Raw genomic sequence first — 288,358 nt, 5'->3', positions numbered from 1 at the left:
ATTATATACTTTAACAATTAACAAAGAAATATCATGCTGACATAAGGTGATCAATTGTCCTCTTTAGGGAGGATAGTCCTTTTGTAAGTTCCATCCTCCCTCGAAAAGTGTCCTCCTACATGTCCTCCTTTTTGATATTGGAAGACTAATCTGTAGATGTCCATATTTAATCGATGCAGAGTTGATCCATTCCATGTGATGTGATGTATTTGTATTTGACATGACAATTCATCAAGGATCAGTACAGTGCGACACAATTATCAGCATGTGCTCTGCACGGGAGACTTTGAGAGCGTGCGCGATATACTGAGTGTGCAGATGGCTTTGTGTACTTCTTACTGAAACATGACATGGCACTTATGACATTATACACTCATGATTATTTCTTTCTCAGTGAATATTCAATCATAGACAGGTAAGCACAATTCACATTTTATTAATTCATTATCTATTTAATAATTTCCAAATACGTATAATTTTATTTACAAGTATTTTCCTGAAATTTGAGTTATAAGGTAGAAATCTAACCTCAACCCATTTATATTAATAATGCATTTTGATTAAATAGTTGTATAAAACAGGTGGTTTTTAATTAGAAAATGATAAATACACCTGAACATCACTTCTAATTAGTGGTTTTGTATGATATTTAGTTTTGTTAATTTAGCTTCCAGAAAATTCGCCTACCATGAATGTAACGTTTTTAGTTCCTAATGTGCTTGCATAGTTTGTGTAGCTTTATATTTTATTTTTAATTTTAAATTTCATTTAAGGTATGGAAAAATCAAAACATAAAATGCCATTTCAACTATAAATTGAAAAAGGAATTCCCATTCTTCATATCAAAGAAAAATACCATTGTCTTCTGCAATATTTGCTGCAGAGAATTTTGTATTGCAGTTGGGGCAGAGCAGCAATAACGAAACACTTGACCACCAACAAACATAAGCAATCATTAGATGCATCAGCTTCCAGTTGTAAAGTAACAAGTTTTTTAAAACTTCAAATTATTCTGAAGATAAAAAACAATTGGCTGCAATGGAGGGAACATTTGCATTTCATACCGTAATTCACAATAAAAGTTTTCGTAGTATGCATTGTACAACTAAATTATTAAAAAAGTTCCACAATGCGAAACTAAAAGGACTCTTCAACCAAGGAATGCTGAAGAAGCCACACAGAGACTGGTAGGAAAAGCGGAAACGCGGAAACGTGGAGAGGGCTGCCCAGCTCCTCGGAATGAACGGCAGCAGGGAGAGACTCGCGTGGCGGGAAGTGAGTTTAGCAGAGGGGAAAGGGTCCTGAGCCCCAGGAACAAAGCCCCAGCCTGCAGCACCAGAGCCCAGAAGAGGCATAAGGACACTATTTAGCTGGAAACAAGTCAGGATACTGTTTTTGAGAGAGTCTGATTTCTCAGACCCAGGATCCTTCTTAAAGGGACCGCGCAGAACATCTCTCTCAAAAACAATCACCTGGGGCTCCTGGGGATGGGGGGAGAGAGGAGAGGACCACAGTAACAGGAAGAGAGTGCAATCTAGGAGGCATAGGGTGAAACATTTTGGGAGATAGCCACCCTAACCCCTGGGACGAGTCACTCCCCAAAGCTGAAGTGAATATTTCCCCCAGAAACAGCAATACCAGCAAAGGGAAGTAGGAGAGCAGCCAAACAAGCTCCCCCGCAGCATTCAGAGCAGAGTTGCATAGAAGGAGGGAGCTTTCGGATCTACAGTAGTGAGTCTTAGGGTCCAAGCTGCAACACCCCCACCCACGCGGCTGAGGGCGCATCGGAGAGCGGGCAGCAGCGGGAGACAAAAGTGCGGTTCTGCTGGCAGGGGCGGAAGCCGGCTGGCCACCACTGGGCTCAGTTGTGAGCTCAATCTTGCCTGGCTGGGGAGAAGGGGGCATGCAAAAGCGGTCAAGCTCAGCTGCCGGCAGCCTGTAGTTCATCCTCTGGGAGAAGGGTGGGAACCCCGAAAAGGGTAGAAACCAGCCCCGGAGCAAGGGCAGAGGAGCACAGCCCTGCCCCGCCCGTGCAACCAGGCTTGCGGTCTGACTTGGTAGCCAGCTCCTCCCACGGGGGTGGAGCCAAAAGCCCAGAAGAGGCGGAGTTCCGCTACGGAGCTGAGCTTGGGCACGCAGCCCTGCCTGGTGGTAGAGCCAAGGCTAGCAGCTGTTCCTTGAGTGGGATCATCCTGCAAAGGCAGGGCGAAAGCTCGGAAACAGGCAGAGACCTGCAGCTGAGCAAAGGTGCTCGCCAGTGCCCTCAGGACCGAGCATAATGTCACACACGGGGGCGGGGCAAAGGCCAAGGCCACCAACCCTTGTGCACCCGAGCACATGATCACAGCCACTCCCATGAAGAGAAAATGCGGAGGCAGAGAAATACAACACAAATAAACCAAGAGAAATCCCCAGAAAAGGACCTAAGTGAATCAGATTTAACCAAATTACCAGATGCAGAGTTTAAAATAATGATTGTTAGGATGCTCAAAGATATTAGAACAACCATAGATGGCCATTACGAAAACCTAAATAAAGAGATAACAAATATAAAAGAGGACATTGAAATAATAAAAAAGAATCAGACAGAAATGACAAATACAATATCTGAAATAAAGAATACAATGGAAGGAAGTAAAAGCAGGATGGATGAAGCAGAGAATCGAATCAGTGAGTTAGAGGACACAATAAATAAAGGCACAGAAGCAGAGCAGAAAAAAGAGAAGAGACTCAAAAAGTCTGAGGAAACTCTAAGAGAGCTCTGTGACAACATGAAGAGAAATAACATCCGCATCATAGGGGTTCCTGAAGAAGAAGAGAAAGAACAAGGGATAGAGACTTTGTTCAAACATATTATAGCAGAAAACTTCCCCCAATTAAGGCAGGAAAACATTTCACATATTCAGGAAGCACAGAGAACTCCATTAAGGAGAAACCCAAATAAACCAACACCAAGACACATCATAATTAAATTACCAAAGCTAAATGATAAAGAGAAAATATTAAAAACTGCTAGAGAAAAAAAGACTATCACCTACAAAGGAGCCCACATAAGGATGACTTCTGACTTCTCAACAGAAACACTTGAGGCCAGAAGGGAATGGCAAGAAATATTCAAAGTAATGCAGAACAAGAGCCTACAACCAAGACTACTTTATCCAGCAAGGCTATCATTTAAAATTGAAGGAAAAATAAAAAGCTTTAAAGACCAAAAAAAAAACAACTCAAGGATTTCACTGCAACCAAACCAAGGCTGCAAGAAATGCTAAGGGACCTGTTGTAAACAGATCAAAGAAAAAAAAAATATGGCAAAAGAGAAAAACAGTTTTAAAGAAAAAAATAGCAATAAACAATTACATATCCAGTAATAACCTTAAATGTTAATGGATTAAATGATCCAATCAAGAGACATAAGGTAGCTGCGTGGATAAGAAAACAGGACCCATACATATGCTGTCTACAAGAGACACACCTTAAATCAAAAGATGCACACAGGCTGAAGATAAAAGGATGGAAAAAAATATTTTACGCAAATGGAAATGAAAAAAAATCAGGGGTAGCAATACGTATATCAGACAAAATGGACTTTAAAACAAAGACCATAGTTAGAGATAAAGAAGGTCACTACATAATGATAAAGGGAGCAATCCAAAAGGAAGATATAACCATTATAAATATCTACGCACCTAATATAGGAGCACCTAAATATATAAAGCAGACTTTGATGGACTTAAAGGGCGAGATCAACAGCAATACTATAATAGTAGGGGATTTCAATACCCCATTAACATCATTAGATAGATCCTTAAGAAAGAAAATTAACAAAGAAACAGCAGACTTAAAGGACATATTAGATCAACTCGATTTAATAGATATCTTCAGAACCTTTCACCTTAAAACAGCAGAATATACAATCTTTTGAAGCGCTCATGGTACATTCTCTAGAATAGACCACATGTTACGGCACAAAAGTGGTCTCAACAAATTTAAGAAGATTGAAATCATATCGAGCACTTTCTCTGATCACAATGGCATGAAACTAGAAATCAACCACAATAGAAAAATTGAAAAACATTCAAACACTTGGAAACTAAATAACATGTTATTAAACAATGAATGGGTTAACATTGAGATCAAAGAAGAAATTAAAAAATTCCTAGAAACAAACGATAATGAGCATACATCAACTCAAAATTTATGGGACACAGCAAAAGCAGTCCTGAGAGGGAAGTTTATAGCATTACAGGCATATGTCAAGAAGGTAGAAAAAGCTCAAATAAACAACTTAACCCTGCATCTAAAAGAACTAGAAAAAGAACAGCAAGTAAAGCCCAGAGCTAGTAGAAGGAAGGAAATAATAAAGATCAGAGCAGAAACAAATGACATAGAGGCTAAAGAAACAATACAGAGGATCAATGAAACCAGGAGCTGGTTCTTTGAAAAGGTAAACAAGATTGATGAACCTTTAACCAGACTCACCAAGAAAAAAAGAAAGAGGACTCAAATTAATAAAATTAGAAACGAGAGTGGAGAAATAACAACTGACACAACAGAAATACAAAATATTGTAAGAAAATACTATGAAGAACTATATGCCAAAAAACTAGACAACCTAGATGAAATGGACAAATTCCTTGAATCATATAATCTTCAAAAAATCAATCTGTAAGAATCAGAAAACCTAAACAGACCAATTACAACAAATGAGATTGAAACAGCTATCAAAAAACTCCCCAAAAAAGAAAAGTCCTGGGCCTGATGGCTTCACAAGTGAATTCTACCAAATATTCAAAGAACTAACTCCTATCCTTCTCAAGCTATTTCAAAAAATTCAAGAGGAAGGAAGACTTCCAAACTCCTTTTATGAGGCGAGCATAATTCTGATTCCAAAACCAGGCAAAGACAACACAAAAAAAGAAAATTATAGGCCAATATCCCTGATGAACTTAGATGCAAAAAACCTCAACAAAATATTAGCAAACCGGATCCAGCAATATATGGAAAATATCATACACCATGATCAAGTAGGATTTATTCTTGGGAGGCAAGGCTGGTACAATATTCGCAAATCAATCAATGTGATTCATCACATAAACAAAAGAAAGGAGAAAAACCACATGATAATTTCAATAGATGCAGAAAAAGCATTTGATAAAGTCCAGCACCCATTCATGATCAAAACTCTCAGCAAAGTGGGAATACAGGGAACATACCTAAACATGATAAAGGCCATCTATGACAAACCCACAGCCAATATCATACTCAATAGGCAAAAAATAAAAGCAATCCCCTTAAGATCAGGAACAAGGCAGGGGTGTCCCCTTTCACCACTCTTATTCAACATAGTTCTGGAAGTCCTAGCCACAGCAATCAGACAAGAAAAAGAAATAAAAGGCATCCCAATTGGAAAAGAAGAAGTAAAACTATCATTATTTGTAGATGATACGATATTATATGTAGAAAACCCTAAAGTCTCAGTCAAAAAACTACTAGACCTGATAAATGAATTTGGCAAGGTGGCAGGATATAAAATCAATACTCAGAAATCAGAGGCATTTTTATACACTAATAATGAACTGTCAGAAAGAGAAATCAGGGAATCAATCCCCTTTACCATTGCAACCAAAAAAATAAAGTACCTAGGAATAAATCTAACCAAGGAGATTAAAGACTTGTACTCGGAAAATTATAAAACATTGATAAAAGAAATCAGGGAAGATACGAATAAGTGGAGGCATATACTGTGTTCATGGTTAGGAAGAATAAACATCATTAAAATGTTTATATTACCCAAAGCAATTTATAAATTCAATGCAATACCAATTAAAATACCAATGACTTACTTCAAAGACATAGAACACATATTCCAAAAATTTATATGGAACCAAAAAAGAACACGAATAGCCTCAGCAATCCTGAAAAGGAAGAAAAAAGCGGGAGGTATCACACTTCCGGATATCAAGTTATATTATAAGGCCATTGTACTCAAAACAGCATGGTACTGGCATAAGAACAGGCACATAGATAGATCAATGGAACAGAACAGAGAACTCAGAAATAAACCCACAGCTCTATGGACAACTGATATTTGACAAAGGAGGTAAGAGCATACAATGGAGTAAAGACAGCCTCTTCAACAAATGGTGTTGGGAAAATTGGACAGCTACCTGCAAAAAAATGAAACTAGACCACCAACTTACACCACTCACAAAAATAAACTCAAAATGGATAAAAGACTTGAATGTAAGCCATGAAACCATAAGCATCTTAGAAGAAAACATAGGCAGTAAGCTCTCTGACATCTCTCGCAGCAATATATTTGCTGATTTGTCTCCACAGGCAAGTGAAATAAAAGACAGGATAAACAAATGGGACTTTATCAAACTAAAAAGCTTCTGCACAGCGAAGACAATAACAACAGAATAAAAAGACAAACTACACAATGGGAGAATATATTTGACATAGCGTCTGATAAGGGGTTAATAACCAAAATTTATAAAAAAACTTGTAAAAGTTAATACCAGGAAGACAAACAATCCAATCCAAAAATGGGCAAAAGAAATGAATAGACACTTCTCCAAAGAGGACACACAGATGGCCAACAGGCATATGAAAAAATGTTCAACATCACTAATGATTAGAGAAATGCAAATTAAAACCACAATGAGATATCACCTCACACCAGTCAGAATGGCGCTCATCAATAAAACAACACAGAATAAGTGCTGGCGAGGATGTGGAGAAAAAGGAACCCTCCTGCACTGCTGGTGGGAATGCAGACTGGTTCAGCCACTGTGGAAAACAGTATGGAGATTCCTCAAGAAATTAAAAATCGAACTGCCTTTTGACCCAGCTATACCACTGTTAGGAATATACCCCAAGAACACCATAGCACTGTTTGAAAAGAAGAAATGCACCCCCATGTTTATGGCAGCATTGTTTACAATAGCAAAGATTTGGAAACAGCCCAAGTGTCCATCAGAGGACGAGTGGATTAAAAAGCTTTGGTATATATATACTATGGAGTACTACTCAGCCATAAGAAATGATGACATAGGATCTTTTACAACAACATGGATGGGCCTTGATAACATTATACTGAGTGAAAGAAGTAAATCAGAAAAAACTAAGAAGTATATGTTTCCATACATAGGTGGGACATAAAGATGAGACTCAGAGACATGAACAACAGTGTTGGGGTTTAGGGTGGGGGGAGGAGAGGAAGGGGGTTGGGGGAGGGGAGGGGCACAAAGATCATGGCTTTTCAGCATTTTCCATATTCCCCCCTTAATCTATAGACAGACAGCAAATATCTACGTATGGTGTTCCCACTATAAAGACTGCTGTTAGGGACAAATGCTGATAAACTATTTCAGCAGTTCCTCCTTCTTCAAAGACTTATATGTCAACATAGAGCTCCATGTTTCATAGGACATACTCAAGCTCACTCCATGCTCCCTGGAGCTTTAGCACAAGGGAATGCCCCCCCCCTTTTTTTTTAGTATTTTTTCTTTTATTTATTTATTTTTTGTATTTTTCAGAGGATGGGGATTGGGAGGCAGTCAGACAGACTCCTGCGTGCGCCTTACTGGGATCCGCCTGGCATGCCTACCAGGGGGGAATGCTCTGCCCATCTGGGGTGTTGCTCTGTTACAACCAGAGCCATTCTAGCGACTGGGGCGGAGGCCATGGGGCCATCCTTAGTGCCCAGGGTGGCTTTGCTCTGGTGGAGCCTTGGCTGCGGGCGGGAGGAGAGAGACGAAGAGGAAGGAGAGGGGGAGGGGTGGAGAGGTAGAAGGGCGCTTTTCCTGTGTGCTCTGGCCAGGAATTGAACCCGGGAATCCTGCACACCAGGCCAATGACTCCGACGGGTCTACCATATCATGCTTTTTACTTAAAAAAAAAAAATTTACATTTCATTTGAATGCTGATGAACAGGAGACACCAAATCTTTTTCGCCTGCAAACTACTACCTTCTTTATTAGATCTAGCTAATAACACTGTTCTGTCTTTTTCCCAAATAGCTCCAGATATATGGAAAAGATTTATATAGGCGAATGGGGATCCTTCAACCCCTCAGCGAGATCTTCTGAGAATGGCTTTTAAGATACCTAGAGGCAGAAAAAGCCCAATAGAGATCAGGGGAACTACCAGCTTTTAGGATACACCCTTAAAGGCTCCAACACCCCAAAGGGGTCTCATAGGATGCCATCTGGGTCCTGCTTCAATAGTGGAAAGGAAGGTCATTGAGCTAAAGCCTGCCAGGCTTACACGCCTCTGCTGTGAGGAAACAGGGACACTGGAAGGTGGGCTTCCCTGAATCCTCTAAGGGAGGATTCAGTCTCTTACAGCCCTGCTCCAGCCACCTATGACCTAACCTTGCCCAGAAAGCTGGGGTTTGCCACTGAAGGCTGAAGGTGCCCAGGGCCATCAGCCCCATCTACCACACTGTGGACGACCCTAGGGTATTTCTTCCAAGAAGCAGGTAAACTGATCTCATTCGCACAAGGGCCACTTAACTATGTTTTGCCTGAATAGTCAGGTTTTTTATTTTCCCTCAAAGATCTCTGTTGTGGGTGTTGATAGTCCTATTTCCTGCTGCTTTGATTAATATATAGTGTTTCCTTTATCCCTCCTACCTCAATGCCCAACTCATATTTCAGGCTGGGACCTACTCCTAATTTAGAGCTCTCTTTCTTCCTTTTGCCAACTTGTATTATGAATTTACCTTTGCCACCCAGCTTAGTGTATCCCAAGGTTCTCTTTACCAGGCCACAGTCACAGAGCTCCAGGGAAAAGCAACCTTGTCTCAACTCTCCAGGCAGAGGAGAACAGAAGCTCCATATCCACACATGCTGCAAATGGCTTTTTCCAGTCTACCTGAATCATTACCAGCTAGAAGCAGTGGTCATTGGGACTTAGACATGAGCTGCAAAGTATAGAATTGTGACAACAATTCCAGTGCCATGCGGACTTTTCCTGTGGGGAACTTTCCTGGACTCTTGCTCCCTGTGACAAGATGGGGCTGATGGCCCTGGGCACCTTCAGCCTTCAGTGGCAAACCCCAGCTTTCTGGGCAAGGTTAGGTCATAAGTGGCTGGAGCAGGGCTGTAAGAGACTGAATCCTCCCTTAGAGGATTCAGGGAAGCCCACCTTCCAGTGTCCCTGTTTCCTCACAGCAGACGCATGTAAGCCTGGCAGGCTTTAGCTCAACTCCTAACAGACTGAACTGTGGTTGGGTTGCATTTTTCAGGGATTTGGCATGGTGATGGGGCCAACTTGGACTTGGTGAACATGTTAAGGACACTACTCTTTTAGGGATTCTTGCTGTATTGGCCAAGAGTTTGCTTAAAGGCTTTAATCACTGTAAAAAAAAAAATTGAAGACTGGATAAAGAAGATGTGGCACATATACACCATGGTATACTATTCAGCTAGGAGAAATGATGACATTGGATCACTACAGCGGAATGGTGGAGTCTTGGTAGCATTGTGCGGGGTGAAATAAGCGAATCAGAGAAAAACAGGAACTGCAGGATTCCATACATTGATGGGACATAAAAGCAAGACTAAGAGGCATGGACAGAAGTGTGGTGGTTACAGAAGGTGGGGGGAGGGAAGGAGGAAGAGGGGGAGGGGGAGGGGTACAGAGATAACTGGATGGAGGGTGTTGGAGGATGATCTCTCTTCGGGTGATGGGTATGCAACAGAACTAAATGACAAGATAACCTGGAAATGTTTTCTTTGAATGCATGTACCCTGATTTATTGATGTCACCCCATTAAAATAAAAATTTATTTATAAAAAAAAAAAAAAGTTCCACAATGCAAAATTTTCATGTGCCAGGATAAAATGTGAGGCTATTTTGAAAATTACTGTGACAGAATACTTACAGAGAACTTGGAAAGTGTAGCATTTGTAACAATTTTGATGCATCAAATCATAATGAAATTAAATTGTATCCAATAATAGTAAGATATTTTAATGTTACCAAGGGCATTCAAGTAAAAAATTTAAATTTAGAATCCACTGAGTACGAAACTTCTGAAATTTTGTCAAACCATCTATATAGAGTAATCAATGAAAACAATTTGAAATCCAAAATTGTTTCACTAACAGCTGATAACACAAACACAAATTTTGGTGGGTGAAGATGCAAAGTGGTGAATAATGTGTATATAAAATTACAAGAGTTACTCCAAAAGAAAATACTAGGAATAGGTTGTAATGCACATATTTTGTCAAATGCAATCAACATAGAGTCATATGCCATGCCAATTGATGTAGAAGTAATAATAACTACAATTTATTTGCAGTTTAGTCATTTTATCATTTGTGTTGCTACTTTAAAACAATATTTTAGAGAAGCAAATGTTGAATACAAAAGACTTCTAGGATATTCAAAAGTTAGATGGCTTGCTCTAACACCTGCTATAGAGCATGTTCTACAATTATTTGAGCCTCTCCATTCATATTTTTTAAGTTTAGACAAATGTTCTAAATTTTGGAATCATTTTTCAATAATAAAATGTCTGAGATATTAATGTATTTTGTACATAATCAAGCATCTATTTTTCACAAAACAATTCAAAAGATTGAAGGTGAACACATTTCAGCTATGGAAGTTAGTCTTATTTTGAATGACTTTATTTTTCAATATAAATCTCATTTATAGGAAAAACTTCTTTAATTATAAAAAACATTGTCAGACTTAGAGGAATCAAATCTGGCATAACAGAAAAGTTTTATCAAAGAAGTGCAGAATTTTTACCAGATATGTTTTCAATACATCGAAGAATGGTCTGAAACAAACATCACGGGAAATAACAGTTTTCAATGGTGTTTTTTTACTTCATTGCAAGTATATTGGACAGATATTGAATCTTGTCTTGAGTTTATATCTAAAGAAATGCCAGACATCAAAATAGACAATTGTCTCTTTGAAGAAATTAGAAGACTGAATGTATATTTAAATTCTGAAAAATTAATACAATGGGAAGATGAACATGTCAAAATTGATAAAAGATGGGTGGAAATATTTAGCCATTTCAAAAATGAACATATTCCATGTGAAAATTTATTTATTCTTGTTCAATTTACATTGTGCTGCCCTGGAAGTAATGCAGCATTTGAGTTTTTTTCCATTGCTAATGATTTATGGACAAGTGAGAAATCGAGATTGAATGTTGATACTCTAGCTGCAGCACTTGACATAAAATTCAATATGAAGGATATTTCTTGTTCAGTTATTGACAATATATTGTTACAAGATGATGCATTGACAAAAAATATCCATTCAATGGAAAAGTACTCATTTAGATAATATTATCTAATAATTTTATCTTACAATTATAATTTTCTTACAATTATTATTAAAAATTAATAGGCATGTAAGCATAATTACAATATAAATATTACAAATGTTTTTATTATGCATTTATCATATTATAGTGTATTATTGTTGCAATGAATAAAATGTTTCTTTTATTTATGATATTGTTTTCTTCAATTTTTATCCTCCTTTTCATAGAAAAAAGTTGGTCTCCTTATGCTGACAAAATGTATGTTTGGTTTTAATTTGATAGTGTATGTCCTTTGGTGAAGAAACTGATGAAAGATATCCATTTTCATGAGATCTTGGTGGTCTGCTATGAGCAAGAGACAACAGGAAGCTCTGATATGGGACACTCTAAACTAGGATAGTGGCATTTAGGCTATGCTCCCTGCTATCCTACTGGCAGGCACAGAATAGAAAAAGATAAAATTTAAATAAAAGGGACCAGTTTCAAAGTAAGTAGTCAAATATTACCTGAATAAGTAATCAATTAGAAAATAGAGGCAGATTGAAGAATTTTTCAGAACAAGTAAAGAAAAAGAAATCTAGAAACTATAAAATAATGCATATCTAGATCTATTATAAATCTTGGTGACCTCTTCTATAACAGTAGCAGTTTATAACAGGCAACTCTGGGTAAGAATTTAAAAATTGGTGTTAAATCCAAGTGGATAAAAATAAAGGTGTAATCAAGAATAGTTTCAAAATGACTTTGTTTCAAAGCTTTTTAATGATTAAAAAAAAAGGCATCAAAGAGGAATAAATCCCTAAGGGGAAAAAAATGCACAAGTAAGAATTAAAATTCCAAATGCTCGAAAAAAAGAATCAATCAGAAATTAATGATGCAATTTTCCCCCCAAATGTGGCAGTAAATAAAATTTAAATCATTTTGAGGAATCAACTCTCTTGGATGGAGAAATTACTTTTTTCTCTTAATACACAAGTTCTGCAGAAATATAAGTTCTTGGTTTAAACTTGAATCCTCTGTCTTGCCTCTGGTCTGTCTTCCTTATGTCCTTTAATTTGTTCTGTTAAGAAGAAAGGATTGAGCAAAAAAAGACAGAGAAAGAGAGAAACGAATATGGACAACGGCATGGTGAATGCTGAGGCAAGGGAGGGGAGGCAGAGGAGAGTATAGGGGAGATAAATGGTGATGGATGGAGACTTGATTTTGGGAGGTGAATACACAATACAGTGTACAGAAGATGTGTTGTATAATTGGGCACTGTAAGGCTGATGGCCATCACCATGGCCATACATGTTCTCGTTGGATTCAGGCAGACGGTAAAGAACCGAATTCCCAGACCCTCACAAGAAAAACAGCACTCCCAAGCCAAACAAGTCAGGGCCAAATCAGCACTCCCCAAGCCCCTCAGCTCTCTCTCTCTGACTCTCCAGCAAAACAAACTGGGGACAAAAACCCCTGCCCGGGCAAACAGGCAAACAATAGCAAACAATGGCCCCTCCCAAGCAGGAAGGCAAAGTACAATTTATGATCTGCTGCCCTGAGGGCAAGTACCTGCTGACTTCCATAAACTACACACATGGCACTGTTTGCCCCCAAGGGGGCAAACTTAAAAAACATCTGTTTACCCAACAAGCACCTGAAACCTGTATAATTTTTAATCAGTGTCACCTCAATAAATTTCATAAAGTTAAATACTGCTAACAAAATTTTAGAAGGAGAAGGAGAAGAAGAAGAAGAAGAAGAAGAAGAAGAAGAAAAGAAGAAGAAGAAGAAGAAGAAGAAGAAGAAGAAGAAGAAGAAGAAGAAGAAGAAGAAGAAGAAGAAGAAGAAGAAGAAGAAGAAGAAGAAGAAGAAGAAATCTTTTAGCCCAGACTGGAGGGTGGAGACATCAAAAACTGTAGGGAACATAGAAAAAATTGAAGATTAGTAAATAGTAACTCAGATGATTAGAATAAGAAATGCAGAAATTTGGTAAAAGCAATGGTTACCAATATTTCTCACATAGCCAGGCCCAATAAATATTTGATATAAGGATGAAAAAAATAAATGCAATTATGAACATTGGAAAAAATTGTCCCAAGACAAAACAGATAATAAAAATAGTTACTATTTTCCACATATCAAACACTGTTCTAAATATTTTTGTATGTTATTTAAATTCTAAAACACCTTTAGAAACTAAATATTATTCTTAATTTACTGAGGAAACCCAGGCTCAGACTTGTTAAGTGTCAAGTCCAAGATCTCTCCAACAGTAGCATTTGGAGCTAAGAAAGGAACTCAAATCTGTCTAACTGTAGAGCTTGAGCTCTCAGATCTTACGGAGATACCTCTTGTCCCTGAACAGAATGAGCAAGGTCAGGATGTCCTTTCTGTTACTTTTAGGATGAACTATATAGTTTCTACTATCACGTAATATAAAAGTTTTTTTTTCCAACACTGTTGTTTGGGGGATAACTTTATCTGGATGTTCCAAAGGACATAGTCAATGATTAAAGCACCTAAAACTGAATTTATTGTCTTTCCTGCAAACTTCTTCTTCCTTCTTATATATTTTTTCTCTTCATTATAGTTAATGGTACCATGATCTACCCCAAAAAACTGTGAATAATTAATGCTTTCACAGTCTCCACAGCCAACTTAGCCACTAAGTCCTGGGCTTTTCTCTCTACAATACCTGTGGGATCTGAACTCTCTCTAGTCCACTGATAATGCCTTGGCCAGGTTCTCATTTTTCTTCTTGTACTACTTCAAGAAGCTTTTGATTTGTTTCATTGTCTCCCTTCATGGTCCTTTTCAACTCAACTTCAGCAATGCAGCTGGAGTCATTGTCCTGATTAAAACTGCCGTCCTAGGGGGTAAGGAAATCTCTTTTGCTCCCATGACTTTACTCACCATCTATATCAGCGGTTCTCAACCTGTGGGTCGCGACCCCGGCAGGGGTCGAATGACCAAAACACAGGATTTCCGATGGCTTTAGGCGACTTGGTCGTTCGACCCCCGCCGGGGTCGCGACCCACAGGTTGAGAACCGCTGGACTATATGCTGATGAATCACAAATTTGTATCTCTAGCCTGGATTTCTTTTCAGAGCTTCCACACCAATATTTCCAACTCAGTGAGCAACCCGTGGTCCACCCATTGCCTCTGATTCTCTAGCCACTGAGGCAGCCATGATAATACCCTTCTAACTAGTTGCTCTGTACTCATAGCTTCCCACTTTTAATCCATTCTCCACACATACTAATTTTATTAAGTGTAATATACACTTTTTTTTTTTTACATTTTATTTTGGCTGATATCAGGATATGTCTCATAATTCTGTATCCTTAGGTTAACAGTAGCATTTGTTTTTTGATGTCATATATAAAATGATAGTGAATTTTATATTCACTGGCAACATAAAATTGATGAAATATGATAATAAAAAATAAATTTTCTGGACATGGTATTATCTTATATAGAACCTTCAAGAGTTTCCCATTGTGCTTAGGATAAAATTCAACGTTCTTAAGCCTATGAAGCTTTGTGTGTCTGGCTGTTGTTTCCTTCTGGAGAAACATTTGGTTCTAACCTCCTCTTAGTTACCTATCCTTCAGTCAAATTCATTCAGCAAGTATTCATTGGGTGACTATGTGCTAGGTACTGTGATAATATGCCAATGAACCAGCAAAATAAACATGGCCACTGCCCTCATAATGCTGACTGAATTTAAAGCCTCCTGGCTTATCTTGAATTTGCCATGTTATTTCTTGCCTCAGGCCCCTTATATATACTAGTCCCTCTCTCAGAAAAGGCCCTTTTTACCGTCCCCTTCCCCAATCCTCTGCCCTTCTACTTAGCCAAGTCCTACCTCCTGCTCATCCGTTAGGGTTTACTTTGCACAGTACACCCATGCAGCCATCCTGTTCAATACTCTCCTGGCTCCTGCTCTCTTTTGCTGGCGTTCACAGCCACTTTGGGGCTCTGTCTTCCCCTCTGGACTGTCCAGCCCATGAAGACAGGGGCTGTGTCTGTCCAATTCAGGCCTTTCTCTCTAGGCCTTATTTATGTGCCTGGGTTGTGTTAAGGCCTTTTACAATATTTGTTGAGTAAGTAAATAATGGAATTGGAAACATGAATTTAATTTTGAACCACCTTGACTCTGAATTTTTTTTAACACTTGAATATGTTATTAAAACAAAACAAAACTACAACCAAAATAGGACATCAATATAGGTGAGAAGAAAATACATTATCAATTTCAAGCTGAGATTCGTACACAAATTGATATGGTATAATAAGTGGTATAATCCTTTAACATCATTTCATTACAAATCTATATGCTGATCAACATTTTTACGAGAATTTTTGTGACTTTTTTTTAAGAATGAATTTTATTATTTATTTATTTATTTGAGAGAGAGAGAGACAGACAAAAAGAAAGAGATGAGAAACATCATCTCAATTTGCAGCACTTTGGTTGTTCATTGATTGCTTTTTCTTATGTACCTTGACTGGGGGGCTCCAGCAGATGCCATGACCCCTTGCTCAAGCCAGCGACCTTGGACTTTAAGCCAGTGATGTTTGGGCTCAAGCTGGTGACCATAGGATCATGTCTATGACCCCATGCTTAAGCCAGCAACCCTGTGCTCAAGCTGGTGAGCCCATGCTGTAGCTGGAAACCCCAGAGTTTCAAACCTGGGTCCTTAGCATCCCAGGTTGACACTCTTATCCACTGTGCCACCACCTGATCAGGCAGGAATTTTGTGTCTTGACAGATTAGATCATGCACTTCCTCTGCTGGTTTTAATTGCTCCTTCTCTTTGGTCTGCCTTTGTTCAGAAGATGGGCTGCCCTTGTCTGTCATGGATTAGCTTGGTGTATTATACTTATGAACTAGTTGTAGATCCAGTTCCAAATGGTGAACTAGCTTAGCTCTCTAGACATATTCTGCTGTTTGGCAAGCATTGGTCCAGTTATATTACCAAGAAAGCAACTCAAACAGAAGCTCACTAGTGTCATTTTATTTTTAAAAATAGAATCCTTTACTAGATTGAAAAGCAATCTTTAACTGCTTGTCTGTTCTTTGTTCTAGATCTATTTTCTTCAATATATATATTCTAGTTCATTACACAATTGTATGCTTCTTGTAATTGACTCTACATTTATTAACATAATCTTCCTCTGTTTTACCAAAGAAAATTTGAGAAGTCCCCCAAAATATTACATTTAAAATGTTCCATAGGACTGACCTTTGGTGATGTAGAGGGTAAAGCACTGACCTGGAATGCTGAGGTCACTGATTCGAACCCCAGGCTTACCTGGTCAAGGCATGTATGGCAGTTGATGTTTCCTGCTCCTTCCCACCTCCTTTCTCTCTCCTCTCTAAAATGAATAAATTAAAAAAATGTTTTATAATAAGTAGAGAAAGAACCACAATTTTAGTTTTTCTAGTTATTAAATTTTAGCTCTCCCTTTTTGTGTATGTGTGTGACATCTCCCCAAATCTTTGGATGAAAGGACTAATAAATATGAAGTATTATTACCACAAGATATAGCAATAAACTACCTCAATATAGGTGTAATCAACAGAAATTTTTTTTATTTTTAAATTAATTTTAATGGGGTGACATTGATAAATCAGGGTACATATGTTCACAGAAAACATCTCTAGGTTATTTTGACATTTGATTATGCTGCATTCCCATCACTCAAAGTCCAATTGTCTTCCATCACCTTCTAACTGGTTTTCTTTGTGCCTCTCCCCTCCCCTAACCCTCTCCCTCTCCTCCCCCCTCCCATAACCCCCACACTCTTGTCCATGTCTCTGAGTCTCATTTTTATGTCCCACCTATGTATGGAATCATATAGTTCTTAGTTTTTTCTGATTTACTTATTTCACTCAGTATAATGTTATCAAGGTCCATCCATGTTGTTGTAAACAGGATCCGATGTCATCATTTCTTATGGCTGAGTAGTATTCCATAGTATATATGTACCAAAGCTTTTTAATCCACTCATCCACTGATGGACACTTGGGCTGTTTCCAGATCTTCGCTATTGTGAACAATGCTGCCATAAACATGGGGGTGCATTTCTTCTTTTCAAACAGTGCTATGGTGTTCTTAGGGTATATTCCTAAAAGTGGTATAGCTAGGTCAAAAGGCAGTCTGATTTTTAATTTCTTGAGGAATCCCCATACTGTTTTCCACAGTGGCTGGACCAGTCTGCATTCCCACCAGCAGTACAGGAGGGTTCCCTTTTCTCCACATCCTTGCCAGCACTTATTCTGTGTTGTTTTGTTGATGAGCGCCATTCTGACTGGTGTGAGGTGATATCTCATTGTGGTTTTAATTTGCATTTCTCTAATGATTAGTAATGTTGAGAATTTTTTTTTATTTTTATTTTTTGAGCATTTTTTTATCTGCCTATTGGCCATCTGTATGTCCTTTTTGGAGAAATGTCTATTCATTTCTTTCGCCCATTTTTTGATTAGATTGTTTGTCTTCCTGGTATTGAGTTTTACAAGTTATTTATAAATTTTGGTTATTAACCCCTTATCAGATGTATTGTCAAATATAATCTCCCATTGTGCAGTTTGCCTTTTTATTCTGTTCTTTTTGTCTTTAGCTGTGCAGAAGCTTTTTAGTTTGATATAGTCCCATTTGTTTATCCTGTCTTTTATTTCACTTGCCTGTGGAGACAAATCAGCAAATATATTGCTGCGAGAGATGTCAGAGAGCTTACTGCCTATGTTTTCTTCTAAGATGCTTATGGTTTCATGGCTAACATTTAAGTTTTTTATCCATTTTGAGTTTATTTTTGTGAATGGTGTAAGTTGGTGGTCTTGTTTCATTTTTTTGCAGGTAGCTGTCCAATTTTCCCAACACCATTTGTTGAAGAGGCTGTCTTTACTCCATTGTATGCTCTTACCTCCTTTGTCAAATATCAGTTGTCCATAGAACTGAGGGTTTATTTCTGGGTTCTCAGATCTGTTCCATTGATCTAGATACCTGTTCTTATGCCAGTACCTGGCTGTTTTGAGTACAATGGCCTTGTAGTATAACTTGATATCCGGAACTGTGATACCTCCCACTTTATTCTTCCTTTTCAAGATTGCTGAGGCTATTCATGTTCTCTTTTGGTTCTGTATAAATTTTTGGAATATGTCTTCTATATCTTTGCAGTAAGTCATTGATATTTTAATCAGTATTGCATTGAATTTATAAATTGCTTTGGGTAATATAAACATTTTAATGATGTTTATTCTTCCTAACTATGAGCATGGTATATACTTCAACTTGTTTGTATCTTCCCTGATTTCTTTTATCATTGTTTTATAATTTTCTAACTACAAGTCTTTAATCTCCCTGGTTAAACTTATTCTTACGTACTTTATTTTTTTGGTTGCAATGGTAAAGGGGATTGATTCCTTAATTCCTCTTTCTGACAGTTCATTGTTAGTGTATAAAAATGCCTCTGATTTCTGAATATTAATTTTATATCCTGCCACTTTGCTGAATTCATTTATCAGGTCCAGTAGTTTTTTGACTGAGACTTTAGGGTTTTCTACGTATAATATCATATCATCTACAAATAATGATAGTTTTACTTCTTCTTTTCCAATTGGGATGCCTTTTATTTCTTTTTCTTGTCTGATTGCTGTGGCTAGGATTTCCAGAACTATGTTGAATAAGAGTGGTGAAAGGGGCACCCCTGCCTTGTTCCTGACCTTAAGGGGATTGCTTTTATTTTTTGCCCATTGAGTATGATATTGGCTGTGGGTTTGTCATAGATGGCTTTTATCATGTTGAGGTATGTTCCCTGTATTCCCACTTTGCTGAGAGTTTTGATCATGAATGGGTGCTGGATTTTATCAAATGGTTTTTCTGCATCTATTGAAATTATCATGTGGTTTTTCTCCTTCCTTTTGTTTATGTGATGAACCACATTGATTGATTTGCAAATATTGTACCAGCCTTGCCTCCCAAGAATAAATCCCACTTGACCATGGTGTAAGATTTTTTCATATATTGCTGGATCCGGTTTGCTAATATTTTGTTGAGGATTTTAGCATCTAAATTCATCAGAGATATTGGCCTATAATTTTCTTTCTTTGTGTTGTCTTTGCCTGGTTTTGGAATCAGAATTATGCTCACCTCATAAAAGGAGATTGGAAGTATTCTTTCCTCTTGAATTTTTTGAAATAGTTTGAGAAGAATAGGATTTAGTTCTTCTTTGAATATTTGGTAGAATTCAGTTGTGAAGCCATCAGGGCCCGGACTTTTCTTTGTTGGGAGTTTTTTTGATAACTGTTTTGATCTCATTTTCTGTTATTGGTCTGTTCGGGTTTTCTGATTCTTCCAGATTAATTTTTGGAAGATTATATGATTCAAGGAATTTGTCCATTTCATCTAGGTTGTCTAGTTTTTTGGCGTACAGTTCTTCATAGTATTTTCTTACAATATTTTGTATTTCTGTTGTGTCAGTTGTTATTTCTTCATTCTCATTTCTAATTTTATTTATTTGAGTCCTCTCTTTTTTTTCTTGGTGAGTCTGGTTAAAGGTTCATCAATCTTGTTTACCTTTTCAAAGAACCAGCTCCTGGTTTCATTGATCCTCTGTATTGTTTCTTTAGCCTCTATGTCATTTATTTCTGCTCTGATCTTTATTATTTCCTTCCTTCTACTAGCTCTGGGCTTTACTTGCTGTTTTTTTTCTAGTTTTTTTAGATGCAGTGTCAAGTTGTTTATTTGAAATTTTTCTACCTTCTTGAGGTATGCCTTTTATGCTATGAACTTTCCTCTCAGGACTGCTTTTGCTGTGTCCCATAAATTTATTTTTATTTTTATTTTTATTTTTTTCATTTTCTGAAGCTGGAAACGGTGAGAGACAGTCAGACAGACTCCCGCATGCGCCCGACTGGGATCCACCCAGCACACCCACCAGGGGCGATGCTCTGCCCACCAGGGGACTATGCTCTGCCCCTCTGGGGCGTCACTGTGCCACGACCAGAGCTACTCTAGCACCTGGGGCAGAGGCCAAGGAGCCATCCCCAGCGCCCAGGCCATCTTTGCTCCAATGGAGCCTTGGCTGCGGGAGGGGAAGAGAGAGACAGAGAGGAAGAAGGGGGGGTGGAGAAGCAAATGGGCGCTTCTCCTATGTGCCCTGGCCGGGAATTGAACCCGGGTCCCCCGCACGCCAGGCCGACGCTCTACCGCTGAGCCAACCGGCCAGGGCCAATGTCCCATAAATTTTGAGTTGATGTATACGTTATCATTCATTTCTAGGATTTTTAAAATTTCTTCTTTGATCTCATTGTTAACCCATTTGTTATTTAATAACATGCTATTTAGTTTCCAAGTGTTTGAGTATTTTTCAGTTTTTCTGTTGTGGTTGATTTCCAGTTTTATGCCATTGTGATCAGAGAAAGTGCTTGATATGATTTCAATCTTCTTAAATTTGTTGAGACTGCTTTTGTGCCCTAACATGTGGTCTATCCTAGAGAATGTACCATGAGCACTTGAAAAAAATGTATATTTTGCTGCTTTAGGGTGAAAGGTTCTGAAGATATCTATTAAATCAAATTGATCTAGTATGTCCTTTAAGTCTGCTGTTTCTTTGTTAATTTTCTTTCTTGAGGATCTATCTAGTGATGTTAGTGGGGTATTGAAATACCCTACTATTATAGTATTGCTGTTGATCTCACCCTTTAAATCCATCAAAGTCTGCTTTATATATTTAGGTGCTCCTATATTAGGTGCATAGATATTTATAATGGTTATATCTTCCTTTTGGATTGCTCCCTTTATCATTATGTAGTGACCTTCTTTATTTCTTACTATAGTCTTTGTTTTAAAGCCCATTTTGTATGATATAAGTATTGCTACCCCAGCTTTTTTTTCATTTCCATTTGAGTGAAATATTTTTTTCTATTCTTTTATCCTCAGTCTATGTGCATCTTTTGTTTTAAGGTGTGTCTCTTATAGACAGCATATGTATGGATTCTGTTTTCTTATCCATGCAGCCACCCTATGTCTTTTGAATGGATCATTTAATCCATTTACATTTAAGGTTATTATTGATATGTAGTTATTATTCTTTAAAACTGTATTCCTCTTTTGCTATAGTCTTTTTCTCCTTTGATCTGTTTACAACAGGCTCCTTAGTGTTTCTTGCAGCCTTGGTTTGAATTCCTTGAGTTTTTTTTTTTTTTTTTTTTTTTTTGCCTGGAAAGCTTTTGATTTCTCCTTCAATTTTAAATGATAACCTTGCTGGATAAAGTAGTCTTGGTTGTAGGCTCTTGTTCTGCATTACTTTGAATATTTCTTGCCATTCCCTTCTGGCCTCAAGTGTTTCTGTTGAGAAGTCGGAAGTCATTTTTGTGGGGGTTCCTTTGTAGGACCCTTTACCTCACCCCCGTGCGTGGCTGTTATGCTTGGCCCTGAGGGCAGGGATGAGCACCTTTGCTCAGCTACAGGTCTCCGCTTGATTCTGGGCTTTTGCCCCGCCCTTGCAGGAGGAGCCAGCTCATGGTAGGGCTGCAAGCCTTGCCTCCACAGGCCGGGTGGGTCTGTGTGCCCATGCTCAGTAGTGGGACTCCACCTCTTCTGGGCTTTTGGCTCTGCTCCCGCAGGAGGAGCCAGCTCCCAAGTCAGATCACAAGTTTGGTTCTGTGGGCGGGGCAAGGCTGTTCTCCTGCCCTTCCCCCCGCAGGCTGGATTGCAGGCGGTCCGCAGCTGGGATTGACCACTTTTGCATGCCCCCTCCTCTCCAGCCAGGCAAGACTGAGCTCACACCTGGGCCTCAGTGGTGGCCAGCTGGCTTCCACCTTTGCTGACAGAATCGCACTTCTGTGTCCTGCGGCCGCCCGCCCTTGGGTGAACCCTCAACCATGTGGGCGGGGGCGCCGCAGCTCAGACCCTAAGACTCACTACTGTAGTCCTGAAAGCTCCTTCCTTCTAAGCGACTCTGCTCTGAGTGCCATGGGAGAGCTTGTTTGGCTGTTGTCCTGCTTCCCTTTGCTGGTATTGTTGTTTCCAGGGAAAATATTCGCTTCAGATTTGGGGAGTGTTTCATCCCAGAGATTAGGGTGGCTGTCTCTCAAAATGTTTCTCCCTGTGCCTCCTAGATTACACTCTCTTCCTGCTACTCGGAGTAGTCCTCTAGTCTCTTCCTGTCCCCCGGAGCCCCAGGTGAGTGGTTGTGAGAGAGGTGTTCTGCGTGGTCCCTTTAGGAAGAATTTTGGGTCTGAGAAATCAGTCTCTTTCTCACAAACAGTATCCTGACTTGTTTCCAGCTAAATACTGTCCATATGCCTCTTCTAGGCTCTGGGGCTGCAGGCTGGGGCTTTGTTCCTGGGGCTCAGGACCCTCCCCTCTCTGCTAAACTCCCTTCTCGCCACGCGAGTCTCTCCTGGCTGCCATTCACTCCGGGGAGCTGGGCAGCCCTCTCCGCATTTCTGCTTTTCCTACCAGTCTCACTGTGGCTTCTTCAGTGTTCCTTGGTTGAAGAGTCCTCTTAGTTTAGTCCAAAGTTGGTTTTTCCAGATCAGAAATATTCTTTATCATTATTGTTATTAAGTGAGAAGTGGGAGGCAGAGAGACAGACTCCTACATATGCCCCAACCACTCTCCACCCAGCAAGCCCCCTATGGGATGATGCTCTGCCCATCTGGGGCTGTTGCTCCATTGCTCTGAAACCAGGCTATTTTAGCACCCAGGCTAGCCCATGATGCCATCCTCAGCACCCAGGGTCAACTAGCTCATTTGAGCCATGGCTGCAGAAGGAGAAGAGAGAGACAAAAAGAGAGAGAAAGAGAGAGAGAAGGGGAGAGGGTAGGGTGGAGAAGTAGGTGGGTGCTTCTCCTGTGTGCCTTAAGAATCGAACCCAGGACTTCCACATACTCTGCCAACCATCTACTGCTGAGCCAAATGACCAGGACCAAAATATTCTTATAACCACATTCATATTCAAAGATCTTGTGATACAAGCCAATCCCTGTGGGGGTATTATTTTCAAACATAACAGGTTGACTTTAGTATAATTATACACTGCTGGATATTGAAATAGCAAAAAAAGAAAAAGTGCTTATAGTAGTATTCACAGCACACTATTATAAATATTCACATTTATCTACTCTCTAGAGAATTATTTCTAGTTACACATTACAGACTTTAGCAAAGTTTTTGTGATTTATTTAATATCAATATTAGGTTTTGACATTAATGTCTTAGCAAACATAGGGAGGTGGGGCCTTAGGACTCATTTACACTCAGTAAAATGGACTCAAGGTAAACCTCTTTTCCATTGTTCTGTAGTTAGTTTTTAAATAGACATTTTATATATGTATATGTATGCAAATATTCAAAATCCTTTCTAGTTAATCTTACAATTTGCACTCCTACTTAACTTTTTCCACTTTTTATGATTTTTTTCTAAGATAAATTTTCTTCTTTTTGCTCTCAGTTTACCACCCGTTTCTGCATTTTCCGTAATGAGAATTTGTCAAAATTTCAGATTTCCCAGGTTTGTTTTTCACTATTCTCCATGTTACCTTCCTCCCATTTAATCTGTGGATTGTAATAAACTTTTACCTTTCTCCCATTCAAATGTCAGATTTGTAATCTTTGATTATTTTCACTTAACATGAGCTTTTTGGTGTGTTTGGTGCTCTGTGAAGTGTAGTTTCATGAATAGTTAGATCTCAAATGCTATGTCATTCTTGGAACCTTACCTAGTTTCTGTCTAAGGTTGATCAGATTGGTAATTTTACATCTGTTATTTCTATTCTTAAGGTAAGTACAATCTATTGGCTGCTTTTGGATTTCTCACCTATCCAGACTTTTTTCATAAAATTAGATGCATACAATTATAAGGTGTATCATTTCAAATTTAATATTTTTAACAGTTTTTCTCTGCACTGATTTACCTATGGGAAAGTGGGATTGGAGGAGAGAGTCAGAGAGCTGAAACATGAGACTCAGACACACACACATTTTTATGGGGAGCATTTTAAGGTGATATGTAAGAACAGTCACTATTTAAGAGAAATACTAGTAAAACAAAAAACTGTGTAGTAAGGGAGGAGAAACCAGAAGAATGCAGAGGAGAGGGAGGCCTGCAATGTATGGGATCTTACACTCCAGCTTGTGACCTCAGTGTTCTTGACTGAGGGAACAAGGGCAGACAGGAAAGTTTGAAAAAATAACAAACTACTGCTGTGGACCTTACTTGTTGTCAGTTCCTTGAAATGAACTTGCAGCTCCAACAAGAAGAATGAGTAATAAGATTATCAAGGACAGACCCTCTGGCCTCTTCTCCCCTTCCGCTCCTTAAGACATGAAAGTCACATAGGCCTGCAAACAAAGAAGTCATAGAAATCACGCATTTGTCAAATGCAAGCTAAAGCTGTACAGGTATATAAGATGTGAGAAATCTAACTTCTGGGAACTTGTTTTGTTGACTCTGTTAGAGTCACGTAGCTCCGCCGGCTAAATAAATCCTACTTCCTTCATCAATGTGTCTGGGCATTTTTGTCCTTCTTTGATTCCTGCAATATAGTAGTCTAGGAATTAGTAGTCTAGGGAACTACTCCCTTCCTTATCAATGAAAATCAGTCAACTAACCAATCATGCAATAACAGACTAGGCTGTTTCAATCAACAAAGTTTGGATTTAAGTGGGTAAATGTCAATAAAGGTGAACCAAGACTTTTTATGGTGGTTATAAGAAGCTCAAAGAGTTCGTGGAGTTTACTAGCTAGCTTTAGCCATCAACTCTGTCATCTCTCCTTAGGCCTCTTGCACTTTCTTTGGATTGACACAAACCAAGGATTCAGATGCTAGGATGTGATACCTCCCCAATGCCCTCGATCCTGAACCATACAGAGACTGAGTCATAGCAAAAATAGTTTCCAATAAATATTTATGGATAAAAATGGTAATTTGCAAAAAAAATTAGCTATTCTAGTTTGTTTGTTTATTTTTAATAAATTACACATAGGGAATCCTTATTCGGGGCATCTTTACTGGCTTTTAAAAACTTCAGTAGATGCCATCTTAAGGTATGCAGCTAAAATCATTATTCTTCAACAGAAATAAAATTTGGAAAATTCCATTATCACCCAAAAACTACAAATAAGTGAAAATAGACATCAAATAAAATGTAATGCAAATTCTCTGGAGATGTAGTGTGATTATTCTGTTTTATCTCCCATGAAATCTACTTTTCACACTCTTTATGGCCTCTTTGGGGTGTTGGTGTTCATGAATAAAAATATTACTTTAAAAAAACAAAACAAATTTCTTTGCTCTAATTAGGCAAAATGAAAGCCTTCTGTTACAATTTATGTTATTAAAATCTTGACATTTTTAAATGGCATTAAAAAAGCTCTATTTTTAACAAAGGCCTATATTAGCACACTGCTTTGAAGAAATTTCCAAGTTCTAGTGAAACTTGAATTTTTATAATTATTTGATACCAAAATTATAGTGTAGTAAAATAATTTTGGTAGTTTCTGGTTCATTTTAAATATTAATCACACTCTGGAATTATATGCACCCAGAATAATGTGACTAGTAATTAAAATTTAAAAAGATAATAATTATTAGAAGCTTTGTTCATGAAAGAAATCATTTCTGGTCAACAGAACCTTTAGGCTAAAATAGTTAAGTAGAATTTGACTACATCTAAACTACTTGAAAGGATTCTTTAGCCTGGACCTTTATGAACACTACCAAACTGTTGAGAACAATTAAACTGTAAAACTATTTAAGAACAACAAATTGTATAGGATATAAAATTTATTCTGATGTTCGTGTTCAGTTGTTTCTCATAAGGAACAGGTGATAAATCTAGACAATGTGGTTAAAGGCACTGTCTCTGCTGTAAGCCCAGATTCTTTTTTCTCTATCCATAGTTATGTGTGTGTGTGTGTGTGTGTGTGTATGTGTAATATATATAATATATAACATCCTAAAAGATATAGCTTTTTTATTTACAGTCATTACTAAAAATTTTAAAATATGCAGTTACAAATGCTCCAAATTCACTCTAGAATCAGTTTTTTTAAAAAAAATTTGCTTTTCCAAAATATTTTCTATATAGTTTTCTAAAAGGAATGGTTATTTTATACTGCAATTCTCTGTCTTGTTCTATTTAAAGCATTGCATTCTAAGCTTGTGTTTATTCTGCAAATATTTGTTGAGCACCTGTGAGTTTTTGTGCATGCACATGTGAGAGAGAAACAAAGAGAGAGACAGAGATAGAGAGGGACAGATAGGGACAGACAGACAGGAGGGGAGAGAATTAAGAAGCATCAACTCATAGTTGCGGCACTTTAGTTGTTCATTAATTGCTTTCTCATATGTGCCTTGACTGGGAAGTTGCAGCAGAGCCAGTGACCCCTTGCTCAAGCCAGCAACCTTGGTCTTCAAGCCAGTGACTTTTGGACTCAAACCAGCGACCATGGGGTGATGTCCATGGTCCCACACTCAAGCCAGTGACCTCCACTCAAGCTGGTAATCTATGCTCAAGATGGTGACCTGTGGTTTCAAACCTGGGTCCTCAGCATCCTATCCACTGCACCACCACCTGGTCAGGCTGAGCACCTATGATTAATAGGCATTATGCTAGATACTATGGATGCAGTAGTGAATTTGATACTGTCCCAACCTTGGGGGAACTTGCATGTTAGAGGAGAATACAAACAAACAGAAGAGTAATTGTCACATAGCAGAGAGCTGAAATTGGGGTAAACTAAGAATGCTATGGGAACATATTAGAAGGGTATCTACTCTAGTTTTCATTGGTCAAAAGGTTTTCTGGAAGAAGAGGTAGTGAAATTGAACTGTGCAGAGTTCCATTTCAGCTAAATCAGGTAGAGAGGAAGAGTGGACTCTTCCAGGAGTGGACTCTTCCAGGAAGATAAAATAGTACATGCACTTTCTTTTCTTTTCTTTTTTTTTGTATTTTTCTGAAGTGAGAAGCAGGGAGGCAGAGAGACAGACTTCTGCATGCGCAGAAGATCCACCTGACATGCCCACCAGGGCTCTGCCCATCTGGGACATTGCTCTGTTGCAACAGAGCCATTCTAGCACCAAGGGGGAGGCCATGGAGCCATCTTCAGTGCCCAGGCCAACTTTGCTCCAATGGAGCCTTGGCTGCGAGAGGGGAAGAGAGAGACAGAGTGAAAGTAGAGGGGGAGGGGTGAAGAAGCAGATGGGTGCTTCTCCTGTGTGCCCTGCCCGGGAATCAAATCTGGGACTTCCACACGCCGGGCTGACGCCTTTCTTTTCATAAATAGATTTTGTATTTGTGAACGGGAATGTTGTTTTAAACTACTCCTAGCAGAGAAAAGTTCCTACTTGCTTTGAATGCAAACCTACATGCATGAGCTTACTTCTACTTACCTAACAGGTCTAGTTATTAATAAACTGCATAAAATAAAAGAACATTTGGAAGGAATAGAGCTGTTAACAGTTTGATGTGTTTGGCTGCAAGTAACAAGGAAATCCATTCTAAATTGGTTAAGCAATTATGAAATTTGTTTTATAACTGGTAAGTCAGGAGTAAAGCAGGCTTCTTTTCATACTATTGCTGGTGTGAAGTCATTGAGGACTAGGTTCTTTCTGCCTTCGTGCTCTTGCATATACAGCGTCAGCTTCCTTCTCTTCCTGTTTCTCCTTTCTGGTTACCATCAGGGCCATCAGGGCTGTATAATTTCTTGTTCACATACAACAGGAAGATGTGAGATCCTCTATTTCAAGTATGGGATTAAATTGTTCCCTTCAATCTGATGGGACATGTCCTATCCTGGCCCAAAAGCAAGATTTTATTTTTTTACAGTTGCAACAATTAAACAATATTCTGTTTACTCAGGGGAGAGTTGCACTTAGAGCAAGGAGTCAGAAATCTCCCCCAGGTCATGCAGAGGTCGTATGGATACCAAAGGAAGGAGGAGGGGAGAATGGACACGGGAAAGACAAACAACAGTGCAGCCAGTAAAGTTGTTTGCTGCTTCTTCATGTTTGTTTAATTGAAATTCACTCTACTGACCAGAGAAAAAGTACTTCCTTATCATTGGGGAAAAAGGGCATGGTTCTAATGGATTCTTATTCTTTGAACTATGTGTGGATTGCTAATTAGGGGGAGATGAAGTAAATATTGAGTTGTGGAGACCGCTGTTTTATCTTTCCTTTCCTTTGCTTCCTGAATTGTACTTTGAATTTCTACATTGGTTTTTGTGGTCCACATCTACCATAGAGTAGAAAGAAATTGCAGACATTTATTTTGCTGTGAAAGTATTTTTAGATGTTTTGTGGGCTATGCATCAATTACTATGTAATATAGAGTTAGGAAGGAATGTGCACAATATATTTAGCAAGCTTTGATAATATTTTAAGAGCATTTGATTTTGACACATGCTGTATAATTTATATAGATGCAGGTTACATCATTATAAGGTTACAAATTGAGAAATCTAAAAAAAAAGAAAAGCCATAACAAAAATACCTTCTTGAAACACAGATCAAGGAATGTTTCCTCAAAGAATAAATATGCAATCATTGCCCAGGTTTATCTTTTTCCTCTTTATTTTCTCTTTTGTATTTCCTACGCAAGTATAGTTTTGTGGCTTTCCATCAAGACACACGGATGACTGAAGCAGAGGAGGTTTATATCACCTAAATGATTGACCTTTATTTTTTATTCAGGACTACTCTTTCCCTCCGGCTACCTAGGTTTATAGTGATGTGCTTGCCACAGGCTGGACAAAGATAAACAAATTCTCCTATAGGAGTGGCAGGGCACAACTATTGATACATAAGCAAACAGAAAAAGCTTCTTCTTACCAGTTTATTCAGGATAACTTTTGATGGACAGAAAGAAGAATAAAATTAAAAGTTTAAATACTAGAAAAATAGCCATGTAATATTTGCACAGCAACATAGTTTTTCAGTTTTGTATTACATTATCTCACATGATGGAGTAATTTTATGATGAGGGAAGGATGGTGACATTACAGCCTTTTTAGAGATTAGGAAATCAACATATATGAAGATTAAAGGAATTGTGCACAATATCAAGTGTTTCCTTTTCATGTATGTGTACATGTTTGTGTACTTTCTAGTAAAATGTTTAACCCCCCTGTTTAAAAAAAATGAACAAAACAAATACAAAGGAAAACAAGAAGAAAAGAGCTGAAAAAAATATACCATCATGTTAAATACATATAATCATCAATTTCTGAATAATATGCATTTGTTGGATTATGAGATCTTCTGAGGTATACGTGGGAATTTGAAGAAATCGAATAACTTAAAATACTCTTAAAAATACCCTTTAAATAGTATTTTTGTTCTTGCTTTTCATTTTCCTATCAGGCATGGTTCTCATATATACAGTTCAGTGTCTTTCAAGTGCATTTCTTATGCCTATGCTTTTATCTTTCTATTTCTGCTTCCCCCAGACCTCAACTCGTCCCTCTCATGAGGGTGTTTAGGCTTCATACTACACTGCTCACAAAAATTAGGGGATATTGTATCACTTCATAGTCATTTTGAAATATCCCCTAATTTTGTGAGCAGTATATTTGGGAAGCCTTCACTCAAGGCCTGGAGGCAATTAATGTGCCCTCCCACATTATTTAGAGGGCATTTATTTAGGAAAATATAATAAGGGAAGGGTTGTTGCTGAGCATTTAAAATCATACATGTCACATGGTGGTTACCCATTCCTGGAAATGCCCCCAGATACAATCTTAAAAATTGATGATTGACACATAGTTGGCCCTCAATAAACAGCTATAGATTAGCATTGAGTTTGCTGCTGCTGGAGTGACTATTGCATTATTTTGTGCTTTTTATATACAAAGTAGATTTTTGAGTAAGGTATGCTTTTTGAAAGCAGCTGATAACATGTAAAATAGTGTGTAGCTAGGGCAGAAAAAATAAAAAAAGCAAATAGGTTACATCAGTATTTCTGCTTATTTGATGTATATCAATAAATATGGATGAAACACCTGAAGGAATACTCCCGTGCCTAGTTAGAAAATTTGCCAAGTATGCAGACAATGGATATACTGCATGATTATGTTTGTTGAAGATAAAAGAGAGACACATAAATAGGGCTAGTGAGAATGAAGATTCAGTGACAGTATCACATAATACTTATATCTCTCATCTTGGGTAGTTGAAAGCATTTTAAAAGTGTCCTTCATGACACCCTTCTGGTGATTGTAGATGGTAAAGAAATATCAACTTCATTTAAATCAAAAAGGATGCTGAAACAGGAGTTGAAAAGTTAAGTGACTGCTTCGTGTCTTGGTCTCAGAAACAGAGGCTGTGTCTATCTGTGGCAAGTGTATTGTTTCATTTGCCCTCAAGCAATCTTTTTCTAGCTTGGTATAAATTATCTACCTGGCAAAAAGCAGACTGAAGCTAGGAGCAAAAATATACTTCTGTGGGTGTAATTGTATTCGTGGCCAAACAGAATTTGGACTTCTCCCATGAGCAGGAATGCCTGGTGGTAGTACTAACTTTAAAACACTGAGTTGTCAACAAATAGAAGGAGCATAGTTGAACAGGATTAGAGAAGAAATGGAGAGATGGGATAAATATGCATGCACATTCATAGATTTAACCTGAAACTTCCTAGAGGAAGATGAATTTGTGAGGGGGATCCTTTTCTTGGTGCTGGCCTCATTTCTTTCTCTTCCCTCCCCCAGCTACTGTTTGTGTCCCCTTTTTGTTCCTTGGTTTCCTAAGCAGTACCAGAAATATAGCCAATATGTCCAGGGCAGGTTTTTCCTTGGTAAGAAGTAGCAGTACTGATGATACTCCTTCCTCATGCTAAGGACCTTGAACATTTCTTTGAAGCAACTTTCTGGCTCATACTTTTGTTTTTTATAAATAAATTTTTATTTTAATGGGGTGATATCAATAAATCAGGGTATATATATTCAAAGAAAACATGTCCAGGTTATCTTGTCATTCAATCCCGCTGCATACCCATCACCCAAAGTCAGGTTGTCCTCCATCACCTTCTATCTAGTTTTCTTTGTGCCCCTCCCGCTCCCCCTCTTCCTCCTTCCCTCCCCTTGCCCCTGTAACCACCACACTCTTGTCCATGTCTCTTAGTCTCGTTTTTATGTCCCACCAATGTATGGAATCATGCAGTTCTTGTATTTTTCTGATTTACTTATTTCACTCCGTATAATGTTATCATGATCCTACCATTTTGTTGTAAGTGATCCGATGTCATCATTTCTTATGGATGAATAGTATATCATGGTGTATATGTGCCACATATTCTTTATCTAGTCTTCTATTTTTTTTTTTACAGTGATTAAAGCCTTTAAGCAAACTCTTGGCCAATACCACAAGAATCCATAAAAGAGTAGTGTCCTTAACATGTTCACCAAGTCCAAGTTGGCCCCAATACCATGCCAAATCCCTGAAAAATGCAACCCAACCCCAGTTCAGTCTGTTAGAAGCTGTCACAAGGAGCAGGAGTCCAAGAAAAGTCCACATGGCACAGGAATTGTTGTCACAATTGTATACTTTGCAGCTCACGTCCAAGTGCCAATGACCACTGCTTCTAGCTGGTAATGATTTAGGTAGACTGGAAATGCCATCTGAGCATGTGTGGAGATGGAGCCTCTGTTCTCCTCTGCCTGGAGAGATGAGACCAGGTTGCTTTTCCCTGGAGCTCTGTGACTGTGGCTTGGTAAAGAGAACCTTAGGATACACTAAGCTGGGTGGCAAAGGTAGATTCATAATAGAAGTTGGCAAAAGGGGGGAGAGAGAGCTCTAAATTAGGAGTAGGTCCCAGCCTGAAATATGAGTTGGGCATTGAGGTAGGAGGAATAAAGGAAACACTATATGTTAAACAAAGCAGCAGAAAATAGGACTATCAACACCCACAACAGAGATTTTTGAGGAAAGAATAAAAAACCTGACTATTCAGGCAAGACATAGTTAAGTGGCCCTTGTGCAAATGAGACCAGTTTACCTGCTTCTTGGAAGAAATACCATAGGCTCATCCACAGTGTCATAGATGGGGCCGACGGACCTGGGTACCTTCAGCCTTTGGTGGCAAACCCCAGCATTCTGGGCAAAGTTAGGTCATAGGTGGCTGGAGCAGAGCTGGAAGAGACTGAATCCTCCCTTAGAGGAGCGAAGGGGAAGCCTACCTCCCAGTGTCCCTGTTGCCTCACAGCAGAGGCATGTAAGTCTGGCAGGCTTTAGCTCAATGACCTTCCTTTCCACTATTGAAGCAGGACCCAGATGGCATCCTATGATACCCCTTTGGGGTGTTAGAGCCTTTAAGGGCGTATCCTAAAAGCTGGTAGTTCCCCTGATCTCTATAGGGCTTTTCTGCCTCTTGGTATCTTAAAAGCCATGCTCAGAAGATCTCGCTGAGGGGTTTGAGGATCCCCATCCACCTATATAAATCTTTTCCATATATCTGAAGCTATTTGGAAAAAGACAAAACAGTGTTATTAGCTGGATCAAATAAAGAAGGTAGTAGTTTGCAGGAGAAAAAGATTTGTCATCTCCTGTTCATTAGCATTCAAAAGAAATTAAAAATTTTTTTAAGTAAAAAGCATAAAATGTAGACCCGTAGGAGTTCCAGGATATGACTACCCCTTTTAAAATTTTTTAAATTGACTTTAAAATATTTGCTGGGTACACTTTAATAATACCTTGACTTTAAAGATTGTAAGAATGACAAAATACAGTAAATGCTTTTGCTCCATATGTAGGAGCATTTTCAGTTTAACCAGTTTAGGAAATCCAATAATAGAACAATGCATACAGACAATGAGCTATAACATGCTTAGCAGCCTTTCCTGTTCTGACAGAAGTTACTATAAATCCAGAATATGTATCCACTGTAATGTGGACATAGGACTGTTTTCTGGCTCATACTTGAATTTCACCTTTTACTTCCTTTACATCTTGCTTACACCAGCTGCAAGCACGCTTGTCCTCTTCCTTGCTCAAATAAACCAGGCATGTTCCTGACGCAATCTTTGTATTTTCTGTTTCCTCTACCTAAAATGTTCTTTTTTCTCAGATAATGTCTTCATGATATGCCTTCTCTGACTGCTCCATCTTGATTTAGAGTGACCAACTATCTGGTTTTGTTTGAGACTGAGGATTCCTAGGACATAGGACTTTTATTTGCACCAATAGTTTTTATTTATTTATTTTTCACTTAAAAAATTAGAAATAAAATTTAATGGGGTGACATTGATCAATAAGAGTACATAGATTTCAGATGAACATCTCCATAGCATTTGAGCTGTTGATTGCATTGTGTGCCCATCACCCAAAGTCTAATCATTTTCCATCATCATATATTTGTTCCTCTTTACTCCCCTCTGTCCACCCCCATCCCAGTAACCACTTTAGTTTTATCTATGCCCTTGAGTCTCAGTTTTATATCCCACTTATGTGTGAAATCATATAGTTCTTAGCTTTTTCTGATTTACTTATTTTACTTAGTATAATGTTCTCAAGTTTCAATCATGTTGTCATAATTGGTAATATAAAAATGTGCATATATGCAATGGAATGCTAGTCAGCTTTAAGACAGGATGTGGGACTAGTTATTTATTTATTTATTTATTTATTTATTTATGTTTTTAATTTATTGTGTAGACATGGTTTCAAGTGTCTCACCCTCTACTCTCTGCATGTGCCCCCCATGCCCTATGCAAAGTCTTCCTTCATTACCATTTCACCCCTTTTGCCCCCCATTTCTCTTTTCCCTCTGGGAATTGCTACTCTATACATGAGACTTTAAGTTTTAAAACCCAGTCAGTCTCAGGTAACTAGGATGCCTTGGTTACACTATTTAAATTGCTTCCCTCCTTTACTGTTTGTTCTTAGCATTTGTCACCATTTACTATACTGTACATTTACCTTTTTTCTGTTTTCTTTTTATTTACTGCTGGACCTCCATTGTTGAGGTTGTTTCAGAGTATATCCCCAGTAACTGTTTTTGAATAGATAAATAAGAGAGAAATTTAGAAAGTCATAATCATGTACAAAGAAACTAATAAAACCTGTAATGAATTATTGAGTTTATAAAGCTTTGGTCAAAAGTAATTGTTTCTCAAAATAAATTCATTATTTCCTAATGAGTGAGAAATTTGGGAGGATAGTATAAACAATGCTTTTGTTCATAATTTAAAATCAAAGTTGCCCTAGCTGGTGCCATAGCAGATAGGGCATCTTCCCTGGGCACTGAGGCCCCCTGGTTTGAGCCCAGGTCAGGGAATGTATGAGAAGCAATCAGGAAGTGCACAACCAAGTGGAACAACAAGTTGATTCTTCTCTCTCTTTTTCTCCCCCTTTCTCTTTCTTTCCTTTCCTTTCTCAAAAATAAAATAAAATAAAGTCAGTTATTTAATTTATTTAAATTTTTTTAAATAAAAATAGAGTATTAATACAATGTAGTATTACACTTTAGATATCATGTTGGGAGATCATTTGTGTAGGTTTAGGTTAACTGATTTTCATTTGCTGGAATGAACTTGTAATGGGAGTTACTTTTAACACACATAGGTCTCTTATTTGCCCTCATGAAAGCTTAGGCATATGTTTGATTAGCAGGCATAATACTTCTTTCCTCCTTCCTCTCTCTCTCTTACGTCCTTTCTATAAAATAAAATAAAATAAAATGTCATCAAATTGTTGCCCTTCGGCCCTGGCTGGTTGGCTTAGCGGTAAAGTGTCAGCCTGGTGTGTGGAAGTCCTGGGTTTGATTCCCAGTCAGGGCACAAGGGAGAAGTGACCATTTGCTTCTCCACCTCTCACCCTTCCTCTTCTTTTTCTCTCTTCTCCTCCTGCAGCGATGGCTTGAATGAGCAAGTTGTCCCCAGGCACTGAAGATAGCTCCATGGCCTTGACTCAGGCACTAAAATAATTCGGGTTGCTGAGCAGCAGATCAGTGGTCTCAGAAGGGCAGAGCATCAACCCCATTCAGGGTTGCCAGATGGATCACAATCAGGGTGCATGCAGCGTCTGTCTCTCTACCTCCCTGCCTCTCATTTGATAAGAAAAAATAATTGTTGCCCTTCACATGTCTAAATTTCAGATAAAAATATATAAAACAAGTAAGAATTTCAAGTTACACTTTTTTTTCCCTTAACCAGGAAGCAGTGTTAAAAGGATAAGTAGTAAGCAAAAAATATATGTAAATATAATACCAAGAATAAAAATAATATAAAATGATAAGGGTGACATAATGGTATTTAAATACAATATGCCTGACAAAGTAAGAATTGAACACATAAAAAAAATAGAAGGAGAAGGACAGATGATAGGAAGTATAATAGCTCATTAGTGCTTCATAAGTAATATCTAGAAGTAAAGCAATGTTATTTTTTAAAAAATATCATTTTAAGGTGAGAAATAATGTAGTAGAATTGTAAGCATACATGAGTTCAAAAGCAAGCACTCAAAAAAATAATGATTGATTAAAATAGGATGATGGAGGAGAAGAAGAGTGAGGGAGAGAAGAGTTTAGGAAAAATAGAAAAATTGGTCACAGTGATATCTCTTAAAGTTTCACCATGGCCATATGTTTTCTATGCTACTTAAGCCATTCCAGTCTAATAAAGAAAACATTATTTAGGAATATGCCCAAATTCATATAGGCAGTATTACATTGATACCAAAGCTACTGAAGTTGTACAAGATAAAATTATAGATTAATATCACTTCTAAGTATTGACAAAAATAAAATATAATCAAACAAAAACTTCATAAACCAAGTAGGTTTTATCCCAGAAAGATAAAAATGGTTTTATGGTAACATTAAGAGACTTAAAGAAAAAAAATATATAATTATGTATATAGTTGCTGAAAGGCATTCGACAAAATTGTGTTCCTTTAGGATTTATTAAAAATAATAAAATCATGATTCATATATTAACTATAAATAACTACATACAATGTAGAAATGTATATATGTATAGATATATACAGTTATACACACATGTGTATATATTTGTGTATACCATCATTCTCAAATCAACATTTTATATAATGAAGCATTGGAGGTATTCTCAGTAGTGAGGAATAAGTCAATGACACTTTTTTCAGCACTACTTTTAAAAATTGTACTCACAGTGTTAGCTAGCACAATTAAATAAGAGAAAAAAATAATAAAAATAAGAAAGGAAAAGGCAATCTATGAATGAACAGCTGGAAAATTCCAAGAGATTTTATTAAAAAACAATTACAAACAAAGCTCATGTAACAGGATATTAAATTAAAACATACAAATAAATAGATTTACTAGATTAAAAAGAATTAGAAGATATAATTGAAGACTACTTTATTTACAATAGTGGCAAAGAAGATAAAATACAGTATCTAGATAAAACTTAACAAGAAATATGCAACTCTTATGTTATTCTATATATTTAAAGCAAACCCAAGTTGTTTCTCAAGTTTATAGAGAAATATAGACAAGACAGAAATGTCCAAAAATCCTTGCAGGTCTTGTCTATTTCAGGAACAAACTTGGCATTCTTATTGGACTTGTATTAAATTCATAACCTAATTTTGAGAGTGTACAATTTTTAGAAACTGAGAAGAAAAAAACCAGTAACCCAACAAAAAAAAATGACCAAAAGCATGAACAAACAACACAGAAAAAAAAGGCACCATACCCCTAGACCTATGAGAAGATGCTCAACCTCACTGATGACAAATGAAAAGAAGGTTAGTTACAATGACACCAAGATCCATTAATCATCTATCAGATTATCAGCTCCAAAGTTTGGCAATATGCTCTGTTGGTAAGCTTGTGGTAATAGGCATTTTCTCATCCAGAATTAAAGCAACAGTTGGCAGTATGCTGCATGATAATACAGATGAAGAAAAACTTTTTAAAGAAAAGAGTCTCCACATGTCAAACTCAGCCTTTTCCATAATTTCAGATCACAGTTGAGATCCGTGAGCCACAGCTTCCCAAACATTGACACTTTATATATGTATAACCCAGGAGCTCATCCTGGTATTTTCCCACACTGGAAAAAGAAAAATGAAAAAGTGATACATAATTTTCACATCTTTGAGGACATAAAGTTGCTTACAGTTTTGAAACGGCAGTTTTTCCAGCTTCCAGGATCCAGACCTTAGAACCAGTGTGGCTCTAGGTGCCACTGCACTGAACCTTATCCTAGCTATCTCTGGACCAAGAGAATGTCATGCTTAGATGCTGTCAGGGGGAGTTACACCAAGAAGAAAGACCCTCCCTCTGTTATATAACAACATCTTAACTAACTTTGCCCACGGTGCAAAACAAGAAGAGGAATCAAAAAAAATTTCTTAACGAAAGAGAGAGAGAGAGAGATAGGAAGAGAGATGAGAAACATCCGTTCTTTGTTACAGCTCCTTAGTTGTTCATTGATTGCTTTCTCATATGTGCCTTGACCTGAGAGGCTACAGCAGAGCAAGTGACCCTTGCTCAAGCCAGTGACCTTGGGCTCAAGTCAGTGACCTTGGACTTCAAGCTAGCAACCTTTGGGCTCAGGCCAGTGACCTTAGGGTCATGTCTATGATCCCATGCTCAAGCTGGCAATCTTATTTTCAAGCTGGTGAGCCCGTGCTCAAGCTGGTGATCTTGGTTTCAAACCTGGGTCCTCTGTATCCCAGGCTGATGATCCATCCACTACGCCACTGCCTAGTCTAGCTCAAAAATTTTAACACTCACAATCTTTAATAAGAGGGAAGAGGAGCCAAGATATATTGACATTAAACTTTGAAGTTGGCAGAACAGTGCAAGTTAAAGAACAATCAAATGACTTTTTTTAAAAATTTATTTTTATTTTTATTTATTCATTTTAGAGAGGAGAGAGAGAGAGGAGAGAGAGACAGGGGGGAGGAGCTGGAAACATCAACTCCCATATGTGCCTTGACCAGGTAAGCCCAAGGTTTCGAACCGGCGACCTCAGCATTTCCAGGTCGACGCTTTATCCACTGTGCCACCACAGGTCAGGCTCAAATGACTTTCTTAATGTGAAGGGAAAAGAAAATAATGCACATTTTACCTTTTGTGACAACATGGATGGACCTGGAGACTATTATGCTAAGTGAAATAAGCCAGGCAGAGAAAGAAAAATATCATATGACCTCACTCATTTGAGAAATCTAATGAACAATGTGAACCGAGGAATGGAATAGAGGCAGAGTCAGGATCAAAAGGACCAGAGGGAAAGTGGTCAGAGGGAAAGGGGATGAGAGGATGGGATCAGGGAAGGGAAAGAGATTAGTGAAATTATATTTACGTAACAGCATTATAGAGAGCAGGACAGCAAATCCTGGAGGGAAGGGGGAATACATTGGAAGCGGGGATAAGGGGGATGTCAAGGGGAACACGGAGGTGGGGGAAGATATATTCGGTGGGACACCTGAATCTATGTAAACACAATAAATTAAAATAATAAAAATTTTTAAATAATAGAAAAAACTACTCAAAAATTGAGAATGCTCTTTAAAGAGAGAGACAGAGAGAGGGGAGGGGCGGAAGGGTGGAGAAGCAGATGGGCACTTCTCCTGTGTGCCCTGGCCAGGAATCAAACCCAGGACTTCCACATGCCAGGCTGATGCTCTACCACTGAGCCAACCAGCCAGGGTTAGAATCATCTATTTTTTAATTTTTTATTTATTTTTTGTACCTTTCTGAAGTGAGAAGCAGGGAGGCAAAGAGACAGATTCCCACATGTGCCTGACTGGGATCCAGCCAGCATGCCCACCAGGGGGCGATACTCTGCCTATCTGGGCCCTTGCTCTCCTGCAACTGGAGCCATTCCAGCACCCTAGGAGAGGCCATCGTGCCATTCTCAGCACTGGGGCCACCCTGCTTCAGTGGAGCCCTGGCTGCAGGAGGGAAAGAGAGAGAGAGAGAGAACAAGAAAAGGGGGAAGGGTGGAGAAGCAGATGAATGCTTCTCCCGTGTGTCTTGGCTGGAAATTGAACCTAGTACTTCAACATGACAGACAGGTCGACACTCCACCACTGAGCCAGCTGGCCAGGGCTAGAATCATCTTTTATGAAAAGAATATTTTTTAAATAATTGAAGAAATAATTTATAAAATTCTTACAATTCTATTTAAGCCTTCAAAAATGTTGCATGTATATAGGCCACTATCTCTGAACTGACTTGCTATGTTTCTGTGTTAGTTCACAGACTGGTTTGTCTTTCCTTATTGAAAATTAAAAATTCTTTTGGAAATATTAGTCAGATTGATCCCAGACCTTGTGTGAAAGATTTGGGTGGTATTGTTTCAAGTCATCAGTGTACCTCATGCCCACTGCCTCTAAAAACCTTCTAGCTATTAAGAGTCTTTTACTTCTACTTTTAGATAGTGACAAACAGGCACAATGTTAAGAGGAGTGATTACACTTTTACTTTTGCATTTGGATTTTTTATTTTTTATATTTTCAATCATGATATAGCATGCTCAAATTCTTTTTATTTTATTTATTTATTTATTTATTTATTTATTTATTTTTTACAGAGATAGAGTGAGAGTCAGAGAGAGGGATAGATAGGGACAGACAGACAGAAACAGAGAGATGAGAAGCATCAATCATTAGTTTTTCATTGTGGCACTTTTGTTGGGGCACTTTATGCTTTCTCATATGTGCCTTGACCATGGGCCTTCAGCAGACCGAGTGACCCCTTGCTTGAACCAGCGATCTTGGGTCTAAGCTGGTGAGCTTTGCTCAAACCAGATGAGCCTGTGCTCAAGCTGGCGACCTCGGGGTCTTGAACCTGAGTCCTCCACATCCCAGTCCGACACTCTATCTACTGTGCCACCACCTGCTCAGGCCATACTCAAATTCTTAAACAAGGTCTTTCATCAATTTTTTAAGTTGCAACTATTGATAGCAAACTGGGTATAAATTTTAATGATGTTAGGCAAATGAAATAATGCCATCTATGATATATTGTGGTTTGAATTTTCAAAATGACCACTGATGTAAAACCAACTCAAAAAATCAAGTGTAGAAATAAAACATCTTATAATGAGAATCTGCAGAGACATGTTTTCCCCTTGTTTTCACCATAGTTTTCTACAAATATGGTACCTCACAAACACTGAAGTGAAATGATGCTCAGATAATTAACTCAAGTTCACATTTCTGTGGGTTATTTGGAGAGGCTCCAGTCTCCTAAGTCTATTTTCTGTGATTTAAAAAAGTGAGTTCATTTTTAAATAAAAGATTTTTATGTGGATCATGTTGTGGAATTATCACTATAGGAAAACATTATGCCTATATTATTAATATACTGATTTACATTTATAATTAAAAATACCCATAAATTAAATAGCAAATATAATGATGTTGGCTGGTTTATCATTTATGTTCATTACATTTTTAGTATAATATTTGCTTATTTCTTGTTTAATCAACATTAAAAACCAGTGGTCATTTTCTTTCTTTTTTTTAATAAGGAAAGAAATAAAATGAATGCAACGATAGTACTTATTTTTTTTTGTTCTGTTCTACGTTATTACTGAAGAAGGACCCATATTGCCTTAACAGAGAACTTAGTATAGCTTTTATTTTATGGGTGCTTATTTTCAAAATAATTGAGAAATAACAGAAAATTAAAAATACAACAAAAAGTCTTAGGAATTAGGTTAAAATTTTTAACAGTAGCCTTTAGGCATTAATTCTTTGACTGAATTGTATCCTCAACAATCTGTTTTCACCGGGTCTATCGGCAGAGCTGCCCTTTATCCCACACTTTTCTATAGTGACAGGGCCTTTAGGTAAGTTCATCTCTATATATTCCACGAATATAACTGTTATTGATAAAAATGGAATGGAGCATATAAACTAGTATTTATTGCTGAAGATCTTATAATGTTTGTCATTCACCTAGACTTCTGTTTAGTCTCTGTGGACACAATTGAGGTTTTAGTATTAATCCAACTATATGTATTTTTCTTCCTCTAAACTGTAGTCATTCCCTTGTGAATTCAGTTCTACCCCTGAGGTTACATCTTTCATTTTACATTAGCAACTCACCATTTCAAATATTTATGTATTCAGGTTATCAGCTGTCTAGGGAAAAAGAGTGTATTGTACACTTACATCCTATTTACCTGAGCAATTTTTAACTTATTTTTTCATTTTTTGAGGCATTCAGGGAAGGCAACATGGCCTTCCTCTTGCAATACTAGAAAGGAAGATTATACTTTAAAAATCATCGGTTGGCTCAGTGGTAGAGCGTCGGCCTGGAGTGCGGAAGTCCTGGGTTCGATTCCCAGCCAGGGCACGTAGGAGAAGTGCCCATCTGCTTCTCCACTCCTACCCCTCTCCTTCCTCTCTGTCTCTCTCTTCCCCTCCCGCAGCCAAGGATCCATTGGAGCAAAGTTTGCCCAGGCGCTGGGGATGGCTCCATGGCCTCCGCCTCAGGCGCTAGACTGGCTCTGGTTGCGAAAGAGCGATGCCCCGGAGGGGCAGAGCATTGCCCCCTGGTGGGTGTGCCGGGTGGATCCCAGTCGGGTGCATGCGGAGTCTGTCTGACTGCCTCCCCGTTTCCAGCTTCAGAAAAAAAAAATCATCCTAAGGAAAAAAATTTGGCCTAATGAATTGATTTTAAGTTTTAATAAAAGTTTAAAAGGAACTTAATTAAAATATTTTTAATACTCATATGATTCAAATGAGAAACTATGGTAAACTACAGGAAGAAATGTAGTCTTCCAATACTTATGTTGCAGGTGCTCAGTTCACACTACGCCCAGTTGGCTACAGTGAAATGTTTTCTTATTAAATTTTTTTTGTGTATATACTTGCTACAAATATAGATTTTTTAAAATGATAAAACTGGCGCCTGACCAGATAGAGCGTTGGACCGAGATGTGGAGGACCCAGGTTTGAGACCCCTGAGATCGTCAGCTTGAGCACGGGCTCATCTGGTTTGAGCACAGCTCACCAGCTTGAGCACAAGGTTGCTGGCTCCAGCAAGGGGTCACTTGGTCTGCTGAAGGCCCCTGGTCAAGGCACATATGAGAAAGCAATCAATGAACAACTAAGGAGCCGCAGCAAAGAATTGATGCTTCTCATCTCTCTCCGTTCCTGTCTGTCCCTATCTGTCCCTCTCTCTGTCTCTGTCACAAATACACACACACACTCATATATATATATATATATATATATATATATATATATATATATATATATATATATATATAAAAAAACTGGCTTTGTATTATACATATTACTTTCTATTTTTTTAACTTAGCAATGTTTTACTCAGATCTTTTTATAACTATGTAGAGAACTCTTTCATTCTTTTTTACAGCTACATGTTATTCCACTGTATTCTTGTGCTATAAATGACACAATTGGCCCCCTATTAGTGGATATTGATATTATTTTCAATCTTTCACAATTACAGTATACAATGACTCACTTTATTTTTACACCTGTTTCACACTTGAGCAATGATATCCGCAGGATAAATTCTGGATAGGATTTAAATTTTTTTTCTTTTCTTTTTATTTATTCATTTTCTTTTTGACAGAAATTGAGAGAGACAGAGAAAGGGACAGTAGGGACAGACAGGAAGGGAGAAAGAGGAGAAGCATCAATTCTTTGTTGCAGCACCTTAGTTGTACATTCATTGCTCTCCCATATGTGCCTTGACCAGGGGGCTACAGAAGACCAAATAACCCCTTGCTCAAGCCAGTGACCTTGAGTTCAAGCTGGCAAGCCTTGCTCAAACCAGATGATTCTGCACTCAGGCTGTCAACCTCGGGGTTTTGAACCTGGGTCCTCCGCGTCCCAGTGCGATGCTCTATCCACTATGCCACCAACTGGTCAGGCTTATTTTCTTTTTAAAAAACAGTATACAATTCTTAAAGATTCTACCAGATAGATACCAAACCCTCCCCATTTTTTTAAACTTAAGCATGTGGAATCAAAAATTTTCAGTTCTTTTTATAAATGCCTGGCCAATTCTTGCAGACTTTTCTTCTATCTGTGCTCTAGAAAGTGTGGGCCTCCCAAAGAATAACCCCTGGCTGAGTCCAGTTGAGAGTCTACATTCTGAAACTATCTTTCTTGTTCAGAGAAGTACTTTTACAAACTTGTTGTCTGCTGCTACATGTCCCCTTGAATTACCATTTCATTGTTTAAGAACAAGTCTCATCCAAGCATGAGAGGAAGAGTTCTTTATTCTTTTACTAAATTGGTCAGCCAAAGAACAGCTTCTGGTGAATAAAAGATATCCTCATTTTAGCAAATGAAGGGGAAGTTCTACTCCCTCCAGTCCAATGCAAAATGTTGTTGTTTCTTAAAAATGTTCTAAGTGCTCAAAGTGCTGGAAACTGTTCAGAACATACCACAGAACCCAGTTCCTTCCTACATTCAGAATGTTTACATTCTAAAGATGACAGGAGAGGGAAGGTTGGGAAGGTAGCTAGATCCGGAACAGACGGGCACATATGCCCTCTCTCGTTACCGAACACAGTCCTAAGGATGGCTCAACAGTTCATGTAGATTTCTCTTTACAAAGTTTTATAAGTAACTATGCTGTGCACAGCCAAATGACTTGAAATGTGAAGATGTAATCCTCTCTGCTGTGCCCTGCTGTTCAAATGTCCTCAGCTTTGACAATCTATCTTGCTGGCAAATGTCTTTGGAATGTCAGTCACTTAGGTTTCCATGTTTGCCATTTGCATGCAGCACACCTGCTGGTTTCTTTGGTTGTAATCTATTGTTATTTTTCTGTGGGGCGTGGGAAAGGTGCAATATTGCACTTGCAGCCTTGGAATTCGGTTTGTGTGCAGTTTAGAAATGATTCTTGTGAGCCTAGCTATTCTTCTTAACATCAGTTTCAACTATAAACAAGTGTGTACTGAGAGCCTGGTGAAATTTAGTGCTACATTTGTGGGGATAATTATAGATGAATCTCCATTTGTGGAGATAATTATAGAAGAATGAAAAGACAAATCCTTTGTCCCAAACAATGTATTATAAGTCCCACTTGAGGATACACATAGATGTACAGGCACACAGACTCACAAAGGAGTACTCAAAAACAATATCATCTGGGCAAACATAGGTGCAGAAATTTCCGTAATATTTAAATGTAAATGTGTTAATAGTGGTGCATCTGATCAGGAGTGTGAAATGGGGGACAGGAAAGGGAATAACCCTGTGACCGATATTTTTCTCTGTTGTTTTTCAATAAACATGTAATCACTTGCTTAATTAAAAATAAATAATTTAAAATAACAACAAAATAATTTTGCATAACATTTTGTCAGTGAAGATAATTTTGGCTGAAAGTGATAGAAAACCCATCTTAAAACCAGCTGAAATAATACAGCATTTATTACCTGGCATAGTAAATCCACAGAGAAGAATGGTTTCAGGGCTGGCTAATCCAGTGGCTCGATGGTGTCCACAATAACTGAATTTCCCTTTCTCTGCTCTGCAATAAAAAGAGTTGTCCTGTCAGTGTCGTAGTGATGTGCAGAAGCTGGAAACGAACAAAGGGTGCATCTATTCGTATATCAAATTATTCCCAGGTCTCTAAAATTTTCAATTTGGGGAAATTTTAGTGCATACCCTTCACCCAGCTTTAAGAATTACCAACATATGCCAATCATTTATTCCCCCTGACCTGTGGTGGTGCAGTGGCTAAAGCATCAACCTGGAACGCCGAGGTTGTCGGTTCAAAACCCAAGGCTTGCCTGATTAAGGCACATGAGTTGATGCTTCCAGGTCCTCCCCTTTCACTATCTTTTTCTTTCTCTAAAAATTAATAAATAAAATATTAAAAAATGCAAATAATTTATTCCTTTCCTACACATTTTGTGCTTAAGTATATTAAAGCAAATATCATATATTTTATACTATAAATATTTCAGCATGTAGTTAGCAAATATGGACTTTAAAAGTTAATCATAATACCTTAATTACACATAAAAGTAATAATAATTCCTTAAAATCATTTACACATTAATCCATATTCAATTTTCCCCAACTATTTAATTTTTAAAAAGTTCCAAATAAGGTCCACACATTGCATTTGGTTGTTATATTTCTCTAGTTATCTTTTAATCTATAACAGTTCTCCTCCATTCGCTTTGTTGAAGAAATTGGGTCATTTACTATCCACAGTCTGGGTTTGGCTAATTGTTTACTTGTGATGCATTTAACTTGATCTTCATCATAATTCCAAAATAGAAATTTAAACATAGCAACCTGAATAGATTCAGATTGAGTTGTGTTTTGCAAGGATATTTTGTGATACCCTGTACTTAAACATTCTAATCAGAGGACAGTAATACTCTGATTGTTCTACTTTTAGTGATACCAAGATTTATCAGTGGATTCAGAAGTAAAAAAAAAATCCATTCTTTATAAAGTCTCACATAAACTTTCACATAACATTTTGACATCTATTGATGCTTATGTCTAGATTTATTAGTTGGAAGTCTTGAATAAAGAAAAAATTTTCCTTATCAATTCTTTGGCTAGTCAAAATATAAGAAAGAGAAAATAAACGCTTGGTACTTCCTTTCTTTTATTTCTTATTTTTCTCTAGTTTCTTTGAATCGTTATTTTTACATTGTAACTAAATTCATTGCAACATTTATGGTAAATCTGGCTCAATGTGTTACTTCCTTCTCCTTTAATGGCCTGCCATTCCTTTGTGAGTTCCACAGAACTCTTGCTGCCCAAGATACCTTATTAGTATTTGAAACCTACTCATGAAGTGTGACAAAAAAAGAACACCAAAACAATAATATTTAGCATAGATGAGTCAAATTTCTAGAATATAAGATTTTATCCCAAGTTAACTATATTCTAGTCCTGAAGATTGCTGGTTTGACTACCAAGTCAATGCCCTCCTGATTACTGTGATTTTATTTTTGTAAGTGATACCATGTACTTCTTAAACATTCTAATCAGAGGACAGTAATACTCTGATTGTTCTACTTACAGTGATACCAAGATTTATCAGTGGATTCAGAAGTTGTAAAAAAAAATCTATTCTTTATAAAGTTTCAGAAAAACTTGTGCATAACAGTTTGACATCTATTGATACTTATGTCTAGATTTATTAGTTGGAATTCTTGAATACTTAGGGTAAGATTCTTCAATGATGTGGCAAAAGTAGGTGTACAGTTGTATGTGAAACATAGTTTATTCTTGTATTATTATTAATTATTTAGTGTATTATTTTCCATATGAACAACTGTAAACCTACTTTTGTCCCAACTTACATTTGAAGTCTTTAGAGAAGGGGTTGGAAACCTATGGCTCACGAGCCAGATGTGGCTCTTTTGATAGCTGCATCTGGCTCACAGACAAATCTTTAATAAAAAAAATAATAACATTAAAAATATAAAACATTCTCATGTATTACAATCCATTCATTTCTTACCGCTCATGTTCATGGTTGTGGGTGGCTGGAGCCAATCACAGCTGTACTCAGGGACAACACCAAATTTTTATTGGATAATGCGTAATGTACACGGGTCGTTGTATGGCTCTCACATTTTAAATTACATTTTAAAATATGTGGCGTTCATGGCTCTCTCAGCCAAAAAGGTTCCCAACCCCTGCTTTAGAGATAAGACTAACAGATTGATTATTGGGACAATACATATGTGAGCAGGAAGAAAATTCGGTATGACCAAAAGGAGTGTTCTATTTTAGTTTTCTGAGAGGTAAGGCAAAAAGGTTATAGTTTGGAGGAAAGCCAAGATCATAATCCAGAAGACTGGTAGAAATACAAGCTGAAAGGTTAAGGGGTGACTATAATGGTAGAATTAATAACAGTTGTGTGACTGGATAGTTGGGAGAATAATATCTGTTTCCTTTTATTGAGCATTAATAATGCCCCAAGCCATGTTCTAATGTTTTAAGCACTTTACATATATTCATTTAATTAACCATACACAACTCTGTGAGGTAGAAATATTATTCCATTTATTTATTTATTTATTTATTTATTTATTTATTTATTTATTTATTTTTCCGAGGTTAGAAGTCGGGAGGCAGTCAGACAGACTCCTGCATGTACCTGACCAGGATCCACCTGGCATGCCCACCAGAGGGCAATGCTCTGCCCATCTGGGGCGTTGCTTCTTTGTGGCCAGAGCCATTTTAGTGCCTGAGGTGGAGGCCATGGAGCCATTCTCAGTGCCCTGGCCAACTTTGCTCCAATGGAGCCTTGGCTGCAGGAGGGGAAGAGAGAGAGAAAGGAGAGGGGGAGGGGTGGAGAAGCAGATGGGTGCTTCTCCTGTGTGCCCTGACCAGGAATCGAACTCGGGACTTCCACATGCCAGGCCAATCGCTGAGTCAACTGGACAGGGCCTATTATTTCCATTTTTTTTTTATAAATAAATTTTTATTGGGTGACATCAATAAATCAAATACATATATTCAAAGAAAACATGTCCAGGTTATCTTGTCATTCAATCCCGCTGCATACCCATCACCCAAAGTCAGATTGTCCTCCGTCACCTTCTATCTAGTTTTCTTTGTGCCCCCTCTCCCTCCTTCCCTCCTCCCACCCCCCATAACCACCACACTCTTGTCCATGTCTCGTTTTTATGTCCCACCAATGTATGGAATCATGCAGTTCTTGTTTTTTTCCGATTTACTCATTTCACTCCGTATAATGTTATCATGATCCTACCATTTTGTTGTAAGTGATCCGATGTCATCATTTTTTATGGCTGAATAGTATACCATTGTGTATATGTGCCACATATTCTTTATCTAGTCTTCTATTCTTCTTCTTTTTTTTTACAGTGATTATTGCCTTTAAGCAAACTCTTGGCCAATACCGCAAGAATCCATAAAACAGTAGTATCCTTAACATGTTCATCAAGTCCAAGTTGGCCCCAACACCATGCCAAATCCCTGAAAAATGCAACCCAACCCCAGTTCAGTCTGTTAGGAGCTGTCACAAGGGGCAGGAGTCCAGGAAAAGTCCACATCCAGGAAAAGTCCGCATGGCACTGGAATTGTTGTCACAATTCTATACTTTGCAGCTCACGTCCAAGTCCCAATGACTACTGCTTCTAGCTGGTAATGATTTAGGTAGACTGGAAATGCCATCTGCAGCATGTGTGGAGATGGAGCTTCTGTTCTCCTCTGCCTGGAGAGATGAGACCAGGTTGCTTTTCCCTGGAGCTCTGCAACTGTGGCATGGCAAAGAGAACCTTAGGATACACTAAGCTGGGTGGCAAAGGTAGATTCATAATAGAAGTTGGCAAAAGGGGGGAGAGAGAGCTCTAAATTAGGAGTAGGTCCCTGCCTGAAATATGAGTGGGGCATTGAGGTAGGAGGAATAAAGGAAACACTATATATTAAACAAAGCAGCAGAAAATAAGGCTATCAACACCCACAACAGAGATCTTCGAGGGAAGAATAAAAGACCTGACGATTCAGGCAAGACATAGTTAAGTGGCCCTTGTGCAGATGACATCAGTTTACCTGCTTCTTGGAAGAAATACCCTAGGGTCGTCCACAGTGTCGTAGATGGGGCCGACGGACCTGGGCACCTTTAGCCTTTGGTGGCAAACCCCAGCATTCTGGGCAAGGTTAGGTTATAGGTGGCTGGAGCAGGGCTGGAAGAGACTGAACCCTCCCTTAGAGGAGCGAAGGGGAAGCCTACCTTCCAGTGTCCCTTTTTCCTCACAGCAGAGGCATGTAAGTCTGGCAGGCTTTAACTCAATGACCTTCCTTTCCACTATTGAAGCAGGTCCCAGTTGGCATCCTATGAGACCCCTTTGGGGCGTTGGAGCCTTTAAGAATGTATCCTAAAAGATGGAAGTTCTCCTGATCTCTATTGGGCTTTTTCTGCCTCTAGGTATCTTAAAAACCATGCTCAGAAGGGGTTTGAGGATCCCCATCCACCTATATAAATCTTTTCCATATATCTGGAGCTATTTGGAAAAAGACAAAACAGTGTTATTAGCTGGATCAAAAAAAAGAAGGTAGAAGTTTGCAGGAGAAAAAGATTTGTCATCTCCTGTTCATTAGCATTCAAAAGAAATTTAAATTTTTTAAGTAAAAAGCATGATATGGTAGACCCGTAGGAGTTCCAGGATATGACTACCCCTTTTAAATTTTTTTAAATTGACCTTAAAATATTTGCTGGGTACACATTAATAATACCTTAACTTTAAAGATTGTAAGAATGACAAAATACAGGAAATGCTTTTGCTCCATATGTAGGAGCATTTTCAGTTTAACCAGTTTAGGAAATCCAATAATAGAACAATGCATACAGACAATGAGCTATAACATGCTTAGCAGCCTCTCCTGTTCTGACAGAGGTTACTATAAATCCAGAATATGTATCTACTATAACGTGGACATAGGACTGTTTGCCAAATGAAGGTATATGAGTAACATCCATTTGCCAAAGTTGTCCTGGTAGGAGTCCTTGAGGGTTAACTCCAAATGAAGGGACGGATTGTAGTATAGGACCCCTTGGACAGGGTTTCCCAACCTGCCGTGCTGCTTTCCGAGAAAGTTGAAACTGTTTACACAGGGCTGTAGCGTTCTGGTGATGAGTAGTATGAGACTGAATTGCTCGATCTGTTATGGTTGCTCCACATAATTTTTTTTGGGGTAGCTTGATCAACAAGGGCATTCCTAGGCCCTGGCCAGTTGGCTTAGTGGTAGAGCATCGGCCTGGCATGCAGGATTCCAGGGTTCGATTCCCAGCCAGAGCACACAGAAGAAGCGCCCATCTGCCTCTCCACCCCTCCTCCTCCACTTCCTCTCTCTCTCTTCCTCTCCCACAGCCAAGGCTCCACCGGAGCAAAGCCAGCCCAGGTGCTAAGGATGGCTCCATGGTCTCTGCCTCAGGCACTTGAATGGCTCTGGTTGCAGCAGAGCAAGACCCCAGATGGGCAGAGCATCGCCCCCTGGTGGGCATGCTGGGTGGATCCCAGTTGGGTGCATGCGGGAGTCTGTCTGACTGCCTCCCTGTTTCCAACTTCAGGAAAAAAAAAAAAAAAAAAGGGCATTCCCTTGTGCTAAAGCTTCAGGGAGCATGGAGTGAGCTCGAGCATGTCCTATAAAACATGGAGCTCTATGTTGACATACAAGTCTTTGAAGAAGGAGGAACTGCTGAAATAGTTCATCAGCATTTGTCCCTAAGACAGGAGTCTCTATAGTGGAAACAACCATAAGTAAATAATTGCTGTCTGTATATAGATTAAAGGGGGAATATGGCAAATGCTGAAAAGCCATGATAATGGCAAATAATTCTAGACTTTGAGCTGATTTTAAGTTGACAGTTTCAGTATAAAGTTTTCCATTGATTTGCAAGAGCGATTGCCATTTAGTGGAAGTTTCCCAGAGCCATTGTTTTTGATCCTTTGAAAAAAGGAACCACAATAATTTTGAGGTTCAAAACCTATAAGCTGTAAGGGTCGCCTATGACCCTTGATAATCCAGGAGGCGACAAGATCAAAATATGGAAGTGTATTCCATGGGCTAATAGATTGCAAATGTGCCCAAGCTGTAGCTGCTCTTGTACCAATTGAGCAGCTGCCCTAACTGGGTCTGCACAATGCATTATTGAGGTAGCAGGAGCTACCAAGGCCCCTATGCTAAATTTTGATATCCTATTCCACATCTTCTGGTATTGAGTGCCACTTCTATGGGAGTGAGAATTCCTCACTGTTCTTTCCCTAGTCCCTTGGTGGGCAAAAATCCCCGATCAAGCATCTGAGTACTGACTAAACCATTAGGACTGACAAGCAACGCTCCCATATTTTTCAAAACATCTCTACTCCACAAATTCACTGGCCATCCAGAAAGCACATGAGGCTTAAAAAATCCAGAATGACCTTCTTAATCTTTCAAATGTAGAAAACTAGAACTTTGTTGAGGGGATTTACGCTGCCCTATACCATGTAATTCTGTGGCTGCAGGAAGGAGGCAATGTACCTTAGCAATAACAGATACATCAGCTCCAGTATCTAAAAGCCCTTTAAATTTATGCTCATGTATTATTAGTTCCATTTCAGGGCGTTCCTGACCTATATTTTTTAAATCCAATTGGCCAAATCAGAGAAGACAAATCACCAATTTGCTTGGGGTCCCTTTTGCAGGATGTGGCCTGAGAAGCAGAATTAGCATCCTTATACTATTCTAACTACCTGAATTAGCCGTGAAACACATTCTTTTTGTTTTTTGATTAATTTTGAAGGGATGACATTGATAAAATTGTCTTCCGTCACCTTCTAACTGGTTTTCTTTGTACCCTCTCCTCCCCCAACCCCCTCCCTCTCCTTCCCCGCACCCTGTAACCCCAACACTGTTGTCTATGTCTCTGAGTCTCATTTTTATGTCCCACCTATGTATGGAATCATATAGTTCTTAGTTTTATCTGATTTACTTATTTCGCTCTGTATAATGTTATCAAGGTCCATGCATGTTGTTTTAAAAGATCCGATGTCATCATTTCTTATGGCTGAGTAGTATTCCATAGTATATATATACCAAAGCTTTTTAATCCACTCGTCCTTTGATGGACACTTGGTCTGTTTCCAGATCTTTGCTATTGTGAACAATGCTGCCATAAACATGGGGGTGCATTTCTTCTTTTCAAACAGTGCTATGGTGTTCTTGGGGTATATTCCTAACAGTGGTATAGCTGGGTCAAAAGGCAGTTCGATTTTTAATTTGTTGAGGAATCTCCGTACTGTTTTCCACAGTAGCTGCACCAGTCTGCATTCCCACCAGCAGTGCAGGAGGGTTCCCTTTTCTCCACATCCTCACCAGCACTTATTCTGTCTTGTTTTGTTGATGAGCGCCATTCTGACTGGTGTGAGGTGATATCTCATTATGGTTTTAATTTGCATTTCTCTAATAATTAGTGATGTTGAGCATCTTTTCATATGCGTATTGGCCATCTGTGTGTCCTCTTTGTAGAAGTGTCTATTCATTTCTTTTGCCCATTTTTGGATTGGATTGTTTGTCTTCCTGGTATTAAGTTTTACAAGTTCTTTATAAATTTTGGTTATTATCCCCTTATCAGACGCATTGTCAAATATATTCTCCCATTGTGTAGGTTGTCTTTTTATTCTGTTGTTATTGTCTTTAGCTGTGCAGAAGCTTTTTAGTTTGATAAAGTCCCATTTGTTTATCCTGTCTTTTATTTCACTTGCCTGTGGAGATAAATCGGCAAATATATTGCTGCGAGAGATGTCAGAGCGCTTACTGCCTATGTTTTCTTCTAAGATGCTTATGGTTTCACGGCTTACATTTAAATCTTTTATCCATTTTGAGTTTATTTTTTTGAATGGTGTAAGTTGGTGGTCTAGTTTCATTTTTTTTGCAGGTAGCTGTCCAATTTTCCCAACACCATTTGTTGAAAAGGCTGTCTTAATTCCAATGTATGCTCTTACCTTTTTTGTCAAGTATCAGCTATCCATAAAAGTGTGGGTTTATTTCTGGGTTCTCAGTTCTATTCATTGATCTATATGCCTGTTCTTATGCCAGTACCATGCTGTTTTGAGTACAATGGCCTTGTAGTATAACTTGATATCCGGAAGTGTGATACCTCCCACTTTATTCTTCCTTTTTAAGATTACTGAGGATATTCATGTTCTCTTTTGGTTCCATATAAATTTTTGAAATATGTGTTCTATATCTTTGAAGTAAGTCATTGGTATTTTAATCGGTATTGCATTGAATTTATAACTTGCTTTGGGTAATATAGACATTTTAATGATGTTTATTCTTTCTTACCATGAGCACAGTATCAGTATATGCCTCCACTTGTTCATATCTTCCCTGATTTCTTTTATCAATGTTTTATAATTTTCTGAGTACAAGTCTTTAATCTCCTTGGTTAAGTTTATTCCTAAATACTTAATTTTTTTGGTTGCAATGGTAAAGGGGATTGCTTCCTTAATTCCTCTTTCTGACAGTTCATTGTTAGTGTATAAAAATGCCTCTGATTTCTGAGTATTAATTTTATATCTTGCCACCTTGCCGAATTCATTTATCAGGTCTAGTAGTTTTTTGACTGTGACTTTAGGGTTTTCTATATATAATATTATATCATCTGCAAATAATGATAGTTTTACTTCTTCTTTTCCAATTTGGATGCCTTTTATTTCTTTTTCTTGTCTGATTACTGTGGCTAGGATTTCCAGGACTATGTTGAATAAGAGTGGTGAAAGGGGCACCCATGCCTTGTTCCTAATCTTAAGGGGATTACTTTTAATTTTTGCCCATTGAGTATAATATTGGCTGTGGGTTTGTCATAGATAGCCTTTATCAGGTTGAGGTATGTTCCCTGTATTCCCACTTTGCTGAGAGTTTTGATCATGAATGGGTGCTGGATTTTATCAAATGCTTTTTCTGCATCTATTGAAATTATCATGTGGTTTTTCTCCTTTCTTTTGTTTTTGTAATGAATCACATTGATTGATTTGTGAATATTGTACCAGCCTTGCCTCTCAAGAATAAATCTCATTTGATCATGGTGTATAATTTTTTCATATATTGCTGGATCCGGTTTGCTAATATTTTGTTGAGAATTTTAGCATCTAAATTCATCAGGGATATTGGCCTATAATTTTCTTTCTTTGTGTTGTCTTTGCCTGGTTTTGGAATCAGAATTATTCTTGCCTTATAAAAGGGGCTTGGAAGTCTTCCTTCCTCTTGAATTTTTTGAAATAGCTTGAGAAGAATAGGAGTTAGTTCTTCTTTGAATATTTGGTAGAATTCACTTGTGAAGCCATCAGGCCCAGGACTTTTCTTTGTTGGGAGTTTTTTGATAACTGTTTCAATCTCATTTGTTGTAATTTGTCTGTTTAGGTTTTCTGACTCTTTCAGATTAATTTTTGGAAGATTATATGTTTCAAGGAATTTGTCCATTTCATCTAGGATTGTCTAGTTTTTTGGCATATAGTTCTTCATAGTATTTTCTTATAATATTTTGTATTTCTGTTGTGTCAGTTGTTATTTCTCCACTCTCGTTTCTAATTTTATTTATTTGAGTCCTCTCTCTTTTTTTCTTGGTGAGTCTGGTTAAAGGTTCGTTTACCTTTTCAGAGAACCAGCTCCTGGTTTCATTGATCCTCTGTATTGTTTTTTTAGCCTCTATGTCATTTATTTCTGCTCTGATCTTTATTAGTTTCTTCCTTCTACTAGCTCTGGGCTTTACTTGCTGTTCTTTTTCTAGTTCTTTTAGATGTAGGGTCAAGTTGTTTATTTGAGCTTTTTCTAGCTTCTTGAGGTATGCCTGTAATTCTATGAACTTTCCTCTCAGGGCTGCTTTTGCTGTGTCCCATAAAGTTTGAGTTGATGTATGCTCATTATTGTTTGTTTCTAGGATTTTTAAAATTTCTTCTTTGATTTCATTGTTTACCCATTCATTATTTAATAACATGCTATTTATTTTCCAAGTGTTTGAGTGTTTTTCAGTTTTTCTGTTGTGGTTGATTTTTAGTTTAATGCCATTGTGATCAGAGAAAGTGCTCGATATGATTTCAATCTTCTTAAATTTGTTGAGACCGTTTCTGTGCCCTAACATGTGGTCTATTCTAGATAATGTGCCATGAGCGCTTGAAAAGAATGTATATTCTGCTGTTTTAGGGTGAAAGATTCTGAAGATATCTATTAAATCGAGTTGATCTAGTATGTCCTTTAAGTCTGCTGTTTCTTTGTTAATTTTCTTTCTTGAGGATCTATCTAATGATGTTAATGGGGTATTGAAATCCCCTACTATTATAGTATTGCTGTTGATCTCACCCTTTAAATCCATCAAAGTCTGCTTTATATATTTAAGTGCTCCTATATTAGGTGCGTAGATATTTATAACGGTTATATCTTCCTTTTGGATTGCTCCCTTTATCATTATGTAGTGACCTTCTTTATCTCTAACTATAATCTTTGTTTTAAAGTCCATTTTGTCTGATATAAGTATTGCTACCCCATCTTTTTTTTCATTTCCGTTTGCGTGAAATATTTTTTTCCGTCCTTTTATCTTCAGTCTGTGTGCATCTTTTGATTTAAGGTGTGTCTCTTGTAGACAGCATATGTATGGGTCCTGTTTTCTTATCCATGCAGCTACCCTATATCTTTTGATCTGATCATTTAATCAATTTACATTTAAGGTTATTATTGATATGTAATTGTTTATTGCCATTTTATTCTTTAAAACTGTATTCCTCTTTTGCTATATTCTTTTTCTCCTTTGATCTGTTAACAACAGGCTCCTTAGCATTTCTTGCAGCCTTGGTTTGGTTGTAGTGAATTTCTTGAGGTTTTTTTTGTCTGTAAAGCTTTTTATTTCTCCTTCAATTTTAAACAATAGCCTTGCTGTATAAAGTAGTCTTGGTTGTAGGCTCTTGTTCTGCATTACTTTGAGTATTTCTTGCCATTCCCTTCTGGCCTCAAGTGTTTCTGTTGAGAAGTCAGAAGTCATCCTTATGGGGGCTCCTTTGTAGGTGATAGTCTTTTTTTCTCTAGCAGCTGTTAATATTTTCTCTTTATCAGTTAGCTTTGGTATTTTAATTATGATGTGTCTTGGTGTTGATTTCTTTGAGTTTCTCCTTAATGGAGTTCTCCGTGCTTCCTGAACATGTGAGATGTTTTCCTGCCTTAATTGAGGGAAGTTTTCAGCTATGATATGTTTGAACAAAGTCTCTATCCCTTGTTCTTTCTCTTCTTCTTTAGGAACCCCTATGATATGGATGTTATTTCTCTTCATGTTGTCACAGAGCTTTCTTAGAGTTTCCTCAGACTTTTTGAGTCTCTTTTCTTTTTTCTGCTCTGCTTTGTGCCTTTATTTATCGTGTCTTCTAACTCACTGATTTGATTCTCTGCTTCATCCATCCTGCTTTTAATTCCTTCCATTGTATTTATTTCAGATATTGTATTTGTCATTTCTAATTCCTTTTTATTATTTCAATGTCCTTTTTTTATATCCGCTATCTCTTTATTTAGGTGTTCATAATGACCATCTATTGTTGTTCTAATATCTTTGAGCATCCTAACAATCGTTATTTTAAACTCTGCATCTGGTAATTTGGTTATATCTGATTCATTTAGGTCTTTTTCTGGGGACTTCCCTTGGTTCATTTGTGTTGCATTTCTCTGCTTCCGCATTTTCTCTTCATGGGAGTGGCTGTGATCACGTGCTCGGGTGCACAAGCCTTGATGGCCTTGGCCTTTGCCCTGCCCCCATGGGTGGCATTATGCTCGGGGCACTGGAGAGCACCTTTGCCCAGCTGTGAGTCTCCACCTGTTTCCAGGCTTTTGCCCCACCCTTGCAGGAGAAGCCCGCTTGTGGAACGGCTGCTAGCCTTGGCTCTACCAGCCAGGCAGTACTGCATGCCCACGCTCAACTCAGTAGCGGAATTCAGCCTGTTCTGGGCTTTTGGCTCCACCCCGTGGGAGGAGCCGGCTCCCAAGTCAGGCCACAAGCCTCAGTTCTGTGGGCAGGGCACGCTGTGCTCCTGTGTCCTTGCTCAAGGGGTGGTCTCCACCCGTTTTGGGGTTCCTGCCCTTCTGCAGGCTGGATTACAGGCTGCTGGCAGCTGGGCTTGACCGCTTTTGCACTCCTACTCCTCCCCAGCCGGGAAAGACTGAGCTCACACGTGAGCCCAGTGGTGGCCACCCAGCTTCTGCCCCAGCCGAGAGAACGCGCCTCTGCATACCACTGCCTCCCGCCCTCTGGCAAGCCCTCAGCCGTGTGGGGTGTGGGCACTGTAGCTCCCATCCTAAGACTCCCTAATGTAGACCCGAAAGCTCCCTCCTTCTAAGCAACTCTGCTCTGAGTGCGGTGGGAGAGCTTGTTTGGCTGCTCTTCTGCTTCCCTTTGCTGGTATTGCTGTTTCCGGGGGAAATATTCACTTCAGATTTGGGGAGTGACTCATCCCAGGGGTTAGGGTGGCTGTCTCCCAAAATATTTCTCCCTGTTCCTCTTAGATTACACTCTCTTCCTGCTACTCTGGCATTCTCCTCTCTCCCCATCCCCCAGAGTCCCGGGTGAGTGGTTATGAGAGAGGTTTTCTGTGCGGTCCCTTTAAGAAGAATCCTGGGTCTGAGAAATCAGTCTCTTTCTCACAAACAGTATCCTGACTTGTTTCCAGCTAAATACTGTCCTTACGCCTCTTCTGGGCTCTGGGGCTGCAGGCTGGGGCTTTGTTCCTCGGGCTCAGGATCCTCCCCTCTCTGCTAAACTCCCTTCTCGCCATGTGAGTCTCTTCTGGCTGCCGTTCACTCTGGGGAGCTGGGCAGCCCTCTCCCCGTTTCTGCTTTTCCTACCAGTCTCGGTGTGGCTTATTCAGTGTTCCTTGGTTGAAGAGTCCTCTTAGTTTAGTTCATAGTTGGTTTTTCCAGATGATAGTTCTTAAAATTAGTTTGTAATCCACTTTGGTTCTGGGAAGTGGGAGTTGGTACGTCTGCCTACTCCAGCGCCATCTTGTCTTCTTATTTCCATTTTTGTTTAAATAAGTTTTAGGACTAATATTGAAGTTTTCAATTACATGACTTTCTGAAAAAGATAAAATTAAGGAGACAAAAAAAATCAGTTGTTGCTGGGGGTTAGGTGGAGAGAATGATGACTAGGTAAAACAAGGATTTTTACTGCAGTGGAACTATAATATCGCAGTATGGTGGTGGATACGTCATTATACGTTTGTCAAAATCCATAGAATATACAACACCAAGAGTGAACCTAATGCTGTGAACTTCGGGTGATAACGATGTGTTTGTGTAGATGCATTGATTCTAACAAATGCACCATTCTAGTGGGTAACATTGATGTGAGAGGCTATCATATATATGGGTAGGAGTGTATGGTAAATGTTTACCTTCCTCTCAATTTTGCCATGAACTTAAAACTTCCCTAAAAGTAAAGTTTATTAATTAAAAAAAAATGAGCTTTATTATAATTTAGAAGTTTCCTAAAGAGTCTCAACATTATTTCTTGCTCTTAAGATCCAGGGTTTGGCTTCTGGCCTTCTTTTATTTTTCCAATGTCAGATTTTTAAATATTCCACAAACTATCCATTATCTTTCTTTAATTCTTTTTAATGCTTAAGTTATCCAGAGTTGGATTCTGTTGCTTGCAATGAAAGAAACTTAGCTACATATCTACACCCACTCATTTATATTTTATGGCTTATTTTTTGAAAAAGCATTTGGCTCACAATTATAGTCACATCTTGGCCAAGTACAAGGAAGCTTTAAGGCTATTCAAAACCAACTGAAACTTCTACACACTTTGAACATAACTTTTCAATGGTATCAAAGTTAAGTTACCTTTACTTTTCATAAGCTCAATAAGAACATTAGAAGTTATAACATTTATAGACATACTGTTAAAAAATACTATATATTTGGTATATGTAAATTTTGCCTACAGAAATGACAGTTCCATTTGGTTCAACTTATTACATACTTTATACTTCTTATTTTCATTTCTGTGTTCTCAGGAGTTATCTGTGTAGGCAATAAGATGGGTGAAAGGGTACTCATGAAACTATAGGAAAAGAGGGAAGGGTGAAGGTAGAATTTAGGTAGGAAGAGATAAAAAGTGCTTAAAGAAATAGCCAACTGAAGGAGAACAGTGAAGTGAGAAGTGGAGGAGAAGAAAATGCGTTCGATGTGTCTTAGCATTTAGCACAATGCCGGGCATAGAACTGGTGCTCAGTTAATGCTATTAGCTGGATGATTTGACTGCATATATGGTATTTGAGATAATCAGGTTTAAAAAGTATTTTCTGAAGTCACCTACTTTATATAATCAGAGTGGCATAAGAAAGGACAGACTTAGGTACATGTCTCCACCCAAGCAATTGATTAAGAATGGTGTGGGCCAAATAAGTTTGTAAAATTTGTGTTATTTGGTTTTGCTCACTTTTATTGTTAAAAATGGCACTGCCCACGTGAGTGGCTGTTGCCTGGGTGATATGGCTAATTACCTTCATGCTTGGGAAGGGGCTTGGTTATGCTAATGTGTGCTGGAGGAGAGATTGCCCCACCAAATAGTTTTAAAAGTAGGAGCTAGAAGGCTATTTTTAGAGGAGGAGACCACGCTGTTCCAGGGCAGAGAGGCCACGTAGTTGGAGGGTAGGAGATATTCAAGATGGAGGCATTAGAGGGGACTGAGTGAGGCTAGTGGGCCTTTGATTACGGAAAAAACTAGAAAGATTCTCCTGGTTGTGGAGCCAGAGAACGTGTGAATGGGTTTTGGTGCTGTGTGTTTGTTTTTACTCATAGGCCCATACATGTCTAGAATAAAGGTAATGGCCCACCATTTCTTTGCTCCATTGTTTCATTATCGTCTGTCTGAATCAAATGGCAACCTGCATGGGCCAAGCGGCTGTGATGGAGGCTGCAACTACTGGACTTACAAGTGGGTTGAAAGGTTTTCTTTTCTCTTGTGTCTGTGAAGAAGAGAGAAGGTGAGGGCAATAAAACATCTTTTCACCTGAGGGAAAACACCTGTAAGTTTCTGTGAGAAGCTTTACAAGTGAAAGGAAACTGATGGGCTTTGCTTCTCATTTGCTAACACTGCAGTATTGGGACAAGATCCTAGATATCACAGCAGAACTGTGGGTGGCCTTACTTGCAAGCACCTCAGAGATGTGCTCAACTTGTAATGAAGCCATGAAATCAAATTTTGCTTGGAAACTGCCTGGCTATATGGCTCTTTGAAAGTAAGCATGTCACAGGCATTTCTTTCGAGCACAACAGCTTCTTTGGCCATAACTAATACATTCTTTACACGGAGACCAACTTGACTGAGCACTGATATGGGTAGGAAGTGCTCCTGGAGTGAAGACATTTCAAAGATGCTAATACAGTGGCACCACGCAGAGGGCATTAATCTTAATTGTGATTTCTTCTCATTGTAACAGTGGAAAGGCTTCTAATGTGCAAACCTTGTTACATTAATCACCTCGGTAATTTAGAGGCGCAGTGTGATAAAGGCAACAAATTTCTCTACCTTAAGGCAATTTCCCATATGTTCTAGAAGTTGGGATTTAGAGAAAATAAGCTCCTTGATGGACTTTTGATCAGCTTCAAGCGTACTATTTGAATTATTCACTTCATTAGTCAAAAAAAAAAAAAGTCCTAAGTAGCTAATAAAGTGTGTTTTGATTTTATTTATTTATTTATTTTTTACAGAGACAGAGAGAGAGTCAGAGAGAGGGATAGATATGACAGACAAGAAAGGAGATAGATGAGAAGCATCAATCATCAGTTTTTCATTGCAGCACCTTAGTTGTTCATATGTGCCTTGACCTTGGGCCTTCAGCAGACTGAGTAACCCCTTGCTCAAGCCAGCAACCTTGGGTCCAAGCTGGTGAACTTTGCTCAAACCAGATGAGCCTGCGCTCAAGCTGGCGACCTTGGAGTCTCAAACCTGGGTCCTCCACATCCCAGTCCGATGCTCTAGCCACTGTGTCACCACCTTGTCAGGCATGTGTTTTGATTTTAGATAGTATTTATTATTTACATGACTGCTTTGGATACTCCTTTTATATCTTTTAAGCTGTCATTACACTGATGGAATATAATACTATATTTATTAATTTGGAGCAAGAAGCTATAAATACTGTTCTTTATTTACAACCTTCTGCTATTTTAAAATTTTAACTTCTATTGTTTGGTAAAACAGTTCTATGAAGATTAAAAATTGTGAGGAAAACGCTTAAGACAAAATGTCCTAATAGATACAGATTTTGCCTACATTTAACTTCTTCCTGTCTGTATATGGAAAAGTACATTGAAGAGGAACAGTGACTTTCCAGAATGTTTTAAATTTGGACCTAAATGCACATGGGTTATGCCTACACAACTACAACATTAGTACTGGCAGGTGGGAGTGACAAAGTTGTAGGTGGCACTGTTTTAATGCTAGAACGAGATGCGCCAGAGGAAATGCACAATTAAAGCATTTGCTTTAACTCTCTGCTGCTATTTTAAGGAAAGAAATGGATTCTAAATGTTAACTTTGATTTGCTTTTATTAAATACTGATGGGATATGTCTGGACATTTCATAGCAAGACGGATAGTATGGAAAGGTCTAAGGGTTCACAAGAGGATGTTGTCACCATTAATTGTGGACCCGTATCTAAACCAACTTGTAATTAATTTGGTAAAGGTTATATTGCTAGATTTCTAGTGAGTTCTGCCTGAACTATGGATATTGGTTCCAGGAATACCTAGATTAGATCTATAGCCCAAGTGGGGAACTTTTGTTCTGAACTCAAGAATGCCACAAATCAATATTATATTGAATGAGTCTTCTCACTACTCTCCCATAGTCCCTGGTTTGGTATTTTGGGAAGTTATATTAACGCCTTTGGAGACATTGATGCTATATCTATATGAGACAAGTGTTTTCCAATTATATCATATCATACAATGTTATGTAGCTCTATTTCAGTTTGAATTGTGCTTATTATGTATTAAAAACAGACAAAAATTCACTGGGAACAAAAGAACAATTTAAAAATTAATCTATGCTTTGTGTTAGAAAATTTGAAATATCAAACAATTATATTTCAAAAGTTTAATATATATTTATATGCATACATATACTATAAGCATCATGCAGAACTGAGATTATATCCTCTAGTCTCAGAGAAATGTAGAACCATTTAAAAAATCACAATTGTATTATTTTTCATCCTGAAGGATTGTTGACATTATAATTTTTTTTTTTACAGGGACAGAGAGAGAGAGAGTCAAAGAGAGGGATAGATAGGAACAGACATACAGGAACGGAGAGAGATGAGAAGCATCAATCATCAGTTTTTCGTGGTGACACCTTAGTTGTTCATTGATTGCTTTCTCATATGTGCCATGACCGTGGGCCTTCAGCAGACTGAGTAACCCCTTGCTCGAGCCAGCAACCTTGGGTCCAAGCTGGTGAGCTTTTTGCTTAAGCCAGATGAGCACGCGCTCAAGCTGGTGACCTCGGAGTCTTGAGCCTGGGTCCTTCCGCATCCCAGTCTGACGCTCTATCCACTGCATCACTGCCTGGTCATGTGACTTTATAATATTTAAATGTTTGTTTAACACTGATTTTTCTCAGAAAACCAAGGTTTGATTAAGTGCCATATCCTTGAAAGAGAGGTAGAACATTGTAATATTTCCACATGGCTAAAAGTTTACATGACATCTAGGTAAACTTACACTATTTATTAATTGACAACTTAGATTTCCCTGGTGAAGAGAAAAATGACAACTCTGGTAATGGAGTAATTCATTAAGATAAGTGGCTATCTAGTGTCCAACTCAGGGGTCCCCAAACTATGGCTTGTGGGCCGCATGGGCCCCCGAGGCCATTTATCTGGCCCCTGCTGCACTTCCGGAAGGGTTACCTCTTTCATTGGTGGTCAGTGAGAGGAGCACATTAACCATCTCATTAGCCAAAAGCAGGCCCATAGTTCCTACTGAAATACTGGTCAATTTGTTGATTTAAATTTACTTCTTTATTTTAAATATTGTATTTGTTCCCTTTTTTTTTTTTTTTACTTTAAAATAAGATATGTACCATGTGCATAGGGATTTGTTCATAGTTTTTTTTTATAGTCCGGCCCTCCAGCGGTCTGAGGGACAGTGAACTGGCCACCTGTGTAAAAAGTTTGGGGACCCCTGGTCCAACTGTACAGTGGTCATTTCCCAAATATATTTATTTTGTAAAAGTGGTTTACGTATAAGTGGCATTCTTTGTATTTGCAAGGAAGAATACCATTTTCTTTTTTCTTTTCCTCCTCTTTGCCCCTTTCTGTCCCTTACAACCTCCTCTATCTTCATACTTGTCTGTCTTTCACAGGGTTTGACCCTGAAGGTGATCTGAGCAGAATATTCTGTGGCCTTTGTTTGCCATCAACCCTTAAGAAAATTTCCTTTCATGATGACCTATCTACCTAGGCACTTAATTGAAGTTGCTTTTAATGCAGCCTCTTTTTCTTTGCTATAGCTCTCTGGAAGAGCTGTAATGAGTAGGTCCCTATTCTGTTTACTTGGTCTTGGCATAACTTTTGATATTTGGAAATATGAACTGATGCTTATCTGGTCACATTAAGAAATATTGTGCAACAGACGATTTGGTTCTATTAGGAATGCTTTGAGAGAAGATGAGGTAAATGAATAAAATATGTCCCTAAATACTGATTCTTGGTTAATAATGGGGCCAGAGAAGCAAAGAACATCAGTACCCTCAGTGGCTATAGTAGGGGCTTCTTTTCTCTGCAGTGCAAAAAGCAACCACAAAGCCAGAGCTCCACTGTGTGGAAGAGAAAGTATTCTTACTATCCAATCCAAGGCGGAGTGTGAGCAACTTAGGAGCTAGCAAAAGGTTGAGGGAAAAAGGTAAGTGCTTTGGCAAAAGGCTTGGAAACAAATACCATATTATAGTATTGATTATTATATTATATTTATTATATTATATTACATTTATTATATTATATATTAGTCTTTGTTACACTATATAGTTTTTGTTATTGTACAATAATAGTAAAATAGTATACATTATATGCTATTTATTATTATAAAATTAAGTAGTTTGTCAAAAAGTGTTATAATAAAATACTGTTTCAATATAATGGTGATATTATTATTGTACTCTTATATCTTCACCCTGCTGCCAAATATGTCCAGGAAATTTTTCTTTTTCTTTCTTTCTTTTTTTTTTACAGAGACAGAGAGAGAGAGCCAGAGAGACAGACAGGAATGGAGAGATGAGAAGCATCAATCATTAGTTTTTCTTAGTGCATTGTGACACCTTAGTTGTTCATTGATTGCTTTCTCATATGTGCCTTGACCACGGGCCTTCAGCAGACCAAGTAACCCCTTGCTCGAGCCAGCGACCTTGGGTCCAAGCTGGTGAGCTTTTGTTCAAACAAGATGAGCCTGCACTCAAGCTGGCGACCTCGGGGTCTCGAACCTGGGTCCTCTGCATCCCAGTGCGATGCTCTATCCACTGCGCCACCTCCTGGTCAGGCTGCCCAGGAAATTTTTCTATGTAATGTAGAACATACTTGGTCCATGCATGTAATTCTGATTTAAAATAGAATGAGAATAAATTGTGTGAAAGAATATGCCAATTTATAACAAAGGAATTGTAGATTTATTTAAAAGAGGAGCACGATTGGTTAATAATATGGTCTTGTTTTCCCTCCTCCTGTCTGCTGTGAGAGCAGAGCCCTTGGCACTTGGTTTTTGGCTTAGTCAACCCTATTTATTCTATCCTGTCATCACACTGCTTTGCTGTTGCCCACAGCTCAGCTTCACGAGGAGAGGCGAGCCCCCACTCCCACTCTGCGCTATCTGCCCAGTGATTCTGGTACACATGTCCTGCACACAGCTGCTTGCTTATTCGGATGCTTTTTCTAGTGACTGGTGCTGGCTTTCACGCTTTCTTTGATGAGTATTTAAAATGTTTTCCAGAATCTTCTGAGCTCAATTTTATACCAGTAACCTTTCATTCCCTCTTCTGTGCTTTTTTTAAAATTGATTTTAATTTATTGTGTTTACATAGATTTAAGTGTCCCACAGAATACATCCCCTCATCCCCATGTTCCCGCCAACATCCCCTTTGCCCCGGTCCCCCAAATGCCCTCCCCTCTTTCCTCCACGATTTGCTGGCCTGCTCTCTATAACACTGTGTTATGTGTATATAATTTCACTAATCTCTTTCCCTTCTCTGATCCCATCTTCTCATCCCCTTTCCCTCTGACCGCTTTCCCTCTGGTCCCTTTGATCCCACCTCTGCCTCTATTCCATTCCTCAGTTCACATTGTTCATTGGATTCCTCAAATGAGTGAGGTCATATGATATTTGTCTTTCTCTGCCTGCTTATTTCACTTAGGATGGATGGACCTCCTCTGGCTTTTGATATTTTATACCCTTTCCTTTATTAAATTTTTCCATCTATTTAAAAATAAAACCAATTTAGCAGCAGATACAGGGTTTAGGTTTGGAGGCCACCTTGTTTCTGCCAAACTTGCAGGATCCTGCAAATGTCCACAAGTGTTAGAGCCAAAGAGACATTTCCAACTCAGAGCATTTCCAAATTCAGCTCTTGAGAAAGTGGTATGCACTTGGGGGATGCTAAGAATGTAGGCGCCTTGATATTGTTGAATAACTTTGGACTGGTTGATAGAATAAGATGTCTACTGAAAATGAAGGATGGAGTGCTTGGCAACTCTGGAGGGTGATAAAGCTGGGGAGAACACAGGAGAAAGCATAATAAAATTAAACCAAGAATTGGAAAAAAGATTACCAAACACTGTTGAAGCCTGAATAAGGTTGATAAATATTCAGAATTGATCCACATGTGGAAGGAGCCAAGAAGTAGGAACACCTGGTTAGGTAATAACTTGTGGGTAGGTGATGGGGACAGGATACCCTTTCTGTGGCTGCTACTGAATCTTTGTGTGTGGGAATGAAAGGTGACTATGACATATCCTCAAAGAGTAAATAATATTTGTTGTATTGCGCACTGAATGACTGTCATCAAAAAGCAAAGCCAAGTACAAATAACTGCAGTTCAGAACATGGTTCAGTTAATGGGAAGGCCAGAAAAGGACTCTCCATATGGGGCCAAAGTTATTAACAAAGACAGATCCTCATGAAGAAGGCTACAAGAAGGGTTATAAAAAGGTGGGGCAGGAAAGACTCCAAAGCTGACGAGTGGAAAACTGCTGTTGTTGACTCATTGTCGGCAATTCTTGTAAGTTAAAAGCAATTGGGGGGGAAAACGTAGTAGGAGTTTGTAGAAGCCAGTCCTTGTGGCTGTCTGACTTCCTTTAGAAATGGTCTATGGTCTCAGGGCAGATGAAAGAGAAAAGAATAGTGTAGAATTTTAGGCTTTGGAATTGGCCTGGCAGGTAATTAGAAAGGTGTTTGAGGTGGAGTAATTGAGAAGATCACAGTGGGTTAGAAAGGCCATGTTAGATAAAATGAGGCTCTCACTTTCTAGGAGAGACTAATTGCTAAGAAGTAATTGTCATGAGGGGGGGTAAACGATGTGTAGGCTGTCATGGTATAAATTCTGAAGTAAGTTCTAATGACATACTATTATCCTTTAATTTAGAATAAGCCCTCTAAAAATCACATTCAAAATAATTTGACCATTTTCTCTGTTTATATTTCAAATGTTCATTTTTTCCCTTTATACTGTAAAGGAAGCTTGCAGCATCAACTTTTCACTCACTTTTACAGTGTAATACGGCTCTGTGAGAGGTTTAAAGAAACGATACATGTGAGAAATGTACTTTTACATTATTCATGTAACAGTCATGAGCTAGAAGAAATCTTACATTCCTGATACACAAGGAGCTGTGTGACTATAGCTAAAATGACTGACCAGTCCAATTTGATGTCTGCTCAATGACATCCCTGGGGCAGTACATGAGTGAGAACCTGGAATCCTAAATTTATCATCATTGTAATATTAAGGTGAACTAGAACAAATCATATTTTATAATTTCATATTCAGTTTAACCACAGCATATAGACATGGTTTATTTTAAACATAAAGAATATATGTGGAAAATGTCTAGTTTGTGTGCTCATTGTAACTAGCCCATCTGTATAATTCAGAAATTAGAATTTCCTGATCCAAATATAATTATGCTACTTGTGTAGATTAATGATTTAGATTATGAAACATGGTACTGTTTTTCACAAACTCTTACAGTGAAATTTTGAGCTATGACACTGACTTTTTGTTGTTGTCAAAACAAGTGTGGACCACAGATAAATGGACAAACTACATGTCTAAATGCTATTTTATGGACAACGTTTAAAACTGACTGTCTACAGCCTATCTAAAGGACAAATATGCCTGTGAAGGAAATCACTGATCTTTAAAGGTCATTTTTAGTCTCTCTATATAGGAGATAAAGTAATATCCCTTAGGTTAGAAAGTGGCAAAGATGTTAACAGTTTAACATGGTCTTAAGTGGCAAAGGACAAATTTGGACTAACTCTATTTATGACAGTTAATGAACACATGGGTTTTATCCATCATGCACACAGGCACACAATACATGCTCCCCAACTAAGAATGACTCGACTTGTGTAACCAGCTAAATTCCTCTGCCTGCTAGGCCTATATTTTCTGCTTAATGCAGATAACTGGTAATCCCTTCCCAGGTGCCTGCTCTTTGTGTTTTCTACAGACTTTTCATCCTCAGTGGCCACCTGGTTTATATTTCTTTTGTTTGATTCCAGTTCCCATCTCCCTCAGTTCTGAATAGTTTTGCAGAGATCAGCGTATTCTATTTCTTGCTGAATGCCTCACTTTCTCTGAGTTACATTTTGTTGTTTTTGTACTCTCATTTAATGTTTTTCTTGTCTCTTTTTCTAATTAACTCCATCGTTGCCTCCTTCATTATGCTTGTAATGAGGTCAGGGAGGTGTTCTAAAATTTTTACTTTTCCCATCTGCTACAGGGTTCCAATTATTTTTCTTTGTTGTTCTAAAAAAATTTTTTTTAGCTAAGCCAATAATATTTTCCAATAAGGCTAACTCTAGGATGGCCTCTTTTCCTTCATCAGTTCACATGAAAACTTTTAAGATTATTCAGGCTCTCAGTGGTGTAAAAGGCATCATTTTCTCTAGCATAGAAATGGAGTTAGAGACAACAACAGTTGAGCTACACAGAATATTTAAATATCTTCTGAAAGAGTGTGAAGTCTGTTCTTCCAGATTGCAAGTAGATGCAGGTGAGAAAATTCAGAAAGACAATTTTATCCACACTTGGACGTGAAGGGTATGTAGCTAACACAACAAAATGAATTTTAAAGGAAATTTGCAAATAATATATTTTAAGGAAAAAGTTTCTTAACTTTAGTATCTTGCTCCTGGAGCATTATTTTTATTTAGAATTTTTCAGTTGACTTTGGTTAGCCATGGCTAAGGATTAAACCAAGCCCCCACCACTAATTCATATGTTGACGCTCTAATCCACAATGTGACCTTATTAGAAACAGGTCTGATAAGGAAGTTTAATAATAAAGGTTAAATGAGGTCATAAGGGTGGGGTCCTAATCTGATAGTATTTGTATACTTTTAAGAGGAGGAAGAGAGACCAGATCTCTCTTTTTTCATAGATGCTCTGAGGAAAGGTCATATGAGGACATAGTGATAAGGTGGTCATTTGCAAGCCAGGAAAAAAGTTCTAACCAGAAATTGAATCCTGCCGAAACCTTAATTTTGGGCTTTTCAGCCACCATAACTGTGAGAAAGTAAATTTCTATTGTTTAAACCATTCAGTCATGGTATTTTTCTATGGAAGCTTGAATAGACTACAATAGCCACTGAAAAGCCAGTAGCCACACCATCATCAGAGCCGCCTGGCCCATGCAGGTTTGCATTAGATTCAGACAGATGGTAATGAAATAACAGAGCCAAGAACTGGTGGGCCATTACCTTTAATCCTAGCTTGTACCCAGCAGGCAAGTAAAAATACACTGGGCTCCAAAACCCGCTCATTCAGTGCTCACAAAGCTACTGACTTATTCGAGTTTCCTAGGATCAAAGTTTTCTAGCTCACTAGCCTTATTCACCTCTGTTCGCCATCTCCTTCTCTCTGCACAAACTTTGCACAAGCTGGCTTCTCCTTCAACATTCTGCCATCTTGGCTGCTTCTCCTCTCCTCTACGTGGACTTTATCTGTTCTCCTCTCTGCTCTCCTTTTAGAAAGTAATACCTCTTCCCCGGAACAACGTGATCTCTCTTCCTTTTAAAACCTTTTGGTGTGAAAACCCTCTCCCAACACATATTAACATAATCACGCCCATCCCAAGCAAGAAGGGCAACTGATATTATCACCTGGATGATGGGCATCCACATGGGCAGCGCCATCTTTAACAAAGTGGGCATAATATATTTTATCTGCCCAACAGCCACTAAATGTAATTCTTTTAAAGAGAGAAGTATTCATGTAGTTTGTAAAGAAGACACAAGATTATATACATTAAGACCTCAATTAAAAAGTATGGGAGAAATTGGATCCCTTATATGTTGCTAGTAGAAATATAAAGTGGTATATCCACTTTGAAAACAAGTTTAGCAGTTGGTCAAAATGTTAAACATAGATTTATGTAATAACCCAGCAATCCAACCCCTCAGTATACAGTTGACCCTTGAACAACACGGATTTGAACTGCCTGGGTCCACTTACATGCAGTGTTCACTTCTTCTCAGTGAACAGCCATAATGTTTTGGATTTGTGGTCGGGGTCCATGGATACAGAGGGCTGGCTGCATGCTTTGCTCAATAATATTTTATATTGGGGGATTGGGTATCCATGGGGATCCTGGAACCAATCCTGTGTGGATACTAAAAGACAGCTAAATTTGGGGGAGTCAAAAAGTTATATGTGAACTTTTGACTGCGTGTGGGGGACAGGGGGTTAGTGCCTCTAACACTCATGTTGTTCAAAGGCCAACTAACTCTATGTATACCCAAGAAAAATGGAAATATACATCGACATAAAAGTTGTACGTGAATGTTTCTAGCAGCATTATTACTAATAGTCAAAAAGTGGAAACAACACAAAACATTCACCAACTGATGAATGGGTAAATAAATTATGGTATAGCAATATAATGAAATATTATTCAACTATAAAAAGGTATGAAACACTGACATATGCTATATGGTGAACTTTAGAAACCTTATACTATGTGAGATATAGATCACAAAACTATATATTGTATAATTTTATTCATATGAAATGCCCAGAACAGGCAAATCTATATAGACAGAAAGTAGATGAGTGTTGCCTGCAACTGGGAGTTGCCCCTGGAGGAAAAGAGATGGTTGCTAATTAAATGGTAAGGGGCATGCGTTTCTTTTGGGGATGGTAAGAATGTTCTAAAATTAGATTGTGGGGATGATTACACTACCCTGTGAATATACTAAAGAATATGAATTGTACATTTTAAGTGGGTACATTCTGTGGTGTATGAACTATATCTGAATAAAACTGTTAATAAAGTATACACACCCATACCTAAACACCTGCAAGGGACACTGCAAGGAAATACATCAAAATATTATGTTTATTGTGGAATCAAAATCAGAGATGAAAATAAAATATCAAGATGCTTTTCATAGCCAAATGAATGAGAGAAGTTGAATTGCTTTAAAAAAAGCATTATTGGTTAATTTCTGGGCTGTAGAGAATGAGATTTTTTATTTTTTATTAAGTCACACTGCCCAAAATTGCTTAAAAAGTGACTAATGAATTGCCTGAAGTCCATGGCAATCATAGATTTATTTGTCTGCCAAAAATCTGGTCCCATTCATCTGCTTGTAATGGAATGATTGAATATGCATGTTTAAGGTTCTCCTAAAGGAAAGTCATCAGGAGGAAAAGTACCAGCAAATAAATCACCTGTTGAATCCACAGTCACATCACCTAATGCAACAGGGATAACACCACCTAAGCCAGGATCAGAAGAGTGGGTCTATGTGACTGAACCAATTCCCGAGGTATGGCAGTCTAGATTCAAGCTAGTAGAATCTATTCTCTTTCCTGTTCATAGTAAGATCTACACCATTATTTGCAGCATCCAGATAGTTTTTGTAGCTTGATATATATCAAATAGCTCATCAAAAAGCTAAGATGATTTTTGGGACTACTCATTGACCCACATCTCCTCCTTTCTTCACTCCTTCAAGTTTCTTTTTTTAAAAAAATTAATTTTAATGGGATGACATTAATAAATCAGGGTACATATGTTCAGAGAAAACATCTCCAGGGTATCTTTTCATTCAATTATGTTGCATTCATGTCACCCGAAGTCAAATTGTCCTCCGTCACCTTCTATCTGGTTTTCTTTGTGACTCTCCCCCTCCTCCTCTCCCTTCCTCTCCTCCCCCCACCCCGTAACCACCACACTCTTGTCCATGTTTCTTAGTCTCATTTTTATGTCCCACCTATATATGGAATCATGCAGTTCTTAGTTTTTTCTGATTTACTTATTTCACTCCATAAAATGTTATCAAGATCCATCCATGTTGTTGTAAATGATCTGATGTCATCATTTCTTATGGCTGAGTAGTATTCCATAGTATATATGTGCCACATCTTCTTTATTCAGTCATCTATTGGAGGGCATTTTGGTTGTTTCCATATCTTGGCCACTGTGAACAATGCTGCAATAAACATGGGGCTGCATGTGTCTTTACGTACCAATGTTTTTTAGTTTGGGGGGTATATACACAGTAGAAGGATTGCTAGGTCATAAGGTAGTTCTATTTTTAGTTTTTTGAGGAACAATCATACTTTCCTCCTTAATGGTTGTATTACTTTACATTCCCACCAATAGTGGATGAGGGTTCCTTTTTCTCCACAGCCTCTCCAACACTTGCTATTACCTGTCTTGTTGATAATAGCTAATCTAATAGATGTGAGGTAGTATCTCATTGTAGTTTTGATTTGCATTTCTCTAATAACTAATAAAGATGAGCATCTTTTCATATATCTGTTGGCCATTTGTATGTCTTCATGGGAGAAGTGTCTGTTCATGTCCTCTTCCCATTTTTTTATTGGATTGTTTGTTTGTTGTTGAGTTTTATGAGTTCTTTATATATTTTGGATATTAGGCCCTTATCTGAGCTGTTGTTTGAAAATATCATTTCCCATTTAGTTGGATGTCTGTTTATTTTGTTGTCAGTTTCTCTTGCTGTGCAAAAACTTCTTAGTCTGATGTAGTCCCATTCATTTATCTTTGCCTTCACTTCTCTTGCCTTTGGAGTCAAATTCATAAAATGCTCTTTAAAACCAAGGTCCATGAATTTAGTACCTATGTTTTCTTCTATGTACTTTATTGTTTCAGGTCTTATATTTAGGTCTTTGATACATTTTGAATTAATTTTAGTACAAAAGGACAAACTGTAGTCAAGTTTCATTCTTTTGCATGTGGCCTTCCATTTTTCCCAGTACCATTTGTTGAAGAGGTTTTCCTTTCTTTATTGTGTGTTGTTGGCCCCTTTATCAAAAATTATTTGACCATATATATGTGGTTTCATTTCTGGACTTTCTATTCTGCTCCATTGGTCTGAGTGTCTATTTTTCTGCCGATACCATGCTGTTTTGATTGTCGGCTCTATAATATAATTTGAAGTCTGGTATTGTAATGCCCCCAGCTTCGTTCTTTTTCCTTAGAATTGCTTTGGCTATTTCGGGTTTTTTATAGCTCCATATAAATCTGATGATTTTTTGTTCCATTTCTTTAAAAAATGTCATTGGAATATTGATGGGAATTGCATTATACTTGTATATTGCTTTGGGTAATATGGTCATTTTGATTATATTTATTCTTCCTATCCAAGAACAAGGAATATTTTTCCATTTCATTGTATCTTTTTCGATTTCCTTTAACAATGCTTTGTAGTTTTTATTATATAGGTCCTTTACATTCTTTGTTATGTTTATTCCTAGGTACTTTATTTTTTTGTTGCAATCGTGAAGGGGATTATTTTTTTGAGTTCGTTTTCTAATGTTTCTTTGTTGGCATATAGAAAGGCTATGGACTTTTGAATATTAATTTTGTATCCTGTGACCTTATTGTATTGGTTTATTGTTTGTAGTAATTATTTTGTGGAGTCTTTGGGGTTTTTGATGTATAGAATCATATCATCTGCAAAAAGTGATACCTTTACTTCTTTTTTTCCGATATGGATGCCTTTTATTTCTTGTCTGATTGCTCTGGTTAGAACTTCTAGCACCACATTAAATAAGAGTGGAGAGAGTGGACAACCCTGTCTTGTTCCTGATTTAAGGGGGAAAGTCCTCAGTTTTATGCCATTTAATATGATGTTAGCTGATGGTTTATCATAAATGGCCTTTATCATGTTGAGATATTTTCCTTCTATACCCATTTTGTTGAGTGTTTTAAACATAAAATTGTGTTGTATTTTATTGAATGCCTTTTCTGCATCTATTGATAAGATCATGTGGTTTTTGTTCTTTGTTTTGTTGATATGGTGTATTACATTAACTGGTTTTTTTTTTTTTTTTTTTTGCATTTTTCTGAAGCTGGAAACAGGGAGAGACAGTCAGACAGACTCCCACATGCGCCCGACCGGGATCCACCTGGCACGCCCTCCAGGGGCGATGCTCTGCCCACCAGGGGGCGATGCTCTGCCCATCCTGGGCGTCGCCATGTTGCGACCAGAGCCACTCTAGCGCCTGAGGCAGAGGCCACAGAGCCATCCCCAGCGCCCGGGCCATCTTTGCTCCAATGGGGCCTTGGCTGCGGGAGGGGAAGAGAGAGACAGAGAGGAAGGCGCGGCAGAGGGGTGGAGAAGCAAATGGACGCTTCTCCTGTGTGCCCTGGCCAGGAATCGAACCCGGGTCCTCCACACGCTAGGCCGACGCTCTACCACTGAGCCAACCGGCCAGGGCTACATTAACTGTTTTTCATATGTTGAATTATCCTTGAGATTCTGGGATGAATCCCACTTGCTCATAATGTATTATTTTTTTCAATATGTTGTTGTATTCGATTTGCTAGTATTTTGTTTAGTATTTTAGCATCTATATTCATTAGAGATATTGGTCTGTAGTTTTCTTTTTTTGTGCCATCCTTACCAGGTTTCGGTATGAGGGGTATGTTGGCCTCATAATATGTGCTTGGAAGTATTGCTTTTTCTTCAATTTTTTGGTAGACTTTGAGTAGACTAGGAACATTCTTTGAATGTTTGATAGAATTCACTAGTATAGCCATCTGGGCTTGATCTTTTATTTCTGGCGAGGTTTTTAATAGTTTTTTTCTATTTCCTCCCTGCTTATGGGTCTGTTTAGGCTTTCTGCTTCTTCATAACTCAGTCTAGGAAGGTTGTATTATTCTAGGAATTTATCCGTTTCTTCTAGATTGTTGAATTTTGTGGTATATAGTTTTTCATAGTATTCTACAATAATTCTTTGTTATATCTATGGTATCTGTGGTGATTTCTCCTCTTTCATTTTGGATTTTGTTTATATGAATTCTTTCTTTTTTTTCCTTGATGAGTCTTGCCAAGGGTTTGTCAATTTTGTTGATCTTTTCAATGAACCAGCTCCTTGTTTTATTATTTTTTTCTGTAGTTTTTCTGTTCTCTATCTCATTTATTTCTGCTCTGATTTTTATTATTTCCTTTCTTCGGCTGGTTTTGGGTTGTCTTTGTTCTTTTTTTCTAGCTCCTTAAGGTGTGAAGTTAAGTGGTTTACTTGGGCTCTCTCTTGTTTGTACATATAGGCCTGAAGTGATATGAACTTACCTCTTATTACTGCTTTTCCTGCATCCCAGAGATTCTGATATGTTGAATTGTTATTTTCATTTGTCTGTATGTATGTTTTGATTTTCTAATTGATTCTTTTAAGTATATTTTTAAAAAATTCTATATTAGATATACTTTTTAATCACCAGAAAATTAGTATTATAAATAAAATATAAGTTTTCAACTCTCATGCCCCAGGCAAGATTATTCTCAGAGGTTTCCTAATTAATAATAAATCCACCTTTACTCTCCTTTCTACCCATTAAGAGTTTACTATGTGCAGTGTTCTTTGCTACATACTGGGAAGACAAGCCAAATTAAGTATTTAAGCTTCCTGAGGACAGGAACTTTATTATTAACTGCTATAAATAAAGCCCTCAAGTTGGTGTATGAATAAAGGCAAGATTGTTTCTTTGTTCATAGGTGCCACAATCTAGTTGGGGAGGCAGATATTAAACAGACAAGAGTCCATTTTGATAAGCGTAGAAAATGGTGCTGTCAAAGGGTTAGGACGCAATTCTCAGGGTAAGGCATTTAGGACAGTCTTCTTACAGAAAGCAATTTCTAATCTGAGTCCCAAAGAACAAGTTGTGAGAGGCAGAGAACAAATTCTAGGCAAAAAGGGTAGCACATATGTACCAAGGCCGAAGGTGAGCTGGAGTGTTGTTTATTCAGGAAACTTCAAAATCTATTGTTAGGTATTTTTGGAGTGTTGAATAAGTGAGAGTTGTAAAGAGAGGTGAAATTGGAGGCATGAAGAGTACAAATCATAAAAAACCCTCTGTGTTGCTGAGAAGTTTCACATTTGTCTTGAGGCAATGGTGAATCATTAGTAGGGTTTTAGATTGGGAGGGTGACTCCATTGTATTTATACTTCTCTTAGTATAGAAGAGTTCTTGTTTCAGTTTCATTGTTACAGTAGATATTTACCTAGAGACTAGCCAGGAGTAAATTGAAAATAAAAGGAGAATGAGGTTTGCTGGTCTTCAAGCAGCAATTTTATTGCTTCTTTCTCTAGTTCCATCATCACCTCTACCTTGTTGAACAGGAAGTTGGAGTCCTTGGTCAGGAAGAAAGGGAGACACTTAGGCTGGGGTTCTAGACTTGTTTGGCAGGAGCAGAGAACTCCAACTTTCATGGAGCTTCACTCTGAAGTGATTTTTCTGAAAGCTGTCCTTACTTTGAAGTGGCCAGAAGCTCCAGCTGAAATCTCCAGCCCTTTCCAGATCTTTCCCCCAGCACATGTGGTCTTGTCTTCCTTATGTGATATAGTCACCTTATCTGAGCTTTTGATATTTTGGAGCTCTTACCTGACATCTGACTCTTAGTTAGACTCATAATTGATTACTCTGGACAATATTTTAATCCCATCTTGTATTTAAATTTTATAGTATTTCAACCCTATTTTCTACTCTCCTAGGTAATAATGGCACTATATTTTCTATATACTTTGACCAGTATAAACAAATTCTGGCTTTTAATCTTAAAATATTTTCATATAATATACAATGTGTCTATAAAGTCATGGTGCACTTTTGACCAGTCACAGGAAAGCAACAAAAGACAATAGAAATGTGAAATCTGCACCAAATAAAAGGAAAACCCTCCCAGTTTCTGTAGGATGATGTGGCAGCATGTGCGCATGTGCAGATGATGATGTAACACCATGTATACAGCGGAGCAGTCACAGCCATGCCAGTGGAGATGTGGACAGTACAGAGGAAAGTTCAGTGTGTTCTGTGGCTCGCTAAATTAGAATCCGTGACCAAAGTGCAACGTGAATATTGGGTTATGATGAAGCGCCACCACATAGGAATAACATTACTTGGTGGGATAAGCAGTTGAAGGAAACTGGCAGTTTGGTGGAGAAACCCTGTTCTGGTAGACCATCAGTCAGTGATGAGTCTGTAGAGGCTATACGGGATAGCTACCTAAGGAGCCCTAAAAAATCTGTGTGTGAGCCCACATCAAACTGCACTGAATAGGTATGAAACTGGGTGAGTTTTCCTTTTATTTGGTGCAGATTTCACATTTCTATTGTCTTTTGTTGCTTTCCTGTGACCAGTCAAATGTGCAGCATGACTTTACGGACACACTGTACCATGTTCCAAACCACAGCTAAACAGAGATGAAGTCCCTAAATGCTTTCATGTGGGAAGGGGAGGATTCAGTGTGGAGAATGGATTTGAAGGATACTATTTCAGTTACCTACATGGGGGATAATAGTGGCCTGATCTGACCTGATAGAGTGGCAGAAAGGAGGAAAATAGTTAATGTATAGGCAGCAGACATGATAATATGAAATGATGATAATAATAATACAGAATACTTACAAGCTGCTTTATTCAATGCCAGGCATTGTATTATGTGCCTCACCAGGATCATCTTATTTAATTTCTTTAATCCTCACCATAGACTTTGTGAGTTAGAACTTCATCACTGATTCAAACACATTAGACCTTGACTTAGAGCACACTTCACCTCACCTTCTGAGCAGTTTGGTCAGCATATTGGTTTCTTTTTTTTTTTTTTTTTTTTTTAGCATATTGGTTTCTATTAGTCCTATCAACATGACTTATGTCTCCTGATTCATGGCCTTTGTGTATGCTGTTGTTTCTGTTGGGAATGTTCTGCACACACCTTCCCTTCTACCCCCAACCGAAAAGCACTTACATAGTTAACATATACTGTTAGATCTCAGTTAAAAATGTCTCCTCCCCTTGCCTGACCAGGCGGTGGCACAGTAGATAGAGCATTGGACTGGGATGCAGAGGACCCAGGTTTGAGACGTCAAGGTCCTCAGCTTGAGCGGGCTCATCTGGTTTGAGCAAAAAGCTCACCAGCTTGGACCCAAGGTTGCTGGCTTGAGCAGGGGGTTACTCAGTCTGCTCTAGCCCCCCGGTAAAGGCACATATGAGAAAGCAATCAATGAACAACTAAAGTGCCACAACAAAAAACTGATGATTGATGCTTCTCATCTCTGTGTTCCTGTCTGTCTGGCCCTATCTATCCTTCTCTCTGACTCACTCTCTGTCTCTGTTAAAAAAAAAAAAAGTCTCCCCCTCAAAGAAGCCTTCCTTGATCCAAAATCCAGGTGAGATCCAATTGTTTCATGATCTTATAGCATTATGTACCCCTCTTTTCAACAATAATCTGTTATAAATTTATGTGTGCTGTGTGTTTATTTGGTTCATTGCTATTTCCTACACTAGATTGTACATTTGTGAGAATAGGGACCATGACTAGGTGTCAGTTTCATGTGTTTATTTATTTTTGGTCATAATTATCTTCCCAGCACTTAGCACATTGCATGGCATACAGTAGCCATTTAATTAATATTATTTGGCTAGTTTGTAAACTTGGAGATTTTTACTTCCCCCTGCTTACTTTTGAGATTCCAGTAGTTTACCATTCTTGTGTTACTACACCTATGTTTTCCTTTCCCAGTACTTAGAGTGACCATGAGCTCTCCAACAACTAATGGCACTCAGAGTTTTCCTGAGTCTAATAGTCTAATAGTCCTGATACTATGGTGACTTCCAACTTCCATCTGCCTGCTCACTCCTCCCTGTTACTAGCATTGCTCTGATCAGAACAAAGGCTTTTAATTTTGGAGATTCATGATCAGACACTGAGATGTGTGCCTTTGAGTTGACCACTATTCAAGTCAAAACCTGGAGTAGTTATTTTTGAGAAAAAGGCTGGGAAATGATCAAAGGCTGGGAATTTTTAGTGCAAATGAGAGTTAGTTCATGCATTTTAAAGACATGACATTTATGATATCAGAGAGCAGGATGAAATTGCTAATGTAGAGATTGAAGTTCAAGAAGATAGTAAAAGTTTCAGCTTCAAAGACAGAGGGGACTAGCAATTTGATTGCTTCTCTGTCTGAGAGAAATTTAAAAGAAGACATTTCTGAATTGGGTTTTCAAAAGTCAAGAAATTACAAAATTGAATCTAATTTAGGATTTTGATTATGTAAACATATTCTGTGTGTCTAAAAGGGAAACGACAAGATGAATTTTTTTTTGAGGTAGCAAGATTATAAGTGAATTTTTTCTTTATTTTGATTTACATTCATTCATTTGTCATATGCCATATATAACATTTTTCAAAGAACTTCAAATCTTCTATAAAATTCTAAATTATAATTGTTATGTATCTACTATGTGTTGCATTCTTTCCCTAGTACATCATTTTAGTTATTCCCAATGACTAAACCCAAAGAGGAAGATTTTGAACAGGATAGAAAGAATGATGGACATTTGCTCCAAGTCTTGTGCCTGGTGAGAGGGAGAGCTGGGCTTTGAGCCTTGCTGTATCTGACTCCAAGCTTAGTTTTGATTCATTGTTCTACTCTGCCTCTTTGTAGAGTCATTTGAACAATATCCTTAAAGACTTTCCAAAGACACTGTTGAAGTATTTTGTTGATACTTTGTTACAATTAACTAATTACTTCAATAAACATTAAACATTTGCTCTCTGCCATTGACTGTTCTGACTTCAGGATGAACAAAGGTGGATACAATGGGCAAGGTCCTTATTCTAAGGTTATCTAGTAGAATGAAGATAACTTCTCAAAATAGCAAATAAGAAAGCTATGAATTCACAGTGAGTAGAGAATGAATGTTGGTTATCTGATGGTAACTAATTACTGGACCCTAGAAGCTATTTATTTAGTAACATAATGTGAAGACCTCTCTGAGGAGGAAACATTGAAGCTGAGACCCAAATGCCAAGAACGATTTCAACAAAGGAGCAAGCTTTTACAAAAGCTCTGTGCCAAAAACCAGCATGGTATGTTCAAATAATGGAAAGAGAACGTCAATATGGCTAGAGTATAAAGATTGGAATGAAATGGGGTTAATGTAGGTTGTAGCTGCATCATGCATGGGTTTATAAGACAGAATAAGGAAAATGAATATTAGTATAATGGACTAGGAAGTCAGTGGAGAGTTTCAAGTAAAAAAGATGCTGTGGGAAAAATGGATGATAGGGGAGCAAGAGACGAAAGCAGGGAGATGAGTCAGGAGGCTGTTGTGATGTAGGCTTTCTCTGCTATTGGAAAGGAGAGCATTCTTATGAAACCTTTCATTAGCTCCTATGGCATAAAGTGAAAAATCAATTACCATTGTTTTATATGGAAAAAAATTTGAGCATTCCCAGACCCCCCAAAAGACCTACCAAATCATAGCAAATATACTTAATTATGTTCAGTTTTGTGCTAAGTGAAACACCCTTACGAGCTCCCTTAAGCTTTTCCAATACCTTAGGATACTTCTGCTAATGGATAGACAAAATAAATCAAAATAAAGCACAGACGCTCACAGGCACAGTTCAAAGCTATGCTGGTCTTATGCTGAGATGCTGAGGATAGTTCTCTGGGAAGGAGCCTGGTAGGGCCACTCTTAGGTGCTCGGGGTGTACATGCCTCTATAATGCTCCCTGAAAAGTGAACACTGAAGGCTGTTTTCACTTCTTTTTTTGTATAAGTGAAAATCTTTAGATAGCTTCTGGTTAGTGAAAATAGGTACTGAGATGGGTCCTGAGGCCTGTCTAACAAGTTTCCAGGTGACTCTGCTACCGACTCCCCAATGGACAAAGGTGTTAATCATGCGGCTAAAGGGGAAAATTCAGAGCGTTATTTTCAACAGAAATTGCTGATGAATTTAGGGGGTGGGAAAAGAGAAGAATCGATATGTAGGGGAATTTTAGGCAAGTAGGCGAGGGCTTATGACTGAAATGAGGAGGTCTCAGGACAGAGCACTTTTTGGTACAATAGGAGTGAGGGAAAAAATGAGATTGTATTAAATGAAGGGAAACATTAAGAAGACATTTCAATTTATCCTGGATTGTATTAAGTATAATTTTATATGATTGATTATGGTGATCTAAATCTTTTCAGTGCGGCAGGAAAGCAGGGATGGTGGTGGTGCGAGGGACATAACTAGGCTGGCCAGGTCTCATCTAAGCATTGGGGCCAGAAAGGGGCTGGAGCTGATGGGACACAGCAAGGCTGTTGGGAGGTGAAGTGGCTGAACCAAATTACCTCAGAAATAAGTATGGAAGACTCCATACGACAGGATTGGCCGGTAGTTTTGTCTAAGGCATATGAGCTGTAAAGTGCTTTGATGAAGTAGGGAAATTTACAGGATGAGTATCAAAACAGGGACCTGTTTATTAATAAATATAAAATAAATATATGTGATAATAATGACACCTAATCATACTGAGTGCATAGCTTTTAATAGGCATTGCTGCATGCTTTTTATAGATTAGCTAACTGAACTCTTACAATGAGGAGGACTCCTTGTTTCCTCTGCTCTCACAACACTCTGGCACCAAATGTGTGGGTTTCTCCACATCAAACTGCTCTTTGTTTCTTGGAGGGTACTACTGGAGACCCTGTAAGTTAACCCAATTCTGACCTCACCAGGTTAAGGGTTCAGTCCCACGAGATTGTTTCCCACTTCAGACACCAATAACAAATTCCAGTTGTCACATGTAGTTCTGACTAACCTGCTATAATTTGAAGGTCCTCACAACCTTCAGAAAGCTCTCTGAACTCCTTTGCTGTGGCTTTTATGGAGGTTTTATTATGTAGGTATGACAAATTAAATCATTGACCATTATTGATTAACTAAACTTCCGTCCCTCTTTCTCCACCCCAGTTGGAGGGCGGTGGCCTGAAAGTTCCAGAACTCTAATCAAATTATTGGTTCCCTTGCAACAAGCCTTCCCATCCTAAGGGCTTCCAAGAGTCACTCATTAGCATAAACTCAAGTGTAGTTGAAGAGGCTGTTATGAATATCAAAAGACACTTCTTTTACATTTTCTACTCTTGAGCTCTTTTAGGAGCCAGGGTCAAAAACCAAACATAGTGAAAGATGATCCTGTCACTTTATTCAATTAGGAAATTACAAGAGGTTCCGAAGCCATTGAGGCAGACCAAAATGTATATTTCTTATTATGTCAAATTTCACACCCTTTAAGAACCATTATTTCCCCAATTTTATGGATGAGAACACTGAGTCTGAGTATAGCTTAACTAAAGGCACAGAGCTAGAAATGGTGGAGCTGGAATTCACACTGGGGTGCTGTTGAATTTTAATGTATTTTAGAAGGTTTTAATCTATACACACTTAAAACAAACATTTTATTGGGGCGAGTAAGTAGCTTTTATTCCCTAGTCTATAAAATTTTAATGTCAGGTTTTTGTCAGTACCCTCCTTGTGACATTACTTCTATTGAAAAATCTAGATCCAGCTATAGCCTTTCAGTTGATACTCCTCTTCCAGGAATATAATTTATTATAAGCTTGAGGACTGTTTGCATGATCTGTGCCTAAAAACAGTATCTTTAGCACAAATTAGCCAAAGTTTATATCACTTTTTTTTGTGTGTATGTGTATGAATACATTAATCATATGTAGGAAAGTGTTAAATTTCCTTGAAAAGATTTTTTTTTTTTGCTTCTCAAAAAAGGAAAAAATCCTCACATTCTGAGATGCCAGGCTGTTTAATCTACTTCCCCTTTCTTTCCCTTTCCCTTCCTTTTTATTTTCTTTCCTGTTTCTATACCCTCACCTGTTTTCTGGGAACATAAGAAGTAAACACAAAATGGCCCAAACACATGACCCCTAAAAGCAGGGGGTTGGGAACCTATGGCTCTTTTGATAGCCGGTTCTGGCTCGCAGACAAATCTTTAATAAAAAAATAATAACGTTAAAAATATAAAACATTCTCATGTATTACAATCCATTCATTTCCTACCGCTCATGTTCATGGTTGCAGGTGGCTGGAGCCAATCACAGCTCTCCTCTGGGACACCACCAAATTTTTATTGGATAATGCGTAACATACACGGGTCATTGTATGGCTCTCACGGAATTACATTTTAAAATATGTGCCGTTCATGGCTCTCTCATTCAAAAAGTTTCCCGACCCCTGCCTTAAAGATAGATGTGCCTTTATTTTCTGCACTTGCTTCATATACCTCCCTCTGCTTTATTTTTACACAGCACTCTCTTGAGCTTTGGCTGCTGGCACAATCCCTCATTGTCCCTTACACAGGGACAGAATTTGACAGGCTTGCTTAGGGGACCAGAGAGATAAGAAAGATATTTTCTTAACACATTAAATTTCATGGGATAGTTTTTCTGCCCAGAGAAGCTTTCCGGGGCTGTTCATTTGCTATTTTCCCCAAGTCTCTAAATGAATTATTTATTTGAAAATTTGAGAGACTGAACAAGGATGGAAATATTGAGGATTCCATGACTGAATATAGGGTCCTTGAGGGCAGGGAGATAGATAGGTTTTATTAAAGAAATAGATTATTTTGCAGTCCTATATTATGCGATATAGTCATTTCATAAGTACTGTTTTTTAATTTTTTAAAAAAATTTCATAGAAACTGTTTTGCAGACTGTGCAGCAAAGATTGCAGAGATACAATATGTTTTATCCCTTGCTGGCTGGCCTATGTTTTCTCTAGAAGGGACTTCCAAATGCACCTTATGTGTATAATTTAAAAAATAATTAGACTTCATTGTGTGAATTTTGGGCTTTGAAATAGTGTTATGGAAATGTAAACATAAAGCAAAAGATGTATTGAAATGAATTAAGTGGAAAAACAATAAAATTCTGAGCTGGTCAAGTAAATAGAGAAAAATATGATATTATTAGGGGCTGAAGAGGTACTTCGCAGAAGTTCTTGTTTCTAAACATTTGTCTAACAGGACTGATAGGTTCCCAATATGTTGCCATTAGCTCTGAGGAGTCCCTAATGTAAATGTAATCTCCTGACAGTAGCAACAAGTTGTCATTAACAATTGATATTGAAGATATCTGGTATTTAGTTACAAATAAGAGTTAGTAAGAATGGGGTCTAGGGTAAGTTGGAGCAGGAATGGAGTTAAATCATTTTCATGGAGGTACCTTTTCATGGAGATGGACTAAGAGGAGTGAGAGGAAAATATGAAAGAAAAACTGCCCATGCTGGGCATCCTGGATCCCCCATTCTGAGGAAGACTCACTCCTGCTGACCTGGAGGTGGCGGGGAATGCAATTATACGATATGACCCAGCCTTTCTTCTCTGGCTAAAAAGTTTATCTTGGTTGGGAAGCTGGAAAGGGGGTGGTGAATCTGAAATGGGCAGCTATTCCATACAGGATCCAAGGACCTGTGGCATGGCCCAAGACAACAAGATGAGTTGGATCAGTTAGACTCTTCATTCTGGTTATTTGAATTAAATTAATGGAAACAAATCAAGCTGAAAGTGTGCTGTGGTGTAAAGTTGGCAACATGGCAGGCCATAAGAAAACCAAAGTTTTTAAGAAGCTTATTTTTTGAATAAGCAGAGGAAGGCAGTAATTAAGACCACCTACCCCAGAAGAGGCCGAGGCCAACAGCAACTGGTTCTTTAAGCCTGTGTGGATAATCTCACAATAAACTTCTCTTCTTCTAAGATGGCCTGTGTGGGCCTCTGTTGTAATCAAAGGAGCCCAACTAAAATACTGCCTGCTTAATTTTTGTTTAGGTTGATCTTGACAGAAAATACTAAAGTATGTGAACCTTATACCACTAAATTTCTAGAAGTGTATAATATAAGAAGCAGACTGCTATTTAAGAGGAATGCATTAACTTTGATATGCTCATTGGCCATCTAATTTGAAAACTTCCCAGCCCATTTCAGTCTACTCAGCTCACTTCCTTCTCTGACCCAGTCTTGTATGAAGAGGCTCTGAGACTATGCATAGGTTAATTAAAAAAAGGGATGACGCCTCTTTACTTAGAGGAATGTTAGTAAGTGCAGGGAGACAACTATGAAATTATCAGTTGTGCTTGATCCCATCAAATAGATGTGAGTGGAATTTCATCCAGATTGAGGTCAATACTACCATTCAGTAACACTAGAATCTTCTCAAATTGAGTTTATTAAGACATTTTCTTTCTGGATTAATCTATTTTAAAAGTGTATCCTATAGAAAAGTCTACCATAGCATCATTCTTAACATTTTGGTTTCCACTAATGATTAGCTCTACCACAGGAGATGAAGCATAAATAAGAGCAAAAGATTACAAACTGAGATCAATTTTTTTCCAAACATGCTATGTGTGCCTTGGCAAAGGAAATGAGCATATTAAGACAAAGCATATCTAACTTAGCAGATAACTGGCTTAAAGCTGACCCCCAAAAGACTCCTGTTGGACAGATCAGGCAGATAAACTTAACAGTAGTCTCCTTGAAGTTAGGGAGACCATATAACACTGGGGAACAAAATCTTTGTTGCATCCAAAAAACACTTGTTCTTACCTAATTCGAGTGTGCTGATCTCAAATCTGACATTAGTTTTTCTCTGTAAGCTATAGTTTTTTTGCAATTGAAGATTTTAGGTTTTCATCTTATTGTAAAATTTTCAACATTTAATTTAACATGATGAAGTAGAATGTCTTCTTGGGCATCATCTTTGTGAAAATATAATAATTTATAAAATGCAGTAAATACATTAATACACTAAAAGATATGATTGCATAAGAATTTTGTCTACGATTTCAAAATAGAACATACAAAAACACTTATTTTAATCATAAGATTTGTGCAAAACTTATTTAAATTCTATTCAGGCAAAAATTTGCGTTTGTAGCTCTTGCATTTGTGTACTTGTAGAAGACAATCTCGTTTGCTGCTCCAGCAATAGTCTGCTCATCATTAACAGCTCCAAGATTTTCGGGAAACTTATCAAGGTGACTGTTCAGGAAGTGAATCTTAATGCTCATGTTATATCCAATGTCGTGGAAAGCCAACAGCAACCTTTGAACCAGAAGTTCATAGTTTTCTGCTTTTTTGTTGCCAAGGAAGTTCTTTGTAACTGCCACAAAGGACTGCCATGATGCTTTCTCTTCCTTATTCATCTTCCTGGCAAATTTTTCATCATGTATGAGGGTTCGAATTTGAGGTCCATTGAATACACCTGCTTTTATCTTCTCAAAAGACAAGGCAGGAAAAGCAGAAATAATATGTTGAAAGCATTCACTTTCTCTATTCAGAGCCTGAACAAACTGCTTCATTAAGCCAAGTTTGATGTGAAGTGGGGGGAAAATGATCCTGTCTCAATTAACTACAGGTTCATTCACAATATTTGCATCCCTAGTTCCAGAGCTTGACGTTTTGGCCACTCCTTCTATGTCCAGTGTTTCTCCCAAGCTTGGCTGTCCCACAAACACAGAAAGCAAGGATACTTCATGAAACCTCTCTGTTTGTCCTAGCAGGAAATTTACCATTTTAAGATCCACACAAATGATCCAGTTATGCTCCTCATACTTCAGAAAGTCAAGAACAATTTTTATGTCATTCTTACTAAGTCATTCAATTCGGATTGGCTAACCTGCTGAGGGGTTAATGACTGCTTGGCATCAGAAGAAGACCCTTCAGATTCTACAGCCATTTCCTCATGCATCTTATCAAAATACACTTGATCACCGTGTTCACTTTCTTTGTCCTTAGAAGAAATAAAACCATTGAAAACTGGAACCGGGAGTGTCTCAGAGTGTGGGATAGGTTGTATTGCTGAAGGAATATTAGGATATGTGATCATATGCCGTTTTTTCTTGCTGATGCCCTTTGTATGGATCAGACAGAAATAACAGTCACTGCTGTGGTCCTTAGGTTCACACCAAACCATGAGAATACCAAAAGGCATTCCTTTGCATTTTCCTTTTGTCCAGTCACAAAGCATTTCCTCACAATTATGACACACAATATGCGGAGCCCAATTCTTGTCTTGATCACCAAGGGGAACTTGAAAATAGGCAATATATGCACGTGTCACAAATGATGTAATATCGCGCCTTTGACGTTGAAGTGTGTAACAGCCACATATATAACAGAAGGTGTCAGGACTATTCTTACATTTATGCCTACTTGAAGAAGCCATGATTTAATCTTAAAACAAAATAAGAGGGTGTTTTTATCAGATAATAATTTTTTATATTTAAAAACAACTACAATTATGTCAAAGTGATGTTTGTAAAACACTAATTGCCTTGTGGTTATGTTCAATCCAAAAATCATTGCCCTTTAACTCTAATTTAAAAACCTATGCATGCCATTAACTGTAACAAAATAAATTAAAATTGCATAAAAACTAGAGCATGCACCAAAAAACAGATTTCAGATTTGAAATCAGCGATGAAGAAATATATAGAAACAGTTCTAAAACCTCATACAACAGAAAATGAAAAAAAAATTTGTTCTTGTGTAATTTATCATCTAGATTGGGACACTTTTAAGAGTGGTAGGGACATTACTAATAATTACACTAGACTAATAGATATGAACTAGAAGTTTTGTAGGACACTGGATGCATGGTTGCCTTATAAGAAAGCCAATTCACCATTTCCTCTGTAAAATTTCTTTTATATAATGGCCAAAGAGCAAAAAATGGAAAAGCCTAAACTTAAAAAGATGAATGTGCTAAAATCCAGGTCCCTTTTAAGTGCATACTGTTAAAATGACTTTTAAAAATCAACATAGCAGGGTGTTTATCTTTATAACCATAATCGCCACTTTTAAGGGAGCCAACTTAGGCATTCAGGTGCTGCCTTGGAACTTGATCCAACTTGAAAGCAGTGTACCACCAATGTTGCTGTGAGGAGTCTTGGTTTCTGGGGCAGCATGAAGGCTTGCTGGGCCCGGTCACATGAACTGGAATTCAATTTTTTCCTTTAAATTGAGCTAAAATTCATGTAAATAAAATTCACTATTTATAGTTTAGTGGCTTTTAGTACACAATGTTGTATAAAAATCACTATTACCAAGTTACAGAACACTTTCGTTACCCTGAAAGGAAGCCTCATAACCATTAAGGAATCATTTGGCCCCTCCCTCTCTCCTCAGCCCCTGGCAACCCCTAACCTGCTTTCTGTCTCTATATGTTTGCCTTTTCTAGATATCTTATAAAAATAAAGCCAGTCAACATATGACTTTCTCTATTTGACCGCTCTCAGTGAAATCTTTTAAAATTTCATTCATGTAGTAGCACATATCAATTACTTTTCATGGGTGGCTAATATTCTATTGTATGGCTATACCATTGTTTGATTATCCATTCAACTGTTGATGGACATTAAATTGTTTCCACCTTTTGGCTATTTTGAATATTACTGTTATGAACATTCATGTACAAGTTTTTGTTTGAACACCTGTTCTTGCTTTTTTTTTTTTGAAGGGGTAGTATATGTCTAGGAGTGGAATTTCTGCATTATATGATTATTTTATGTTAAACTTTTTGAAAACCTTAGAATTAATTTTATTGACAGGACAGCTATGTAGAATATTTTTAAGGAGGTCACCCAGGAGAGGAAGTTGGGATTAACCATTTATGTATAGGACTATTTTCGCAAAAGATTGAGGCCCGAAGGTGTATATCACTCTCTAACACTTAGTTGGGATACATTTGTCTGATTATTTCTAAGTTAGACAGACTTAAAAGAAACACCTAAAACCCACACCATCACTGTACCCATGGATTTATTTATTCAATAAAACAAAGTAAGAAATTTGGCAGTAGTCTTTGATTAATAATTTTCTGTGGATTCTACACTTCTCTTGGTGATACTGAATCTCTTTTATTTCTAAGATTTTAAAAAATTTACCAACCTTTAAAATTTATAAAGGGAGATATCACAATGTTTTTTATTTAGTATTTGCCAAGCACCACTATCTTTTAGATGAACTTTTAATATCTGAATAACAGGTTTTTTCATTGTTTTGATAAGAAACTGCTAGTATTGAAAAAAAATTACCTTAAAATACAGAATATAAGCACACTGCTTCCCCCCTCTTCTCTCCTTAGAAGTATTATTCTTATCTTTATAAGATATTTTTTATTGTTTTTCCCCATGAAATGGTTTACTTACTAGAAATAAATATCTTCTTTGCATCAGAACAGAAGAACCACCTGTCTTTGGTAAGCTAACAGAAAGGAAAATCTGTCACTCTATTTTACCAGTATTATTTCAGAAGTTTGAACAAAGCGTTGAACTAATTTCTAAAATTAAATTTAGAATTCTGTAATTACTTTGGTTGTTTTTGGATGGAGGGGGTCCAAGAAACAAGTTTTATCCTAGGTTTTCAGTTTTTTTCAAATAATGAATGGACCTGGAATACATAGAGGTAGTTATCCATGCAGTCACCACCCATTATGATTAGATGGTGGTTCTGAATTGTTTCCTAGCTTCACAAAGCCTGTAACTCCCTGCCTTTCACAATGTTCACTCAACAGATTAATTATGTATTACCAGAAAAGATATTATATAGAAGTGAAAAATTTTGAACTCACATGTAATGATTTCTATTCTTTATAAACTAGTTTTTTTGGGGGAGGTTGATTTACATGAACTATTTATAATCATGATTATATAAGGTTCAGTTAGTTATATTTTTATACTCTTTTATTCCAACATGTCAGGTGGAAATATTCTATACTCTGTCTTTTATCAAGAGAATTTTGAATATTGTTGCCTTTCCATTATTGTGGTATTTATTTTACAAAACAAATTAACTTTCCATTTATGTTCTCAAGTAGCACACCTTTCTTTGATTAAATAAGACAATTACAATTTTGCTTCATTAAATTTCAAATGTCTGCTGTGTTATAAAACTAGCAAGTCTATAAATAATAAAAATTCAAAATTGTAATTAATAAAATGATTAGAGGCAATGACAATGAGAGGAATGAATTAATGAGCAAGAGTAGTTAATATTTCATATAGACAGAAAATGTACACCACACCTTGGAAGCCTTATAAAGATGTTGGAGGTGAGCACTTTGGTCAGATAATGAATTTTTATCACTTCAGAGATCTAGGCTAGTCATATTGTGTGTGTTTTTATGGATAATAATTGTTTTTATTTGACAGAATCAATGCTGGAACACAGATTGTAATTTGTTCAAGTTTTTTTTCAGTTTGTTCAAACACTATCATTGTAAACCTTGAGGTCTGAACATAATACTTTGGTGTTCAATGTTGGAAAGAAAATAATTAGCAAAGGAAAGTTGCCCTGAAGTACCAGACTTTCTTGACTGGGAAAGAAATAAAAATAACCAGGAAGAGCAGTAGAGGGGCTGCATCTGTTTTACTTTTTTAAAAACCACATCCGATGGACCCGTTCATTAAAATTCCAATGTGCCTGTGCTTAATTTCTGTGAAGCTGCATTGAAGTCTATTAGACTTGGAGTGGATCAGGAGAGAGGAAGAGGGGAAGGGAGAGACTGAAGGAGAGTGTCCCCATTCTAAGTGTCCGCATGGGTGACACTAGATGATATCTGCTATGGGATTGTAAACTCTCAGGCATAGGAATATATTTTTGAACATCTGAGATACTACACACTGAAAACACCAAGAAATAAAAATAATCTCTTCACACTTCTCAACTGGCTGTTTATCAACTTTTTCGTTTCCCACATGTATGCATAAAGTGTCCCTTCACAGCCAGAAACCCTGTGGTGTTTTTTGGCTCTGATTTGGACAGTAACTTGCTTATTTTCAGAGTTAATGTCAGGAAGCAAAGAAAAATGTAGTCCATTAGTGTGTTACAATATGTAAAGAAAACAAGATTGCTAAATACTGCCATCCCCTATACTTTTCGGCATTTATTTAATCCTTTTCATATCAAATAAAACAGCCTCCAGCTAATAAGGTTGAAATAGTTAAATCTCTCAGTGTCTTAGAGACTGACCCACTTATTTAAACCTTTTGTAAACCTGTCCTTTATCAAGCAACTACCAAAGGAAAACACACACACACACACACACACACACACTTAAATAATCACACAAAAAATTTAATATTGACACTTTCCTACTTTCTTTCCTTTTCCCCTCTAAGGGAAAAGCAGTGTACAGTTATATTTTCTCCATGGTTGTGTATATGAGAGTGTGACTGTATGTACCTGTACAGTTGTGTGTGTGTTGCAAATTTAACAAGCAACCACAATAAAAGATGAGTAAAGTGGGTTTCTGGACCAAAAGGGCATGATACAGAAACTTGCCTTGTGGTTTATCAGGTTCGAGTTTTAAAATTGGTACTGAGTGTGAATAATATTGCTAGTTTACAGATGAGAACTAAGCTAATTACATGCTATCTGTCACAGAGATGTGAGGACATGACGGCTACTAAAGCAGGCTCTCCCTTAGATAGGTGATGCTCCTGCCAATGTGATATTTCAAAAGCAAAATTAGTGCTAGCTTCCAAGCCAATAGTTCCGAAGAAATGTTTCCTTTTACTCAGAACAATTAATCAAATTATGCCATCCTAGAATTCAAAGGTATCTTCTCTCTGTTCATGTAAAATCAAATAAGTAATATATCCGATGCACTAAATACATATATGTATGTTTATATAGGTATATATGCAGTTATGCACTTATTCTATACATGTTGATACATGGCTAGGAAATACTCTAGCAGAATACCCTTGTAACCAGTAACAGTGCTTACCTCTTGGGAGCTGATTTGAATTGGTGTGATGTTCAAGTGGGGCTGTAGAGTTCTTTGTAATGTTTGTAATTTAATGCAAATGCATAAATGTGTCATTTGGGAAATTAGAAATTAAAATAATTTGAGAAGTTATCTTTTCTGAGCTCTTGCTCTTCAACAGACTATCTAAGCTATTTAAGACAGACTGTTATCTTTCATTCTTTTTTTTCTTTCTTTCTGTCTCTCTCTCTCTCTTTTTCTCTCTCTCTCCCTCCCTCCCTCCGTTCCTTCTTTCCTTATGAAGTGAGAGGCAGGGAGACAGAGAAACAAACTCCCTTATGTACACCGACCAGGATCCACCAGGCAAGCTGATGCTCTGTTCATCTGGGACTGCTACTCCATTGCTCAGCAACCAAGCTATTTTAGCTCCTGAAGCAAGACCATAGAGCCATCCTCAGTACCCTGGGGCCAACTTTCTTGAACCATTTGAACTATGGCTGCAGGAGAGGAAGAGAAAGAGAGAGAGAGAGAGAGAGAGAGAGAGAAGGGTGAAGAAGCAGATAGTCTCTTCTCCTGTGTGCCCTGACTGGGAATCAAACCTGGAACATACACATGCTGACACTCTACCACTGAGCCAACTGCCCAGGGTCCTGTTATTTTTTTACTCAAAATTGTTTGCTGATGGAGCACTTCATTCCTAGTCACACCTTGGGTTTTTCAAAACCCCAAGGTTGAAATTTTTCCTTTATCTCTAAGCTAAATTAAGAGAACAGAAATATCTCTCAACATTTTTTTTTTTTAGTTCTGGGTTATCTCTCAACATTTTCTTTTAGTTCTGGGTTTTTTTCCCCCCATTAAAGACTAGTATAAGTGATGAATCCTGGGCAACATATCATAAAATAACAAGAGAAATGCTGAAAAATTTTAAGAAGTAATGTAAACATTCAGGACCATTAGTATCCCTAATAACACAGGTTTATTTATGGAATAAAGTATAAGAGCAAGAGTAGGAACAATACTAGATTGTGTGTATATAAAGACATTAGTTGTAAATATTATAATCCAAAAGAGCAAGCTGGCAGGCAAAATACGCAGAACAGGTTAAGAGTTGCGCAGTAAGGTTTTTTACTTCCATCCTCATAAGTAGCAGTTACCTTCAGGTAGCGGCATTTTTATTTATTTTTTTTTTATTTTTATTTTTTTTAAATAATTTTATTTTTTTAATGGGGTGACATCAATAAATCAGGATACATATATTCAAAGATAACAAGACCAGGGTATCTTGTCGTTCAATTATGATGCATACCCGTCACCCAAAGTCAGATTGTCCTCTGTCACCTTCTATCTTGTTTTCTTTGTGCCCCTCCCCCTCCCCCTTTCCCTCTCCCATTCCCCCCTCCCCCCCGTAACCACCACACTCTTATCAATGTCTCTTAGTTTCACTTTTATGTCCCACCTACGTATGAAATAATGCAGTTCCTGGTTTTTTCTGATTTACTTATTTCGCTTCGTATCATGTTATCTAGATCCCACCATTTTGCTGTAAATGTTCCGATGTCATCATTTCTTATGGCTGAGTAGTATTCCATAGTGTATATGTGCCACATCTTCTTTATCCAGTCATCTATTGACGGGCTTTTTGGTTGTTTCCATGTCCTGGCCACTGTGAACAATGCTGCAATAAACATGGGGCTGCATGTGTCTTTACGTATCAATGTTTCTGAGTTTTTGGGGTATATACCCAGTAGAGGGATTGCTGGGTCATAAGGTAGTTCTATTTTCAGTTTTTTGAGGAACCACCATACTTTCTTCCATAATGGTTGTACTACTTTACATTCCCACCAACAGTGTATGAGGGTTCCTTTTTCTCCACAGCCTCTCCAACATTTGCTATTACCTGTCTTGCTAATAATAGCTAATCGAACAGGTGTGAGGTGGTATCTCATTGCCGTTTTGATTTGCATTTCTCTAATAGCTAAAGAAGATGAGCATCTTTTCATATATCTGTTGGCCATTTGTATTTCTTCCTGGGAGAAGTGTCTGTGCATATCCTCATCCCATTTTTTTATGGGATTGTTTGTTTGTTTGTTGTTGAGTTTTATGAGTTCTTTGTATATTTTGGATATTAGGCCCTTATCTGAGCTGTTGTTTGAAAATATCATTTCCCATTTAGTTGGATGTCTGTTTATTTTGTTATCAGTTTCTCTTGCTGAGCAAAAACTTCTTAGTCTGATGTAGTCCCATTCATTAATTTTTGCCTTCACTTCTCTTGCCATTGGAGTCAAATTCATAAAATGCTCTTTAAAACCCAGGTCCATGAGTTGAGTACCTATGTCTTCTTCTATGTACTTAATTGTTTCAGGTCTTATGTTTAGATCTTTGATCCATTTTGAGTTAATTTTAGTACAGGGGGACAAACTGTAGTCCAGTTTCATTCTTTTGCATGTGGCTTTCCAGTTTTCCCAGCACCATTTATTGAAGAGGCTTTCTTTTCTCCATTGTGTGTTGTTGGCCCCTTTATCAAAAATTATTTGACTATATATATGTGGTTTTATTTCTGGACTTTCTATTCTGTTCCATTGGTCTGAGTGTCTATTTTTCTGCCAATACCATGCTGTTTTGATTGTCGTGGCCCTATAATAGAGTTTGAAGTCAGGTATTGTAATGCCCCCAGCTTCATTCTTTTTCTTTAGGATTGCTTTGGCTATTCGGGGTTTTTTATAGTTCCATATAAATCTGATGATTTTTTGCTCTATTTCTTTAAAAAACGTCATTGGAAGTTTGATGGGAATTGCATTGAATTTGTATATTGCTTTGGGTAATATAGCCATCTTGATTATATTTATTCTTCCTAGCCAAGAACAAGGTATATTCTTCCATCTCATTATATCTTTTTCAATTTCCCTTAACAATGGTTTATAGTTTTCATTATATAAGTCCTTTACATTCTTTGTTATGTTTATTCCTAAGTATTTTATTTTTTTTGTTGCAATCGTGAAGGGGATTATTCTTTTGAGTTCCTTCTCAGTTGTTTCATTGTTGGCATATAGAAAGGCTATTGACTTCTGAATGTTAATTTTGTATCCTGCGACCTTACTGTATTGGCTTATTGTTTCTAGTAGTCTTTTTGTGGATTCTTTGGGGTTTTCGATGTATAGGATCATATCATCTGCAAAAAGTGATACCTTTACTTCTTCTTTTCCGATATGGATGCCTTTTATTTCTTTGTCTTGTCTGATTGCTGTGGCGAGAACCTCTAGTACCACATTAAATAAGAGTGGAGAGAGTGGACAACCCTGTCTTGTTCCTGATTTAAGGGGGAAAGCCTTCAGTTTAGTGCCATTTAATATGATGTTAGCTGATGGTTTATCATATATGGCCTTTATCATGTTGAGATATTTTCCTTCTATACCCATTTTGTTGAGAGTCTTAAACATAAAATTGTGTTGTATTTTATCGAAAGCCTTTTCTGCGTCTATTGATAAGATCATGTGGTTTTTGTTCTTTGTTTTGTTGATATGGTGTATTACGTTAACCGTTTTACGTATGTTGAACCATCCTTGAGATTCTGGGATGAATCCCACTTGATCATGATGTATTATTTTTTTAATATGTTGTTGTATTCGATTTGCTAGTATTTTGTTTAGTATTTTAGCATCTGTATTCATTAGAGATATTGGTCTGTAGTTTTCTTTTTTTGTGCCATCCTTGCCTGGTTTTGGTATGAGGGTTATGTTGGCCTCATAAAATGTGTTTGGAAGTATTGCTTCTTCTTCAATTTTTTGGAAGACTTTGAGTAGAATAGGAACCAAGTCTTCTTTGAATGTTTGATAAAATTCGCTGGTATACCCGTCAGGGCCTGGACTTTTATTTTTGGGGAGGTTTTTAATGGTTTTTTCTATTTCTTCTCTACTGATAGGTCTGTTTAGGCTTTCTGCTTCTTCTTGACTCAGTCTAGGAAGGTTGTATTGTTCTAGGAATTTATCCATTTCTTCTAGGTTGTTGAATTTAGTGGCATAAAGTTTTTCATAGTATTCTACAATAATTCTTTGTATATCTACGGTGTCCGTGGTGATTTGTCCTCTTTCATTTTGGATTTTGTTTATATGAGTTCTTTCTCTTTTTTCCTTGGTAAGTCTTGCCAAGGGTTTGTCAATTTTATTGATCTTTTCAAAGAACCGGCTCCTTGTTCTATTAATTTTTTCTATAGTTTTTCTGTTCTCTAATTCATTTATTTCTGCTCTGATTTTTATTATCTCCTTTCTTCGGCTGCTTTTGGGTTGCCTTTGTTCTTCTTTTTCTAGTTCCTTAAGGTGGGAAGTTAAGTGGTTCACTTGGGCTCTCTCTTGTTTGTTCATATATGCCTGAAGTGATATGAACTTCCCTCTTATCACTGCTTTTGCTGCATCTCATAGATTCTGATATGTCGTATTGTCATTTTCATTAGTCTGTATAAATCTTTTGATCTCTGCACTTATTTCTTCTTTGACCCATTCATTTTTTAAAAGTATGTTGTTTAGTTTCCACATTTTTGTGGAATTTTTTTCCTCTTTTTTGCAGTTGAATTCTAGTTTCAAGGCTTTTTGATCAGAAAATATGCTTGGTACAACTTCAATTTTTCTGAATTTGCTGATGTTGTTTTTGTGGCCCAACATATGGTCAATTCTTGAGAATGATCCATGTACACTGGAGAAAAATGTATACTCAGTCACTTTGGGATGAAATGTCCTGTAGATGTCTATCATATCCAGGTGCTCTAGTGTTTTGTTTAAGGCCACTATGTCTTTGTTGATTCTCTGTTTGGATGACCGATCTAGAGCCGTCAGCGGTGTATTGAGGTCTCCAAGTATGATTGTATTTTTGTCAGTTTTTGTTTTAAGGTCAATAAGTAGCTGTCTTATATATTTTGGTGCTCCTTGGTTTGGTGCATATATATTAAGAATTGTTATGTCTTCTTGATTCAGTGTCCCCTTAGCCATTATGAAATGGCCATTTTTATCTCTGAGTACTTTTCCTGTCTTGTAGTCAGCATTATCCAATATGAGTATTGCTATACCTGCTTTTTTTTGGATGTTATTTGCTTGGAGTATTGTTTTCCAGCCTTTCACTTTGAATTTGTTTTTATCCTTGTTGCTTAGATGAGTTTCCTGTAGGCAGCATATAGTTGGATTTTCTTTTTTAATCCATTCGGCTACTCTGTGCCTTTTTATTGGTGAGTTTAATCCGTTTACATTTAGTGTAATTATTGATACTTGTGAGTTCCCTATTGTCATTTTATATCTTGCTTTCTGTTAGTTTTGTGTCTTGTTTGATCCTTCTCTTTCGTTTTTCTATCTTTTTTTTTATTTGGTTGTATTCCATACATCTTTCCTCTGTTGCTATCTTTTTTATCTCATGTGCTTCTGTGGTGGTTTTTTCAATGGTGGTTACCTTTGAGTAATGAAAAGGGTCCCTACCCTGTTCATTGTAGCGAACTATTTTGTGAGTACTTTTGCACTCCATCGTCCTTTACTACTGTTAATCTCCATCTTCTCCCCCTCTTTCTTTTTGTTGTTGTCAAAGTTTAAATTTGGTTTTATTGTGTTCTTCTTGGAGCTTTTACTTGTGGCTCTGTTTTTTTTTTGTTCTTTGTATCTGATTGGAGAACTCCCTTTAGTAATTCCTGGAGTGGGGGTTTTCTGATGATAAATTCCCTCATCTCTTCTGTATCTGTGAATGTTTTTATTTCTCCTTCATATTTGAAGGATAGCTTTGATGGGTATAGGTTTCGTGGCTGAAAGTTTCTCTCTTTCAGGACTTTAAATATTGGGGTTCACTCTCTTTTAGCTTGTAGAGTTTCTGCTGAGAAATCTGATGATAATCTAATGGGCCTTCCTTTATATGTTGTATTCTTCTTTTCCCTGGCTGCCTTGAGAATTTTTTCTTTGCTGTTGGTTTGTGTCAATTTCATTATGATATGCCTTGGAGTAGGTTTGTTGGGGTTAAGAAAACTCGGTGTTCTGTTTGATTCTTGAATTTGAGGCTTTAGTTCTTTCCACAGGCTTGGGAAGTTCTCATCTATTATTTGTTTGAGTATGTTCTCCATTCCATTTTCTCTCTCTTCTCCCTCTGATATACCTATTATTCTTATGTTATTCTTTTTGATGGAGTCAGATAATTCTTGTAGGGCTATCTCATTTTTTTTTAAATTTTGAGTCTCTTTCTTCTTCTCTCTATTGTGCCTCAAGTTGCTTCTCTTCTATTTCACTAGTCCTCTCTTCTATCTGACCTGTTCTATTAGCTAAGCTTGTTACTTCATTTTTCAGCTCGTGAATTGAGTTTTTCATCTCTGTTTGATTTGTTTTTATAGTTTCAATTTCTTTGGACATATATTCTTTGTGTTCATTGAGTTGTTTTCTGAGCTCCCTAAATTGCCTTTCTGTGTTTTCTTGTATATCTCGGAGGATTTTTAGGATTTCTATCTTGAATTCTCTGTCATTTAGCTCCGAGGTTTCCAATATATTAAATTTTTTCTCCATAGATTTTTCCTCATCTAGCTGTGTTACCTCTCTTTCTTTTGTATCCATGATATTTGATTTTCTCTTCCTTAATGGCATCTGAGGGTGGTTTTGTTGATAGTATTAATGAGATTTAATAAAGAATAAAAAGTTAAAAAAATAAAAAATTAAAAAGAGTTGTTTTTTTTTTTAAAAAAATTAATAATGAAATAAAGAAAAATAAAATAATAATTTTTAAAAAAAGAAAATTATTCCCCCCCTCCTTTTTTCCTCTCCTCTCCCCTTTTTCTTGAGAAAATCTTGTGGTGAACTGTGAATTATAACAAACAATGCCTGTGATGGAGGTCCTGAATTGGGGAAAAGTAATAAAGGGGCAAAAAAAAAAAAAAAGAAAAAAAAAAAGGGGGGGCGGTATGGACCCACAAAAAGCAAATAAGGAAAAAATTTGGGTCAAGAATAAAATGATTTTCTTTTAGGTGTTGGTGTTGTCTAAGAGTTATGATGAGAGGAATAAGAGAACAGAAAAATGGGGGGACAAATTAAAAAAATACTATTTTATTTAGTGGAACAAGAACTAGATAAAATGGAGAGCCAGGGATGGGAGCACTGCTAGTGAGTTAAAAAGGTGAAGTAAAAAACCCCCAAAATGCCATAAACATAAGTTTGAGTCCCAGATAAGATAATTTGTTTGTTATTGAGGTTTGAATGAGAGGAGATGTAAAGGAGAAAGGAAGAAACTAATATAGAGGGAGAAAAGAAAGAGAGAGAGAGAAAAAAAGAGGGAACCAGTAAAAGAAGAAAAAAGAAAGGAGAGAGAGAGAGTTAAGGGTTTTGGAGTGCAACCTTCATAGAGAGAAAGGAAGAGGAGAAAAAAGATAATGGGAGATGTAACACTTATGGGTAGTGTAGTTCAAGGAGAGGAGAGAGTAAGACCGGCAGAGAGTTAATCGGCCAAATTGGAGGAGGAAAAAAAGTATCAAGAATGAAGATATGAGAAACAAACGAACAAATATAATAAAATGGGATAGGTTATAAAGTCTGCAGATTATTCTTGATTTTGAGAGGTTATCTTCTTGTTTTTTCTTTTCTCTCCCTCTTCCTGGTCGGTGACTCTGTACCCCAGGTTCTGCCCCTTTGGCACGCTCAGGTAGAGGTTTGCAGTTGATAAGTCTCTATGGCAATGTCATGTATTGTGCTTTAGTCTCGTTGGGAGTCACGGCTCATTAGCTTTCATAGGCTCCGACAGTGAGAGAGTCCGTGTTCCTGGAGCCTTTCTCCTAGTCTTTCCTTCCTCAATTAGTAGCCTGATAATCCAGCTATGGGGTTGTTGCTGCCTCTGCCTGGATAGTAAGAGGTTCAAAGAGCTGGCAACTCCCCACTCTATTTCCGCTCAGCACAGGGCTCTGGGTAAGGCTCAGTCAGTCAGAGCTGCTAGCATAATCAGGCGGGCTTTCCGCCCACTCAAAGACCTCTGGCTCTGCCACTCTGTCCGGTAACACAGGCGGGCACCCACTTCCGGGGTGCTTGGAGGAAACTCTCATTCACTATCTGCGCGCGCAGACCAGGATATCCGGCCAGTAGTATCACGCTCTGAGTGAAACCCCCAACCGCATGGAAATTTGCAGCGCTGGAATTCGCTCTTGCTCCGTCCCCGTGCGCGGCTTTTGCAAGGCGCTGGGGCGGCCCGAGATTCCGCTTTTGCCCACACAAAGGCCCCTGACTCTGCCCCTCTGTGCGATAACACGGGCGCGCCCTGCCGAGGCACTTGGAGGTATCGCTCACAACCTATCTGCGCGCGCACACCAGGATATGAGGCCGGCCGCGTTTTCCTGAGTGAAACCCTCACCAGCACGGAAAATTTCCACCGTTGGAATTAGTTCTCGCTCCCTCTCGTGCGCGGCTTTCCCAGGGCGCTGGGGCTGCCCAGAGATTCTGCTTTCGGCCCACAGAAAGGCCTCTGACCCTGCCTCTCTGTGGGGCAACACGGACACCCACTTCTGGGGCTTAGGAAGAGATCTCTCGCCCACTAACTGCGCACCAACCAGGAGAACGGGTAAAATGGCTGCCCCGCTTGTCTTTCTTTGTTTGGGTTTGGCGCGAGTGTTAGCTTGTATTGCCCGGCTTGCCACAGGAACAGTTTTACCTCCGCTAGGATCTCCGTGCCACAGCCTGGTTCGGCCTTTTGCTCACGGCCTGGTTGTATGCACCCCCTTTGCCCGCCTCAGTTTCTATATTCACAGTTACCAGAGAAAGCCGCCCTGTTTAGGTTAGTGAGGAAGGCGGAGCATTTCTTACTCCCTATTTCCTTCAGGATTTGGTTATATATTTAGCCAATTTTTCACTTGACCATACCTTCGGGTGTATTGTGAAGCATCTGGAGGCTCCAAGTATAGGTTTTTCTGTTTCTGGTTGAAGATCTTGTTGAGTTTTGGGGGAGATTTATCGGTATCGCTTCCTACTCCGCCATTACTCTGCGGCATTTTTAAAATAGGAGTACAATAATACAAGGCCGTACTTATGTAATCAAAATAACCCAAACCCTAGGCTCTTTATGCAAGGACAGTCACCTGGCTTTTCTCTGCCAGGTTAAATGAAGACGGACTCAGGAGTCTCTGCACCAGATTGGCTAGTACTTGGAGGGTGAGGGGCAACCGATTTCTAGTTAGTCCAAGAATTTCAGGGGTTATACAAACCGAAAGGAAGCCCTTCCCCAACAACACTCCCACGTACAGATGGACCTTGCATCAGCTTTGGGCCCTTGACTGATGCCCGTTTTCTTTTCACTGGCTGTTTTGCTACTGTTGTGCTCTGGTCTTCCTCTATCTGCTTGGCCCTGCAGCAGCATGCTTTCCTGGGGCTCACTCATGTGGCATTTCAAAGGAGGATGGCTCTGGACCCTCAGAGGCACACAGTCCTGAGTGATTCTCAGTGGATTCTCAGTGCCCAGTCGCCCCCTCCCCCATCAAACTGCTTTCAGTTTATTCTTCTATTCATACTTTTTCCTGTTCCCAGATTTGGAGGCACACTGTGGCGTAAGCTCAGCAGTCCTGCTCAGAGCTTTTACTAGTTTCACTTTCCACATGCCCTCCCTCCCCCATCCCACCTCAGACTCTCTGTCCAGTTCTGGGGGTAAGAGAGCGAGCAGAGATGAAAGACTGGGCTGACTCTCCCAACACTCCTGTCCCCTACTATAAGAGAGAGCAGGCCCGGATAGAAAGGATGGAGATTCCAGTGAGAAATGGGGACCTCTTTACAAGGCACAGGGATCACCTTGATGTGGCCCCTGGTTTGTTCTGATTTGTGTCTTCCGCTGGCTCAGAGCTGGGGGTTGCAATGTCTCCAGCTGACTGAGGAGAAGAATGTAAGGGTACTTGTGGGGGTCCACAGTCATCATCGAAGCCAGCAGCTGCCACGATGTTGAAGAATGTCTGGGGCTTTGTGGGATGCTGAGTTGGTTCTGCACAGCCAGGTCACATTGTCACCCTTCTGGAACATCATAGCATATAGCACACAGCCTAGGGACCAGACACCAGTCTGCTCATTGATGACACAGTGGCTCTGCGCAGAGAAGAGCTCCAGGGCCAGGTAGGAAATGGGGTGTTGCTGGGCTGCGCAGTCCTGCAGGGCCAGAGTCTGGCTGGAGCCCTCCGCCAGGATGCATGCTTGATTCATGGAACCCATGCGCATTGAAACTGGTTCCTTCTCATTTCTAGGCAAGATATTGGTGGGCTTCAGGTCCTTTGGGCATAACCCTGGGCATGAAAGACCTTAAGGCCTCTGCAGATACCCCAGCAGCAGCTGAAGGATTTGATGTTCATTCAAGAAGTTGCCTTTGTGTTTGAGTCTTTCCATCTTGTCACAAGCGTACCTCTCTTTAAGAAGGATAGCAGCAGCCAGGCCTCACATTTAGTGCCCGGCTCCCTCAGACAATAAGCCATGAGGCAAGGATGTTGGGGTGATGGCACAGATGATGCATGGCTGCTTCTTGTTGGGGCTCCTCCCAGTCCTGCGGCTCATGACACAGGATTTGTTTCAGGGTGGGGAGTGTCCATTATGTAACCCCTCTACTAGGTCCACATAGCTGAATCCACCCTCGCCTGGTTTCTGGGTGAAGGGGTAGTGCTTATTGTCCATGATGCGAGTTCCTGGACAGAAGATACACAGAGCGTAACTTGGACTGGCTCACTCAGCCTCCTCAAGGAGGGACTGAGGTTGCCAAAGGGTTTGCTCAGGAGAGTGGGCTCCTCCAGATGATGCACTGGAGGCCCGGAGGATCATGAGTGCCCAGCCTTTGTAATCACACACAGCTCTCCTCTGAAACCCCATTGCTGGGCCCAGAGTTGTTTCAGTGTCTGCCCATTGTGAGCCCCACAATAACTTTAACATCTTCCCACCCATCAGACAAGGGTGTTGACTTCTGCCCCAGGAGTTTACATTCTGGGCCAGACCTTGCTTCAGTCTTTTTAAAGGCCCTTTCATGTATTCGACTATACCTGCTTCTGTTCTCTGGATTAGCACCTTGCTTTCCCTCCTGTTTACTGACAACTCTTACTGCACCCCTGATTCCTGGCTACTTGCTTGCCTGCTTTGCTTACTGTGCCGGCTCCCTGACTACCACTGCCCTTTGTCCAGAGGAACGTACGAAGATCTTTCTACTATAGTATCAAACTGTTCAATAAGAGGAACATCTTGAATTTCTAGGAATTGAGAATTCTGGGGATTGTGTCTCATGAAACAAATAATAACTAAGAAGAATGAGATCACTTATTTTTTAAGTTGTATAACCAAATAAATGAAGAGTTGATTCATGTTGAAAAGAGCTTATGTATAAAAGCACAATTTAACTATCTTCAACCCCTTTTTGTTTTTAAATTTCTTACCATATCAGTAGGAAAAAAATCTCATTTATTACAAGCCTGACTTATACCATGATGATCACTAGTTGGGATACTAATGTGACCACATCATAGTATGAGCAGATCACCACCTCCTTTAGAAAAAAGTAAAATTACAAATATGCTAAAAAACCAAAAGCCATTAACAATTTAACAATGAAATGTCCATATTATTTTAGAAACACTTATATAAGCTCAAAACAATGGAATGTATTAAGAAGTACCAGCTTTATATGTATATTTTGTAAATGACTTCATCTAAGACATACCGATACAATTCACTGGGAGGATATTAGCATCAACTTAGACTTGGTGATACTGCCTCCCCTTTGCCTTGAACTCTGCTTAGCTGGCTTCGCTTTGCCTGGGTAGTAATTAAGGCTCTTAGTTCAGATAGCTTGACACGGTTGCCACCATCCCTAACAACTATCTTGTTTGGGTCTTTTTTTAAGCTATAGGTAGTGATCTTGTAAGGCTTAAATATTAACTAGTCTTCCTTTTTTTTTGTAGGCTCTTGGTTATGTTAGCTTGAATCTATACCATACCATAATGCTTTATTCGTATCACAATATCCTGTGATCCATGTCTCTCTTGGAAAAGCTACTAAACCCAATAAACGAGGGGAAACGGCAATTATTAATTGGCCATGGAGCATATTTTCCTTTTCAGATCTTTGAATTCTGCTTTTTTAGCAGATCTGTGATAACGAGGCAGTGAGGCTTGCACAGCTGTGGCTTAAACTCCAGTAGTTTTGTCAAATTTTATTTTTTTAGGAAATATATTTCACTTCTGACATTTAAGAGACTACAGCTTTGAAGAATTCACACAGACCTTCTGTAACCATTTTATTTTGCTAATGACCTAAATTGATCTCTGTAATTTAAAGATAATAATATTATTTGATTGTAGTAACTAGATACCAAATGAATTTCTACACAAATGAAATTCTGCATAATCCTGGGTATAATACAACTGCTTTGTGTCAGCTGTGAAATCACACCGTAGAGCTGAAATGAGCAGTGGGAAGGATGCTGGAGTCAGTCAGCATTTCCTGATGTGAGTTTTAAGTTGGACTCTTTGCAAAACCTTGGGCAAATCACTTAATTTTTTGGGACTCAGTTTTTCACCTCTTGCCCTGATAGAATAAGGTTATTTAAGGTCTCTTCCTGCTCTTCCAGCTCTAGAATCTGAATCCCACCAAATTGATTTTTCATAGTCAGTAGAACATCTTAACAAAGCTGCACTGTGAAATATTTGACAAGCATTAACAAGATTGAATATATTTTAGTCATTTCATACTCTGTAGGAAAAAAGAACATTTAAGAACTCCCCCCATCCCTATTCTAACCCTCACACATGACTTGTATTTCTTTAAATTTAAAACATTTTACATTTGCCAGTTACTCTAAACTGGTTTTATACTTCCTGTGGTAAGGACAGAGAGAGAATAGTCCAACCTGTAATTTCAGAGGGCATGTTGTGCTTTATAAATTTAATAATGAACAGTGGGTGGGGCTGGAGATTTGGATCAGTTTAGGTGGTATATAGTCCAGACTATACTAGATTTATCCTTGATAAACAGGATCATGACTTTTAGTGAGATTTCTTTCCCCTTGGGGGTAGAGAAAAAAAAGAGAGAGAGAGAAAAGCAAAACTGCCTGCAATACTACAGCACCTGCTTTATTAAAAACTCCAGGGAGGCTCCTTATTAATCTCTGAAATACAAGATCTTACTGTAAATGAAAGATAGAAACCAGTACTCTCTGCATTTGTGATATGCTTATTTTATACTTTGTAGAATTTTATAAGTGCATATAGAATCTTAAGTTCTACAAAGAAAGTTCACATAGTCCATTAATAAAGATTCTTTCATGAGACAAAATGTATTCATTATTATTGCCTTTGCATTTCTAGAGCCAGTGTAAGATAACTGTCTTAAAAATATCTGAGAGGAGTCTTTAGAAATGGATAAAATTGACTTGCTCAGTACACCAAAAAATATCTAGCTTTATTTTTACTAAGGGATAAAAATAGTATATGCGCATATATTTAAAATGAAAAAGTACAAATAAAAATGCAGTTGTAGTGCAGATAACCTGAATTAATAACTAATATTTATCTGCCTTAGAATTCACATGAGGCTAGCTTTTAGCCATAATAAACTTTTTGTCAAATGACCTCTGAGTTACAGTACTTAACCTCACTTATTATATTCTTTTAAAATACAAAATATTTTTGGAAGAAATAGGCATTCTACTGTTTTATAAAGAAGAATCATATTCTCATAGCTTTTCATTCTAAAAAAAATAAATCTTGCTTGCCATTCACAATGTTTTTTTTTATATTGATAATTAAAATACTAAATAATTCAGTTTACTATAGATAAAAGAAAATCAACTTTTGTTAAAATTCAGAAATTTCAAAGCATTAAAGGATTGTGGTAGACAGAAGATGTATTTTATTTAAACCTGAAGAAGGTATGAGAAAGGAAGCACCTATCAGGAAAGATTTTGGAGATACAAGTACATTAATGAAAGGCCTTGGTGAAATGATGGTGAACAGGAAGTTTTAATTTAGGCATGTGTAAGCCCAGTAGACCCTGGGTGCACATGCAATCATGATAAACCTATGTTAATCTTATTTTTTTGTGATTGATTGATTTACCTAAAAAATGGGGAATAGTAGAAAAGTAAATATAAGGAAGAAACAGTGAAATCTGCTTGGAAACCATTTATATTTGAAAATCATTTTGAAATAAAAGGTTATTTTTCTGAAGTAGTTTAAGTAAAATACTATAGCAGATTTTAATATAATAACTTACTATAGATCCCCAGTAATAGGAATGTTATTTTTTTGGAGGGAGGACACTTAATATTCAGAAAAGTGCTATTTTATTTATGGAATGAATTGGAGTCAAACTTATTCCACAAAATCAAAGTTTTCTAGAAAACCAATAAGAGGAAAATTTATGTAGAAACTTCATGGAAAAGGTAATTATACCTTAATAAAATGGGGAAAATAACACAAAAACATTAAGGCTTATATATATAATTAAAATGGTTTTTTTTTATTGCCACCAGTCACTTTCTTTTTTCAACCAACACTATTTTAAAAACAGTAACAATAACCTATTTTATTTTATTTTGATGATTACCTTTATAAGAGTCATTCTTTAAACCAGGAAAACGGGCAATGATATTACAACTGTGAGACCAGAGTATTGAACAGATTTGTTAAAATCTGTGCAGTGGGCTAAGGAACAGCTAATGCCTGGGTGAAATTCCTCTTGAATATACTCCTGCACTTCTGAGCTGGTTCTTCAAGCACTGGTGATTTCAACTTCACTTACACAGGGGCTCTTTCTATCTAGTTCTTATGACCTAAATTTGCTAATACTATAAAAGCAACAATAAGTTACATTTCAATTCATTATTAGGTTTGTGGTTGCTATTTTATTTTAGAGATTGAAAAGAAGGTAACCTGTGTTGGTCTAAATATTGATAGCTGGTGGGGACAGGCAGGAGGCAATAAGGTTGTCTTCTCTATAGTTGGTTGCTAACTAGATTCTGTTAGACTTTAGAAAATGCAGCTCAGAGATTATCTTCCACATAGGCAAATGATTATGGTAAGAGATAATGAAAATGGGCAGCTTGGCAATAATAGAAGTGACACTCTCTTTACTATGGCTTGAGAGATACACTAGGGAATGCTTAGAGAATAAGTGAAGAAGCAGAGGTTTCTAAGGGTGGAGAGAATGAGAGAGAAAGAAGAAGGGGGGAGACAGAAAGTGGAGGAGAGGGAGGCAGAGAGAGAGAGAGAAAGACCTTAAAGCTTTGTCTGGTTCTTTTTCTGTGTGTCACAGAGACAGAGAGAGTCAGAGAGAGGGACAGATAGGGACAGACAGACAAGAAAGGAGAGAGATGAGAAGCATCAATTTTTTATTGTGGCACCTTAGTTGTTCATTGATTGCTTTTTCATATGTGCCTTGAGCAGGGGGGCTACAGCAGACCGAGTGACCTCTTGCTTGAGCCAGCAACCTTGGGCTCCAGCTGGTGAGTCTTGCTCAAACCAGATGTTCCCCTGCTCAAGCTGGCGACCTCCGGTCTTGAACCTGGGTCCTCTGCATCCCAGTCCGATGCTCTATCCACTGTGCCACCGCCTGGTCAGGATTATCTGGCTCTTTTACACTGGGTATAATTTAATATTGCTGATAAGTTGGCTTGGGATAGAGAGTCACCTCAGTAGCCATAAATAATCTTTTCAGTGTTTAGTGCCCTACCAGGCAATCTGGCTCTGGTACCTTGCCTTTTATTTTTTGTTTTTAAATTCTTTCTGTGTCCTCTTAGACTTTTCATACTGTAGGTATTATCCAACCCTCTATTATAGAGAGGACAATAAAGAAATGTGGTATTAACTTGAGTTTGCTTTGCTCATCATTATGAGAACATTTTTTAGAACTAAGATAACAGTAGATTACAAAAATTGGTTTAGAAACTAGTAGTTCTCAAACTGTGGTCCCTGGACCAGCAAAAGCAGAAAAGCAGTATTTCCTGGGACTTGCCCAAAATGAGAATGCCTCCTTAACCACAATACTAAGTCAGAATCCCTTGGAGTAGACCCACAATCTATTTTAACATGCCTTCAAGAATTCTGTTGTATGCTCAAGGTTGAGAAGAAATGTCTAGGGACCAGGGTTTTTTGTTTTTTGTTTCTTAGTTTTACCTTCTTGTAGACATTAAATCTCGGTAAATTTGCTAAACTTTTCTGAGTCTCTGGTTCTCATGCTTGTAAAATGGAAGACGATCAGCCCTTGGCTAGGTAGCTCAGTTGGTTAGAGCATTGTCCTGACATGCCATGATTGCAGGTTTGATCCCTGAGCAGGGCATGCACAAGAATCAAGCAATAATGGCATGATTAAGTGAAACAGCAAATAGATGTTTCTCTCTCTCTCTCTCCCTTCTTCTCTAAAAATCAGTGAATTAAAAAATTAAAAAACAAATAAATAAATGATGATCAAAAATAAACCTTCCAGCTCTAACATTTTGTGAATCTGGGATCTAATTACTGGGTGAAAGAGAATGTGTTAAAGAATAGCAATGCCTAGACATCCAGCTGCAAAGATAAACCTCATATATTACTCCTTCCATATGTTTAATGTACTGTGATCTTTCTCAGTCTTTATTAGTTCTGTATCTTTCTTACAGTAGTTACTATAAAATAAAATGAGCCTACTAAATAACTCAAGACCAATTTTATTGTAATGAAGTAGAATACATTATAATGATTTTACTTTTAATTGTTGAAGATGACACAAAGCATCAATGATATTATAAAATGAAATTTAAGATAAACATCTTTCAGTTTGATGGCTTTCCCCAAATTCACCATAAACTGAGCACTCAGGAAGTACATAAGTAAGTCTGGATGTAATAATAGGGTGGTATTACATTATATTAAATATAAACTTATTCAAAATTTAGAAAGTGATAAACAGTTTTTCATAAGGATCTGCTAATGCACACTCTGTAGCCCAGTGGAGATTAGTTCGTTCAAATGGTCAAAGGGCATATGTTTTACTTGCAAATTTTCTATTCTCTTTAAAGGAAATTTCAAATGGTAGTCTGCTTTTCAGATTATTTGAAGGCAGGCTACATGATTTGGAAAGCTATAGCTTCTATAGAAAAATGCTAAAATCTATGTCTTTGTAAGTATTAGATATAAACGTGAACATTTGTATCATTTAAACGGGGATCTGGGTCTGCTCTAAGACCCTAGATACTGAGATGTGCAGGTGTTGGCATTTTGTGTATTTGGGTTATATCAATACTGAAGACACGTTAACCTCCTTCATCTCATTATTGAACTAATCTGAGATATGCCAATTTTTAAAAGGCATTCCAGTGATACATTGGCCTTGACTAATTTGAAATAATTGGGTAGAGGATTCCTTATGATAAAAAGAAAAATTAGCTCATCAGACGTATGTGACCTAAGTATGAATTGACTTTCCTTGTCTGTTTTGGTTCATAATCTCATTCAATTGGGTTGAATATAATATATACTTGGTTGCTTTGTTTAAAAGGCTCTCTCTCTCTATGCTTTTTTCTTTATAAAATTAAATACTAATAATTGTAAGCTAGTTTATGATACCATGAAAGCAATATGAAAATTATAGTGTTTTATTGGTGTTTTTCTTATATCTTGGTATATATAAATCAGGAAATTACTTTTTTACAATATACTTGTAAATGAGGTCTTTGAATAGCTTTATATAATATTATATAAGACCAACTTCAATACAGAGTGACTTCTAAATTTTGTACAAAGTTATCATGTAGTGTCATTTACAATGAATACCAAATTATTTTATTTTAGCTTTGGTCAAAGCTTAATTCTTTGTGTCAAAACCTGTTGTTAAAAATATAAAAAGAAGACAATAAATGGTCGGGTTTTATTTTAGCATGGCAATGTCATTTGTCCAGGAGGGGGAGCTCTCAGTCCGCATGCAGCAGAGCAAAGCAGACAGTCTAGTATCTTTTCTGCTGCTTGAAAATTGTCTGACAGGAAAATATCAACACAAACCATGCGATTTGCTGCTGGAGCACGCTGGACCTCATCTGCTTAAAAAGATGCATGGATATAGTCATCACAGTTCATAATTTAATAAACTGCTAAAAAACCCACACATTTCATTTTAGCGACTTTGGTCTCACAACTAAATTCAAATTGCTACAAAGACATTTGAATTTTGCACTAATATGTCATGAGCACTGCACCCATTGCAAATTAATGAGTCTCTGACTAGCACTGTGTATTTGTCATTTGAATTTATGCTAATGCAATAGGTCTCCTGATGATGCTGATAGTCCATAGCAGCTGCTGGAACCACAGAATGCATGGGCACTTCCCTTCGATTTTATACTGCTGCCCACTTTCTTGGCTTTTCTGGTCTGTCACTTAGGCAGTGATCCTGTAGCTGGTTATAGATAGGGCTGCTAATTATCTTTGACATTACACTGTTGGCCTGACCCCCAACACTGAGCAGAAGTAATGTATCAGTGTTGAGAGAATTATGTACATCATATGGTGACAGCCTCAGCCCAGCAGGTCAGAAGCAGTTCATTGAGAATCAGTGATATTTACAAAGGATGTTGGTATGGAAATTGGTAATATTTTTCAGTGATATTGTGTAATGTATATCAATAGATCAATCTAAAAAAGTGACTGTAATTTTTGTGATCACAATGAACAGGATTTGTACATGTGTGCAAAAACAGAGGGTAGTACTTCCATTTTACCCCCTTTCTATTCAATCTGTTGCAGTCTAAATAGTCATGACAATACTTCATGGTTATGAGGGTGTCTGAGCCTTCATTATGGTTGTACAAATTGCCTGTTGGTTGAGACATGGTGATACCATTGGATTTAGTGCAGGAATTGTTGGCCTAAGGGGTGTGTGTGTGGGAAGAAGATGCACAAAAAACCATTTTCATGGGAAGCAAGTCAGTGACAAAAGGTTCCCAGTGTCTGCTGTTATTTTCATTCCCCAAGTCTTAATTATAAAATTAAAATGTTTTCTTAGACTACTCTTTGCATCTGACCTGCTTCTAGAATGAAGAATGAAAGTATGTAGAGTTTATTTTCATGGATTCTGGAAATTAGATTTAGTGTTTAGAAATGTCATGGGAAAATTAAACTAAAAACAAAAGTATACTTTAGACTATGCACCTTTTGAAAATTATTACTGAATTTAAGAAATGTTCCTTTTTTTGCCCTCAGGACTAAAGGAAAGCATACGAACTTTTTCTTTCCAATAAAAAAGAGGAGAAACGAACAAATGCACACCCTGGTCAGTAGCATTGCTAGCATTCAGTTCCTTAGTTTATGAAAGAAGCCTAGATAAGTAGGGGTCAATTCTTGAATTATCTCCAGGGGAAAAAATTACAAGGTATATAGATATAATTATTTGTTAAATGATTTCCAGAGGATGAAGTATAGAAATAAAAGTAACCTATTAATCTCAAATAGTGCCCGAGAGCAAGAAGGCTCTTTTCTTATGAAACTCATAAAAGGAAGAGGATTTTTATCCTCACTCCACAGCCTGCTAAGCTGCTCAGAGCACCAGCCCCAGGAGACAATTCTATATCTTTCTACCTGATGGGACCAACCTGAGGGTTAAAGGGCCTCTCTGGAGAAAGAAACTTGACTGGGAAGGCAGCGCACAGGCTCTTGACTACAGCGCCTCCGTTTTCCATCGAGGCGCTGCGACGTTTTTCACTCTCCTTGTAAAAAACTTTGAAATGTAAACTGTTTCGATTGATGGCTCCTTCTGGCCCTGGCAACTCTTTTTGGTAGCTGGTGCTCTTTCTGTAATACTTGTTAAAAATGTCTCTGTAGCAAAGATGTTGTTTTTTATGTGATTTTTTTTTTAAGTCAGCGCATGTGTGAGTACAGACAGGCTCTCATCTTGCGTGGCGGAGACTGGCAGGTGAACACCTACTCCTGTTGTCCTTATTCATTTGCAATACTTTAGTCTCTTTGAAAGCTGTTTTCAGTCTAAACTGTCAGTCCTTTTCGAATGTGGTCCCTCTCCCTGGGAATGACTTCTCAGAACCAGTGAGAAACGCTGTGGCCTGAAAGTCCCTGTCGCAGCCCCCAGACGAGTCTACACTGCCCCACCGTTCCCCAGCAAGGCTACCCGAGGGCGAATGTAACAGACCAAACATGCTTCTAAGTGATCATGTTTTAGATCTGCCTTTAAACTACATATGCAACTTTCACCATCATTCACAATCTGCTGTTGGAAATTCCATTTTTGGTCAATCATCTATGAAATGACTGCAAGTGTGATGTTTTACATTCTTGTAATATTCTTAAACTACATCCATGTGGAAAGAATTTAGATAATAAAATAGATCAATCTGCTTAAACTGATTGATTTAGATAGTGAAATAGGTCAAACTACATAAGCCAGTGTGAAAAACACCCATTTTCATTAAATGTTGACTGCTTATATTGATCTGATGGTTAAATTAATTTCTTTATCCTGTGCTATGTAGAATCAGGTTCATAAGTTATATGTTCTTATTTGTTGAAGACTTATTTTCCTTGGATCATATTGGCTGCAGTGTACTATCCTCTGTTTTGCTGCAGTTGCTTTTTGGAAAGATTGCACTGCCTTGCATGCATCACGAAAAGGAAAGCCCTGTGACCTATTTCGGAGAGGAGCCACTTTCTACTCTACTGTTTTGCCCTTTGAGTTCTCCCGCTTGCCAGACATTCTACCCACCAACAGCACATTCTGAGGCAGCCAGGCTGCAAATCAAAGATGTGACTTGCAACTGTTAAGGCAGGCACTGACTAAGTGTATGATCTCAAGGTCAAGGAAACTTGCTAGCTGTAGTTTTCTTCAGCCAAGTGGTTGCTCAAGTGCTCAGAGATGCTTCTTCCCCCCATTCTCTCTCTCTCCCTCTCTCTCTCTCTCTCTCTCTCTCTCTCTCACACACACACACACACACACACACACACACACACAACTTCATAAGCACAAACGCAAGGTTAGACTGGAATTATCATACTCTTTATTTTCAGTTTTTAACATTACTGGCAAACAAGAAACATGTAAAGTTGTCAAACAATTCTCAATACTTTTTTTAGTAAAACTATTTTTTTATTTTTACTTTCAATATTATTTTGTGTTAGTTCCAGGCGTACAGCATAGTGGTTAGACAACCATGTACTTTAGCAAGTGTTCCTGATATTTCTAGTACCTACTTGGACCAAACATCATTATTACAATGTATGGACAATATTCCTCATGCTGTACTTCATATCCCCATGGCTATTTTGTAACTACCAATTTGTATTTTTTTAATCCCTTTACCTTTTTCACCCAGTCCCCAAATGCCTCCCCTTTAGTAACCGTCAGTCTCAAACACATTAAGTTATTTATTGGAATACAGTTAAATTAACCCCTTCTAAATCAATATGCTTATAATCTAGTGTGAAAACAAGATTAGAAACAATATAAACAATATGATGTAGGTAAACATAACAGGTGTAAACAATATAAAATTATTCTTTTGTATTAAGCGAAAGTGCTAGGTAATATTTACTTCTCAGAACAATATTCTTGATTTCTCACATATAATTCTTATATTCTTTGTTTTTTGGAATGTGTGGAAAAAAGCAAATAAAAAACTAAATGACAGAATGGTTTGCAAGGTCAGTGCTTAGACTGCTTCTCTTTCTCAACCCTCTTTTTCTTTTTTCTTCTCCTTAGTCCCACTAGAGGCCTCAGACCTACATTGAGACCCTATCCCCATTGCCATGGACAATATCTGAGCCAAGTAGAAACCAAACAAAGGGTAAGACCAAAGAGTAGAAGTCCTGGGATCATTGGCCTTTTCCAAAAAGAATACAGTTTTCAGTAAATCCTACCCTAACAAAGCTTTCTTTCTTTATAATAATGGCTTTAAAATTTATTAAACAGAATGATGGCAATTCACTTTCAGGAAGGCCTTATTATTCTCACTGATAAAGTAAAGATAAATTTATAAAAATGATAAACAACTAGATAATATTTAAGAAACCATCTAAAGAAAAAATTCTCTTTTCTATGCTTCCAAATGACAGTGTTATAGAGTTTTAATTTTGATTACTTTAGGGTCCTGGAGACTAATGCATTGTAAAAAAAAAAGATCCCTGGAAGTACTTACCATATTTCCCTGTGTGTAAGATGCTCCCATGTATAAGACATACCTTGATTTTGGGGCCTGAAATTTGAAAAAAAAAAGTATCATATAAAGTTATCGAACTCAAGTTTTATTCATCATAAAATTCATACAACTCCTCATCACTTTCAAAACTCCCATCCATTAGCTTGTCCTCATCTGTATCTAATGACAAATTACTCTCTAACAATGAGCGCAAAAACAAGCGTAAAAAAGCGGGAAATGCAAGTAAAAAAATCTACAACCACTGTATAAGATGCACCCAGTTTTTAGACCCCAAATTTTTTGAAAAAGTATGTGTCTTATACATGGGAAAATATGGTAAGTTAAAATACATTCTGAATTTGATTAAAAAATACTGGAGTCTGACCAGGTAGGTGGTGGCAGAGTGAATAGAGCATGAACTGGGATACAGAGGACCCAGGGGACCCAGGTTCACTGGTTTGAGTGCAGGATCATCTGGCTTGAGTGCAGGCTCACCAGCTTGAGCACAGGGTTGCTGGCTTGAGTGTGGGATCATAGACATGACCCCATGGTCACTGGCTTGATTCCAAAGGTTGCTGGCTTGAAGTCCAAGGTTGCTGGCTTGAGCAAGGGTTCACTTGCTGTGCTGAAGCCCCTCTGATCAAGTCACATGTGAGAAAGCAATCAATGAACAACTAAAGGAGACTAAGGAGCCACAATGAAGAATTGATGCTTCTCATCTCTCTCCCTTCTTGTCTGTCTGTCCCTATTTGTCCCTCTTTCTGTCTCTATCACACACAGAAGAAATACTGGAAAGAAAATAATTAATCCAACCTGGTAAGATTTTTATTTTATGAACTAAGATATAAGTAAGGAAAAAGAACAAAACAATGAGAGAGAATAGGGAGTGGGGCATATGGTAGGAGGAGAAAGAGGGAATAAATGATTTAAAAATTATAATTATTGTTGTTATTGTCAGAACACTTAACATGGGATATACTCCTTAACATCTTTTTCAGTGTACAAGACAGATGATTAACTATAGGCAATATGTTGTATACCAGATCTCTAGAACTTCTTCATCGTGAACAACAGAACCTACATGCCAGTTGAACAATAGCTTCCCATTCCCCCTCCCTCCATCCCTGACAATGACCATCCCACTCTCTGCTTTTATTAGTCAGCCTTAAAAAAGAAGGAAATCCTAAATAAAAAAAAAAGAAGAAGGAAATCCTTCCATATGTAACAACGTGGATGAATCCAGAAGATTTTATGCTAAATGAAATAAGCCAGTCATGGAAGGACAAATACTGCATAATTCCACTTACAGGAGGTATGTAAAATAGTTAAGAAGCTGAGAAATGTTTTAGGGAGTGGAAGGGAGTGGATATGGAAAGAGAAATTGAGTATAAATCACTTCTCTTAAGTACCTCAATGAATCTATGGTATCATCTTACAAGTTCTTTAGCTAAGTTTTCTTTCCCTAAATTACTCACCTTTCTGCTCCAGGCACTGGATGTAAAATTAAAGATTTTTGAACTCCGAAGGTACAGAATGAGTATGTATCATCCTAGTTATGTATTCAATATAAGGGAGGGGCAGTGACATTTTGAAACTTAGACATGCACGGAGAAGACACAAATGATTGAAGTGAGGAAATGTGAGACTATCATCTAGCATTTATTTAATGTCACTTGAGAGAGCTTTGAAAATCATAAACAAGAAAGGGAAATGAAAATACTGAGAATAGTATTTGAACAATGTCGGCAAGGTATAATAATAGGGCATTTGTAGGGCCTGGCCCAGTTCACTAGGGACATTAGAATACATTTTGACAGTCTTTAAAACCTAGGAACAGTGTTACATGTGAACTAAGGCCCTATAAGGGAAGATAGCTGATTCTAAAAATATGATTTGAGGCCTTTAATTTTTTGTTGGATGACTAGCAAACTTCACATTTGCAAGCCTGCAAAGCCCATGTTGCATTCCTTGACCTCTTTTTGTTGTTTGGAGGGCCCAATTTAAAGAGTACGGTCTCTGCAGGCCAGACATGTAAGAAGTGCATGCCAAGTGATTTATTTTACTAGAATATTATAATCGGCTTAGTAGGACTTGGTAGCTTAAAAAAAAAAATCAAACAATATTGAAAAACTGTCTATGTTTCTGCATCTTTAGAAAAAAAAAGAGCCTTCAGAGTTCTTATCTGGCACTATGAAAATAGACTCCACAGAGGAGTCTTCCCCTTCATCCTCCCACTCCCCAATTTAAATCAACTAATTAAGAAAGATGCAACTAGAAGGGAGTGATTAAGTCATTAATTTAATCATTGTCATACTTGTGAATATGGACTTGTCCCAGAGTTATGAGGTTAATGAATTCAAGTATATTGTCAAAACTAGCTATGGTTTTCAAAGAGGAGGATTTTATGTTTTGTAGTTTATATGCTTAGAAGTTAGCATTTAGCTGTGATAAGACATGACATCAAAATAAGTTATTGAAATTGTGCTTAAAATGATGATTAGAAGAACATAAGAATTCCTCTTTATCATTGTTGCTGATATCACTGCTATCTTCAATGCCACTGCCACCAGGAAAACCATGATCTCATGGATAATTTCATCTGGGTAGCTGGGAATTGACTTGCAAGGGCATAAGGCTGTCTACATACAAGGATGTTCGAAATTCCTCAAATTTAGTCTTTGGCCATTTCTTATTATTACGAATGTTTTATAACAATTTTATGCCTGATATATTCTAAAAATTCCTAAAAACATGTCTTCAAATCAGCTCTCTTTAAAGCCAGTACTTACTTTGTAATCCTTCAAATCTAACAGGCACTGAGCTTGGTGTAGTGGATCCAGTGCTCAACAGAACAGACAGCACCTGTCCTGGCAGGGCTTACAACCCAGGGAGATTCAATCGATAAGTGATACAAATAAATATCTAATTAGGAATTCTAATCAGTATTGAGAAAAGCACAGGAATTAATAAGAGATTATCATCTCTTATGATGGGAACTGATTTAGATTAAGAAACTTTTCTAAGGAAATAACAATTATGTTGATAACTGAAGAATGGATCAGGAGTTACCCAGTGAAAGGTTGGGAAGAAGAGAATTTCATATGGAGATAATAACATTTGCAAATGTACTGAGGCAGGAAAGAGCTCGGCACTTTGAAAACAGAAAGAAGTCACATGTCCCTTCAGGGTAGTAAGAGACAGTGGGTGATGTCAGACGAGATTGGAGAAGACAGGAAAAGGCCAGACAGAGACTGCTGACCTGATTTAGAATTTGAAGAGAAATAGAAAACTACTGAGAAGTTTTAGAAGGGTTGTTGTGACCAGCCTTTTGTTTAAAGAAGATAACTGTGGTTATTTGTGAGAAATATACGGGAGTAGGAAACATAGTGGAAACATGAGAATAAAGGTCTAGGTGAGAGAGGATGGTGCTTCAGAAAAGAAAGTAAAGATGAAGAGAAGGACATGGATATAAGATATAATTTGAATTGATAGATTATAGAGAATGAATAGATATTGAACTGATAAGTAGACAGGATAGATTGGATGACTATTTTTTATTGATTTTAATTTGTTGTGTTTACATAGTTACAAGTGTACCCCCCGAATATATCTCCCTCCCCGCCTTGTTCTCTTCCAAGATGATCATGGTTTCATGCCTTACATTTAAGTTTTTATCCATTCTGAGTTTATTTTTGTGAATGGTGTAAGGTGGTGGTCCAGTTTCATTTTGCATGTATTTGTCCAGTTTTCCCAGCACCATTTGTTAAAGAGGCTGTCTTTACTCCATTGTATGCTCCTTCATCGAATATTAGTTGATCATAAAAGTGTGAGTTTATTTTTGGGTTCTCTGTTCTGTTCCATTCATCTATATGCCTGTTCTTATGCCAGTACCAAGCTGTTTTGAGTGCAGTGGCCTTGTAGTATAACTTGATATCAGAAAGTGTGATACCCCCCAGTTTATTTTTCTTTTTCAAGATTGCTGAAGCTATTTGTGTATTTTTTGGTTCCATATAAATTTTTGGAATATTGGTTTTATATCTTTGAAGTATGACATTGGTATTTTAATAGGAATTGCTTTGAATTTATAAATTGCTTTGGCGAGTATAGACATTTTAATGATGTTTATTCTTCCTATCCATGAACACCGTATATGCTTCCACTTGTTTGTATCTTCCTTGATTTCTTTTATCAATGTTTTATAATATTTCTGAGTACAGGTCTTTAACTTCCTTATTAAATTTACTCCTAGGTACTTTATTTGTTTTGTTGCAATAGTGAAGGGGATTGTTTTTTTAATTTTTCTTTCAGATAGTTCATTGTTGGTATATATAAATGCCACTGATTTCTGAATATTGATTTTATAACCTGCCACCTTGCTGAATTCATTTATCAGTTCCAGTAGTTTTTGACTGAGACTTTAGGGTTTTCTATGTACAGAATCAAGTCATCAGCAAACAATGGAAATTTTACTTCTTATTTTCCAATTTGAATGCCTTTTATTTCTTCTTGTCTGATTGCTGTGGCCAAGACTTTCAGAACTATGTTGAATAAGAGTAATGAAAGAGAGCACCCTGCCTTAATCCTGATCTTAAGGGGATTGCTTTTAGTTTTTTCCCATTGAGTATGATGTTGGCTGTTGGTTTGTCATAGATGGCCTTTATCATGTTGAGGTATGTTCCCTGTATTCCCATTTTGCTGAGAGATTTGATCATAAATGTGTGTTGGATTTTATCAAAAGCTTTTTCTACATTTATTGATATTATTGTCTGGTTTTTATCCTTCCTTTTGTTTATGTGATGAATCACATCAATTGATTTGCAAATATTGTACTAGCCTTGCCTCCTAGAATAAATATCACTTGATCATGATGTATGATTTTTTTCATGTAGTGTTGGATTCGATTTGCTAATATTTTGTTGAGAATTTTAGCATCTAAGTTCATCAGAGATATTGTCCTATAGTTTTCTTTCTTTGTAGTGTCTTTACCTGGTTTTGAAATGAGGATTATATTTGCTTCATAAAAGGAGTTTGGAAATTTTTCCTCCTCTTGAATTTTTTGAAATAGCTTGAGAAGGATAGGAGTTAGTTCTTTGAATATTTGGTAAAATTCGCCTGTGAAGCCATCAGGCCCAGGACTTTTGTTTGTTGAGAATTTTTTGATAACTGTTTCAATCTCTTTTGGTGTAACTGGTCTGTTTAGGTTTTCTGATTCTTCCATATTGATTTTTGAATGGTTATATTTTTCAAGGAATTTATCCATTTCATTGAGGTTGTCTCATTTTTGGGCATACAGTTCTTCATAGTATTTTCTTACAATCTTCTGAATTTCTGCTGTTTCAGTTGTTACTTCTCTCTCATTTCTAATTTTATTTATTTGAGGTCTCTCTTTTTCTTGGTAAGTCTGGTTAAAGGCTCATCAATATTGTTTACCTTTTCAAAGAACCAGCTCTTGAGAAAAAGATGGCAGCAGAGTGGCCGGATGCACAGATGCCCAGCTCTCATCACCAAACTGGAATACAAATCAATTTAGGAAAAATCAGCATGAAAAACCAACTCTGAACTGCAAGAACGGCTCTCAAGAAACAAAGGAGCAAAGAGGAAATCACAGGAGTCATAGTAGGGAGCCCCTGAACCTCCTCTGCTTCCCAGAATGGAGGGGGTGGGGTGGGGCTGAGAGCCCAGAGAGGATCTCCGAGGGAGGGGAGCAGAAAATATTGCTCACAGCCACTTGCCTGGCGACCAGGGAGTGAGGTGTGTTGAAAGGACCAGCTTATCTCCCAGGTGGAGAGGACAGGGAGAGGGACAGACTGTGAGGGGATAAGGAATGCAGGAGAGGAGCTAAAAGGGCTGACTCATTCGTGCTGGAGGCGGCCATAGCTGGGGGAGGGACTGAACCTTTCACAAAATAGAGCTGAAGTGCTTCCAGATCAGAGACCTCCGGACATCTCTCCAGCTCCAATCAGCGCAACAAGACACAGCTGAAAACAAGAAGTGGGGAGGAGGGGCAGTAACTCAGGTCCCCATGGAGATCTGAGATACACCTCCCCCTACTGAAGCTGAGAAAACACCCTGCCCCCAGTGAGTCTAGCTGGCTAAAGAGGCCTTCAGAGTCTCAGGTTATACCCACTGCATTCCTGGATACAGTTTCAAGGAAGCCCCCTGCTGAGATCAGTAAACAAGACTATCACCTGATAAGAAAACAAACAAATCAAGACTTCAAAGCTGCCCAAATACAAAAGTGGAATACAGATAACAGCTGATACCAACCCAAGAAGACCTAGAAATAACACAACTGAAAACTGGAGGCTGACAACATCAAGCCTAGACTCAACCAACTCTACAAATAAAACAACAAAAAAAAAGAGGATGAGAAGACAAAGGAGTGCAATCCAAATGAAACCACAAGAGACACCTTCGAGAGATGAACTGAGTGATATGGAAATAATCAAACTTCCAGATGCGGAGTTCAAAATAATGATTGTAAGGATGCTTAGGGATCTTAGAACAACAATGGAGGGGCAGTTTGAAAACCTAAATAAAGAAATGGCAAGTATAAAAAAGAATCAGTTGGAGACGACAAATACAATATCAGAAATAAAGACCACAATGGAAGAAATTAAAAACAGGATAGATAGAGCAGAGGATCAAATCAGCGAGTTAGAGGACAACTGGAATGAAGGCATGAAAGCAGAGAAGAAAAGAGAAAAAAGACTCAAAAAGTCAGAGGAAACTCTTAGACAGCTCTGTGACAACATGAAGAAAAATAACATCCGCATCATAGGAGTTCCTGAAGAAGAAGAAAAAGAACAAGGGATAGAGACTTTGTTCAATCATATCATAGCTGAAAACTTCCCTAAATTAATACAAGAGAAACTCTCACAAATCCAAGAAGCACAGAGGACTCCATTAAAGAGAAACCCAAAGAAACCTACACAAAGACACATCATAATTAAAATACCAAAGCTAAACGATAAAGAGAAAATATTAAAAGCTGCAAGAGAAAAAAAAGTTATCACCTACAAAGGAACCCCCATAAGGATGACATCTGACTTCTCAACAGAAACACTTGAGGCCAGAAGGGAATGGCAAGAAATATTCAAAGTAATGCAGAACAAGAACCTACAACCAAGACTACTTTATCCAGCAAGGCTATTGTTTAAAATCGAAGGAGAAATAAAAAGCATCCCAGACAAAAAACAACTCAAGAAATTCATTACAACCAAACCAGTGCTGCAGGAAATATTAAGTAAGGGGCCTGGTGTAAACAGATCAAAGTGGGAAAAGAATGCAGCAAAAAAAAAAAAAAAAAAAAAAAAAAAAAAAAGGAATACACCTTATACACCTTTAAAGAAGAAAATGGCAATAAACAACTACGTATCAATAATAACCTTAAATGTAAATGGATTAAATGATCCAATCAAAAGACATAGGGTAGCTGCGTGGATAAGAAAACAGGACCCATACATATGCTGTCTACAAGAGACACACCTTAGAACAAAAGACACACACAGATTGAAGGTAAAAGGATGGAAAAAAACATTTCATGCAAACGGAAATGAAAAAAAAGCTGGGGTAGCAATACTTATATCAGACAAATTGGACTTTAAAACAAAGGATATAGTAAGAGATAAAGAAGGCCACTACATAATGATAAAGGGAGTAATCCAACAGGAAGATATAACTATTATAAATATCTATGCACCTAATATAGGAGCACCTAAATATATAAAGCAGACTTTGATGGATTTAAAGGGCGAGATCAACAGCAATACTATAATAGTAGGGGATTTCAATACCCCACTAACATCACTAGATAGATCCTCAAGAAAGAAAATTAACAAAGAAACAGCAGACTTATTGGAAACACTAGATCAACTCGATTTAATAGATATCTTCAGAACCTTTCACCCTAAAGCAGCAGAATATACATTCTTTTCAAGTGCTCATGGTACATTCTCTAGGATAGACCACATGTTAGGGCACAAAAGTGCTCTCAACAAATTTAAGAAGACTGAAATTGTATCAAGCACTTTCTCCGATCACAACGGCATGAAACTAGAAATGAATCACAACAGAAAAGCTCAAAAATTCTCAAACACATGGAAACTAAATAGCAGGTTGTTAAATAATGAATGGATTAAGAATGAGATCAAAGAAGAAATAAAAAAATTCCTAGAAACGAATGACAATGAGCATACAACAACTCAAAATTTTTGGGACACAGTGAAAGCAGTGCTGAGAGGGAAGTTCATAGCACTACAGGCACACTTTCAGAAGCTAGAAAAAGCTCAAATAAACAACTTAACCCTGCATCTAAAAGAATTAGAAAAAGAACAGCAAGTAAAGCCCAAATGTAGTAGAAGGAAGGAAATAATAAAGATCAGAGCAGAAATAAATGACATAGAGGCTAAAGAAACAATACAGAAGATCAATGAAACTAGGAACTGGTTCTTTGAAAAGGTAAACAAGATTGATGAACCTTTAACTAGACTCACCACGAAAAAGAGAGAGAGGACTCAAATAAATAAAATTAGAAATGAGAGAGGAGAAATAACAACTGACATAACAGAAATACAAAATATTATAAGAAAATACTATGAAGAACTGTATGCCAAAAAACTAGACAACCTAGATGAAATGGACAAATTCCTTGAAACATACAATCTTCCAAAAATCAATCTGGAAGAATCAGAAAACCTAAACAGACCGATTACAACAAATGAGATCGAAACAGTTATCAAAAAACTCCCAACAAAGAAAAGTCCAGGGCCCGATGGCTTCACAACAGAATTCTACCAAATATTCAAAGAACTAACTCCTATCCTTCTCAAACTATTTCAAAAAATTCAAGAGGAAGGAAGACTCCCAAGCTCCTTTTATGAGACGAGCATAATTCTGATTCCAAAACCAGGCAAAGACAACACAAAGAAAGAAAATTATAGGCCAATATCTTTGATGAATATAGATGCTAAAATCTTCAACAAAATATTAGCAAACAGGATCCAACAATATATGGAAAAAATCATACACCATGATCAAGTGGGATTTATTCTGGGGAGGCAAGGATGGTACAATATTCGTAAATCAATCAATGTGATTCATCACATAAACAAAAAGAAGGAGAAAAACCACATGATAATTTTAATAGATGCAGAAAAAGCATTTGATAAAATCCAGCACCCAATCATGATCAAAACTCTCAGCAAAGTGGGAATACAGGGAACATACCTCTACATGATAAAAGCCATCTATGAGAAACCCACAGCCAACTTCATACTCAATGGGCAAAAATTAAAAGCAATACCCTTAAGATCAGGAACAAGGCAGGGGTGCCCCTTTCACCACTCTTATTTAACATGGTCCTGGAAGTCCTAGCCACAGCTATCAGACAAGAAGAAGAAATAAATGGAATTCAAGTGGGAAAAGAAGAAGTAAAACTATCATTATTTGCAGATGATATGATATTGTATATAGAAAACCCTAAAGTCTCAGTCAAAAAGCTACTGGACCTGATAAATGAATTCAGCAAAGTGGCAGGATATAAAATCAATACTCAGAAATCAGAGGCATTTTTATACACCAACAATGAACAATCAGAAAGAGAAATTAAGGAAACAATCCCCTTCACAATTACAACCAAAAAAATAAAGTACCTAGGAATAAACTTAACCAAGGAGAATAAAGACTTGTACTCGGAAAATTACAAAGCATAGATAAAAGAAATCAAGGAAGATACAAACAAGTGGAAGCATATACCGTGCTCATGGTTAGGAAGAATAAACATCGTTAAAATGTCTATATTACCCAAAGCAATCTATAAATTCAATGCAATACCAATTAAAATACCAATGACATACTTCAAAGATATAGAACACATATTCCAAAAATTTATATGGAAGCAAAAGAGAACACGAATAGCTTCAGCAATCTTAAAAAAGAAGAATAAAGTGGGAGGTATCACACTCCCTGATATCAAGTTATACTACAAGGCCATTGTACTCAAAACAGCCTGGTACTGGCATAAGAACAGGCATATAGATCAATGAAACAGAACAGAGAACCCAGAAATAAACCCACAGTTCTATGGACAACTGATATTTGACAAAGGAGGCAAGGAAATACAATGGAGTAAAGACAGCCTCTTTAACAAATGGTGTTGGGAAAATTGGACAGCTACCTGCAAAAAAATGAAACTAGATCACCAGCTTACACCACTCACAAAAATAAACTCAAAATGGATAAAAGACTTAAATGTAGGCCGTGAAACCATAAGCATCTTAGAAGAAAACATAGGCAGTAAGCTATCCGGCATCTCTGGGAGCAATATATTTGATGATTTATCTCCATGGGGAAGTGAAATAAAAGACAGGATAAACAAATGGGTCTATATCAAACTAAAAAGCTTTTGCACAGCTAAAGACAACAAGAACAGAATAAAAAGACAAACTACACAATGAAAGAACATATTTGACAATACGTCTGATAAGGGGTTAATAACCAAAATTTATAAAGAACTCGTAAATCTCAACACCAGGAAGACAAACAATCCAATCCAAAAATGGGCAAAAGAGATGAATAGACACTTCTCCAAAGAGGACATACAGATGGCCAACAGGCATATGAAAAAATGCTCAACATCACTAATCATTAGAGAAATGCAAATTAAAACCACAATGAGATATCATCTCACACCAGTCAGAATGGCACTCATCAACAAAACAACACAGAATAAGTGCTGGCGAGGATGTGGAGAAAAGGGAACCCTCCTGCACTGCTGGTGGGAATGCAGACTGGTGCAGCCTCTGTGGAAAACAGTATGGAGATTTCTCAAAAAACTGAAAATCGAACTGCCTTTTGACCCAGTTATCTCACTTTTAGGAATATACCCCAAGGACACCATAGAATGGCTCGAAAAGGAGAAATGCACCCCCATGTTTGTGGCAGCATTGTTCACAATAGCAAAGATCTGGAAACAACCCAAGTGTCCGTCAGAGGACAAGTGGATTAAAAAGCTTTGGTACATATATACTATGAAGTACTACTCAGCCATAAGAAATAATGACATCGGATCATTTACAATAACATGGATGGACCTTGATAACATTATACGAACTGAAATAAGTAAATCAGAAAAAAAACTTAAGAACTACATGAATCCATACATAGAAGGGACATAAAAATGAGACTCAGAGACATGAACAAGAATGTGATGGCAACAGGGGTGGGGGGAGGGGGGATGGGGTGAAGAAGGAGAGAGGGGTTGGGGGAGGGGAGGGGCACAAAGAAAACCAGATAGAAGGTGGCAGAAGACAATTTAACTTTGGGGGAGGGGTATACAGCACAATCAAATGTCAAAATAATCTAGAGATGTTTTCTCTCAACATATGTACCCTGATTTATCAGTGTCACTGCATTAAATTTAATAAATAAATTTAAAAAAATTTAAAAAAAGAACCAGCTCTTAGTTTCATTGATCTTCTTTTATTGTTTTTTTTTAGCCTCTATATTATTTATTTCTGCTTCGATCTTTATTATTTCCTTTCTTCTACTTCCTTTAGGCTTTACCTGCTGTTCTTTTTCTAGTTCTTTTAGATGCAGAGTTAAGTTGTTTATTTGAGTTTTTCTTGCTTCTTAAGGTATGCCTGTAATGCTATGAACTTTCCTCTCAGGACTGCTTTTGCTGTGTCCCATAAATTTTGAGATATTGTATGTTTATTTTCATTTGTTTCAAGAAATTTTTTTATTTCTTCCTTGATCTCATTGTTAACCCATTCATTTTTTAATAGCATGCTATTTAGTCTCCAAGTGTTTGAATGGTTTCAGTTGATTTCTAATTTCATGCCATTGTGGTCAGAGAAGGTGCTTGATATGATTTAAATCTTCTTAAATTTATTAAGACTTGTTTTGTGTCCTAACATGTGGTCTATTCTAGAGAATGTACTGTGAGCACTTGAAAAGAATGTATATTCTTCTGCTTTGGGGTGAATGGTTCTAAAGATATTTATTAAATCCAGTTGATCTCGTGTATCATTTAAGGCTGCTGTTTCTTTGTTAATTTTCTGTTTGGAGGTTCTATTCATTGATGTTTGTGGGGTATTAAAATCCCCAACTATTATAGTATTGCTGTTGATCTTGCCCTTTTTGTCCATCAACATCTGTTTTATATATTTAGGTGCTCCTATAATAGGCACATGTATATTTATAATAGTTATATCTTCCTGATGTAATGCTCCTTTTATCATTATGTAGTGACCTTCTTTATCTCTTACTATAGCCTTTGTTTTAAAGTTTATTTTGTCAGATATTAGTATTGCTACCCCAGCATTTTTTTCCTTTCTGTTTGAATGAAATATTTTTTTCCATCCCTTTACTCTCAGTTTATATGTATCTTTTGTTCTGAGGTGGGTCTCTTGTAGGCAGCATTTGTACGGGTCCTGTTTTCTAATCCATGCAGCTATCCTATGTCTTTTGATTGGAGAATTTAATCTATTTACATTTAAGGTTATTATTAATATGTAGTTGTTTATTGCCATTTTATTCTTTAGATCTATATTCCTCTTTTTCTCAATTTCTTTTATCCTTTGTTCTTTCTACAGGAAGCACCTTAACATTTCCTGCAGTACTGGTTTGGTTGTAATGAATTCCTTGTGTTTTTTGTTTGTTTTTTTTTGTCTGGGAAGCTTTTTATTTCTCCTTGAATTTTAAATGATATTCTTGCTGGATAAAGAAGTCTTGGTTGTATGCTCTTGTTTTGCATTACTTTAAATATTTCTTGCCATTCCCTTTTGGCATCAAGTGTTTCTGTTGCAAAGTCAGATGTCATCCTTATGAGGTCTCCTCTATAAGTAATTGACTTCTTTTCTCTTGCTGCTTTTATTATTTTTTCTTTATCTCTTAACTTTGCTATTTTAATTATGATGTGTCTTGATGTAAGCCTCATTGGGTTTCTTTTTATTGGGACTCTGTGATTCTTGAACTTGTGTGACTTTTTCCTTCATCAATTTAGAAAAGTTTTCAGCTATGATTTTTTCAAACAAGTTCTCTATCCCTTGTTTTTCCTCTTCTCCTTCAGGAACCCCTATGATGCAGACGTTATTTCTCTCATAGTGTCACAGAGTTCTCTTACAGTTTTCTCAGACTTTTTGAGCATCTTTTCTTTTTGCTGCTCTACTTCTATGTTTTTATTTTTTGTCCTCTAATTCGCTGATTTGATCCTCTGCTTCTTCCAGCCTGCTGTTGATTTCTTCTATAGGAGTTTTCATTTCTGATATTGTAATTGCCATTTTGGATCGATTCTTTTTTATGATTTCAGTGTCCTTTTTGATGCTTGCAACTTCTTTATTTAGGTTCTCATTAATTCCATCCATGGTAACTTTGAGATTCTTAAGCATCCTAGCAATCATTATTTTAAACTCTGCATCTGGTAATTTGATTATTTCCATCTCATTCATGTTTTTTTGGGGGGGATTGCTTCTTGTTGATTCATATGGCTTATGTTCCTCTGTCTTCTCATTCTTTCTGTGTGTGGTTTGCAAGCTTGTTAGAGTTGTGGGTCTGAGGTTGGTTTATGGAATGTGGCTTCTCTTCCAGGACTTTATTTCTCAGCCTCTACTTGTTGCTTGGATTTTAATTCTTCTTAATTAGTAGAGCTGCTTAAAAGTCTCAATTTCCCTGCTGTTTGTTTGCTGAGTCCAGCAGGAAGCATTTGTGTTTGCTGATCATAGCAGGGAACTTATATGTTTGCTGATATCAGCAGGGGGCTTCTGTGTTTAGGAGGGGAGAGGTGGACTTATTTTTTTTTAGTTGAAACTGTATCCAGTAATGCAGTGGGTGTGACTTCTGAGATTCTGAAGATGTGGTCTGCCTAGTGCCTCTCTGGTGGCGGTATGAAATGGGACGTATAGCTTGGGTCTCTCTGGAAACCTGAGTCACTGCTCCTGCCCTTTACTTCCTCTTTTCTGAACAACCTTTTATGCTGATCAGAGCTGGAGAGGTTTTTGGAGGTGGGTTAACTGGTTCCATGCTTGGCATGTGCAGGGCAGAGGGAATAACCCCTTCCCCAGGTATGGCCACCTTGGCTGTGGAGAATGACTCAGGTCAGCTCAGACTCCTTTCCCCATCACCGTTTTTGTCTCTGTGTCTTGATCTCCCCTCTCTCCTCATGCAAGACCAGTCCTCTCAGCCCTCCTGAGCCCCAGGCAAGTGGTGTGAGCAATATTTTCTGCATTGGCCTTTTAAGGCTGCACTTTTTTTCACCAGCTGCTTCCCACAGACAGAACTTTCCCTTTTCTCCCCACTCAATGCTGTCAGGTTGTCTTCTCCAGTTCCTGGGTTTCTAGCCTGGGGTTCTGGTCCTGGGACTGAGGACTACCACCTTTCAGGGTTTCTCTCCTTGCAGTGGGAGCCCTTCTGGACCTTCAGCCTCAGATTCCCCTCACTTGGGGGAGCCCCCACCATTCCCCTGAACTCCCTACTAGGATCAGTGTAGATTCTTCTGGCTCCTTGGTTTTCGAGTCCTGTTCTTTTAGTCCAAAGTTGGTTTTTCATGATGAGTGTTCTTAAATTAATTTGTGACCCAGTTTGGTCATGGGAGGTGGCAGTCTGCATCTGCCTGCTCTGCTGCCATCTTGGAATCTCCTGGATGACTATTGAATAGTGTGTGGTAGAGAAGGGTTTGGGGAATCTCATTTGTCAGAGAGTTCCCATTCTACTAACAATCCACAAAATGGTATAATTCCATCCTTAGAGAAGTACTGCACAGGGCAGCCATGTGGCATGACTACAGGGGCACACATTTTCATATACTTGGTGTCCTTTGGAGTTGCACAATAATGCAATGGCCCTGGGGCTGTGGAATACTAAATGTACTTTGTCGCCTGTAAAGATCATAAAATCAGATGTTCTTTGCATTGAGGGCTCCTATGTATTGTTATGCTCTCCTGAGGGGCTACTGGGGACTGGAGAGGGTGCCCTGGCTTCAGATTGTATCAAGACACATTTTGCTAGTTGGTCTGCCTGAAGCAGGGATACATTAAATAATTCACTGTGGAAAGGTTGCTGTTTTGTAATTTTTATGCCTGGAAGAGCTATCTTCTAATTAGGTACTAGTAGTAGCTCTGTTTCCATTAGTCAGACATTACATGTGTACCACAAAGTCACCTCTTAAAGCCATAAAAGATGATGGTAGACAGGGCATTAGCAAAAATGTTTATAAGTTGAAATGAAATAGATAACAGAGGAAAAGTGGCAATAGTACTAAAAAAAGAATCATCTGTCAAGGTAGGGAGATTCGGAATCCAAAGCTTCTGGCTATCATTTTCATATCTCAGATATTTTCTCTTGAGTAGAAAAAATATTTAAACAAACCACCCCTTCATTATCACAGACTGCTTTCACCTTGGAATTCTAGGTCCCTATTGTTCATTCTCATGTTCACAGGCACAAATCATTCTTATTGCTTAGAGACTTTTCCTTTGCTGATAGGAAATAAGCCAATAGAGAGAGTACACTCAGAGTGTACCCTCCTTTCCCTTTCCCTATGTTCTCCAAGTCTCAAGGGGGCACAAGTTTAGATCTCCAAACTCTTTTGACTTCTGAGTTTGATAGGTCTCTGAGTAAAAAGTTGAGGTATCTTGACTAGAGCTTTAAAATTCAAAGTATTCAAATTTTGACTTTAGATCCCAACCATTCAAAGCAAAATAAAACATTTATTTTACCCCATAATTACTCTATCTTATTATTATGACAAATATACCACCATCAACCCACTTGCCTAAGTCAGAACCTAGACATTTTTATAGTCCCTTTCTCCTCCCTTTCCTTCTCGCCCTCAGCTGGTCTCTAAGACCCATCTCTTGAATCACCTTCTTCCTTCCATATCCATTGCCCGATTACAACAGCTAGAATAATTTTTCTTAAATGCATATTTGATCACTTTATTATCTTGCTTAAAATTCTTCAGTGATATTTTATTATCTTCAAGTAAAATGTAAATTTATTGGCAAGTCAAACAAAGTCTTTAATAACAACTCAATCACCTGTTTATCTCTTTTCATAACCTGCCGCTCCCAGTTCAGCTATACCAAAGGCAGATTCTCACCAACATGTACTCTTTCATAATTCTGTGACTTTTCAAACTCTTTTCTTCCTGGTTCTCCCTGTCATCTCAATCTTCTGGATAACTCCAAATCATTCCTTAAAACTTAGATCAAACATTACCTCTAATAAGCATTCAAACAGCCTTTGTCTCAGACTCATGCACCCCCTCCCCTGCTGGAATAAGGGTTTTTTTCCTTGCATTCTGTGCTTGACTCTACCATACTATTTTATTGTGTTGTCTCTGTTGGTTCACCTTTGTGTGTGTAGCTCATGTGTGTAGAATATTGTCTAGGAATTTGGGCTTTGGAGTTATACAGACCTACTAATCAAATGTGTTACAGGAAAACTTTGGTTTCTACATCTATTATGATGGGTTATTGATTTAAAAACATAACACAAATAAACTACATAACTGTACATGGTGCATAAAATGTATGCAATAAGTATTTGTTGCTATTATTTTGTATTAGGAGTAGTATCTTTCATCCTTAGTTTCTAACATGGTGTGTATTACTTAGTAGATGCCAAGTAAATGTTGGTTGATTCAATAATTAAGTCTATACTATACTAAGTCTATAAATATATTTTTAATTTTTTGGTTTCTTTAATGCTTTTCTGTATTACTGAGTTCTATCTTCACACACATTACACCTTAACCTGTAGTTAAAATCTACTTTTACACACTGCTTTTTATTTTATTCACTAGTGCCTTTTAGGGAGAATTGAATAAAAAAATGGCCATGCTGTTGGCCCTCCATATCCAAGGTTCTGCATCTGTAGATTCAACCAACCACAGATGCTGAGGACCGACTACACCTTTTATATAAAAGACTATAGCACTGTGGATTTTTTGTATTTGTGGGCAATCCTAGAACCATACTCCCATAGATAACAAGGGACAACTGTATTTCACAATTGGATCGATTTGGTGAGCAGGAGAATAATAATGTATCAGAAAAATTTAAGGATATTTGGGGAGTGAGAGTGACACTGGATTTTCTATTTACTATATTGTGAATTGAGGTAAAAAAAAGTTAAACATAGAGGAGATTGACCCAAGAAGGAAGAGTTAAGGATAAGGGTTTTACTTATAAAAATGGAAATCTTATGGTTACAGTAGAGTACTCTGAATGTGTCTGGCTATATTTGGGTGTGAAGTGAAGGGATAGTCTGACACTTTTTCTGTTACTGTTTTTTGTATCAATTGAGTAAAAATACTGCTTATATTTTGTCAATATAACTCTTAAAAATTGGTCTTTAGAACTGAAAAAAATGCCTTGACTCTTTATTTTTTATTTTTTTTTTATTTTTAATGGGGTGACATCAGTAAATCAAGATACATATATTCAAAGGTAATATGTCCAGGTTATCTTAAAGTTCAATTATGTTGCATACCCATCACCCAAAGTCAGATTGTCCTGTCACCCTCTATCTAGTTCTCTTTGTACCCCTCCCCCTCCCCCTTCCCTCTCCCTCTCCCCCCTCCCCCCGTAACCACCACACTCTTGTCAATGTCTCTTGGTCTCAGTTTTATGTCCCATCTACGTATGGAAAAATGCAGTTCCTGTTTTTTTCTGATTTACTTATTTCACTCCGTATAATGTTGTCAAGATCCCACCATTTTGCTATAAATGATCCGATGTCATCATTTCTTATGGCTGAGTAGTATTCCATAGTGTATATGTGCCACATCTTCTTTATCCAGTCATCTATTGATGGGCTTTTTGGTTGTTTCCATGTCCTGGCCACTGTGAACAATGCTGCAATGAACATGGGGCTACATGTGTCTTTACAAGTCAATGTTTCTGAGTTTTTGGGGTATATACCCAGTAGAGGGATTGCTGGGTCATAAGGTAGTTCTATTTTCAGTTTTTTCAGGAACCACCATACTTTCTTCCATAATGGTTGTACTACTTTACATTCCCACCAACAGTGGATGAGGGTTCCTTTTTCTCCACAACCTCTCCAACATTTGCTATTACCTGTCTTGTTAATAATAGCTAGTCTAACAGGTGTGAGGTGATATCTCATTGCAGTTTTGATTTGCATTTCTCTAATAACTAAAGAAGATGAGCATCTTTTCATATATCTGTTGGCCATTTGTATTTCTTCCTGGGAGAAGTGTCTGTTCATATCCTCTTCCCATTTTTTTATTGGATTGTTTGTTTGTTTGTCATTGAGTTTTATGAGTTCTTTGTATATTTTGGATATTAGGCCCTTATCTGAGCAGGTGTTTAAAAATATCATTTCCCAATTAGTTGGCTGTCTGTTTATCTTGTTATCAATTTCTCTTGCTGAACAAAAACTTCTTAGTCTGATGTAGTCCCATTCATTAATTTTTGCTTTCACTTCTCTTGCCTGTGGTGTCAAATTCATAAAATGCTCTTTAAAGCCCAGGTCCATGAGTTTGGTACCTATGTCTTCTTCTATGTACTTTATTGTTTCAGGTCTTATGTTTAGATCTTTGATCCATTTTGAGTTAATTTTAGTACAGGGGGACAAACTGTAGTCCAGCTTCATTCTTTTGCATGTGGCTTTCCAGTTTTCCCAGCACCATTTGTTGAAGAGGCTTTCTTTTCTCCATTGAGTGTTGTTGGCCCCTTTATCAAAAATTATTTGACTATATATATGTGGTTTTATTTCTGGACTTTCTATTCTGTTCCATTGGTCTGAGTGTCTATTTTTCTGCCAATACCATGTTGTTTTGATTGTCGTGGCCCTATAATAGAGTTTGAAGTCAGGTATTGTAATGCCCCCAGCTTCATTCCTTTTCTTTAGGATTGCTTTGGCTATTTGGGGCTTTTTATAGTTCCATATAAATCTGATTATTTTTTGCTCCATTTCTTTAAAAAATGTCATTGCAATTTCAATGGGAATTGCATTAAATTTGTATATAGCTTTGGGTAATATGGCCATCTTGATTATATTTATTCTACCTAACCAAGAACAAGGAATATTCTTCCATCTCATAATGTCTTTTTCGATTTCCCTTAACAATGGTTTATAGTTTTCATTATATAAGTCCTTTACATTCTTTGTTATGTTTATTCCTAGGTATTTTATTTTTTTTGTTGCAATCGTGAAGGGGATTATTCTTTTGAGTTCATTCTCAAATGTTTCATTGTTGGCATATAGAAAGGCTATTGACTTCTGTATGTTAATTTTGTATCCTGCGACCTTACTGTATTGGCTTATTTTTTCTAGAAGTCTTTTTGTGGATTCTTTGGGGTTTTCGATGTATAGGATCATATCATCTGCAAAAAGTGATACCTTTACTTCTTCTTTTCCGATATGGATGCCTTTTATTTCTTTGTCTTGTCTGATTGCTGTGGCGAGAACCTCTAGTACCACATTAAATAAGAGTGGAGAGAGTGGACAACCCTGTCTTGTTCCTGATTTAAGGGGGAAAGCCTTCAGTTTTGTGCCATTTAGTATGATGTTAGCTGATGGTTTATCATATATGGCCTTTATCATGTTGAGATATTTTCCTTCTATACCCATTTTGTTGAGAGTCTTAAACATAAAATTGTGTTGTATTTTATCAAAAGCCTTTTCTGCATCTATTGATAATATCATGTGGTTTTTGTTCTTTGTTTTGTTGATATGGTGTATTACATTAACTGTTTTACGTATGTTGAACCATCCTTGAGATTCTGGGATGAATCCCACTTGATCATGATGTATTATTTTTTTAATATGTTGTTGTATTCGATTTGCTAGTATTTTGTTTAGTATTTTAGCATCTGTATTCATTAGAGATATTGGTCTGTAGTTTTCTTTTTTTGTGCCATCCTTGCCTGGTTTTGGTATGAGAGTTATGTTTGCCTCATAAAATGTGTTTGGAAGTATTGCTTCTTCTTCAATTTTTTGGAAGACTTTGAGAATAGGAACCAAGTCTTCTTTGAATGTTTGATAAAATTCGCTGGTATAGCCGTCTGGGCCTCGACTTTTATTTTTGGGGAGGTTTTTAATGGTTTTTTCTATTTCTTCTCTACTAATAGGTCTGTTTAGGCTTTCTGCTTCTTCTTGACTCAGTCTAGGAAGGTTGTATTGTTCTAGGAATTTATCCATTTCTTCTAGGTTGTTGAATTTAGTGGCATAAAGTTTTTCATAGTATTCTACAATAATTCTTTGTATATCTACGGTGTCCATGGTGATTTCTCCTCTTTCATTTTGGATTTTGTTTATATGAGTTCTTTCTCTTTTTTCCTTGGTAAGTCTTGCCAAGGGTTTGTCAATTTTGTTGATTTTTTCAAAGAACCAGCTCCTTGTTTTATTAATTTTTTCTATAGTTTTTCTGTTCTCTATTTCATTTATTTCTGCTCTGATTTTTATTACCTCCTTTCTTTGCCTGGTTTTGGGTTGTCTTTATTCTTCATTTTCTAGTTCCTTAAGGTGTGAAGTTAAGTGGTTCACTTGGGCTCTCTCTTGTTTGTTCATATATGCCTGAAGTGATATGAACTTCCCTCTTATCACTGCTTTTGCTGCATCCCATAGATTCTGATATGTCATATTATCATTTTCATTTGTCTGTATATATCTTTTGATCTCTGCACTTATTTCTTCTTTGACCCATTCATTCTTTAAAAGTATGTTGTTTAGTTTCCACATTTTTTGGGGTTTTTCCCTCTTTTTTGCTGTTGAATTCTAGTTTCAAGGCTTTATGATCAGAAAATATGCTTGGTACAACTTCAGTTTTTCTGAATTTGCTGATGTTGTTTTTGTGGCCCAGCATATGGTCAATTCTTGAGAATGATCCATGTACACTGGAGAAAAATGTATACTCAGTCACTTTGGGATGAAATGTCCTGTAGATGTCTATCATATCCAGGTGCTCTACTGTTTTGTTTAAGGCCACTATGTCTTTGTTGATTCTCTGTTTGGATGACCGATCTAGAGCCGTCAGCGGTGTATTGAGGTCTCCAAGTATGATTGTATTTTTGTCAGTTTTTGTTTTAAGGTCAATAAGTAGCTGTCTTATATATTTTGGTGCTCCTTGGTTTGGTGCATATATATTAAGAATTGTTATGTCTTCTTGATTCAGTGTCCCCTTAGCCATTATGAAATGGCCATTTTTGTCTCTGAGTACTTTTCCTGTCTTGTAGTCAGCATTATCCGATATGAGTATTGCTACACCTGCTTTTTTTTGGATGTTATTTGCTTGGAGTATTGTTTTCCAGCCTTTCACTTTGAATTTGTTTTTATCCTTGTTACTTAGATGAGTTTCTTGTAGGCAGCATACAGTTGGATTTTCTTTTTTGATCCATTCGGCTACTCTGTGCCTTTTTATTGGTGAGTTTAATCCGTTTACATTTAGTGTAATTATTGACACTTGTGAGTTCCTCATTGCCATTTTATAGATTGCTTTCTGTTCGTTTTGTGCCTTGTTTGATTCTTCTCTTTCGTTTTTCTATCTTTTGTTTTTATTTGGTTGTGTTCCATACATCTTTCCTCTATTGCTATCTTTTTTAAATCATGTGCTTCTGTGGTGGTTTTTTCAATGGTGGTTACCATTAAGTAATGAAAAGGGTTCCTACCCTGTTCATTGTAGTGCACTATTTTGTGAGTACTTTTTTACTCCATCGCCCTTTGCTACTGTTAATCTTCATCCTCTCCCCCCCTTTCTTATTGTTGTCACAGTTTAAAGTTGGTTTTGTTATGTTCTTCTTGGAGCTTTTACTTGTGGCTTTGTTGTTGTTGTTTTTTTATTCTTTGTATCTGATTGGAGAACTCCCTTTAGTATTTCCTGGAGTGGGGGTTTTCTGGTGATAAATTCTCTCATCTTTTCTGTATCTGTGAATGTTTTTATTTCTCCTTCATATTTGAAGGTTAGCTTTGATGGGTATAGTATTCGTGGCTGAAAGTTCCTCTCTTTCAAGACTTTAAATATTGGGGTCCACTCTCTTCTAGCTTGTAGAGTTTCTGTTGAGAAATCTGATGATAATCTTATGGGCCTTCCTTTATATGTTGTATTCTTCTTTTCCCTGGCTGCCTTGAGAATTTTTTCTTTGCAGTTGGTTTGTGCCAATTTTATTATGATGTGCCTTGAAGTAGGTTTGTTGGGGTTAAGAAAACTTGGAGTTCTGTTTGCTTCTAGAATTTGAGGTTTTAGTTCTTTCCAGAGGCTTGGGAAGTTCTCATCTATTATTTGTTTGAGTATGTTCTCCATTCCATTTTCTCTCTCTTCTCCCTCTGATATACCTATTATTCTTATGTTATTCTTTTTGATGGAGTCAGATAATTCCTGTAGGGCTATTTCATTTTTTTTAATTTTTGAATCTCTTTCTTCTTCTCTTTGTTGAGCCTCAAGTTGCTTGTCTTCTATTTCGCTGATCCTCTCTTCTATCTGGCCTGTTCTATTAGCTAAGCTTGTTACCTCATTTTTCAGCTCATGAATTGAGTTTTTCATCTCTGTTTGATTTGTTTTTATAGTTTCAATTTCCTTGGAGATATACTCTTTGTGTTCATCGAGTTGTTTTCTGAGCTCCCTAAATTTCCTTTCTGTGTTTTCTTGTATATCTCTGAGTATTTTTAGAATTTCTATTTTAAATTCTCTGTCGTTTAACTCCAAGGTTTCCAATATCTTAAATTTTTTCTCCATAGATTTTTCCTCATCTCTCTGTGTTACCTCTCTATCTTTTGTATCCATGATATTTGATTTTCTCTTCTTTAATGGCATCTGAGGGTGATTTTCTTGATAGTATTAATGAGATTTTATAAGGAATAAAAGGATAAAAAAATAAAAGTAAAAATAAAAAATTGCACAGTTTTAAAAAAAATAATCATTAAATAAAGAAAATTAAAATAAGATAAAAATTTAAGGGGAAAAAAAGGGAATAATTCCTTCCCCTTCTTTTTTCCTCTCCTCTCCTCTCCCCTCTTTTTTGAGAAAATCTTGTGATGAACTGTGAATTATATTATACTAAATAGAACAAACAATACCTGTAGTGGAGGGCCTGAATTGGGGAGAAGTAATATAGGGGTAAAGGAAAAAAAAAAAGAGAAAAAAAAAAAAGAAAAAAAAATACAAGAAAAAAATATTTATATATAAAAAAGGGGGGAGCAGTATAGACCCACAAAAAGCAAATTAGGAAAAAATTTGGGTCAAGAATAAAATGTTTTGCTTTTAGGTGTTGGCTGACTCAGAGATATGATGAGTGGAATAAGAGGGAAACAGGAAAAAAGGGTGGAAAATTAAAAAATTACTATTGTATTTAGTGGAATAAGAACTAGATAAAATGGAGAGCCAGGGATGGGAGCACTGCTAATGTGTTAAAAAGTTGAAGTAAAAACCCTCCAAAATGCCACAAACTTAAGTTTGAGTCCCAGATAAGATAATTTGTTCGTTATTGAAGTTTGAATGAGGGAAGACGTAAAGGAGAGAGTAAGAGACTAATATAGAGGGAGAAAAGAGAGAGAGAGAGAGAAAAGATGGAACCACTTAAAGAAGGAAAAAGAAAAAGGAGGAGAGAGAAAGAGAGAGTTAGGGGTTTTGGATTGCAACCCTCAAAGAGAGAAAGGAGGAGGAAAGAAAAGATAATGTGAGATGTAACACTTATGGGTAGTGTAGTTCAAAGAGAGGCGAGAGTAAGACTGAGAGAGAATTAAATGACCAAATTGGAGTAGAAAAAAAAATCAAGAATGAAGAAAAGAGACACAGACGAACAAATATAAGATGGGATAGGTTATAAAATCTGCAGATTATTCTTGATTTTGAGAGGTTGTCGTCTTGCTTTTTCTTTTCTGTCTTTCTGGTCCGTGACTTTGTACCCCGGGTTCTGCCCCTGTGGCATGCTCTGGAAGAGGTTTGCAGTTGATAATTCTCTATGGCAATGTCATGTATTGGGCTTCAGTCTCGTTGGCAGCCAAGGTTCATTAGTGTTTATAGGCTCCAACAGAGAGGATCTCTCACTGTGAGAGTGTTCCTGGAGCCTCTCTCCTAGTCTTTCCTTCCACAATTAGAAGCCTGATAATCCAGCTATGGGGTTGCTGCTGCCTCTACCTGGATAGCAAGAGTCTCAAAGAGCTGGCAACTCCCCACTCTGTTCCCACTCAGCACAGGGCTCTGAGTAAGGCTCAGTCAGTCAGACCTGCCAGCATAATCAGGCGTGGCTTCCTCTCACTCAAAGATCTCTGGCTCTGCCCCTCTGTGGGATAACTCGAGTGCCCACTCCTGAGGCATTCGGAGGAATCTCTAGCTAGACAGGTCACACTTCGAGTGAAATCCCTACCCACACGGAAAAGATCGAGCTTTGGAATTGGCTTTCGCTCTATCCTCGTGCGGCTTTCCCAAGGGGCTAGGGCTGCCTGAGATTCTGCTCCTGGCCCGCTCACAGACCTGCTCCTCTGTGGGAAAAACACGGGCGCCCACCTCTGAGGAGTTCGGAGGAATCTCCTGTTCACTCTTCCTGCATGCGCACTGACCAGATTTTGAGGCTCAGGCGTCCGGGACGCCTCTCACTCCAAGAAAGCCCTCTGCCCACACGGAAAAGTTACTGGGTTGGAATTGGCTTTCGCTCTGTCCCCGTTCGGCTTTCCCAGGGCGCTGGGGCTTCCGCTCCTGGCCCGCTCACGGGCCTCTGATTCTGCTCCTCTGAGGGAAAACACGAGCACCCACCCTTGAGGAGTTCGGAGGAATCTCCTGCCCACTTGCGTGCGTGCGCACTGACCAGATTATGAGGTTCACACGGGACGCCTCTCGCTCCGCGAAAGCCCTCCTCCCGCACAGAAAAGTTCCACCATTGGAGTTGGCTCCAGCTCCCTCCCCGTGCCCGGTCCCCTCAGGGCGCTGGGGCTCCTAGGAGATGCTGCTTTTTGCCCACACAGAGGCCTCTGACTTTGCTTCTCTGTGGGTTAGCACGGGCGGCGCCCACCCCTGAAGTGTTCGTAGGAATCTTTTGCCCACTAACCACGCCAACCAGGAGATGCGGAAAATGGCTGCCCCACTTGTCTTTCTTTGTCTGGGTTTGGCGCGCACGTGTTAGCTTGAATTGCCCAGGTTTTTCCACGGCTTGGATCTCTGTGCCACAGCCTGATTTGGCTGTACCGCAGCCTGGAACTATTCACTCCCTATGCCCGCCTTAGTTTCTATATTCTCAGTTCTCAGTGAAAGCCATCCTGTTTGGATTAGAGAGGAAGGCGGAGCATTTCTTACTCCTTATTTCCCCCAAAGTTTGCCCATATATTTAGCCAATCTTTCGCTTGATCCTACCTTCGGGTGTGTTGTGAAGCATCTGAAGACTCCAAGGATAGGTTTTTCTGTTTCTGGTTGAAGTACTTGTTGAGTTTATGGGGAGATTTTCGGTATCGCTTCCTACCGCGCCATCACTGTGACGTCATTCTCCGACTCTTTTTTTTTTTTTTAACAAAGATGAAGTACAGTAGATGATTGTCTTTTTATTTAAAATCTTTCTATTTTTAAGTAAGCATATTATTTGAAGCTAGAAGGTCTAAGTGTTGCACTTTCTCTTTACTCACGGACTAATCTATTCCATGGTGCAGAATCATTTGGCAAATTGTGATCCCCCACAGTTGATTTCCAGCTTAAGTCTCCTGATAGAGAGGAAATACACTAAACTTGCAGTTGAAAGATTATGCCTTGAATACTAGCTGTGCCAATCATAACTGTATGAATGCTTAGGAATGTTATAACTTCTAAATCTCAACTTTCTTATCTACAAAATTTGAATAAACAGTGACTTATCTATTTCCCTTATAGTATGGTGGTGATTGTCAAATGCCATAATATGAAAATACCTTATAAATCCAAATTCCCCACACAAATATGAAATGATATAATTTTGTTTTTTAAATAAATCATCTTTAAATAAAGGGAAAAATTACACTAGAGATGCTTTTGAAGCCTATTGTTTAAAAAACAACCAATTGGTAGAAACAAAAATAATATCCTTATGTAGTCAATGAAATCATTATTCTGTTTCTATAATTTTATAACTAACTCTGATTGTGTGAACCATCCAAATGACTAGTTTTATGTTAGTTAATTCACATTTCCTATTATTTTTTAAAAGCTTTAATTTTTGTTAATTTTATAGAGGAGAGAAAGAGAAAGAGAGTGAGAGAGAAGGGGGAGGAGGAGCAGGAAGCATCAACTCCCATATGTACCTTGACCAGGCAAGCCCAGAGTTTTGAACCAGTGACTTCAGCATTCTAGGTTGACACCTTATCCACTGCACCACCACAGATCAGACTAATGCACATTTTCTTTCTTTTTTTTAAATAATTTTATTTTTTTAATGGGGTGACATCAATAAATCAGGATACATATATTCAAAGATAACAAGTCCAGGTTATCTTGTCGTTCAATGCCACTGCCACCAGGAAAACCATGATCTCATGGATAATTTCATCTGGGTAGCTGGGAATTGACTTGCAAGGGCATAAGGCTGTCTACATACAAGGATGTTCGAAATTCCTCAAATTTAGTCTTTGGCCATTTCTTATTATTATGAATGTTTTATAACAATTTTATGCCTGATATATTCTAAAAATTCCTAAAAACATGTCTTCAAATCAGCTCTCTTTAAAGCCAGTACTTACTTTGTAATCCTTCAAATCTAACAGGCACTGAGCTTGGTGTAGTGGATCCAGTGCTCAACAGAACAGACAGCGCCTGTCCTGGCAGGGCTTACAACCCAGGAAGATTCAATCGATAAGTGATACAAATAAATATCTAATTAGGAATTCTAATCAGTATTGAGAAAAGCACAGGAAATAATAAGAGATTATCATTTCTTACGATGGGAACTGATTTAGATTAAGAAACTTTTCTAAGGAAATAACAATTATGTTGATAACTGAAGAATGGATCAGGAGTTACCCAGTGAAAGGTTGGGAAGAAGAGAATTTCATATGGAGATAATAACATTTGCAAATGTACTGAGGCAGGAAAGAGCTCGGCACTTTGAAAACAGAAAGAAGTCACATGTCCCTTCAGGGTAGTAAGAGACAGTGGGTGATGTCAGACGAGATTGGAGAAGACAGGAAAAGACCAGACAGAGACTGCTGACCTGATTTAGGATTTGAAGAGAAATAGAAAACTACTGAGAAGTTTTAGAAGGGTTGTCTCTCTCCATAGCCTACCTTTTCCTGAAGGCCAAGATCTTCTTAGTGCCTGTGGTAGAAACATGGTGTCCAGCACCTCCTTGAACCATCTCCTTCTTGGTGACTTAAGCCCTATTGTTTCTGCAAAGTTCATTTCTTTCTTACACCCAATCTTAACTGCTAGACCCAACTACTTTGGATATACCAGCTCCTTTTCTCAAAATCTTAGAGAAAGTATTGAGCATGAGATAGGGAACTCAACCATACAATGAAATTCTATTTTGGATATTTACACACTATATGAGCTTATCATTCAAGAAAGGCATGTTGGGTAAACAATTAATAAGGAAGTTTGTGAGGGGATTAATGAAATGAGGTTTATGGCTGGTTTCAGTTTATTGTCTAGTTTCCCCATAGCAGTCTAATTAAAGCACAGATTAGAGAGTGAGGAAGGGAGAGTTGAACATTATCTGAATTAATTTTATGCTGGTAAGACAAATAATTTTCTTACTTCCTCTGGGCTTTAAACTCCATAGTAATTTGACATGCACAGAACAACTGCCTAAATTATGAGCCATTTTTCAAAGAAAATGAAAGGTCCTAGAAAGTCCAGTGGATGTTTTTTTTTAACCTAGCGTGAACTGTGGATGATGTCATCAAATTGAAAGGCTTACCTGTGCCTTAGTTAGGCTAAAAGCCCAATGAATGCCAAGGGCCAGCACAATGTCTTGAGACTGTTGCCAACTACATCACTCAGACTGCTGATGTTGAAGCAAATTCCATTGGAAATAGGCCAGTGTTTTCTGTGTCTCCTGAGGGACTCTAGAGTTTTATAGTGCGTGTTTTTTTATTTGTATAAGCAGCACATTTTCCAATTAAGTGGCAGTTGGTGTGTTTTACTAAGTATAGTTAAGATTTTTGCCTTTAAAAACCAAACTAGCCTGACCAGGCAGTAACACAGTGGATAGAGCGTCAGACTGGGATGCGGAAGGACCCAGGTTCAAGACCCTGAGGTTGCCAGCTTGAGCGCGGGCTCATCTGGCTTGAGAAAAAAAAAAAAGCTCACCAGCTTGGACCCAAGGTGGCTGGAGCAAGGGGTTACTCAGTCTGCTGAAGGCCTGCGGTCAAGGCACATATGAGAAAGCAATCAATAAACAACTAAGGTGTTGTAATGGAAAACTAATGATTGATGCTTCTCATCTCTCTCCATTTCTGTCTGTCTCTATCTTTTCCTCTCTCTGACTTTCTCTCTGGCCCTGTAAAAAAACAAAAACAAAAACAAAAAAACCAAACTAGACTGTGAAATATAACTTCTAAAATTGTGTGTAATAATAATATTGTATATATTATACAGTGCTTAATATGTATAAACACTGTTTTAATTGCTTAACTTATATTTGCTCATTTAACCTTCACAACTTTTTGGGATTAATTTCTCTTATAAACCTCAATTTACGTATCAGGATATTAAGGCAAAAGTAGGTTAAGTAATTTTCCTAAATTACACAAAAACTCAAGGTTATACAAAAACCTTTAAACAAAATTTTGTTTCCTGGAAGAGTCTGACATAAAATTCTACAGAACTCTATAAAGGCTGATGTTTATAGGTGTTTGTATTAGAAAAGACAAAAAAGTCAGGAGGTGGGTACCTGATTTAGAGACTTATTGAGTTGAGATTTAGTGACCAGGACAGAAGAGATTGGAAGACAGATGGCAGTGTAGAGGGCAGAATAGAAACTGTAGGAGTGACAGGGAATTAAAGATACAGTGCATATATCTTTTGAAATTTTATGGGGCTAATCAATATATAAAGTAGTAAGTAAAGGTGGAAAATGAAATTAGTTGAGGAAAAGCAAGAAAGGTTAATTTAGGAAACTTGTGTGGACAGAGTCCAGTCCTGATGCTGACCCATGCTTGAGTTGGTCAACGAAGGCTATTTTGATGTTCCATAGAAGAGTCTATTGAAACCTTGACTGAAAAAGATTAAATTACACTAGCAACCAAAGAGATCCTGATACAAGTGATTCTGTTCTTGGATTGGGGGTGTGGAGATAGGGACAAACTGTTGAGGAATTCATCCAAACTATGAGACACATGTACAGCATTCAGTAACTATACATTAAGACTGGTTAAGAATTGTCTAAAAAATGAGGAAGGATCAATTGGATGCAAAGATAGTATCTTCTTTTAAAATGCCAACATTTAAAAATGCATACAGGAATTTGAGGGGCTATGGTGGATACATTTTTTCAGAGCTCAATCCTCTCTTTGCCAATGTTCTCTTTTTACGATATATATATTTGGTAATGTTGCCTTTACTTTCCTGAAATAAATTCCACAGGTATTACAAAATCAACAATACTACAGATTTTAAATAAAGGAAAAATTAAATTAAAAGATTAATGTTAAAATGGTATGTATTTCTATATGTTAATATTCTGGCGAAGCAATGCTAGAAGGCATAATGAAGTAGTCAGATGTGTGCCCTATATGATAAGTTTCAGTGGATTTGATGGTATAAATGCACACTGATAGACAAAGTTGTGTTAAAACAGCAGCCCAAATACCATGAGTAGTGATGCTTTCAGTGATATGAGTTTTCCAGAATTATGAACAACTATAGATATACTTTCAAAAAAAATAAAATACCATCCTCGCTCACTTTTCATAGTATTGTAGTTACATTCCTTGGATACTTTGGATAGCAATATTGGATAAAGCATACTCTATGTTTACATGTAAAAGAAATTTAAGTTGAGGGGTTTCACCTAATTGAATGTATAGCATTGTATTCTCAATTCAAAAGAGAAGCTGAATAATTTTCTGTTGGGCAAGACCTCTAGCACCCCTGGGCCCCATTCACTAAATGCTAAAAGCACCCTCTATCAATTTGTGGCAACAAAATAATTTCCTGATTCAATTTTGGTCACTCCTAGATTTTAGTCTGCAAAAGCATTTTAAAAATTAGGCTCTGATGACATTGTCTCAGGATGATGAGAACATGGTTATTTTCTTTTTTAAAACTCATCACTACCTTGCCAAGGCCATGGAAAAGCAAAACTGAATGGTTTAAAAAAACAGTGACATTTATTTCTCATAATTTAGTCAGTTGGTTGGGAAGTTAATTTCTGTCAGTGCCAGTTTGAAACTCCCCAGTCATGGGGACATTTTAAAATTTACCTGGCAAACTTCTACTTTGCAAATTTCAGTTTAGATATCACTTTTCAGGGAGATATTTTTTATTTAATTTTATTTATTCATTTTTTAGAGAGGAGATAGAAGGGAGAGAGAGAGAGGAGAGAGAGACAGAGAGAGAAGGGGGAGGAGCTGGAAGCATCAACTCTCATATGTGCCTTGATCAGGCAAGCCCAGGGTTTCGAACCGGCGACCTCAGCATTTCCAGGTCGATGCTTTATCCACTGCGCCACCACAGGTCAGGCCAGGGAGATATTTTTTTATTTCACACACTAGATTGAACTCCCCTCATAATACTCCCATAAGCATTAATTTCCTAACACTAACCACACTTCTCATTGTTTGAATATTTTTACTGTCAAGCTATGCATTCTATGAGGGTGAATCTTATATTTTGTACATCAGTGTTTCCTGGTTATCTTGTCCCAGATAGTTAAAGAAATGTTTTTACATTACATTGCATTGAGTTGATATGAAATTCAATTTGTGGATCAATTGCCAAAATAAAGTGACCTAATAGTTTTAGAAAATGATTGTGGATTATTTAAAATGCTATTATATCAACTAAATTAAAAAAAATTTTCCTTGGAGAGTAAATAAAATAAAATTATCAATCTGTAGAAAAATATTCATACAACATAATATATATTCACCCTTCTATAAGGCATTACATCATTACATTCTTCACTAACCTACTGGTGGGTGCTTATAATCTTCTGCAAGGATGCTTTGCATTCTTATCCATATAAATTTCTAACCATTTTCTATCCTGTATTTATTAAGTACAAACTCCAAATCGTGAACTTGGGTTGGGTCTTCATCCATTTGTACTAAAACCTTGGATCTCTTTCCCTACTAGAGATGTAGCTTCAGTTTGGAGTCATCCTTTATTCTCATTGCAGCATGCTCATACCTTAATGGTTGATGCCTGACCTTCCTCTCATTTTGTCACTCACCATCTATGCCTGATCTGCACAGATGTTAGTCTCAGTCCTCATCTATGCATCAAACCTGTGTTTGGTCCCAAAGCCTGAAGGACCTGTGGCACCCACAAAATTGGGTGAAGGAATGAATCTTTACCATTATGGGCTCTCCAGCCAAATCATGTTGTTTTATTCATATGAATAATTCTTTTACATATTTTCTTACCACCAATTTCTGAGCTGCTCACTACTCTAGAATTATAGCTTTGGGACTCTAGTTAATATAAAGTCCATTTTCTTCTCAGTTTCTTAGGATTCAGATCACAGAGGTTTTTTTTTTTTTTTTTAACAGGGACAGAGAGAGAGGGATAGATAGGGACAGACAGACAGAAAAAGAGAGATGAGAAGCATCAATCATCAGTTTTTCGTTGTGACACCTTAGTTGTTCATTAATTGCTTTCTCATATGTGCCTTGACCGCGGGCCTTCAGCAGACCGAGTAACCCCTTGCTGGAGCCAGCAACCTTGGGTCCAAGCTGGTGAGCTTTATTGCTTAAGCCAGATGAGCCCGCGTTCAAGCTGGCGACCTCAGGGTCTCGAACCTGAGTCCGCCGCATCCCAGTTGGACGCTTTATCCACTGCACCACCACCTGGTCAGGCATCACAGAGGTTTTATTGCACTATTAATGTTAGCTTAAGTAGTGCAAAATACTTGAACTAAGAATGGAGGTCTCGCTCTGAAATACTATAGCTTTGTTATATTATTTCTAGAGTCCCTCAAAAATGCCGTATAAGAAATTCTGAAATTTCTCTAAGGTTACTTCTTTGTGTGTACCCATGAAAACTCCATAAATTGTTGTTTCCTCTCTGCTTCTACTTGGTACAGTATCAATTCTAAGATAAGAAACTGTAATCCAGGAGGGTAAGGTGGAATATGAATGTTTTTATTTGCATGCCTGTTTTACACATGCTTAATCAGCCTTGTAGTTTGAATGAGTGGTAGAAGCAATGCTATGAATTGAGCAATTTTGAGATATTTAAAACATTGTGTTTCTTTCAAAATTGGCCATGTCTTTTTTGATTTTCTTCCCACTCTGAACATAAAACAGGTGCACCAGCAATAGTTGGCACAAAGTGAAAAAGTTTTTACATTGAAGACTGATCATATTTTGTAGTTCACTTTATCTTAGTCATCACTGTTGATTCAGAGATATTAAGTATGGTAATAACTCAAAGCCAAATTAGTCAAAATTTGGCCAGCACTAACCATGGTTTGCTTCAACTCTGGGAGGAACTTGCAAAAGGCAATATTGATTATATCTGGGATATGCCAGTTTTAATTTGACATTCTGATTTTTTCTTTTTGTTTAACTTAGAAGCAGATTCTGCTTTGCTCTGTTTGTGAAAGACAACTGGATGAGTGAAGATTATTACTTGAAATAGGACTAGCAATTTATCTGAAATTAGAGGCAACGAGAAAACAATAATTACTTTTTGCTCATTCTGACTCAAAATGGGTGGAGGTTAAGAATATTATTAGACAACATTATCTAGGTAAAAAAAAAAGACAAAAAGAGTGAGAAAGCCAGAAGTAACACTGGAGAGGAAAATTAAAACAAATATGATTAAGTACTTGAAAGATTTTAAATATAATATAGAGTGATGAAAAAAGGTATAGAAATTATGTCACCATAAAAAATAATTGGGTACTAAAAAAATGCAGAGTGAGTTGATATATAGAAAGTGGGTATTTTAGGAGATTTCCAAGATGGCAATGGAGTAGGCAGATGCTCCAACCGCCAGCACCCAGGACAAAATTGGATTACAACTTAATTTAAGAATAATCATCTTGAAAAACCAACTTTGGAATAAATGAACAGAAGTCTATAACCAAGGATCACAGCAGAAGCCACATTGAGACTGGTAGGAAGAGCAAGACACTAAAAGCACTGCCATGCTCCCAGGAGTGAGCAGAGGCTGAGGGGCCAGAGGAACTCTCACTGTGGGGAGTGTTGTCCTGAGAGGGGAGAGCCCTAAGCCCCAGACCCAATGCTGCAGCCTGGTGCCCCAGAGCCTAGAAGAGGTGCCAGACAGCATTTGGTGATGAAAAGAGCCAGGTTTCTTTCTGCAAGAAGAAGACAGGAATTCTTGAGAATGCAGGCTTCATCTTAAAGGGACAGCACAGAAAATCTTGTTCACAGCCACTTACCTGGGGCTCTAGTGGAGGGAGAGCTGAGAGGACTAGATTTGAGTGAGGAGTGTGTGAAGAGGAAGCCCAGGGAGAGACACTGTGGGGATGGCCACTGGATCCCCTGTGCTGAGTCATTCTCCAATACTGCAGTTACCATCTTGCTTGGTTGGAGCAGTCCCCTCTGCTGGGGAAAATCAACTGCCCCACCCTTGGGAGTCTCTCCTGCTTCACTCTATGGAGACTGGGTTGTTCTCAGAAGCACAGAAGCAAGAGGCCTTTCAGTGACTCAGTTTTCTGTTGTTGAGGCTGGAGCTTTTCTATGTATGTTCCCACATCTATGATTGGTGCTTCTGCCTCCTGGGAGACTCAGTAGAAACTGTCCAGACTGTGGGAAGACCACATCTCTGGGTCTTAGAGGCCACACACACCAGATTCCTGGGGCCACACCCTACTGAGTTCTGTAAGAAATGTCTGGAAAGACTGAAACATGGGGATGAGACACACCCACTATACTTCCTAATTCCTGAAGTAGGGAGTCCCACTAATGTTGTATCCCCAACCACAGCTGCCCAAACCAACTGAGCTTGTAATCTGTAGAGGGGTTGTTGGGGTGAAGTCAGTCTGAGCCCATACTATACTTTTTCTACAGAAGACTCTGTAGGAAGACCAAGCAGTTTCAAGAGGATGTGGAGCAGCTGAAAAGTGGAGGCAAATCTTAATGAACTTGGGACCATTATGGAGCTGCTGTTATCTCTAAGCAGGAGGAAGTTGATCCTTATACACAGATTGGCACCTCTCACACTTCTGAAACATAAGAAATGCAGACACAAACAGTGAACATTGCAGTAGCTTCAGACAGGTAGCCCATAGCAGATTACAAACAATGACTGGCACCAACTCAAGAAGACCTAGAACCAACAAAATTAGTAGAGGTTGTCAGACAGCACCAACCCTAGACTCAGCTAACTACAAAAGCAGCACTCTCAAAGGAGAAGTCCAGCAGGCACCAGACACTGTGGAGAATAAATACACCCAACAGGACAGATACTGCAGAGTGTCAAATACACACGATCAAGGTTGCCCATAAAGCCAGCCAGCCTGGAGATATAACCACACCCATGAAAGGGCCTGACTGCATTCAATAGTCATACACAATTGGAGGGAAAATACTACCTTCAAGATGCATTCCTAGAACAAGAAAATCAGGTGGCCTGGAGGCCAGTAACACTGAGACCATCTTTCTTGTAAAGACACCACAACAAGTTTCAAAGTTGACAGCACTACTTAATACTCAGACAAAATGAGCAGACAAAGAAATACAACCCAAATGAATCAACAAGAAAAATCTCCAGAAGAAAGAACTAAATGAACTAGAAGTAACTAAATGACCAGATGCAGGTTTTAAGTAATAATTTTTAGGATGCTCAAGGATCTTAAAGCAACAATGGATGGTCACAATGAGAACTTAAAAAAAGAAATAGCATGCTACAAAATAGGACATTGAGATCATAAAAAATAAACAGTCAGAAATGACAAATTCAACTTCAGAAATGAAGACTGCACTAGAAGAAATTGGCAGCAGGCTGTATGAAGCAGAGAATCAAATCAGCAATTTAGAGGACAAGATATACAAAAGCACAGAAGCAGAGCAGCAAAAAGAAAAGAGGCTAAAAAAGACTGAGGAAATGCCTAAGTAGGTGGTGGCATAGAGGATAGAGTGTTGAACTGCAATGCGGAGGGCCCAGGTTGGAAACTCTGAGATCGCCAGCTTGAGTGTGGGGTCATTGGGTTTGAGCAAGGCTCACTAGCTTGAGCCTAAGGTTGCTGGCTTGATCAAGGGGTGACTCAGTCTGCTGTAGCCACCCCCCCCATCAAGGCACATATGATAAAGTAATCAATGAACAACTAAGGTGCTGCAATGAAGAATTGATGCTTCTCTTTTCTCTCCCTTCATGTCTGTCTGTTTCTCTCTCTGTCTCTGTTATATATACACACAAAAATAGACTGAGGAAACTCTCAGAGACCTCTGTGACAACATGAAGAGAAACAACATCTGAATCATAGGGGTTCCTGAAGGAGAAGAGAACAAACAAAGGATAGAGAACCTGATTGAAAAAATCATAGCTGAAAATTTCTGTAAATTGATGAAGGAATAAGTCACACAAGATCAAGAAGCACAGAGAGTCCCATTAAAGAAGAACCACGAAATAAGTAAATCAGAAAAAAACAAGAACTGCATTATTCTATACGTAGGTGGGACATAAAAGTGAGACTAAGAGACATTGATAGGAGTGTGGTGGTTATGAGGGGAGGGGGGAAAGGGAGAGGGAAAGGGGGAGGGGCACAAAGAAAACTAGATAGAAGGAGACAGAGGACAATCTGACTTTGGGTGACGGGTATGCAACATAATTAAATGACAAGATAACCTGGACATGTTATCTTTGAATATATGTATCCTGATTTATTGATGTCACCCCATTAAAAAAATAAAATTATTAAAAAAAAAGAAGAACCAAAGGAAGCCTACATCAAGACCCATCATAATTAAAGTACCAAAGTTAAGAAACAAAGAATACTAAAAGCTGCAAGAGAAAAGCAGTTAATTACCTACAGAGGAGTCCCCATCAGGATGACATCTGACTTCTCAACAGATACACTTGAGGCCAGAAGGAATTGGTAAGAAATATTCAAAGTGATGCAAAGCCACAACCTACAACCAAGACTTCTTTATCCAGCAAGGCTATGCTTTAAAATTGAAGGAGAAATAGAAGATGACCAGACCAAAAAAAAAAAAAAAAAACCTCAAGGAGTTCATAACAACCAAACCAGTACTGCAAGAAATGTTAAGGAGCCTGCTATAAAAAGAGCCAAAGAAAAAAGAAATTGAGAGAAAGAGAATTGTGGATTTAAAGAATAAAAGGGCAATAAATAAGCATATATTAATAATAACCTTAAATGTAAATGGATTAAATTCTCTAATCAAAAAACATAAGGTAGCTGAATGATTAAGAAAATAAGACCCCTGGCCTGTGGTGGTGCAGTGGATAAAGCACTGACCTGGAAACACTGAGGTCGCCGGTTCAAGAAAATAAGACCCATACATATGCTGTCTGCAAGAGACTCACCTCAGAATAGAAGATACTCATAGATTGAAAGTGAAGGGATGAAAAAAATATTTCAGGGAAATTGAAATGAAAAAAAAATCTGGGGTAGCAATACTTATATCTGACAAAATAGCCTTTAAAACAAAGGCTATAGTAAGAAATAAAGAAGGTCACTCCATAATGATAAAGGGAGAAATCCAATAGGAGGATATAACCATTGTAAATATTTCTGCACCGAAATATATAAAGCAGATATTGATTGACATAAAGGGTGAGATTGATGGCAATACTATAACAGTAGGGGATTTTAATGCCCCACTAACAATAATGGATAGATCCTTCAGACAGAAAATTAACAAACAGTAGTATTAAATGACACACTAGATTAATTGGATTTAATTGATATCTTCAGAACCTTTCACCCCAAAGCAGCAGAATATATATTCTTTTCAAGTGCTCATGGTACGTTCTCTAGGATAGACCACATGTTAGGACACAATACGAGTCTCAATAAATGTAAGAAGACTGAAACATATCAAGCCTCTTCTCTGATTACAATGGCATGAAACTAGAAATCAACTACAATAGAAAAGCTGAAAAACATTCAAACACTTGGAGGCTAAATAGCATGTTATTAAATAACAAATGTGTTAACAATGGGGTCAAGGAAGAAATAAAAAATTACCTTGAAACAAATGAAAAGTAACATACAACAACCCAAAATTTATGCAACCCAGCAAAAGCAGTCATGAGAGAGTTTTCATAGCATTACAGGTATACCTTAAGAAGCAAGAAAAAGTTCAAATAAACAACCTAACCCTACACCTAAAAGAACTGAAAAATAACAACAAATAAAACCCAGAGGAGGGAGACAGTAGAAAATAATAAATATCAGTGTGGAAATAAATGGTGTAGATGCCAAAAAACCAATACAAAAGATCAATGAAACCAAGAGCTGGTTCTCTGAAAAGGTAAACAAGATTGATGAATCTTTAATCAAACTCTTAAGGAAAAAAAGAGAGAGGACACAAATAAATAGAATTAGAAATGAAAGTGGAGAAGTAACAGCTGACACCGCAGAAATAAAAAGGATTATAAAAAAATACTATGAAGATCTATATGCCAAAATATTGGACAACCTAGGTGAAATGGATAAATTCCTAGAAACATACAACCTTCTAAACTTAATCTAGAAGAATCAGAAAACTTAAACAGACCAATTACAACAAATGAAATTGAAACAGTCATTAAAAAACTCCCAGCAAAACAAAAAAAAGTCCTGGACCAGAAGGTTTGACAGCCAAATTTTATCAAACATTCAAAGAATTAATACCTATCCTTTTCAAGCTATTTCAAAAAATTCAAGAGGAGTGAAGACTTCCAAGCTCCTTTTATGAGGCAAGCATTATTCTCATTCCAAAACCAGGTAAAGGTACTACAAAAAAAAGAAAACTATAGGCCAATATTCCTGATGAACATAGATGTTAAAATTATCAACAAAATATTAGCAAAATTGATTCAGCAATACATCAATTAGATCATACATCATGATCAAGTGAGACTTCTAGGAAGGCAAGGCTGGTATGACATTCACAAATCAATAAATGTGACTCATTACATAAACAAAAGGAAGAATAAAAATTACATGATTATATCAATAGATGCAAAAAAAAGTATTTAATAAAATCCAGCACCCATTTATGATCAAAACTCTCAGCAAGGTGAGAATATAGGGAACATACCTCAACATAGTAAAGGCCATCTATGACAAATCGACAGCCAACATCATACACAACAGACAAAAATTTAAAGCAATCCCCTTAAGATCAGGATGAAGGCAGGGGTGCCCCTTTTCAGCACTCTTATTCAACATTGCTCTGGAAGTCCTAGCCACAGCAATCAGATAAGAAGAAATAAAAGACATCCAAATTGGAAAAGAAGAAGTAAAACTATCATTATTTGCTGATGACATGATAGTGTACATAAAAAACCCTAAAGTCTCAGTCAGAAAACTACTAGACCTGAAAAATGAATTTGGCTAGGTGGCAGGATGTAAAATAAATATTCAGAAATCAGTGGCATTTTTATATGGCTACAATAAACTGTCAGAAAGAGAAATAAAGTAAATCATTTTCTTCACTATTGCAACAACAAAAAAATAAAGTACCTAAGGAATAAATATGAACAATGTGGTAAAAGACTCAGAAAATTATAAGACATTGAAAAAAGAAATTAAGAAAGATACAAACAAGTGGAAGCATATATCATGTTCATGGATAGGAAGAATAAACAATTAAAATGTCTATACTACCTAAAGCAATCTATGGATTCAAAGCAATTCCTATTAAAATACCATTGGCATACTTCAAAGATATAGAACAAATATTCCAAAAGTTTATATGGAATCAAAAAAGAAACATAGTAGCCTCAGCAATCTTGAAAATGAAGAACAAAGTTGGAGGCATCACACTTCCTGATATCAAGTTATACTACAAGGCCATTGTAATCGAAACAGCTTTGTACTGGCATAAGAATTGGGAGACTGATCACAAAACAGAATAGAGAACCCAGAAATAAATCCATGCCTTTATAGTCAATTGATATTTGACAAAAGAGGCAAGTGTATACAATGGGGTAGAGTAAAAGCAGTCTCTTCAATAAATGGTGTTGAGGAAATTGGACAGGTATATGCAAAAGAATGAAACTAGACCGCCAACTTTCACCATTCACAAAAATAAATTCAGAATGTTTAAAAGACTTAAATGTAAGTCACAAAACCATAAACATCTTGTAAAGAACATATGCAGTAAACTCTCCGGTATCACTTGTAATAATATTTTTGTCAATATATCTCCATGGGAAAGTAAAATAGAGGACAAAATAAACAAAGAGACTATATCAAACTAAAAAGATTTTGTACAACAAAGGACACCATTAACAAAATAAAAAGATATCCTATGCAATGGGGAATATATTTGCCAATACCTCTGATAAGGTATTAGTAACCAAAATTTATAAAGAGCTTCTAAAACTCAACACCAAGAAGGCAAACAATCCAATTAAAATGGAAAAAAAAGTCTGACCAGTTGATGGTGCAGTGGATAGAGCATCAGACTGGGATGCAGAAGACTCAGGTTCAAAACTCTGAGGTCGCCGGCTTGAGTCTGTGATCATCCGGCTTGAGCGCAGGCTCAGCAGCTTGAGCGCGGGGTCAATGGCTTTTAGCATGGGATTCTAGACATGACCCCCTGGTCACTGGCTTGAGCAAGGGGCCACTTGCTCTACTGTAGCTCCCTGGTTAAGGTACATATGACAAAGCAATCAATGAACAACTAAGGTGCTGCAAAGAAGACTTGATGTTTCTCATCTGTCTCCCTTCCTGTCTGTCTGTCCCTATCTGTCCCTTTCTGTCTCTGTCAACTCCCCCCCCCCATAAAAAGGGAAAAGCGTCTGAATAGAGACTTCTCCAAAGAGGACATACAGATGACCAATAGGCATTTGAAAAAATGTTCAACATCACTAATCATTAGAGAAATGCAAATTTAAACCACAACCTCATACCTGTCAGAATGGTGCTCATCAATAAATCAACCCAAAACAAGTGCCAGTGAGGGTGTGGAGAAAAGGGAACCTCCTGCATTTGTGGTGGGAATGTAGACTGGTGCAACCACTATGAAAAACAGTATGGCATTTCATCCAAAAATTAAAAATAGAACTGCCTTTTGACCCAGCTATCCCACTTTTTAGGAATATATTCTAAGAATTCCAAAACACTGATTCAAAAAAAAGTTATGCACCCCCATGTTTATTGCAGCATTATTTATGATAGCCAAGGTCTGGAAACAGCCCAAGTGTTCATCAGTGGACTAGTGGATAAAAAAGCAGTGTGGTACATATACACAGTGGAATATTACGCAGCCATGAAAAGAAGAAAATCTTACTTTTTGTGATGGCATGGATGGACCTGGAGATTATGTTAAGTGAAATAAGCCAGGAAGAGAAAAAAAATCATATGATCTCACTTATATGTGGAATCTAATAAGATGAACTGAGGAATGAAATAGAGGCAGAGGCAGGGTCACAGGGACCAGGGGGACAGCTATCAGAGGGAAGGGGCATGGGGCAATGGGATAAGAGAAGGTGAAGGAATTAATGAAATTATATATACATAACAGATAGATACAGATAATAGGACAGCAAATCCCAGAGGGAAGGAGCAGAGGGAGTAAGGGTGAGGGAGACTAAGGGGCTGTAATGGGGGTACGTGTTTGGAGGGTGAGAGTGTTATGTTGAGTGGGATACTTGAATTCATGTTAACAGAACAAATAAAAATTAATTAAGAAAACTAGAAGTGGATATTTTAGAGAAATGAGTCATCACTTTGTGGTCAATATGATGTATAACCCCCTACAGAGGTTATATTCTGAGACAGAGTAACAGGATGTTAAAATGGGACTCTTCTCTCTTTATCTTGACTGAGACTTGGGATGTTGGGAGCTACGTTCCAGAATTAATTATGAGAGTGACCCCTTGTCTGAGAACCAGAGAGATGACTGAAACCCATGTTGAGGGACAAGAAAACAGGATTTTGTACAGATAGTTTTTAGAGAGATCTCTACATTTTGTGGTTGTCACCCCTGCTCAACTAAGAAGTGATTGGATTCTTGTGTAAGATGTTCAACTTACAGAACTAGATCTGTGTTCCTTACAACTGGGAACAGACTGGATTAATGTCTAATTCACAACTCAGTAAATAAAGTCATATTTTAAGGGAAAAGATTTGCATCTGGAAAGTTTATGTATGTACCTCTGTTGGGGGCTAAAGGAGCCTTGTGGAAAATTCAGTAGGAACACTAGTCTGAATTCTTTTAAATGGGAAACTCTGCAAAACAGGTCAGTCTATCAGAATGAGGGACTACAGAGTAAAAGACTGAGGGGTAGGCCACCCAGGTCAGGAGCCACAGAAGGATTAGAGGCAGCAAGTCGGAGATAAGGCACTGACTTGAATAAGGAAATCACATTTGCAGATGTCCAGAATGAAGTCTCTAAAGAATCTATAAAAACACCTATGAGACAATGAGTCTTCTAGGTCTGAGGATCATTCTACCTTCTTATGACAGTCAAGTAAGCACTTTCCAGTCTCCGTTACCTCCCGTTTCTCCTTTCACACATTTGATCCTGAAAGGTAAAAAAATAGCGGCTACTGAGAAAGAGAGAAAGAAAAAAAAGTGAGAAAAAGAAAGGAAAAGATAGATCATATTTCATTACTACAAATAGGTAGCCCATCTGCTGCCAGCCTTAATTAAAGAACAGTGGAGAGAGTCTTACTTTAAAGGGTTAATAAATATATTGGATTAAATATTATAATTTTTGATTGAAGGGATAAAACGAAGATAAGAATTTCTATTACCAATAAAGAGATTAGAATATCATGGGGCCTGCCTGCTTTAATTCAGTGACAGGGTAAAACTTCTCCACAAACATGTTCAAAATGACAGGAGAAGATTGAACTCACAGAGATAACTTTTGATTATGTGACATCAATACTTTTTCAAAGTACTGGCTTTAGAGGAAGAAGTTTTGCTCCTTTCTTGAAGGAGACAGTCCTTTGAAATAGAAGATCTTGAACTTTAGAATTTGTTTTGGTTTAAAATCTCTGATCTGCCATTTCTTAACTATAACCTAGAACAATTTACTTAACTTCTCTGAACTTCATCTATAAAATAAAACAGTAATACTTAACCTTGAAGGTTTGTGAATCTCCAAAGTTATGCTGAAGAAATATTGTTTTTCTCTACCCTTTCCACTCTCCTTCCTAGATAAAATCTGAATCGTTATTTTAAAAAATATACTTCATGAAGATGTCTTGTAGATGTTGTGGGATATGCAAAAACACTACCATAGGTCTTGGCTACTGTTTATGGATACATAACTTTCTCTAAAAAACAGGCTGTAAACATTTTTAATGTGAAGAGTTATGTTGAACATCATACAACACAATAGTCAGTGGAGACTATTCTCTGAGAGATCACTGGCATGGGTTATTAAAGACAGTTGTGGTGTGAGTTGGTTAAGTTCATCTGTATGAGTAAAATCACACTTAAAACTGGATTTGATAGGATGATAACATAACATTCAAGTACTGTAGCCCCCACTTATCCTTGGTGTCACTTATCAGCAGTTAACGTTGGTCCAAAAATATTGAATTTCCCCAACCATTGACATCTTCTGCTTCTGACATCATCATGGCTTAATGATCTAGGATCATCTGCTTTAGATGATCCTGACTCTTACATTTTTCCAGAAGGGCATAGTAACCTAATGATATGTCAAAATGCCTGTGTCATCCATCTCACTTCATCTCATCATGTAGGCATTTTATAATCTCACAATGTGAGAAGAAGGGTGAGCACAGTGCAGTAAGATATTTTGAAAGAGATATTACATTTCTATAGCTTATATTACAGTATATTGGTATACTTGTCTTATTTTATTATTAGCTATTGTTGTTAATCTCTTACTCTGCCTAATATATAAACTCTATCATAAATATTTGAATATATGAAAAAAGATAGCATATATAAGTTTTGGTATTGTCTGTGGTTTCAGGCATCCACTAGGGTGTCTTGGATTGTATCCCTTGTAGGTAAGGGGGGAGTAGTATATGAGGCATAGAATCTATAAATATTTCCAGTAGAAAAAAAATAACTTGAGCAAAAGTGGAAATGGGCAAAGCATAAATAGGGGAGAGAATTAACTGATATTTGTGGTTGAGCAGAGGCCTTGAACAGGTTTGGGAATCTCATTGTAGGAGAAGGAAAGAAGCCAATTAATGGAAGATACTTAACACTTTTGCTTAGTATATATACCATAATTAAGGTGAAGACTCTTAAAGCTTTGGTGGGAAAAAAGCTTGAAAAAATTAATCATGCTTATTTTATAAGATGGATTAGCTGGGGAAAAGACTAGAAACAATGAGACTATTCACAGGTAATAGCTAAATCATGAATATGCTAAACTTGGAAGGTAATATCTGTGAGATTGGAAAAAAAAGGATGAAAAATAATGAATAAAGAACTGACAGGTTTCAGAGAATATGTACATTTTTAAGCATTAAACACAGGCTGTATCCAGTTGAATTTTCTGTGATATTGAAAATGTTCTCTACACTGCATAATACTCTAACCCAGTGGTAGTCAACCTGGTCCCTACTGCCCACTAGTGGGCATTCCAGCTTTCATGGTGGGCAGTAGCAGAGCAACCAAAGTATAAATAAAAAGATAGATTTAACTATAGTAAGTTGTTTTATAGAGACTTATTCTGCCAAACTTTGCAAAAATCCAACATAAAGTACTTGGTAAGTAATTATTATTATATGTTTTAACTTGCTGTAACTCTGCTTTATAAATTTTATAGAGTAAAGTTACTTTTCTACTTTATAAATCACCATTACTGTGGAACCAGTGGGCAGTTAGAAAATTTTACTACTAACAGAGAAACAAAAGTTGGCAGTAGGTATAAAAAGGTTGACTAACCCTGCTCTAACCAATAGCCACATGTGACTACTGGTCACTGGAAATATGGCTAGTGAGACTGAGGATTTTAAAATTGCATTTGATGTTTATTATTTTAAATTTAAATTAAATCATCCACGTGGTTAATGGGTACATTATGGACAGTGCAGCATTTCTTTCACGATGAATTGCAACATCAACACCGGAGTTGATAATTAAATATTTTGAGTATTTTATTGGCAGTGATGTCTCCTAGTCAGTGGTTTGAGTTTGGCACTATTGCTCACTTCAGCAATTAGTGCAATGATTTGAATATTTTATTACATTTTTCTTTGACTGCTTTATGGAAATAGAAAAATGAAAATGCTATTACTAGACTTAATAGATGTGGGTGTCATAAATTAGGTACAATTAAGGGTTAGGTGGGAATTATTAAGTGCCCTGAAAGTGGTAAAAATTCTGTCTCAACTTGTGAAGTCATTGTGGAGAAAATAAAGTTAAATACCATATATAAGAATGAGAATATATTGCAAAGCTTAATTCTGGACTAATTATTTTTATTAGTATTATCATTATCACAAAATTATTATTATTATTATTATTATCACTATCATTATCCTTATTATTTAGCAGCAACTCTTGTAGTGCAATGACATGGAACATTATCATATTTTTTTCACATTCTATTTCTGTTTATAATTTCAACAATGTATATGAAGCAGGCATTTCTTTTATGTATTGCTTCTCACACATTGAAAGTTAATACTATCTTTATTTTATTAACAAAGAAAATGTGACTAATTTTTCTAGTTGCACATAAAAGTATATGACACAATTATATTTTGACCAGATCTAGCTGATTGCCAAATTTCCATTTTTACAAGTAGATCAACATGGGACAAACAAACAAAAAACCCTCAAACTATCATATGCAATAGTCCATGTTTTAACATTTTTAATTTTCTTATTTTTAGATCAGGCTTATTCTGTCACTATTAAAGCTAGAGTTAATTACATATTTGGAGTGTTAGAAACTTGATTAGTTATAAAAGCACAATGCATTATTATCATATTAGTAAATAATATTTAGTGTTTATTAATGAAATAAAATTAATTACTTAAGACAACATATATAATAATTTTTCTCACAGAATGTAATAGAAATGTATCATCTATAAGAAGTTCTACACTTGACAATGACAATTACTGTTTCCTACTTTTTTCTGAGATTAAAATGCTCCTGTTTTTTAAGTTCATGAAAGGAAGTACAAGAATGATTGTTGTTTGGTTCTAGTCCTAAATTGTTGACATGAAACCACAAAACTGTTTGTATATCCTTCCCAAACAATAGCAGCAGTCTTGCTCTGTTTACTTAGGCTTCTGCAATTCAGCCAATACCTACGTACCATTTTTCTAAAATTTAACCAATCCCTGAACTCCATGCTTTTCTCAAACCCAATTCAAGATCAGACTTTTGCCTTGTTTGAAAGACTGTGTTTTACCCTGTCTTAGCCTGCAATAAATTCATCTGTTTCAGATAGTTAAGTGGTGGTCTTTTCCCCAGTATCTTTTTACTGTTTTTCTAGGTGAGTGATGCCCATATACTATCTATAACTAGATTATTTCTTTGGGAACAAATGACCAAGTGGTTATCTCAAAACCTGGTGAAAACATCTGTATTTCTTTGCCTCTCAGTTCCCATCTTCCTTTAGGAAGTACTCAAAAGGACATGTTGAAAGATGTATAGTGTGACTCATTACAACTAAATATAAAATTATAAATATTAAATGTCCTTCTTACTTTGTCTCCTCTGTCTGTTGGGGTTCCTCCAGTACTCACTGAGAAAGGGTTGAACTTTCATAAGATCCAAGACAATTAGAAGTTCTTCCCTGATCTCAAAAAGAATTTGTTAAAAATATAATTTCATTTATTGTATTAAAATATATAAAAGTTATATAAATACACATTCAGTTTTTGATTTAACACTAAATTTCATTTGGATCATGTAATTGTAATTTATGTTACAAAATATTCTTCTGCCATTTGTAATTCTTATTAATTCTGGAATGTCATTTCAGCCCTGTTCCCTCTAGGACTGCCTCTACTTGATGGGGAGTACTCATTCATTGACAGTGGTCTGTAAGTGAAGATATGGAAGTGTGGCTATTCCCTTAGGGATACAAAATTCCTGGACCTGCAGAAATAGGACTAGCAGTACTGACAATAGTTGGCACACTATGATAGCACAGAATATGCCAAATTAAAGTCACTGAGTTAAAATTTGTCTTAAGGTTAAGGGAATACAGACTCATAGACATAGATAAAAGTTAAATGATTACCAGGAAGAGGGTGGCAGGGAGGGGAGTAAAGAGGGACAAATATATATCCCATATAGGTGGGATATAAAACTGAGACTCATAGACATAGATAAAAGTAAAATAGTTACCTGGGAGAAGGGGTAGAAAGAAGAAGATAAAAGAGGGACAGATATATACAGTGACAGAAAATGATTTGGGTTTTCCGGAAGACCTGGAATTCTGCACAGCTATATGGAGGCTGGGAACAGCTGGGAGATGAGTTCTAGGTTAGAAGCATAGTCCTTCATAAGACGGCTTTCATTTCATACACCAGCTACAAATGGAATTAAGACCATTCTCACATCTGACAAGCTAGCAACAAATTCAGGGGTTCCTATTACTCCCTCAGCCACTTGACCACACCAGCTCTTGTCTGGAGTTTTCCAGTGTTCCCCAGAGGAAGAACAAGTCAAGTTTAAGAAGTGAAGACCACCCAACATCATGTGAATAGGAGAACAGGCTCTTGCTGGTTCTTCCTCAGCTGGTGGTCTAAACTGAGAATTTAAAAAGTGATTAGTGGAGGAGACTCTAAGATGGCCATGGAGTAGGTGGACATTCCAACTGCTACCTCCCAGGACCAAATTGGGTTACACCAAATTGGTGAGACACTGTGGGAGATGGCTACCAGAACTCCTGCACTAAGTCATTCTCCAAACTTAATTTAAAAATAATCATCTTGAAAAACCAACTTTGGACTAAACAAAGAGTAGTGTATAACCAGGGATCACAGAAGAAGGCACACAGATGGTAGAAAGGGCAGAGACACGGAAAGGGCTGCCTGCTTCTAAGAAAGAGTGGTGGCTGAGGGTCTGGAGGAACTCTCACTGTGGGGAGGGTTGCCTGAGAGGTGTGGGTACTCAGCCCCATGCCTGGAGCCCCAGCCTAGAGCCCTAGAGCCTAGAACAGGTGCCCACACAGCATTTGGAGGTGAAGAGAGCTGGGTTTCTATCTGTGAGAAAGAGACCAAGCTCTCAGAGATGCAGGCTCTGTATTAAAGGGCCCACACAGATAATCTTGTTCACAGGCACTTACCTGGGGCTCCAGTGAAGGAGGAGCTGAGATTAATAGAGTAGAATGAGGAGAGTGTAAAGTTGGAGGCCTAGGGAGAGACACTGTGGGAGATGGCTACCAGAACTCCTGCACTAAGTCATTCTCCAGTACTGTGGTCTCCATCTTTCTTGGGTGGAGCAGTCCCCTCTGAGTGGCATCAGCCTGGGGAGAAGCACCTGCTTTGCCCTCAAGAGTCTCTCAAACCCTAGTCATGGAGACGAGTCATTCTGAGAGGCCAGAAAGCAGGGGGCACATCAGTGACTCAGTTTTTTGCTGTTGAGGCTGAAGCTTTTTTCCACACACTCTTGAGTCTAAGACTGATCATTCCACCTAGCAGGAGACTCAGTAGAAACTGCCCCAACTGTAGACAGACCACACCTTTGGTCTCAGAGGCCACACCCAATGGACTCCTGTGGCCACACCCTATGGAGGACTGAAAAAAGAAGTCTGGATAGAATGACACCTGAGGCCAAGGGGTAAGCCAAACCCACTACCCTTCCTAATCCCTAAATTACTGTGCTGAGCCCAACAAGCAGCCAGCCAGCAGTAAGAGGTGGCAGAAAGTGGGACTCAGGGGAACTTGAACTTTAAACAGACTTTCCTCAGGCCAAGAGTAGATAAAAGCCAGCCTATGAGTGCAGCTGATATTTACAAAGGTACCTGAGCCCAGCAGAGGCAACTACAAACTCTTGGATCAATTTTGGCTCCAAGAAGGTTGCTAAGGGCCAGTCATAGGCAGTGACCCCCACTTGTCTGCATCAGGTTTCTGCCATGGAAGTCCAGGGCTGGCACATCCAGTGGCCAGATGCAGAGAGCATCAGTTCAGGACCTAACAACCCTTGTTAGAATGGTATTTCAAGGAAGGGCTACTGACAGCTGAGCCAGCTAAGGCATAGAAAATGCCAACACATGGAAACAACCCAAAAACCCTTCAATAGAAGACTGGAGAAAGAAGATGTGGCACATATACATTTTGGAATACTACTCAGCCATAAGAAATGATGACATCGGATCATTTACAACAAAATGGTGGGATCTTGATAACATTATACGAAGTGAAATAAATAAATCAGAAAAAACCAAGAACTACATGATTCTATACATTGGTGGGACATAAAAACGAGACTAAGAGACATGGATAAGAGTGTGGTTGTTATCAGGGGTGGGGGGGGAGGGAAGGGTGTGGGAGGGAAGGAGGGAGAGGGGAAGAGGGAGGTGAAGGGGCACAAGGAAAACTAGATAGAGGGTGATGGAGGACAATCTGACTTTCGGTGGTGGGTATGTAACATAATTGAATGACAAGGTAAGCTGGACATGTTTTCTTTGAATATATGTACCCTGATTTATTGATGTCACCCCATTAACATTAATAAAAATTTATTTATAAAAAAATAAAAATATTGAAATCATATCAAGCATGTTCTCTGATCACAATGGCATAAAACTATAAATCAACTACAATAGAAATACTGAAAAACATTCACACACTTGGAGGCTAAATAGCATGTTTAAATAACAATTGGATTAATAATGAGATTAAGGAAGAAATAAAAAATTTTCTTGAAATATATAAAAATAAACATACAATAACTCAAAATTAATGGACACAGCAAAAGCAGTCCTAAGAGGGAAGTTCATAGTAGTACAGGCATACATTAAGAGTCAAGAAAAAGCTCAAATAAACAACTTAACCCTGCATTTAAAAGAACTAGGGAAAGAAGAGGAAGTAGAGGAAAGGAAATAATAAAGGTCAGAGTTGAAATAAATGACATAGAAGCTAAAAGAAAACACAAAAGTTCAATGAAACCAAGAGATGGGTTTTTTTATTTTTTAATTTTTATTTTTTAAAGCTGGAAACGGGGAGAGACAGTCAGACAGACTCCCGCATGCGCCCGACCGGGATCCACCTGGCACGCCCACCAGGGGCCACGCTCTGCCCACCAGGAGGCAATGCTCTGCCCCTCCGGGGCATAGCTCTGCCGCGACCAGAGCCACTCTAGCGCCTGGGGCAGAGGCCAAGGAGCCATCCCCAGCACCCGGGCCATCTTTGCTCCAATGGAGCCTTGGCTGCAGGAGGGGAAGAGAGAGACAGAGAGGAAAGAGGGGGGGGTGGAGAAGCAAATGGGCGCTTCTCCTATGTGCCCTGGCCGGGAATCGAACCCGGGTCCCCCGCACGCCAGGCCGACGCTCTACCGCTGAGCCAACCGGCCAGGGCCCCAAGAGATGGTTTTTTTAAAAAATGAGTAAGATTGATGATTTTTTAACCAGACTCATCAAGAAAAAAAAAAAGAGAGTGGACTAAAATAAATAAAATTAAAAATAAAAGTGGAGAAGTAACACCTGACACTGCAGAAATACAATGGATTGTAAGAAAATACTATGAAGATATGTATGACAGAAAAATGGACAACAAGGAGAAATTGATAAATTTCTTGAAACATAATCTTTCAAAAATCAATCTGGAAGAATAAAAAAAATCTAAACAGGCTGGTAACAACAAATGAAATAGAAAGTTATCAAAAAACTCCCAACAAACAGAAGTCCTGGACTAGATGGCTTCACGGTGAATTTTACCAAATATTTAAAGAAGAACTAACACCTATTCTTCTCAGGCAATTTCAAAAAATTCAAGAGGTGGGAAGACTTCCAAACTCCTATGATGCAAGCATATTCCTCATTCCAAAACCAGGTTAAGACACTACAAAGAAAGAAAACATAAGCCAATATCCCTGATGAACCTAGATGCTAAAATTCTCAACAAAATATTAACAAACTGAATCCAGCAATACATGAAAAAAATAATATATCATGATCAAGTAGGTTTTATTCTGGGGAGACAAGGCTGGTACAATATTCACAAATCAACGTGATTTATCACATAAACAAAAGGAAGGATAAAAATCACATGATAATATCTATAGATGCAGAAAAAGCATTTGATAAAATTGAACACTCATTCATGATTAAAACTCTCAATAAAATGGGAATATAGGGAACATACCTCAACATGATAAAGGCCTTCTATGACAACCCCACTGTCAACATCATACTCAATGGGCAAAATATCCCCTCAAGATCAGGTATAAGTCAGGGGTGCACCCTTTACCACTCTTTAAAAAAATTTTTTTTATTTTAATGAGGTGGTAATTGTATGAGTTTTTTTTGGTTGTTGTTTTTTATATAAATTTTTATTAATTTTAATGTGACATCAATAAATCAGGGTACACACGTTCAAAGAAAACATCTCCAGGTTATGTTGTCATTCAATTATGTTGCATACCCATCACCCAAAGTCAAATTGTCCTCTGTCGCCTTTTATCTGGTTTTCTTTGTGCCCCTCCCCCGCCCCTCTTCCTCCCTCTCCTCCCCCCCCATAACCACCACACCCTTATCAATGTCTCTTAGTCTCGTTTTTATGTCCCACCTATGTACGAAATCATGCATTTCTTAGTTTTTTCTGATTTACTTATTTCACTCCGTATAATGTTATCAAGATCCCATCATTTCGTTATAAATGATCCAATGTCATCATTTCTGAGTGTCTATTTTTCTGCCAATACCATGCTGTTTTGATTGTCAGCTCTATAATATAATTTGAAGTCCGGTATTGTAATGCCCCCAGCTTTGTTCTTTTTCCTTAGGATTTCTTTTGCTATTTGGGATTTTTAATAGCTCCATATAAATCTGATAATTTTTTTGTTTCATTTCTTTAAAAAATGTCATTGAAATTTTGATGAGAATTGCATTAAATTTATATATTGCTTTGGGTAATATAGTCATTTTGATTATATTTATTCTTCCTATTCAAGAACAAAGAATATTTTTTCATTTCATTTTATCTTTTTCAATTTCCCTTAATGCTTTGTAGTTTTCATTATATAGGTCCTTTATATTCTTTGTTATGTTTATTCCTAGGTGTTTTATTTTTTTTGTTGCAATTGTGAAGGGGACTATGTTTTTGAGTTTGTTTTCTAATGTTTTGTTGTTGGCATATAGAAAGGCTATGGACTTTTGTATATTAATTTTGTATCCTGTGACCTTACTGTATTGGTTTATTGTTTCTAGTAATCTTTTTGTGGAGTCTTTGGGGTTTCCGATGTATAGGATCATATCATCTGCAAAAAATGAGAATTTTACTTCTTCTTTTCCGATATGAATACCTTTTATTTTTTTCTCTTGTCTCATTGATCTGGCTAGAACTTATAGCACCACATTAAATAAGAGTGGAGAGAGTGGAAAACCCTGTCATGTTCCTGATTTAAGGTGGAAAGTCCTCAGTTTTATGCCATTTAATATAATGTTTGCTGATGGTTTATCATATAAAATTAGAAAATACATAGAAAATTCTAAAGTCTCAGTAAAAAAACTACTAGACCTAATAAATGAATTCGGTAAGGTGGCTGGATATAAAATTAATATTTAGAAATCTGTGGCATTTTTAGATACTGACAATAAACTGTCTGAAAACAAAATTAAGAAAACAATCCCCTTCAGTATTGCAACAACAGCAACAACAACAACAACAAAATAATGTACTTAGGAGTAAATTTAACCAAAAAGGTAAGAGACTTGTACTCAGAGAATTATAAAACATTGATAAAAGAAGTCAAGGAGGATACAAACAAGTGGAAGCATATACCGTGTTTATGGGTGAATAAACATTATTAAAATGTTTATATTACCCCAAGCAATCTATAAATTCAAAGAAATTCTTATTAAAATACCAATGGCATACTTCAAAGATGTAGAAAAAATATTCCAAAAATTTATATGGAACCAAAAAAGAACACCACTAACCTCAGCAATCTTGAAAAAGAAGAATAAAGTGGGAGGCATCACACTTCCTGATATCAAGTTATCCTACAAGGCCATTGTACTCAAACAGCTTTGTACTGGCATATGAATAGGCATAAAGATCAATGGAACAGAATGGAAATCCCAGAAAGAAACCCACATCTTTATTGCCAATTGATATTTGACAAAGGAGGGAAGAGCATTCAATGGAGTAAAGACAGTCACTTTAACAAATGGTGTTTGGGAAATTGAACAGGTACATGCAAAAAAATGAAACTAGACCACCAACCTATAAAAATAAATTCAAAATGTATAAAAAACTTAAATGTAAGTTATGAAACCATAAACATCTTGGAAGACAACGTAAGAAGTAAACTCTCTGATATCTCTCATAGCAATATCTTTGCTGATTTATCTCCACGGACAAGTGAAATAAAGGACAGGATGAACCATTGGGACTATGTCAAGTGAAAAAACTTTTGCACCACAAATGACAATATGAACAAAATAAAAAGACAACCCACACAATGGGAGAACAAATTTGCCAGTATGTCTGGTAAGGGGTTAATAACAAAAATTTGTAAAGAACTTGTAAAATTCAATATTAGGAAGCTAAACAATCCAATTAAAAAGTGAGAAAAAGAACTGAACAGACAGTTCTCCAAAGAGGACATACAGATGGCCAAAAGGCATATGAAAAAATTTTCAACATCATTAATCATTAGAGAAATGATAATTAAAACCACAATGAGATACCACCTCATACCTGTCAGAATGGGGTTCATTAACAAAACAACAACACAGAATAAGTGCTGACGAGGGTGTGGAGAAAAGGATACCCTCCTGCACTGCTGGTGGGAATGTAGACTGGTGCAGCCACTGGGAGAAGTGTATGGGGTTTCCTAAAATAATTAAAAGTAGAGCTACCTTTTGACCCAGTTTTCTCACTTTTGGGAATATATCCTAAGAACACCAAATCACTGTTTCAAAAGATATGCATCCCCATGTTTATTGCAGCATTGTTTACAATTGCCAAGATCTGGAAAGAGCCTAAGTTTCCATCAGTAGATGAGTAGATTAAAAAGCAGTGGTACATATACACAATGGAATACTACACAGCCATGAAAAGGAAGGAAATTTTACCTTTGCGATGGCAAGGATGGACCTGGAGATTATTATCCTAAGTGACATAAACCAGGCAGAAAAAGAGAAATATCATATGATCTCACTTATATGTGGAATCTAATGAACAAAGTGAACAGAAGAATGAATAGAGGCAGAGGTGGGATCTCAGGGAGCAGAGGGAAAGCTGTCAGAGGGAAAGGGGAGGAAAGGATGGAATCAGAGAAGGTAAAGGGATTAGTGAAATTATATATATATATATAGATATATATATAAAACACATAGATACAGATAGCAGGACAGCAAATATCAGATGGAAGGGGGGAGGTAGTTAGTGGGAGGGGGGCAAAGGGGGTATAATGAGAAACATAGGGGTGGGGGTGAAGGACTTATATTGATTGGGACACTTGAATTAATGTTAATGCAATTAAAATTAATAAAATTAAAAAATAAATTAAAAAAGAAAATGATTTGACTTTGGGTGATGGGCACACAATGCAAACAACAGTTCAAATGCTATAGAGATGTTCACTGGAAGCCTATGTACTCTTATTGATCAATGCCACCCTATTAAATTTAATTTCAAAAATGAAATAATTTAAAAAATAATAAGCAAATAAGATTGCTAATGTGATTTCTATATGGCACTAGAAAGGGGCAAGTGGCAAAAAAAGGTGTAAATCATGGTTGGGGAATTTCTCCTTCAAATCATGTCTCTTTTTGAAATGTAACTCAATCTGTTTTATCATTGGTGAGTCTATAATGATTACTTCTGTAGGAATAAGCTTTTAGAACCTGTATAGCCAGAGATAGATAAAATATACTAGATATTAATAAGCTGAAGTCCTTATGTATTGACTCATCAGATATAATTTTCACATTGTTAGGAATTTTGGTAGCTAATTACATTGGAACTTGAACTCTGCCATGATGGGAGTATTTACACCAGGGAAATTGACAAATACTACAAATTGACAAATACTCCCTCTCACCTGCCTCCCCCATTCTGTTTAATTATAGTTATCTGTGTCTGAAGAAAGATTTGACACCAGTTTATCTCTTGGAGCCACATGGACCCTATAATGAACTTTTTTATTTCTTTGTGGATAAGGGATAACAGTGGATATGTGTGTTTTCTAACTAGATTGAAGTGGAGTTATTTACAAATTCTAAAATGAAATTTAAAGGATAAGTCCTGATCTAGTCTGCTTTATTTTTCTTTTTTGAATACATGGAGAAACTATAGGTTCATTGGTTTCAGAGGTGGAGTTCTGTTTTCCACAGTGTCTACACCATTTAAAATTCTCACTGACAGTACACAAGGGCTTCACTTTTTTAAATAACCTCATCAACACTCATTATTTATTTGTTTATGATAATAGTCATTTTAACATGTGTGGTGACATATCATTGTGGTTTTGATGTGCATTTCCCTGATGATTAGTGATGTTGAATACCTTTTCATATGCCTGTTGGCAATTTGTATGTTTTCTTTTGAAAATGGCTACTTAGGTCTTTGCCAGTTTCTAATCAATATTTTTCTATTGAATAATATTTTGGATATTTATCCTTTTTCAGATATATTGTTTGCAAATATTTTTTTCCATTCAACAGGTTGCCTTGAATCTTCTGTTGCTTATTTTTTTCTGTGCAGAAGTTTTTTAGTTTGATGTAGTTCCTCACAATTAAAGCTAGAACTACCATATGATTTAGTAATTCCACTTCTGGGTATATATAAAAAATAATTGGAGTTAGTATCTCAAAGAGATATCTGTACTCCATTTTTGTTGCAGCATTATGCACAATAGTTAAAATAAGAAAATAATCCAAATGCCCATTGTCAGAGAAGTGCATCAAGAAGCTGTGATATATATACACAATAGAGTATTATTCAGCATTAAAAAAGAAGAAATCCTACCTTTTGTGACAACATGAGTGGACCTGGAAGACATTATGCTAAGTAAAATAAGTCAGTCACAGAAAGACAAATACTGTGTGATTTTGCTTAAATAAGGAATCTGTAAGTTAAATATATAGGAGCAGAGAGTAAAATGGTGGTTGTCAGGGGAGTGGGATATAGGAAATTCTTGTTCAAAGGATAGAAAGTTCAAGTTATATGAGATGAACGAATAGTAGAGATTTGCTGTATCTATAGTTAAAACATGCAGTATTGAGCACTTAAAATGTTTTTAGGGGGATAACTCTCGTTAACTGTTCTCATCACAAAAAACAAACACCCCTCCCCAAATAAAACACCAAAGGGACACAAGGAAAGTTTTGGAAGTATGAATAGATTTATTATCTTGAAGGTAGTGATAAATCTTGGGTGTATACATATGTTTAAACTCATCAAATTGTATACATCAAATGTGTGCAGTTTTATACCTCACTGAAGCTGTGGAAAAAAGAAGTGAAAGTCTAATGACTACATCTTGATCAACTCAACCTTTCAACCATTTGTCCTAGAATTTTGGTAACTGTTACGAAAATGAAAAATTCTGGGTCTTTGAGCAAACATTACCTCAAGTAATTGCAAAAAATGTTGACAAATTTTTTAAATATTTAGCAGAGTTGACCCCTTCTTTTTGCAGGCCAATCTCCTAGAAAGGGATTCTAGGGTGGTATGAGCATCATTATCATAATTAAGCCTGTAATGATTGTCTCCTTTGTGTCCTACATGATCTCTGGCAACTTTGGAGCCAGATTGAGTCCAGCTATGCAGCAATGAATAAGAGAAACTGTTCCTCATCACTCTGTGGAAGGGTGTTTATGACATTGTGGTGAAGCTGACAGCTGTAGACAAAGGATTAGCTACACTTTTGCAGATTCATCTATACAGAAACATGGTAGTGTCTTATTGATGGGAAATTAAGTTAAATTATCTTTTGGATGAATGGGGTTAGATTTTTTTTTACTATTTTTTAAATTAATTTACTAGGGTGACATCAATAAATTAGGGTACATATGTTCAAAGAAAACATGTCCAGGTTATCTTGTCAATATCAATTATGATGCATACCCATCACCCAAAGTCAGATTGTCCTCTGTCATTTTCTATCTAGTTTTCTTTGTGTACCTCCCCCTCCCCCATTTCCTTTCCCCCCACTCCCCCGTAACCACCACACTCTTATGAATGTCTCTTAGTCTTGTTTTTATGTCCCACCTACGTATGAAATAATGCAGTTCTTGGTTTTTTCTGATTTACTTATTTCACTTAGTATAATGTTATCAAGTTCCCACCATTTTGTTATAAATGATCCAATGTCATCATTTCTTATGGCTGAGTAGTATTCCATAGTGCATATGTGCCACATCTTTTTTACCAGTCATCTATTGAAGGGTTTTTTGGTTGTTTCCATGTCTTGGGCACTGTGAACAATGCTGCAATGAACATGGGGCTGCATGTGTCTTTACGTATCAATGTTTCTGAGTTTTGGGGGTATATACCCAGTAGAGGGATTGCTGGGTCATAAGGTAGTTCTATTTTCAGATTTTTGAGGAACCACCATACTTTCTTCCATAATGGTTGTACTATTTGACATTCCCACCAACAGTGAAGAGGGTTCCTTTTTCTCCACAGCCTCTCCAACACTTGCTATTATTACCTGTCTTGTTGATAATAGGTAATCTAACAGGTGTGAGGTGGTATCTCATTGCAGTTTTGATTTGCATTTCTCTAATAACTAATGAAGATGAGCATCTCTTCATATATCTGTTGGCCATTTGTATTTCTTCCTGGGAGAAGTGTCTGTTCATGTCCTCTTCCCATTTTTTATTGGATTGTTTGTTTGTTTGTTGTTGAGTTTTATGAGTACTTTGTATATTTTGGATATTAGGCCGTTATCTGAGCTGTTGTTTGAAAATATCATTTCCCATTTAGTTGGCTGTCTGTTTATTTTGTTGTCAGTTTCTCTTGCTGAGCAAAAACTTTTAATTCTGATGTAGTCCCATTCATTTATTTTTGCCTTCACTTCCCTTTCCTTTGGAGTAAAATTTATAAAATGCTCTTTAAAACCAAGATCCATGAGTTTAGTACTTATGTCTTCTTCTATGTACTTTATTGTTTCAGGTCTTATCTTTAGGTCTTTGATCCATTTTGAATTAATTTTAGTACAAGGGTACAAACTGTAGTCGAGTTTCATTCTTTTGCATGTGGTTTTCCAGTTTTCCCAGCACCGTTTGTTGAAGAGGCTTTCTTTTCTCCATTGTGTGTTGTTGGCCCCTTTATCAAAAATTATTTGATCATATATACATGGTTTCATTTCTGGGCTTTCTATTCTGTTCCATTGGTCTGAGTGTCTATTTTTCTGCCAATTCCATGCTGTTTTGATCGTCGTGGCTCTATAATATAGTTTTAAGTCAGGTATTGTAATGCCCCCAGCTTTGTTCTTTTTCTTTAGGATTGTTTTGCCTATTCGGGGTTTTTATAGTTCCATATAAATCTGATAATTTTTTGTTCCATTTCTTGAAAAAATGTCATTGGAATTTTGATGGGAATTGCATTAAATTTGTATATTGCTTTGGGTAATATGGCCATCTTGATTATATTTATTCTTTCTATCTAAGAACAAGGAATATTCTTCCATCTCATTGTATCTTTTTCGATTTCCCTTAACAATGGTTTTTAGTTTTCATTATATAAGTCCTTTACATTCTTGGTTATGTTGATTCCTATGTATTTTATTTTTTTGTTGCAATCATGAAGGGGATTATTTTTTGAGTTCGTTTTTTAATATTTCATTGTTGGCATATAGAAAGATATGGACTTTTGTATGTTAATTTTGTATCCTGCGACCTTACTGTATTTGTTTATTGTTTCTAGTAGTCTTTTTGTGGATTCCTTGGGGTTTTCGATGTATAGGATCATATACTTTGCAAAAAGTGATACCTTTACTTCTTCTTTTCCGATATGGATGCCTTTTATTTCTTTGTCTTTTCTGATTGCTCTGGCTAAAACCTCTAGCACCACGTTAAATATGAGTGGAGAGAGTGGACAACCCTGTCTTGTTCCTGATTTAAGGGGGAAAGCCTTTAGTTTTGTGCCATTTAATATGATGTTGGCTGATGGTTTATCATATATGGCCTTTATCATGTTGAGATATTTTCCTTCTATACCCATTTTGTTGAGAGTCTTAAACATAAAATTGTGTTGTATTTTATCGAATGCCTTTTCTGCATCTATTGATAAGATCATGTGGTTTTTGTTCTTTGTTTTGTTGATATGGTGTATTATGTTAACTGTTTTACGTATGTTGAACCATCCTTGAGATTCTGGGATGAATCCTACTTGATCATGATGTATTATTTTTTTAATATGTTGTTGTATTCGATTTGCTAGTATTTTGTTTAGTATTTTAGCATCTGTATTCATTAGAGATATTGGTCTGTAGTTTTCTTTTTTTGTGCCATCCTTGCCTGGTTTTGGTATGAGGGTTATGTTGGCCTCATAAAATGTGTTTGGAAGTATTACTTCTTCTTCAATTTTTTGGAAGACTTTGAATAGAATAGGAACCAAGTCTTCTTTGAATGTTTGATAGAATTCGCTAGTATAACCGTCCGGCCTGGACTTTTATTTTTGGGGAGGTTTTTAATCGTTTTTTTTTATTTCTTCTATACTAATTGGTCTGTTTAGGCTTTCTGCTTCCTCTTGACTCAGTCTAGGGAGGTTGTATTGTTCTAGGAATTTATACATTTCTTCTAGATTGTTGAATTTAGTGGCATAAAGTTTTTTATAGTATTGTACAATAATTCTTTGTATATGTATGATGTCCATGGTGATTTCTCCTCTTTCATTTTGGATTTTGTTTATATGAGTTCTTTCTCTTTTTTCCTTGGTAAGTCTTGCCAAGTGTTTATCAATTTTGTTGATCTTTTCAAAGAACCAGCTCCTTGTTCTATTAATTTTTTCTATAGTTTTTCTGTTCTCTATTTCATTTATTTCTTTTCTGATTTTTATTATCTCCTTTCTTCACCTGGATTTGAGTTGTCTTTGTTCTTTTTCCAGTTCCTTAAGGTGTGAAGTTAAGTGGTTCACTTGGGCTCTCTCTTGTTTGTTCATATAGTCCTGAAGTGATATGTACTTCCCTCTTATCACTGCTTTTGCTGCATCCCATAGATTCTGATATGTCGTATTGTCATTTTCATTAGTTTGTATATATCTTTTGATCTCTGCGCTTATTTCTTCTTTTACCCATTCATTTTTTAAAAGTATGTTGTTTAATTTCCACGTTTTTGTGTTTTTTTTTTCCTCTTTTTTGCAATTGAATTCTAGTTTCAAGGCTTTATGATCAGAAAATATACTTGGTACAACTTTAATTTTTCTGAATATGCTGATGTTGTTTTTGTGGCCCAACATATGTTCAATTCTTGAGAATGATCCATGTACACTGGAGCAAAATGTATACTCTGTCACTTTGAGATGATATGTCCTGTAGATGTCTATCATATCCAGGTGCTCTAGTGTTTTGTTTAAGGCCAATATATCTTTATTGATTCTCTGTTTGGATGACTGATCTAGAGCTGTCAGCTGTGTATTGAGGTCTCCAAGTATGATTGTACTTTTGTCAGTTCTTGTGTTAAGGTCAATAATAGCTGACTTATATATTTTGGTGCTCCTTGGTTTGGTGCATATATATTAAGAATTGTTATGTCTTCTTGATTCAGCATCCCCTTAATCATTATAAAATGACCATTTTTGTGCCTGAGTACTTTTGATGTCTTGTAGTCAGCATTATCAGATATGAGTATTGCTATACCTGCTTTTTTTCAGATGTTATTTGCTTGGAGTATTGTTTTCCAGCCTTTCAATTTGAATTTGTTTTTATCCCTGTTGCTTAGATGAGTTTCTTGTAGGCAGCATACATTTGGATTTTCTTTTTTAATCCATTCTGCTACTCTGTGCTTTTTTATTGGTGAGTTTAATCCATTTACATTCAGTGTAATTATTGACACTTGTGAATTCCCTATTGCCATTTTATACATTGCTTTCTGTTAGTTTTGTGCCTTGTTTGATTCTTCTTTTTCGTTTTTCTATCTTTTGTTTTTGTTTGGTTGTATTCCATACATCTTTCCTGTGCTGCTATCTTTTTTAAATCATGTGCTTCTGTGGTGGTTTTTTCAATGGTGTTTACCCTTAAGTAATGATAAGGTTTCATACCCTGTTCATTGTCGTGCACTATCTTGTGAGTACTTTTGCACTCCATCATCCTTTGCTACTGTTAATCTTTGTCCTCTCCTCCCCCTCCTTTTTTTTGTTGATGTCACAGTTTAAACTTGGTTTTATTGTGTTCTTCTTGGAGCTTTTACTTGTGATTTTGTTTTGTTTTGTTCTCTGTATCTGGTTGGAAATCCCCTTTTAGTAATTCTTGGAGTGGGGATTTTCTGATGATATATTTCCTCATCTTTTCTGTATCTGTGAATGTTTTTATTTCTCCTTTGTATTTGAAGGATAGCTTTGATGGATATAGTATTCTTGGTTGAAAGTTCCTCTCTTTCAGGACTTTAAATATTGGTGTCCACTCTCTTTTAGCTTGTAGAGTTTAGTTGAGAAATCTGATGATAATCTAATGGGCCTTTCTCTATATGTTTATGTTGTATTCTTCTTTTCTCTGGCTGCCTTGAGAATTTTTTTGTTGTTGTTGTTTTGTGCCAATTTCATTATGATGTGCCTTGGAGTAGGTTTGTTGGGGGTTAAGAAAACTCGGAGTTCTGTTTGCTTCTTGAATTTGAGGCTTTAGTTTTTTCCACAGCCTTAGGAAGTCTCATCTATTTTTTGTTTGAATATGTTCTCCATTCCATTTTCTCTCTCTTCTCCCTCTGATATACCTATTATTCTTATGTTATTCTTTTTGATGGAGTCAGAGAATTCCTGTAGGGGTTTCTCATTTTTTAAAATTTTTGAGTCTGTTTCTTCTTCTCTCTGTTGTGCCTCAAGTTGCTTGTTTTCTATTTCACTAATCCTACCTTCTATCTGGCCTGTTTTTATTAGCTAAGCTTGTTACCTCATTTTTCAGCTTATGAATTGAGTTTTTTCATCTCTGTTTTGTTTTTTATAGTTTCAGTTTCTTTGGTAATATATTGTTTGTGTTCATTGAGTTGTTTTCTGAGCTCCCTCAATTGCCTTTCTGTGTTTTCTTGTTTACCTCTGAATATTTTTAGGATTTCTATTTTAAATTCTCTGTTATTTAGCTCCAAGTTTTTAATATATTAAATTTTTTCTCCAGAGATTTTTTGCTCATCTATCTGTGCTACCTCTCTGTCTTTTGTATCCGTGATATTTGATATCCTTTTTCTTAATGGCATTTGAGGGTGGTTTTGTTGATAGTATTAATAAAGAATTAAAAGGTAAAAAAATAAAAATAAAAAATAAAATGGAATAAATAAAAATTATTTCCTCCCAACTTTTTCCTCCTCTTCTCTCTTCTCCCCTTCTTCTTGAGAAAATCTTGTGGTGAACTGTGAATTATATTGTGTTAAACAGAACAAAAACTACCTCTAATGGAGGGCCTGAGTTGAGGAGAAGTGAGAAAGGGGCAAAAAAGGGAGTATGGACCTACGAAATGCAAAAAAGGAAGAAATTTTGGTCAAGAATAAAATGATTTGCTTTCAGGTGATGGTTGACTTAGAGGAATAAGAGGGAAACAGGAAAAAGGGGAAAAAATTAAAAAATTACTATTGTATTTAGTGGAGCAAGAACTAGATAAAATGGAGAGCCAGAGTTGGGAACACTGCTAGTGAGTTAAGAAAGCAAAGTAAAAAAGCCCCAAAATGCCACAAAGAAAAATTTGAGTCCCAGATAAAGTAATTTGTTCATGATTGAGGATTGAATGAGAGGAAAAGTAAAGGAAAAAAGAAGAAACTAATATAGAGGGAGAAAGAAGAAAAAAAAAAGAGGAAAACACAAAAAGAAGAAATAAGAATAAAAGGAGAGAGAGAGAGAGAGAGAGAGTCAAGGGTTTTGGAGTGCAACCCTCATAGAGAGAAAGGAAGAGGAAAGAAAAGATAATGGGAGATGTAACACTTATGGGTAGTGTAGTTTAAGGAGAGGAGAGAATAAGACCAGCAGAGAATTAAACGACCAAATTGGAAGAGGAAGAAAATAGTCAAGACAAGAAGTGAAACAAACGAACAAATATAATAAAATAGGATAGGTTATAAAGTCTGCAGATTATTCTTGATTTTGAGAGGTTATCTTCTTGCTTTTTCTTTTCTCTCCCTCTTCCTGGTTTGTGACTCTGTACCCTGGGTTCTGCCCCTGTTGCATGCTTAGGTAGAGGTTTGCAGTTGATAAGTCTCTATGTCGATGTATATATTGGGCTTCAGTCTCGTTGGCAGTCAAGGCTAATTAGCATTTGCAGGCTCTGCCAATGAGAGAGTCCGTATTCCTGGAGCCTCTCTCCTAGTCTTTCCTTCCTGATGTTCCAGCTATGGGGTTGCTGCTGCCTCTGCCTGGAGAGTAAGAGGCTCAATGAGTTGGCAAATCCCCACTCTATTCCCACTCAGCACAGGGCTTTAGGTAAGGCTCAATCAGTCAGAGCTGCTAGTATAATCAGGCGGGGCTTTGGCCCACACAAAGACCTCTGACTCTGCCCCTCTGTCTGGGAACATGGACGCCCACTCCCGGGAGAAATTTCTCGCCCACTCTCCACACTTGCTGACCAGGAGATTGGGCCAGATGGCTGTCCCAAGTGCCTTTCTTTGTCTGGATTTGGCGGTAGCGTTGCTTGTGTTGACTGGGTTGCCACAAGCACAGTTTTTCCTCAGCTTGGATGTCCGTGCCACAGCCTGGTTTGGATGTTTGTGCCACAGTCTGGTTCTATTCACACCCTATGCCTACCTTAGTTTGTATACTCTCAGTTCCCAGTGAAAGCAGCCCTTATTTAGTTTAGTGAGGAAGGCGGAGTGTTTCTTCCTCCTTATTTCCTTCAGGGTTGATTATATATTTAGTCAATTTTTTGCCTGATCAAACCTTTGCATTTAGTGTAGAACTTCTGCAGGCTCCAAGGATAGATTTTTCTGTCTCTGGTTGAAGATCTTGTTGAATTTTGGGGGAGATTTATCGGTATCGCTCCTTTTGGCGCCATTTCTCTGATGTCATTCTCTGGTGTTAGGTTTTTAAGGCTCTTTTCCTTTTGAATTTATTGCTATATTCCAAAAAATTATTATTTGGTGTTGGTTTAATTTCCCCTTACAGTTTTTTTTTATTAATATATTGCATTGTTTCCATCTCTGGCTGCACAGTGGAATCACCCATGGAGATTAAAAAAAAAATTCCTGATGCCTACCCATATCCTTGAATGATTAGATTTGAGAACAATTGAGAACCACTGTTCTGGAATATAAATTTTTGATGAGGTCAATATAACTTTAATTTTGTGTCATCATTAAGGAATTAATTAATTTGTAATTTGATTGTCTAGCTATCACATTTTCATATTGTTCTCTTACTTTTTTTGTGTACATGAAATATTTTTTATCAGATGACACCTACTAGATAAACTGCTATTTTGCCTAGGACATCAGTTTTACAAGCTGTAAGTCTGATTAGCAATTGTACGTGCTTTGTTTTCCTTGATATAAAAAAGAACCTATTAAGACATCAGCATATCTGAGAGAAAATATGCTTTTAATATTTAGGTTTTTATTATTCACTTTAAATAAAAACTATCAAACTAGACATGTATCTTTAAAAAAAATAGAAATGGGCCCTGGCCGGTTGTCTCAGTGGTAGAGTGTCAGCCTGGCATGTGGGATTCCTGGGTTCAATTCCTGGCCAGGGCACACAGGAGATGCACCCATCTGCTTCTCCACCCCTCCCCCTCTCCTTCCTCTCTGTCTCTCTCTTCTTCTCCCACAGCCAAGGCTCCATTGGAGCAAAGTTGGCCCGGGTGCTGAGGATGGCTGTGTGGCCTCTGAATCAGGTGCTAGAATGGCCCTGGTTGCAACAGAACAACGCCCCAGATGGGCAGAGCATTGCTCCGTGGTGGGCGTGCTGGGTAGATCCTGGTTGGGAGCATGTGGGAGTCTGTCTGACTGCCTCCCCGTTTCCAACTTCAGAAAAAAAAAAAGAAAAAAAAAGAAATGAATCCATATTGGTAATAATGAATCTGACTTTGAGAAGAAAGCCAATCAGTCAGGGAGCCTTAAGGAGTTTTCCTTATTGCCATTTACCACAGCCAAGGTCCCAGAAGGAATATTAAGATTTGACTCCATCTGCTGACCTCATAAGAGATATAGCTCTTGTTTAAACATGGTTGCATTGTTTTTTTGCATTTGTTCTGCTGGCTTTTGCAGCAGTTTGTTGATTAAAAAATATCCTTCAAAACATGAAGTAAAATAAATGCCATGTTTTGGTGACGGGTATATACCAAACTAGAGGCAAATTCACATGAGAAAAGTGCTCGACAAAAATATTTCATCTAAGATATTTTCCATCTGAGTTCCTTCGCATTCTGTTCCCACCACATTCTCTGAATTGCATGTTGGAAAAGCTGAGACTTTTAACTTATGCTCTGAAAAGTACTGGGAACTTGGGCACTGAAAACCAGGTCACTTTTTTTTTTATTGCTGTCTTTCTGCATGGGTTTAATTTTTTTTTACATTGCTTATGTAAGGGAAGAACAAAGTTAGGAAGAATTTACTTTAAGAACTGTCAACTACCTCAGTTATATATTCCCATGCTTGTTACTGACAAATTATATAGATGAAGTGATAATTGCCTTTGTAGCCCTAATTTGGGTTATACATGTTGCAAGTATAATAATATAGGAAGCTTAATATTGTATGTAAGAAAATGTTCATTAACAGCACATGTGCCAATCAGCAGAGACCAATATATTTTATTGAGAACTCATTGCCTAAATTTTGGCTGTTATCAATATTGATTATTTATTTCATGCCACCAATGTGTTTGGGTCTCTACAGTAAACATAAAGTTTCTTAAGTTCTCGACATCAATATTACATCTTATTCAGCAGGACTATTTGGGCATGAAATGAGCATGTTGCTTGATTCTTCTTTATATTCTATCACTTTTTAGTAAGAAATTAGCATAAAAAACCTGATAAAAATTGAATACATCAATAAGAGTTAGAGGAGGCTGCATGTGAATCACAAGGTATGAATAATCAGGAGGAAATTCCTACAATGGTTCTTTTCATTCTCCCTCCTGAAATGACTTTCCTCTGACTTCTCCTCTGGCTCTTTCCTCATCTCCCAGGTCACTCTACAAACAGATCACCTCTTCTGAGAAGACTTCCCTGACCAACCTAATCACAAAAGTCTCCCCAGCCACAACTCTGTATCCCATAGTTTGTGTATTTTTTCTCATAGCTCTTATTACTATCTAGCATTGCAGCATATGTACTGGTTTATATAGTTAATTATCTGCCTCTCCCATGAGGATATAAGCTCTATTATATGATAAATTTTATTTATGTGGTTCATTGATGTTTCACTAGCACATTGGATAGTGTCTGGCACATTGAAAGCAATTTATAAATATTTATTGACAAAAAGTAAACTTTGTTAAAATGATACCAATTTGGACAATAGCCCTTTATCTTTTTACACAATATCTATTTATTCTCAGAGGTATTACAATAATTTGTGCTAGCCTTCGTAGATGAGATTTCATTATTCCCTTCCCTCCCTCCCTCCATCCCTCCTTCTCTCCCCCTCCTGCTGGCCATTCATTTTCATTCTTTTAAAATGTGGAAAGGAATTTCAAGTTAAGTAGTAAAGAATGTCCAGCTTTTACTTACTTTTTATCTAAATGTCAAATATAAATCTTATGAGATCAGATGTTTTCATGGGTTTTCTGTTATGTCCAAGCTATATCAAAACAGATTGAAGAAACAATTCTTGCAGATTATTTTCCATTCTATTACTTTTAGAAAAACCTGAATGTACATGAAGACTAAATATCCATATTTATTTTTAATATTAAAATTTGCTTCTTGAACTTTAGATTATTTTGTGTCTGCTCAGGTCAGAACAACAGATTGCACTTTCATTTTTGATTTATTCAAAATAGAGTGTCAGTACAGTGAAAAGCAAAGTGTAGCTAAATTTGGTTCCCATCATGAATCATTAGAATACTTAGACAGCCACATTGTCACTGGCTACAAAGTCGATGGGAACAATTGCATAGGATGAGTTAACTCTATAAGGACAATCTCCTTGGAATTCTGTAGGTAAAAATGTTTTCTTTTCTTTGGGGGGGGGGAGATGGAGATAAATTGCTTACATAAAACTTCTCTTCTTTCTAAACAAAGTCTGTAGAAGTCCAAACAAAATAAAAGAAATTGGTTGCTTATATAAATGTACACTATAAATTTATAGCAAAAGCTTAAATTATTTGAATGAAACAAGAAAAAAAGAGAAAGCAATCATAGTTATTTCATAAAGCCTGTTTCCAGCATAACTGACATTGATTTATAGTTTATATGTTTTTTATTACATTCAATTATATTTTTTATTTTTTGCTATGTAACAATTGGTACTGGGATATCAAATTTACTTCCAACTACATAGATAGAGTTTTAGACATGAATTTGGGTGTTTGTATTTTGATTTCATAAATTAGTGTAATCATAAGAGAAAGTACCTTAAACAGATTAAACTATTAGTTTTAACCTTTGGATATAGGCTATTGTAACCTCTGATATACTACATATGTATTGTTGGTCCCAGCTCAAGAAAGAAACCCAGGACAAAAGAATTTTGTGTAATTTGATGCCTTTTGCTTTTGACCCACTATTGTTTTAATGTGACTCCTGGCAACAGAAAGCTTTGATGAACTTTGTTTATGCTACAACTGTTTGATATTCACATGATAGAAAATGAAATTCTCCAGTTTCAAATAATCTGGGCTTCTTAACCTTCAAAAGCTCAGAAAAATTAATCAAAATATAATACTTGTTCACCATCAGTATTAAGCTTGCATTTCTGTCCTTTCTGAAGCCGAGAAAATTGGATATAAATTTAGATAGTTAGGTTTATACAACCAAAGCAATTATGTTTGTGCCAGGCAGTGTTTACATTTGTAGATCTGTTCAGTTTAAAATTGACTCATGGCTAAATTATGAATGTGACAGCAGCTTAGAATTTACAAAAAGAAAATTTTGAACCATTTCTTCCTGGTTGTAGCAAAAGCAAATTTTGTCAGGTTTTTTTGTTTTTGTTTCTGTTTTGGTAGGCATGGTACAACAAGAATATAATAAACAATAAAATGAACCATTTATTTTACTAGATAACAATGTTGAGAATTTGCCCCTCAGGTGACTGAGACCCTCACAGCTAGACCTGCTGGGTGTAGACTGAACCTTGGTTACCATCTGGTCTGGCTACAGACCCCTACATCTGGGCTAGACTCCTAAGTGTCCACTCCCAAGACATCTTGGCAGCTGCTGCTGCACCTACCTTCTTCAGTTCCATAACATTATTCTTAGCAAAAGCAAAGTGCACAGTAGTAATTTGATACAAATACAAATTATGCAAATTCATGCTTGGGGTCTATAAAATATATCTGGTTTATTAAAGAGTTTTAACTAAGTAGATTATTAACATTTTAAAATCTGCCTTCAAGCATACTGTTAAGAATCTTTGTCTGGGTTGTGGAGTCAATAGACACATGCTAGGCAAATTGATAAACTTTTTGGGCTGATTCACTTTAGTTCCGTTAAAACTTTTAATTCATTGCCTGGTTTGAATCGTATCACCATCCCTCCTTCCAGGACAGCGTTGGCCGGAAGTGAGGAAAGGTGTGAGGTCTGTCCTTTCATTTTTCTCATTCTAGCTGTTGAAAGGAAGGGCCTCACACTTTCTGTCCTGAATGTCTTACCTCCCCCTTTATGCTAGAGGTACCTCCTCTGTCATTGCGGGAGGGAGAGAGAGAATGAAGGGGAAGGGAAAGTGTCTCAAACTGGTTCCCACTGAGTTGTCCCTGCTTCTCTGGTTTACATTTTACTAGCTCCAGCAAGGCAAGCAGTTGGAGGCTTCCCTCTGAGGTCATGTGTGTAAGCTTCTTCAGGGAGTCCCAGGGAGGGCTGCCTCCCTTACTCGGTCTTTCCTGCTGTGTAGGTTCAGGGTTGAGTGATGGTCACGTTCTTGGGTGGAATTCAGTTTAGATAGCTCCGGCCCAGCTATGCACTGTAGTGTTTTCTCCAATCGCTGAAAAGTGGTGTGAACCTGCCAGCTGTCCTCACCCTACTGTCCATCCCTGCAGTTCTTTTTTTTTCCTCTTGAAATAAGTACTTCGGGAGATTCAAGAGCTATCACACCAAAGAGTGATATATTCATCTCTGTGTAGCCTTCTCTGAACTTCACAAGCGATTCTTCCTCATTTGTTTGGTAGTGGGAAGGCATTCCTTTCGCCTCTCCATGAGGAGACAAGAAAATTTTTTCTCAACAAATGAATTGTGCAGCTTTGACTCCTGTTCCTGGCCATGGTAATATAGACGACAGAGACAGTGGTAGGATGGCAGTAGTCAATTGGGTAGCATCCCCTTTGCTGACTCTTAATAAGCCTTGACATTTGGAAGTATTGTATTAAGCGCTTGCTTTTCCTTAGCTTTGAGCCCTAGTTGCTCATTTTGAGATTAGTTGAAAATCCAACATCAATAAAAAATCTTAATAAAGTCTCATTTTATGTTCAAAATTTGAAACATGAAACAATGACATATATATATATATATATATATATATATTTTTTTTTTTTTTTTTTTTTTTTTTTTTTTTTCTAACAATGCTACAATTCAAACCTGGTGGGTCAAGTAGACCAAATATTGAATATGTATTTTCTTACTTCTGCCTGGAGGTGACATTTAACTTTAAATAGTAGTACTCCTTCCTATCCTTTAATATGTGATTATGTGAGTGTTGAACTGTGCAAATTTTTCAGTCATCCTGTATGTAAAATGTGAACAATATATATTTCTGAAGCATCATAAAAATTATAGTATAATAGAAACCAGTTCTCTGTGATGTTTTATATAACTAGATTCCAATGAAATAAGCATTTCAAATGTAGTAATTCCCCTTTTGTGTGGCCCTACTGATTCTCTGGCTCCAGCATCAAAATTAATACCATTACTGGTGTGAATGGCAATTATGTCTATATGCTGATTTAAATATTAATTTAGAAGAAAATCTATTAGATATATAACTTTCTTACATTTAGTCTTTGTCCATATCATTTTAGGGCTTTAAATAAAAACAAAGAAGTAATTTGACAAAGAAGGTTTGATATATTTACATGAGATTTATAAGATAAAATTATAAGAGGATTATTTCTTACCCATGAGTGGAATATTTTTAAGAAATGATAAAATATTGGTGGGTAAGGAGGCTAGAAAGCTGATTCAAGGTGAAAGCAAGTCAGTGATGTTTTGGCCAGTGATAGAAGGAAGAGGATAAGAGAAAGAACACAGTAGACAGTCAAGACCTATAATCTGGGTGTGGGGAACAGGTGGGAAGGGAACAGAACTCATACAAATTATAAGAAATGTCAGGGAACTTATAGAGAGATACATATGTTGTTGAGACATAGGAAACAGGATGTCTTCACTAATAAGAAAGGTTCCAGTGGGTACTATGATACATCTAGTGCACCACCATTACATATATGTGTGATATAACATACATACATATGTATATCTACAATATACAGTTATGTTTTTATATTTTATATTCTTCATCATGTTATGATTATATAAAAGAATAGAATAACAAATGTGTGTGCTTAAACACCAGTGTATGGATTATACTCTCTTGTTCTATCTGTGTGGGAACGTGGCTCCTTAATTTACACTCTGTGTGTGAGAGAGGGAACATGGAGTCTCTAAAGTAGTTTCCAGGCCTTTGTCTTAGCTCTCTGTGGTGCTAAAATGGAGTTGATGTAGTAATCAGTACCATATCAGCAGCTAGCTCATCATAATTCCCCCTCCACTGTAAAAGGCTATTCTGGTTGCAACTTCAAATTTCCCCTGCCTCACACCTCTTTGGACCCTAGAGATTCCTAGAAACTCTTGTTTCTTTACACAATCATCTCTGCCTTTTGTACCACTTGGATCCCTGAGGCTAGTTCAGAGGCATGTGGCATCTCTGGAGGGGGGGTGCAGGTGGTGGTTGGTTAGAACTGGGGTTCAGTTGCCTAGTACCTGGCCATAGAGCCAGCCTAAAGGAAGGTGTGTATTCAAGGGACTGTGCCTGCTGGGCCTGATCTGGGTGGGATCAATGTTAGGACGATGTTTATCACATAGTGGAGGTGCTCTGCTTCCAAGGATGGCTGACCACTGTGGTGGCACACTGGATAAAGTGTTGACCTGGAATGCTGTGGTTGCCGGTTCAAAACCCTGGGCTTGCCTGGTCAAGGCACATACAAGAAGCAACTGCTATGAGTTGATGCTTCCTGTTTCTTCCTCTCTCTCTTTCTCTCTCCCCCCTCCCTCTAAAAATCAATCCAAAAAGATAAATAAGTGAATAAATAAAAGCAGAAGCCTGGTTAGTACTGAGGAAGGGAAACTAATGAGGGATAGAATTGAAATGGCCCAGGAAACCAAAGATGGCCCTATTTATGAGAAAGGAAGGGGAAAATATGATCAGTGCGGGGCACTGGAGTCCAAATGTGAGTATCTGAGATCTCTCTTATGAGTCCCTTACACCAAGTTTAGGGTAGAAGGACTATTGTTTCTAGACTCGACCTCCTGACTGAGGAAATAAGACCCCAAATACCACCAGGCTTTGTTGAAATGATCATAGGACCTGAGGGGTTGAAAGGCAGTACATTGCTGAGCAAAGCTAGGAAGGCAGGAACCAACTTTGCCCTTTGTTATCGCTCACAATTGGGCTACAGGCATCTTCAGAGAGCAGAGTCCAGTGTGTTTGTCTATTCTCAATCTTTACATCTAACTGAAAAGCAAAGATTTTTAAGTTTGTATGAGGTTTTCTAACAGCACATACAGTGTTTCTGAGAAGGAGGCTGGAGATGTGGGGAGGGCTATGGCTCAGAATCTAGCAAAGATAAGAGGTTTAACTTCTTTAGGTCTGGGACTTCGTATCTTTAAACAAAAAGTGGAAGTGAATTCAGAAGCACCCACTGGTTTCTTTTTTCTTTACTTTTTTCCCAGAGGTTAATTTTTTGTATTTTATTATAGTTGGTATCTAGATGGTATACTCTGAAATGCTCTGTCTCATAGCTTGGAAGGAAGAGGATTTGCAAAAATAAATGTGCAAAAGAAAAAACTACAAAGAAAACTCATGACAAAAGTATAAACACTTGCATTTTATATTTGCAAATGACTCAAAAAGTAATAAAACCCTTTATGGTATTTCCCCAAATGAAACTGAAGTCAAAGCTTCTCTAATCATGTCTGTCCGTAACTGTATCCTCCAAAAATTTCACCAGGAATCTTTGGTTTTCCCTACAAAAGAGATGGGCGTATATTTTTGGATTAATTGTACTGGGAGGAAAAATTAGTTAATTCTCTGTATAGTGAGTGAAAATTGGAGGCTGCTGTAAGGACACATGCACAGAGTGGCATGCCAGGACTGCGTGCAGAGAAACTCATACGCCTGGGTTCAGAGTTTGGCCTCAGGCCAAAGGCTGCAACTAACAGGAAAGTGTCAGCATCTCAATATAATTGCATGTCCCAGAGCCTATTATTGCACTAATAAAAATGCTTTTCAATAAATCTGAGAAAGGAAGAGAAAAAAAAAACATCAGGAAGAAAGAAATTGCCTGAAATATTTTATTATATTTAATAAAATTCTCATTAATGGAAAGCGTAGCTTTCTGCTAAATAAGTATGCTTTATTTTATTTTATGATTAATTTGATTTGGGAGAAAATGCAAGAAATACTTTTTTTTCCAGTTCACTTTCTTTAGGGAAGAGTAAAAGTCAAGTAGGCATCACTGTAGGCAAATGTTCTCTCAAGGAGAGGGAAGAGGCAGGAGGACCGTGGCACTGGAATCCTAACTAACAATTATGTCACTGATGTACTGAGTGACCTTGGGCAAATGATTTAACCTCTCCATCCTCATATGTAAAATGTTAATGTTTCATGCTTATAAAAATCTTTGAAATAAGAAGAATGTCAAAGGTATTTGACATATGTACTATTATTTATAATGGGCGCAATAGAGAGCATACATGCCCACTAACAATGATCTTAATCACACACAGCAGCATATCTGAGATACTTTCCTCTTTTGGCATATTTCATATAAATAATTAATATTTGAAACACTCATGATAAAACCACCTGGGTATCCTTATAAGAATAAGCCTGAATAATGCTAGAATATGAATGTAATCTATAAAGATTTTTCTTTTGGGATTTCTATAAAACAAAGAAACACAAATAAGAGGATAATCATAGCTAAATTTTCTTGCTCACTTTTGAAGGATATGTTCACAATCATAAAGGGAAGGAAAAAGAAAGAATATTATTTTATTTTAAGCTTCTACCATGAGCCAGATATTTATAAATACATTGCTTTTTCTCTTAGTGTTTAGCAAAATTTCTGGCACATAGTAGGTAATCAAAAATATTTGTTGGGTAAATAAATGCTTCTCTTTTTAATTTTTAAAATAACCGTATAAAACAAACATTATCTTCATTTTACATAACAGAGTAATTTTAAAAACGTCTAAATATTTGATTATGAGCACAAGATTAGCAGATGGCAGAGCCAGAATTTGAACACTGGTCTGTCTGACTCCAAAACAAATGTTCTTAACAGGACTTTGGCAGTATTTTTATTAATAGAGGTTATGATTCCAAAGTTTATCAATTATTATGATGGATTTATTGAGTGAGAACAAAATTTACACCATGAGATCATCCTACTTACTTTGGACTCAGAGAATTTGGTTAGCACTTTTAACCTAAGAAAGTGTGAGAGAGAGGAGGTGCTGAATTCTTCTCTCTGGTGGAGAAGCTTGTTAGTTGGCATGGCTGATGTGGGGTCCTGTGACCAAACTGAGCTACAAGAGCATTTCTCCCGCACTGTCATGTATATAAGGAACCGATGAATGGAAAATGTATGTCATGAAAGCAAGACAGGCTCAGGTACTGTTTATGGTGAGCTGGGAGATGGGGAGGCTGCGAGGAAGAAACAACAGGTAAGTGGGAGGTGGTCTGGGCAGATCCTGGAAGGAACTGCTGCTCCTGGCTGAGCTTTTCTGTCCTGACTACTTTAGTAAACGGCCAGGGGAAAAGAATTCATTTTACCCACGAATGGAAGAGTGCTGTTTTTGCTGTTGTGCTGTCATCACTTATTGCCTCTCTAGTCCCAAACCATCCTTCTTTTCCTCACTTTGTACTATTAGAGTTGGAACCTGTAAACATTTTTCTCAGTCACCTGGCACAATGTTAAGCTTTGTTGGTAGAAAGGGATGGAAGGATAGCGCAGGAGGAGAGTTCCACTTGTTTTCTCAGTTTGTTTTTTTTTGCTCCCAGTCAAGTTTTGCGAACACTCCAGGGGGTGGTTTCCCAGTAAGTTTAACCAACACTCCAAAGGGTGACTTCCTGACCACTTTTCCCAGTAGCTTCTTGGAGAGTCTTATCAGAACCCCAGGGGTCATTTGTGTGGTTCCTATATCTCATCCAGACCATGATGAATGGTCTTCCCCTCACTAACTTGCCCTCAAAAGTAGAGCCTAAGGCAGAGACCTAAGTGAGGAGTAGTTTATTTGGGAATGTCATCTTAGGGAGTCAGAGACAAGGACAGAGGAGTGAAACAGGAAGAAGAAAGAGCCGTGCAACAACATGTTCTCAAGTTGATTATGCCAATGGGCAACTGGTGTTTCAATACCCTGGCTGAGCTTTTCTGAGGAATCATGTAAAATATATCTCAGAACAATAAGGGGAAGAATGGAGAAAGCATTTATCCATTGGCTTCTCTGTCCCATTGTACAGTGTCAAGGCCTGTCTGATTGTGTCAGCTTGGAAGGGGTTGAAGCTTGCCTAGAACTGATTGCTGCAACAGTCATTGGAATAAGAGTTGAGCCAACATATGTGTAAATTGGTACATAAAAGGTGTGTAGTATAATTGCCAAAATAAAAAGAAGATATATAGCTAAAATTTCAGGATAAGGAAATTAAATTAATAACTAAAATACGTATAAGCTGCAACTTGTTTCCTTCATAAGGTATCTAGATCTAGTAGGGTGAGGGTGGGTGGTAGATGAGCCTTGTATGAAATAAACACTAGGCAGACTGTATGCAGTCGATGTTAAATTATGGCATGCTATGTAGCAATTTACTGGGAGACATGTGTCTTACTGGGCAAGAGCCCCGCTGGTCCAAGAAATGTCATTATCTCTGCCAAAGCCAAGAAGTCATAGATAACTATGGCAAAGAAAAGGAAACATTGTCAGAAACTCAGGAAATATTCAAGAGAGAGGTCAAGTTGCTAACAATTTAGTAAGCAACTTAAAGGAAAGGCTAGAAAATGAGTGTCCCAGAATTTTTATATTCTTGGCGCTGTGGATGGGATTAGAGAAAACGGTGACGATGGGTGAATTCTGATACTGAATGGGGAAAGTTATGGAGGAAGAGGAATGTCCTGTATTCTATTTGGCTCTTCAATAGGCATCTCCTGGTCTCCTCCTATCCTCCATCTACCTTCTATCTCAACTCAGTGGGAGAGGGACATTTCCTAACCTCATGCTCATAATTTTCTCTCATTCATATCCTCTGATTTTTTCTATGACTGGTTTTAACTTATCATCTCCATTTTCTAACCTGTGAGCAAATATTAAAAGTCTTGACCATTATTCAAAAAATATATATATATTTTTTTAAATTTTTTTAGTTTATTTTGTTCATTAGATTCCACATATAAGTGAAATCATATGGTACTGTCTTTCTCTGATTGACTTATTTCACATAGCATAATGCTCCCTATGTCCACTCATGCTATTGCAAATTTGATTTAGATGCCTTCAAAAGTATTTTTGAATTTTTTATTTTAGAGAAATATTTTGAGAAGATTTAACATTTTTGAATTCCAGGAAGCTGGAAGTTTATGTGAATCACGAAGTAAGGATATATAATTTTCTGCAAAATGGTTAATTTTTCTAAACAATGTAAAGATTAAGGGTGGAAGAAGTTGGAAATAAATGTTGGAAAAAGAAGTAAGAGTCGATATTTATTGAATTGTCAGGTTTCATGTTCATTTGATCTGCTTACAAATGCTACCAAAAATGCATGATCTTAGATATATCTGTGGCTGAAAGCTAAGTGCTGAGGGACATGAGCAACGTGCTTCCGTCACCCCGATTTCCCAGGATCCTATGCCCACACCTTTTCTTCTTTTTCTGTGACCCTGTTGCACATTTTATCTGTAGTTTGTGTGCTTTCTGGCTGTATATGGCAACCAGTATCATATGGGAAGATATCCAAAAATGTTATTAAAAAACAGCAAAGTGCAGAAGATGCTCCCATTCATGTTAATAAAAAGTACATATTCTTACATAGTACTGAAATTTCAGAAAGTATATAATAAACTGTTAGTAATAGTTTCCTCTGTGACGGTGTCTGTGATGGAAGGGAGTCATATACACAGAGATATACTTACCCTGTTGTACTGTTTAAGTATTTTACTATAAGCAAGTATTAACTTGGCTAAAAAAATAGTTAAATGTAGTAAAGATGACATACTAAAATAACCTTTCATTTCTGATGTTTTTAATAGATTAAAACTTTAAGAAAGTTTTCAAAGTATTAAATCTCCTTTTAATCATTATTTTGTAAACAAAAATTTTATGAGTAACAGGCCAGTTTTTTTTGTTTGTTTGTTTGTTTGTATTTTTCTGAAGCTGGAAACAGGGAGGCAGTCAGACTCCCGCATGCGCCGACCGGGATCCACCCGGCACGCCCACCAGGGGGCGATGCTCTGCCCATCCCGGGCGTCGCTCTGTCGCGACCAGAGCCACTCTAGCGCCTGGGGCAGAGGCGAAGGAGCCATCCCCAGCGCCTGGGCCATCTTTTGCTCCAATGGAGCCTCGGCTGCGGGAGGGGAAGAGAGAGACAGAGAGGAAGGAGAGGGGGAGGGGTGGAGAAGCAGATGGGCGCTTCTCCTGTGTGCCCTGGCAGAGAATCAAACCTGGGACTTCCACACGCCAGGCCGATGCTCTACCACTTAGCCAACCGGCCAGGGCCAGGCCAGTTTTTACCTTTGTTATAAGAGCTTGCCAGTTTGGTAAAGTAAAGATATAACAGGTTTGTTTTTTTTTTGTTTTTTTTTTTTTTTTTTTTACTTTGTTAAGTAAAAACTTCACCAAAGCTGTTAATTCTCCCAACTTGGAAGCCAACTTTCATATCTCCTACATTATAGAAACCAATACTGGAGATCCTTAGTAATAATGATCTATAGAATTAAGTTTCCATTTGATTCTTTTTTTTTATAGTTATTAGTACTTGTAACAGATTTTATCATTATTTTAAAATTTATTTATTGATTTTAGCCAGACATGAGGGGGGAGAGAGAGAGAGAGAGACAGGAACATGGATCTGCTCCTGTATGTGCCCTGACTGGGGATCGAACTGGAAACCTCTGTGCTTCAGGCTTGTGCTCCAACCAACGGAGCTATCTGCCAGGGCTCCATTTGATTCTTTAACTCATTCTTACTCTAATGTTGTCTTTGAGAATTTCAGAATAATTTGTGAAAATTTTAATAGTTGTATGAAATTTCATTATTTTCTGGCTGAAGAATTTGAAATTTCATTTAGGCTAATAGACTTGTTCAGAGAGGTCATACTGTGGGACATATGGTTTAAAATTCAAAAGGTACCCATTTAAAGGATAAAAAGTGTTATAAAGTACATCCTATACAACAATTTCTTAAAAGGCAGAGAGGGGGACTGAATATGCGGTGATCGATAATGTAAACAGGAAAGAAAGAAAAAAGCTTCTGTTCCTATTCACAACAATAGGAAGGTAATTTGCAGTGTATTTCCAGTACAAGACGTACTTAAAGCACATTTGGCAACACTTAACAGTAAGTGGCAAATCATTATGTCTCTCAGTACCCTGAACACCCTCATCCATCCGGTGCTGGGGCATTAGCACAGTTCTGTGGCTCTCTCTGCTCGGCAGGTCTTGCCAGTCTTTTGATTTTTGAATTTTGTCTTAAATCAACTGGCGTGTTACTTAAAAGTTGTTACTTAGGCATAAATGGAAGTCTTTGGTTTCATTCCTAGTAGAGGAAAAACAAAATTGAGATAGCTTCTTGTTTTACCAGCATCCATCCTTCTTTCCCCTGCCTACCCCTCTGGTCTAGTCTCCATTACTGATTTCCCAATGGGCCCCACCCTCTGATCTCTAGCTAGAAAATTCACCATTTCTTAGTGGAGTGGAATTTCCTGTATGATATCCATCTAAAAATAAAGTTAGAGGAAAAGAAAGGAAAGGAAGTTAAAAAGGTCAAAAGGAATGCTCTGGGGGACATTTCTTGTTCTCAGAAGTGGTAGATTAGCATTTAAAGCAATAAATGAGAAGGCAGAATAGGAATTTATTCAGGTACCCTTTTAGACTTCTTTCTTGTTCTTTTCCCACAATTTGAGAACTGGTAGGCAACAAAGTATGTTTTAACCAATCCCAAACCATCACTACCTATGAACAATGTGCTTAACACATTAGTGAGGCTATTTGTGATCAATTAGAGAAAGTTTGTATGTAGTGTTGTGAACAACTTTATCTTTATTCTCCACATTTGTGAACATTTGTTGAACAATTGTACATCTGTACCAGCATTAGGCTGGATCTTGATTGGTACTTAAACATTTTAGAATATTTAAAGGAGAGATATAATAAAGATAACCTTTAGCCTGACCTGTGGTGGTGCAGTGGATCAAGCGTCGACCTGGAACGCTGAGGTCGTTGGTTCAAAACCCTGAGCTTGCCCAGTCAAGGCACATATGGGAGTTGACGCTTTCTACTCCTCCCCCCTTCTTTCTCTCTCTCTCTCTCTGCCTCTCTTCTCTAAAATGAATAAAAAACAAAATAAATAAACACATAAAGATAACCTTTATTAATATGTTTTACCATGGTTTAGGCACTATTTGAGGTACTTCACACATAATAATTCATTCAACCACCAATGAGGTCAGAACTCTGAATATTATTTACAACTTAGACAAGGAAAATGAGGCATAGAAAGGTTTAGTAATTTGCCCATAGTCTCACAATAGATGAGTGATCAGTATTGGGTTCCAGGCAGTCTAATTCTAGAACTAGTGCTCTTAAACATTATATAATGCAACACAATCTCTTTTTTTTTTTTAATTTATTTATTCATTTTTATTAGAGAGAGAGGGGAGAGAGAGAGGGAGAGATAGAGAGAGAACAGGGGGAGGAGCAGGAAGCATCAACTCCCATATGTACCTTGACCAGGCAAGCCCAGGGTTTTGAACCGGCGACCTCAGCGTTCCAGGTCGACACTTTATCCACTGCGCCACCACAGGTCAGGCGCAACACAATCTCTTGATGAATATAAAGAATTATAAACATAAGAAAATATTCTTACATGATATATGCATATTTCACTTGCTTGGTTTATATATTACATCACAGAAAATCAGAGAGAAGAAAAAATTTAGTAAGAGAGTGGTATTGAGAAATAATACTAATTGAGTAGCTACTAGACTCCAGGCATTTACATGCATGAAGAGGCAGAGAAATCATCTGGATGTTTTCATTGGCAAGGGGTTATCAAACTTTTGCTCTAAAGGTATAGATAGTATTTTAGGTTTTGTGGGCCACATATGTCTCTGCTTCTCTTCTCCCTTTCTCCTTCCCGTCTTCCACTTTCTCGTCTTCCTATACCTTTTTAAAATACAAATATCATTCTTAGTTTGGAGCAGTACAAACCAGATTTGGCTCTTAGGTCACAGTTTTCCCACTCAGCCTCAAAACTTCAGCTGAGTTTTCTTGCTTAGGGGTTAAAAAGGTAGGATAACCTTCTGGGTACAGTTCCTCAGAGTTTTGGTTCCACCTCACTGAGGCTCACTGAGATCTCTTTGTACTGGATTTGTCCTCAGGCTTCTTCCTTCATCTTTATAAGATGTCTGCGTAGAACAAGTAGAATTCCATGCTCTCTTATTCATATCTGAGGAATGACATTTTGGGGAAGATGGGCCTATGCTCACAAACATAAAGCACAAATCTGGAGCGTCACTCTGATTGGACAATTTTAGCATTATCCAAATTTTAAATGAATTCCAGAGACTAGGGATGTCCCGCACTGGTTAGTTTAGGTGTGAGTTGCGGGAGTTCTCATGGATTGTGAGAGATAAGAGAGATAAGGTCCTCTGTGGCTCCAACTTATTAGTATAAAATGGGTCCTGAGATTTTTTATTTTTAATAAGTTTTCAGGTTATATTGACAGTTTTTGATCCATGGACCAGACTTTGAGTAACACAATTTATCTTAAACAGCATAACTACCAAAGAATGAGGTATTGATATGATAAATGTTGGGAAGGTAATTACAACACCTAGACATTTTTAGAATTATATTTTCTATAACTGTTACAAATAATGCCTGTGTAATGTGTGAGCTAACAAACATATGATATGAATAATAGCTGTTGTCAAGATTTTACAATAAGCAAGATTTTTATCATAATAAAGAGAGGAAAATTTAGGGCCCCTATGCTGATGCTGGGGAGGTATGGAAAGGTGGAGCTAGATGTGGGAGAGAAAGCCAGAAAGAGAGAGAAATATGTGAAAGACCTTCTATGGTCACACTTGTAAGTTATTGTGAAAACTGAAGTGAGACTGATTATCATGTGGAGTATATAGCAAAGGTAAAATCTGAGGACACCAGAGTCTGAAGACCAAGGATGCCAACGTGTGTTATTGTCTCAGGGATTACATGGGGGACCCCTTACAGGTACCGGCTTAAAGGATCAGAGAGTTCTCACAACCCTGGGAAAGCCACCCAGTTTTTATATCTCAGCTATACAAGCATTTTGTTAATCACCCCAGCAACTTTGTGGATTGGGTAGTATTATTCTCGGTTTTCCCTAAGATATTAACCTGCCCAGGGTTTCACAGAAAACAGATTAGAAATTTGAGTCCCAATGGTCAAACTGGAAGACCTATATTCATTTTATTACACTAGTCACTTAATAAAAATTGAGGAAACAAACTCAAAGTAACCCTTTGAAAGATGATATAGTAAGTGGGTCCAGTGGTGGGTTGAGAATTTATACACGGGAGAGGTTTGGTTGCAGAAGCCTGTTTGCAGGTCTGCTCTGGCTAGAGGATTGTCTTGAGGCTGTGTTGACATAGCCTGCACACTAGTTTTACTTAGGTCACATGTTTATTTGAGGTGGTTTTTTGGGAGTTAACTAAATCCCCTCCAATCCACTTTTTTATGCTGTCCCTGTGTGGGACCTCAATACATAATAGGGACAAAACTGAGCTTTTCTTTTGCTGTTTCTAAGGAACCTCAAATAGAAAAAGCACTGTAGTATACACTTTCTGTTACTCCTAATTTTATAAATGAGGAATCCAAAATCTAGAGATTTAAGTGAATTCTGTAGGATAACACAGCAAATTAGCAACAGAGTGATTCCAAGGACAGTTAAACCCAAGTGCTTAGAGAGAGATCAGTTTCTTTAGTTTGTGTTTAAAGTACAAATAAAAATTAAGACAATTGATTCAAATGTTGAAGTGTTGAAGTATTCTGAGGCTTGTGGAAGGTAGAATATTTTAGATTTGGAATTTTCTTTCTCCATAGATGCAGTATCAGGTGAGACATAATGGCTTTCAGTTTCTCTTCATATAGTTTTATTATTTTTGATTTATAATGTTTTGATTATATTATTAAAATTTTGAAGATTTGGTTAATGTTTTATCAGAACAATGTTCCTTTTCTTTAAATACTTAGTTTTATATTAGGAACCACATTCTTAGTTATGACTAATACTACATACAGAGGACAAATTTTTGCCAGCAGAATGTGTTTATGAATTTAGGTTAAAATCAATAAGAGGTTAAAAGAATCACTGTATATAAGAATTCTTTTCTTTTAATGCATTACTTAAATTAAATGACACATGTGTCTATGTTGTTTTGATTTTTAACTGTCAATTATATCACTGTTAATTGCCAATAGGGTCTTACTATAAAGAGTCTTTTAAAAAATATTGAAGAATAAATTCATCTGAATTCAGTATCAACTCTGCCTTCTATTAGGCTTTTAGCCAAAATATGACTCAATAGGGTGAATACAGTAGCTGGAGCAATATAATAGCTTCATCCTTGGAAATCCTTTGGAATAAAATGGTAACCACGAGGGCAAAGGGGCATGTCTTCACAACAGTGCCTTTCATTGGTGCAGACGGTCAACTAAAGGACAACACACACTATTACAGGCTAGATCTATAATTCTAATGGCTCAACTATTTGGCAGGAAGCATCATATACATAAAAGGTTCTGAGACTGAAATAAAAAATATTCATGTTACTGAAATCTTAGTTCCCTAGAATAGAAAAAAAATAGACAAAAGACAGATTGCAATAAGAGAGAGAAAGAAGGGAAGGGAGGGGAGTGGAGGGGCTGGAAGTTGTTGTGGTTGAATTGGACTTTGGTAAGGTTGTTCAAAATTATCTTCCTCACAGTTTAATTATATAGTTTGAGTTCTGTTATTCCTCACTTTTCCATACTCATCACCAGAATAAGCACAGTACTGATTCTACTGGCTTGAAGTGAAAAATCATATATGCTCTCTTCTAATATATCCTCTAAAAATATGCTTTTTTAAGAAAAAATTTTGAAATAGGGGTTCTTGTTTTTCATAATTAGGAAAAATCTGCCCACTTATTTCCCCCCATATATATATATTAAAAGCTATAATAAATGAGAGCACTGCCTTGCCAGTAATAGGGTATTTATTTATAGAGCATAAGTACAATACTTGTGTGTGTGTATGTGTAACAGAGACAGACAGGAAGGGAGAGAGATGAGAAGCATCTTCTTTGTTGCTGCACTTTAATTGTTCATTGACTGCTTTCTCATATGTGCCTTGACCAGGGGGCTCCAGCAGACAGAGTAACCCCTTACTCAAGCCAGTGACCTTGGGCTCAAGCCAGAGACCTTCAGCTTCAAGCCAGTGACCTTCAGCTTCAAGCCAGTGACCTCTGGGCTCAAGCCAGTAAACCTTGCCCAAACCAGATGAGCCTACGCTCATGCTGGCGACCTCTGGGTTTCGAACCTGGGTCCTCCGCATCCCAGTCCAATGCTCTATCCACTGCGCCACCGCCCCGTCAGGCGAGCATAAGTACTTTTTATTGAAGGCTTTAGGTCCCAAATATTCATTTGTATAACTCCCTAGTATATAAGAAGATAAGTATAGTAAGTTGGTCAGTAATGCTATGGATAGATAATTTAGGGATTATTTACATTTTTTAATCTGTTGATTTAGTTTCAAGTCTTATTTTCTATAGAATCAAATATACTGCTCACAAAAATTAGGGGATATTTCAAATGAATAAGAAGTGATAAAATATTCCCTCATTTTTGTGAGCAGTATATAATTCATATGATATTAATCAAGTATCAGTTTCACAAAATAAATAAAGGGCTATCACTTTAAAACTTTTTCCCTGGATCTAAGGCTGGATGTTTCATATTTCTCCAGATCCTAATGCACAAGGTTTTCCTTCTCATTCCATTGTATGCTAAAGAGGATCAAAATATGCTACTTCAAAACACACCACTTCTGCATAAGGATTATTTTGAGTTGAAGGCAGTTAAGAAACTGCGGACATGAGGAGGAGCTCTCTGCACTTCCCTTTCTACCTAAAAGCAGGACATATATTTCCCTTTGTAATGGCTTGTCCCCCTCTCCTCTCTTGTACCAGGAAGAGGAGCACAACCTTGTCATGGGAGGCAGAAAACTAGCACCTTATGAACACAACTCTTCTGTTAGTTTCCCTCATATATTTACCTTCTAAGAATATACTTCCCATAAAAGCCTAAATTCCGTCTCTTTTGTCTTGTTAGGTTCTCTACAATTTATCACCCTTTGTTAAGACCTTATATACGGCCTCAATTCTAACCACTTTTTTGGGGGGTATTTTTCCGAAATGAGAAGCAGAGGTGGGGGTGTGGCAGACAGACTCCCGCATGTGCCCGACGGGGATCCACCTGACATGCCCACTAGTAGAGGGTGATGCTCTGCTCATCTGGGGCGTTGCTCTGCTGTAACCGGAGCCATCCTAGCACCAGGACTAACTTTGCTCCCATGGAGCCTTGGCTGTGGGAGGGGAAGAGAAAGACAAAGAGAGGGGAGGGGTGGAAGGGTGGAGAAACAGATGGGTGCTTCTCCTGTGTTCCCTTGCTGGGGATCGAATCTGGGACTTCCACATGCCAGACCAATGCTCTATCTCTGAGCCAACTGGCCAAGGCCTCTCTCTAACCACTCCTTTGCATTACTCATCACTGTGTTTACCTGTGGCATGCTTATTATACTTGTAAATAAACTCAGTTTTTCTCTCCTGTTAATATGTTACAGGGGTTTAATTGTAAGCCATGACACTAAACCTAAAAGGGTAGAGAAGAAGTTTTTCCCTCTACAGTTCCTATCTGGAAGACTCAGATTTCTATTGAATATTAAATAAAAGAGTTTATTGCTTATTTGTAATGGAGAGCTCTATGTGAGCAGCCTGGCCAATATAATACTCAAGTTATGACATATTGATCACTAAATATATAGTTTTAAATTAAAAACTAAAATAAAAGCTTAGTACTATATTTGGTTAATTCAAAGACCATATATAGGGAAATGATATATTTACATATTTTATGCTAAACTTTTTGCATTTCCCTTTTCTCCCTGTCCCAACTGGGAACTTACCATCTTGATTATCCTTTTCAATAAAATAAATTAAAGCATTTACTGAAAAGACAGTGCCTCAGTGATTCTAATGTGAAGAATGACATGTGGATTAGTAGTTTGGAGATCTGGTTCTGTTTTACTCCTTCTGATGGATCCAGGAAACTGGGCAGTTCATGTGTGGATCTGGAGATTAGGGACAGGATTTGTATCCAGGAATAGGGTGGTAGTGGTAGGGGCTAAATTTCAAGTGGATGAAGCAGTTGACAACCAGGAATTCTACTCAGGAAAGCAAGATATGTAGGGGAAAAGGAAGTAGATTGAGAATTTAAATTTAAGAATTTATTTAAACTCCTAATTTAAATAAGGAGTTCTGAGAGTGCAGAAAGTGGAGTGGATGAGAGGGAGGCTGTCTTGGAGAATGATGGAGAGAAAAGTATGTCTGTGACTTGGAGCAGTGTGCTAAGTTAATATAATGGGTTTTAAGCAGGGATGACACAGGCCAATATGAGTCATCAAACATCATGTCCTATGTGTTTCTGGCAAAATTTCCCTTTTCATGAACATTTATCATTTCAATTAAGCTTTCATCTCTATAAAAACAAGGTTACTAAACCTTACAAACTTCATTCAGCGATTCAAGTTGATTTTTGATAGGACTCCTTTTCTTGCTAAATTCAACTTGTATCGTTAAGATACATTAGAAATACAGAGGAAATTCTGAGCAGACTGAAATTTAGCAGGTAAATCATAGGTCTAGTATTTTGTAAAGGAATATGCATGTCAATTATAATTGTCTAGGAGAGTATTTTCTAGACGAATAGTTGTATACAGTGAAACATACTCATTGAGAATATACAGAGTACTTTAACTCAGGACTCCTCAGAATTTATTGTACTAAGTAATATCATATTCAGCATTGAAAAAATATATTTATTGAGGTAATTCTCTTCTTGAAGTTTAACAAAACTATTAGAATCATGTTCACTCAATATGGATCAAGAGAAGATAAGAAATAATTTTCCAAATTATATTTCTTCCACCCATCCTAGATTTATAAGAGAAAGCATCAGGAGGATAAGTCCAAGTGTTCAGTGGTAAATTACCTGGCTTACTGAGGTATAACAGGCATCTCAGATTGCTATGTGGAAGAGTGATTATTCTTTTCTGATTGGTCATCTGTATAGGTTCAAAGGCTGTTTCAGTCAGAAAGTTGTTGGGAAGTCTGACTCTTAAGATCTCAAGGTCCCACCTTCTTGGGCCAGATCATTTTCTTCCATTTGGTCAGTCACTAGAGATGCTAGAAATTAGCACTGTTCCTCAGTTGCAGACCTTTTTTTCCATTTTGCCACAGAAAGGGTCTTTGATTTGTGTTCTGATGGGTAAAATTGTTTTCTAACCCAGGAAGAGGTCGACACTAAAGCAGGAGTGAAAAAGGAATACATTTTTCTCTAAACTCACACTGATAGTCAACAGACGAATAATTCTCTACTTGGGCATTTCCTCCAGAAGGGCCACTCAGTTAATTCCAAATAAATTTTGCTCTGTGAAGAAACACTGCTAACAAGAAGCTATTGCAAGGCTTGGCTCTTCTTCTTTGCCCCTAATAACAATAAAGAAATGCTACTGGCTGAATACAGTTGGACAGTTTTGTATTTAAAATGTGATAAAATAAATTCTCTCTTATGCCTAATTTAGTGGAGGTCTAAACCTTGTTTATTGGTAAAAAATGTAATCTACAAATTATAAATATGTGTTTATTGACATGCCCAAGAAAACATAGTCACATATTACTTTTAAAAACATGAGATTTAACTAGTGGGGAAAAAGGTTAACCCTCCACCTGCCCTCATTCCTTTAAAAAGTAAAGACTGTGTTTAAAATCCTCTAACAGCTTATCTTTTATTGGTAGCTGAAAGAAGTCTGAAGGAGAGGTGGATACTTTAAAAATAAAAGGAGCAACATGAAGAGGTGCTCATCTTTCTGAAACCCCTATTGTTCAGTAATGCCTAATGTTAGACACTAAAGGTTTGCGTGTTCATCATCATATTTTATTGGAGTTGGTAATAATTTACTTATTATCTGCAATGCATTTCTGAAAAATATTTCTCTTTCCATTAAGAATTTCATTTTCAGCATTTGCTTGTCAGTTAAATCCTCACATCATTAATATAACTTCTCATCATAGGGAAAATTGAACATTCATGCCTATCTCAAATCACTGTTATTTTGGCCTCTTGCTTTTTTTTTCCTCCCTGAAAGTGTAGATTGTTAACCCATCACTTTACAGCTAAAATTGTTAAATTTCCTGAGATTGATTTGGTTTGTCAATATAACTTAAAATTTTGATCATTTTTCTATAGGTAGTAATTTCTGCTTTTAACCTTGACCAGGTTCAAGTCATTTAGGCTTTTGCTCTTTTCTAGTTACTTTATGAACTCCTGGTTAATGTTCCAGGTCCTAGAGTCATGGTATTTTAACCCTTTATTATGAGCATTATCTGCTTGTGTGCATGACAAAGATAACATTTTAATGATGATCATCCTCTCAAATGTCCAACCTCCTACAAGGAATTAATTTTCTTGGCTAAGAGACACTTGAAAGATATTTCTAGGTGGTTAACCTTCACTTAGGTGATCTCTCAAGCTCCTTCCAACCAGCAGATTCTAGGGCTCTGTTTGTTGATTTATTTCACTTTAAGTGAAATAACAATGATGAGGCTAACCATCAAAACATTTTTTGAGGTCACAGAGTACATTTTTCTTAATCTGTATTGTGACAGGACAGAGTTTCTGTCTTATTCCCCCCCGTACTGGTTCATAACCATCTGCCTTCTAATGTCAGGTTCAAATTTAGCTAAGATGTTAAGAAGAGGCCTTTAGTAATATACCTCAGGGGAAAAGAAGAGATGATTCTTTTGCATGATTACCCACAGGAACTATGATAATTCTGAGAACTGGTGACCCTTGGCATTTTAAAAATCTGCTTAATTCTAAATCATAATCATTGAATGAAGCTTTCCTCCATCTCCTTCAGAAGAAAGACCCAACCCTAAGGAACAAATAAGCAAAACTTTATTTTTTAAAAATTTTAAAATAATTTATTCTGTTTATAGAGAGGAGAGAATGAGAGATGGAGAAAGAGAGAGAGAGAGAGAGAGAGAGAGAGAGAGAGAGAGAAATAGGAGGGATAAGCAGAAAGTATCAACTCCCATATGTGCCTTGACCAGGCAAGCCCAGGGTTTTGAACCGGTGACCTCAGCATTCCAGGTCAATGCTTTATTCATTGTGCCACCACTGGCCAGGCTAAGCAAAACTTTCTTAAACTAGATGAAACATTGCCAACTAGTGCCAAGTTTAATAGAAGGAGATATGAAGGTAGTCCAAGAGGTGGGGTGGATGTTGGTTGGAAGCAGACAGGTGTTCAGGAACTGCAGGAACTTGTATGTTATGGAGGAGATGGGGAAATAAAGAGACAGAGAGGACACAAGCCCTCTGTAGAGCAATACTGTGCGGATTACTGGATATGACTTGAGCCTGAATATCTTTAGGGATTTTATGTTTATTACTTAGTTAATGATATTTTGATAATGAATTGTATAGTTTTGGCTTTACTATGAGGGCATATGGTTTTATTATGAGGGCATAATAAGGAGTCACATTTTTAATGTGAAATTTATATTCACTTAGGAGGTGTTTGTGCTAAAGCAGATACGATGTCAATGATGACTGTCAAGCTTTAGAATGTAAGCTCCTAAAAAGTAAACATTCTACAGAATATACTATGTATTTACAAGACTCAGTCAATCCAATTCTCCCTTTGCATACTCCCTGATTTGACACATGTTGTTTCAGGTCATACTTAGCCATTTAATGGTTGACTTATTATCACAGAGTTATAGGAAGAAGCCACAGGGCAAGAGAGAGAATAATTACTATTAAATATCAACAGTAATTTGGGCTTGTTTTCATAAGTTGTCTGGTAAAGGAACATGCCAGCCCTGGGTTATCAGTATGAATTAACGGTAGCTTCTTGTGCTGCTGGCCAGAATCATTTACATTGTTTAGCATACAAATTATTATGGATAATATTTTCGATATAGTAGAACTTGATTTATTCATATCACTAATCTGCAAATCCAATAATTCTCAAACTAACTTTAGACATCTCTCCTCTCACTAAAGTTTATTAATAGCAGAGAGCTGTTATGAAATCTCTTACTACAAAGAATTCATTACTTCTACAAAAGATGCTAGAATATATATATTGGTCTATTACCAAATAATCTAATAAAAATTAAAATGCAAGTCTATATGTCAGGTAGAAAGAGTAGTACCCTTTTTTTTGTGATATAATATCATAGCAGTTTATTCTGTCTGTATGCATAGAAAGTACTCTTATTGAATAATGTCACCCTGTTAAAGTTAATTTTCTAAATAAAATTTAAAAATTTAATGAAAAAGAATAAAGTATTTTTACTGGTTAAATTGCTTTGGTCTTTAATAAGGTTTTTAATTAGTAAGGTTTTTCATTAGTATGACACAGTAAAACTATAGAAGAACTCTTAAATAGACGAATTCTGTTACATCACTAGTAACGTTCAGCAAAAGTAGGAAGAATGACAAATGTCTCAATGGTTTGAACAAATGTAAGATTATTACTAATGTGTCTAATGTTTTATAGTTCATAAAACAGTACAGACTAAAAGAGGGTTCAAAAAATCAAAATGCAATAAAGTTTCCGTATAAATGATGAGTTAACTATCTGGAAAAAGAAAAAGAAAAAGAAAGCAACAGGCCAGAATAACAGTGATTTGAGCTAAGCATGAATATTCAGTTCTGCTTATAATGAGAAGTTACATTAGTTATGTGAGGATTTTACTGATAAGCAAATGCTAAAAATGAAATTCTAATGAAAAAACCCATTGCAGATAATAAGTAAATTATTACCTATTTCAATAACACATGATTACTGCATTCCAGCTAATTCATTATATGCTACTTGAGCTTTGGTTGAACAATAATATTTCTATATAGCTCAATTCAACAATTCACAATTTGAGTGTCTACTATATGTATTCTGCATATACATACACTTTATAAGTGCTTCCTAAAGTTGAAGGGACATAGTAAACTAGTCTTACTTACACCTGAGAAATTTAAAAAGCTTTTGGCAGCTAAATAGAAGCCACATCTAGGGATCTTGACAAAGTACTTTTCTTCCTTTCATTATAACCAGAAGAACTTAAAATTTAAAAAACAGATGTAGAACTCTCAGTAGGAATGTTTGCTGGGGACTTTTAAATAGGGATCTTTCCAAAGGGGAGCTCTTGCAGCAAGAGGTTAGTGTCTGGTGTCTGCAGTTGAGGTGTGGCCCTCAGCTTCTGGCCAAAGAGAAGGGACTTTCTATGACAAGGGATTGGCATTCAAAGAAGCTTGGTAGGAGAAATTCTGGAAAACCTGTGAAAATGCTCATAGGAGAAAGAGTCAACTTTAAATACCCACATGTTCTAGAAAGTATGATGCCATTATATCTTTTTTTGCTTCAGTGCTTTCAACCACAGAGGGGCCAGGAACTATGATTATCCAGCCCATGGATGTATAGATACCCTAAGATGAAGAAAGATAGATAGATGGACAGAAAGATAGACAGACAGAAAGAAAGGTAGATAGATAGAAGACAGACAGATAGATAGATGATAGGTAAAGATAATCTTTCTTCCTTTATTGAGCTAACAGACTCAACTGGGAAAATAAAAAGTTAAATAAATTTATTGAGACATAAGTGTTTGTGATTTGGAGGATTTCTTTTTCTAGAATGATGGAGAATATATTCTTTCGCATATTCCTCTTATTAAGTAGAGCTAAAATCCTTGGACATTATACATGAAACAAACTTAAGTAGACTCTGAACATTAGTGAGAACAAAACCATGCCATTGTTCATGTTCTGTCCTCTGGCTTGAATGCTGTCTTTGCTTGGAGTACTTATACACACAGATATATACCATCTTATAATTTTTAAGACTCAATTCAATATTTACATTTTCCAGAAACCTTCTTTGACTCTCTTAGGCTAGGTCAGGTTCTCATCCTCATGCTTCCCAAATTGCTTTATCTCTTAGACCAGGGGTAGTCAACCTTTTTATAACTACTGCCCACTTTTGTATCTCTGTTAGTAAAATTTTCTAACTGCCCACCGGTTCCACAGTAATGGTGATTTATAAAGTAGGGAAGTAACTTTACTTTATAAAATTTATAAAGCAGAGTTACAGCAAGTTAAAACATATAATAATAATTACTTGCCAAGTACTTTATGTTGGATTTTTCTAAGTTTGGCAGAATAAATCTTACAAAACAACTTACTATAGTTAAATCTATCTTTTTATTTATACTTTGGTTGCTCTGCTACTGCCCACCATGAAAGCTGGCATGCTCACTAGTGGGCAGTAGGGACCAGGTTGACTACCACTGTCTTAGACTGTGCCTATAGTATAAAGAGAGAACTGGATTAAATTATCTTGATGTCTTTCAAGCTTTCTTTTCCTATGAACTCAACTTGTGTCACCTGGCATCTCTTATTCATTGTTCATTCAAATCCAATAAACAGTAGTTAATTGCTTCTACATGAGAATTATATTAGGGACAGGAGATGCAAAAAAGAGTGAGGTATGGCTGTTGCCCTTACCTACCTCAAAGTACTGTATATGAATGACTTACATTCTGTATTTATGGTCAGATGAGAAAAACAGGACAAGACTCTCCTGAGTAAATTAGCAACTTGATGACACTGTGTTAGCATCCCAATGAGCCCTGGAGAACTGCTATTTTGCTGAGTCATGCTGTGGGAAGAAGACTCATACTGGAGCAGAAGCTTTGTGTGGTCAGCACATGCATTCCACTTGCATCTTTCTGAATATATGAAACCACAGAATTTTAGAGTCAGTTTGCGCCAGTTAATTTGTCCTGAGAATTTTAGCAGTAAGATTTGCTACTATGAGGCATTTGGAAATCTGAAGTTCCTCAACAGCACTATCCACAGCATAATAAAAGAGCATTCTGAAGAGTGAGCAGCAGGATTTATGGCAATAGTCAGGTGTAAAGTCAGAACTTAAAATTTTTCTATCATTAGAGAATCACACTGCTAGCTTTCTACCATCATTCCCTCCTTCTCCCTTCTTGATTCTGATCATTACTCTGGTTTGTTGTTGTTATTTTGGTTGTAAAGGATTAGAAAATGTTGTAGGAACTACAGAAGACTGAAATTGCTTGGTATAATGCCTGGTCCTTTGTAATATTAAACAATCAGTGTAGAGAAACAAAGAAAGGGTGTCTCTGCAATTTTGTTTGATATCAAAAGAATCCTTAGAAGACAAATTAGAGAAGCAATGCAGCCTCTCTTTTCATAATATGACAAAGAACTAATTCAGCTTCTTTAACAGAAACTCAAGGAAGCCCAATCCTTTCAAAAAGCCTTTATATTCAATGTAAAGGAAAATGTGTCTTCAAATCCTAAGAGTTCAGCTTCCACTAGTTTCAATGGGAGCTGTACATTCAGAGCCAAGGGCTAATTTTGGTCTATGTGTTTCCCCAATAAGTTCTCTTGGGTAATCATTTTAGCTTCAGCAAAGTGTTTCCTCTAGCTATAAGAGCCAGTGTTTAAAAGTTTAAAGCAATGCGAATTGGCCAAAATCTAAATCAATATTCTGTAGAACAAATAAAGAGAAAAGAGATTTAGGCGGCAGGCACGTGGTATGTGCTCCAATTCCCTGGTAGGCAGATCAAGGAGGTTTCAGCAAGAACTTGAAAATAAAAGAGCCTAAAAACAGATGTTAACAAAACCAATTCTCTTTCCCTTGGTGAGAAATGACTGCTTAGGTTTTCAGATCAAGACACTGGGGTCATGAAGGGAAATACAATTGTGTAGTGTTAAGTGAGATTTAAAGGGTAAAAAATATTTGGATCAATAGGCAGTAGCTTATTTATCTTTCTTGATGCCAATTATTTTAACAGCTTGTCCAGACTTTGTTTAGCTTTTGGGTATATTACTTTTGGGTATGTAGTAGTTTATATGGAAATTAAATGGTATGAATGCTGTGTTTTCTCCTCTTCTCCACCTCCCTTTCTTCTTTTGATTCTCCCTTAGAAGTCTCTTAGGACTAATATTGTGGGGAGGACAGCTTGCCTGTTGATCCTAAGGGTTCTGAAGATTACTTACTCCCTTTTGTCCTTTGAGAACCTTGAGTGATTCCAGCTTCAAACTGATGACTAGAAGGAAACACTACATGAAAAGATCATCCAAAAGCAAGTTTACCACAGGCCCAGTTTATCATAACATTTAACTATAATGGCTATTTGAGATGTCATGGTAGGAGAACAAACCATAGAAATACACAGTCCCTTCAATTTTCTTTTCTTTTTTCTTTTCCTTCTTTTTCTTTTCTTTCTTTCTTCTTTTTTAAATTCAGTAAGAGAAGAGGAGGCAGCAACAGACTCCCGCAAGTGCCCTGACTGGGATCCACCTGGCAAACCCACTTGGGGGCGATGCTCTGCCCATCTGGGGTGTTGCTTCATTGCTCAGCAACTGAGCTATTCTTAACGCCTGAAGCAGAGGCCATGAACCATCTTCAGCACCCCGGACCAACTTTCTCCAATAGAGCCATGGCTGCAGGAGTGTAAAAGAGAAAGAGAGAGAGAGAAGTGTGAGGGGAGGGGTGGAGAAGCAGATGGGCACTTCTACTGTGTATCCTTACTGGAAATGGAACCCAGGACATTCACATGCCAGGCCAATGCTCTGCCACCGAGCCAACTGGCCAGGGCTTCAATTTTATTTAAAAGTGGGTTTCATATACAATGATTTAATTGCTGAGATAAGTACATTTTATTATGAGGAAAATGTACCTTTTAAGAATATTTTACCTGAACTCTGGTCGTGCAGTGGATAAAGAACTGACCTGGAATGCTGAGTTCGCTGGTTTAAAACCCTGGGCTTACTTGGTCAAGGCACATATGGAAGTTGATACTTCCTGCTCCTCCCCCTTCTTTCTCTCTTCTTTAAAATTAATAAATAAAATCTTAAAAAATTCATAATAGTGGTAGCCATAAGAAAAATAAATGGAATTTATAGAGTAATTTATGTTCCAGAGCATATTTTTATACCTCTGGTTTCATGAACTACTAATGCAGTTTAAAAAGGCATGCCCCAGTTTTTTTCAAGATGTGTTCTTAATAGGTAGGTATAAAAGTTCAAATAATTTATTTTTTAAAAAAGTGAAAAATGACTATACAGTGAGAAAAAACTAAGGAGGTCTGAATTACAAAATAATTCAGTATTAAAATAGTGATTTATATATATTTTCTCCAATTTAAAAAATGAAAGAAAAATTCAGTGATTTGACTTCAACTTGCAGTAAATATACTATAGCAATATCTCAGGTAATAGATCTTCCTTGAATAAGTAAGGGTCACTGACTCATTGGAAAGGTATCATATTTACCTTCCATTCTGATTCCTCTGTTCTTTCTATTTTATTCTTCTATGGAAACTGTGAGAGTTTCTTGATTTTTTTTGGCTCTATTTTGAGATACTAATACACTACCCAATGAGAAAATGCACAAGAATATGTTATTTTTTGTTTTAGATGATATCTCATTCCATTTTCAGAGAATAATTCTAGTAATTTTTGAAGCTTTTTACTTCCCATTTTTTACCTCTCAATTTGTAAGCTGTGTTGAGAGTTATGGAAGCCATACAACAGTGTCAAGTTCCCTCTGTCTTTTGGAGGAGTTTCTTGCCACACTAGGAAGAAGGAGCAGATATACATGAAAAGCTAAATTATAAGGTAGTGTTTGTCTGGAAAAGTAAAAGTTAGTAAGAAAACCAGAGGAATTCTTCATGGGGGACTGAAATCACTATTGAGATGTATATAGATGTTTCTAGAAGATTTTGATAGAGGGAATGGAGAAAGCACTGATGCAAGGGTGGGCTAGGGAGTAGAAGTAAGAGTAACAGAAGGAGGGAACAAGCACCATCACTTAAGATATAGAGGCAATTGTAATGAAAGTGTGCATGAGAGACAGAGGTCAGTTAGTCTGCTGGTTAGCTTGAAAGAGAGGAGCTAGTGAGAATGGTGGTGAAAAAGATTGGGACCCATCTCTGCAAACAAACCATTAAGTTATGGAGTTTGAAAATTCTTGGCAAGATGAGCAATTAAGGTTTTCTGGGAAGGGACAGGTCTTGTTAAACACTCGCAAGATAGGGTACTACAATGAATATGGTAGGTACCCTTTTCATTACTTACTGGTAACCACCCTTGAAAAAACCACCACAAAAGCACATGACTTAAAAAAGGTAGCAACAGAGGAAGGAAGTATGGAATACAAACAAACAAAAACAAATGATAGAAAAACAAAAGAGAAGAATCAAACAAGATACAAAACTAACAGAAAGCAATTTATAAAATGGCAATAGGGAATCCACAAGTGTCAATAATTACACTAAACATAAATGGATTAAACTCACCAATAAAAAGACACAGAGTAGCAGAATGGATTAAAAAAGAAAATCTAACTGTATGCTGCCTACAAGAAACACTTCTAAGCAACAAGGATAAAAACAAATTCAAAGTGAAAGGCTGGAAACAATACTTCAAACAAATAACATCCCCAAAAAAGCAGGCGTAGAAATACTCATATCTAATAATGCTGACTACAAGATAGCAAAAGTACTCAGAGACAAAAATGGTCATTTCATAATGATTAAGGGGATGTTGAATCAAGAAGACATAACAATCCTTAATATATATGCACCAAACCAAGGAGCACTAAAATATATAAGACAGCTACTTATTGACCTAAAAACAAAAACTGACAAAAATAAAATCATACTTGGAGACCTCAATACACTGCTGACGGCTCTACATTGGTCATCCAAACAGAAAATCAATAAAGATATAGTGGCCTTAAATGAAACACTAGAGCACTTGGATATGATAGACATCTACAGGACACTTCATTCCAAAGTGACAGAGTATACATTTTTCTCTAATGTACATGGAACATTTTCAAGAATTGACCATACATTGGGCCATAAAAATAACATCAGCAAATTCAGAAAAACTGAAATTGTACCAAGCATATTTTCTGATCATAAAGCCTTGAAACTAGAATTCCACTGCAAAAAAGAGGGAAAAAACCCACAAAAATGTGGAAACTAAACAATATACTTTTAAAAAATGAATGGGTCAAAGAAGAAATAAGCGCAGAGATCAAAAGATATACACAGACAAATGAAGATGAGAATACGACATATCAGAATCTATGAAATGCAGCAAAAGCAGTGATTAGAGGGAAGTTCATATCACTTCAGGCCTATATGAACAAACAAGAGAGAGCCCAAGTGAACCACTTAACTTCACACCTTAAGGAACTGGAAAAAGAAGAACAAAGACAACTGAAAACCGGCCAAAGAAAGGGGATAATAAAAATCCGAGAAGAAATAAATGAAATAGAGAACAGAAAAACTATAGAAAAAATTAATAGAAGAAGGAGCTAGTTCTTTGAAAAGATCAACAAAATTGACAAACCCCTGGCAAGACTTACCAAGGAAAAAAGAGAAAGAACTCATATAAACAAAATCCAAAATGAAAGAGGAGAAATCACCACGGACACCGTAGATATACAAAGAATTATTGTAGAATACTATGAAAAACTTTATGCCACTAAATTCAACAACCTAGAAGAAATGGATAAATTCCTAGAACAATACAACCTTCCTAGACTGAGTCAAGAAGAAGCAGAAAGCCTAAACAGACCTATTAGTAGAGAAGAAATAGAAAAAAACCATTAAAAACTTCCCCAAAAATAAAAGTCCAGGCCCAGACAGCTATACTAGTGAATTCTATCAAACATTCAAAGAACACTTGGTTCCCATTCTACTGAAAGTCTTCCAAAAAATTAGAGACGAAGCAATACTTCCAAACACATTTTATGAGGGCAACATAACCCTCCTACTGAAACCTGGCAAGGACGGCAAAAAAAGGAAAACTACAGACCAATATCTCTAATAAATACAGATGCTAAAACACTAAACAAAATACTGACAAATCGAATACAACAATATATTAAAAAAAATAATACATCATAATCAAGTGGGATTCATCCCAGTATCTCAAGGATGGTTCAACATACGTAAAACGGTTAACGTAATACACCATATCAACAAAACAAAGAACAAAAACCACATGATCTTATCAATAGATGCAGAAAAGGCATTCGATAAAATACAACACAATTTTATGTTTAAGACACTCAACAAAATAGGTATAGAAGGAAAATATCTCAACATGATAAAGGCCATATATGATAAAGCATCAGCCAACATCATATTAAATGGCATAAAACTGAGGACTTTCCACCTTAAGTCAGGAACAAGACAGGGTTGTCCACTCTCTCCACTCTTATTTAACGTGGTGCTAGAAGTTCTGGCCAGAGCAATCAGACAAGACAAAGAAATAAAAGGCATCCATATCGGAAAAGAAGAAGTAAAGGTATCACTTTTTGCAGAGTATATGATCCTATACATCAAAAATCCCAAAGAATCCACAAAAAAATTACTAGAAACAATAAACTAATACAGTAAGGTCTCAGGATGCAAAATTAACATACAAAAGTCCATAGCCTTTCTATATGCCAACAATGAAATATTAGAAAACGAACACAAAAAAATAATCCCCTTCACAATTGCAACAAAAGAAATAAGATACATAGGAATAAACATAACATAGAATGTAAAGGACCTATATAACAAAAACTACAAAACATTGTTAAGGGAAATCAAAAAAGATACAATGAGATGGAAAAATATTCCTTGTTCATGGATAAGAAGAATAAATATAATCAAAATGGCCATATTACCCAAAGCAATATATAAATTTAATGCAATTTCCATCAAAATTCCTATGACATTCTTTAAAGAAATGGAACAAAAAATCATCAGATTTATATGGAACAATAAAAAACCCCGAATAGCCAAAGCAATCCTAAAGAAAAAGAATGAAGCTGGGGGCATTATAATACCTGACTTCAAACTATATTATAGGGCCACGACAATCAAAACAGATTGGCAGAAAAATAGACACTCAGACCAGACCAATGGAACAGAATAGAAAGTCCAGAAATAAAACCACATACATATGGTCAAATAATTTTTGATAAAGGGGCCAAGAACACACAATGGAGAAAAGAAAGCCTCTTCAACAAATGGTGCTGGGAAAACTGGAAAACCACATGCAAAAGAATGAAACTTGACTACAGCTTGTCCCCTTGTATGAAAATTAATTCAAAATGGATCAAAGACCTAAATATAAGAACTGAAACTATAAAGTACATAGAAGAAGAAATAGGTACTAAACTCATGGACCTGGGTTTTAAAGAGCATTTTATGAATTTGACTCCAAAGGCAAGAGAAGTGAAGGCAAGATAAATGAATGGGACTACATCAGACTAAAAAGTTTTTGCTCAGCAAGAGAAACTGACAACAAAATAAACAGACAGCCAACTAAATGGGAAATGATATTTTCAAACAACAGCTCAGATAAGGGCCTAATATCCAAAATTTACAAAGAACTTATAAAACTCAACAACAAACAAACAAACAATCCAATAAAAAATGGAAAGAGGACATGAACAGACACTTCTCCCAGGAAGAAATACAATTGGCCAACAGATATATGAAGAGATGCTCATCTTCATTAGTTATTAGAGAAATGCAAATCAAAATTGCAATGAGATACCACCTCACACCTGTTAGATTAGCTATTATCAACAAGACAGGTGATAGCAAATGCTGGAGAGGCTGTGGAGAAAAAGGAACCCTCATTCACTGTTGGTGGGACTGTAAAGTAGTGAAACCACTATAGGAGAAAGTATGGTGGTTCCTCAAAAAACTGAAAATAGAACTACCTTATGACCCAGCAATCCCTCTATTGGGTATATACCCCCAAAACTCAGAAACATTGATACGTAAAGACACATGCAGCCCCATGTTCATTGCAGCATTGTTCACAGTGGCCAAGACATGGAAACAACCAAAAAGTCCTTCAATAGAAGACTGGATAAAGAAGATGTGGCACATATACACTATGGAATACTACTCAGCCATAAGAAATGACGACATCAGATCATTTACAACAAAATGGTGGGATCTTGATAACATTATATGGAGTGAAATAAGTAAATCAGAAAAAACCAAGAACTACATGATTTCATACATTGGTGGGACATAAAAACAAGACTAAGAGGCATGGACAAGAGTGTGGTGGTTACCGGGGGTGGGGGGGCACGGGAGGGAAGGAGGAGGGGTGGAGGGGCACAAAGAAAACTAGTTAAAAGGTGACGGAGGACAATCTGACTTTGGGTGATGGGTATGCAACATAATTGAATGACAAGATAATCTGGATATGTTTTCTTTGAATATATGTACCCTGATTTATTGATGTCACCCTGTTAGCATTAATAAAAATTTATTTTAAAAAAAGAAGTATTTTAGACAAATCAACCTGGCAGGAACACTTAGAAAGGAGTTAAGACTAATATCTAGAGAGAGCAATTAGAAGCCGGCCCCAGGAAGTCAGGCATTAGGTGATAAAGGTCTAGACTTATTCCAAGCCATGAACAAAACCCACATATTTCTGTGTTTTGGATACATAAAATACCCTAATGTTCCCTAAGAGTCCATCAATCTCAGTAGCTTTATACAACTGGGACACTTAACAATTTGCTGTAGGGAATATAGATGTATGTACATTACGAACTAAATAAATGAACTGTTATGGAGGCCAATTTAAATGAAATGTAGGATTGCACAGACTAGGAAGAGCAGACAATTTATATAATCCTTGAAGACTGTCAGTAAAAATTACTACCTTATCTAGGAGGGGAAGGATTTTTGGAGTCTAACCAAATTTGCCTCAGTTGTATCCTCCCTACTTTTCTCAGGCCTTGGTTTTCCACAGATTAGTACAGTCTCTGTTGCCCACTCCCTGAATTCCTTCAGTGGACTACTTGTCAATGAATAAAGACTTCGTGTTGCCTTTCCTGAGAAAGTGAGCGAACAGCCAATCGGTGTGCTAGCTTACAACTCGATTAACTGGCAGCACGTGGCTTCTTGTTTACTTTTCTGGGGCTGTTTGGTGACTAAACTTCATATCTGTGGTAAAAATAAACATGGTACTTCTCAGTTTATTTCAATCCATTCAGTACTCTTGTGAATGGCTTCCTGTAACCGTGACTCCCTTTAAAGAATGTGTAAAAGAGGAGGAGTAAAAGGGGCAGTGGAGAGGGAGGATCAGTCTTAACCATGAACTATATGACAATTTTCTAAAGCATACTGAATGGCAACTTTAGTTTACAGAGAAGGGCAGCGATAGCCTTAGTGGCACTCTAAATGTAGAGGTGTTTATTTTCCTGACATCTAGGTTTCCTTCCCATTCTGTCATATAAATGCAGTCATTTTTATGTTTAGACTTCACAGGAAAAAATCAAGTAGTAATTTTTCTCATTAAGATGGAAGAACCGATTCCTGGCCATGTTGGTTTCATCTTTACTTCATAAACATACCAGTAGGTGTTGCTATGCTAGCACTTATGTGGGCTCTATAAAAACTAACTGGTCACTTTGAGGTGAGTGGGTTCCCAAATATTTCTAAATTTGTGTATTCCTTCTTAAAGATCAAAACTCTGCCACCAAATACTGAAGGTCTGATGGGATTATTTTGACTGCAAAATAAGTTTTTAAATAAAGGAGACCTATTCTGCCATGACCATTCACAAGACTGGAAAATAATTCCATTGACTTTCCAGTAGTTAAGATATTTTGGGTTTTAGGGGAGCAACCAATTTGTGTAAATAAAGAAAAAGATTAATTTTCTCCTTCACTCTTCCTTATTTCGGAACTTCATTCATAGTACAGATTATTATCACCCCAGTGACTTAAACCCACACTTTATAAAAGGGGTATGTCTCTCTGCCTGGTATAAGCCTGCATTGCATACATAAACTTCGGAATATACTTCTGTTTATCAGACACACAAGTGAATTTACACAAGACCCACAGTTAACTCTTCACAATACACTTCAGCCTCTCAAGTACGTTTACATTAAAAAGTGTCCTCATATTCTTACGTGTAGGCAAAAACAAACGGTTTCCTTGTGTTAACCTCTGTAACCCTGCTGCCTGTACTATTAGGCAGAAACAACAGACGCTACTACTTCTGTGTTTGACTTAAATTTGCTAAGCAAAAATTAAAAACTTAGAAAATAAAAATAATTGCAATTTCTATATTCAAAAATGAAGTTCTTACAATTAAAAAAAAATCTGGTAATTGATTCTGAGGCAATAAACCAACCTTTCAATGTGTGCTTTGATGGAGAAAATAAAAAAGAGTGTGCGTACATTATACTGCTTTTGCATCTGAAATTTCATCAGTTGTACCACATATGTGAAATTGAACAGGGAAAATCTGTCAGAGCTGCTTTTTTCTTTTTTAATTGTTAAACACAGCAGAAACCTATACACTTCAGATGAAAACTTGTGCTTTGATCTGAGAACATTGTTTAAAGGATGTAAATGTATATTCTGATACACAGTGAAAGAAAAAAAAGAATAAAGCTCTAGAGGAGCTGGGAGAATAGGCTGGGGGAAATGTGAAAAATGAGTGGGAATGTGAAGCTGTTACATATTTGTTTCATAGTTGCAACTATTCAATAATATGAAGCAATAACAGTTTATTGAGCCTTTAACAGGTAGGATCAAATCACATGAGCCAAAGTTAACATGGATTTTTCTATAAATTGCTTAGTGCTCATTTTAAACTAATCTTTAATAAACCAGAGAAGTTGTAGAAATCTCTTAGCTCTTTCTAAATGGCAAAATAGTAAAGAATTTTGAAGAGTAGGGTTCAGAGAAAAGTAAACTAAACATTTTTTTCTGTATTATTTTATAATGAATTTTTATTGATTCTTATAGGCATATGATTTGCGGTTTATGATCTTTTCCCCTGCCTCCTTTCCTCTTTCCCTTTTTTCCTTCATGTAATTCCCCCCACCTTTCTCAGTGGTATCATTTGGCAGCAATGTTAGTACACTACTCACAAAATTTAGGGGATATTTCAAAATAAATAGGAAGCAATAAAAATCCCCTAATTTTTGTGAGCAGTATATATGTAAGATAGCTGAATGAGATTACACAAGGTGAGGGGAAAACACTGAAACAGTTTTCTCTCTGTAGAGTTTCATTATAGAAATGCTCTGAAGTCATGGGTGGTGAGTGTGAAAATGTAGAGATGTAGATTGGTTGCTAATCAACTCATGTTTGTAGTAACTGGAGATGTAGAATTCTAATCATTCTCTATACCATCCTATGGAAGCTGGGATTAATTCAGCTAAATGGCCCATGCTACAGACTTCACTCTCCTTCAAGTTGGTTCTCCCTTCTGGCGAGAATTTTTAATCAGAATTTCCTACTATTTAGCAACTAAATTAAAATTTGTAAATTGTAGGAAACTGTACAATGCAATGCATATATCCATAAGAATTAAAATTATTCAGAGCATTCCATGTAATGAACATTCTAACATAATAATAACCCTGTTAAACATTGGTATGGCAAAATAATATGGTTAGATATAGCATAAAACATAAAGGATCAGTTGCCTTTATTTTTGAAGAAAAGATTCAAAAGGTAGATACTTTTTCTCAAAAAATGTGTTGATTTAAAAGGAATTAGGTATAAGATTTTTAAATAATTATTAATTATATTTATAAACTGATTGCTTAATATATACCAGATGTCTTGCTAAGCATTTTACATACCTTGTTTTGATTAATATTCACAGCAATTTAATGAGCTATGTACTGCTATTACTCACTTTTTGCATATCAAAAACTGAGACTCAGAAAGGGTAAGTAACCTGCCCAGGGTCACACCACTGCTTAGTGCTGGAGCTAGGGTGCAAATTCAGGCATACCTGACTCTAGACTTTGTAGACTTTGAGCTCTTCGCACTGTGCTATGTCAATATTATCACAATATACTTATATTTTAGTTTTAATATTTTTACTTCTTTTATATGAAGTGTTTATCTTAAACTATGATCAAATCAAAGACATAATTGAAAGTTGGCATATTATATTTGTTGGACTTCCTGCCCTGTAAAGTCAAGCAGGAATATGTGAAACTTTGAAATAGTAAGTCAATAAAATGTGAAATTATGAAAGATTAGGGTAGATAGGGATAATGGGAGAAGGCTTTCTGAAGAAAGTGAGACTTTTAACTGAATCTTAAACAAATACAGACGTGGTTTGAAGTTACCAAGATAGATTGATAGAAAAACATGAAAATATTACTCAAGGTGAATGAATGGCTATCAGGAAAAAGTGTGGTAAAACTAGCTCAACATTTCTCAACCATCGTTGCACATTAGAATCATGTAAAGTGCCTGTAATGCCATTGGCCAAGGCCAGGCAGGATCCCATTGAGTCTGGGCAGATAGTAGAGAACTGCAGAGCTGAAAGCATCAGGCCATACCTGTTTATTGGAGGCTTGCAAAGATGGGTGAGTGAATAAATGACAAAAGGAAAATAGCTAATAAACAAAGGAAAATCTGCTATTTGCAGTGAAGTGCAGAGGAGCAGGGAAAACCGCACCTCACCATGGCAGGAGAGCGATCTGGGAGAATTGCCACCCAGGGAAAGTGCCTGCAGCCTTACACAGACCACACACATGTGGCACTGCTATGCACCCATGCACCAATCAGGCAAAGTGCTTGCAGCTGGTAAACCTGTGAGCAAGCCTAACACAGCTGTTTGCCCCACAATACCATTCAAAAATATAGATTCCTAGGCCTCACTCTTCACTGATTTTAAAAATCTTTGGTGGAGAGATTTGGGCAATGATATTTCTTAAAAGCTCTGAGGAGGATTATAATATGCAGCTGGTGCTAAGAATCACTGCTGAAACTGTATTGATGTATTGGTGTTGGGGTCAAGTAGGAAATAAAACTGGGTAGTCATGATGCATCCACAAAAGATGGCAAGATTCTGATGTTAGGCTTGATGACATAGACACATTGGTATAACTAAAGATTTCTGAGCAAAAGAGGTTCATTCAATTCAATTCAGTTAATAAGAACTGAAAGTTCAATGCAAGGTACCATACAGGGACATGATAAGATGAACAAATCTGATCTCTGCTCTTTAAAGTTTCATGTATGTTGTAGGAAGTATACTGGGAGTTGTATTAAAGCACGCACATGTTAAAGACCATAATAGAAATGCAGAAGTGTTCTGAGATCACTTAGGAATATTCTATTCAAGGTTGGGACTATCTGAAGATTTAAAAAAGGAGATAACAATCATTTGAATTTTGACCTGAAAGTAAAATAGGATTTTTGAGAGACACGCGTAGAGCATTCTTGGTATCAAAAGTGATGAATCTCAGAGACCCAAAGCTTATGTGGGTGAGGGCAGGATGGTGGAGGTGGGAAGGAGCTAGGTGAGAAGGGAAAAGAACCCAAAGAGGAAGAAAGGCTGTGAGGCCACAGTGAGTGCCAAAATGTTCCCCTGCAGGTCACAGTGTGGCTCCTGACGCTGTAATGGATTCCATAGTTGTCCTCCAAGAAGACTGCTTAGCAGCTCAGGATGGAAATGAAGTATAGCTTAAGATCAGGTGATGGAGAAAAAAGTAAGAGAAGGAAGAAGCTTCTACTGCTGGATGTTCATGTGTTGTAAAGGATTATGTTGAATTTGCCATGCATTCTTATGACTACCTTGCTCAAGGTCGTTTATTAGTTGCCTGACTCCAAAACCTTGACTAGAATCAATATACCATACAGCAGTAGCTCTTAGTCTCAGCAAGTATCAGAATGACCTGGAGAGCCCAGACTGATTTAGTATTATGGGGTGGGATCGAAGAATTTACTTGCTAACAAGTTCCCAAGTGACAATGATGCTGCTAGTCTAGGGACCACATTTTGAGAACTGTTACCTAGATGGTCTGGTTTGAGATGTCCAGAAGTCATGTAGTTTTAAAAAGTGTCCCTCAATAACATTAATGGTGTCCTTCAATAATATTAAGGAGAAGCTAGTCCTGATAACCCCTGATCTTGATTTTGAAGAGCCCTGAATGCGAATTTGACTTTATCTTGGCACCACTTCACAAGTAAGAGGAGTGCTGATGATTATATTTTATGAGTGGAAAATGAATTGGTAGTAGAGAAACTACCAGTAGATATAATCCTAGATCAGGGGTATTAGACGAGGGGACACACTGAAAATTGAGTCTCACCCTCTCTTTATCTTGTACACTAGGGTCAATCAGATATTCCTAAAACACTGCTTTTATCCACGTATTACTCAGGTGTTTACAAAAGCTCCCAACAAACTGCTGATCTCAGTAACCTGGTCTCACCCTTCCTTTCAAGCTGTGGTTTCGATCAACACTCTGAGACCAACATTATGCTTTTGCTTCTTCATTTCACCTTGATGATTTTGAAGTATACTCTCACTCCTTCAGTTCTGCCAAAAAATCAAAACAAAATTAAACTTAAAAAAACAAAATAAAAATTAACATCATATGATACAAAAGCAAATGGCATGGAAAACCTGATTAATACTTAACTCTGCCCTGTGCCCTCAAGCCCCAGTGGTACTTCCCAAGGAAAGCATCTTTAACCCTGTCACCTAGTTAAATCTCTATACTGCTATTTTGTGATGAGCAATTATAGAAACTACTTCCTGACCTGAATGCAGGATATAGGCCTCTTACACTCCTTATTTTCCCTCTCTGTCCTCTCTCTATAGTAATATATTAATCTGATTTGACTAGTTTTTGTTAGATTATTTGATTAGTTTTCAGTTTTCATTATTATGACTATATGACTGTTGTTCTTTCCAAGTCTAAGTAAATCACAATTCTTATTTTAATTTTTAATACAGATTTTTCTTTTCTCTAAGTTTTGAATGTCTTTCTTTTTTCTTGCCATAGCTTCTTTTTTAATAACACTTCCCTTATTTTTCAAACCCTTTATTATATCAGGCATTTTTTTTCAAATGTTTAAATGTTTTTAAAATGTCCCCATTACTTAATCTTTATCTTTTTCTTCCTATGTGAGATGGTTATCACAAAGTTTGCTATAAAGTGGTAACGTAGGGACTTCCTGCAATACTTTTCTGGTTTGAGTTAAGGTTTCTCTTTGGGTTTACTTTTTTGGCTCCTATCTTTTGGATTGTGCCCTCCCTTTACTGAAGCACACCCTCAAATAACTAACCAAGAACGAGTATGTGACAGAATAGTTGTCTGAGTTTTTGCATGTCTGATATGTCTTTATACTTGACATTTTTATTGATTGGCTAAATTCTACAGAAGTAAATTCTGACAATTATTTCCATCATAAATTTGAAGACATTGCTTTATCTTTCCCCACCCCATTCTCTTTCCTCAATGTTCAGTATTATTGAGAAGTGACATTCTAAATTCAAATTTCTCTGTGGAAAAAAACTGTATATTTCTTTTTTTTCAGGAAAATTTTAGACTTTCCTATTTTATATAGGGTTCTGAAATATCACCAGGCCAGGGGTTGGGAAGCTTTTTGGCTGAGAGAGCCATGAATGCCACATATTTTAAAATTTAATTCTATGAGAGCCATACAATAATCCGTGTACGTTATGCATTATCCAATAAAAATTTGGTGTTGTCCTGGAGGACAGCTGTGATTGGCTCCAGCCACCCACAACCATGAACATGAGCAGTAGGAAATGAATGGATTGTAATACATAAGAATGTTTTATATTTTTAATGTTATTATTATTTTTTATTAAAGATTTGTCTGCAAGCCAGATGCAGCCATCAAAAGATCCACATCTGGCTCGCGAGCCATAGGTTCCCAACCCCTGCACTAGGCCATCCTTGGCATGACACTTTTCATTTATTTATAACATTTCTGTTCTTTTAGTATAGTATTGGAAGCTGGAACCCAATTTTGTAAACTTTGGAAATTTTATTTTACGTTTTTCTTTGATAACTTTTTTCTCTCCATCTGTTCTTTCTATTGTCACATGTTGAACACATAGATCACTCCTTTATATTTTGCATAGTTTGTGTCAGACTTTCTTTTTTCTTTAATTTTTATACATATATTTTCTTTCAATCCATCATTTAAAGTTTTTAATTCATTAATCTATTTAATTTTCAAGAGCTCTTTTTTTCCTCTGATTATTGCTCTTTTATACACCTTGTTTATATGTTATAGACACAATATAATAATTAAGGGGTTTAAAAATGTTTTCAGTTTTGTTTTCTTTGTGGTCATATATTTAGGTTGACTTTTACTTCTTCCTTGCATCTTGCATGTTTTTTTATTTGATTTGATTTGATTTATTAATTTTAGAGAGGAGAGAGATAGAAGGAGGGAGGAGCAGGAAACATCAACTCCCATATATGTACCTTGACCAGGCAAGTCCAGGGTTTTGAGCTAGTGACCTCAGCATTCTAGGTTGAGGCTTTATCTACTGAACCACCACAGGTCAGGCTCGCATGTTTTTGTTTTTTTTTTAAGTCTGATGTTGTTATATTTAGAAGGAAAACCTTACAAACTAAATGGGAAATCTGTGTTTTTGGGATGTGGTTCATGATTGGAAGGGATTACACTTGGTTGGAGAACTGACATTTATGCTAGAGAAATGCTGTTTCAGAATGGGGTGGTCTTTCTCTAAACTCATTCAATTTTTCTAGAGGGAAAACATTCATTCTTCTTCAAAGGCCATAAAAACCTAGTCACTATTGTTTTCTCTAGTATGTTGCATGAGTCTCAAGTTAATGGGGACTAATACTAGATCTCTTTATTAGCTATATTTTTTGGGGAAAAGCTTTTTAAATCTGTGGTTTTGTCCACATCTGTTATTCATCTATCTGCTTAACATCTTCCATAATGTTACTGAAGTCTCTTGTCTGCCCATGGACCCTCTCTGGGTCTATGTTCCCCCTGGACAGTGTGGGTGGGATCTTTGGTGGGTATTCTCTCAGTATGATTTGCTCATTGTTCCTGAATAAGTAGTACTTATTATAGGTTCATAACTTTCTGTTTCCGTATAACTATTTTAATGAGGTCTTAGGAAGAGCACAGTAAATTTATATATACAATCTCAACCTGCAGGTAAAACTTAAGGCCTAATTGAATACTAAATTCTTCTATAAAACCATCTTTTCTTGACTTCCTTATCCATTCTGATTTCTCTTCACAATTTCTATTGTAATAAAGTCAATTTTTATATACCACTTATACTTCTTTAATATTTTTCTGTATGTTATCTCAAAATTTTGGCCAAATTATGGATTATACTTATTTTGAACTCTCACCTCCCCAGCACCAATACTTATGTTGACAAGTAGTGGATGGCTTGAAAATAGTTGTTGATTAATAAGATCTAAGAACTGAAGAAAAGATACACACATGAGTGGTAGTGGAAGCCTTGATTACTTGGTAAAATAAGAGCAATATTGGCAAAGATAGAGAAATTGGAAATGGAAGCCAGTGAGTAAATATAATGAACATTTGCCAGCCCTTTTTGTTTGCACAGAGCCCTTGGATATTTTTTCTAGTTTGAGGATATTACCTGTACTTACCTTATTAGTCCCTTTCCAAAGCTGAGAGCAATAAATCACTTTTCCATCATCCCTTGCAGATATGATAGTCATGTAACTGAAATATCATCAATTAGATGGCCCTCAGTAAGACTTCAGTTCAGAAGTGAGCAGTGGGAAAAAGTAGGCACAATGAGTAAGTCAATTCAGGTGAAGGTGGTGGCAGAGACACCTGGCATTATAGGGCAGCAGTTGAAGAATATTTGGTGTCATGTACTGGGCTCCTGGGGCTATCTATGTGGAATTTTTGCTGGATAGTCCCTCAGTTCAGTTTAGGCATTGATATTGACTTAGTAGCCTTCAAGCCTGACCCTTCAGTAATCCTGGACATTTTATATGCATTCTGTAAGAATTTCTTTGCATCTGTTTGCATTTAAGAACACTGAATGATAAAGCATATAAGGAAAATTATGAGAGTGTGAAATGAGGCAAACAATAAGACAGAAATAGATATTATAGTTTTTTTGAAACATGCAAACATATGTAAAAAGTAATCCAAGAAAAACAGGTCTCTTAGTATTCCAGGGTATATATGTACCACAGCATTTTTATTCACTCCTCTGCTGTAGGGCTGTTTCCAGATCTTGGGTATTGTAAATAATGCTGCAGTGAACATAAGGATGCAAATATTAGTTTGAATTAGTATTGACAAAATGTTTAACCAAACTAAGAGGACAATAGGTAAGTTTAATATTAACCATAGTAAAGGAAAGAAAAGGAAACATGTAGCTTCCCATTTCATAGTAATGTGAAAATTGAAAGAAACAGGAGTACTGGTCTAATCTGGTTGTGGAGTAAAATGCTTTTATAAATATATACTCATCTAAGCCTGAATATTTGCGAACTCTTTGGGGGATTATGTATATTCTTCCTTTAATTTTTGTCAGGTACATATTGGTAGTAAATTATGTAATTGCTTATTGAGCTTCCTTTCTTTTTTCTCCCAATTACTTGGCACTGCATGGAAGAATCCATGCTCTGAGAAAAGGCATGTGCTTACTCTCCTGTTACCATGTGTGAGTTGGCCTTAATTAAAGCAGCCAAGGAAATTCCTTGCTTTGGTTTGAACTCCAGTCCCTACTATTGTTGAGGAAGACTTGGCTAACCTGTAAGAGAAAAAAGAAAGATGAGAAGCTAATATACATTTAGGTAGGGGAATATACTAGGGGGATATACTAGGTAGAGTATGAAATGAAAGTAATTATAAGGAAAATAAATTTAGTTTAGTTTTAAGAAAGATGAGAAGCTAATGTACATTTAGATAGGGCAATGTACTAGGGGGATATACTAGGTAGAGTATGGAATAGGAGTAATTATGAGGAAAATAAATTTAATTTAGTTTTGAATATGTTGGGATTTCGAGGGTAGTGTGGTAATGAGGTATGACTGGAAATATGAAGTTGAAGCGTACGTGGAAATTTATACCTATAGATGAGAATCATTGACAAGAGGTGATAATCAAAGCCAGGGTAACTGAATCTATTTTTGAAAGGAAGAAAAGAAGAGAGGCAGAACAGAGGACCTGGTACTGAACATAAGAGAAAACCTTTATTAAGTAGTATTGGAAGAAGAATAGCCAAGAAAGAGAATAGAATAATCAGATCAGTAAGAGAAGAAACAGAATGGTGTTTCCATGAAAATTGAGACAAATTAAAGGAGAAACTTTCAAACAGCCCAATGGTACAAAAGGATGAGATCTTCAAGCACTGTGTTTTGTATCCCATGATACATGGGCGAAGCTTAATAAATGTATGTTGGATGTATAAATAAATAGCCCAAGAATATCCAGATCAGGAAAACAGAGTAGTTATCTTTTAAATTTTTAATAGATTGGGATGAAGCAGATATAGGTTTTAGGTATTTAAGGACAGCAAGAGAATGTAGGCTTAGAGGCAATTGATCTAAAAACCACATGTTTGAAAAATTTCAGCAGAAAATGTAATAAATAAAATAAGAAACTTATCAGAGTGGCAGAAGAATCCAGTGAAGGTATTTTATAAATTGGAATAGACTTTTGTGTGACTAAGGGTAAGGGAAGGAGACAGTAGAAAGAAAGAGATTAAAAATATTGTAGAGTAATTATTAAGGAAATGCATATATTTAAAGTCTTATATGGGAAATTAAAGAAACAGAACTTACAGATGTATCTCTTTTGCTATAATGCCATAAAAATAATTTACTTCTAGTTTACTTCAAGTTATAGTACAGTGTAGAACATTATTAGACTATTGAATTTGAAACTCCATCAATCCTCATTCTCATCTGTTCTGAGAACAGATCTCAGAACTATTTGATCTTAAAGTCTGATATGGATTCCAGCATAGGCAAGAATGAGGATTATTAGCCTATTCTTGGTCACTTTCTTTTTGGTTTACTTAATGAAGTGGGCAGTTCAAAATATGTACATGAAATATGTAAAGGTTAAAATGAGTAGATGTAACTTCTAGGCTGATGGCATAGTGGATAGATCATTGGACTGAGATACAGAGGACCCAGGTTTGAAACCATGAGGTCGCCGGCTTGAGCACGAGCCCATCAGCTTAAGTGTGTAGTTGCTGGCTTGAGCATGGGATCATTGACATGACTCCAAGGTTGCTAGCTTTAGCCCAAGGTCACTGGCTTGAGCAAGGGGTCACTCACTCTGTGGTAGCCCCCCTGGTCAAGACACATATGAGAAAGCAATCAATGAGCAACTAAGTAGCCACAACAAAGAATTGATGCTTGTCACATCTCTCCTTTCCTGTCTGTCTCTCTCTCTGTTTCTCTCTGTCTATGTCACACACACACACACACACACACACACAAATGAGTAGATGTAACTTCTTGATGCTCCCTTTGTATCAGCTGAGGTACAGGCTAAGCTGCTACAACAAAGTGGACCTAATCTATAGTGTTTTAAGAATAATAGAAGTTTATTTCTCTCTCATGGAACATATGAATGGTACAGGGCTGTCAGGCTAGCTCTGTCACCCAAGGTTGCTCTAGTTGTCACCATTTCACAGACAATTATTAGGACACAGATAATTAATTCAAAATCAACCATCTATTGAAACGTGATTCCAAAGTTGTAGAAATCCCTCCTACAGGCCTGTTTAATCATGTAAGCACACTTAGCTACAAGAGAGGCTAAGAAGTAAGTAGCTGGGTTCTCATTGCTGTTGTTGCATTTTAAATTCTTTGGAATCTTGGATAAACATTCTCCTCATAGCTTTAGTTAGGTGTTTCAGACAGGAGAACTGAGGCAATGAAACAGACAAGCAAAATGAATACTTAATGAAGCATCATACTACACTGAATAAATATGAGAGTGATAAAATACACATTTACAAAGGTATCTATTTAAAATGACAATTTGGGTGTCTGTGAGTTTCTACTATAAGGCATTTTCAGCCAGTGTGTGTCTCTTGTCTCTGGGCAATTAAAATTATTCAGCATCAACATCTTAGCTCTGGGATCTAAGAAGCATTCGCTGATAGTCTGATGCAGAACAACTACTTTTCCCTTTGGTCTATTCATGCATATTTCAATTGGCATTAATGTAAAGTACCTCATGGGCTCTCTTCTACATGAAACCCTTGTTCTCAACTTGGCAGCAATCCTGGCACTAGGTTCTAAATGGTCATTCTGGGTTGGTAAATCAGCTCTCCTCAGCTGATGGCTCTAACAATGAGGAGATTGCAGGAGGCAGGTGGTATTGTGAGGCCTAATTCTGTTGACATTAAGTGACAATTCATATTTGCTACAGGATCAGTAAACTGCACTGTTTTAAAACAGGAAGTCCGAGTTAAAAGCTGTGTAAAACCATTATACTGTAGCCAGCACTCCAGGCTTTTCTCGTTAGGTCATTTGGAAAAAGATGACCTTTTAGTTTCTATGCCTCTTTGCTGGAAACACATGTTTCTAATTACCATTTACATTTTACTTTGCCAAAGCTGTTGACAAGCTGAGCCTTTTCTGTGTGTGCGTGCACGTGAGTGTGTGAGTGTGTGTGTGTGTGTGTGTGTCCACGCACACTCTATGAAGTTAATAACATTTCTGAGCTCTGCATTGGGAAAATTAGAGAAGATGGAAAGAATGTGTACAGTAATTGTAACATCAGAGCAACCTAAAAGACATGGGGATTTGAGTGAAGAACACATTTCTGATGGCCCCAGTGTTTCAGGCCCACATGACTGTAACTTTGCTTTGAAATCACTGTGTCAATATTTTTTCTGTTTGGAGCTGACAAATATTAACATACTGTCTAAAATACAAGGGAGAAATGAACTTTGGTCCACACTGTTACTAGAAACATAAATGCTGGTTATGCTTGAAATTTTGTGCGGGACCAAGACCAAAAATCTCATGATTATTTTTTAAGGCTCACTTGTCCTTCTGTATGTTGTTTTTGGAATGTTTACAAATGCAAACAAATACTGTCTTCTACTGATCACTTCTTCCAAAAGAAGTTCTGACTAAAGGGACTACATGATTATCTACTGTTCAAAAATATATTCCATGTTTTAGGAGATCGCCCAAGAAGCGAGGCATTTCCTAAGGCTGGCTTTTCCACTGGCTTCCTTTTCTCTTTGGGCAAAGTTTCTCAATGTGCTATCAGAATCTTCATCTGAAATCATAAAATCACAGTGCTGGCAGGACTTTGAGACGTCTTCTAGCTCAAGGTCTGCCTTGAGGCCTTTCTTAACTTAAACTCTCCCAGAATATAATGGTCTCTTCTTTACTGAATTTCTCAGGAGGGAGACTTGACAAGGAAGGATGGTACTATCTAAATGTTTAATATATAAATTACTCTGGCAGTTTGAGGAAAATGTATGGAAGATGATTTGAAATTTATTATGAAATTGCTAATAATTTATTTGATTCAATTTTCTCTTAGAAGTTCTGTAGTGGGTAATGATGGCTCTCTAATGGAGCAATTCCAAGTTTGAAAGGCAGTCAGTGTGTGACAGGGGTGGGTGACCTGCTGAGGTGCCCTGAACTGGAGCTCTGAGCAGCATAGCCTGGGCCAGGTCCTGGTGACGCTATCCTATAGGGGAAGGGGTTTCTTGATTTAGACACTCTGAAATCTTCTCGTTTTCTTCTACTGCTGTGATGATCCTAGAAGATTTGACTTTCCTTCAACTCTTGGTTGGCAACTATTTACTATGAAGATATTTATCAATAATTAAAACATCAATTAAAATGTCTAAAAGAAGGCATTTTAACAGATGGTAGAGGTGAATGTTGTTGTCCTGCAGGCACTCTTACAGTTGAATAGCTGGTTATGTTCATATTCGTGAGATGCCATGAGATTGGACTCATCAGACCTTCACGTACATGGACTATAATTGACAAAAATCCCTTAGTTGTTGCATTTATTGCCATGTTTTCACCAAGCCCACACTTTCAAGCCGACAACCAAGCCAAGCAGGGATACAAAGGCATACTCATTCCTGGGAGACACACAAGTCCTCTGACAGTCAACTTTTGCTAGTGGACTTCCCACTGCCTTGAGAAACTTCCCTTAGGTTGTTGAGTAGTCTAGGAGGCTTCTTGTTCTCTTTGCCTCACTCAGGGTGTGGTTTGCACATGGATGTCACCACTGTCTCAGTCCCCTTGGCTTTCTTCCCACTTTTTATTACCTGTACTTTCCCTAGTGAAACCCTTAGCTAGGAAGTCTTTATTCCCTAAACACAGCAGACACTAGGCTGTCGTGCTTTACAACACTTCTTTTGAAGGCTTGAGGTTATTATAAGAGAATAACCATGTGAAAAAGGAACACTTACTACTGCTTCAGTTATCACCAATTCTAGTTGCAGTCTGCCATGCCCAGCATAGGGAGCATCCCTTTGATTATCTCTCCTTAGCCCTTTGCCCATGTTACATTGCTGGGGTCATTTTATCTCCTTTACAAGGGAATCTCCTCAAATCATTTCTTCCTGGAAATCTGAGCCCTTTGTTCTTGCCTTCTTCTTTATTTCTCACCATAGCCAAAGAATTTAAGTGGAAGTTAACACCACACTGCTTTCTCCAGAGATGCTGTTTGTTTGCAAAGGCATCTTTTGGCCTTAGAGCTTGAAATTCCCTATTTCTGACTAAGACTTTGACTTTGACCACTAAAGTAATTTCCTCCAAACATGAAGCACTATTTCTTTAAAATTGCATATTGCTTCCACCCTCAAAGCAAGGATTCTCATAGTTGTAACTATCGACATTTTATACCTGACCATTTTTTGATGTGGGAGATTGTCTTGTGCATTGTAGGATGTTTAACAGCAAGCTAGTAGCACCCCCTCTCCGGGTCATGATAACCCAAAATGCCTCCAGACATTGCCAAATGTCCCCTGGGAGGCAGACTCACCCCTGTTGAGAACTGCTGCCCTAAAACAATAGGCACAAACAACAGGAGCAACTTTTAAGACAGCATTTTTGCATGTATCCGGATGGCCATTAACTTTACATTAACTGTAATGTTAACCCAAAAAGGTAAAGTCCAAGGAAGACTGTGTGCATTTCTGTACGCATCTGTGTGTGACTGTGTATAAGCAGTTTACCTCTAATATGTTCGTTAGGAATGAATTGGTCTATCATCTGTACAATATTATTGACTAATTCAGACAAACACTGAAAATTCCATAGTCTCTGCTAAATCCACCAAACAGCCAAAACATTGACATGTGTATAGAATTATATAATATCTTTCAAAGGTAATGAAAATCTACTTTTATCTTTACTTGTTGTATTTATAGTGAGAAACTTGCTTGTAAGACATAGGTGCGTGCCTTTTCAAGATCTTATCTCCTGGATGCATCCAAGATGCCTGCACTCTGTGGCTATCTTTGTGATGCATGTTATTTCCGGAGGTAGATTATACCTGAAGGGAATGAAGGCAGAGTCTGCTGCAGAAAGTGGCTGGGCATTGATTTTCTTTGATTATGACACATCACTACTGTCTACTTCTTTGTAAAATTTCCCTCACTCGGTCTTGGTTGATGTGTCAGCCTTGCTGGAGAAACAGTCTATTGCTAAAGTGGGTCACAGTAGTCCTCTGAGCTTTATCCTTCATTTTAGTCTGACTCCAAATGGCAAACAGTTTTGGGTGTGGCTATTGTGATAATTGGGTAGAAGTGAAGCTCTGTTTTCCTCCTTGGGTCTTTGTAGATTAGTCCTGGAACAAGAATTGGGCAAGATATGAAATTCTTATTTGCTATGTAGGTTTTTCCTGATGTATTTCATTCTTCAATTTATATAAAATATTTTCTCTTTTCCAAGAAATTCTATGAGAAGTATAATATTAATTTTTTAATTATGGTATACTTTCAGTATTATTTTGTATTGTTTCAGTGTATAACTTAGTGGTTAGACAATCATATACTTTCCATAGTATTTCCTTCCAACCCCAATATTTTTAGTATCCAATTGGTTCCATATATAATTATTGTAATATTGTGGACTATGTTTTCTATGCTGTGCTTTACATCCCCGTGACTATTTAGTAACTACCATTTTGTACACCTTAATCCCTCATGTCTTTTTCCCAGTCCCCCAACCCTCCTCCCCTCTGGCAACCACCAGTCTGCTCTTTGTGTTTATGAGTCTTTTCACTTTGTTTATACATTTATTTTGTTCTTGAGATTCCACATATAAGTGAACTCATATGGTATTTGTGTTTCTCTGACTTATTTCACTGAGCACAGTACTCTTTAGGTTCATTCATGCTGTCACAAATGGTAAGATTTTATTCTTTTTCATTTTTTTTGTTTATGGCTGAGTATTATTTCATTGTATATATATATATATATATATATATATATATATATATATATATATATATATATACCCAAGTACCCATCAGTAGGGCAGTTATTGATGGGCACTTGGGTTACTTTCATTTCTTGGCTATTGTAAACAACATTTCAGTGAACACAAGGGTGTATATATTCTTTTAAAAAGTGTTTTGGTTTTCTTCAGATAAATCCATTATTTAAAAAAAATGTTTTAAATCTTTTTATTTTTATTGATTGATTTTTAGAGAGATAGGGAGAAGGGAGACAGAAAAAAGAAGAGAGAAAGAGAGATAAAGGGAAACATTCATTTCTTGTTCCACTTAGTGTGCATTACTTGGTTGCTTCCCATATGTGCCCTGACCAGGTGATCGAACCTGAAACCTTGTTGTTTGGGGATGATGCTCCAACCAACTGAGCTAAGCAGCCAGGGCCAGATCCATGATCTTTTGAGTAAATCATATGCAATGAAGCAATTACATAATGATGCAGAGCAAAAATAAGACTAAACATCTAAGTAAATGGCAAGCACAGCAATTAGTGTCAGAATTTACAGAATGAGATTATTGTTGAGGGTAAATTTAATATAGAAAGTGTTCCAGGATGCTTTGGAACTTGGATATCAATGGGCAGAGAGAAGATTTTTTGCAACACATACATTGGGTGTGTGCATGTGTTAAAATAGTGTGAGTTAAAGGTTAAAAATGGAGTCAAATGCTGTTGGGGAAGTGGCTCTGAGAGAGGAGATTGTGGGAAGAACTGGAGGAACAATTTGAACAGGTAGAAATGGGACCGTCCTATGGTATTTAGTTTTGGAGCTTTGGGAAGTTCTTACAAACTTTCCTTCTGCAGCTGCAATGACAGTAGAATAACTAAGGTCTAACAGGGTGGTACTCACTGTTTTAAAAACCAGTTTCATTTAAAGATCATCACAAGAAAATTTTGTTTTACTAAGAAGGAAAAAACAGTTGATTTGTTAAGGCTCTTCTCTAAAAATGAGCAGGGACATGTGCAAAGCATAAGGAATCCCTCTTTTGAGAGTGATATGCATTAAAAAAAAAGTAAGGAAGGACCCAAGTCAATGTTCATGAACATTGCAGGGCATGGCTTATCTCACAATGCCAAATATTCTGTACTGTCTGTTGTAGAAATTGGCCCCACTTATAAGAGGTAGAACTAGAATATTAATGTTTATACATTCTTGATCTTAAATTGTCAGGCTGATTTTATAGAAACAATGAATGTTGGCTAGCTTGCTTTTAGAGTTTTAGATCAAGTTATCTTAATATGTATTATTAGCATTAGGAGTGGTGGTGGATTATGAATTTTAGTCTTTTTATTTTCTTTCTCTTTAAAAATATGGTTGCTTTGAATTTTACACTTGAAAACTTGGGTTCATATAATTTCAAAGGAGTCTGAAAAGAAGTTTAAGTTCCAACTTAAAAAAAAACATAAATCTTACTTCAAATCCTTACCTACGATAATGCTTTAAGAATGATACTAAACTGACTACAGAATATTATTTATTTAAACACTGCCTGGTTCCAAAAACAGTTATTAAAAGAAGTTGGTTAGTATTGAGGAACCTTCTCTGAGGCATGCTTTTTTTTTTTCAATAGCTCATTATATTTAATGAGTTCACAGTGGAGACAATTATTCAGATTATAAAGGTCAAGAGCTGGAATATTTTTGAGGCATATGGGGGGGGTGAGGCAATTTTTTGTCTGTTTTTTTTATCTTTGCACCTAGATAAGGTAAAGGGTTGAGAAAGAAAGGGAAATAGATTATTAGACATCTCTGTTTAAGTACAGATGAAAGTTTGATAGTGAGTTCAACCCACTTCACAGGCACAAACCTGAGGAATCATTCGAAGTGGACACTGAGGACAAGATGCCTTCCTGCATGAGGAGTTCTTTGTTCCCTTGTTGTTGTTGAGAACACTGGGAAAACCATCACCATCCAAACTCAAGGTGTGGCAGAAAGAGTAGGGGAATTGGAACCAGACACCTGGATTGCATTCAGTAGCTGGGGGACATTGGATAAGTCATGGAGATTCTCGCACCAGAATTTCCTCTTCTGTTCATTGATGCTCCTCCTCTCAAAAGTCCCTTTCCTTGTTTCATTTTTGAAAGCTATGCTTCCAAAATTCTCTGATGTTTTCTGTTTTATCATAAAATTTATGAGACTTTGCACCTATCTTTGTATGTTTGTCTGTATAAAAATTTTTTTCTGAAGAGACTCACTTTATGTTTTCTACCTTTATTGAAATATAAGTGACATATAATAACATTTTCAATATATTGATTTGATGCACTTGTCTACTGCAAAATGATTATAACCATAATATTAGTTAACACCTCTATCATGTCATATAATTACTTTTCTTTTTTTGTAGTGAGAACATTTAATCTTTACTCTTTTAGAAATTTTCAAGTATAAAAATAACATTTTATATTAATGAGTCCAGGGGTTGTTATGATAATATGGGCCTCTCTTGTTCTGCAGCTTCTACAACCCCTTGTCATATAATAATGCAACCTCAAAGTTTGGGAGCAGAGGATTAAACACTGTGAGCTCTTCCTTGCTCTTCTCAATCATAATAAAGTAGATTATACTGGAGTAGACATAATGCCAAGACTTCAGTAGCTTAAAATAATAAGCTTATCACTTGCTCATAGCAAACAATTCCCACAGGTCAGCCCAGGAGCTCTGCTCATTCTCACTCAGGGCCCAGGCAGAGGAAGGCTCCATCTCTGTGCTTTCATGACCCGTGATGGGAAAGGCAGTATAGTGCAGATGTGGTAAATTGTTCACTGGCTCTCATAGCACTCACATTTCATTGGCCAGAACAAGTCACAAGCTCATGCCTAACTGCAGAGAAGAATGAGAGAATGCCATGCTACATGGTTCCAGATGGCAGAGAGCCAGAACGATGTGACAAACAGGACTAATGATTACCATGTCAGCTAAAATCAGGGGCAGGGCAGAAAAAGGTGCCTAGGAGATAAGGGCAATTTTGAGGTGTCACCAGAAAATTACCAGCTGCCCAAAGTCGAGTGGAATAGAAGCAGAAGCAAGATCAAAGAGACCAGAGGGAAAGGGGAGAGAGAAAGGGGATGAAAGTATGGGATCAGAGAAGGGAAAGAGATTGGTGAAATTATATATACATAATACAGCGTTATAGAGAGCAGGACAGCAAACCCTGGAGGGAAGGGAGGAGGCTGTGTGAAGGGGAGGGGGGTAAGGGGAATATTGAGGGGAACACGGGGGTGGGGGAATGTACTGGGTGGGACACTTGAATCTATGTAAACACAATAAATTAAAATAAATAAATTAATTTAAAAAATGAACTCACACCATGAACTCATGACTAATTTGTGTTCACCTGTGCTAATCACAAACGTGCTTCACACTCTCACTCTACAAAGAGTATATGAGATCTTGAAGACTACAGCCATGTTCCAGTCCTGCTTCCCTAAGATTACTTTCAGATACTACACTGATTGGAGTTCTGGGATTTTTTGATCCTATAGGTTGTACATGACATTTTCCTGCCTGGCTTTTTCCTTCAACTGTTAAGCATAGCCACAGTCTCAGGTTTTTACTGGTATAAAAGGGCTACTTTTCCTTCAAGTTCTTAAAGGGCACCTCATTTTTAAAACAAGAAGACATCACCCCCCCTTTTTTTTTTTTTACAGAGACAGATAGGGACAGACAGGTTAGGGAGAGAGATGAGAAGCATTAATCGTTAGTTTTTTTTTTGTTGCAACATCTTAGTTGTTTATTGATTGCTTTCTCATATATGCCTTGACCGCCGGCCTTCAGCAGACCAAGTGACCCCTTGCTCGAGTCAGCAACCTTGGGTCCAAGCTGGTGAGCCTTGCTCAAGCCAGATAAGCCCACGCTCAAACTGGCGACCTCAGGGGTCTTGAACCTGGGTCCTACACATCCCAGTCCGACACTCTATCCACTGCACCACTGCCTGGTCAGGCCCCTTTCCTTTTAATACTAATGTTTTGCTCCACACAGAAGGAGGAAGGACACGTTGCTTCAGAGGTGGGCTAGAGCCTAGAGGCAGTCAACCAAGGTTCCTTTCAGTTGCCCTGGGTCTCTAGCTCCTGGTTGGGTCATAGCCAGCTGCCCTCCCAGTTTTTCACTTCTTTTTCCACCAATAGAAAATCTGTTGATCCCTCAGGGAACACTTTCTGAACACATTGATTGTAACATGGTTCCAGTTACTACAGAAAATCTGAGGTAAATCGAGCCATTTTTTCTTCTTTTTTCTTTTTTTTAGATTCCTGGCATATTAAAAATTAAAGTAATGCCTAAGAAGGATTATAGAAATTGTGGAGAATTTAAAGTTGTTGGGTGAGATGCTTCTTTTTAAAACTTTTGCCACGATAACTATGCAAGTTAAGGTATAATCTTATTTGGAGATATTTTTTTTTTTTTTTTAATAATTTTATTTTTTTAATGGGGTGACATCAATAAATCAGGATACATATATTCAAAGATAACAAGACCAGGGTATCTTGTCGTTCAATTATGATGCATACCCGTCACCCAAAGTCAGATTGTCCTCTGTCACCTTCTATCTTGTTTTCTTTGTGCCCCTCCCCCTCCCCCTTTCCCTCTCCCATTCCCCCCTCCTCCCCGTAACCACCACACTCTTATCAATGTCTCTTAGTTTCACTTTTATGTCCCACCTACGTATGAAATAATGCAGTTCCTGGTTTTTTCTGATTTACTTATTTCGCTTCGTATCATGTTATCTAGATCCCACCATTTTGCTGTAAATGTTCCGATGTCATCATTTCTTATGGCTGAGTAGTATTCCATAGTGTATATGTGCCACATCTTCTTTATCCAGTCATCTATTGACGGGCTTTTTGGTTGTTTCCATGTCCTGGCCACTGTGAACAATGCTGCAATAAACATGGGGCTGCATGTGTCTTTACGTATCAATGTTTCTGAGTTTTTGGGGTATATACCCAGTAGAGGGATTGCTGGGTCATAAGGTAGTTCTATTTTCAGTTTTTTGAGGAACCACCATACTTTCTTCCATAATGGTTGTACTACTTTACATTCCCACCAACAGTGTATGAGGGTTCCTTTTTCTCCACAGCCTCTCCAACATTTGCTATTACCTGTCTTGCTAATAATAGCTAATTGAACAGGTGTGAGGTGGTATCTCATTGCTGTTTTGATTTGCATTTCTCTAATAGCTAAAGAAGATGAGCATCTTTTCATATATCTGTTGGCCATTTGTATTTCTTCCTGGGAGAAGTGTCTGTTCATATCCTCTTCCCATTTTTTTATGGGATTGTTTGTTTATTTGTTGTTGAGTTTTATGAGTTCTTTGTATATTTTGGATATTAGGCCCTTATCTGAGCTGTTGTTTGAAAATATCATTTCCCATTTAGTTGGCTTTCTGTTTATTTTGTTATCAGTTTCTCTTGCTGAGCAAAAACTTCTTAGTCTGATGTAGTCCCATTCATTAATTTTTGCCTTCACTTCTCTTGCCATTGGAGTCAAATTCATAAAATGCTTTTTAAAACCCAGGTCCATGAGTTGAGTACCTATGTCTTCTTCTATGTACTTAATTGTTTCAGGTCTTATGTTTAGATCTTTGATCCATTTTGAGTTAATTTTAGTACAGGGGGACAAACTGTAGTCCAGTTTCATTCTTTTGCATGTGGCTTTCCAGTTTTCCCAGCACCATTTATTGAAGAGGCTTTCTTTTCTCCATTGTGTGTTGTTGGCCCCTTTATCAAAAATTATTTGACTATATATATGTGGTTTTATTTCTGGACTTTCTATTCTGTTCCATTGGTCTGAGTGTCTATTTTTCTGCCAATACCATGCTGTTTTGATTGTCGTGGCCCTATAATAGAGTTTGAAGTCAGGTATTGTAATGCCCCCAGCTTCATTCTTTTTCTTTAGGATTGCTTTGGCTATTCGGGGTTTTTTATAGTTCCATATAAATCTGATGATTTTTTGCTCTATTTCTTTAAAAAACGTCATTGGAAGTTTGATGGGAATTGCATTGAATTTGTATATTGCTTTGGGTAATATAGCCATCTTGATTATATTTATTCTTCCTAGCCAAGAACAAGGTATATTCTTCCATCTCATTATATCTTTTTCAATTTCCCTTAACAATGGTTTATAGTTTTCATTATATAAGTCCTTTACATTCTTTGTTATGTTTATTCCTAAGTATTTTATTTTTTTTGTTGCAATCATGAAGGGGATTATTCTTTTGAGTTCCTTCTCAGTTGTTTCATTGTTGGCATATAGAAAGGCTATTGACTTCTGAATGTTAATTTTGTATCCTGCGACCTTGCTGTATTGGCTTATTGTTTCTAGTAGTCTTTTTGTGGATTCTTTGGGGTTTTCGATGTATAGGATCATATCATCTGCAAAAAGTGATACCTTTACTTCTTCTTTTCCGATATGGATGCCTTTTATTTCTTTGTCTTGTCTGATTGCTGTGGCGAGAACCTCTAGTACCACATTAAATAAGAATGGAGAGAGTGGACAACCCTGTCTTGTTCCTGATTTAAGGGGGAAAGCCTTCAGTTTAGTGCCATTTAATATGATGTTAGCTGATGGTTTATCATATATGGCCTTTATCATGTTGAGATATTTTCCTTCTATACCCATTTTGTTGAGAGTCTTAAACATAAAATTGTGTTGTATTTTATCGAAAGCCTTTTCTGCATCTATTGATAAGATCATGTGGTTTTTGTTCTTTGTTTTGTTGATATGGTGTATTACGTTAACCGTTTTACGTATGTTGAACCATCCTTGAGATTCTGGGATGAATCCCACTTGATCATGATGTATTATTTTTTTAATATGTTGTTGTATTCGATTTGCTAGTATTTTGTTTAGTATTTTAGCATCTGTATTCATTAGAGATATTGGTCTGTAGTTTTCTTTTTTTGTGCCATCCTTGCCTGGTTTTGGTATGAGGGTTATGTTGGCCTCATAAAATGTGTTTGGAAGTATTGCTTCTTCTTCAATTTTTTGGAAGACTTTCAGTAGAATAGGAACCAAGTCTTCTTTGAATGTTTGATAAAATTCGCTGGTATAGCCGTCAGGGCCTGGACTTTTATTTTTGGGAAGGTTTTTAATGGTTTTTTCTATTTCTTCTCTACTGATAGGTCTGTTTAGGCTTTCTGCTTCTTCTTGACTCAGTCTAGGAAGGTTGTATTGTTCTAGGAATTTATCCATTTCTTCTAGGTTGTTGAAATTAGTGGCATAAAGTTTTTCATAGTATTCTACAATAATTCTTTGTATATCTACGGTGTCCGTGATGATTTCTCCTCTTTCATTTTGGATTTTGTTTATATGAGTTCTTTCTCTTTTTTCCTTTGTAAGTCTTGCCAAGGGTTTGTCAATTTTATTGATCTTTTCAAAGAACCAGCTCCTTGTTCTATTAATTTTTTCTATAGTTTTTCTGTTCTCTAATTCATTTATTTCTGCTCGGATTTTTATTATCTTCTTTCTTCGGCTGCTTTTGGGTTGTCTTTGTTCTTCTTTTTCTAGTTCCTTAAGGTGGGATGTTAAGTGGTTCACTTGGGCTCTCTCTTGTTTGTTCATATATGCCTGAAGTGATATGAACTTCCCTCTTATCACTGCTTTTGCTGCATCCCATAGATTCTGATATGTCGTATTGTCATTTTCATTAGTCTGTATAAATCTTTTGATCTCTGCACTTATTTCTTCTTTGACCCATTCATTATTTAAAAGTATGTTGTTTAGTTTCCACATTTTTGTGGGATTTTTTTCCTCTTTTTTGCAGTTGAATTCTAGTTTCAAGGCTTTATGATCAGAAAATATGCTTGGTACAACTTCAATTTTTCTGAATTTGCTGATGTTGTTTTTGTGGCCCAACATATGGTCAATTCTTGAGAATGATCCATGTACACTGGAGAAAAATATATACTCTGTCACTTTGGGATGAAATGTCCTGTAGATGTCTATCATATCCAGGTGCTCTAGTGTTTTGTTTAAGGCCACTATGTCTTTGTTGATTCTCTGTTTGGATGACCGATCTAGAGCCGTCAGCGGTGTATTGAGGTCTCCAAGTATGATTGTATTTTTGTCAGTTTTTGTTTTAAGGTCAATAAGTAGCTGTCTTATATATTTTGGTGCTCCTTGGTTTGGTGCATATATATTAAGAATTGTTATGTCTTCTTGATTCAGTGTCCCCTTAGCCATTATGAAATGGCCATTTTTATCTCTGAGTACTTTTCCTGTCTTGTAGTCAGCATTATCCAATATGAGTATTGCTACACCTGCTTTTTTTTGGATGTTATTTGCTTGGAGTATTGTTTTCCAGCCTTTCACTTTGAATTTGTTTTTATCCTTGTTACTTAGATGAGTTTCCTGTAGGCAGCATATAGTTGGATTTTCTTTTTTAATCCATTCTGCTACTCTGTGCCTTTTTATTGGTGAGTTTAATCCGTTTACATTTAGTGTAATTATTGATACTTGTGAGTTCCCTATTGCCATTTTATATCTTGCTTTCTGTTAGTTTTGTGTCTTGTTTGATCCTTCTCTTTCGTTTTTCTATCTTTTGTTTTTATTTGGTTGTATTCCATACATCTTTCCTCTGTTGCTATCTTTTTTATCTCATGTGCTTCTGTGGTGGTTTTTTCAATGGTGGTTACCTTTGAGTAATGAAAAGGGTCCCTACCCTGTTCATTGTAGCAAACTATTTTGTGAGTACTTTTGCACTCCATCGTCCTTTGCTACTGTTAATCTCCATCTTCTCCCCCTCTTTCTTTTTGTTGTTGTCACAGTTTAAATTTGGTTTTATTGTGTCCTTCTTGGAGCTTTTACTTGTGGCTCTGTTTTTTTTTTGTTCTTTGTATCTGATTGGAGAACCCCCTTTAGTAATTCCTGGAGTGGGGGTTTTCTGATGGTAAATTCCCTCATCTTTTCTGTATCTGTGAATGTTTTTATTTCTCCTTCATATTTGAAGGATAGCTTTGATGGGTATAGTATTCGTGGCTGAAAGTTTCTCTCTTTCAGGACTTTAAATATTGGGGTCCACTCTCTTCTAGCTTGTAGAGTTTCTGCTGAGAAATCTGATGATAATCTAATGGGCCTTCCTTTATATGTTGTATTCTTGTTTTCCCTGGCTGCCTTGAGAATTTTTTCTTTGCTGTTGGTTTGTGTCAATTTCATTATGATATGCCTTGGAGTAGGTTTGTTGGGGTTAAGAAAACTCGGTGTTCTGTTTGCTTCTTGAATTTGAGGCTTTAGTTCTTTCCACAAGCTTGGGAAGTTCTCATCTATTATTTGTTTGAGTATGTTCTCCATTCCATTTTCTCTCTCTTCTCCCTCTGATATACCTATTATTCTTATGTTATTCTTTTTGATGGAGTCAGATAATTCTTGTAGGGCTATCTCATTTTTTTTAATTTTTGAGTCTCTTTCTTCTTCTCTCTGTTGTGCCTCAAGTTGCTTGTCTTCTATTTCACTAATCCTCTCTTCTATCTGACCTGTTCTATTAGCTAAGCTTGTTACTTCGTTTTTCAGCTTGTGAATTGAGTTTTTCATCTCTGTTTGATTTGTTTTTATAGTTTCAATTTCTTTGGACATATATTCTTTGTGTTCATTGAGTTGTTTTCTGAGCTCCCTAAATTGCCTTTCTGTGTTTTCTTGTATATCTCGGAGGATTTTTAGTATTTCTATCTTGAATTCTCTGTCATTTAGCTCCAAGGTTTCCAATATATTAATTTTTTTCTCCATAGATTTTTCCTCATCTAGCTGTGTTACCTCTCTTTCTTTTGTATCCATGATATTCGATTTTCTCTTCCTTAATGACATCTGAGGGTGGTTTTGTTGATAGTATTAATGAGATTTAATAAAGAATAAAAAGTTAAAAAAAATAAAAAATCAAAAAGAGTTGTTTTTTTAAAAAAAAATTAATAATGAAATAAAGAAAAATAAAATAATAATTTTTAAAAAAAGGAAATTATTCCCCCCCTCCTTTTTTCCTCTCCTCTCCCCTTTTTCTTGAGAAAATCTTGTGGTGAACTGTGAATTATAACAAACAATGCCTGTGATGGAGGTCCTGAATTGGGGAAAAGTAATAAAGGGGCAAAAAAAAAAAAAAAGAACAAAAAAGGAAAAAAAAAAGGGGGGGCGGTATGGATCCACAAAAAGCAAATAAGGAAAAATTTGGGTCAAGAATAAAATGATTTGCTTTTAGGTGTTGGTGTTGTCTAAGAGTTATGATGAGAGGAATAAGAGAACAGAAAAATGGGGGGACAAATTAAAAAAATACTATTGTATTTAGTGGAACAAGAACTAGATAAAATGGAGAGCCAGGGATGGGAGCACTGCTAGTGAGTTAAAAAGGTGAAGTAAAAAAACCCCAAAATGCCACAAACATAAGTTTGAGTCCCAGATAAGATAATTTGTTTGTTATTGAGGTTTGAATGAGAGGAGATGTAAAGGAGAAAGGAAGAAACTAATATAGAGGGAGAAAAGAAAGAGAGAGAGAGAAAAAAAGAGGGAACCAGTAAAAGAAGAAAAAAGAAAGGAGAGAGAGAGAGTTAAGGGTTTTGGAGTGCAACCCTCATAGAGAGAAAGGAAGAGGAGAAAAAAGATAATGGGAGATGTAACACTTATGGGTAGTGTAGTTCAAGGAGAGGAGAGAGTAAGACCGGCAGAGAGTTAATCGGCCAAATTGGAGGAGGAAAAAAAGTATCAAGAATGAAGATAAGAGAAACAAACGAACAAATATAATAAAATGGGATAGGTTATAAAGTCTGCAGATTATTCTTGATTTTGAGAGGTTATCTTCTTGTTTTTTCTTTTCTCTCCCTCTTCCTGGTCGGTGACTCTGTACCCCAGGTTCTGCCCCTTTGGCACGCTCAGGTAGAGGTTTGCAGTTGATAAGTCTCTATGGCAATGTCATGTATTGTGCTTTAGTCTCGTTGGGAGTCACGGCTCATTAGCTTTCATAGGCTCCGACAGTGAGAGAGTCCATGTTCCTGGAGCCTTTCTCCTAGTCTTTCCTTCCTCAATTAGTAGCCTGATAATCCAGCTATGGGGTTGCTGCTGCCTCTGCCTGGATAGTAAGAGGTTCAAAGAGCTGGCAACTCCCCACTCTATTTCCACTTAGCACAGGGCTCTGGGTAAGGCTCAGTCAGTCAGAGCTGCTAGCATAATCAGGCGGGCTTTCCGCCCACTCAAAGACCTCTGGCTCTGCCACTCTGTCCGGTAACACAGGCGGGCACCCACTTCCGGGGTGCTTGGAGGAAACTCTCATTCACTCTCTGCGCGCGCAGACCAGGATATCCGGCCAGCAGTCTCACGCTCTGAGTGAAACCCCCAACCGCATGGAAATTTGCAGCACTGGAATTCGCTCTTGCTCCGTCCCCGTGCGCGGCTTTTGCAAGGCGCTGGGGCGGCCCGAGATTCCACTTTTGCCCACACAAAGGCCCCTGACTCTGCCCCTCTGTGCGATAACGTGGGCGCGCCCTGCCGAGGCACTCGGAGGAATCGCTCACTACCTATCTGCGCGCGCACACCAGGATATGAGGCCGGCTGCATTTCCCTGAGAGAAACCCTCACCAGCACGGAAAATTTCCACCGTTGGAATTAGTTCTCGCTCCCTCCCGTGCGCGGCTTTCCCAGGGTGCTGGGGCTGCCCAGAGATTCTGCTTTCGGCCCACAGAAAGGCCTCTGACCCTGCCTCTCTGTGGGGCAACACGGACATCCACTTCTGGGGCTTAGGAAGAGATCTCTCGCCCACTAACTGCGCACCAACCAGGAGAACGGGTAAAATGGCTGCCCCGCTTGTCTTTCTTTGTTTGGGTTTGGCGCGAGTGTTAGCTTGTATTGCCCGGCTTGCCACAGGAACAGTTTTTCCTCCACTAGGATCTCCATGCCACAGCCTGGTTCGGCCTTTTGTGCACGGCCTGGATGTATTCCCCCCCTTTGCCCGCCTCAGTTTCTATATTCACAGTTACCAGAGAAAGCCACCCTGTTTAGGTTAGTGAGGAAGGCGGAGCATTTCTTACTCCCTATTTCCTTCAGGATTTGGTTATATATTTAGCCAATTTTTCACTCGACCATACCTTCGGGTGTATTGTGAAGCATCTGGAGGCTCCAAGTATAGGTTTTTCTGTTTCTGGTTGAAGATCTTGTTGAGTTTGGGGGGAGATTTATCGGTATCGCTTCCTACTCCACCATTACTCTGACGTCATCTCCTTGGAGATATTATTAAAAATCTAAATTTGTCTTGTTTTGAATATGAAGCTTATGCCAAATGGTTCTCTTGGCTCTCCCATCCCCACTCTCTTCATTTTAGTTCTGATAGTAGGTGCAAAACATTTTGTCTGCTCTTGAAACACTGAAAATCAACATGGGTAGTCTGTATTAAAAATATAATACCAAGACTATTACAGGTGGGTATGTAATTAAGTGCTTAGTTTTCAGTAGAGACTGTATTTATTTTATTATTAATTTTAATGGGGTGACATAAATTAATTAGGGCACATGGGTTCAGAGAAAACATCTCCAGGTTATTTTGACATTTAATTTTGTTGCATTCCCATCACCCAATGTCAAAATGTCTTCCATCACCTATCTGGGTTTCTTTATGCTCCTCCCTTTCTCTCCCTCCCCTTCCCCCAACCCCTGTAACTACCACAATCTTGTCTATATCCCTGAGTCTCATTTTTATGCCTCACCTATGTATGGAATCATATAGTTCTTAGTTTCTTCTGATTTACTTATTTCACTCCGTATAATGTTATTAAGGTCCATACATGTTGTTGTGAATGATCTGATGTCATCATTTCTTAGGCTGAGTAGTATTCCATAGTATATATGTACCACATCTTCTTTATCCAGTCATCTACTGAAGGGCTTTTTGGTTGTTTCCATGTCTTGGCCACTGTGTACAATGCTGCAATGAAGATGGGCTGCATGTGTCTTTACGTACCAGTGTTTTTTAGTCTTGGGGGTATAGTCCCAATAGAGGGATTGCTGGGTCATATGATAGTTCTATTTTTAATTTTTTGAGGAACCACCATACTTGTGAATTATATACTATACTTTCCATAATGGTTGTACTACTTGACATTCCCACCAATAGTGAATGAGGGTTCCTTTTTCTCCACAGCCTCTCCAACACTTGTTATTACCTGTCTTATTGATGATAGCTAATCTAACAGGTGTGAGGTGATATCTCATTGCAGTTTTGATTTGCATTTCTCTAATAGCTAATGAAGATGAGCATCTTTTCATATATCTGTTGGCCATTTGTATTTCTTCCTGGGAGAAGTGTCTGTTCATGTCCTCTTCCCATTCTTTTATTGGATTGTTTGCTTGTTTGTTGTTGAGTTTTAAGAGTTCCTTGTATATTTTGGATATTAGGCCCTTATCTGAGCTGTTGTTTGTAAATATCATCTCCCATTTAGTTGGTTATCTGTTTATTTTGTTGTCAGTTTCTCTTGCTGTGCAAAAACTTCTTAGTCTGATGTAGTCCCATTCATTTATTTTTGCCTTCACTTCCCTTGTCTTTGGAGTCAAATTCATAAAGTGCTCTTTATAACCAAGGTACATTAGTTTAGTACTTACATTTTCTTCTATGTAATTTTTGTTTCAGGTCTTATATTTAGGTCTTTAATCCATTTTGAATTAATTTTAGTACAAGGGGACAAAGTGTAGTCAAGTTTTATTCTTTTACATGTGGCTTTCCAGTTTTCCTAGCACCATTTGTTAAAGAGGCTTTCTTTTCTCCATTGTGTATTGTTGGCCCTTTTATCAAAAATTATTTGACTATATATATGTGGTTTCATTTCTGGGCTTTCTATTCTGTTCCATTGGTCTGAGTGTCTATTTTTCTGCCCGTACCATGCTGTTTTGATTGTCCTGGCTCTATAATATAATTTGAAGTCAGGAATTGTAATGCCCCCAGCTTCAATCTTTTTCCTTAGGATTGCTTTGGCTATTCAGGGTTTTTTATAGTTCCATATAAACCTGATGATTTTTTGTTCCATTTAAAAAAATGACATTGGAATTTTGATGGTAATTGCATTAAATTTGTATATCACTTTGGGTAATATAGTCATTTTGATTATATTTATTCTTCCTATCCAAGAACAAGAAATATTTTTTCATTTCATTGTATCTTTTTTTATTTTTCTTAACAATGCTTTGTAGTTTTCATTATATAGGTCCTTTACATTATTTGTTATGTTTATTCCTAGGTATTTTATTTTTTTTGTTGCAATCATGAAGGGGATTATTTTTTTGAGTTTGTTTTCTGATGTTTTATTGTTGACATATAGAAAGGTAATGGACTTTTGTATATTAATTTTGTATCCTACGACCTTACTGTATTGGTTTATTGTTTCTAGTAGTCTTTTTGTGGATTCTTTGGGGTTTTCGATGTAAGAATCATATCATCTGAAAAAAGTGAAACCTTTACTTCTTCTTTTCCGATATGGATGCCTTTTATTTCTTTCTCTTGTCTGATTGCTCTGGGTAGAACTTCCAGCACTACGATGAATAAGAGTGAAGAGAGTGGACAACCTTGTCTTGTTCCTGATTTTAGGGGAAAAGCCATTTAATCTGATGTTAGCTGATGGTTTCTTATAAATAGCCTTTATTATGTTGAGATATTTTCCTTCTATACCCATTTTTTGAGTGTTTTAAACATCAAATAGGGTTGTATTTTATCAAATGCCTTTTCTGCATCTATTAATAGGATCATATCATTTTTGTTCTTTGTTTTGTTGATATGGTGTAGTACATTAACCGTTTTACATATGTTGAACCATCCTTGTGATTCTGGGTTGAATGCCACTTGATCATGATGAATTATTTTTTTAATGTATTGTTGTATTCGATTTGCTAGTATAATATTTTGTTTAGTATTTTAGCATCTGTATTCATTAGAGATATTGGTCTATAGTTTTCTTTTTTTGTGTTGTCCTTGCCTGGTTTCGGTATGAGGGTTATGTTGGCCTCATAAAATGTATTTGGAAGTATTGCTTCTTCAATTTTTTGGAAGACTTTGAATAGAATAGGAACCAAGTCTTCTTTGATTGTTTGATATAATTCACTAGTATAGCCGTCTGGCCTTGGACTTTTATTTTTAGGGAGGTTCTTGATAGTTGTTTCTATTTCTGCCCAGCTTATGGGTCTGTTTAGGCTTTCTGCTTCATAATGACTCAGTTTAGGAAGGTTGTATTGTTCTAGAAATTTATCCATTTCTTCTAGATTGTTAAATTTGGTGGCATGTAGTTTTTATAGTATTCTACAATAATTCTTTGTATATCTATGATATCTGTGGTGATTTCTTCTCTTTCATTTTGGATTTTGTTTATATGAATCCTTTCTCTTTTTTCTTTAGTGAGTCTTGCCAGGGTTGGTCAATTTTGTTGATCTTTTTAAACAACCAGCTCCTTGTTTTATTAATTTTTTCTACAGTTTTTCTGTTCTCTATTTTTGCTCTGATTTTTATTATTTTCTTTCTTCTGTTGGTTTTGGGTTACCTTTGTTCTTCTCTTTCTAGTTCCTTAAGATGTGAGTTTAGTGGTTTACTTGGCCTTTCTCTTGTTTGTTCATATAGGCCTGTAGTGATATGAACTTCCTTCTTATTACTGCTTTTGCTGCATCCCAACGATTCTGCTATGTCGTATTGTTATCTTTGTTTGTCTGTATGTATCTTTTGATCTCTGCGCTTATTTCTTCTTTGACCCATTTATTTTTTAAAAGTATGTTGTTTAGTTTCCACATTTTTGTAGGGTTTTTTTCTTCTTTTTTGCAGTTGAATTCTAGTTTCAAGGCTTTATGTTCAGAAAATATGGTTGGTACAATTTCAAGTTTTCTGAATTTGCTGATGTTATTTTTGTGGCCCAACATATGGTCAATTCTTGAGAATGTTCCCTGTACACTAGAGAAAAATGTATATTCTGGCTCTTTGGTATGAAATGTCCTGTAGATGTTTATCATATCCAATTTTTCTAGTGTTTCGTTTAAAGCCAATTTATCTTTATTGATTTTCTTTTTGGATGAACTATCTAGAGCCGTCAGCGATGTATTGATTTCTCCAAGTATGATTGTATTTTTGTCGGTTTTTGCTTTTTGGTCAGTCAGTAGCTGTCTTATATATTTTGGTGCTCCTTGGTTTGGTGCATATATATTAAGAAGTGTTATGTCTTCTTGGTTGAATGTTTCCTTTATTATTATGAAATGACTGTTTTTGTGTCTGATTACCTTTGCTGTCTTGTAGTTAGCATTATTAGATATGAGTATTGCTACACCTGCTTTTTTTGGTTGTTATTTGCTTGGAGTATTGTTTTCCAACTTTTCACTGTGTATTTGTTTTTATCCTTGTAGCTTAGATGTGTTTCTTGTAGGCAGCATACAGTTAGATTTTCATTTTAAATCCACTCTGCTACTCTATGTCTTTTTGTTGGTGAGTTTAATCTATTTACATTTAGGGTAATTATTGACACTTGAGGGTTTCCTATTGCCATTTTATATATTGCTTTCTGATTGTTTTATATCTTGTTTGGTTCTTCTCTTTTGTTTTTCTATCAGTTGTACTTGTTTGGTAGTAATCCACACTTCTTTCCTCTGCTACTTCTTTTTTCAGGTCAGGCTTCTGTGGTGGGTTTTTTTCAGGGGTGGTTACCATTAAATAATAGAAAGGATACATATTATGTTCATGGTAGTACATTATCTCATGAGTGCTTCTGCACTCCATCCTCCTTTGATACTATTAATCTTTGTGCTCTCTCCTTTATTTTATGTCACAGATTAATAAATTGTTTTTATTGTGATCTTGATGGAGCTTTTACTTGCACTTCTGTTTTGTTTTGTTCTTGGTATCTGGTCAGAAAACACCCTTTAGTATTTCCTGACATGAGTGTTTTCTGGTGATAAATTCCCTCATCTTTTCTGTATCTGTGAATGGTTTTATTTTTCCTTCATATTTGAAGGATAGCTTTGATGAGTATAGTATTCTTGGCTGGAAGTTTCTTTCTTTCAGATCTTTAAATATTGGGGTCCACTGTCTTCTACCTTGTAGAGTTTCTGCTGAGAAATTTAATGATAATCTAATTGGCCTTCCTTTATATGTTGTATTCTTTTTTTTTTCTGGCTGCCTTGAGGATTTTTTTCTTTGTCATTGGTTTGTGTCAATTTCATTATGATGTGCCTTTAGTAGGTTTGTTAGGATTAAGATAACTCGGTGTTCTGTTTGCTTCTTGAATTTGTGGCTTTAGTTCTGTCTATAGGCTTAGGAAGTTCTCATCTATTATTTGTTTAAATATGTTCTCCATTCCATTTTCTCTCTTGTCTCCTTCTGATAGACCCATTATTCTTATGTTGCTCTTTCTGATGGAGTCAGACAATTCCTGTAGGGCTTTCTCATTTTTTTTAATTGTGAGTCTCTCATCTCTAATCTCTGTAGTGTCTCTAGTTGCCCATCTTCTATGTCACTAATTCTCTCCTCTGTCTTGCCTGTTCTATTAGCTAAGCTTGTTACCTTGTTTTTTAGTTCATAAATTGAGTTTTTCATTTCTGTTTTATTCGTTTTTGTAGTTTCAATTTCCTTGGTGATGTATTCTTTCTGTTTGTTGAATTGTTTTTTAAATTCCCTAAGTTGCCTTTCTGTGCTTTTTTGTATATCCCTGAGTATTTTTAGTACTTCAATTTTAAATCTCTCTCATTTAAGTCCAAGATTTCCAAGCTATTGAAGTTTTTTCTATAGATTTTTCTTCATCTATCTGAGCTACATCTGTCTTTTTTATCCATGATATTCAATTTTTTTTTGCTTAATGACATTTGAGTGTGGTATTATTAATAACACTGATAAGAGTTGATAAAAATTTTTTTTGAGAAAATACAGTGAAAAACTGAAAAAAGTGGAACAAATACTGCATAGAATGGAGGGGCTGAGTTGGGATGAAGTGATAAAGAGACAAAAATTGAAGTAAGAACCCACAAAATGCTACAAGGAAATAATTTGGATTAAGAGTAAAATAATTTGTCTGTAAATAACAGTCAAATGAATGAAATAGGGAAAGAGAAAAGAAGAAAAAGAGAAAAAATACAGTGAAAAATGAAAATTATATTGTATTAAGTGGAAGAAAAACTACATAGAATGGAGAGCCGGAGTTGGGGGAAATGTTAATGAGGTGAGAAGTGGAGTAAAAAGCTCACAAAATGCAATGAAAAGAAAAAAATTGAATCCAGATTAAAATAATTTGTTTGTATCGAATGAGAGAAAAAGTGAAAGAGAAAAGAAGAAACAAAAAGAGAGAAAAAAAGAAAAAAAAAGAATGGAAAATGTAACACCTATGGGTAATAAAGTTCAAAATTAAAAGAGAATAATAAAACAGGAAAAGAATAAAATGTCCAAGGTGGAAGAAAAACAAAATTAAAAAATGAAAGAAAAAAATGGAAAAAGTTATAAAGACTGTGAATTTTTTCTGGTTTTGTGAGGTTATCTTCTTCCTTTTTCTTTCTTCTCTCTCTTTATGGCCAGTGGTGCTGTACCCCAGGTTATGCCTCTGTGGCACTCAGGCCGAGAGTTGCAGTAGATGTGTCACTATGGTGATGACATAAACTAGGACTCCATCCCATTGGTAGTCAGGGCTTGTCAGCATTTGCAGGCTCTGACAATGGGAGAGTCCATTTTCCCTGAGCCTCTCCCCAAATCTCTCCTTCTTGAACCACAGCCTGGGGTCCCAGCTGTGAAGTTGCCCCAGACACTGCCTGGAGAACAAGAGGCTCTAAGAGCTGCCAAATATCCCCTCTATCCCTGCTCAAAGCAGGGTTCTGGGTAAGGACTTGCCACCAGCATAATCAGGCAGAGCTGGGAGCTGATTGACTTTCAGGTGTCTTTTTTGAGCCTCTGGGCATGTCTAGTATGCCTCAGCACTCCACGCATCTACTCTCCCCAGGCTTTGTGCACTTTATAATCTGTGTCGGCTGGCAGGAAGAAGCCCCAGTCACTGCCTGCAGAGCAAGAAGCCTTTAAAGGCAACAATTCCTTCCTCCAGGTCCGTTCAAAGCACAGCCCTGGGTATGATAGCTTTACCAACTACAGCCACCAGCTTAGGCAGTCAGGGGAGTGATTGACATCTAGTCAGGCTCTTTCCTAAGGTTGCTCGGGTATGTCTACTTAAAATTTGTCACAGCGCTCCATGGGTCTCCATGGGTCTGCTCTCCACAGGCTTTTCCCTTGTTAAGAAGCCTACAGCCCAGCCCGTCAAACTTCCACAGTGTTCTCAGAGGTCTGTTCTGTAGGACTGTGCTTTTTTGCTTAAGTTGCAGCCCTGGGAAAGAAGGCTTTGTCAGCCAGAGCCACCAGCGTAAGCCAGCCAGGCAGTGAGCAGACTGTGGGTTAGGTTCCTTTCAGCATTCTGCGTGTCTGCTCCCCAGAGGCTGCTTACAGGCTATCTGCATGCCCTTCCCCCCACCACTTCCAAAGATCTCCTTCATGGGAGTTTGCTTTCTAGCCTGTATGGCTGGCGGAGATGCCCTGCCTGGATAGGTCCGGGTGTAGGGAAGCCGGCTCTGGGTACTTTCCACGCTATGTTATTCAGGAAGCTGGGATTATACAGAAACTCTGGTCACAGCCCATGCAGAGGGCCACTACTGACAGTCTCTGACCCAGCCCCTCCATCCGGGAATGCAGGTGCCCATGCCCAGAGCGCCAGGTGGATCCACTTGCACACTGTCCATGCTCCCCAATTGGGAGACCAGGAGTAAACAAAGCCCAAAGCTGCTCTGGTATGAGTCTCTGCAAGCAACCCCCTCCCCCACCTCTGCTGGGGTTTGCTTCTGGCATTAGCTCTGTGTTGGCAAACTAAAGCAGAGCCGTGGGCACACTCTCTACTCTCTGCCCTTGCCAGCTTATTCCCTCTTCCCCAGCCCTCCCTTCCTCTCAGTTCCATGTGAAAGCAGCCCTTCCTCAGGTCAGTGAGGAACGTGGAATACTCCGTTCTCCATCTTATTTCCTTCAGAGTGGATTATATATTCAGCCACCTTTTTGCTCAATAGTACCTTTGTTTGATGTATGTGTATTTCAGATGCTCCTAGGATTGTTTTTCTGTCTCTAGTTGTTGAACTTGTTGAAATTTTAGGGAGAGGTATCAGGAGCACCCCTCATGGCGCCATTTCTCTGACGTTAAGACTATGTATTTTTAAGAGTCCAGAGAATGGAGGGATCATTGTATATATGTAGACTATCAGGAGTGGTTTCATGGAAAAGTTGGGATAAAAGAATAAACAGATTTTAGAAACAACAACAATAACAACACCACAAAAACAACAAAATATTGACTTCCTCTTATACATTTATATTAAAATAAAACTGGCTCTACTTTCCCAGTTTTATTTGTTAGTCCATCCTCAGCCAAAAAAGCCCTGGATCTGAGCTCTTCTGAAATCCTGTGTAATTTAAGTCCTGTGTTGCTGTCCCTTTGAAGTAGACTAATATGTGAACCAACAGCCACTAGGAATGCAGATTTTGAGGGCAAACAATGGACTTTGCTTACTCCTCTCTCTGAGTCCAGGAGGGAGCTAATGACTTTCTTTTCTGGGCATGCAAAACCTAGCAGGAGATGAGCGTTATGGTTGGCAGAGGGGGCGCAAGCAAGCCTTCTGGAGGGGCTTCTGAAGCTCTCGTGTCTTTGAAGAGAATTAGAATACCTCATGTGGAGCTATTCTGAGCATGGTCAGACCAGTTCTACAGAACATTCTCCCCCTAGTGAGGCTGTGAGCCTCCCTACAGCTTCCTTTTTGTACAACTGAAGCCCAGGGAGCACAGCCCATGGAGTCACCAAGTCTGCACGAGCAGGGGAGAAGAGTTACCTCCCACGGAACCCTGCTCCTGCGGTGGTGCTGACTGGAGAGGGCCTCCTCAGACTGAATTTTCTTCTCCTCTAAGAGCATATATATTTTTTTCTTTTTAAAACTGGAGTCCAGTAGTTAGAATTTTTGTTTGAAAATGAATTCTTAGACTCTGGTTTTAGTTAGAAATTTCCATAGGGAACAATAGAACTATGTACATTTCTAACTTAAAACTTTGCATTGTTGATGAAGTCTTGAATATAACAAGACTAGGCAACCCAAACATCTGTTACTTTCAATTTTTTCTCCCTCAACTTGCAGCAAACTTGTGGCACTAGTCTTGGAATGTGGGCACTGTCTCTGATCAGTATTTTGGGAGGCTTTGCAATACACAAGAAAATATAGATAAGACTCTCTGCTCAGAGTTTGTAATGCATTGCAGATTGTACTGTGGGTTTCTGAAACAACAAAAAATTGTGGTGGGTTTTAAAGCAGTTTGGAAGAACAGCCGGCTCTTTGATTTTGGGTATTTAAGTTAGTATTAGTCACAAAGGAAAGCATAAATTCAAGATTTGTGTCTCCCTCTGATTACCACACGTCAAACTACTTGACATGGAGACAAAATTGCATTTCTCTGGGGAGAATGCAATGCTATTTTGATGATCAAATGTACTGGAAACAAGGGTCCCTGTTAGTAATATTGAGTGTGGTGCCAAGAAGTTTCGGCCAGCCTGGCTGTGTCTCAGCGGTGGTGGCTGAGCAGGGTGGCTGTTGCTGCAGCTCTGGTGGGGAAGGTGGTCTGGGCCTGGTGGAGGCGAGGGACAGAGTCCCGACATGTTTGGAGCTGGGGCATGGAGTGTGCTAGCTTCCTGGGCCATGCTACTGAGTCCTAGAAAACTGGCAGCTCGCTGCGCATAGCCCCAGAAAGCCAGAGACTTGGCATACCTTTGTAGTTGGTAAAGGATACACATCCTGGAAAAACAATATCTATATGCCAATGTTATTATTATTATTATTATTTTCTGACAAAGATTTCTTAAAATTAATATGACATTGAGGTGCTTACTATTTAATAAAAGTGCAATTACACTATAATCTGTCAAGAAATTGTCATCCCGCTCAGTAAATTAAAAGCCATTTTCTTCTGTTTTAAAATTTGCCCTTACACAGCTGTGTTGGGCAGCCTGCAGCCTGGTGGGAATGAGGTGGTGCTGGAAGACCATGCTGGGTGAAAGGGCTTAGCTTCTACCCTCCTGCGTTTGATAGTTGGGTCTATGAAATAAATGGACAATAGGCAGATTAATAAGAAAAAAGCTATACAAACTTATTACTTTTTAATAGTATGTGCAAGGGACATCACAGGAAAATAAATACCTCCCTAAATGGTGAGATTTGAAATCTTAATAGGAAAGAGGGAGGGGAAATGTAGATTACTTAGAGAGAAGTGATGAATTTTTAGGAAGATGAATGAGACATTAGAAAAATAGATGGGAGGCATGATAGTTTGTGACGGTTTGTCTGGGTAGGGGGTGTACTTTTGGTTTTCTCTCCTGTGAAAAGTCAGTCTTCCCTGGTTGATGAAATTCCTGGGAAAGGGATTAATTGCAATTGAGTTCCTTTTGGAAGATCTGTCTTAAGGCAGGAGGGGGCATTCAGAGAAAGCCTCTGCATTTGCTGTTTTTCAAATGCTTCAGCTTAAAATAACCAATATATCAAAGAGGCATATTTTGGGGTGGCAATATCTAGGCTTTTTCAGTACCCAAAGTGTATCAGGCCATCTGCAGTGAGGTCCTAGGCTAGAATGAAGGAAGATCAAGTGAGCAGGGTGAACTGGCATTGTATTTAAAGAACAGAATATAGAGGTCTTTGTGTTTGAAGTAATTCTGTTGTTACCTTCATTACCATTATAATCTTTAACATCAACATTTATAGCTTTTGTGTGTAAAACCTGCACCAGAAGATAATTTCTGTTGCCCTGAGGTCATTTTACCTGCACTGTCTTCTTGCCCTTAGGCTATTCTCTTGGCATTGCTCTCACAGATCCGTTACACAAAAAGTGTGGGAGTTAGGGATTTTGACTCCTGTGCAGTTGAAAATCTATGTATAACTTTTGATACCCTAAAATATTAGTTGTCCCTTGGTATCCACAAAGGATTGGTTCTAGGACCACCATGGATACCAATATTCATGGATGCTCAAGTCCTTTATATAAAATGGCATAGATTAATGAATAGTCAGCCCTCCACATTCACAGACTCCCAGCCTCTGACTGAAGATAGTAGAGGTATTCAGTGTATAAGTGGTCCTACCCAGTTCAAAACTGTGTTGTTCAAGGCTCAAGTACACATACACGTTTATACATATACATAGTAAGTAAATTAATGTATGGGCACCCAATAACATTTTGTTGAATCAGTTAATAAACATGCACTGTAGAATGTGTGTGCATACACGCATACACACTGGCGAGTAGATTGTTTGGTCTGTGCTCTGTACATGCAGGCAATGAGAAGTTTTCTTCTGTTCCTGAAGTTTTATTGTGTATCATCAGAGATTTTCTTTTCAAGATAATTCCTTTTCAAAAACTTTGAACAAAATTTGCACAGCAATTTAGACTTGCCTGTAGGTAGAAAAAAGAATAATTTTTACACTTTTCAGAAGTTTTGACTCTTTCACATGTGGGTAATTCTATGAGCTTTCAAAGCAAACACTTCAAATTTCCTATTCTTTAAAATAAAATGATTAAAAATGGTGCTATAATGTTTGTATTTTGTGTTTTATAATTATTACTTTATATATACATTTATATATGTGGATAATCAACATTTAAATAAAATTTTAATTGATTAGTGGCTTGCCTTTTTGGTACATTGTTAAGTCTCTGAAATCTACATGTATTTTAGGCACAAAGGAAATAACCGTTTTTGAATCTCTGGAAAATCCACTTACGTGCTTTTAGCTCTGGAAAATTTTTATTTTATTTTTGTTAAGTAGGCATTTATTTTAAGTTGAAAAATAAAGCAAACTTTGTTTCCAAAAGTATACTTTGTAATATTACCTTCAACTTTGTGCAGTGGGGACTGGGTTGCAATCTTCCTCACCCTATCCATTTTTACCCAAATTTAGGGGGCGTTGTTCCTTTATGTAGGGTACAGTATGTCCAGATAATTTAAAATTGTATAAAACTCTATGGAAGGGATTAGAATTCTCTCTCTTTGAAAGTGAAATGCCTTCTACTAACTGGTAAAAATAAGCCTTTTTTTTTTTGTATTGGGAAAACTTTAGTGGTTCTGAAAAGTAGGAGGAAAAATCTCTCACACAGTCTGAAAATACTATGTTTAAGAAAATTAGACAACAAAATTGAAAAGAAGACCCTGTTTTAGGATTCTAGTGAAATCTAGAATGGCCTCCTTATATTTTGGGGGGAAATAAATAAGCTGTAAGACAGTAAGACTTTCAAGATATAAATAATAAATACTGAGTTTCAAGTTATGAGGTATTCAATAATACTAACTATCTGTAGTTCAGTATTATGTGCAACCTGGATATTAAGGGTTATTTTAGAGCATAATGGGAAAATATAATACACAGGCAAGATATTGTTATTACATAAACCTCATGTCTGACATTCCCTTACTTTTCTGTGTAGAATTTATAGCTACAGTCTTACTATAAGCAGCAGAATATATTCCTGTGCCTGGGTATGTCCCAAAATTATTTGAGATGGGCCAACAAACTTGGACTATAGGCTAACACTGGCTCACCACTTGTTTTCATAAATAAAATGTTATTGGACACAGTTATGCCCATTTATTTAGGTATTGTATCTGACTGCTTTTGGGTTTTAAACAGCACAGTGAGTAGCTATGGCATACACTATGTGTATGCAGAGTTTGTTTTTGCAAAGTGAAAAATATTCTGTCCCTAGAGAAAAAAGTTTGCTGACCCCCAATCTAATATATCAATTTTATTTTCTTTTTTTCCCTTTACTAATGGTATCACAGAAAACAAAATAATGTATATTTATACTACTGTGACTAAAGGCCAAAACAAACAAACATTATCCCCCCCGAAAAGAAGTCCTTACAAAATTTAAGAAGTACTCATATAAATTAAATTCATAGGCTCTTGATATGGGCTCATTCAAATATGTTGATGTTAATGAAAAATTGTATTCTGTCAGACAGCACATGAGAAAAGAGGACTCAGGTATGAATCAGAAGACTTACAAGCTCATCTCAATTTTGCTGTTCTCTAACTCAGAAGTTGGTGAACATTTTTGGTAAAGGGTAAGATAGTAACACTTTAGGCTTTGTGGGTCTTATTTTATTTTATACAAAACTGGCAGTGGGCTGGACTGGTCTGCAAACCCGCAGTGTGACCAACTCTGCTGTAACTCAGGGCTCCTGATAAACCGCTATCCCCATGGGCTGTGTTTTCAGGAGACTGCAACCAACAACACCTCCTAGTTTTAATGTATTTTTTAATCTTGTTATGTAAATAAAGCCAATGTTTACATTTAAATATATTTTAGATGGATAATTTTTTTTACCACGTGGAAAGTAGAGTCATAGCTATACAAGTGAAGTGGCATATGATAAGGAAAATTTACATTTCCTAGTATAGGAATATCTATTGCTATGTAATAAATGGTTCCAAACCTAGAAGTGTAACACAACTATTTGACTTTGCTCTTAGCTTTGAGGGTTAGAAATTCAGGATGAGCTTGACTGGACAGTTTTCTCTTAGGATTTTCCTTCTGTGTGGTTATAGTTAAATGTCAGCTAGGGCTGTGGCCATCTGAAGGCTTGACTGGGCTAGACGTCCAAGATAGCTAGCTGTTGTTGGGAACTTCATCAGATGGGAACTTACCTGGCACTGCTTACTAGAGAACCTACACATGTCTTTTTTCTTCACTATGAAGGTCTCAGAATGGTCAAATTTTTACATGGTGTTTGGCTTACCCAAAAGTGAGCATACCCAGAGAATGAGATGGAAAGGGCATGACTTATTCTGATAGAAGCTGAGAAATCTATACCCTATTAATAATATATTTCCCAGATTCAAGTGGAGGACAGGTAGACACCTACCCTTCACCCCATGTGAAAAATATCATGGAATTTGGGGCCATATTTTAAAATCACCACTCCTAACCTTAGTGATTTTTAAGTGTATAACTCTAACACTAAATTAGTAGAATTTTGTACTAGCTATTGTATAATTAACCACAGTTATTAAAGGCAAGATATTATAATTAAGATTGTCCCAGATCTCAAATAAAACTGACATATATATATATATATATATATATATATATATGTGGTCACCATTTTCTTTATTCATCATTTGTCAATGGACATGTCGTATACACACACACACACACACACACACACACTGGAATATTATTAATACTTAATAAAGAAAGAACTCCTTCCATTTGTGACTATATGGATGAACCTGGAGAAAATTAATCTAAGTGAAATAAGCCAGACACAGACACAGGAATCTAAAAAAGTAAAAGTCATAGAAACAGAGCAGAATGGTGGCTAGAGGTGGAGAAAATGAGGAGATTTGGTCAAAGGATACTAACTTTCAGACATACGATGAGTAAGTGCTGGAGACTTAATGTATAGCATAGTGACTATAGGTAATAATAATGTATTATGTAATTGAAACTTGCTAATAAATATATCTTAAGTGTTCTCCACACACACAAAAGAAGAAAAAAGCTAACTATGTGAAGCATTGTATATTTTAATTAACTTCCTTAATCATTTTAAAATATAATCACTTAAAAGATGAACATGTATACAAAAACAGTACATTGTACACTTTAAATATGTACACTTTTTGGGCCCTGGCTGGTTGGCTCAGCGGTAGAGCCTCGGCCTGGCGTGTGGGGGACCCGGGTTCGATTCCCAGCCAGGGCACATAGGAGAAGCGCCCATTTGCTTCCTTCCCCTCCTTCCTCTCTGTCTCTCTCTTCCCCTCCCGCAGCCAAGACTCCATTGGAGCAGGGACAGCCCGGGCGCTGGGGATGGCTCCTTGGCCTCTGCCCCAGGTGCTGGAGTGGCTCTGGTCGCGGCAGAGCGCCCGAGAGGGGCAGAGCATCACCCCCTGGTGGGCAGAGCTTCGCCCCTGGTGGGTGTGCCGGTGGATCCCGGTCGGGCGCATGCGGGAGTCTGTCTGACTGTCTCTCCCCGTTTCCAGCTTTAGAAAAAACAAAAACAACAACAACAACAACAAAAATATGTACACTTTTTGTCAATAAAGATAGAAAAAGGAAAATGAAGTTAGAGATCAGTTCTGGAAATTGATAAATGATCAATGATATCTCAGATATATATACTTTTCTTTTTTACTTTCAGTAGGTTGGAAGCGAATATTGACATTTATGCTGGGAGCAATTTGGAAGCAAATCTTAGGAGTACATACTTTCATTGTCATTCCTTAAGGAGCATGGAGAAGCTCCCTGATTGTATTTTCTTTTTCTTTGGGCAAGGGATGAGAGGGAGACTCTTCATTTCTATTCTTGCTATTCACTACTTTAAAATATGTTTATTGGAGAAGAAATTGAGTCCTTCATCATCAAGTTCATGGAATCCTTTTGTATTTTCTTCACTGTTTTTTTCTTCTGTGATCTCTCCAAGTTACTGACAGATGATTTACTGGTGGCTCTAAAACCTCTTTCTTCATCAATTTGTAAGTTACATAGTGCTTCCTCTCTTCCCCTCTATCCATATCTTCAAAGTAAGCATCTTTCAAAGAAGCCACTAGTAGAATTACAGCTGCAGGATCAGTCACTCCCTGTTAAGCAGCTTTGCTTGTTGCTATAGTTGTCTGTAGAAGGTGGTGTTTCATGTGTCACTGAAACACCTTGGCAAGAATTCAGTCTGCTGCAGAGTTTTTGTGTACAGGAACAGTTTTAGGTAATGAGATTTTCATATATTTCTAGCACCTCACACAATGCCTGGAACATATCAGATAACAAGTAAATATTTCTTAGTATTAATATAAAACCATATTTTGAAAGTTTTGCTAGCATGTGGTAGGTGGATTTTTTGCAGAATGGAGCAATGGAGGAATTTTCTCATTAATTCTTGATAAAATTTATTAATACCAGAATAAATTATTCTTCAAGCAGGCTGAGACTTGTAGCAAGACTCAATTGGTTGATATGAAGTTACATTTTTAAGCTATCAAACTCAGAAGAGTTTAAGACTAACATTTACTTATTAAGATAATTTCCTAATCATTCTTATAAGAACTTAATGAGTGACAAACTAATGCTGGATATAAATTTATGATTTCCCAAAATAACATTTGATTGGTTTGAGTGATGTCTTACATCAAGTAATCATAGTTAATTTTTGCTCCTGGAGAAATTTGACTTTACCAGTCTATCATGTCATCAGATGTATTTCAAGAATGATTTGTCTGTTGATAGAATTTAAAAATTCCTATGGAAATTCTTGAATCTATAACTTACACTTTTATCAGGACAGATGAGACAAGTTCAGAATAGTGGCAGAAAGACTACATCTTCATCTGAAATATACTGTAAATACATAAAAAAATGATTCCACTTTGATGTTTGAATTTAATAAACTCACAAAATGACCCAGATCTAAAAAGAAATGTTCATGAGTAGAAAAAGGTTATACAATGTAGGAGTAAAATTGTTAGGCTTTACATGTCCAGATTCTTTTCTGAAGGATAAATTTTAAATGATTTTTCTTTTATTTTTTTTTATGGTAATAAACTAATCACTCTATCAAACAAGCCGACAAAGCCCTAACAACATTAATGCCATAATCACAGAAGGCACAATAAAATTTGGGAATATGGTAAACTTTATTGCCCAGAAACAATTTAGGAAACATAATGGAATGGAGAGCTTAACCTGGGAGAAGTAAGGAATGTCATTTTATTATTCTATTCTAGCACTTATCACCAGGGATGACATGAGAAGTTTGGATGTGACTGTCTCTTGACTCAGATTTCAGTTTATCAACTGGTCCTGGCATAGCAGAACTCTTTCCCTTAGCCTTGCCCTTGAGATATGGTGGGCAGCCCCCTGCACTGGTTTTCAAACCCTAGCTGCACAATGGTGGCACCTACTACCCATATGAAAGAGTACCCACATCCTGACCCCTCTTCCAGAGATTCTGATTTAAATGACCTATGTGGGGCTCTGGCTTTGGAACTTTTGTAAAGCTCCTCAGTTATTTCTGAGGTGCAAATACAGTTGAGAACTTTATGAGTCTCTAAGAAGGAAATCTTCTAAGAAGGAAGAGGACGCAATCTGTGAAGGATGCCTTTGTTCTTATACTTGATTTTGTTTCTCTTAGGACGGTCCTTCAGTGCCTCAGAAAACCCAATGTAGCCAGTCTTTGTTGAGGCCAGTGATGGTGATTTATGGTTTTTTTACTGTTTCCCAGATTGCTTTCTGGATTCTTTTTGCTCATAATCTTTCCCAGGAGGAGGATATCTCAAAAGAGGTCAGAGAAGAATAAGGAATCATGATAATACTCGGCATCATATTGTGCCACTCAATGGAGTACATTTTATACACACACACACACACACACACACATCTGTTTTTTTTTTTTTTTTGGTATTTTTCTGAAATGAGAAGCAGGGAGGCAGAGAGACAGGCTCCTGCATGCGCCCGACTGGGATCTTCCCGGCATGCTCTACCCATCTGGGGTATTGCTCTGTTGCAACCAGAGCTATTCTAGCGCCTAAGGCAGAGGCCATGGAGTCATCCTCAGCGCCCAGGCCAACTTTGCTCCAATGGAGCCTTGGCTGCAGGAGGGGAAGAGAGAGAGAGAGAGGAAGGAGAAGGGGAAGGGTGGAGAAGCAGATGGGTGCTTCTCCTGTGTGCCCTGGCCGGAAACCTAAACTGGGACTTCCACACGCTGGGCCAATGCTCTACCACTGAGCCAACCAGTCAGAGCCAGGAATAAATTCTTTTTAAACATTCAGTAAGTAAGTGAATTGGACAGAATTGAAGGGTATGGGTTGGCATACCAAAATGTATATACAGTATAGCAAAATCAAAGTAAACACTTAATTTTAACTAACAATATTAAAGTAAGCAAACATTGGTATGGGATTTAGAAAGTTTTACATTAAAGTACTGGTTTCACCATTATTAAGTGTGTAACTTGTAAAATTTACCTACTGTGCTTTAGTTTCCTTATCCATAACATTAAAACAATATCTGGTGTACTTTTCTTACATGGCTGTCATGATAATGAAATTAAATTATAAAAGTTAGATAACATTTTATATTATTAGGTGATACATACATGTTATTACTATGGGTTGAGTTGCTTTAACATATATTTATGTGAACACATTTCATAATTCACTTTTTCAATAGGGAGTAATTCTGGGGAGCAGTGATTATGAAACTATAAGTCAATGTGTCAATAGTCTTCAACTAATGTGCTTGAGTGGCAAGTTTATATAAAATGAAGAGCGCATCTTTTGTAAACCTGATGTTTCAACATTTAGGATTTAACAATTGTTTATTTTGTCAAACAAAGTTTCATATTATTTTCTCATTATTTAAGCATTTTTATCCTAGTGGCTATTGTACCCATAATAACCATTAAAAGGAAAACAAAAGCTTTAAAGACAGAAGCATTTGTGATACTGTTAGGTGGTGAAAGAAATATTAGTTTTGTTTTAACCTAAGTAGTAACATCTAGGTCAATTTGGGTTTCTATAACAAATTATCACAGGCTGGATGGTTTAAACAGTGATTTTTCAACTACCAGTCTGTGGACTCCTCCACCAGAAATTTCAGGCTGGTCCAAGAAAGAGTTAACCACCCTGATGTCTTATGAATACTATAGACCCAAGGATCTTAACCAAATTTGCTTTTGCTTTGGGTGATTTCTGCTTTAGCAGTTCCCAAAATAATTCTTCTATTTTACCCAGTCTCCTAGTGTAAAAAGGTGAAAACCACTGGCTTAAACAATACATATTTACTTCTCACAGTTCTGGAGACTGGAAAGTTTGAGATTGGGGGTCTAGCACAAGCCTTCTTCTAGGTTGTAGACCACCGACTTGTATCCTTATATAGTAAAAAGAGGGTGAGCTAGCTCTCTGGCACTAATTCCATTTATGAGGGTCCCACCCTCATGACCTAATTACCTCCTAAAGGAAAAGACCTACCTCTAAATTCTATGACATTGGAGGTTATATTTCTAAATGTTAATTTTAGGAGCACACATACATGCAATTGATAACATATGGCTAGCAGAAATGGAGTTCAAGCTACTGTCCATCAACCACTGTTTAATGAGCCAATTTCATGACACCATGCTAAGTAGTTCAGATACTTCATCTAATTAGGCTTCAAAAATTTCTGTGTGAATTAGGTTTCATTATTATATCAATTTTATTGCTGAAAAACAAAGCCAAAAAGCTGAGGCACTGAGCCACTGTCACTTTCCCCTTGAAACCCAAGAAGTCTGATTCATATCCCTTGCTTATGACCACTGAACATATTGTCTTTTATTAATTACTCTTCTATGGCTTTATTGCCATGTTGAATGGGGGAGTTAGTGAAAGGAGCTTGGAAAGGGAGTGGGAATGAAGGATATCCTACCGTTTCTTTCAGAAATAGTTACCTTGGCTTAGTGCATGGACCTATAGTTTAACTGTACAGAGGGTAGAGCTCTATAAACTAGTTTAAAAAATTATTCTCAAAAAAACTGTGAATGGCTGGTTTTTAGTCATACTGCTCCAGGTGATGGAATGTGACATCACTGGTACTTCAGGGCAATAACTTTTGGGAACATCAGAAGGCAACACTGTAGGTTCAGACATGAACATTCTTACCATTGATCTCTTTAAGCCATGGACCTTGGATATAATTCAGGACACTGGGCAGGTGACAAAAAACATGATGGATGCCACACTGTAGTAGACTTTCCTTGATCATGAGTACAGTCAGCAATCCCTTGGTAATTCTCAGAGGAAACATTTGAGACGCTGCATTATCAAGGGGAGATATATCTCAGTAAAATACCAGTGAATTCTGTGGATGTGACCTCATAGTACCAGTGGACTGAGGTGGCTTATATAACAATAGCAAGAAGAATGATAATAATTAACTCACCCTGTGGTCTTCTAAATGTTTTACATATCATTATTTTAATCTCTAAAGCAAATCAATTAACTAGGGAGCGACATCTCCATTTTATAGATAAGGTTTTTAGAGCTAAATAACTTGTCCAGTTCACACAAGTTAATCAATGCAAGGTGAGATTAAATCATTATCTGATTCCAGAGTTCATACAATATATTGCCCTTTGTTTTCTTATTAGTTGAAGAGAGTGTTGTACATGTTTTGATTAGAGTTGCTATGAGTATTGGAAATGGCTGAATGTCAGCCAGGCTAGTACTACAAAAGCATGAACACTGAGGTTGGATTCATTTAATATAACAGAACACAGAGGTACTTTTTGCTTCATATAGTGCTCATAGTTTCTTCAACGGGTCTTATGACCTGCAGAAACTGCTAGTTATTTAGGAACAATAAGTGAAATTAATTTCCTTCTAAATACAGATTAAGTCAGAAAAATGCTTTGATTAAAGTATTTTGATTGTTTTGCACTTTAAAGGGCAGCATTTACCTGTGATTTCAAATTAAAATCACAAAGCTGTGTTGGTGTCAAACACTTTGTTGAAGGACACTTCAATTTGAAATTTAGCTTTTCTTGGAAATATGAACAGATTCTACCTAATTATAAAGGAGATGAATGTTGAAATCTTGAAAGCCCTACATCTACAATCACTGAGAATGATAATAGGGCAAAGGGATTTAAAGACTTTATTAGAATACTAAATTACAACATAACCTAGCACACTACATCTTATTATCTGTTTCCAGGATATACTTGCTTTATTTATCAGCCTCAGAAACTGAATTCTTTTATCATCAGATCCAGCTAACTCCTAGACATGGCCCACCATTCTGGCACTCAGCCTGAAGTCACTTATGCTGCCAGTTTATCTCTGGCCTTAAGATCGAGTTATTATTTAACATTTTTTCTCATTCTTGTGACTCTGTTCTGCTCTATTTCTTGCTCTCATACCTGCGTGCAGACACTTTCTTCTGTGTGGAATCTTGGGTTGGTGATTTGTCCAGAGACAGAGCTCCTTTTCCTGCATAGCTCAAATCTGTTTCAAAACTTCAGCTTGGTGACTGGGAACCCACTCAAGGTTCTCTGTTGCTGACTATCCTCCTGTACACACCTGTGACCACCTTCAGCTCCTGGACATTAACAGCCACCTGTATGAAAGGGCAACTAGGTATTCCAGAGGTTCCCAAACCTCAACTTTTATCAAAATCACTTAATGATTTTGTATAATTCAGAACTTGACTACACTCCAAAGAAATTCAACTTGTCAGGCTGGCATGGATCCTAGAAATTTGCATATTTAGCAGATATTTCACTCCCCCAAGTGAGACTCTGCAGGTCGATGGAGGACCACATCTAGGTAGAGAAAAACCATTCCATTGTTTATTGCTACACCAATGCTGGCCAACATTGGGCTTCCTGTTCTACCAGAGGGACCATTCATCTGTAAAATCTTATCACTTTATCCTGCTGCAGTTTTCCTGCAGGGATGATCTTAATTGTTGCCTCTTTTTGTTCCTGAAGACTGTTAGATGCCTCTCATATGTCCTACTGTACATCCTGTCTTTATCTGTATTTGGCACATATCTCATTGTTTGTAGTCCTCTGTGCAGTTCTCTATATGAATTGCTAACCTATAACTCTGAGGGGATGGTTATATCATGTTCACTTCTGAATTGTCAATGCCTTCCATAGTATTAGGGCACAGAGGAGGACAAGAAATAGTTACTGGATGGGTAAGTCTAAAGGGTTCGAGGTGGTGGCCAGCTCTAGTCAGTCTTGTTCAGCTGAGTCCGCTCGACCACACAAAGGTCTCATTTGGATTGCTTTAGCAATGCTAGTCTAGACATGCCTCTTGGATGTGAGGGAACTGAGGTTCAAGACACAACCTAGCCCAGCCAGTCCAGCTGATGGATAGACAATGTTAGGGCTTTCAAACTTGGTTCTCACTTAAGGATCCACCTCAAGTAAAGATATGAAACTAAGCCCATGTGATTTCTTAAAATTAAAAGAAATAGTTTTCAGTACAAAATAACACATTCTAGTAAACATTGGAGAAAATAGGAAGCATTCATTTTGATTCTTGTATGGATCTAGTAAAATGGTTGATGATAAATTTCAGAAACAGCAGTTTCTTCATATTTTTCTCTCTTGTAATTGTAGTTACTTTTTGGTTGTATGCCAGTGAAATCTAAAATATCAGAATCACTGCATGCTAGTCTTAGAAGAAATGCTTGAGATGATAATTTTTACAGATGAGGAAAGTTGAATCTAATATTTATTTAGTGTCTATGGTGTGCAAGAAAACAAAACAAAAACACAAACTGGAGACCATCACATGTTTAGGCCCACATGGCTACTTACTTTTACATTTCAGCTAGAACCTTCATTTCCTGATCTCTATGGCAAGCCCTGCTCTGTCTAGAAACCTCCATGCTGACATGGCACCATGGAGACCACAGTAAAAACTTCAGTGATTCAGTCGTATCCTGCAACCAGCTTATTTCATTCTCTACTGAGTTTTCGTGATAGCTTTTTATAATGCATTATTTTTCCCAAAGATCTTGTATTTTAATACTTGACCTGTTGAGTGTATGTACTTCAGGACTAATTATCTTATTACTTATTTAAGACACATATCTGGAATTGGCTATAAGGAAACATTAAAGTGGCGCTTAAGAAGGAAATGGAGGGCAGTTGAGTATGGCTATACTTAGGCAGTTAGATGTTTTTGGCTCATGTTTTATGAGCAGAGTTTTTAAGTTTTTTAAAATCTCTCCTAAAATATAATTAAACGATTGCCAACTGCTGATGATTTCCTTTAGTGGAAGAAAGCTGAGGTTTGAGTAATATAAAATAGAGGTTACTCCAAAAATATTAATATTTGACATTAGGTTGTTTTTCTTCTCACTTGTCTTTTTCTGCAAAATTTTGTTGAACATCTTTGTGTGGTAGGTACGGTGTTGGACACAGGAGACATGTTTGTGTCTACCTGAATATAAACATGGGAGCCAATTTAGAGTTTCATCTCAGATCAGATGTTAAAGGTGTGATTAATTATAAATAAAGAGAGGCTATTTTATTTCTTCAGATGTCTACTTTTGATGGAAACTTGAATTTTTTTCTTAGATTAGTGTAAGATTTGCTTTCTCTCTAACTGTCCTAGAGCATTCCTCCTAGATTAGGTAGTATCTTTGTATGTAAATTTCATAGAGAGACTTGGAATATCCCAGTTGTCATTATATAGATTAAATGCTAGCTGCTAGTGTAATTCCTGAGCTATAATATAATGAAGATGGAATAAGCATCTCCAGCACACTAACAGGCAGGTTGCCTTTCACAGACCATATTGTCTGGCGAGGTAATTGAAATTGATTTGTACCATTGAGGAAAAAGTCTCATAAGTATGAAAACTATTTAGTGATGTTGAATTGTGCTCTTTTAGAGTAGAAAGTCACATACAAACCAGTAAAAGGTATTGGGTAACTCTCTTTTTCCTCTCAAAGCTAGTATTTTAAAATTGTTATGGTAAGGATATGATAATATTTCTGGTGCCTTTAATTACTCCAGATGTGCTTTGGGTTAGTTAGTTTTCTTAAAAAGGGAAGCACAGAACATCAAGTATCCTTCCACAAAATAATAATAGAACATCTAAAATTCATACTAATATCTAAAATCTAAATGTACATGCATACTAATATCTAAAATCTAAACATAAAAGAAAGCATAGAAGACCCATATATTGAAGGTTAGAATGGAAAAGTAGAGACCTAGAAAGTATGTCTTAAGAGATACACACATACATACCTGACCACACACATGCATAGATAAATTGTCTTAGATGATAGAGCAGAGTGAGGGGTAGTTAAGCTTCATTCCTTGTCCACCCAGTTTACCTTTTCACTGGACATGCCCAAAGATTAGTTAAAGTCTATTGTGGTCTATTTTTATTTAAGGGACATTGACTAGATCCTTCTGCTTAAAGTATTAAAGTATTATTTCTTTCATATTATTTGTTTAAGATGTCATCTTCATAAACTCTCTGTCAAAATATAAATAGAAGAGTGACATGTAGGACATACTGACTGTTTAACACAAAGCCATTTCTTGAATTAACGCAGTGTTGCGCAGCATATAGGCAAAAAACACAGGATTATCGAAAGATGAGCAGGTTTGGATAGGAGTGAGGGACGATGGGGAAGCTCCTGTGGATGGGATGCAGCTCTAAAAGAGGTAACTGAGCATTTGGGGCATATGGGAAAGGATGGAAAGACTGGGTAGATGGAACTCACAAAGAGGGTCCTCTCCCTGGATGGTGGCCTGGCTGTCACAAGCCAGGCTTGGTAGTGCTGCCACTGCATACTTTCCCACTCCTATTAAGTGGGGCATTTAAAATTGCAGAGCAAATAATTCTACCAGCCTTATGTAGCTGCTTTGAAGATTAATGAGATAATGCTTAAAAAGTGCTGGGGATGAAAGGTTCAATATAAATGTTTGTGTACTCTGCCAAGAAGAGCTCTCTTTCAGAGCTGGTGTTTTTAAAATAAATATAAACACCTAAAGATTCTGGGGCCTTCAGTCTATTATTAAGAAACTACCACATTAGTAGCTGGACAAAATATTGATATTTGATCCTCTCTGATGTTTTTCTCATGGTTTCCCTGGAGCATTCTCCACAGGGATGAGTCATGCCAAGTTGTGTCAATCATTTCATATAGATGTAAAGCCGTGGACAATCATCCAATCCAGGAGCCTCAGTCAGGGCTAAATTACACATGGACCCTCCAACCATCGTGCTTAACAACCCAGCACAGCAAACACAGACCCACACATGCACACATTAGTAGATCTAGACAGACCTAATTTCATTTTTGCATACATTTGTATTTTTGAAAACTATAGTCATTCAAGGTTTGGTATTGGTTCTGTTTTTAGTGATGTATAGGGTTAGGAACAGGAGATCTGTAGAGAGCTTAGGGCATCGAAGGGTCCTAACCCTGCCCTGCCCAGGAGATAGAGCAGCAGAAGAGTCATGAGTGGCCCTGTGGCTACAGGAAGAAGTTAGTGATTCTAAGTGGGGAGATTTCCTGAGTGTGATCTGTAATTGTTTCTCTCTCTCTCTCTCTCTCTCTCTCTCTCTCTCTCTCTCTCTCTCTTTCCATCCATATTAGAGACCTCTGCTTGATCTGCACCTGGACACCCAAAGAGTGAAACCTGGATCTGATCACCACCTAACATCTTATTCTGCAATATGGCCTGAGGGAACCACAATGCTGCCATTGGGGAATCGTTTATCGGAGGGAATGTAACAGGTGAGAAAGACTTGGACCATCTTATCTTATTGGGCTACATTTAGAAGAGAGGAGGAGATTACAGGGAAGAATAGAAGTCTTCATTTCTATAAAACTGGGGAAAAAGGTTTAAAATAGGAAAAACAGGGCTTCTAGACAGAACAGTAAAAGTTAGCAAGTCTATTTCTTTTTTTTACTTTGGGGTAGGATCTGTTTTCTTATTCTTTTGCATTTTTTTTCTCCCAAATACTAGTCTTTGCATTTAAAAATAGAATAGGTAGAAATAATACACCAGACAATTCTCCAGAATGAAATTTCTGTATGTGTCTTGCCTTTGCAGAAACCTAGATAATAAATATATTACTATAATTCCAAGCACTTGGGCTTCAGAATGGGATGAAGGACTTTTCAGAGAATTGGGGAAGATAGGGATGGAGGTTAGACATGGTGAAGGCCTTTTATCCTGGGGTTGTTTGAAGGAGGGAAAGTGGCTCTCCGACTCCTCTGGGAAACAAACCAGAAGGTCTGAGCCACCTTTTCTTTTGTTCCTGCCAGTCTGCATGAACCTCTGCTTGCCCACAGAAGGCAACTTGACAACGCTTTGATCTACAAACACCAGCATACCAACTGTACTAAATCTCTGCCTAGCTATTTTGGGTAAGCTAGAGGAAAAATAGCAGACTGCATAGGCAGGAGCTTGGGGGCCTGCCAAGGCCATGACGTACAGTTTCCAAGCAAAGCTATGGATGAACCAGAAAAAGCATGTCTGAGTCAGCCTCAGATAGAAGGCTTCCGGTTCTTGACTTTCTCAGCTTACATCACAGGAAGAAGAGGTAGGGAGTCACAGTAACTCTCCACCTCTCAGAGGTCACCCAATTGGCCATCATATCGTATTTGGTTGAAGTTTCATGAAACCTAGAAGGGGATATTGTTGGAGGTGTTCCTTGTATTCTTTTTTGCTTTGCCATTTGGCCATTAAACAACTCATATACCTTTTTCAATGAAGCCAAATATTCCTGGTGGAGAAATAATTGAAACCACTGGTATTTTCCTGAAGCTGTTTCATGTTTCAGTGGCTCCAGTGAGGGGCTGCACAGCAGTAGCATTCATACTGCTGTTCGCTTGGAAAATAAAGAGACTTTGAAAAAGAATATTTTTCTTGTGTTAGGTTGTTCCCAGTACCAACCTGATAGCTGGATGAGCAGTTTATTTTTCTTTATTCAGACGTGGATAGAATTGGTAGCAAGGTCATCTACTGTATATTGAATAAAAAAACTCATAAAAAAGTCACCATATTACAAACCCATAGGTCAATAAATCTAGGAGCCTCTCTCCTTTCTTTTTGTTTTTCATAGAAAGGATCCAAGTTACATCTGTCAAAATCCCAGAGCTTTTCAGAAAAATGGTTTTCCATCTTAAATGACCATGTAACTCTTGCATGTGATTTAAAAAATGGGTGCTTTAAATATAAGTGTTTTAGAAATATGTTTCTTCTTTGTCCAGGGAACATCTGAGCTATGGCTCAATAAGTTCAAAGCTGTTCAGTAATGATGTAGATGCCATCTTAAAATACTTGGGAGAAAATATTTCTCCTTCTACTTTTCTAAGTTTCTTTGCTGGTCAATAAATTAATAGAATACAGAGTAATAGGAGAAAAAAAACAAATTTAATTTCATATGTATGGTGGCTCTATAGGAATATGAGGGCCACAGGCAGTCCGGAAGTTGGAGCTCTGTGCCGTTCTGAAGGAAGGAGAAGGGGTAGCAGTCTGGGACTTCCCAGGAGAGGAAGGCAGTTCTGATGGAGGTGGGAAAACAAGTGTTTGCTAGGACAGGCAGAGACAACGGGATGCAGAGAGGACTTTGTCTCGGAGCCCTGAGGAGTTCCCCTACCACATGTCACCCATACTTCTGCACTTATCTCCAGAGCTCTGCCTGCACCTGGCCCTGCAATGAAAATCTTTTGAACAGTTAAGGGGGAGGTAAAGAGTGCTGCCTGAGCTTTTTGGGCCTCAGTTGTCTTCACTTCAAAATTATCTGTGTGTCAGGGCAGCACGTTTTAAGGAGACTCATTCTGAACCCCTACAAAAATCTCACAGCTTAACATTAAAGTATGAAATTTTTACATAAAATAAGGCCATACTTTTAAGACCAGTTGTATTAGGCAGTGAGGGCTACCATAACAAATACCATAGACAAAGTGACTTAAACAACAGAAATGTATTTCTCACAGCTCCAGAGGCTGAGATTTTTAAGATCAAGGTGCCAGCTGATTCAGTTATTGATGAGAGCTTTCTCCCTAGCCTACAGACAGCCAGCTTCTCCTTGTGTCCTCATATAATGGGGAGGGAACAGAAAGTGAGAGAGAGATCTTTGGAATATCTTCTATAAAGACAGCAGTTTTATGAGATCAGGGCTTTACCCTTATGACCTCCTTTCACCTTAATCACCTCTTTAAAGGCCCTGTTGCTCATACAGTCATACTGGGTTTAGTGCTTCAACATATGCATTTTGGGAAGGGTACAATTCAGGCCACAGCACCAATTGTGGACAGTGTGAAATCTTTTGACATAAGTAAGCTGACACAGATCATTCGAGGGCCACATTGAAGTAAAAAGCTACATAATTTTGATGTTTCATTTGTGTGGAAGAGACATAGATATGGAAAGGAGTACTTTTCTCACACTGCCAATGCACTTTCAGTTAAAAACAGGAAATATAAAATAGTTATCTTTTGAAGAACTTATTTGAACTAAAGAAAGAGAAGGAGGAGAGGGAGAGAAAAGGGAAATGTTGCAAAAAAAGGAGAAATAAATGGAGACAAAATGGTATCAGAGATGAAAGACTCAGGAGAGAGGAGAGACCCACATAAAAGAATGGATGATGGAGGTTCATAGCAAGATTGCTCAGTGAGTGGAGAGGTTGAAGGATGAGCCTGTGGCGGTCTAGCACAGGGTTAGTAGAAGCTCTGTTGTCAAGCACCTGAGTTCAAAATCTGCTCCATCTCACTGGTTATTGAACAAATTACTTCATATCTCTGAGCTCCATTTCCCAATTATAATGATATTATTGTAAGGATGAAATGAGAGAATGCTTTGTACTGACAAATAGTAAAAACTCAATATATGTTACCTGTTCCTACAACACTGTCTCCCTTTGAAATAGGATCTATAGCTATGGTTGAGAGCTCCGTACAGGGGGATCACACTCAGGCTATTTGTGCTCTGTGATCTGGAACCTGCTCTCTGTGCTGCTCAGGGACTACGAGTTATCTTGAATGTTATCATTTGTTACATTACAACAGGCATCCAGATTTAATGTGGAAACCCTCCAAACTCCCCCACCCTTGGGATTATAGTGATTAACAATGGTATCTTTTGATTGCAAGACTGACTTATTGAGGTTCACTGTATTTGAGGTTCAGTAAAGATCTGTTAATGAAATAATATAACTTGATATATTTATTCATTCATGTGTTTAAAAGAATTATTTAGCTGTTGGATTAGAAATACTTTGAATCTATTTGTGTTAAAAATGATTTGGACAAATTATAAATTTTATTTATGTCAATTGTCTTTTTTATTAAAGGATATTCAAGATGTTTGTAAAATCTGATTTACCACATAAGTAAAAGCTATAAATGGGTCCTTGTTATTCTTTTTTTTTTGTCTTTTTAAATCCTAAGTTTCTGTGTTTAGAGAGGCAGTTCCTTGTGGGACTTCACTTTTGACCAAAGCAGGGACTTGCTTTTGAGAAACTTGCAATTTAGTTAAACATAATGTTGCTGGGAAGAGGGTCAGCTAGGAGATTTGAGAGGTGCCTGTTACTCAGCCTGGTATTCCCTGGACTACAGTCCCAGTTGATGTAGGCCTACATGTGCTGTAAAATTTGTGAAAGGTGACTAGAGGCATGACAAACCACGTTTCTTTTATTCACTGCCATTCTTCCTTATATTTTGTTCTCATATTTTTTTTCTTTCTCTTGGCCTTTTCTTCTCCCACTTACTGCTACATTTCAAAGAGCATGGCCTGTTTGGATTGTAATACTAGTTCTGAGAAAAGACTCATAGTGCAGGCAGCAGAGAAGAGGTATGCAGATGAACAGAGCAATAAAAAGAACGCAGTTGAAGAGCATAGGAAACTAAAACTATGCTTCTGGTTATTTTTTTGCTTCTATTGACACTTTGCCTCTATGGATATAACTAGATACTTTGTAGTTTTATTTTACATGGCGATCTCCATACTCTTTGACTTTCAAATTCTCTCTCTGACTCTGCTATTGGCTCTACTCAAGATTGGATATTCATACACTATTACCATGCCTGTAGGAATAAATGTACTCCAAACCTCTTCTTTCTGATATATTACACAGGTAATCTCATCATCTGAATCTTATATAGGGGTCCTAGGAGTGCCAGGATGGGGGACTTGGGGAGATATACTTTGTCAAAGTTAGGGAAGGCAGGGAGGAGAGTTTAGATTACAGAACACTGCCGTTTCCTTGAGGACTATGTATTTATCCTTATTATTAATCTTTGCTTTCCCTGCAAAGCTTCTGTTTCACTCTTTCTGTCTTTCTCACTTTATCAGCGGCTCCTCTGCTAGGATTAGCCTGGTTACGGATTTCTGGGTTGTAGAGCTGTGCCCTGTGCTTCTTACAAGGAGCAGCTGCCCTGACTGGCTTGGTAGCTCTGCACGGAGGGATGTGGCTGGCACACTTTGCCTACCAGCAGCATCCTGTTCAATTAGTGTCGCATTACCGGCCGAGGGAGTGTCTAGCCTTACTGGGGAGTGACAGCGTAAACCTGCTTTTTGTCTGGTGACCCTACAGGGCTTCTCCATCAGGGTTTGAATCTCTGGTGCACAACTCTCAGCATCTCATTTTCTGCTAATTTGCATCTTAAGCAAAGCATCTTACTTTCTAGTCATCCATATTTATGATCTATCATAGTACATGGGTGACTCCTCTCAGTGCAATTTTCCAATGCCATTAGTCTCTGTATTCCAAATAAGGGCCACCCTGATAAATAAGCATAGTTTAGCAGGTTTCAAGGAGGGATTAGATAACCATGGGTAAATAAGAATAAAATAATTTGTAGTGAAGCCAAATCCAAGGGAAAAATTACACATTTTGTGTCACCATCTGGTCACCTTAAATGATGTATTAATTGTAGTAATAAAAAGTGCCTTAAATATGTGTGTATAACATTTAAGAATACAGCAAGCATGTTCACTTGCGTTTTCCCTGGGTTCCCTCTACAGCACTGTGAAGCTTGGCAGAAGGGTAGATGAGAACTGTCAGAGACTTCTCCCACAGCTCTAGAGCACACTAGACCTGAAACCCTAAGATTCTGAGTCCTAGTCGTATATTCTTGTCACTGTGACACATTGTTTGATAGAGTAATTTAGACTGGATCAATGTTAGATAATTCCGTTCTATCTAATGGAAACTAGTTGGAGCTCCGCACTGGGTATCGTGTTAGGTTCCAGGTACACAAAGTTGAATAGGAACTAAGCCTTCACATTTGTCCTGCTTGCTGGCTTTGCCACCAATATGTGTTCTCAGAGATTAGCCTGGGTGCTATGGTCTGGACACATAATTTAGCATCATCTGCTCTGACAGCATTCCAAGACAGCTGCCATGCTAGAACTGGGGTTTCTTTTCTATTAAACTGAGAAGAACTTGCATCCTACACAGTTTTTATTCTTAGAGTAACAGGAACAGCTCTCTCATATTTCATGAAGATGGGTGCTAAGGAAGCCTGGGTGGCAGTTTGGCCAGCTTGATGTCCTGTGGCAGGTGTGTGAAGGGATATTGAACCCGGTAAACTTTGTCTTGCCTTCACTAGAACAGTGTGGCTCTGTGGGGGCTGAAAGTGTATGTGTAAGAGATACTGTATAATTCTTGGTCATTCCTTATTAGAAAGTTCTCCCCTATTTTGAAAAATTCATTTCTTACCTTGTTACAGTGCTCATCTGATTTCTCTTCTTTCTTGTTCGCTTGATTAATCTATAGTTCTAATCTCCACTTTAAAACTCTCAATTCCTCTTTGTTAGCATAAAATATAGCTTCCCTTATTCTTTTTTACCTTCTCAAAGGTACAAGTGACTTAATTGCTAAAATAAATGCCAGTATTTTTCAGTTGTCATTTTCTTTGACTTTGACATAATAGTAGACTGAAATTACTAAGCCCTCTTTCTTAAAACTATTCTTTTGACTCACAAGTTTTCTATCTCAAAAGTTTTTCTTTTCTGCACCTTACCATTCTTATTCCTGCTGTATGCTTAAATGTGAACACCACTAGATTTAATTCTTCCTCTATACTGTCTGTTCTCTCACTGGGCATTTCATTTATATCCACTCATTGAATAATCATCCCCATGGCAATGAGTTACATATCAGTAGAGTCTGCTGTATCAGTTTAGATAGATGATCTGCTACTTCTTCCAAAATATACATATTTAAAAAGACCCCCAAATCCCTATATTAAAAATAAAACAGAAAACAACAAAGTAAAAAAAAAGTGTTATCTTTCCCAACCTAAGCCTATTCTTCTTCTTGTCACCATCTACTCCAAGTTAGAATGAGACAATTTGACTCCTCTCTCATATTCCAAATGCAGTTATTTACTAAGACTAATCTAGTTCTTAGCTGTCTCTCCAAACTCCTTTCATCATTCCTAGTTTACTCGCCTAGGATTTCACACTTTTCCCTAAGACTGTTGCAACAGCTTTCTAACTTTCCTGTACTTGTAATTTTTCATGTGGCTATGACTTTATTGTCAAGTAGCTAGAAATCTTGTAAAAATATATTTGTTGTAGTAACCAGTACAGTTTCCAATGCATAGTAAGACCCAGTAAATATTTGTTATTTTTTTTAAAAAATCCCTTTTATTTTTCAATTATAGTTGACATAAAATATTGTATTAGTTTCAAGTGTACAACCTAGTGATTAGACATTATATAACTTACTAAGTGATCACCCCAATAAACCTAGTACCATCTGACACCATGCATAGTTATTATATACTATACTTTCCTGTGACTAATATGTTACTACAAATGTGTACTTTTAATTCCTTCACCTTATTCACCCACCCGCTCCAACCTCCTCCCATCAAAATGTGCACTGTATTTATGAGTCTGTTACTGTTCTGCTTGTTTGTTAGATTCCACATGGAAGTGAAAGCATATGGCATTTGTCTTCCTCTGACTTATTTCACTCAGCACAGTATGTTCTAGGTCCATCATGTTGTTGCAGATGGCAAAATTAGGTCCATCTTTCTGTTCCTTGCTCTCTCTCTTTTCCTTCTGACAACTCCATGATGCAAAGGTGGTATGCTTGATGTTTTCCCAGTGGCTCCTTATAATAACCTCTTTTCTTTTTTTCTGAAGTGAGAAGAGGGGGTGGGTGCGGCAGACAGACTCCCACATGTGCCTGATTGGGATCTACCTGGCATGCCCACCAGGGAGTGATGCTCTGTCCACCTGGGCCATTGCTTCATTGTTGGGGGAGCCATTCTAACACCTGAGGCAGAGGCCATGGAGCCATCCTCAGCATCTGGGCCAACTTTGCTCCCATGGAGCCTTGGCTACGGGAGGGGAAGGGAGAGATAGAGAGAAAGGTGAGGGGGAAAGATGGAGAAGCAGATGGGCACTTCTGTGTGCCCTGGCCCATAATTGAACCCGGGACTTCCACACACTGGGCTGACACTCTACCACTGAGCCAACCAGCCAGGGCCAATATCCTTAATTTTTAAGGATTCTTTTTTCTTTTTGCTGTTCTGATTGCATGGTTTTTTTTGCTTCCTTATCTTCCAAATTGCAGATTTAATCCTCTGCTTCATCTACTCTACTTTTGATTCCCTGTAATGTATTCTTCATTCCAGTTACTACATTCTTCATTACTGTCAGGTACTTTTTTATGTTTTTTTTATTTCTGTTTTTATTATTCCTATTTCTTTATCTCATAAGCCCATCTACTCTTTCCTTAAGTTCACTGAGCATCTTTATAATGAGAGTTTTGAATTCTGCATCTTATAGATTGCTTGTCTTATTATTATTATTTTTTCCTGGAGTTTTGTTTTGTTCTTTCATTTGGAAATCTTTGTTTCCTCATTTTGGCTGCTTCCTGTATTTTTTTATTTTTAAAATTTATTTAGAAAATTAACTTTAACAGGGTGACATTGATCAATAAAAGTACATAAGTTTCAGATAAACATTTTTATAGCATTTGAACTGTTGATTATGTTGTATACCCATTAGCCAAAGTCAAATAATTTTCTGTCACCTTATATTTGTCCTGCTTTATGCCCTTTCCCTCCCCCTCTCCATTCCTCCCCACTTCCTTGCCCTTCCCCATTTTCCCTTCCCCCTGGTAATTACTTCACTTTTATCTATGTCCATAAGTCTCAGCTTTATATCCCACCTATGTATAACATCATACAGTTCTTAGCTTCTTCTGATTTACTTATTTCACTCAGTATAATGTTCTCAAGGTCCATCCATGTTGTTGTAAATGTCACTATGTCATCATTTCTTACGACTAAGTAGTATTCCATTGTATATATGTACCACACCTTCTTTATTCAATGCTCCATCGAGGGGCACTTTGGTTGTTTCCCTGTCTTGGCCACTGTGAATAATGCTGCAGTGAACAACAGGATGTACGTGTCTTTAAGTACCAGTGTTTTTGAGTTTTGGGGTAGATACCCAGTAAAGAAATTGCTGGGTCATATGGTAATTCTATTCTTAAATTTTTGAGGAGTCACAATACTTTCACACATAATTGTACTATTTGCATTCCCACCAGCAGTAAATGAGGGTTTCTTTTTCTCCACAGCCTCTCCAACACTTGTTGTTACCTGTGTGTTTATAATAGCCAATCTAACAAGTGTGAGGTGGTATCTCCTTGTAGTTTTTTATTTATTTTTTGACAGAGAAAGAGAGATAATCAGAGAAAGGGACAGATAGGGACAGCCAGACAGGAAGGAAGAGAGAAGAAGCATCACTTCTTTGTTGTGACACCTTAGTTGTTCATTGATTGCTTTCTAATATGTGCCTTGATGGGGGGGGGGGGGCTGCAGCAGAGCAAATGACACCTTGCTCAAGCCAATGACCTTGGGCTTCAAGCCAGTGACTTTTGGGCTCAAGCTAGCATCCATGGGGTCACATCTGTGATCCCGTGCTCAAGCCAGTGACCCTGTACTCAAGCTGGTGAACCCATGCTCAAGCCAGATGAACCTGCACTCAAGCCTGCGACCTCAAGGTTTCAGACATGGGTCCTCCACATCCCAGTCCAATGCTGTATCCACAGCACCACTGCCTGGTCAGGTTCTCCTTGTAGTTTTTATTTGCACTTCTTGAATAGCGAGTAAAGATGAGCATCTTTTTATGTCCGTTTGACCATTTGTATGTCCTCTTGGGAGAAGTGTCTGTTTAGCTCCACTTCCCATTTTTTATTTATTTATTTTTTAATATATTTATTTTTATAGAAAGAGGAGAGAGAGAGAGAGAGAGAAAACAGAAGGGGGGGAGGAGCAGGAAGCATAAACTCCCATATGTGCCTTGACCATGCAAGCCCAAGTTTTTGAACTGGCAACCTCAGTGTTCTCATGTTGACACTTTATCCACTGCGACACCACAGGTCAGGCCCCATTTTTAAATTGGAATGTTTGCTTGTTTGTTGCTGAGCTTTGTAAATTCTTTGTATATTTTGGAAATTAACCCCTTATTTGAGTTGTTGTTTGTAAATATCATCTCTTATTTAGTTGGCTCCCTATTTGGTTTGTTCCCAGTTTCTTTTGCTATGCAGAAGCTTTTTAGTTTGACATAGTCCCATTTATTTATTTTGCCCTTACTTCCCTTGCCTTTGGGGTCAAATTCATAAATTATTCTCTACGGCCAAGGTCCATGGGCTTAGTACCTATGTTTTTTTCTATGAAATTTATAGTTTTAGGTTTTATATTTAGGTCTTCGATACATTTTAAATTAAATTTTGTGCAGGGGGACAAACTGTCGACAAGTTTCATTCTTTTGCATGTGGCTTTTCAATTTTCCCAGCATCATTTATTGAAGAGGTTTTCTTTTCTCCATTGTGTGTCTTTGGCTCCTTTGTGGAAGATGATTTGACCATATATATATGGTTTTATTTCTGGATTCTTAATTCTGTTCCATTGGTCTGTATGTCTGTTTTTCTGCCAATACCATGCAGTTTTGATTATCATGGCTCTATAGTATAATTTGAAGTCAAGTAGTGAGATACCTCTGGCTTCATTCTTTTTCCTCAGGATTGCTTTAGCTATTTGGGGTTTCTTGTTGTTTCATACAAACCTGGTAATTTTTTCTTCTATTTCTTTAAAAAATGACATTAAGATTTTGATGAGATTGCATTAAATCTGTATATTGCTTTGGGTAATATGATCATTTTAATTGTTGATTTTTCCAATCCATGAACATGAAATATTTTTCCATTTCATTGTGTCTTTTTTTTTATTTCTTTCAATAATGTTTTGTAGTATTTCATATATAGGTCCCTCACATCCTTTGATAAGTTCATTCCTAGATATTTTATGTTTTTGGTTGCAATTGTAAAAACTAATTGGTTTTTTTAAGTTCATTTTCCTAAGTTTCATCAATGGCATATATAAAAGCAGTAGATTTGAATATTCATTTTGTATTCTGTGACTTGATTGTATTGGTTTATTGTTTTTAATAGTTTTTTTTTTGGTGGAGTCTGGAGTTTTCTATATACAAAATTATGTCATCTGCAAAAAGCGATACCTTTTTTTCTCCTTTTCCGATATGTACACCCTTTATTTCTTTCTCTTGCCTGATAGCTCTAGCTAAAACTTCCAGAACTATGTTTAGTAATAGTGGAGAGAATGGGAAGCCTTGCCTTGTTCCTGATTTTAGAGGAAAATCCTTCATTTTCTCACCATTTAGTAAGGAGTCCCCAAACTTTTTACACAGGGGTCCAGTTCACTGTCCCTCAGACCATTGAAGGGCCGCCACATACAGTGCTCCGCTCACTAACCACCAATGAAAGAGGTGCCCCTTCTGGAAGTGTGGTGGGGGGCCCGGTTAAATGGCCTCAGGGGGCCTCATGTGGCCTGCGGACCGTAGTTTGGGGACGCCTGAAAATTTTAGTATGATGTTAGCTGATGGTTTGTCATATATGGCCTTTATTATGTTGAGGTACTTTCCTTCTATTCTGATTTTATGGAGTGTTTTAAACATAAAGGATATTGTATCTTATCAAATGCCTTTTCTGCATCTATTGATAGAATTATATGAATTTTGTTCCTTGTTTCATTGATGTGTTGTATTATGTTAATTGATTTCTGTATGTTGAACCATCCTTGTGCTCCTGGAATGAATCCTGCTTGATTGTGATGTATTATTTTTTTAGTGTGTTGTTGTATTTGATTTGCTAGTATTTTATTTATGATTTTTGCATCTGTATTCATTAGGGGATATTGGTCTGTAGTTTTCTTTTTTTGTGTTGTCCTTGCCAGGTTTTGGTATGAGGGTTATGATATCTTCATAAAATATGTTGGGGAGTATTGCTTCTTCTATTTTTTGTAAAACTTTGAGAAGAATAGGTACCAAATCTTCTTTAAATGTTTGGTAGAATTCACTAGTCTATCTGGTCCTGGACTTTTGTGTTTTGGGAAGTTTTTGAGAGTTGTTTCTGTTTTCTCCCTGCTTATAGGTCTATTTAGGTTTTCCACATCTTCATGATTCAGTCTTGGAAGATTGTATAGTTCTACGAATTTATCCATTTCCTCTTGGTTGTTGAATTTGGTGGCATAATCTTTCATAATATTCTAGTATAATCTTTTGTATATCTGTGATGTCTGTGGTAATTTCTCCTCTTTCATTTCAGATTTTGTTTATCTGAGACTTTCTTCTTATCCTTTGTGAGTCTATCCAGTGGTTTGTGGATTTTATCAAAGAACCAGCTCTTTGTTATATTAATTTTTTTTCAATATTTATTGTTCTCTATTTTATTTAGTTCTCTAATTTCTACTATTTCTTTTTTTCTGCTTACTTTGGGTTTTGCCTTTGTTCTTTTTCTACTTCCTTAGGTGTGATGTTAAGTTGTTTATTTGGGATCTCTCTTGTTTCTTAATATAAGCCTGTAATGATATAAATTTCCCCCTTAGTACTGCTTTTGCTACATCCAAAAATTTAAATATGATGTGTTGTCATTTTCATTTGTCTGTATGTATCTTTTGACTTCTGCTTTTATTTTTTCTCTGACCCAGTAATTTTTTAGAAGTATGTTGTTTAATTTCCACATTATTGTCATTTCTTTTTATTTTATTTATTTATTTATTTTTTATAAATAAATTTTTATTTTAATGGGGTGACATCAATAAATCAGGGTACATATATTCAAAGAAAACATTTCCAGGTTATCTTGTCATTTAGTTCTGTTGCATACCCATCACCCAAAGAAAGATCATCCTCCGTCACCTTCTATCCAGTTTTCTTTGTACCCCTCCCCCTCCACCTCTCCCTTCTCCCCTCCCCCCACCCCCCGTAACCACCCCACTCCTGTCCATGTATCTTAGTCTCGTTTTTATGTCCCACCAATGTATGGAATCCTGCAGTTCTTGTTTTTTTCTGATTCACTTATTTCACTCCGCATAATGTTATCAAGATTCCACCATTCTGCTGTAAGTGATCTGATGTCATCATTTCTTCTAGCTGAATAGTATACCATGGTGTATATGTGCCCCATCTTCTTTATCCAGTCTTCTATTTTTTTTTACAGTGATTAAAAGCCTTTAAGCAAACTCTTGGCCAATAAAGCAAGAATACATAAAAGAGTAGTGTCCTTAACATTTTCACCAAGTCCAAGTTGGCCCCATCACCATGCCAAATTCCTGAAAAATGCAACCCAACCACAGTTCAGTCTGTTAGGAGCTATCACAGGGAGCAGGAGTCCAGAAAAAGTCCACATTCAGGAAAAGTCCTCATGGCACTGGGATTGTTGTCACCATTCTATACTTTGCAGCTCATGTCCAAGTCTCAATGACCACTGCTTCTAGCTGGTAATGATTCAGGTAGACTGGAAAAGCCATTTGCAGCATGCGTGGATATGGAGCTTCTGTTCTCCTCTTCCTGGAGAGATGAGACCAGGTTGCTTTTCCCTGGAGCTCTGCGACTGTGGCATGGTGAAGAGAACCTTGGGATACACTAAGCTGGGTGGCAAAGGTAGATTCATAATAGAAGTTGGCAAAAGGGGGAAAGAGAGCTCTAAATTAGGAGTAGGTCTCAGCCTGAAATATGAGTGGGGCATTGAAGTAGGAGGGATAAAGGAAACACTATATATTAAGCAAAGCAGCAGAAAAATAGGACTATCAACACCCACAACAGAGATCTTTGAGGGAAGAATAAAAAACCTGACTATTCAGGCAAAACATAGTTAAGTGGCCCTTGTGCAAATGAGATCAGTTTACCTGCTTCTTGGAAGAAATACCCTAGGCTCATCCACAGTGTCGTAGATGGGGCTGACGGCCCTGGGCACCTTCAGCCTTCAGTGGCAAACCCCAGCATTCTGGGCAAGGTTAGGTCATAGGTGGCTGGAGCAGGGCTGGAAGAGACTGAACCCTCCCTTAGAGGAGCGAGGGAGAGGCCTACCTTCCAGTATCCCTGTTTCCTCACAGCAGAGGCATGTAAGCCTGGCAGGCTTTAACTCAATGACCTTCCTTTCCACTATTGAAGCAGAATCCAGATGGCATCCTATGATACCCCTTTGGGGCGTTGGAGCCTTTAAGGGTGTATCCTAAAAGCTGGTAGTTCCCCTGATCTCTATTGGGCTTTTTCTGCCTCTAGGTATCTTAAAATCCATGCTCAGAAGATCTTGCTGAGGGGTTTGAGGATCCCCATCCGCCTATATAAACCTTTTCCATATATCTGGAGCTATTTGGAAAAAGACAAAACAGTGTTATTAGCTGGATCTAATAAAGAAGGTAGTAGTTTGCAGGCGAAAAAGATTTGGTGTCTCCTGTTCATCAGCATTCAAAAGAAATGTATTTTTTTTTTAAGTAAGAAGCACGATATGGTAGACTCATAGGAGTTCCAGGATATGACTACCCCCTTTAAAAAAAATTTTTTTAAATTGACCTTAAAATGTTTGCTGAGTACACTTTAATAATACCTTAACTTTAAAGATTGTAAGCATGACAGAATACAGTAAATGCTTTTGCTCCATATGCAGGAGCATTTTCAGTTTAGCTGTTTAGGAAATCAAATAATAGAACAATGCATACAGACAATGAGCTATAACATGCTTAGCAGCCTCTCCTGTTCTGACAGAGGTTACTATAGATCCGGAATATGTATCCACTGTAATGTGGACACACGACTGTTTGCCAAATGAGGGTATATGAGTAACATCCATTTGTCAAAGTTGTCCTGGTAGGGGTCCTTGAGGGTTAACTCCAAATGAAGGAGCAGTATAAGACTCCTTGGACAGGATTTCCCACTCTGCCGTGCTGCTTCCCAAGAAAGTTGAAACTGTTTACACCAGGCTGCAGCGATCTGGTGATGAATAGTATGAGACTAACTTGCTTGGTCTGTCATGGTTGCTCCATATAATTTTCTTTTGGGTAGCTTGATCAACAAGGGCATTCCTAGGCCCTGGCCAGTTGGCTCAGTGGTAGAGCATTGGCCTGGTGTGCAGGATTCCCAGGTTCGATTTCTAGTCAGAGCACACAGAATAAGTGCCCATCTACTTCTCCACCCCTCTCCCTCTCCTTCCTCTCTTTCTCTCTCTTTCCCTCCCTCAGCCAAGTCTCCACCAGAGCAAAGCCACCCTGGGCACTAAGGATGGCCCCATGGCCTCTGCCTCAGGCACTAAAATGGCTCTGGTTGCAACAGAGCAACACCCTAGATGGACAGAGCATTCCCCCCCGGTAGGCATGCCAGGCAGATCCTGGTCAGGCGCATGCGGGAGTCTGTCTGACTGCCTCCCCATTTCCATCTTCAGAAAAATACAAAAAATAAATAAACAAAAGAAAAAATACAAAAAAAGGGGGGGCATGCCTTGTGCTAAAGCTCCAGGGAGCATGGAGTGAGCTTGAGTATGTCCTATGAAACATGGAGCTCTATGTTGACATATAAGTCTTTGAAGAAGGAGGAACTGCTGAAATAGTTCATCAGCATTTGTCCCTAAGACAACAGTCTTTATAGTGGAAACACCATAAGTAAATATTTGCTGTCTGTCTATAGATTAAGGGGGGAATATGGCAAATGCTGAAAAGCCATGATCTTTGTGCCCCTCCCCTCTCCCAACCCCGTCCCCCTCTCCCCCTACCCTGTAACCCCAACACTGTTGTCCATGTCTCTGAGTCTCATCTTTATGTCCCACATATGTATGGAATCATATAGTTCTTAGTTTTTTCTGATTTACTTCTTTCGCTCAGTATAATGTTATCAAGGCCCATCCATGTTGTTGTAAAAGATCCTATGTCATCATTTCTTATGGTTGAGTAGTATTCCATAGTATATATATATACCAAAGCTTTTTAATCCACTCGTCCTCTGATGGACACTTGGGCTGTTTCCAGATCTTTGCTATTGTGCACAATGCTGCCATAAACATGGGGGTGCATTTCTTCTTTTCAAACAGTGCTATGGTGTTCTTGGGGAATATTCCTAACAGTGGTATAGCTGGGTCAAAAGGCAGTTTGATTTTTAATTTCTTGAGAAATCTCCATACTTTTTTCCACCGTGGCTGCACCAGTCTGCATTCCCACCAGCAGTGCAGAAGGGTTCCCTTTTCTCCGCATCCTCGCCAGCACTTATTCTGTGTTGTATTATTGATGAGCGCCATTCTGACTGGTGTGAGGTGATAACTCATTGTGGTTTTAATTTTCATTTCTCTAATCATTAGTGATGAACATTTTTTCATATGCCTATTGGCCATCTGTGTGTCCTCTTTGGAGAAGTGTCTATTCATTTCTTTTGCCCATTTTTGGATTGGATTGTCTTCCTGGTATTAAGTTTTACAAGTTCTTTATAAATTTTGGTTATTAACCCCTTATCAGATGCAATGTCAAATATATTCTCCCATTGTGTAGTTTGTCTTTTTATTCTGTTCTTATTGTCTTTAGCTGTGCAGAAGCTTTTTAGTTTGATATAGTCCCATTTGTTTATCCTGTCTTTTATTTCACTTGCCTGTGGAGACAAATCAGCAAATATATTGCTGCGAGAGATGTCAGAGAGCTTACTGCCTATGTTTTCTTCTAAGATGCTTATGGTTTTATGGCTTACATTTAAGTCTTTTATCCATTTTGAGTTTATTTTTGCGAGTGGTGTAAGATGTGGTCTAGTTTCATTTTTTTACAGGTAGCTGTCCAATTTTCCCAACACCATTTGTTGAAAAGGCTGTCTTTACTCCATTGTATTTTCTTACCTCCTTTGTCAAATATCAGTTGTCCATAGAGCTGTGGGTTTATTTCTGGGTTCTCTGTTCTGTTCCATTGATCTATATGCCTGTTCTTATGCCAGTACCATGCTGTTTTGAGTACAATGGCCTTATAATATAACTTGATATCCGGAAGTGTGATACCTCCTGCTTTATTCTTCCTTTTCAAGATTGCTGAGGCTATTCGTGTTCTCTTTTGGTTCCATATAAATTTTTGGAATATGTGTTCTATATCTTTGAAGTAAGTCATCGGTGTTTTAATTGGTATTGCATTGAATTTATAAATTGCTTTGGGTAATATAGACATTTTAATGATGTTTATTCTTCCTAACCATGAGCACGGTATATGCCTCCTCTTATTTGTATCTTCCCTGATTTCTTTTATCAATGTTTTATAATTTTCCGAGTACAATTCTTTAATCTCCTTGGTTAGATTTATTCCTAGGTACTTTATTTTTTGGTTGCAATTGTAAAGGGGATTGATTCCTTGATTTCTCTTTCTGACAGTTCATTATTAACGTATAAAAATGCCTCTGATTTCTGAGTATTGATTTTATATCCTGCCACCTTGCCGAATTCATTTATCAGGTCTAGTAGTTTTTTGACTGAGACTTTAGGGTTTTCTATATACACTATCATATCATCTGCAAATAATGATAGTTTTACTTCTTCTTTTCCAATTCGGATGCCTTTTATTTCTTTTTCTTGTCTGATTGCTGTGGCTAGGACTTCCAGAACTGTGTTGAATAAGAGTGTTGAAAGGGGGTAACCCTGCCTTGTTCCTGATCTTAAGGGGATTGCTTTTAATTTTTGCCTATTGAGTATGATGTTGGCTGTGCGTTTGTCATAGATGACCTTTATCATGTTGAGATATGTTCCCTGTATTCCCACTTTGCTGAGAGTTTTGATCATGAACAGGTGCTGGATTTTATTGAATGCTTTTTCTGCATCTATTGAAATTATCATGTGGTTTTTCTCCTTTCTTTTGTTTATGAGATGAATCACATTGATTGATTTGCAAATATTGTACCAGCCTTGCCTCTCAAGAATAAATCCCACTTGATCATGGTGTATGATTTTTTTCATATATTGCTGGATCTGGTTTGCTAATATTTTGTTGAGGATTTTTGTATCTAAGTTCATCAGGGTTATTGGCCTATAATTTTCTTTTTTTGTGTTGTCTTTGCCTAGTTTTGGAATCAGAATTATGCTCGCCTCATAAAAGGAGTTTGGAAATCTTCCTTCCTCTTGAATTTTTTGAAATAGCTTGAGAAGTATAGGAGTTAGTTCTTCTTTGAATATTTGGTAGAATTCACTTGTGAAGCTATCAGGCCCAGGACTTTTCTTTTTTGGGAGTTTTTTGATAGCTGTTTTAATCTCATTTGTTGTTATTGGTCTGTTTAGGTTTTCTGACTCTTCCAGATTGATTTTTGGAAGATTATATAATTCAAGGAATTTGTCCATTTCATCTAGGTTGTCTAATTTTTTGGCGTACAGTTCTTCATAGTATTTTCTTACAATATTTTGTATTTCTGTTGTGTCAGTTGTTATTTCTCCACTCTCATTTCTAATTTTATTTATTTGAGTCCTCTCTCTTTTTTTCTTGGTGAGTCTCATTAAAGGTTCATCGATTTTGTTTACCTTTTCAAAGAACCAGCTCCTGGTTTCATTGATCCTCTGTATTGTTTCTTTAGCCTCTATGTCATTTATTTCTGCTCTGATCTTTATTATTTCCTTCCTTCTACTAGCTCTGGGCTTTACTTGCTGTTCTTTTTCTAGTTCTTTTAGATGCACGGTTAAGTTGTTTATTTGAGCTTTTTCTAGCTTCTTGAGGTATGCCTGTAATGCTATAAATTTCCCTCTCAGGACTGCTTTTGCTGTGTCCCATAAATTTTGAGTTGATGTATGCTCATTATCGTTTGTTTCTAGGAATTTTTTAATTTCTTCTTTGATCTCAATGTTAACCCATTTGTTATTTAATAACGTGCTATTTAGTTTCCAAGTGTTTGAATGTTTTTCAATTTTTCTATTGTGGTTGATTTGTAGTTTAATGCCATTGTGATCAGAGAAAGTGTTCGATATGATTTCAATATTCTTAAATTTGTTGAGACCGCTTTTGTGTCCTAACATGTGGTCTATTCTAGAGAATGTACCATGAGCGCTTGAAAAGAATGTATATTCTGCTGTTTTAGGGTGAAAGGTTCTGAAGATATCTATTAAATCGAGTTGATCTAATACAAGGGTCCCCAAACTACAGCCCGCTGGCCGCATGTTGGCCCCCTGAGGCCATTTATCTGGCCCCCGCCGCAATTCCAGAAAAAGCACTTTTTCATTGGTGGTCAGTGAGAGGAGCATAGTTCTCATTGAAATACTGGTCAGTTTATTGATTTAAATTGACTTGTTCTTTATTGTAAATATTGTATTTGTTCTTGTTTTGTTTTTTTACTTTAAAATAAGATATGTGCAGTGTGCATAGGGATTTGTTCACAGTTTTTTTTATACTCCGGCCCTCCAACAGTCTGAGGGACAGTGAACTGCCCTCTGTGTTAAAAGTTTGGAGACCCCTGATCTAATATATCCTTTAAGTCTGCTGTTTCTTTATTAATTTTCTTTCTTGAAGATCTAGCTAATGATGTTAATGGGGTATTGAAATCCCCTACTATTATAGTATTGCTGTTGATCTCGCCCTTTAAGTCCATCAAAGTCTGCTTTATATATTTAGGTGCTCCTATATTAGGTGCGTAGATATTTATAATGGTTATATCTTCCTTTTGGATTGCTTCCTTTATCATTATATCGTGACCTTCTTTATCTCTAACTATGGTCTTTGTTTTAAAGTCCATTTTGTTTGATATAAGTATTGCTACCCCACCTTTTTTTTCATTTCCATTTGCGTGAAATATTTTTTTCATCCTTTTATCTTCAGTCTGTGTGCATCTTTTGATTTAAGGTGTGTCTCTTGTAGATAGCATATGTATGGGTCCTGTTTTCTTATCCACGCAGCTACCCTATGTCTCTTGATCGGATGATTTAATCCATTAACATTTATGGTTATTACTGATATGTAATTGTTTATTGCCTTTGTTTTTAAAACTGTATTCCTCTTTTGCTATATTCTTTTTTTTCTTTGATCTGTTTACAACAGGTCCCTTAGCATTTCTTGCAGCCTTGGTTTGGTTGCAGTGAATTCCTTGAGGTTTTTTTTTGTCTGTAAAGCTTTTTATTTCTCCTTCAATTTTAAATGATAGCCTTGCTGGATAAAGTAGTCTTGGTTGTAGGTTCTTGTTCTGCATTACTTTGAATATTTCTTGCCTTTCCCTTCTGGCCTCAAGTGTTTCTGTTGAGAAGTCAGAAGTCATTCTTATGGGGGCTCCTTTGTAGGTGATAGTCTTTTTTTCTCTAGCAGCTTTTAATATTTTCTCTTTATCAGTTAGCTTTGGTATTTTAATTATGATGTGTCTTGGTGTTGGTTTTTCTTTGGGTTTCTCCTTAATGGAGTTCTCTGTGCTTCCTGAACATGTGAAATGTTTTCCTGCCTTAATTGGGGGAAGTTTTCTGCTATCATATGTTTGAACAAAGTCTCTATCCCTTGTTCTTTCTCTTCTTCTTCAGGAACCCCTATGATACAGATGTTATTTCTCTTCATGTTGTCACAGAGCTCTCTTAGAGTTTCCTCAGACTTTTTGAGTCTCTTTTCTTTTTTCTGCTCTGCTTCCGTGCCTTTATTTATCGTGTCCTCTAACTCACTGATTTGATTCTCTGCTTCATCCATCCTGCTTTTAATTCCTTCCATTGTATTTTTTATTTCAGATATTGTATTTGTCATTTCTGACTAATTCTTTTTTATTATTTCAATGTCCTTTTTAATATTTGTTATCTCTTTGTTTAGATTTTCATAATGGCCATCTATGATTGTTCTAATATCTTTGAGCATCCTAACAATCGTTATTTTAAACTCTGCATCTGGTAATTTGGTTATATCTGATTCACTTAGGTCCTTTTCTGGGGATTTCTCTTGGTTTATTTGTGTTGTATTTCTCTGCCTCCGCATTTTCTCTTCATGGGAGTGGCTGTGATCACGTGCTTGGGTGCACAAGTGTTGGTGACCTTGGCCTTTGCCCCGCCCCTGTGTGTGACATTACGCTCGGTCCTGAGGGCACTGGCAAGCACCTTTGCTCAGCTGCAGGTCTCCGCCTGTTTCCGGGCTTTCGCCCTGCCCTTGCAGGAGGAGCCCACTCGAGGAACGGCTGCTAGCCTAGGCTCTACCACTGGGTAGGACTGAGTGCCCAAGCTCAGCTCAGTAGCGGAACTCCACCTCTTCTGGGCTTTTGGCTCCACCCCCGCGGGAGGAGCCAGCTACCAAGTCAGACCGCAAGCCTGGGTTGCACGGATGGGGCAAGGCTGTGCTCCTCTGGCCCTTGCTCAGAGGCTGGTCTCCGGGATTCCCACCCTTCTCCCGCAGGTTGGATTACAGGCTGCTAGCAGCTGAGCTTGACCGCTTTTGCATGCCCCCTTCTCTCCAGCTGGGCAAGATTGAGCTCACACCTGAGCCCAGTGGTGGCCAGCTGGCTTCCGCCCTGCCAGCAGAACTGCGCTTTTGTCTCCCGCTGCCGCTTGCCCTCCGGCGCACCCTCAGCCATGTGGGTGGGGGCATTGCAGTTCGGACCCTAAGACTCACTACTGTAGACCTGAAAGCTCCTTCCTTCTATGCAACTCTGCTCTGAAAGCCTTGGGGGAGCTTGTTTGGCTGCTCTCCTGCTTCCCTTTGCTGGTATTGCTGTTTCCAGAGGAAATATTCACTTTGGCTTTGGAGAGTGACTCGTCCCAGGGGTTAGGGTGGCTATCTCCCAAAATGTTTCTCCCTGTGCCTCCTAGATTACACTCTCTTCCTGTTACTCTGGTCCTCTCCTCTCTCCCCCCGTCCCCAGGAGCCCCGAGTGAGTGGTTGTGAGAGAGATGTTCTGTGCGGTCCCTTTAAGAAGGATCCTGGGTCTGAGAAATCAGACTCTTTCTCACAAAAAGTATCCTGACTTGTTTCCAGCTAAATACTGTCCTTACGCCTCTTCTGGGCTCTGGGGCTGCAGGCTGGGGCTTTGTTCCTGGGGTTCAGGACCCTTTCCCCTCTGCTAAACTCACTTCCCGCCATGCGAGTCTCTCCCTGTTGCCATTCACTCCAGGGAGCTGGGCAGCCCTCTCCGCGTTTCTGCTTTTTCTACCAGTCTCGGTGTGTCTTCTTCAGTGTTCCTTGGTTGAAGAGTCCTCTTAGTTTAGTCCAAAGTTGGCTTTTCCAGATGATAGTTCATAAAATTAGTTTGTAATCCAGTTTGGTTCTGGGAGGTAGATGTTGGTACGTCCGCCTACTCCAGCACCATCTTGTCTCTCCTATTGTCATTTCTTTACTTCCTTTTTACATTTGAATTCTAATTTCAAAGACTTAATGGTCAGAAAATATGTTTGATGTATTTCTTTTTTTTCTATTTTTTCTGAGGTGAGAAGCGGGGAGGCTGAGAGACAGACTACCACATGTGCCTGACCAGGATCCACCTGGCATTCCCACAAGGGGTCAATGCTCTGCCCATCTGGGACATTGCTCCATTGCAACAAGAGCTATTCTAGCACATGAGGTGGAGACCATGGAGCCATCCTCAGTGCCTAGGTCAACTTTGCTCCAGTGGAGCCTTGGTTTGTGGGAGGGGAAGTGAGAGAGAGAGAGAGAAAGGAGTGGA

General features: G+C 37.4%; 1 pseudogene; it reads right to left on the bottom strand.

Moving 5' to 3' along the window:
• Positions 1–100,806: 100,806 nt before the first annotated feature.
• Positions 100,807–250,711, bottom strand: LOC136335640 (serine/threonine-protein kinase 16 pseudogene; annotated as a pseudogene).
• Between the last annotated feature and the right edge of the window lie 37,647 nt (positions 250,712–288,358).

The sequence above is a fragment of the Saccopteryx bilineata genome, chromosome 4 (assembly GCF_036850765.1).
Source record: "Saccopteryx bilineata isolate mSacBil1 chromosome 4, mSacBil1_pri_phased_curated, whole genome shotgun sequence".
Lineage (NCBI taxonomy): Eukaryota > Metazoa > Chordata > Mammalia > Chiroptera > Emballonuridae > Saccopteryx > Saccopteryx bilineata.
Note: the sequence above shows the minus strand (reverse complement) of the source record. Positions and strands in the feature narration are given on the sequence as shown.